The sequence below is a fragment of the Dermochelys coriacea genome, chromosome 4 (assembly GCF_009764565.3).
Source record: "Dermochelys coriacea isolate rDerCor1 chromosome 4, rDerCor1.pri.v4, whole genome shotgun sequence".
Taxonomy (NCBI): domain Eukaryota; kingdom Metazoa; phylum Chordata; order Testudines; family Dermochelyidae; genus Dermochelys; species Dermochelys coriacea.
In genome coordinates, this window is record NC_050071.1 from 36,657,397 (window position 1) to 36,929,239 (window position 271,843).

Genomic DNA, 271,843 nt, shown 5'->3' on the forward strand with positions numbered 1-271,843 from the left:
ATATCGTCAAAACTGAAAACAGTGACCATTTCAGGAAGATAATCTTGAAATCCCAGTATTTCATCCTAAACTCATCATATCTCTAACATTTTTCCCTTAAGACCAGTTGGGGTTTATGACGTATTGTTTGCTGCTGATATACTCACATAGAAGTTTGTGCTCCTTTTCTGTTATCAGCCCGAAGGCAAGGATTATCTTCCTATGTCTATGTACAGGGCCCTAGCATAACTGGCCCCTGATTTTGACTGGAATGTTTCAGCTCTACCACAATACAGATAGTTCACAGTAATAATCATTCCTGTAACAAACAGACCTTCGCTCTTCCACATTCTTATTTGCATTATTATGTAGTTCCTATGCTGGCTTGATAGAGTAAACGCTAGGATACAAGCAAAGGCTACATTGAAGACTAGGGTTAAAATGTAATCCAACTCATCCAATCCTTTCAACTAATAGTTTGGAAAAATAGAAATAGATATTTTATATTACATTGTGCTTTTCCCCCCACACTTTGCACAACATAACTTATTGTGAAATAAAACCACAAACACAGTATCAGCAGAATTCACAAATTTATTAATCCTTAAATACATCTGTCAGTCATTTACCATTATGGCAAGAAATACGTACACTGTGTCCCATGGTAAACTGCAGTGTTCCAAAATGACAGAAGACAAGTGTATAATTTGATTGTGGTGGAGAGAACGAGTCACAATTTCCTCACGTCTTGGTGTGGAAGACAAACTTGATCTACAGTAATACATCGACACCACATGCTATATGTTAAAAGTGTGTAAAAAAAAAAAAACCCACCCTACACCTAATTTTGTTAAATTTAAATACATTTATACTACTTATAGCTGCTTCACAAAAAAAGTAAAGAAATTAATGAGAAAAAAATTAGGCCATTACTTTTTTGTTTTTCACAGATCCCATTGGCAAGTTAATATGGCTCAACACATTTACTGTAAATGCTTATTTTAAATATACATTGTTTTAAGTTATGTAATAATTATCAGAGAAGCTAAAATCCATCTACTGTACATCCACTAACAACAACATCAAAGTGTAAAGGAACGCTTCTGATTTATAATCAACACAGAAAGTAAAATTATACAAATTAGGAAGTCTTCCCATTTTAAAAATTTCAGGCTGCTGAGAGCTGTAAATTGTAATTGCTAAAAAGAACACTGATTGAGATATCATGCACTATACAGCACTGCAGAAAACAGTTAGCCCCACTGATAATGAAACAATGAACAAAACAAAAAAGAAACAGACAACCCCTCTATTTTTCTATTAAAAATGGGTGGGGGGAAAGAAGGGAGACAAAAATCTAAATGTTTGCAGGAATATACATTCACAGCTATAAAACAGAATCAAAAACAGTCCAGGTCACAAAGTATATGTTTTAAATTGACACTGAGAGCATTCCCTACTTACTGTACAGGTGTATGCAGCAAAAGAAAAAAAACCCCTCAAAACAGTTACTAAGTAATGCTGCAATAACTGTTGTCCCTAATATTATGCACTGTGTAAGGATTTTAATAAGCCAAGAGAAAATGGGGCGGGGGGGAGGCGTAACACCATTGTAAAGTGTTATAGTATCATTAGAAAATTGGTATATTCATGATAGTTTTCCAGAGTAGGAGCCGCTACAACGGAAAGTAGACAAACTCTTTATACTAAGCTTGTAAGGCCTAATAGTACTCGGTTAAACTAACCACATATCTGGACCAGAGCATAAACAAAATAAAATAATTCTCTAAAGCTTCCTTCATAAATTTACTGTACACCCTGAAAGTGATGATAATCTATTTTGTTTTACCCTTTCACTTTAATCATCAAAAACTATCCCCACTCAGTCTTCGTTCCCCACAAATTTTAATTTTGCTCTTCTATCACCCAATATAAATTTTCAGTTAGCATAAAAAAGTAAAGGTAAAGACTCAAAATAGAAAGACAAAAAATGTTACTGACTGGCCAGAACAGCAGAAGATAATTCTAACGTGTTCAAGCTAGAAAATGATACAATTTTTCCAGTTTAATAACTAAAATGGCTTCAGCTGGTTCCAATCCAACATATTTTTGCTTTCACATTCATCAGTGATTTTATCCATTTTTGTCTTCCAACAAAACTATTCTGCAGTAGCAAAGCTGTAATTGGAAAGCTCATTGATTCTACTATGACCAAAGAAAACCCAGTGGTTTTGAAAACAAACAAGCCAAACTTTTATTTTTTACAAACCTAGTAATTTTGAAGTTATTTGTTAAAATTTCGCATTAATAGAGAAAAATGACAAGTGGATTGTGTATCTACTACTGTACTCTGATTTTTGTTTTTTTTCGTTTGTTTTGTCATTTTCAATTTGCTTGGAACATCCTCTTCACTGAAGTGTAAACAAAATGTACAGATGAAATATACAGCAAAACAATGCATCACAAATGCATTACATGTAGAACCTTCACAGCTTCATGCACTCAGAAACATGCATGAAGAGAAGAACAGGATGGCCCACATGGTAACCAATCAGGTGCTTTGAGTACGGAGAATGCAAGAGTGGCATCGTTGAATTTTAGCTGGAAGGAGAAAAAAACCCCAATATTGCTGTTATTCACTTAGCAATATCACCACTTTATGCAGCACACTACAAGTGTTGGACTATAAAATCTTCCCCAATCTACAATCTTGCAGGATACTGCTTCGAAAAGCAAACAAACAAGCACTTGCATTGCTCTTTCCGTCTTCAAATCACTTTATAAACCTTCACTACATGCCAGGAGGTTGGTTAATAGTATCCTTACTTTAGAGGATGGGAAACTCAGGCATAAAGCTTTACTGATTTGCCTAAGTCAATAGAAGGGACCAAGTTCAGAACTGAGCATCTGTCAGTTCAAAGGGCATCTAAGTTGATTTATTTTACACCACTTTATGGTCCCCTCATGCGCATAATATACAAACTTATACTGACTGACAGATTCACATAGAACTTGCCAATTTATCATTTACATCCCCACTTTACAAACCACCTTTGAATTTGGCCCAGTAAGTTGTGAATGTCAGAGAATTTGAGCTGATGTCATAATTTGCATGCAGAGGGGACCAGAAGAGGTGGGTAAGAGAAAAAGAAACTAACAGGAATGTGTAAGAATATTTAAAGCCACTCATTATTAATATCATTATTATTTATTATTTGTATTACTATAGTGCCTAGGAGCCCTAGGTATGCACCATGGTTCCACTGAGCTAGGTGCTGTACAATCACAAAACAAAATCCTTACCTAAGCCTTCTTTTGGCTCCTCGATATGTAACATAAAACAACTAAGATCCCCTTATACACTGATAAGTGGGTACAGGGGGATCTAGTGAAGTATTACATCATGTCTGAATTTGGCCTTGGGAATGAGTTTCAAACCCAGTAGTTCCATGGTTGCTAATTCCATGCTGAGACAGGAGATGAGTTTTCCGTGTGTGTGCGCGCGCATGTGTGTTCAGTAGTTTTGCAAAAATAAGCTAAAAGAACAAATTCATACGAATACTGAACACAGAGCAAGTTAACAGAGATAATCTCTCATCAAACGTATCACTTAAGTAGATACAAGCTGTGTAACAGATGGAAACCAAAGCTTTTCCATAATTTTCTTGATTCATAGTTAAAAAATAATCTAAGTTTGTGGCCATTTTATGAGCCAAATTAATTCATGTCAAAGGGAAACATCTCTGTTTATATACAGCAGCCTCGGGGCTCAGTTGTGGCCTCAGATTTATGTGCATTCATCACTGCAGTCTTGACAAATCAGCTACTGTGCTTGCCCAAACTGATTTGACACGATCCAGAGAAACATATTCCCACAAAGGCGGAAGATAATAGCTATGATTGCTTTTGTAATTTTATTGTATTTGAAATCTTTTTCTTCAGCCAGTGTGAATAAGACTTACTATGCATTACAAAAATGTGTTAATGAATGGAAAATATAACACTAATAAGTATTCTTATAATGACAGATCTATATCTGATGGAGTACAAGTATTCTAAATCCAAGAAAGAAAGAAATAATAAGGATATGGTTCTGTGGAATTCCACTTTTGTGAGGCTCCAGAATGGAGATATTTTTGCATTGCTATATTCTCTGTAAGAATTGATGGTGAATTCCAAGACCTTATAAAAGATAATCAGGAAGGTTTGTAGAAAGTGACTTCAAAGTGTTACTCATATTGCATAAGTTAAAAATGGTGAGCCTCATTAAAATACTAAACCCCACATTGATCATTTACTCCCAAAACCATGTTGCAGGAATCACTAGGCAAAATTCTATATCATATGTTATGCAGGTGGTCAAACTAGACGGTCATTATTCTTCCTTTTGGCCTTAATTCTATTAGTGTGTGTATGTATGAAACTACTTGCTTCTCTCAGTACTTAACAAAATACATGCAAGCAGAAAAGTTAAAATGGAAAGGACTAAAATTTTCCCTAATCTAGTTCCTGTCATCCTGGTATGAACCCTTGTTTTTCAGTGAGTATGAGGATGAAATGTTGATTCTTAGATATTAATCCTTTCTGGACTTTGTCATTTATGCTTTCAGCCTCCACCATGAGATGCAGCAGACCTGTTCCACATATGCCTTCAATGGAACACCTGTGTCTTACAACCATCAGAATCTCTCTTGTTCTGTTACACTAAACATACTTTGTTAAGCATGGCAGTGTGCTTGGAGTTGTGCAAAACAGAGGAAGACAAGGCCCCTGCTGCCAATGGGCTTACATTTTAAAACAAACACTATGGTACAAACATACAGATTAACATAAAGCCAGATGATGGGTTTCTCTTAAAAACAGCATTTCATTCCTTTTAAAGTTTAACACCACTTTATTCAATCACTATAATTCATTGGTTGACAGATTGACACTGCAAGGCTATGTGGAAGAAGCATGTTGTAAGGAGGGAAGGTAATTGATGCAACAAGGCAAGGTGGGAATGCCAGGTATAAAGAATAGCACAAAGGCAGAAGTGGGAGAAACATAATAGCAAAGTTACACGGGAAAGGAAAATTAGAAAGAGTAAAAAATAAAGAAATGAGAGCAGAGCTGTAGACATGAATGGACTCAGAGCCTTGAGAATGATGACAAGAAGTTGGAACATGATGTCAGAGATGACAGGAAGACAGCTGAGGAAATCAAAGTTGTGAAGGGAGCAGACAAAATTGACCATTACTAGAGCAATATTTTGGATAGACTAGGTGGGGCAATGTGGAAAACAGGGAGGCTATGTGGGGAGGACATTGTTGTAGTCAAGGCAGGAGATCACCAAAGGAAATGCATACAAGCACTTTTTAGCTGTGAGGATGGAAAGGATGGATTTTCAAGATGTGGTAGAGGAGAGACAAAGGATTAAGTGACATCCTGGAGGAAGAAAGAGTAGTCTAAAGTAATACTGAGGCTTTGTCATCCAAGTCTGAAATCTCAGGAACTTCCTCCACTAAGGAAATTCACACTGGTGTAAGTACGTTGATGTGCAATCCTCAAAAGTAGATGTGCTGCAACAGTGCAGCTTAATTTGTGAATATACCAAAATAAGCTGCAATGGTATAGCATGTCTACATTACGAGCTGGCAGACTGATGCTGTTGCACCAATGCAAATTTTCTTAATGTAGATAAGGCTGCAGTTTGCAAGCCTGCATCATGGGGAAAGCAGTCGTGTAACTGACAGTAATAAGTGGGGGAAAAGTAGAGGGTTGAGAGGAAAGATGAGGGGCCAGAACCTCAGCTGGTACAACCTGATGTAGCTATGGGATCAATGGAAGTACATGATTTACACAACTGAGGATCTAGCCGGAGAAATTCAGTATTTTGCATGCTGAGTCTAAACTGCTATGATTCCAAGGATGCAATATCGGAAGATACTTAGAGATGCCCGAACACAGTAGGATAGACCATGAATAAAAAGAAAAGGAGTACTTGTGGCACCTTAGAGACTAACAAATTTATTAGAGCATAAGTTTTCGTGAGCTACAGCTCACTTCATCGGATGCATTTGGTGGAAAAAACAGAGCAGAGATTTATATACACACACACAGAGAACATGAATTTGTTAGTCTCTAAGGTGCCACAAGTACTCCTTTTCTTTTTGCGAATACAGACTAACACGGCTGCTACTCTGAGACCATGAATAGACAGAGATTTGAGAGTCAACCACACAGACATAATAACTGAAGCAGTGAGAACTGACGAGGGCACTCAATGGGAAAGTATAAAGGGGTGGGGGGGGAAGAGAAGAATTGATGACACTATTTGTATCTTATAATTTATAAAGTAAATAATCTGACTCTAAATCATCTAGCTGTGTACATGGCTAGTCTGTGTAAGTACTAGGGCTAGCTGGAAAACAGGAAAATTGCTAACATTTTCATTTTTCATCAAAATTTTGTTTTTGTTGAAATTTTCCAGCCAGATCTAAATAATTATGTTTCCTATCACTTCTCTCTCTTTACTTCCTCCCAGTCCCCTTGGACTGTATTTGTTATGCCCACTTTTGTATTTTGTTTCAGGCCCTGTCCACATTAAAGAAGCTTCCGCCAAAGTAATTACATCAGTGTGATTACACCATTGTAAACCCCTTCATGTAGACATGCTGCACAAGTAGAAAGTGCTACTGACACCCATGACACTCAATCCAGAGATTTACTGAAGTAACCTGCACTGGTGCAAGCCCGACTTTGTATTGAGCCAGTGCGTCTGTGTTAGTGGTAGTCTAACCACATCAGCTGAGTTACACTGGGGCAAACTTCCCTAGTGAAGAGGAGGCCTAAAATGAAAACAATTTAAACTCTTCAGGGCAGAAACTGTCTATGTATATGTACTTGAATGTGTCCTTACTATGTGTACGTACAACACCCAGTACAGTGAAGCCCTAAACTTAAATGGGCATGCTTGTAAACAAATAATAAAAATTATTACAAATATTTGCACTAATACTGTATGCAACATACTGATTTATTAAATGGACTGTGCAGAATTGACAGTGCAGAAGTTACACTACAACGCTACTTTCAAGAGAATGGAAGTTTTATAGAGTAAAGCCAGAAGGGACGTTTAGATCATCTAGTCTGACCTCCTACATAACACAGGACATTCTTACCCCTGTAGTTAATACTGTTTGGATGGATTTCTTACTTGATCGGTACTGTTGGTGACCCTGAACGGTGAAAATGAACATTCTGCCATTTGCCATCACGGCGGTGCCAGACCCGGGTCTCCTCGGACTGCATAGTCTTTGGCATTCCACTTCCATCCATGTACTGTGTCAGCCGTATGTATGCAATGCAGGCAGCATCATCACCCACAAGATGGACATGGGGATTGAGGATAATGGTGTGGATTGGCTTATTACCCTTGGACAAAGCTATGGGAGGAAACACACAAAATCAATTTTTCCCAGGTAAACCAACAGAGTTAGTCATGTCTCTCAGTACTGAAAATGGTGTGTAAATATATCAAGATTAGTAGATGCTAAATACTGAACACTGTTTTACTGATAAGCAAGCAAAGCTAGCACAAATAAAGTTGCAGCAGTGGGAAGGGAGTGGGACAGAGATGAAGCATGTTCTCCTCTCTTCTAACAGAAAATCATTCTAAAATAATAGTGGTCTATATGAATGTGCCAAATAAGTTACAATAATTGTCTGCTTTTCAACCCTGATCAGTTTCAAGATTTCTTGCCATAATAAAGACATAAAAGAAGGATGTGTAATTATGTTGTTCCCTTTCCTTTGTTCACTCTTAGAAGTGAGGTCACAGGATGAATCTCATGAGTTAGCACCTGAGCTCTGCTCATAATAATATATTTGCATTATTCCTATCTCTGATCCCTGTTGGCTATAAATTTTTCTTTTTTTTTTTTAGTTGACATTTCTTATTTCTGATGCACTGCCTTTGTTGAAATGATCTCACCAAAGTCTTTGGCCAGATTTCAACATGATTATTATCCAAAGTGATCTTGATTTGTTTGGTATGTATCGTTTGATGGTTCTAGTGCTGTAGTAAAAGCTGTTACCAAATGCTTTATTTATGTGGTTATACTTCTCTGTACTTTAGAAAATGTAGTAAAAAGACGTTTAAAAACAGAATTACTTTCTGTGATTCGGGATCTGTGCGTGTCGTACTGCGAACTCCATGTTGTTTTGTGACCCAGTTTTGTTACAGGGCTCTACTTCGCTCTGTAGCAGCCTTTGTGGATTAGAGCATCCATTTTGCAATAGGGACTTGACTCCTAATAGAAAGACTATGCCTGAGAAGCAGAGACAAAGCAATCGAGAGCCATCAATGTTGAATGACTTTTCTCTATGGAACAATGGATTTTCTACTGGTAAGGCCATTGTCTTTGAAGGTCTCTCTATACAGAAGTTGATGTGGGGAGAGTAGGAGATGGAACATGGAATTTCCTCAGTGGAAAGACACATGCACCAAGGGGGCAGAGGTGGTTATCAATACCAGGTTTACCACGGCGCCATGCACCAAAAGGGCCCGGCCTGGCCCACTCTTCTCCACCCCCTGCTCTCTCCTGTGGGGGCAACGGGCAGAAGCTTGGTCCTGCCAGCTCCTGCTGCAGAGCAGGCTCTGCCGGCAGCCAAGCTCCCCACTCCACCTCTTCCCCGGAGCGTGCCGCGTTCCTGCCCCTCCCCCTCCCTTCACCCGCTGCCAAACATATGTTTGCTGGTGCAAGGGACGGGGAGGAGCGGGGTCGCAGCTTGCTTGCCGCTCGGGGGAGGAGGCGGGGGCAGGACCTTGGGGAAGGGGGTGGAATCTAGGCACACACCCCCAGCCTCTTGCCGTGAGCCGCTCACGGGAGGGGGCTGGGAGCACCCCCACAACCCCAGCCCTGACTCCTGCACTCCCCACATATACCCAGCCCCCCCCACACCCCATGCCCTGACTCCTGCACCTTCCCATCCCCACCCTGAGCACCAAATGGGAGCTCGTGCACACACCCCCACATACCCACCTGCACCCCTTGCACTAAACAGGAGCTGCCCCAGGTAAGGACTCCACACCCCAACCTCCTGCCCAAACCCTGAGGCCCCTCCCCTGCACGGGTCAGCCATTCTCTGTGCAGAGAAAATATTAAGAACATTCCCACTTTGTCACACTGGAGGAGGGGCAGTTCAGTGCAGAAAGACAAAGAGAAAGAACCAGGGAGAAAGTAGGTACACGCTCTATGTGGGCAGGGGCAGGGGGATCCTATTTACCCTCTCCCCAGCCCTGCTGTGCTTGCAGTTTACCCCGAGCCCTTCCGTTGCTCCAGGGACCAACCCTAGCTCCTGGCCCCTGCCTTGCTCCAGTCAGCAGGGACTAATCCTCCCCCCATGCCCCACTGTGCTCATTTTTGGGGATTGGCCCTGCTTTGAGCAGGGGGTTGGACTAGATGACCTCCTGAGGTCTCTTCCAACCCTGATATTCTATGATTCTAAGTAACCTGAATTCTTACCCAGGACATTTTACTAAATAAACAACCACCACCAATGCCAACTCTTACGCTTCTAGATGCCCATCCAACATCTCCCATCTGAGTTAGTAGGAGAATAACATTTTGCATTTAGTAGTTTTCATTTTACTATCCATTCATATCATATTCTTTAGTTCTCACATCACTTGTGAGATGTGTTACATTTTATTAATATCTATACAGATGGGGAAACTGAGGTATTGAAAGTCAATGATGTGTTCGCAAAAGAGAATGGGAGTCCATCTCAGAATTGAGATAATAAATTAGGAGTCCCCGGAGCTAGTTTTGTGCCCTGACATTTCTCACTCAGAAATTGCTGAGAAATGAAAAAATCAGTTTCATTAGTTAATTTATAACACGATCAGACTTCAAGTTTCAAATCTGTTCTGAAACAGTGTCATCTATAGTACCGGATAGTCTATATTATGAACAAGTAAGCAGTGTGGCTTTTATTTCTGAAGCTGACATGGTTGTATTAAATCCACCAACTGATGTGCTGTGATCACGATTAAAAAAAGTCATGAGTCCGGTGCTTCAGCTAGTGTGAATCAGCATAGTGACTACAGTTTTTCCTTAGATTTACAGTAAGAAAGAATAATGATCAACTGTTAGGAAATGCTGACTTTTTAATGGTGATCAGTTTGTCCATCACTGCAGACTTTTCAAATGTGCCCAATGCTGTGGTTCAGCCCCTCTAGCTCTGAAAAATAAAGAGTGGGAATCACTTGCCTTCCAACCCTATCTACCTTTTAGCCGTCCCTCCACACCCGTCCCCCAAAAGATATTACACGAACTTGACAATTCCCTCCACAATCAAAAGTTCCCCGTGGTTTCTAAGCAAGTTTAGCAAAAACATGAAAAAAATATTTCATACTGCATAACTCAAAATTAAATTTCAAAAACATCATAAGCAGCTACAAAAAAGAGCTGGATTTGAGAAGCACACTTGGAAGTATTTTAAATGTGATCAAATAGGAAAACACACCATTTTCAAAGTAGAACCTGTGAAAGTCCATCCCTTCCACTAGATTCCCCAAAGCTTCAGGTTCAAAAGATGTAAGGCCTGGATCACAGATCTTTCTGTGGAAGAGAAAATGAAACAGTGATGACAAATGTATAGTCAGTTTCAGATGCAGCACAGGACTGCTTTCTTCTCGATGTCTTTGAAACCAAAGGAATCTCAGATTGGGATTTTCCATCCCTAATATATACAATTCACTGCATGAGGGAATTCAGGCTAAGTCAGTGTTTCTCAATGCGGCCACCGTGGCCGCATGCAGCTACCAGGGGCTTTTCTTGCGGCCACAGTCTCCTGGGCTATGATGGGGGGGAGTAGCTCTCTCTCATCCTCCCTGTTACTCCTGGATGCACCCCCTTGGTGCTGGTGCTATGGCCACCAGCAGGGATTAGGCCCTGCCCCTCTCCGGAATCACCTGGGGCACAGCGCTGTAGGAACAGGCAGCCATTGAGTTCCCCACTTTCCCAGGCTTTGGGCTTCAGCACTGGGGTGGCAGGCTCTGGACACCGGGCTTCGGGCTCCAGCCCTGGGCTCTGGTTGCACGACAGCAGGCCTCAGGCTCCGATGGCAGGCTTCAGGCTCCATCCCTGGGTCCCATCCTCCAGCCATGAGGCTTCGGACTCTGACAGCAGGGCTTCAGGTTCCAGCCCCCCCATTGCCTTCCCCAGTCCCCTACCCCCTTTCCCTTGACCCCCACTGCCTCCCCTGACCCTCCCGTCCAGGGCTTAATATGTCCCCAGGCTTGCCAGGGCTGAGTAAGTCTGCTGTGAAAAGTGATACTTGTATGTTTGTAAATATCACTTTTCACAACAGACTTACTAGCTAGCAATAAATAAATTACAATGATTTGGACATGTATATGTGCATATTTATTTGGTTTTCCTAAAGCTAAGTAAGTATTTTAGGAAAAATGTGTCCTGAGAACCCCTGCTCTAAGTGATGATTATGATGGCGTTGAGGGAAAATTGGAAGATCTTTATATCAGAGGCAACTATGGAGCAGAAAGTTTAACAGTAAAGGAGAGACTATGTTTGAAGAAAGACTTCAGAAGGGGCAGAACGGTAAAATGAGTGCTCTACCTAGTCATGTGGAAAAGAAAGCTTGAAGAAATGCAGTCTATCAACTTGAATATTAAGGTCCAGAATAGAAAGAGAGGTTACTCACTGTATGCAGTAGCTGTAGTTCTTCAAGATGTGTGTCCCTATGGTGCTCCACTTCGGTGTGCGCCTTTCATGGGAGATTTTCATTGGTAGTGTCTGTTGGCCCTTGCATGCACTGTTAATAACTTGTGCCCTGCACCGAGATTATGTCAGACTGCGTGGGCAAACTGCCCTCAGTTCCTTCTCCACTGCTGAGACTCAGAAGGAAACTCTGAAGCGGAGAGGAAGGAGGGCGGGTAGTGGGGCACCCCTAGTTAAGGCTGCGATTCTTTCATAGAGGTCACGAAAGTCATGAATTTGGTGACTTCTGCAGCGGCTGGTGTGGCTGACTTCAAGCTGCCTGAGCAACTAGCCCTAGGACCAGATGTTCAGGTGCCCCACGGCTAGCCACGCTGGCCACTGCTGGAGAGACCCAGGGCCAGCTGCTTCGGCAGCCCCTAGGGTCAGCCACATTGGCCACTGCTCAGGAGGCCCCAGGCACTGGCTCTGGGGACCACCCAAGCAGCAGCCGGTGCGGCTTGTCCTGCAGACCGCCTGAGCAGTGGTCCTGGGGACAGCCCTGGGGAGCACCCGAGCAGCGGTCCTCGGGGCTGCTCCACAGCCAGCCTCACTGGCCACTGCTCAGGCTGTCCCAGACAGTTGGCTACAGTGGCACCAGAGAGCACCCACACAGGAGTCCTGGGGGTGCCCTGGAGACTGTCTGAGCAGCAGCAGCGGCCCCAGGGGCGCCTGGATGTTGGTCCCTGGGAGCAGCGGCCAGGGGGCAGTCAACCCCCAGCATTGGAGTAGGCTCCCCCACCCACAAGGTCCTCCCAAAGCAGCAGGGCCCCGGAAGTATTTTTGGTAAAAGTCATGGACAGGTCACGGGCCGTGAATTTGTATTTATTGCCGGTGACCTGTCCATGACTTTTACCCAAAATACCCATAACTAAATCTTAGCCTTATCCATAGGGGGACACATCTCGAAGAACTACAGTTACTGCTCAGGGTGAGTAACCTCTCTTTCTTCTTCAAATAGTGTCCTGTGGGTGCTCCACTTCAGGTGACTCCTGAGCAATAACCCCATAAAGAGGAGGGAGCTTTGGAATCGAGTCCAGCACAGAGGAGAGAACTGCATTGCCAACTACCGCATCAGATCTAGTAAAGCGCAGTACCTGGAGAAGGTATGTACCAAAGACCATGTAGCAACTCTGCAGATCTTAAATATTGGGACATTTTTAAGTAGAGCCAGAGATGTAGATTGGAATGCTGGCAGGACTGTAACAAACTATAATACACCCAGAAATCCATTGGGTAGAAAAAGCAGAACCTTTATATCTGTCTGCAAACAATAGTCTAGGAGATTTAGAAAATGATTTAGTCCTGTGTAGATAGAAGGCTAATGCTCTCCTGACATTGAGTGAGAAAGGTAGTTTCCACGTTGGAATTATGGTTTTTTAGAAAGAAAACTTGTAGGTGAATGATTTGATTCCAATGAAACTCAGAAGATACTTTAGGAAGAAACCTGGAGTGTAGTCATAAGGAAACTTTTTTCTTATAGAACACCGTGAAAGGAGGGTCTGCTATTAAGGCTTCAGTCTCTCTGACTCTGCAGTTGATGTAATAGCCACTAAGGAAACTATTTTCATAAACAATTACAGTAAGGAGCAAGTTACCATCAGTTCAAAAGGAGACTTTTAGGAACCAAACTTAGCTCCCAGATTGGGGTGGGGACTTTCCATCAGTGGGAAGAGAGATTGCCCAGACCCTTCATATAAACCTTATGGTTGTAGGGTGAGCAAACAGCTAGATCCCCTCAATAATGGTGGGAAAGCCCAGTAAGGAAGCTAAATGAATCTTGAGAGAACTAAGTAATATTCAATGCAAAGGCAGCATTCTGGAGTTCACACTAGTGACTGAATCTTCTCCACTTCTGAAGGTATATCTTGTAGAATCTTTCCTACTATTTAATAATATCTGCTGTACCTCTGCAGAACAGACAGATTCTAACCCCACAAACCATCAAGGAGCGCTACACCTTGAGGCAGAGAATGCTCAGATTGGGATGCAGCAGTTGACTTGCACTCTGGAAGAGAAGCTAAGGAATCATTAGAATATCTGTTGCTGGACAAAGAGCTAGGCTAAAGGAAACCATGCCTTCCTTGACCACATTTGGGCTATTAGAATAACTCTGGTGTTGTCCTGGCTAATTTTCTTCACCACTCTGAGAATCAGAGGCATCGGGGAAAAACACCATTAAACAGCTTCTTCATCCAAGTGAGGAGACAGGCATCTCCCAATGGGACCTAAACCTGCTCTTGAAAAGAGCAGATGGAACTTTTTATTCGAAGCTGTGGCAGAGAGCTCCACTCCTAGAAATCCCCAAGTTTGAAGTATGCCAGCAAGAACCTGGGAATCCAACTCCCATTTGTAATCGTGGGGGGGGGGGGGCCTGCTGAGATCGTCAGCTATGACATTTTACCTGCCCAAGAGATATGTTGCTGAAATTCTTATGCAATGTTTTATATACCAGTTTCATAACCTTATTGCTTTGGCACAGAGAGAAGAAGATCCATGTTTACTTTTAGATCTGTGGAACTTTCCTGCTTCACTGGTACTGGAGAAGCCCTTCACCTCAACGGTACCAAGCTTTGAAGATTAAGTCTCTGAGGCCATTTACCTGATCAAAAAGTGAAGTCTCTTTAAGGTGCGTTCCTTAAGAGGAGAATTAGAGCTCCTCTGAGGATATTCAGAGGAGGATTCAGGCTTTCCCTTTCTAGAAGAGTGTTGCTCTGAGGTTGAAGGGGCACAAGAGATGCCCAGGAACTGATGTACAGTGGGGTTCTCCTGACCTGGTTTCAAAGAGGAGTGAAGAGAGCAATCCATCATTAACAATTGCAGCTTGATTTCCCAGTTCTTCCAAGCCTTGGATTTGAGGGCTAAATGAAGTTACGCTTCTGTGGAATGTGCGACGCTTCCAGGGAGCAAACACAGTTAGAGAGTCCATCGCTGGGTGATACAGCCTCTCTACACGTGAGGCAACGTTTAATCCCTGATGAAATGGGCATGCCCCTCACAAGGAGGATTTCCCCAGTGGAAATAAAATGATCTTTCAATAGCCAATAACTAAATACTACTACTAACAACCTAACTAGCTAAACTAAGTAGAACAAACTCAGCAAACAGTTGAGGCATGCAAAGATGCTACACTCCATCTCAAGCTGAGGCAATTCAGAAGGAACTGAGGGCGGTTCGCCCACACTCAATGCAGGGCATGAGGATATCAACGGTGCATGCGTGGGCTGAATGGTTACTGCTAATGAAAATCTCTGATCAAAGGTGCATAGGGTGCACATGCACCTGAAGTAGAGCATCCCTGGGGACACTACTCAAAGAAGAGCCACCCATTCCTGCCAACCTTTTTTTCCTTTCCAGATTTTCCTCTCTTATGGCAAGTAGAGCCGAGTTCATAAAGCTGATTTATTCCCATAGGTCTTGTTTCCCATGAATGATGGAAAACTTCTAATTGGAGACTTTTCCCACAAGAATACTATTTGCCATTTTAATGTCCACTGTTTTGACAATTAACAAACAATAAAACAGCCCTCCCACTCTGAGATTTAAATGAAGTGGCATTCTATTTCTTTCATGATAACCCAGAACAAAGGTTCCTTATCCTCCATCCAGTGTGCCCTACTGCAGAGCATGCTTGACCTCAAAGGCATATGACCTCATGCAAATCAGCCTGTGAAGCAGAAATATGATGTATGTAAAATTCTGTGATCCATCGATAAACATGGGCATTAACATTTCTGTCTGCCTTGCTTTCCTATGTGTCATTCCAACAAGGAACATAAATTATAAACATAATTTATAACATAAAAAACTGCATCATGCTGGAATGAAACACAACACATATAAGCATGAAGGATGAAATCTTAGTCCCAATGAAATCAGTGGGATTTCAATGATCAGCATTTCACCTAAAATTTTCTTTCAGTGTTTGACCAGAAGATAAATTTTCAAAGCCATAAATGGAAGTTAGGGCATCTAAATCCTATTAGAAGTCATAGGACTTAGATATCCAGCCATTATTTGTGCCTTTGAAAATCTCCCCCATGATCTGTTAAGTCTAAATTCAATGTTGCTCCCAATGTTTAAATGGTAATTTAATTTTGGTTAGATGTTTCTAAGGCTTGAGTTTCGCCATGCTGCAAAACAGAAAAGTTTTGAGCAAAGTTCCATTTGACGTTTGTGTACAACAGTTTATGTAACAGTCAAAGGATACAAAAAGAGCTCATACCAGGTAAAGGCACATTACTGGTAATCTGTCACTGTCTCATAGGCATATTACTTCCCTATTTCAACTATTCTAGAACCTTTAGCTCTTCATGAGCTGAAATAGTGTCTTTAGCTCTAGACCTTTAACTTTGAACAAAATATCATTTGTTTTTGTTCAAAATACATTTTAATGGGTTGGAGTAAAAAAAACAACAGAACTGGCTATAAGGTTAATTGAAAAACAGAATACCTAAAATGAGTTATTTAAGCAGAATTTTTTTGGGTCCTGAACAAAATTTCCGAAATAAGATTGCAACACACAATGGGAAGCAGTCGGACAGAGGTAGGAGAAGGCCAAAGTGCGTGCTTGGGTCTTGCAATTTCACACCCAGGCTTGCTATGTACTAGTTCTCCATGTAAATGAGCCAAAAGTCCCAAGTAGCTTTAATGTATTACAGTGCAACAGATAGAATTCTGGTGATAGTGAACCTCTGCTTATACTGAAATGTTTCTGACAAAACAGCTTTCCGGTATATTTTGATCTTGATTCTTAGATTTTAAATCATGAACATTCTCTCCTCTCTGCCTGATGAAAGAAATCACTGCATATGTTATGTAGCGATAATGGGTCTGATTCACTATGGCGTTATTCCATGTTTATCCTAATATAACGCAACTGAAATCTACTGTTATACCAGTGTCTGACTTGTGCAATACAGCAGTGAATCAGGTTCTGTTTCTTCAGGGCATACAAGCATGAACATTTTTATACTTTTATCTCATCTTGTCTCTTGCAAAATGAGTCAACTTACGTGTAAGCTTCAAAGTCCCCATTGTTGATAGCTTCAATCAACTGCTCAGTAACCTTGATAATCTCCTGCTTACGAGCTAAAGAAAGGATAAACAGACACAAATATAACAAAATATGAGATGGGAACAAAAGTGGAAAGTGACAGCATAAAAGACTGTCAGACTAAATAACAAAGACAAGGACATTTACATATTTCCCTGATCAGTGTAACTGTCATTCATTCCATGATTCCACTTTCTTTTCTCGTACCATAGCCAGAAGTGTTAAATTACTCACTTTACAATATATTGGCCTTAGTGTATTTCTGTATTCATAAAGAAATAAAGCACATGTCACAGATCAATGATACATTTTCGACCTCAGTTCTGATCCACTTTCTCTCACTGAAGGATCTGCCTTTAAAAACACAACAACAAACTCTTCACCTTTACAGAAGTGTAAAAGCAGCCAATTGTCATTTTATGAGCAATATTGTAATGATTCACCTATATCCAGAATCTGGAGCTTGTAAGTGTGTCATCCTGATTTCAGAAATCTATGTTTACAATGAATTTTTCTCCACTTAGCCTTTGTTTTGGCCAAACTCAAAAAGGCAGGGTGCCAGCACTTCCTTAAACGGCAGACTGCCTTTAATAGCAGAGATTGAACCATGAGAAATTAAGAATGTAAGAACAGCCAGACTAGGTCAGACAAATTGTCCATCTTGCCCAGTATCCTGTCTCTGACAGTGGCCAGTGCCAGATGCTTCAGAAGGAATGAACAGAACAGGTCAATTTTGGATCATCCATCCCTTGTTTAGTCTCAGCTTCTGGCAGTTGGCGGTTTGCAGACACCCGGAGCATGGGGTTGTGTCCCTGACCATCTTGGTTAATAGCCATTGATGAACCTATCCTCTATGAACTTATTTAATTCTTTTTTGAAACCAGTTTTACTTTTGGCCTTCACAAAATCTCACAGCAATGTGTTCCACAGATTGACTGCACTGTGTGAAGAAGCACTTCCTTTTGTTTGTTTTAAACCTGCTGCCTATTAATTTCATCAGCTGACCTCTAGTTCTTGTGTTATGTGAAGGGGTAAATAAACTTTCCTATTTACTTGCTCCATACCGCCATGATTTTATAGACCTCCATCATATCCTTCCCTTAGTCATCAGTTTTTGAAGTTTGAGCAGTCCTAGTCTTTTTAATCTCTCCTTGTAAGGAAGCTGTTCTATACCCCTAATCATTTTTGTTGCAATTTTCTGCACATTTTACAATTCTAATACATCTTTTTTGAGATGGGACAATCAGAACTGCACACAGTATTCAAGGTGTGGGCATACCATGGATTTATATAGTCGCATTACATTTGCCATTTTACTCTCGCTCTCTTTCCTAATGGTTCCTAACATTCTGTTAGTTTTTTGACTGCCACTGGACACTGACTTGATATTTTCAGAGAACTGCTGGTGAGGACTCCAAGATTTTTTTCTTGAGTGGTAATTTAGAAGTGAATTTAGACCCCATTATTTTGTATGTATAGCTGGGATTAGTTTTCAGAGTGCATTACTTTGCATTTATCAACACTGAATTGTATCTGCCATTTTATTGCCCAGTTTAGTGAGAGTCATTTGTAACTCTTCACAGTGAGCTTTGACTGAACTATCTTGAGTAATTTTATATTGTATGCAACCACTCCTGAAATAAGCCCAAACCACTACTTAAAAGAAATTTAGTCCTGATACCATATCTTCCTCTCCAGAGTCACATTGATTACAGTAGGACCTATATGGATTCAACACAGATCTAATTGCAGCAATGAGTCCTTCAGCTGTAAGCTCTGTGGCACAGTGATTATGTCTATTATTATGTTTGTAAGCATCTAGCACAGCCAAGTTACAACAGATCTTTTGATGCTATCCTAAACAAATATTAAAATAATAAAAATGCTTTATAAAAGACCAGTATTAAAAAGGGACTAGAAGTAATTGGACTCAAGAAAGACCACGGGAATAAGTTGAACTCTCACCAGTAACAGAGAGATTGCCCAAGAGTGGGGGCTCCTGTAGGAGACTCGGGGCAAGAGACTCAAAAAAAGACCGAGTCAAGGCTGAGTGTCGGCTGACTGCAGACCTGTGATCTGACTTCAATATTTAATCTACACAGTATATAATATAAAGTATAGTCAGTTAAGGGATTGTGGTAACAGTATTTCACACAAATGTGACCTTTATTTTAGCACGTGGGCAGGCATATGATGATTAAAAAGACATTTCTAACAAAAATATTTTGAAGTCAAGCTAAAATGGATATCTAATACAAAGGAATGAAGGAAATATGTTACAATTTTGGCTGAAATTATTCGAGCATTTAGCATTATAAAAACATTAATCCCAGTACATGCATCAATTCTTGTTGATTTATTAGACTCTGGCCACATTTTACAGGGATGTATTTTACATCTACTCCATGTTTGACAATCTACTGGTATACAAGCTATGCAAAGAGGGTCTTGGAGAGCACTGTGCCGGCAATTTTCAGATTAATGGAATTTATAAACTAATGGAACAAGGTAATGCAAAAATAAATCAGGCCTACAGAGCCCCACACAAGAACACACTATTTTTGCATCAAACTAAGGAAATTTGAATACATATTAAGGACACTCTATAGAAATAATCAATAGTTTAGTATGCTAATCATAACAAAAAGAAATAGAGAGAAAAATCTAAGAAGAGTTAAGCATAAAAAATACCGTTGACATATAAAAATGAAGACTGCTAGTTTACCCACAAAGGGGTACCTGTTCAAACCGATTAATGAGAAATGCATGCAGAACCCTTGCTAATTGGGTGAGCACAATACTGCTGATGCAATGGTTTAAAATTGAAGACAACGTGCTTTGTACTGCAACAGTAATAAAAACAAAAAAAAACTCTTAAAACATGCTCCCTCACAGGTTAATAACACTTATTTTTTTTATTAATACTCCAGATGATTGTCTACATAATTACTGTGCTGGAACTGTTATTACCCTGATTTCACATAACTGGGAGTCCTGTGGTTTTATTGTTCCTTAGCATACTCCTGTTAACGTAAAGTACCTCTGAGAACAGTAATCATTATGAAGCCAAAAATAAAGTTCATCGTCATGTACTTTCTAGTCTTATAGAAAATAGCTGTGTATCAGTTATGTGCCATGCAGAGGCAGCTTGTTAATTCACATTTATACCTGAGAGTTCCATTTCAGATTATCAAATTAGCAAGCAAACCGTCTGTGCCCTATGCACAAAATCGGGGGCCGTCTATCACACTCACTTGCCTCCAATATTCTTACAAAGATAAAACTTTGAAAATGACTTATCCCAGTGCCCTTTACAATAGACCATGGGACATTCTGTGCTATCCATTTTAAAGCAGAACACTCTTCATTGAACTCAGTGGGGAGTTCTGTTTAAAAATAGATGGAATGATGTGGTCTAGGTTAATTTGTAATAAAAACTGGATCCCAACAACCAGCAATTTGAAAAGTTAAAATGTACAGTTAATAGTACTTTTGTACAGAGCACTGCAGAGTTTGCTGGAACAAAATATTACCGATTTTGAAAACACAAAGGAAATTGGAGACAAAAGAGAGAAAACACTCTAGTATTATTCACTGAAAAAAATAAGTATAGATGAACACGTCAGATGTCATTCTGTGGTGCAGCACGCATTACTGCCACAAATCTAGAGACAGATGAATAGTCAAGTGCTACAAAACATTTTCAGGGGCTAACCGTTCAAATTTTAAGTTGCTCTGGCTGTTTTATACTGCTTTTATGGTTAATTTCTGCAAATTAATTTACAAGAAAAAAGAGGTGATAGGTGAACATCTACTCAGTATCAATTATTGCTCAGCTGTATAAGAAACATATTTGTAAAATATTGTACGAAGACCCATGCATACCCACGTTTGTAATCCACATAGGGACCATCCCTCAAAGAAGATGGCCCTGATTCAGCAAAGCACTTAAGCGCATGCTTGCAGGTAAGTACGTTTGTAAGTGGTTGTCTGGATCAGAGCCTAAGAACCTCATCCAAAGCCCAAAGAAATTAATGGAAAGACTTCCATTATCTTCAATGGTATTTGTATCAGGCTCTAAAAGAATCTTGTTTTAAAGTCCTTATTTCTAGAACCTTTCTGGTGACAACTTAAATTGATCAGTAATGTCTTATTTTTGTCCACAAATTGTGAAAAAATTGTAGTTAAAACTGTAGAACTTATTTTTAAAAAGTTTTTAAAAGTTTACACTGTAGCCTTAAACATTCTAAAATTTGTTTTGATTTACTGTATGCCCATTCTAAGCACTTAAGCTGTCATCTTAAGAATAATACTCCTTTCCAGCGCCTGCTGTTCCTAACGATTCACTCCGATTCACCATCTTATGAGTTGATTGGTTTCTGACATTGCTGATTCTTCTCAAACTTCCCCACCACCCTTCAGGGGAAATAAAATAAATAAATAAAAAATTCTACAAGTCTTATTGCTTGTCTAATGAAAACCCAATGCATCATTTAATAGTAGACATGTATCTGAAAAAGTTATGCCAGCTAATCATTTTTCCATTTAATAACGACATACAAGATCCAATTCAATGAATGCTTTCCCTCTGTTAACCTCTATCATATTATTATGTTAAACTATTTGTCAAATTCAGCTAATAGAATGTCACTTTGTACACATTACTGTAGTCACTTTTGAAAAGTCCATCTGCTAACAGTTACCACACAGTTAAGTTAATCTCTCTCTTATGTGGAAACTTTTTTTTTTGAATGGCAACCACTCTATAGTCTCAAAAAGAAACGTATAATGGTGAATTGCAGCTATAGTGAGTTAACACTAAGTTTCTACTCAGATTTCTTAATGTGAAATATTAACCACAGACCTGGCTTACTGTCTCAAGAAATAATGTTTAAATGCATTAACAATGTCAAAGCATCTTATGGTAACTGAGACATTAATATGATTTGTATACACTTTTTATATAAATTGTACTCCCACCTTATGACTCTCTAAATTCACTCTGAACTGTATCTTTGGTCTCAGTTTTATAATAGAATAAATGATAATACTCTTTGCTTCTATTATGCCTTCCTTTTAAATATCTCAAAATGCTTTAACAACAACAATGAAATGTATGCTGTAATAAAAATAACCAATATTCCCATGAAATGAGGTTGTTTGCCCCATTTTTACAGATGGGAAAACAAGCATGGTGCAAGCAAAGCCAAGACTAGAAGCCAGAACTTTTAATTTCCAGAGCTATGCTTTAGCCACAGGTCAATCCTTCCACTCCATTTTCTTTTTTTTTTTCCCAACCCCACTACCATTCATAATGCTATCTATCTACCTTGGTCTTGTATGTAATGGTAGATGAGATCCTATCAAGTTTTACCATACCATACTCTCTAGCATCCTTCCTATCTATTAGATGGAAACTGTAGGTTTAAAGAAACCCACACTATTATCCTTATCTATATGCATGGGCTGGTCCAGACAACAGAGTACACTATTCTAGCCTACCTGCTACTATATTATCACTGTCAGTTTATTGGGGTGAAATCATGGCCACACTGAAATCTCCCATTGACTTCAGTGGGGCTATGATTTCGCCCCAGAAGTTTATATGATCCTGTGATAACTTGCAAGCTTTTGTTATGTTCCTGCAAATCCTGTGATGCAAATTCCTGCAGCTTGTGCAAGGTCATCATGCTTTTTAATTTTTCAACAGTGTCTACGGTGCATCAAAGGATTAGATACCACAGTATTTTCTTCATCTAAATAAGATGGGGGAGAGGATTTTCTCATACCATAAGCCTCCAATTAATTCAGAATAGCTACTCTTGTGTCTCTGAGTATCCTTTACTGCTAACAGAGCATAACAATATCATATTAACTCGGCAGGATTGCCTCTTTTGATCACCTACAGGATTGAGCTTGTTTGTCCCACAAACAAAACAGTAAGTGAGAGATTCTGATAAGTGCACTAACATGGCTCTAAGAGGCACTATTGGCCACTTTTACCCTTCATGTACACTTGTTGGCGGGTTATCTGAGGGCAGGAGTTGTATCGAAAGCTTAACAAAAAATAAAACCAGGAAAAAATATATGACTAAAGTGAACACAGAATATCACAGCTTTGTCTCTAAAATCAGCATATTCCATCAGAATGCCAGCTATTTCCCCCCTCATGGTTTAATATTTTTTATAACTACAATGTAGTTGAATAATGCAAACTGATATGAGAAGCAAATATGGAAATTACATCAGTAAAAGCAATCAGTGGTACATTATGTAAATCATATCAAGTAATGAATAGATTCTTTTAAAAAAGTGACAATTTATGATGTGCTGTTCTCCAGTTTAATAAATGGAGTTAGAAGGAGGAAATCAGGAATAACTTTGAATCATGAAGGAATTATTTGCTCATTTCTGTAATGGAAATGACTAGACGTGATGTATTAACGTCTGCAGAATTGATTCAAAGGACCAAACAAGATAAATTGTTTTAACTTGTTGCTCTTCCCTTCTGTCTCCTTGATATTTAAAGGAAAAAGAGGAGGATTTTTAAAAATATCTTTTAAATTCCTATATGAGTCAACAGCAAAAATAACTTTTTATAATTATATTACATTATGATATTTAAAATAGTCTATTATTTTTATTTTGGAATCATATAACACAACAAAATGCATGGAATTAGGAACTGATCACACCAATCAACAACATAAGCCTTTGTTTATATAAAACAATGCTGTCTACCAAATGACGAGAACACTTTGCATTTATATAGCATCTTTACTCAAAGGACCTCAATTGCTTAACAATTATGGGTATGTATTACTATTGCCATTTTAAAAGATAGGAAATGGAAGCACAGAGAGTTTAAATGGTTTGTCCAAGGTCATAGAGTGAATCAATATCAGGAATGAATCAAGGTCTCTTGATTTCCAGTCCCCTCCTTTAATCTCCAGTTCATGATGCCAGGCACAATAATGATATGGGAAATATCAAAGGATTAGGATGGAATAGTTTTCTCCGGTATGTCTCCGGTAAGTCTGTCTGGTCTAAAGGTATGGAACAGAAAGCACACCAAATGAGTAGGGCCTGCAATGTCTTCTTTAAGGTCTTATTCAAACCTTAGATTAAAATGTTAGACATCATCTGTCAGAAATGAACCTATGTCAATAAAAAAAGCTATGTATCCTGGCAATTACTGTGGGGAGTGACGGGGACTAAAACAGGTAGTTTTAATTTACATGCTGAGACATAGTTCATTTTACACTTCATATTAGCTAATCTTAACCTTATGATGCATACTGTAGACCTTAAAATCAATCAGGTAGAAATGTATGAATTCATATTGCTTATAGTGCTGCCTTTTCGTCACTTTTTTGAAAGAAAAAAAAAGATATTTTGAAGCATGGCCGATATGCCACACCAACCCAAATGTCAACAATGACATGATCTACCATACAAAGGAAAGAGCCTGATTCACTGCTGCAGTACTTCAGTTTGACACTACTATAACTTAAATGGAGTTGCATTTGAAAAACAACTGTACAAATGCAGAGGTAAACTCAGGTCCTTACATTTATAAAAATGAATTCACTGGTGCAGATTGAAGGTTCAGAGCAGAAACTCATTGAAGTGGAACATGTGTGTTTGCATCTGCCCTTATTTTAATTCAAGATTAGGTGCTGGGAAATGACCATATACAACATACACTGTAAACTGAACACTAGCCTAATCACCACCACATTATACGTCTATTCTTTTTTATGCCACATTTCAGAAGTGAAGATTATGTAGTATAATGGTTGTGACGTTGCACTCCATAATGTTTTGTGGAAATATGCTTATGAGTGTGAATTTAATGTAACTGAATATGCTTTATGCAAAAGGTCTCTTGTAAGGTATCATTACGAAGTTTATAATCTACTGTGTTCATCCTGTTGTATGAACAGATCATTCTTTTATCTGAAACTAGGAACATGAAGTATAACTCTGAGGTCCTATTGTAATTATGCAAAGTGTGGGCCATTAATGGTGGTTTGGAAGCTTGATGGCTTCCATTGACTAGGACAATTGGTTGTAAATGGTCTGTTTACTTGCAAACCTTCCGGTGTAGGTGTGGGCCAGCCCTGGAAGAATGGAGGTTGGGGTCTCACAGGACATGTGAACATGTCATCTGATACTGGAATCCATCTTAAACCTGGTGCTTTTCCATTTAGAAGGAGGGGTGAGGATCCAGAGAGACAAAAGATTCCCACCTTGTGCCAAAGATATAAAAGGGGGTGGAACAGAACAAAGGGGGCTGCCAGTCATAAGAAAACCCCTAGTTTCCAACTAAGACGTCTGCAGCAACTAACAAGGACTGTACCAGGGGAAAGGATTGGGCCTGGCCTATGAAGGAGTCTAGTCTGGGAAAGAAGCTTATTGGAACATCTCTGAGGATGAGATTTTACCTGAATCCAGTTTCTTAGTGTATTAGGCTTGGACTTGTGTGTTTTTGCTTTATTTTGCTTGTGACTTACTTTGTTCTGTCTGTTATTACTTGAAACCACTTAAATTCTTCTTTTTATACCTAATAAAATCACTTATGTTTATTAGAAAACCCAGAGTAAGTGATTAATACCGGGGGGAGAAAACAGCTGTGCATATCTCTCTATCAGAGGGTGGACAATTTATCAGTTTACCCTGTATAAGCTTTATACAGAGTAAGACGGACTTATTTGGGGTTTGGATCCCATTGGGAGCTGAATGCTGGAGGCAGGTTACCTGCTGAGCAGTTTTTAGTTAAAATCTGCAGCTTTGGGGTTGTGGACCAGACCTGGGTCTGAGTTGCAGCAGGCTAGCATGTCTGGCTCAACAAGGCAGGGTTCTGGAGTCCTAAGCTGGCAGGGAAACTGGGCTCAGAGGTAATTTCATCACTTCAGGTTACAGTCCCAAGGGGAAAAGGAGTACTTGTGGCACCTTAGAGACTAACAAATTTATTAGAGCATAAGCTTTCGTGAGCTACAGCTCACTTCATCGGATGCTGTAGCTCATGAAAGCTTATGCTCTAATAAATTTGTTAGTCTCTAAGGTGCCACAAGTACTCCTTTTCTTTTTGCGAATACAGACTAACACGGCTGCTACTCTGAGTCCCAAGGGGGTCTCTGTCTCCAAACCTAACACAATTGTCACCCTTAAAGACCTGCAACTGTCTTAGAAAATGCTTTAGATATCTTGACTTTATCCCAGTAACTGTATTATTCCAGGTATTTCCTACAGTAAGTATAGAACAGGGATTCTCAAACTGGGGGTTGGGACCCCTGAGGGGGTCAAGAGGTTATTACATAGTGGAGTCGCAAGCTGCCAGCCTCCACCCCAAACCCCGCTTTGCATCCAGCATTTATAATTGTGTTAAATATATAATAAAGTGTTTTTAATTTAAAAGGAGGGTCGCACCCAGAGGCTTGCTATGTGAAAGGGGTCACCAATACAAACGTTTGAGAACTACTGGTACAGAAAGTACAAATGAATACTGCAGATACTGAGATAATTGCAGACGCTTAGCTATTTTGCCTACTGTAATTCTGGAAAGTTCTTAAGGGTAATCAATGTATATATCTTGAATTATGCAAGACATAAACACCCTCTTGAATACACAACTCTGTAGAACCAGCATGTTTTCTCCATAGACTTGCAATACTTTACACAAAGCTCAGGACTGGAAATTAACTACCAATCTGATATACTACCATGAAGATTAACCATGTTTTCAAGAATCATTGCCAACGTGGGGATTTAAACTAATACATTTTGTGTTGTGAGCAATCAGATCAGTTATAGCAGGCTATCATTATGAAATTATTTTGCATACAGCAGATGGCTGTTTAATAGCATTATGCCATTTCTTAAAGAAAATATCTGTCTTATATAAGCACTGTGAGAAGTTTTTTTGTGAGGGGAGAAGGGGTTAGGGAGCTAGTGTGTTTTATGTTGCTGGGGGGAAGGGAAGAATGGACTGAAGTAGTACAGATTTGTTAAGATTGTTAATACTATATCCCTGCACACTACAGTACAAGACAGCCAAACTAATCCACTTCCTACAAAGACTGATATTACTAGTGGTCTATGCATAGTTGAAATCAATAACAAAAGTACATCTGGTCATGTGAGATGTTCTTTACTTTAGTGCTTCTTGTGCTGGACAGGTGTCCGCAGTACACCATGACGCTTTCTGTAGCCCATCTGATTGATATATTTTCTTTGTCTTGCTTTTGCATTTTCTTTCCCCTCCAATGCTATTTCTATGATGTGAAGTCTATGATGGAGGAGATGGTATGATGGGATAACATGATTTTTGCAATTAATTGATCTTTAAATATTCATGTAGGATCCCCAATGGCCTGTAATGGGATGTTAGATGGGTGGGATCTGAGTTCCTACAGAGAATTCTTTCCTGGGTATCTGGCTGGTGAATCTTGCCCATATGCTCAGGATTCAGCTGATCGCCATATTTGGGGTCGAGAAGGAATTTTCCTCCAGGGCAGATTGGAAGAGGCCCTGTTGGTTTTTCGCCTTCCTCTGTAGCATGGGGCATGAGTCACTTGCTGGAAGATTCTCTGCACCTTGAAGTCTTTAAACCATGATTTGAGGACTTCAATAGCTCAGACATAGGTGAGGGGTTTATTGCAGGAGTGGATGGATGAGATTCTGTGACTTGAATTGTGCAAGAGGTCAGACTAGATGATCATAATAGTCCCTTCTGACCTTAATATCTATGAATCTATGCAGTTGCAGGTCAGCTGAACTCAGCAAGTTCCATCAGTTAGAGCAGTTTCCTTCAACATTGATTCTTTTCTCTTCCATCTATCTATTAAATGCCCACATCTAAGCATTCTGCACATTATTTAGGAAAAATGTATTAAGTTACACCAAGTGGCAGCACAGGTGTGTTCTAGCCAACTCCCCAGTGCCACATCTGTTTCTAGATTAGATCAGCAAAAAAGCGCACAAGCTCCAAGAAAGTGAGATATAACCTCAGCAAACGTACAGATCCATGCACAGTAGGGTCATCTTATTATTTTGTTCCATAGATGCACAGTGGTTTACAACTGGATAAAACACAACTGCCTTGCTTCTTGGAGCTACCTTTCAAGTAGCACAAATTATTTGATTCTCAAAAAGGATGAAGATGCAACATGTTGTTCATGCACCCCATAAAATCAAAAAGCATCTGTATGAGGAGTTCTTGTGGCACCTTAGAGACTAACAAATTTACTTGGGCTAGAACCCACTTCATCAGATGCATGGAAAGTACAAAAGGAAAAGGAGTACTTGTGGCACCTTAGAGACTAACAAATTTATTAGAGCATAAGCTTTCGTGAGCTACAGCTCACTTCATCGGATGCATTAGCATCGGATGCTGTAGCTCACGAAAGCTTATGCTCTAATAAATGTTAGTCTCTAAGGTGCCACAAGTACTCCTTTTCTTTTTGCGAATACAGACTAACACGGCTGCTACTCTGAAACATGGAAAATACAGTAGCAAGTATAAATACACAGCACATGAAAAGATGGGAGTTGCCTTACCAAGCTGGAGGTCAATCTAACAAGACAATTCAATTAACAGTAGAATACCAAGGGAGGAAAAAAATCACTTTTTGGTGGTAATGAGAATGGCCCATTTCAAACAGTTGCCAAGAAGGTGTGTGTAACAGTAGGTGGAAATTAGTATGAGGGAAACTAGGTTTTGTAATGTAAAAACCTCATTTCCCCCATACACCCGTGTAGCCTAGGTCCAGGAGTTCAAAACTTCTCTAACAACTGAAGCCAAGGCACGTGATTTAGTGACATTCATAAACATAACAAATAATTAATTTGGTGGGTTATTGCTCGGATGCTGTTCAAGTTGATTTGTACAACTTTAAAGAGAGGAGCTGTACAGGGTATATGCAAAGACCTCAAGACTGATCATTCCGTCCATGTCACCAGAAATTCTAATTCACCCTAATTCACATGAAATAATTCTGTTCCATACATGGACTGCTTTTCTTATGTCAGGCTCACCACACAAGTTTTTTTCATTCTATTCTTCAACACAGACATTTTGCGCAATGGAATTGGATTTTACCCGGCCCTCAAGACAGATTTCAGGAATGATTTCCTTGGAGCATTAATCTGCCACACAGATAACTTACTCTTTTCCAGAAATATTAATAGCTATTTACTATAGTAAATGCTGCTGATTTAACTAAGGAACAAAACAATCAAATGCAAAACCCACCCAAACCATAGTATTTTAAACAACAACAAAAATAATGATTAGTCTAGGCCAGATCGCAAAGGTCTTTTGTCAGACTGTGAGATGGGGGCCATCTCAACTGATAGTTTCTCTCAACTTACACAGCACAAAGGAAGGAGTGGATTGGAAAGGCTCAGACTCATGCGAGTGACTCTGTGAGTTTATATTTTCCAAGGACTTGGCCGCTGAATTGATGGAAAGAAACACAACATATGAACAAACAAAGATGAAGAGGTAGAGTATGATCAGAATCCTCAGTAGACACTGACAGCAGGAGCGGCTGGTGGGGCACAGCAAAGATGGTGACCAGTGAGATGAAGAAGCAATGGAAGAAGAGGAGTGGTGAGCAGAACATAACCTCTCCATGTCACCCTCCTTTTTGAAAGCTGTATGTGGGGCATGGAGATGTGAGGGAAAAAAAAAGGCCAAAAAATGGTAATTTAATCACAAACAAATGGATAAAATCTCTGAACACAAAAATAACACTAACAATGCATTTTAGGGAAATGAGGGTTGAGGTCAAGGACAAAGATAGTGGTATCAACAAATGACTCTGTTCAGATGCCAGTGCTAAGTGTCAATCTCTTTAATTGGATACTCTGATATGATGGGTTTGAAAAGAGCCATATTCTTATAGTCTTTGGGTCTTAAAAGACTAGTTTTGGGAAAATAATAAGTAAGCCAAGCAACAAACAATATATAATTCAACCTGCTTAATTTAAATTGGTTTTTTCATAGAATTTTAAACCAGAATAAAATGAATTCAAATAAACAAATCATATGTAAGCATGCGTTTCCTGAATGGATTACATATAAAAGGTACCCACTATATGGACAAATTGAGCAGTGCAGATGAACCAGAATTTTTATCTGCTTTTGAAAATGCCCTAAAGCTCAGCCCTTTTGCCCGTGGGAAATCATCACACTTACTATTGTTTACATTGATCTATCCTCAGGGATACACCACCATGAGAAATCTAGATATCCAGACCATTTCGTATTCAACAAATCAACTCTCTAAAGCTTAGGTGTATTACTGGCAAAAAAATAAAGAAGGTATTCTACAACATTAGTGAGAAAACATATCTACCATTCTTACATTGGAGAGATGCTATTGATGTGTTTTGGGCTCACAGTCTACCTTCATAAAGGAGGAGAAATCCCACAGATATTCCTGTCAGATGCCCTGTGGGTTAAATTTTCAGACTCGTCTTCATTTCCACAGCTGCAATTATTTCTAGGTCCCTTTACTACCACTTGGATGTCAACATAGTTTATGGTTACAGCCATGTTCTTAGGTGTCCAAGTGCCCTAAACTGGTAGAAAGGATTTCATGCACAACATTTGTCTCGGTATATATTTTTAAAAATCTTGTGCTGTACCACTGTCTTATAAAGAAAGTTTCTATTAAAATTCCACTTTTAAAAATACATACCTATAAATGGTACATGGATATGATTTGCTGACCCACATTTACTTGCAGTATTATTTTTAAATGGAAACTATTACATTAAAATGTATGAAAAATGAACTCTTGCTCTGGTTTCACTGCCTGCAAATTACAGAAATACCTCCCTTCTAATACAAACCAGTAGCACAAGGCCCTGATACACAACGTTAGAATTGGTCCTGCATGCCTCTGATGAAGTCAAGGAGTAAGAATCTGCGCTTGAAGACAGATTTGTGAAAGCAGAATTCAGGCTGTCTTTTAAAATATTCAAACCTCTTAACTAGCCACAATGCCTATATACATTCACACATGCACATGCACACACATGCTGAGCATAAAAAGAATCAGCCAGGAAAATTTTAAGTCTCTCACAGATTCATAATGCCCACATATCTGAAATGCTGTCTGTAAACACTCAAATCAATAACTTACGAAATAAACAAATTAACTGATGACAAATTAAAAGATTTGTGCATATCAGAAATTGAGTATGTCCCCCTGCATTTTGGTTGCTGCTCCATAAGTGTACAAATGGGTGGGGTAGGGGAAGACCTTATATGTGCACAAGAGAAAGCCACAATCCTGCTGCTTGTGCACAATGTAAAAAAAATGGGGGCATGTTACCTTCAAGCACTTGTAACACCCTAAAGGGGGCATTCCAGGTTAGGAGTGGACCCAGAACATTTGTACATATGATGCATCTCTAAAAATAAGCTGGGTGTAACTTCTCTGAGTGCTCTTCCCAGAATCCCCGAAGGCATGCTAACTTCTTCTTGTCTCCATAGGTAGAAAGTTTCCAGCCTTTGCCTCTATTGTGGTCAGCCTCTACAAATCCCTTAAAGTGGCAGTAACTACAAAAGTCACAATATATAAGCAAGATATGCCAGCTTATGGGACCTTGCATAATGCAGAGCAGCTATTCCCCTGACTCATTCTAGCAGTCAGAACAAGTGGGTCCTATCTGCTTTAATCCACGATATAAAATAGTTTGAATATCACTCTAAGGTAGAGGGAACAACGGGCAAAGACAGAGAGGTGCTGCCAGGAATCCTAGGAACAGGCAAACACATAAATATACTCAAACTGGCTGGAAGTTTACATTTGTTATTTAAATGAATAATAAATAATACTACTACTCCCTATATTGGATTAAGTTTGTGTACTATGTTAGGAGCAGGATGGGAGTGGTACCTGCTGAGTCTAATAGGAACTTGTACAGTATTCCTGAACAGAGAGGTGCTAAACAATGAGAAAAACAACATCAGAAGAGGATTCCTCAAGTCATTGCTTCCATTCAGGAACTCTTTCCAATCTGCCCCAATATATATGTATCTTATCAGGTATTCTACTTGAACACACAAGCAAACTTTTATTGCTGCACTGTAATTAACTGGCCAAATGTTAGAGAGTCATTCCAGCAGCAATGTTAATGAAACAGGCACATTTCAAAATTCTTCATTTTTCAATCAACAATACATCAGCTCCAGCCAGATGAGCTGTTCCACATATTTATTCTCCACAAAGAATTTAAAATGATATTTTGTATCTCAACAGCCTCAGTGATAATAATATTCTTCATTATCCTTTGGGGCTAGAGGGATAAGTGGGTCCACAAAAGGGTCAATAAAATGTAGGAGCCAATAGTGCCTAACAGGGACAACCCTCAGTAAAGGGTGGTGCCGATGTGGGAAGTTGGGGAAGAATTGTGACTCAGAGAGGCACAATGCTTCCTGGAGCACTCCAACATGCAAAGGGACTTGTCTCTTCATGGGAACAGCTTCCAGTCTCCCTACACCCTCACCTCTTTCCTGCCTACTATGTGGTGTTATACTTGCAAGGGCACAAGGAAGGAGGAGACTCCAAACTCTGGGCAGGGGAACTCAGGAATAGCAAATGGGCCTGCCAGTGTCTGTAGGCACAGTCATCTTGTGCTCTCTCCACCTCATGAAATGGAACTGAATAGACTGAGTACAACACAGCAGCATTATTGAGTTGTTTCAGATGCTTATTGTTCTCCCTTGAGAAGACTGCTTTGTGACACCTGATAACAATTTTGTAATTAAGGTCATTAACAGGAGTTCTCTTATGTCCTTCAGCCAATTTTCTACTTTTCTCTTTAATTTAACCAGGACACAGAAAATAGGCATCTAGGGCTTGATTTCTATGGGAGCAGGAGCAATGGAGACCATTTCAATGACAGGACAGCTTAGAAAATAAACAGCTGTCAAGCCCTTGCTGCTCTGCCCAACAGTTTTGCTGCTTAGTTTCTATTGCATTTGTTAACTGCTCCGTAGCAGAACCAGGAGCAGGACCACACTCTCTTCTAACTCAGACATGTATTGTTATTATCCTTCCTATCAGGAAAGAGCAAGTATAAAGGGTATATAAATCTTTGTTAATTTTGATATTAAACAACCAAATAAACAATCTTAAGAAAAACATTTTTTTAATTTACGTTATCTTATAACTGCACTCCTGGATGAGCTAAATTTCAAACAAACTTTTTAGCTAAATTATAAACCCAAGAAAATATGGCCTTACATATACAAAAAATTAAATTATATAGTTAATGAGGTTAGTTGCTAAACTACACAAAATGGTTTGAAGGAGGATATTACAAATAAAAGTAAATTGCACCGCAACTATTTTTCTTCACATCAATTGCAGATAAACTTAATTGTTCTTCAAGCTATTGCTTTCCATTAACCGAAATTATTATTATTATGCTGTTATTTAAACTGAGAAGTTATTGGTTGCTAATATACCTGAAGCATGCTCAAGTCAAGGTAAATCATACACTGAAAATTTGAGAACAGAAGGCAACATCAGTGACTTAATTAGTTAGTTCTAGATCATATACTACTAAAAAGCATAATTTACTATTAGATTGTAACTAGCTATGCATATGTGTGAAACTGAGGGGAAGAGAGCACAGGAAATCTCCTCATTACCCCTCGTACGACGAGTGAAAAAATTTACCCAAGTGCAGAGGGCCAGCGTAAGTCTATGAACTACTAGTCTCTCCAGATGTAGTGGGAAAAGGAGTGGAGAGAACAATAGGCAGTGTTAACACAGTTGAACAGGCATAAGGAGTACACATGATGAAACCTTTCCAAGATAGTAGCAGGGACCATCGTCCCATGTGTACTCAACAAAGTCTACAATGCCTCATGCTAGGGCAATGTACGTCTCTGCTTCTCCTACTGAGTGGTTGTGGCTTTACAGTCACAATCTAGTATTCAGTGAAACTTTGAGGACATTAGCCCTGGTTTTGATTAGGACTTTCACTCTCTTGACAAGTGAGGGGTTAACTGTAACAAACCTCCCAAGATCCCATTTACTGATACAGCTAGTATCAAGTCATCTGTATTTCTGAAATCTCATTGTAGTCTGAAAAGTCGCTATGTGGAAAAGGCACATCTTGTTAGGTTTTACATCTGCTCCATGTGCATGCAGAATTGGATTTGTTGCCTTCAATGACTAATAACTTCTTAGTACTTTGTTTCCTGTATTTTACTTGCAAAGTCAACACAGCTAAGAAAGAGTGAGCTACTGATTCAGCTAGGAGAGACTGGATTATACTCCTTCTCACACATTATCATCACAATTGTTTTCTAAGTTCCAGTTCTAGCACTAACAAGTTTCTCTTCTTGAAGACAATGATGTTCCGCATGCATAATCAATGAGATAATTTTCTTACTGGTGATGTTGCTTGAGAAGGAAATAACCTACCCTGATTTTCAGGCCTACGGTTCATTTTGCAAGGCTGAGAGTTAGAAAAATGCATCTTTTTTACTTGTAAAATGAACATATTTGTTATTAGAGAGGCAAGGTGGGTATTAGAGACCCACCTTGTCTCTTTAATATCCTGTGACCAACACAGCTATAACAACATTGCATACATATTTGGCATGGAAGTAAATGAGAAATGGAAAATGTGGACGCCATAATATTCTTTTTACAGAATCAAACCACACTTCAAGAAAATTGATCTAACCTATTCCCAAATTAAGTGTTAATTTTGGCTTTCTAAAATCTCTTCTATTGGAGTATCCACTATAATTCCCATATTCTCTGCAAGTATTATTTTTATCATGACTGAAGCAAAAACAATAAAACTACATGGGCCAGGAGAAAAATTTGATGAGTGACATCATGGAAGTGAAAATTTTCCTTTTTTGATCATGCCTTCTGCTGAAGTTCAAGAGTATTTTATGGCCTTTTCACATACTACCCTTTCTTCTGCCAGCTCTTTCCTACATACCTACCATGTCCTCAGACACTTGTTCTGTGTGCTACAGACAACTGAAACACCCTGAGACCGACGCAGAAAAACATGGGACTTTGTTTTTTATTCACACTTAATGTTATGTGATGACCAACTTGTGTTAGCTGTATTAGTCCAACAACTTTTTTCAGGGATTTCTCTCTTTTGGAAACAGTGAGAGTATCAAAGCAAAATCCTAAATACAGTACTACTACTTTATTTTCAAGTGGACAGTGACACACTAAGCAAAACTGTACATTGGGAATTTTCTGTAGCTATACTGGTTCCTGAAATAACAGGGCCAAAGGAACTTCTTTACTCTGCATTACACGTCGTTAACTAGATTGTTCAGCCATCTCTGACTACTGCATCAAGGGTGGTATGATGTTGCAGTCCATCCTCCAATCTTCTAACTGTGCTCTTCTCCACCACATGCATGACCATCTGCATCCTACCACACAATCAGATGGTGAAGATTGGGCTAAGACACTACACCAGTCACACTGTGAAAATTGGGCTAAATCAAATTTCTGCATGTGGCAGCCACTCTGCCTTTTCCTCTCAGCAGTCTGTTAAGACTAGTCCATGATCCGCATCCAAGGTTGCAAATAAGTAATTGTAAATCAAGGCTTCTGAAGTTTGCCAGCACTCCTGCCTTTCTATTCCAGAATACCTGCCACTCTACGAAGAAATAGCAGTTGGCCCTAATGTGCCATTGTTCATCTGAAATTGGCACTGGGCTGGCAGCATGAGACAGAAGTGCATGAATGGCAAGAGGATGTTGTGAAGACAATCATGGCAAGTCAACAGGAAATGCAGGTGTAGGTGATTTCTTCTGGAAGTGGGTAGATCTTCTGATAGAAAGTATGGGTTGCTTATTTGCAACTGTTGTCAGATTTGTATTCAGCAGGTTGTTTTCATCCATCATAACCGTCCATGCAGTTTTATGGGAGCTATATGTGCCTTCACATATAAATCAGATGTTAAAGTACAGCAAAGATAACCACTAACGATATGAGTGGTTGTGTTAATCTCCGAAACAATGAGACGCATTTGCCAACTTCTGCCCCAAACTGTTGCATACTGCTCTACAGATGCAAGAATACCAGCCCCAGGACTGAGGTGAGTAAAACATTTGCCTCGGCTTCCAGGAAGTTCCTGCTAGTCTCTGGATCAAGTAATCTTTTACTTTACATGTTCTAAATGGGACTGGTATGTTAGGTCAAGGTCCAATTTGACTCCTAAGTTAGTGACATCTGGCTGGAAAGGGAGTGAATGATCCTCAACACAAACTGTAAGGGGCTGATTGGCCAGGAAATTATTCAGATGGAGGGTTGTGGCCACCTTCTTAAGACTCACTTAGTGCAAGTCACCACTGATGGAGCTAAGTAGCCAGAGAGTTCATGTCCTTGCCGAATCACTCTTCAATATTTTATAGATTACTACCCATGTTGGTAGGTCATAAGTACCTATGGTGACAAGGAGAGGCATTTCCATTTTGAACCACACCATAGGCTTACAGAAAATAGTCTGCAGAAACTTAGTGGTCAGCCCCACATGCTAGACAGTGGTGTTTGCAGTTGACAAGTCTGCCATAATGGTGCAAAGGTGTGTTCAATATCTTGTGCTAGGTGAATGACTTGATCTTAGGTGCACCATTTGTCAGGCTCTAGGTTTTAGGCAGTCAGGCCTGGTGGTTGGAGTGGTGGTCGAGGACAGGTACCAAGAGTCAAAGCTGGATGTAGATTCAGGACCGGGCTGAGGGCAATGCTTAAACCAGGATACGGGGATGGGCCATAGATAAGAACTGGGGTCAGAGTCTGTAGATAAGCCAAATCAGGATGATAGTGGAGTCCAGATGCAGGTCGAAGCAGGGCTGGAGTCAGTCCAACAGTCTGGGAGGGAGAAGGCGGATGCATGGCTGGAGCAGGTCAGGAGCAAGGTTGGAATAGGGTACAGACAAGTCTGAAGAGGGCTGGAACAAGGCTTAGGCAAGACTGAGGCAGAAACAGGGATAGGATTGAAGACACGCTTGAACCTTAGGGCGCCTGTAACGCTGTGAGGCAGCAGGAGAATTCCTAGCTGAGTGGTGCTGTTGGCACAGATTAAGGCAACACTCCCGAGCATCAGTATAGACAGTGCTTTATTGCCGGGAGCCCGGCTCCCAGCGACAAAGCTACCACCGTTGGTTCGGGGTGTTTTTTTTTGTTTATTTTAATCGCTGGGAGAGTTCTCCCCCGGTGATAAAGCGTGTCTACACTCCCCAGGTCACAGTGCTGCCTTGGCAGCATTGCCACGGCCGCGCTGTAAAGTGGGAAGTGTAGACATACCCTAACTTGCAATGAGATTGAAATACCTGTGCCGTAGGGGTAATTTGACCTAGGCCCTGCTGAGGGATAGGCATGCCTGAGCAATTGATGGACCTGTCATCATCCTCTTTTTTTATAACCAAGTTTTTCTCTGGAGACTACATAGGTATTTCTGTCTGTTTGAAATAAATGATCTTGTTGAAGTGATAATATACCAAACCATACAAACACTGCTTAGTAGGAGAACATTGTTACTTGAATCCTGGGGTAAGATTTTATAGCACACAAAATAAAAGTGAAACAGAAACTATATACCTCATTAAGCAAAAGAACTCTGTCTAAAAAAGACAATATATAGGATATCACCAGGTTACTGATGTTCATTTGAATGCCAGCTCATAAACAATGGAATGTCCTACTAAAGAATTATCTTATCTTGTATCTCTTATTACATTTCTGACTTGGAGATAATAATGAGTCCTAAAGCATTACATTATCAGTCCCTTACTCTGGCAACATCAATTACTTTATCAAACAAGGATACTGCATGCTCCATTATCCAGAAATAAAACAACAGTTTACCAAACACGATTTGAGCAACTGCATCCACTGAATCAGTTTCATATTCTAAAATGTTCTCTCAGTCTTGAAGCTATTGAAAACTCCAGCATCTTAGAATCTATATTTTAATGCATATTTCTGCTAATAAACACTTTAATAGTGACACCCACAGACATAACACTTCTAGTATAATACAGTGTAAAACCAGCCCAACACTCTAATGGTTAATTAACTAAGAAATCTCTTTTTCTTACTACTTCCCCTCTTATTTTTCAACATGTCCCTTCTTACTCCTGTTTCTGTTTTGTGGATCCACTATAAATAAAATTTTGTACTTAAAGCTAAAAACGAATGTCTTATATGAAACATATAATACACAAGCTGAATACACCGGTTTTAAACCCACAAAATGTTATTAAAATAAGAATGAATAATGTCACAGCATAGAATTTAAAAAAGAAAAAAAACCTTAAAAATAATCAAAAAGATTGCAAAGTTAAGAAGGTAATTGTGCAGAAAATTGAAAAGAAAAGAAAAAGGTGACTGAGGTTAAGACAATTATAGGGCCAGAATACAAAAGAAGCACAAAAAAAACACTGGCATCTGAACAGAAATGTTTTATAAATGCTGATCTGAAAAAACGCATTAAACACACATGAATTAAAGCATGCAAACAAAAAAATTCAAAATACGATATACAAAATGAAATTTAAAATAATATTAAATGTCATTAGTTTTTAAATATACACCTTCTACTGCCATAATTATAATTTTAGATGACAAACTTCCTTAATTCCAAAATGCTACAGAAACGGTACATGTAAAAGTTAGACTATCAAAGTCAGATTATCCAAATCAGAACTTAACATATAGAACTTCAGCAATGAACATAATTTTCAAAAATAATAGTATGTTCTCCTTGGATTACTTAGGAACTCCCTCCATCTGGCAGATCAATAAAACCTACTGAAATATATGCATGTAGCCATGGTTTTGCCTTTCCAACTGTTAATCATACCTTTCACATCTTCGTCTTCAATAGTCGTATTGGAACTTTCTGTTGACTCCTGTTGAGAAGTAAATACAAGTGAAATGCATAAAGTGACCCAGCATATTATTCATGCACCTATGAAAATTACACTTGGTATTGTACAGATCATGCAAAGCCTTGAAGCAGGCTATGTGGATGTAATTCACAAACAAATGGCCACAGGGATTGAGATGTTTGTACCTGAAACTAAATGTCAATAATTTTCATCCATTTCAAAAGGGAACATTTTTATTAAATGTATTTCTGGCTGTCCAGTTTTTGAATGTCACACGGATGTATGGGGAAATATAAAAATATCTTCATGAAAATGAGTTAACTTGTTGGTTTTTTTTACATTCTACTAGACAGAGTATGTCTGAACTGTTATATGAATTACGTCAGCCAAATATTAGAACTTGCCATTTTAAGCTTCATGAATATCAACTGTGTAAAATAAGTCATTCCATTTGAGCTTTTAAGTATAAAGTAAGCAGAATGTTGCATTTCACAATTTAAAGTACTACTTCTGCTGATATAAGAATTCATGCAATAAACTGAAAGGCTCCCCTTGATTTCAATAAGAATTGGATCAAATCCATGATTGCATTTTTATACTCTCCTTATGTTAAAAATTTTCAGAGAGAGTGCAAGTTACTGGAGAGGCCCACAACAATGCTCCTAGATAATCTAGATATCTTGAAGAAATATTCTTTAACCAACCAGCCAAACAGAGGAATGACTTGTCCATCAGACAGTTGTATTGAAATCTTTGCAATATTAAAAGGCAAGGCTCTTATCACAATTTTTATAAGATATTAGAAATGTGAAAAATTAGGGAGCACACTTAAAAGGACAATGTCAAAGGTAGTCAAATTTGACCTACTCTTTTTCTCCTAATTTTTTTTTCAGAAGATCTACTTTTTATGATTTTTAAAAATAAATGCTTTGTTGCAAATAAAAAAAAAGAAAAAAGAAAAAGTCAGAAGCAAAATACTCAAGAGTAAAAATATCCATAACAAGCCAGTTTACTTCTGAGACAGAAGGGAAAAAAATAAGATTTATTTCAATCTTCCGAAGGGTTACTATACACATTAATTAAATAAAAATTTCAAAATACTCTGACAGTGTCCTTTTGTCTACTATGAATTCACAAGACAAATCAAAGAAAAGTTTCAGAATGGTTAATGCATTATTCAAATGTAAAAGAACAAAATTATATGCAGCAATGAACCAACTAATCCACACATACAAACCAAGCTTAATAAACCATCATGCTTTTCCTATTGTGAATGGTGTTAGACTATTCACTCCACATAAGGGAAATACCATGCTCTATCATATATAGTACCTAGAAGAAAATAAAAACCACACACATACAAGCAGGAAACGTCATGCACAAGCTCACACGAGAGATATGGCCAGTAATATGGAAGCATCCACTCCAGTTGTCATGCTAAAATATTTGTTTTTGCAGATAATGAAATTTAACAGTAACTTTCCCCATAAGTAGTTTTCCTGTCCATGTTATAACTTTTTGGGACATAAAATATCTAAATTGCTATGAATATATAATAAAGTCAAGTAGATGTAGTCATGCCAAAGAGCTCCAGTGTTTTGGTTTTTTGTTTCCCTTTGCTGGGCTTTAGTAAAGATTTGACTAAAATTAAAATGCTGGCGGTACACTGCCTATTAATAAAACATGGGAGATGAAATATGGACCATGGGTGCAGAGAGTAGTTGGTACAGTAGTGAAATGAACACCACAACTTATTCTTACCCACAAACTATAAAATAAATAATCAAACAAAGAAGAGAGAGAGGACTACAATATGCACAATTAACACTTTTTCCATGCTTGTGAAATGCCTGCATCTGATATTTTCCACTCACACGCTATCCTTTGCAAATAAAGTATTGAGTGACCACAAGTAATTACACTAGATAAATGTGACAACAATCCTTTGGGAACTTTAAATTCCCAGCATACACATTAAAATCTCTTTAAATAAGTGAAATCTGCATATGAAAACTAGGAACATGAATCACAAACAACAATATTCCCTAACCCCTTTCAAGTCCACATAGGGAGAAAAAATTACCACACGTTATTGAAACCAGACATCAATCACAACCATCACAGCACACAGAAGAAAATCAATGAGAAAAATCAAATCAAGATTTATGAATTCAAAAGAGCTTCTTGCCACTTCAAGTGTTAGCTTCTTTTCAAACTGCAAGATGATGTTATGGAATAAGTCAAAATTTCCATGCAGAAACGTATCACAGTATGATGCATAAGCATGCTGAGAAACAGCAGATGGAAAGGGCTCAAAATATGCCTTCATCTTGTGTATGAAGCTTTCACTAAAATCGTAAAAATAACCTTACTATATTCTGTGTCTGAACACAACATTCCTTTGTTTTTCTGAGAACTGTAAGTTCTTGCCTGAAGCAAGAGATGTACAACACACCATGAACCTGGTTCCTCTGGGTCCTGAGCGCCCTCACCGCCTACAGACATCCACAGGAACTGAGGGAGCCAGCAGCCAGGCAGAAAGTATTCAGTGGGAACAAGCCACAGATGAATTAGGCCCAAGAGGCACCAGGGGCAACAGATCCAGGAATGAGATTTTCCTTGCTAAGCTCTGGGTAATGGGCACATTCTGGCTTAGAATAGTGGATGAAATGTGCACTTTGGAGAAGCAAGATGGAGCTAATTCTTTCTGAATACCTTATTTCCATCAGGGTTGTGGATTACTGTAGTTTGGGGCTCCTGAGTGAGAACAAAATAAAGAGAAAAACAGTTCTCATTGGTAAATACATTCACATTAGTGTGAGGGAGCGTGAGAAGAGCCAGCAGACAAATGCTAAACAGTGACAAGAGCTAAAGCAAATGTTAACGACTTGCCAAAAGATGAAACAATGTCTCTAATAAAGATTCCTTGACTGGCAACCCAGCAAGGTAGGTTACCTTACCTACTGCAGCGGCATGCAAAGACCTTATTCATGATCAACACACACACAGGGCTTTGAAGCTCTGGGGAGGTTAGCTGAAGAGGAAATCTGTTTCACAATGTCTCATATTAGATACATTGTCCCTTTTTGTCTGACCCTGCTTTAGCTCAAAAATGGTGAACTATTTTAATTAAAAAAATACCGTACACTTATTAATAAAGCAAAAATGAACAAAAATCAAAATAAAGATGGGCTGAACAGATTCTGAAAGATTTGGGTACCTCTAAACACAAATGGTGTTTGGATGTACAGGGGTTATTTCCAGTCTGTTGCCCATTTGAACAGCACAGATACCAATTATGATGGAAGTTCTTGATGCCATTTCAAAGTTTAACTCCCCTCTTGCTTCCCTTAAAATGCCAGTTAGCTAGCGCAGGAACAAGCTGCAGCAAGTGTAGCTTTTTAATGTACTCACAGAGGTGTGGAAGTACGTGATGGGAGTTGAGGACTCATGTACATACCATAAAACCTTTAAACTACTGCTCTGAAATGACTTGACTTAATGCAGGCTTCCATGGGAGCTGCACATGCAAATCTATGGGCAGAATTTGTCCTTATGTTTATATTAAAGAGCAGAAACATTTCTTCAGAGCGATGTACCAAAATACATGAGAAATAATACTGCTTAAATTTAGGTAATTAAATTGTAGCATTTGTGTTCGTAAGCCTTCCTCCATCTTAAGAAATGTGACTTACTACAGAAGCAAGATTGTGACATAGAATCTTTATGTACGCTGTCCTACTGTTTAGTAATATTCCCCCAGCAGAACTTATTACTGAGTAATGCTTACTGTAGATTTAAAGTGGCACTATACAAAAAGCTTTATAGGACTAAGGTACCTTTTGATAACAGTAAGTGAAGCCTTGCAAAGTCCTGCTGGGTTGTCAGAGAATAGGGGGAATGAAAATCTGAATAAGGTCTATATTGTTGTTGCCTAGCAATAGTCCTGTTAGCTCTGCTTGATGTCAAAACTTGTGTTAAGGCAAAAGAAAAGATAATAGGTACAAATTAAAAAATAAGTCAGCATTTAAACGCACAGAAACAACCATCAGGTGAAGAGCTAAGGGCAACATCAAGCGCATTCTATTCACTTTCTTACATGGCATGCAAAAAATTAAACTATCGCTACTAATGCTACTACACCACCACATCCAGCTTTTGTGTCATGTTTTCTATTTATAAAAATGTTGCTTCACAATGGACTTCCTCATAAAAAGAAAACAAAAAGTACAAACAACAAGAAAGAGAAAAAAAATGTATAAAGCAAACAAAGAATAAAAGCAAAAAAACCCCAAACAAACAAACAAACAAACAAACAAACAAACAAACAAACAAACAAACAAACAAACAAACAAACAAACAAACAAACAAAGAAAACAGTAAAGAACTTAAAGATAGGTTGAAAAGGAAGATTCCAGGTATACCAGCGCCGGGGTAGGAATATTTTCTTTGGGGCTGGTTACCACGTTGGTTTTGTTGTTTATCTGTAGGTATGCAGAAAATAGAAATAGACAAGCCTTAGAATTCTTGGTAGCTAGCATATCTATATCTTTCTATATAGAATATCTATATGCAGATATAGATAGGGAAATAAAGAATCACAGAAAGGTCAACTTATGAACTTGAAAAAAATACTGACAACAGATTTGATAACTGGCTATAGCTTCTCCCAAAGACGCTAGTGACAGTATTTTGGACTTGTTCAAGGAAGTCCTATATAGAGCATAGGCAGTTTCAGCTCTGACACGTAAATGAATGAAGAATTTTTTAATAGTGGCTACAACCAAGTAATAGGAATTCACAATTAATATGGATTTTAGAAAGAAAATGCCTGTATTTCCATTGTGATTTATTTGCCAGTTTAGATTTTGCAACAGTGTTAAGTAATATACCATCATTTCACTTTATTTCTAGGAGGGTGTCACTAGGTTAAACATCATTTTGTTTTTCATGGAAGGAAGCTTCAGTGGTTCAAATTTGTGTGTCATTTACACCCATATAAATCTGGAGTTACTCCACTGTAATTGGTAACTCCAGATTTATATGGGTGTCATTGAGGTCAGAATATGTACAGGTACATTCACTTTGAGATTTTTTTCAAACAAGCATTTAATATTTCAAATGAAAAACATACATGTTTCGTTTTCATGTAATGAAATAAACTAATTTGCTTGTTTTTAAAAACCTCAATACTATCATTTTCCAATCTGACTGAACCTGCAGTAATACCTTTTGTTTACTGTACATTGGCCTTTCAGTCCACAGAACCCAAATTAAGAGTATAACTTCCTGTACTGTAGCTTCTCAACACTAATACTTTTGGCCCTGATTCTGCAAACAGTTATCTATGGGAGTAGTTTCAATGACTACAAAACATGCAAGTCTTTGAAGAACGGGGCTTTTATTTGTTTAAAAAAAATTATTCTCTCTCTCTTTCTGTCTCGCTCTCTCTTTAAGTAAGACTTTAGCAATTAATTTAAATTTCTCTGATTCTTATACCCATTTTTAAAACCCACCTTCCATAACTGCACCAGGTAAATATCACTGTGGTTGTAAAACTGGAGAGATTTTAAAAATCAAGCCCCAAATAAAGTTTTTGTACCCACTGGAAAGCTGGTTTCAATTATAACAAAAGCTTGTTGGACTCTGTTGCTATCAAACTATTGTCAATTAAAATTACTAGGATTTTTTAAAAACATTTTTGACCAGTTCTACTTATATCAGCAGCAGGTCAAAGAAGCAAAATGTAAGGTAGGCTGTCTGCATACAGGGTTGGCATCATTTCTACCCGTCAGCGGTATAGAATCTCTACGGCTCCGCTGTGTCAGTACTCTGGCACTGAAAATGTAAACATTACATGGGAAAGAAATGCAACAATGCAAATTCAGACTTCTCTTCTTTCACTGATGGACATTTTGTCAATATTAAAGTAAAATTAATTACCACATTTAAAAACCAAAAGTCAAGCCCTTTGTGTCAGTCAGGCTGTTGGGGGATTTTTTTTATATAAAAGTCTTTAGGAAATCTAAAATGTTGAAGCCTGAATAATATTTACCAGAGTGTGTAATGTATTTGCCTAGCCCTGGACTGATGGTTTGAGCACTGGACTGAGAGCCAGGAATTTCTGAGTTCTAATTTGAGCTCATCAATCCCTCCATGGCCTTAGGTAAATCACTTAACCTCTTTGTGAGATGGGGATAATGATATTTAGGTCATGTCTACACTTCAGATTTCCCCCAATTCTACCTCTGCACTGGTGCAATCCCTAGTACAGACTGATAAAGCTGCTGAGTAAGCTTTATTTGGGCAAATGTGCCCTAGGGGCGAAATCATGACCCTGAAATCAATGGAAGCTGCTGTAGCATTAATTTTAATTGTGCCAGGATTTCACCTGAGGTGTTTTCATTGGTGGATGCCCATCAGTTGCTGAAATCAGAGCAAATCTGAAGCATAGCCCATGTCTTAGTTAGGACACGTCTAGACTGGGGAACTCTGTTCTACTGTAACTACATCCATGTAGTTAAGATGATGGAAATCCCTAACACAGACATATTGCTCTGGTGCAAAACGGGCTTGCACTGGATTTCAATTTATCCTCTAAGATACTGAAAGACACATGCCAAGCAGGGCAGTATCTCTACATTAGGGACAATCTCAGCCAGCAGTTAACTATCTTACAGGGGTTTAGTAAGGAATAATTAATGATAGAAAATGTTACTACCTGCATTCCTTACTCAGGGAAAAAAACCCACTGAATTCAAGGAAATGTTATTTGTTTAAATTAAGACAACATAGATTATGGAATAACAACAATACAGACAACCATGGACATTCATATTCTTTTTCTCTTGTAACAAGAGAAAATCACTCTCCCGAGTTTTACTACTAAAAATGAATATTCATTAACAGTTTGGCCACCAAGAGAGAAGTAATTAAAGAGCAAAAGAAAGAAGAAATGAACACATATAAAGCATATATGAGGGAGGGAATGAAAGTTTCAACAGACTTCATACAGTCCTAATCAGCAACATCAGAAATCAAACAACACACCATAGAAGCGCTTGTCATGGAACATGTAACAGACAAAGGATAACCAAATTTCAGAGAGAATTTTGCCTGAGTAAGGAGAGCAGCATTGAGCCCACACTCCCCTGGTCAAAATCCTATAAAAAATAAACAACAACATTCATTCCACTACCATCGAGAACTGAAGAATATATATTCAAACTTACTAATGGTACATCAAGAATACAGAATTTACATTAGTACAAATGAAAAAGAGAATATATTGCATAGTCAAGTTATTTCATCGATATGAGCACAGCTTGGCTAAACACTTGCAAATTTAAAGAAAAATGGTAGGTTTTAAATCACATTTACTGTGTTTATTTTAACAGAAAGGGGAAGCTATTAAAAAACAAATTCAGCATTTACATACCAAATGATTAAGTGATTATGGAAAATTATTTTAAATTGGTGTACTTCTATTTGTTGTCAGGAAGGAAAACTTTTTCTGCTAAAATTATGGTTGCTGTGAAACAGTTTTTAACTTTATAGCATTTCTCAGAGCAAACAGTTGGGCATGGCCATACTATCCTAAGTATTCATGTTTTTTATATATTTTATAAAAATTGTATAAAACTGTCTCTCAGGATCTAAATCCTCCAAGCATCCTATGTGGTGTTTCAGCAGACTAAGAGCTGGCACGCGGTGTGTTTGGGATGCTGAAAATATCCCACCATATTTGGTAAGTGGCCCGTACTTTGGTATTAAAATGAACTGTTCTCTTGCATGAAACACTGTATCCAGCTAGATGATATAGGCCATTTACCAGACAGGTCTTTTCAAGGGGAGGTCTGCTTGCCCATGACAGAGTGACCAATTGGAGGAAGTGGAACATTTGCTCTGCTCTACCTGGATCAGCAGTACAGAGGCATGGTTAAGTGTCACTGTTGAGTAAGCTGCCTTGCCAGGATCACCACCATCATCCCAGAATTCAGGATCAATGCCAGTTAAACAGGAGGATGGTCACTGCCTGCCTGAGGACCTGGTGCTGGGGGAAGGGAGTCTATTTATTGTTTCTCAAGATGGGGGATCTGAGTTAGAGGTTGAGAAGGTCTTGGGATGGGGCTCTGGACTAGGAATGGGGCTGATTGGGGGTCTGGAGAAGAGAAGGAAGGCGGCATGTCTGCTGTGGCCTGTGCTTGTAGCTTGACATCCTGATGCGAGTCAAATGACACTAAGATGCTTAGCAAAACCTTATTATTTTATTCTAAAAGTACAACATCCCCAAAAAGAAAATAAACAGCCATCCTTCCATTTGTTATTTGATTTCAAGGGATAATAAAAATATTCAAAGCGGGGTTTTGAAAATCACCTTAAAATGTCCTAAATAGTGGATGTGTGCTCAGTTAAAGCTGGAATCAATAAAAGTGGATCTTGCAGTGAATTTATATATATATATATATATATTTTTTTTTACAGAGGGGGCAGCAGGAGTAGAGAGGTGTCTCTTAATGAGTTCCTGATGTTGAACTGTATTTATAGTATATGGGTAAAAGCTCTAGCAATTCCCCAAGTATTGAAATTTTTAATTTTTTTTTTAGTTTCTACGTAAATAACTACACAGAGGGTAATGTCTCCATTACACTTATTATTATCCATTTATTATTTTAATGTTATTAGTTTTTAATACAAGGAGATTAAGAAATTAATGGAAGACTGTTTAAACAAATACTTTTTTTTTTTTTAGTGTACTAAAGACAGCTGCATTGGCCAATGTTACATCTACTTTTTTGTATTTATATTTCTATAGCTAAAAATCTTGCTTTAAAGAATTGCGGAACAATTCATTACAGATGGCATGTAAGCACTTCTTGGCTTAGAAGTCACAAGTTTTCATGTTAAAGGTCTTGTAGCTTCTCAAGTTATGTTAACAGATTAAATGCATTTATTTGATTTCTAAGTGTGAATGTTTCACAGGAGGAAAAATCTGGCAGATAAAGATCCTCACCATCATTTGAACACTCGAACTGGACTTCCTTTTCTGAATTGACCAGTCAGAGAGAAAAGGAAAAGAAGAAAATGTGACTGGTTGGATTGAAAATATCAATGCATGGAGTACAGTATATTTTTGTTTTCAAAAAGACAGCATAAGCTGCGGTAGAGAAGGAAATACTTTTTTTGTCCGGGGAAGTTTCTACATGAGAAAAATGCTGAAAACAAAGACTCCCACGCAGGTAAACATTTCCCCCCTTGCTTCACATAACTGAGCAGGAAAATGGTAAAAAAACTGAAATGTCCTGAAAACCGGAAATATGAGATCCCAGAGAGTGTATTATTAGCAAACCATTGACGAAAATTCTCAGCAACGTTGCTATCAAAATGGAGATACAGCAGATGCCATAATAAACCTGTAGGAAGAATGGTATTTATAAAAATACTAGCCTGACCCGAGCACACAAAATTCCCGCATTCCACAAAGACGCGTTAAGGAATCTGTATTGCAATGACCTAATCATACAGAATGATGTGCTTCTTCATCCTCTCTAAGATGCCCATTTGACTTTGGGTAACATTCAGGTTAGAGTTTACTGAATTCATTTTAAGAGCCTTAACATTTTTAAGTGTGAGAGAATACATGTGTGAGAATGAGTAAAGGACAAATCTGCTGTGAACTGAGTATTTCAGTAAGTAGCACTCTGTTAAAAAAAAAAGGAAGTTTAAGCAGAAAACTAAAATTCAGGTCAAAGACACACTCCTGAGAATGAGGCAGAACTGAGAAGAGAAGAAACTATGCATTATCTACGGAAAGCTGGGGTGCTTTATTTAGTCTTCAGGAATCCTCTCAGAAAAAGAAATACAACATTTTTCAATGCTCAGTGATTTTTTTCCTGGCTATTTTTCCAAGTATCTGTCTAGAACATTCATTTGTGAAGCATCTCTCCTCCTGCGGGACCTGGTGATATGAAAATAGGAACTCTAAATCATCTATGAAAGTTGCCAAAATGTTCCCATTCTTACCAAGGTCTATTAGTCAGGATGAGCTTATTCACTGAAATCTTAAAATGCCAGGACTTCTGCCAAACACACCAAGTACACCTGGTGGAACATGCCTCATGTGGGGCCCAAACTACAAGTAAGTTTCTGACGCTCCATCAAGCTTACATACCCATGACCAAAGTCTCATTTATATTAAATACATAATATATCAAAAATACAGTGAGTCACTAATGACAGGACTAGCCTTTATTAAAAAGCAAGGAATATATTCCCTTGTCAGCATTTTTCAGAATCTTATTTAAAACATGGTACAGTTTTCAGCTATTTCTTTTCTGACATTATTTTAAACTTAAACTAACTTCAACTTCTTCAAATATATAGTGAGAACCATTTCTTAACACAACCTGTGAAGAAGAGATGTAGTTATTTCCAATCGCAAGGTCAATAGAAGTTAAAAGAGTACAAGGAAAAGAAAGCTGAATGAGATGTATAGTTTGGTGCATTTGTTTAACTTACTTTGACTCCATCAGGTTTTTTCAGTAAACTTTTTGCTGCTGTAAAATGAGAGAATAAATTCAATGTCAGCTGTTTATCAATAAACTCCATCAGGTTTGAAGCAAAGCAAGCACTTTCAGTTTTTAGTTCCTCCCTCTGCTGGTTTACATTTAGGAAATGGAATATTTACAGCATTTGAGAAATTCCAAACTACTGGACATAAGGCTGCAGTACCACTTTTCTTAGATTTGCTACCTTGATTTTGTCAAGATCTACACTTAGCTGCATTAGGCACTAAATACTGCCATATCCAGTAGAATCTCATTATTTCACATTGAGAGACCAGCTACAAGTTTCTAAAATGTGTGCATTAGCGTGTAAGCAAACACACAAAAGCCCTCAATTGGCAAAGGCGTATGCATATAACTAACTATATGATTAGATGCATTGAATTCAACTGAATTATTTACATGGGTAAATGCTTGCAGGGTCACAGCCAAAAATATCAAGAATAACAAATCACTGTCATTTACTGTTTTCCTTTATTTATAAGTGAATTTGGACTCCTAGGAAATACATTGTAGAATACAGCAGAAACCCATTTAACCAAGCCTCCATTATGCAGCTCTCTATATTAACTGAACCACCAGTTGCCCAGCGCTGACAGCAGTAGGACTTGGACTGGAGCCCTGGGAGGCTGGGGCTCCTGCCTGTTGTCCTGACACCTGGAGCCCCGCCGCCCAGGGCTGACACCTGGAGCCCCGCCGCCCATTCCCCAGTTTATCTAGATTTTTGGTTATCCAATCTGGCCCTGGTCGCAGGTAGATCGGCTAATTGTGATTCCACTGTATTTTGTAAAAATGATAGCATTTTACTATTACATTTTTGCTCAGAAATGGGGATAGATTAGCTTTTTTGTGATAGATACAAATGCCCACTTTGCTACTGGGGCTGTGGCCAAGCCAAACCAGCGGAGAGAGACCCTAGACGGCCTTGACTCCTAGGGGTAGCCTTTAGAGTAGCAGCCGTGTTAGTCTGTATTCGCAAAAAGAAAAGGAGTACTTGTGGCACCTTAGAGACTAACAAATTTATTAGAGCATAAGCTTTCGTGAGCTACAGCTCACTTCATCGGATGCATCTGGTGGTAGCCTGTGATCTATGCAGGGTTATGGTAGAGTGGAGAGGAATATAGGGGTTGGAACTGGCCATGAACCCCAGCCTGTAGTTTTTCACCTAGTTCAGTGGATACAAAGACACATTACTGACTCCCCTGTTCCTTTGATTTGGAGTATTTAGTACTACTTCTGGAGTCAGGTGACCAACTCTTAGTGCCCTCTTCACACAGCAAGATACCGAGGAGAAGGAACAGAAGAAAAGCTGAAGGCTGCAGAGGTGAGTTGGGAGTCGCAACCTCTAGGTCTTGTCCATGCTGTTATAGCTGGTGGTGACATCAAGTGACTAAATGGCTGTGGCTAAGCCACTGGGCATCCATTTGTCCACAAATGTTTAAAGGGGAATTTGCAGCCATTTCTCCTTGTTACACAGAGAGGCAGTTGCTGAGGACAAAAGTGCAAAGAAATGGAGGGTTTGGAAGACTTTGGACCTGACTCTTGGTGTTGATGGGCATGGGAAGTTGGCTTCGCTGTCTTACACAGCTCGAAGCATTACTCATCTGGACCCTTATCCTGAACATGAAGAAGGATAGCAGGGATCACGGACACTTGAGAAAGGCCCCTTTATTTGACTGGCGGAAGGAGGGCTTATTCTGTTGGGAACTGCATTAGTCTAGTTTCAGACTGTTTTCTGGGGTACCACCATTTCTCTTGATTAAGTTAATGAAGATAAAGCTTCTGCTTCATCTACATTTCTGTGTCCATGTCTTATTCACCTGCTGTGTCTGGGTCAAATGCTCATATTATCGTGGTTCTACTGTAGACATGATGGACTATATAACCATAGAAACTGTGCAGAAAAGAACAGATCTTCATTAAAGCGTATTTCACATTTGTTAAAAGGATACCGGAACTTCAACTAGAGCTGAAGTTAAGGTTATCTTCTATAATCTAGTAAAACTTCTCAAAATGCACTTTATCAGTTAGGATAGCAGATCCACTCAGACCTCTGTTAAGACTGTGTCACTGCTGCCCATCATAAACCCCTATTTTTCAGGAGCAGAAAAATTTCATTCATAAAAATTTATTTCAAGCTAAAGTTGACAAAATTTTTTTCCACCTGTGCTAAGGAAGAGTAATGCAGAACATTTTTATATGTGAAACGCATATGTTATATTTAAACTATGCTGCTGTTTTACTTTAAATTCTTTGGACTAAAGACTACCTTTTTGTTAAATGTAGGTACAGCACCTAGCACAATGGGCCTTGAGTCTTGATTGGGTTTTGGGCTCTACCACTGTATAATTAATCAGATAGAAAGAGCATCAAATTCTTAAACTAATTTAGCAGAAAATGGCTATTTTCAAGCTACAGGAAAGAAAAGAAAATTAGAAGTTTATTAGCTTTACAGGCTATTTTATTCTCTTAGAACTAAAAAAAAACACCTATTGAAAAATATTAATTCTTATAAGTTGCTTGTCATCCTTCCAATGTTATGTTTTATGTTTCAAATCTTTTACATGTTTTGGAAAAGTTAATTTTTTAAAATAAAAATTAAATAAAACAAACGAACAACAAAAGAGTCATAATGAAGGTTGTAACAGCCATTACTCCTCCCATTGTGCCTGTAGGATTGCTAGCATGTAAGGGGATGTGTCCCTTGAAAGGTTTCTTGTATGAGACTGTTATGTGATCTCATATTATGGGAATATTCTATACTTCAGTCCTGTACATTAACAGGAGCTCCATGCCCAGAACAAGCATAGTATATACCCTGTACTTTGCATACTGCAATAACCACACACAACTATTTAAAGAAGTGTTAGCACCATCTTTAGCTATGAATCTTTTGCCTTTTTTGTTGGCTTGTGATATAATTCTAATACTATTTAAAAGCATTTTGTGTAAGCAAGGACACTGTATGCGAATCAAAACCTGCAGCAGCAAAGCATATTCTAAAGTAAGCTAACAATGAAGAATTTGACCATGCTGATTTCCCACAACTAAAAAGCAATTGTTATAAATAAATCCTAAGGCACTGCTAATAAGCCAGAAAGCAAACTGAGAAGAAATGAAATTGTGACAACATGCAGAGATTAGTGTGGTTCAGGGCAGATGGCAATTTTGCTTAGGAGGTACAAAAAAGATGTTTCTTTCAGTTGCTGAGGGTCTTACCTCACAAGAAACACACATTCCACATAAAAGGAAGAAAGAAAAGGAAAAATAAAACACTTTTATAAACACATTGTTATGGACAAATAACCTTGAAAATCATGCTTTCAATGAAATTCAATTAATAAATAACTCAAAAACTAAAATGTCATCTCAAGTGCAGGTATGTCTTAAATTAACCACTGAAATGATGGATGAAAAAGTCTTTGATCACCATGCTGAGACATTCTGAAATAATATTTTTAAAGGATGATGACATTCTTGTTCTTCAGAGGTGTTAGACCTTACATATGATGTATGTGAAACAATGATTATGGAGAATGATTACAAATGATACATGTGCTTCATGTTTTAAGATAATCCATTTTTGACAAGATACTCAGTCTTAGACTACAGCATTTCTGTTCAACTCTTAAAGGAAATTGAAAGTTATTGGCAATTCATTAAACATTAAGCAAATATAATTTACAACCCCTAAAGATGGTTTTATATGTTACAATTGTATATTAAATAGGGGAACCTAACAAAGAAGGGCACGGTATATTCCAAGCACCAAACAGATTGGACCAATTGGTCTCACTTGCATCCCGCTGTAGCTTGTTTATTTTGGATGCTTTGACACTTATTCTTCAAAACATGCCCAATGCACTATAGCATTTTTACCTGTTAATTAAATATATTGCAACAGAATTATCTCAGACAAAGACAGGATGCTGCAAAGTTACTGCAGAATTCACCCTATGTTATTCAATTGCCTGAATTCTTTTTTGTGGGTGTCTTACATGCATTATCAATATCTGGTTAGGATAAAGGTTGTCAGAATAATTCTCAAATATTGAGGTTTACATTGGGAGATTCCCAGCTCCTCCCTTCCAAATAAGAATTGAAACACAATGTAAACAAAATATATCATAGCTATTTGAGGGATAAGCGTCTGGCTAATCAGCAGGGAGGGGAATAGATGGTCGGAGGAAGGAAGAAAACGAGAAGGCAGAGAAGTTTAGACAATTGGAGGAATGAAGGGAAAGAAAGGCTTTAACACTTTTACAAATTTCCCTTTCAGAAATTTATAGCTATTTTAATTTTGGTATTTTTTCTTTTCTCCTTCATTGAAAACTTTAAATATGTAACTATAAATTTAAGCATCACAACATTTTGAGCGTGTTCCTAATTAAGACATAATTATAACTGTGCCCTGGGCTAATAAACACCTTGGTCTTCAGCATTAGAGTTTGATTACTGTAAACACCAAGGGCACAGATATTATTTCATATGCAGAAAGTACTCTTATGTTGCTATAATATGATGCTTGAGAATGAGACAGAAATATAAAAGAGTGAAGAACTTTCATATGTTTATTAATATTAAGAAACCCAAACAAATAGGAATGGTATTAAAGGTAAACTTGATTTGATATATTACTAGAAAAGTAGTCAAATATATACTATAAGGTCGCTTTTTATACAAGATAAGAACATAAAACTTATGTCTGTAAAGTTTAAAAATGTATTTTAGTTTTGCGTATTCAACTCCTCTTCTACTATGTAATTTAACTTTTAAAATATTATTCTTTGACTATATTTCAATTTGCACATTTATCCTTAGCATTTGCAATTTTTCTCTTCCTACCTGGAATATTTTCTGGTCTCTTTGATTGGATTCTACAAATAAGAACAAAAAAACCCTCCCCCTTCACAATAAGGGAAACAAACAGACATTGCCCCAAATTATTCCAACTACCACCAGTACTTTACAAAAGGCTCAATATGACCCTTTTAGTTTAATCTACAGCAGCGGGTAATTTTTGCTCTGATCATTGCAAAAAAAGAAATAAACTTTAATACACTATACTTTACATACTCCACAGTAGCAAAGACCTTTACTGTACTAAACTAATTCTCATTAGGCCTGGTTGCATTAAGCAGATACCAAAATGTAAAGAACATAAGGATTTGGAGCTCAATAAACATACCTGAGAAATTTCTGGTAGCCAGCATAGTTGTCAAAATGGCCCCCTGTGTACACATATGTTAACTCAAATTAGCATTATTTATGCACAGCTCTGAGCATGAATAGACCAAAAAGGCAAATGTGCTTAATCATAAATCATTTGACTATCTAAGTCAACTCTGGAATGATAGATTTTCCATGAATTATTTGGCATAAGGTGGAGTACACTGGGAATGGAGAAACTGTAGCTTATTCTTAAAGCTATTACCTATCATAAATCCCTGAATAGTTACTGAGCTGTCAGAACAAGTCTTGCCACAAATGTATGTGCACACACAGGGATATTTGTCATCAATTAAACTGCACACATATGACACTGGAAATAGAACCCAGACCCTTACTTCAGTTGCTTGGCATGAGTTTGTTCAACTGTGGGTTTATATGTAACATACACTACCACAACCAACTAAGGGAGGTTTTCCTTTATCTAAAGGGAGAAATGCCTGTGATTTTAAAATGGAGGGTCATCACTAGCATACTGATTCCAAACAGGTATGTAGATGATATTTATATTAATTGCATCTTAAAAGCAGTACAAATGCTGCTGGAAATGCATGCAGAGATCAACCTCATGTTGTTTATTAAGCACTGCAGCACAGTTCACATGGCTGTACTTATTTAAAGATCCAAGCCTGATGTTTGTTTATATAAACTTGTTTTTAAGTGTTCACAAGATAGTTAATATTCTCCATAAAATCCCTTTAAGGAATGGTTATCCTCTACATGGAATATATGTCACTGTATCCTTTTACCCTTTAAAAATTACCTGCTACTAAAATGCCCCTGAAGAAATTTTCTTTCTTACCTTTAGTTTTCTTCTTGCATTGAATTTCTTCAAGCAATCTACAGTCTCCTGCCTGTGCATCATAGAGGCCACAGTAGAACGTTGCTGAGGGAGAAGAAAAGAAAAATATATTCAATACACACAAATATGTGAGTTATGTTATATTTACTGGAGAACAAGCATTTCATAACCTGCATGGGCCAAATTCCTAAGTCTTAAGCTCCTATCCTTCACTGGTATCTATTCAAGCAAACCTCAATGCACCAGTGAAGTCTCCAAGATTTTGCCTGGGTGCAGGGATGCATGCCAATGGAACCTGATACAAAACTAGAGACTCAGTTTGTACTCAGTCCTTACCTATGAAAAACTCCACCTTAAATCATTGGGGTTTACACCTGTGTAGAGACTGAGTAAAACCAAACTATTTTGGCCATATATAATTATAAAAATAAAAAATCAGCAATAGCATCCTGAATTGTGGCGTCCTGTAAAGTTCTCTTTTAAAAAAATGAATGGAATTGTATTTAACATTAGCAATATTGTGTGACGCACGGGAACATGAAATGTGTAAAAAGGAAATATTCAGCATCCTCCTTATTTCTTCTGAAACTCATTATCACTTATATTGTTCTATGATAGAGAAGACTTTGCAGCCTACTAGAATGAGATCAGGGCTGGGCACCAGGACCACATCTATTCTGATTGTGGCTCCGTCAGTGACTTGGAGAGTATCCTTAGGCAAATACCTAATTTCTTGTTTCCGTGTTTCACCCTACCTGCACAATGGAGGCAGTATCATTTACCCATCTCCCAGTGTTTCGAGAATTAATTGTTCTGAAGATGAAAAGCATGATATAAGAGAGAATTTTTCTTGATACAGCTCCATACTGTATTCCCTGAGCATGCACATAATAATGATGTCTTAAAGGCCATGAGAAAAGGAGTACTTGTGGCACCTTAGAGACTAACAAATTTATTTGAGCATAAGCTTTCGTGAGCTACAGCTCACTTCATCCGATGAAGTGAGCTTTAGCTCACGAAAGCTTATGCTCAAATAAATTTGTTAGTCTCTAAGGTGCCACAAGTACTCCTTTTCTTTTTGCGAATACAGACTAACACGGCTGCTACTCTGAAACCTGTCATTAAAGGCCATGATCCTCCATTCTCAGTGCAAGTGGATGTCTGTATCCACTCAAGAGCCCCAGTGAAGTCTCTGCTCTTCCTGGGCACAAGGGTCTGCCTGCACAGAGCAGTTTCTCAGGCTGGAGCCTCAGTTACGGTAATTATTTCTAGATTCACAGAGTCTAGATAATTACAGTTTTATCTCCTCTATTTAACTACATTGCAATGAAACAGCTCTAAGGAAGGAAAAAAATCATTAACCTTCTGAATTTGTGCACTAGATTTTGGAGAATGCTATCAACTATTTTGCATGTACAATTTTTTAGGCATACAAGTGGAAACTACTTACACATATCCATGGATGCTTCAGTGCCTCTGATGCTGTGATACGTTTGGCAGGGTTGATGGTAAGCATTTTATTGATGAGGTCTTTGGCTTCAGGAGTCACTGTATCCCACTCTGGTGAGGGAAACTTAAGGAAAAATATATATGTAATTCTCTCTTTCTCTGTATGTGTGTGTGTGTGTGTGTACACACACACACACACACACACACACACACACACACACACACACACAGAGTATGTCACATGAATGGATAACAGAGCTTAAAAACTTGAAGACTAAAGAAGTCTGCTATAAAGAAAACAATTTCAAACAACTTTTTATATAAACATGTTTTTTCTTCTTTATTGTTTTGATGACTTCTAACAGGCTTGTTTCAGATATTAACTTATTTTGTAGTGCAACATGATGCAAACTGACACTTAGAGGATGAAATTACAAATTCAAGGGGAATACAGTAGGCTAAGAAATTCAGATCAGGGAGTGTGCTTTTCTGTGTGTTTGTACACTGACTAATACAGTACTGCAATAAAAATAATAAACAAAATTATCATATAGACTTATTTGTCTTCTTGAATGTTAAACAGTGTATATGGCATCTTAATGTTTAAATCCTGATTTATGAAACCGCTTTATCGGATACTTAAGCCCATCCCTGATCAGCAAAATATTTAAGCATGTGCTTAAGTACCATTGGAATGGGACTTAAGTGTGTGCTCAAGTGCTTTCCTGAAACACAGCCATAAGCTCCTTGTGTTTTTCACTTTTTAAATTCATGAATTTAGAGCTTGTGGAAATTGAGAATGGGGCACGGATCACTTCTAATTTTAAACTAGTATAAATGGTGGATTCTCTATAACTTGAAGTCTTTAAAACATGATTTGAGGACTTCAGTAACTCAACCAGAGGTTAGGGGTCTACTGCAGAAGTGGGTGGGTGAGGTTCTTTGGCCTGCAATGTGTAGGAGGTCAGACTAGATGATCATGATGGTCCCTTCCGGCCTTTAAGTCTATGAATCTAATAGCGCCCGAGTCACTGCTGATCCAGAGAACAGGTAGCGAAGGAGAGTGAGAGTGCTACCTTCTTCTGCAGGGACCACCTCTATGGAAGCATAGTTCAGTCTCCATATGTATTTAATCACTGCCTTCTCAGCTGTGACTGTATTGCCAACTGGAATGGTATGTTTTGCAACATGGGCACTTGACCACTAAGAACAAGACTGAGACCATAAACTCATTTCCACTACAAGGCTTACATGAATGGCTTAAAAGACAGAAAGCTCTGTATGCCTTACAATTTTTTGAGTCATTCAGTCTTTAAATTGCTTAACAGTTGAGCACCAATAGACACCAATTTCACTGTGTCTAAAATAAATGCATTATACTGTAAAATCTATAACACTTCTGAACTACTACTCTAATCCTTCCAATGTTCACTGCTGGGCATGAGAGTCAATGGGACTATTCCCTCATAAGTGTTTGCAGAACTGGGCTCTATAACACTACTGTTATGCCTATTTAGGCAGGCTACAACTTTATGAAAGATAATGCAAAGGAAAAAGTCATTTAGGTTGGTAGCATTGGTACCCTGAAGAATTTAAAGTTTTGTCAATTTAGAAATACTGCTGTAGATCTGAACAAAGCAAAAGTAACCATCATTCATAAAGGATTTTAGACTAATATAACTACCAGACTCAGACTTTGAGCAGTAAAGGAATTTGATAAAAAACATACTGTAGGAGGTACTCGTATTTGTAAGGTTCCTTTTGCACACATTTGTCCCTACCAGATACACATATGCAAACTTATAAGTGAATCAACTGAGATCACAGCTGTGATACTCTGAAACTAATCTAACTGAAATGTAAAATCAGTAACAATAACCAGCAGAAAGAGAAACCTTGTGCTCTCTCAATACCACCCCTAAAAAGCAACAGCTGTAGGATTGTGAGCAAAGGCACAAAGTAGTAGAAATATAGGTACTGTTTAAACAGGCAGATAGAAATATACTGCATAATGGTATATATTATATATTGTACAGGCCAAAGAGATGTTTACTCATATAAAGAGAGTGGATCATAAAAATGCTGATAAAAACAGAAATATTTAGGAACTAATTCCTCCTTAGTTTTCACTCCCTTTTAGTCTAGCAAACTCATACTGAAAGCTCGAATTAAAAACAATTATATGAGTAGCTCATAATACATACGTCATAAGCACCAGCCTTGATCTGCTGATAGAGTCTGTGCTGGTCTTCATCCCAGAAAGGAGGGTATCCCACAAGGAGAATATAGAGAATGACACCTGGAGGAAGTCCAAAGTAGCACTAATTAAGCCATTCATGTAAACTAGCCCCAGCGAACATGAACTGAAACATGCCTCAAGGATGCACAAAACAGGTACAAACAAATAAGGCAAATGACTTATTTGGTAGTACAGCTGAATAGAAATCTTCCACATGTTGGAAAATAAACATCCTGACAATGCTCTGAGGCAGCTGTAGAGGTCACATGATGACACCCTGGAAGAAATCATGGGGAGTGCAGGTGAAGACTATTTGCCCGAAAATGGTGCCTCAATACTATGGGGATGGGCACACTGGAAATGTCTAGTTAGTTCTAGAGACAGACAGGGATATATCCTTTAGTCCTACTCAGAACAGGCTTAGACAGTACAGAGATTAAAACCAGCCTGCTAATGTAAGTGCTCTCATTAGTGTACTGATGGTAAAGATGATGGAAAATTTTAAGAAAAGAGTCTACCATAGACAAGCCTATCTTCATTTATTTTGCCGTGGTTTTGTGATAACTACAAGACGCAAATGCATTCACAGATATGACCCAATCAGTCTGTCTATGCTACAAATAGTACCTGTTAAAGAACCAGGTTACAAAATGGTTGTCCCTTAACCTGGTTACAAATATGATTTCAGGGCAATTCAAACGTTTTAACTGAGCAGCTAAAGCAATGAAGAGAGATTGGTATTTAGCTTGGTAATGAAATATAATTAAGGCCCAGTCTATAATACAAACTGGAACCATGTTTGTAACCATGTTAAAGAAAAATTGTGCTGTTGCTAGGTTCTAGGACTGTTATCCCTGTAGTGTAGACAGGGTCAAGAGTGGTCAGACAGCACATTTGCTTAACTGTAACATTCAAATAATAACTACTGTTCAAATAAACAACTACGGAAAAGGTAAATATGAGATAAGGAAACATTAACTCTGTATTAACTCTGAAATACATGAAAGAGGCTCCTAACTGACAGATCACAATGTAGTGGGCTAAATACAGTTCTTCAAAATTGTTTCTTACCACATGCCCACATGTCCACTGGCTTCCCATAAGGATCTTTTCGTAACACCTCTGGTGAAAGATATCCTGGTGTACCAGCAAAACCTGTCAGAAAGCATGATGAGAGAGTTAGCCAGTCAGTCATGAGAACAGTTGTGTTCTCCATAACTGTATATACAGTATAACAAACACTTTCTTAAATAACACCCTCTTCTGCAGACTGTGTCTATATTAGATATTTAGTTTTAAAATCTCCTACCTTTGGGACACCTGCAGCTCAGCTCATCAGGTAGTAGGTGACAATGGGAGTGTTGGTGTAGACAGGACACCACCATGTCCAGTGTAGAGGTATGATAGTAAAAATAACATTGGCCACCTGCCTACATCTGCAATCCCATTGTTGTTACTACTAGTGGAGCTACACTGATGAAAGAGCAAGAGTGCGAGATTTCACATAAAGATTCAGTGCAGACACTCTCCTGATTTATGTACTACAGTAAATGTATTGTAGGCCTCCAGCAATGATAAGCAGTGCATTTATTCAGTGTCACAGAATCATAAAAGTTACAGAGGGGAAAATTCTACTATATCTTCCTGTCCGTCTCCTGTTAAATGCAGTATCTTTTCTATTTTATCCAGGCCAGCTCCTAAGCACTGGTCTACGCTGGGAGGGGGGAAGGAGGGTTGTCGACCTAAGATACACAACTTCAGCTACGCAAATAGCGTAGCTGAAGTCGGCGTCTTAATTACCTGGCCGTGAGGATGGCAGTGAGTCGACCGCTGCCGCTCCTCCATCGACTCCGCTTCCGCCTCTCGCGAGCTGGAGTTCCGGAGTTGATGGGGAGCGAGTTCAGGGATCCATTTATCGCGTCTAGATGATCGATAAATCAATCCCCGGCAGGTAGTGAAGACCTGCCCTAAGTGACGTAGTTAGCCCGTGAGTGTCTGAGGAGAGGAAAGGAAGGTGTACCTACCTGATTATATGAACATTTTTGCTGGTTGTTCGCTATTAGACTGATCAGAGTTAGCATAAAATAAGCCCTAAACTATAGAAATTATGTCAGTAGAGCTCATCTAGGAATCACAAATCATCTCCTGTGGATCCTTTAATTCAGCCATCTATCCATTCTGTGGATTGTCAGACTGACATCCACGTAGATTTGTTACTAATGTTATCACATATTTTATACTTCAGTGGTATCAAGTGCACTTATTGTCCAAACAGAATACAGTAAGAGTAAAGCTACAGTATCATGTTCATATTAAAAAAGTGAAAATACTGCATGAATAAAATGCACCTGGATCCCATGGAAAGTTTTATCAATGTATAAGCAATAAGTAAGACCAGAATTAGAAAACTAGTGTAGATCAGTGTATATTACAAAATGTTATCCAAACCCCTTCTCTCAAAGTGGGGATTCATCCCAGTTAATGCCAGGTTGTGCTACTACCACTGCCCTCCTTTGGAAAATGAGCTGAGGGGAGTAGAAGTTTTTGCTCCCACCAGAGCATCATAGTGGCAGTTGCTCATAGTAGAAATCAAATCAGGCTGCAGCCTCTTTCCAAATACTGCCATTCACTTTTCAGACTGTGCCGGCCCTTTACATGTCACCTCTGATATAAGTGACATTGTGGGAGTTTTCTACTACCACACCTGTGCTCCCCTGGGGATGTTCCAGGTAAAAGTTGGCCCAAACTCTATAGTGAATCTGGCTCATAGAATTTACTAGTATTCTTTAAATTCTAGACAATGTTGTTTTCCTCTTAGGAGAAACACAGAATGGAGGCATGGAAGACACCAAAAATAATCTTTTGCCCCCTTTTTCTTATAACATGCCAAGCATTATGTAAAAATGAAAGTAATAGATGACTAGAATGAATGAATTCTGAGAGATGAATAATCTCAGACTTTTTCTAAAACACAGTTTTAATGGAATCTGTCCTGTTTGCCAATGGCCATGAAGTACTATTGCCTATAAGACTGCCTGAATGACCAGAATATTGATTTGGTGACTGTTACTGTATTATGCAAACTTGGCTAGAATATTTTAATCTATCTATCTATAATTGAAAAGAGATGCAATTGAGCCTATGAAGACCAGTTAAGACCATTTCACTGAATAGTGTCTATAGAGCCTCAGCTTGTAATCTTTCCAGCATCTTCCCCGCCCCCCACTGTGCCCCTTCCCCTCCCTCCACAGCAGTTTCCTCTTTTGGGGAACCTGAAATATGGTAACTCTAAATTTAAGACAAGGTGCAACTCAATCCAACTCCCAATGAGTTAACAGGATCTTTCCATGGACTTTAATATGGGGTAATGAATCACCTGCTTCAGTGAGTCAGCAGAGCCCACTTGACGGGTTTCCAGTAGATTAAACACCTGCTAACTGGGTGGAGTGTATTGGGAAAACGTTGCCAAGCTTTTTACAAACAGCTACACAGAAATGAAGCTTATTTGATTAACAAATGTGCAAAATAGGAAAATATCTTGCATTCTCCAAACAGGATATAATATGTTCTGGACCATATTCTCTGCTAGCATAAATCCACTGACTTCAGTGCAACTCTGCCAGGACAGAATTTGTCCCTCACAATACACAGAAAAAGTTCCTGATTGGTTCAGAGCTATAAGTAGTATTTGTGAGTCACTAAGTGCTGGAAAATCCACCAGATAACAAAAGTTCCACTGGAAGTGGGGAGAGAGAGAAAGTTCAATATGCTATTACTATACAGGGCCCTGCAAGTTCAAGTTCTTCATTGTAGGGCTAGTTATGGGTAGATCTACAGTAAAACCAAAGGTGTGACTGTAGCTTAGATAGACGCACCTGTGCTGGCTTTAAATCCACCTAGCATGGCTAAAATGCAGTGACGCTACAACAGCACAGGCTTTAGCACGGGCTGTACAAGCCTGCTCAGAACCTTGGGTACCTACTTTTATTGCTAGCCCACACTGAGACATGTGCTGCTATTTTTAGTCATGTTTCAGAGTAGCAGCCGTGTTAGTCTGTATTTGCAAAAAGGAAAAGGAGTACTTGTGGCACCTTAGAGACTAACAAATTTATTTGAGCATAAGCTTTTGTGAGCTACAGCTCACTTCATTGGATGCATTTGGTGGAAAATACAGTGGGCTTTTATTTTATTTTTAGTCATGTTCACTAAATTAAAGCTGGCATAGGTATGCTTATCTGAGCTGTAATCAGTGCCCCCCACTTTTGATTGCAACGCAGACATACCCTATAGGAAGAATGGCACTTGACATGCCTCAAAAGGAATTGCTTCTTGTTACTCTTCTTCAGAGAACCATCCCAAAGGCTCATACATCATGCACAAATATTCAACACTGCATTTAATTAGGCATGATCCATGCATGTTCCTTGCAAAAACCTGAACAAACCATCCTTGCATCATGGGCTTTGGACTTTTACCAGTATAAGTAGCAGACTAGGGCCTAACTCTGAACTCATAGTGGTGTAAGTCAAAAGTAACTCCATGAAAGTCAATGGAAAATTAAGCCCTAATTATATACTACACAAGGGCTTTGTAGGTGGAAAAAGAGGGGATTTAAAACATTATTAGAAAGGGATGGGGAAAAAAATTAGGGCTCCAAAACAGGCACAGAACCCTTCATCCCCAAATAGAAAAACAAATAAAAATTGCTTTGTTACAACATGCTACTTTCCTCATTCCACTGCTAACAGCTGAATCCATACCAAAGATATTTGAAAACAAATCCATTCACACTCTCTTCCTCTCCTTGTGATCTTCCCTACAACTCCCCCACACTTCCTTTATCAAGATGGGGAAGTTTTTAACAGCTGGGTGAAGGTTTGAACTGGTTCTTTTTGTAATTCAGAACCACTTTGTCCTTCCCTAATTTCTACAGCACCACAGTGTTGTTTGATTAAAGAGTAATACTGGGCCTATCCTACTCTTACTGCTTTGGTACCAGAGGCCTGGGTCACTTACCACTTTGGTTCCATTTTTAAATTGTATAATAATGTTCATTTTTCAGTAACCGACGCAGCAATGTACAGAATTTCTTACATTATACCTTTCTTAAAGTTTTTTGTGTCAGCCCCCGCTGAATTACTTGTGGCCCAGAACATTTACTTTAAATGCATCACAGCTCCATAGGATCAAGTGCAGAATTTTTTTTTAGAGAGACCCACAGAGATGGCAAAATCCTGGGCACTCTTCTGAATTCACCCTATTACTGAAATACCATTTAAAATATCTCAGGATTAAAACTCAGCCTGATTAATTTTTTTTCCTGCTTTGCCAGCTGTTTTTGCCATTAATACACACCAACTTCATTCTGTATTATTTTTGATCAAGTCTTGTTGTGCTGGCTTAACCAGTTATATACAGTGGTGATATTTAGGTCCCCAGTGCAACTCTGTGTCTTCTGGATTTTAGAAATCCACTATAAAACAGAGCGGGATTTAAAACACTGGACTAGTTAATAAGGATGCTGTTATGCACAAATGTGTACATATGTACCCAACTCTTCAGAAACTTAGCATGGCTAACCTACTGCTTTTATTCTGTTACTCTGACAGCAAACTCCGGGTTTTTTACATAATTTTTAAACATAGTTTTCCAGCTACTGTACATGTGAATGGTATCTGCTACAACCATTTTGTGCTATATTGTTCCTTTGGAGTCCTAATTATTTTTGCTTGACATCTGTTGAGTTACAAACACCTTATTCATACATACCTTAGCATTTTTTTAAAAATTGAGAAGCAACTCTTTTTCTCACTTTTATTTATTTTGATCTTCAGGTAATGACAATAATGAATTTCCAATCTGCAGATGTTTTCTACATTAAATCAGGCCTGGATGAACTTATTGATTAGTTATCTGTGAGCTGTATTATCTTTTCTGAAGCGCGAAGGGAACAATGCATGTCCACCACCCCTAGTGATCCTACTCCCCTTGCACACTTTGTGTCCACCTACTACCCTTAGTGTGGATCTCAGAATGTGTGTAAAGAACTCTACCTGACCCCTTCTTGCATGATCTAGAGGGTACAATCTGACAGTGTACATCTTCCTTCGGGGGGGGAGGGAAGGATCTAGGAGATGACTTGAAGTAAGAAATTTCTCTTTTTGAAGTCAAAGGATGCATTTGACTTCACCCTTCAATACAGCTTTGTGCCTCCTACTGAAAGTCAACGGGACTTAGGCTTCTTAGTCCTTAAGTGATATCTGCAAATGGGACTTAGGCTCCTATGTCACATAAGTGATTTTAAAAATCTTACCTACTGAGTTTTTAGCAAGATGCTGAGCTCCCCAGACTCTGCTGAGGTAATAAGAATTCAGGATGCTTAACACTGTGCAGGAAGAAGCCCAAAGTGAAGTAAGATGTAGAAACTGAATTACAGTACAAACAAAATAGCCAACCACTACATATTCACCTCTACTATGTATGATTGTCCATTATTATTATTAGGGTTGGAACAGGAAGGGTTGGGAGGACGGGCAGAAATGTGATGTTAAACAATAAGCAAAAAATAAAAGAAGGTTCACTTACCAAACCAAGCCTGTTGTTCTCCTTGAACTTCTATAGCCAATCCGAAGTCTGCCAATTTTACAGCTGCTCCCTTGGATTTGCTAGCTAAAAGTAAGTTCTCAGGCTTTATTCAGAGAGAGAGAGAGAGAGAGAGAGAGAGAGAGAGAGAGCGCAAAAGAGGAAAGGAGGAGAGAGGGGAAATGAGATGAGAACACATTGTAAGTAACTTTTTTCAACATTTACATTTTCCAGTACAGTAATCAATGATAGGCAATACTGAAAAGTCCAAAACTATTTTATAGAGTGAAGAAAAAAAATGCATTTCCCCTTGAATATTACAGAAACCTATGCATTTCGTTCATTCTAAAGGACCACCTGGCCTGCAAATGGCCTTCCCAATCCTGCATGATAGCAAGACTAAAAGAGATGTGTAGACCTACTGAAGGGATTATGGGGACCTGTGTGATCAAATAAGTGTTTCGCATCTGCCTTTGTGACACAAAGCTGGCAATCACAATTTACCTACAAAAAGCTGCAGGAAAAAATATAGCTTGGGTCTGATCTTCATGCAGAATTTTTGCAGGATCAGTATATTATCTGCAGCAACATTATAAACGTGCTTTGCGTCATATAATAATTACAGTAAGAGTCATGATTTTATATATATTTAGAGAATGGATATTAAATAGATTATATAGTGCAATCTCTTCAGCATTGGAACTGTACCTTCTGTGTTTGCATAGTGCCTCACATGGTCTGTTTTACCAGAAATATCAATGGCAAGGATAGTAATAATAGCTACTGTTATTGTTGTTGCTATTTGTCATCACTTTTAATTACAAGTTAGATTCTAGGAAACAGCAAGAAATGACTATTTTTAACCAAATAAATGTTTTTGAACAATTGCTGTACACTGAATACGAGAGTCTTTCTTTTTGTATAGGTATATCTACTACTATTGGAAATGATCATTAATTTAGATAGAACACTATTAATGATTGTTTATGAGTTTCAGAAGAAACCAGAAAAGTATGCTTAAAGTATTTTGATGAGGTATTTTGTAAGTAAGGTACTTGGATTTATTTCTAATATGAATTAAAATGCAACATTAACTTTACATATTTAAAACAGATGCTAAGGAAATGCAAAAGTTAGCATTCCAAATAGTGTGTTTAGTTTAAAATGTGTCTGTGTATGCTGTTAAATATACCCCTTAGAATATACAGGACATCAATCTTTGCAAAGATAAGGCTGCTAGAGCAAAGTTAAGTTTTTGTTAGAATTTGCAGAATATTGTAGAATTCAGAAAAAATATAGCAGAGACGCTAACTGTAGGACCCAATATTCTTCCCCTAACATTAATACATTCTCTTTAAAAAAAAGAGAGGACATGCCCTATGTTGACTTTAATTACAATCTCCCTCCTGTAAATTTATCCCACTAATTACCTGAAGCATTTCTTATGTAGGGATGTTAAAAATAGCGCACCAAATCATTACATCCTGTCTTAAAGTGAGGCCCCAATGCTGCCAAGTCTTCAATGTGAGCTTTATTTTAAGCATGTGAGCAACTTCATCGGTTTCAGTTGGACTATACACATGCTCAAGGTTAATAATGTTTGCAAGATCAGGGCCTAAGGCTGTAAGCTTTTTGGGAGAGGCTGTCTTTTAGTATATGTCTGTACAGTGCCTAGCACAAAAAGGACCATAATGTGAACAGGGCCTTTAGGCATTGAAGTGATTATTATGATGATAAACAACAATGGCTTCTTACTAGGTTCTTCTAAAATCTTGTTCAGAAGTTTATTTTTTTTCCTGTAACACACAACTTTCATGAACCAAAAACCTAGCAAAGAACTACCTATTCATTGAATGCTATTTACACCAACAGACTTTTTTCTTTTTCTTTTTCTTGCTATTTTTGCGGTAGCTGTATCTAAAAAGGTTTAATCAAAAAGTATTTTTTCACCCTCACTGAATTTAAAAATGGTTGAATGAAACTTCCTTGACTTCTCATCTTCTCTCTATCCCCCGCAAAAAAATCAACTCTGGGTTGAGACCAAACATAGAAATTCAGTCCTAAAGGAATTAGTCATTTTTAAGCAATTACTAAGCATTGAAAACAAGGGATTGGGATTATATGAAAACTGGTCTAGTAATAATGAAAACTATAATATAACTGTAGCTCTTCAGCAGAGTTGCCACCCACCTCTGGTATTTGTTATGGAAACATTTAACTTCCAAAAGAGACATGAGAAAGTCATCTAAACGTTCGCCCCATATATGCTAGATCTTACCAATTATGATGTTAAAAACCATGACATACACGAGATTCAGTCAATACATTTATTTAAAATAAAGATTAAGGTTTCCCAGAATAAAATTTAATTTATTTTTCACTTGAATTATTTCCATCTATTTAAATCACAGTACACCCCCCCAATATTTAAAAAATAATGTTAAATGGTTCAACTTTGACATGTTTTATAAATATTAATATAAACTGTCACATTGTCTGTTATTTCCTCATACCTATTTCAATGTATAGCTAACATTTTTAGAGGTTTTCAATCAAACAGACAAAGAAATTTGCAGTAAACGACTTAAGGCAATTGATGGTCCTATTTGTTTGTGATCTTCAACAATCCAACACAGTGAAATTTCATGCACTACCTGTTGACATACAAGTCCTAATTCATGAAGCACATACCCTATTTTGAATGGGATCACATTGTGAAATGGTATAAAAGTCTTTCCCCCCTTTTTATATAATTAGAAATCTGTAATCTCTCTATTAAATGGGATTAAAGTATTTTAAGCAAATACCATCGTCATAAGATAATAAGCACGTTTCAATAAAAAAAGAAGCATATTTACTCCTATGATAAGAGCAACAGCCTTCCAGGCAGTACAGTGTGGCACTATGCCCTTAAAGAACATGCAGCTGCCAGTTCAGAATAACAAGAAACACACTAGATATTTATTATGCATGAACTTCAAATGACTAAGGCATATATGCATAACTGGAGAGGAACTGGGAAATTTTACAGCATAATGTTGTGTGTCATCCATGAAACTAACAAATCAGTCTGGATCAAAAAGTTGCACTCTGCACTAAGAAAGCTGCAGTCATGCATGTAGAAAAGCAGTGATGATTTTAAAAGTTACTTGTAAATAAATTAACACAGAGCTGAGTTTATGGCTTGTGTGTGGAAACGTCTTTATTCATAAAAGTTTTGTGTGGGTTTTAATATATTTAGAGACTGATCTCGATTATTTTTTTCACAATGGGAGTCTGTGGGGGTTGTTAATCAGCTTAGATTCTCAAGAGAAACATTACCTCTGATTGCCAGAGCCAATGTAACTTAGATCTTGAAATTTCTACATGCAAGAATGTTGTGAACTATGTGAAAGAAGGCAGCCACTAGTAAGTGTTTTTACCAGCAATTTTAAAAATCCTATGAGATAGTTTTTTCTGGATTAGGTTCTAGATCCATTCCAATACACCAAGGTTCCCAAACAGTGTTCCATGGAGCACTTCCTGGTGGTCATATTATGCCAGATTACGTCTTCATTTCTAGCTGCTCAATTGCATTAAAAAAGAGCTAGAAATATATGTATACTTCCCTAAAATGGAGCTAGATCATCCCTCTCACACCAAATGGGAAACGACATTTTGTAAGCATGCTGTCAGGATACGGACAGGGTTTGAGGAAAAAAGATACCTCCAAACCCTCACAAGGCCAAGACCATCCCCCCTAGTTGTCTGGCCTCCTACAGTTATAAGTAGCCTCTCCAGGCTTCCTTGCTGGAGTTTTGCCAGATCCTTGTGTGGAGAGAGTTGTGGAAAACTCAGCATGGCCCTGGAATGTATTCCCTTCTCTGTGTCACTTCCATGGGGGCAGAAGAGGGATGATTTTCAGTTTCCTCAAGTTTTCATCTTGAAAATGAAATTATTTCAAAATTAAGCACTAATGGGTGATAGGAACAAAGTTTCTCTACTGCTTCCAATTCATTCAGGATTTGCCAAAATAAAAAAAAAAGTCCACAAGTGGGCTGGGGTGGAGAGAGTGCAGTTGGGTTACATAAGGGATCATTCTTTTTCATGCATCTCTGAAGAAAATGTCACTTTATATGAACAGTACATCAAACCATTCCTTATCCCCTCAGTGTATATAGCTACACCCCAGTTTCTTTAACGGTGGATTGTACAGTATATACAGTATGAACAGGCATCTTTAAAGCAGCTGGTCAAATTTCATATCTTTCATTTAAAGCTGGTGCTGACTGAGACATGTGTTATCCAGCTGCTGAGAAGGATTTGTAGACTGGACAGCGACTTGGCATTGTAATGTTGTCCAAAATATGAAATATGGAGCTCCATAAGGGCAAAATGGAGGATGCTGTCTATGCTTTTGGAATCCACCACGTCCCCTAGGTTTTCTGATTCATGTTTTCCTGCATTACAATCCCTTAGATTTATCTAGTGTAACATTAAGGAAATCTATAAATAAAATAAAGTAACTATACAGATCTTTGCTAGGGGTGAGAGACAAGGAGAGGGAAGACAACATTCTGATCCTGGCTCTGCTGTTACCTCTGCTGCCCCTCCCACCCCCACCCCAGACAGCTCTGGGACGACAGAGTGGCATACTGTTTATGTAATTACATTACGTGCTCAAATACTTGAAAAATAAATTTTGTCCTTTTCTTCTCTGTTACTAACAGATTCCTGAGTAGGTTGAGAGGATTTTAGAGGTTCACTCCTATTTTTGCCACTGAGGAGGAAAAGGAAAATATTTACAGTTTCACTGGACAAGTTTGGTTACCGTAATTGCTTTTTAAATTGAAATTCTATTAAACAGCAACAATTTGTTCGATTAGGTTAGCTATTCCAAGTTTGGTAAAGTCTACAAGCAAGTTTATGCAAAAAGACATGCTCATCTCTTCTGCCTTTACATGCACATTTGCAGCTGAACAGTAAGTAGGAGCTGTGTGGTGTGAGATCTGCTCCAACAGTATTACTCACCTTCAAGTCCCGATGGACTACTCCCATCTGATGACAGTGTAGCACAGCCTCCAGGATCTGCTGAATGCAATGACTGCATGCAAACACCAGGGGGCGTGTGTTAGTTCCAAGCTTACACTCACTGTCTGTATACCCTCAGCGAGACTGGGTTAAAGTGCAAAACTAGCAAACAACTGAAGATGTTTTTACACAACCTTCAGAAATGTACACACATCACTCACACAGAGCAGCTACTATCTCAGAAGTACCATGCCATGTGAAGGCTTTACCTTATTTTAACCCATTTTGATCTGTACAGGGAGTTTGGAAGAAGGAAGGTCAACGTGGACTCCACTTGGTTTAATGGAGAACTCCTGTTAATGGGGATATGCTATTGTGGAGATTACTGTATTTTAAAAATGCAACAAGTACTGATACTGAAAATGTGTTGATAACATCATTTTTTAAAAAGTTATGTTAAATATTTAGTGGTATTTGTTCCTTTTCCTCCCTTACTTCCTGAGAGCTCTCCGTTGCATTAAAAATCATAGCAGCCATTAAGGTAAAATTACTATAAGTAATGTATTTTAGATTAATTATTAACTTCTCATATTTTAATTTAGTTGACAATCATCATCTCTTGCCTGAGAATTTGTCATACTCGAATGGAGCAATGTGTGACCAGTTGTTCTGCTACTGCAACCCATGGTCTCAGAACAGAAGTGGTGTTTAAATCTGCAGGCTGACATACATCACAGTCAAAGTGCAACTCCAGATGCATACAGAATGATTAATGAAATCCCTTCCAAAATATATGTATCATACCAACCAAGTTCAACTAAGTGGGATAAATCCAACACCTTGGAAGGTTACAGGTTTCAATCTTAAAGTAATTACTTCCCCTTTTGCCATGATGTATGTTAGGCCTGTAGACTTGCAAACTGGAAAGAGGTGTCATGCATTATTTATTCAATTAGTCATTTTGAGGGTGAGGAGGATAAGCAAGGGAACATCTCAGCCAACCCACCCTCTGCCCTTTCAAAGTAAAAAAAAAACTCTTATCCAATTTATGGGCACCAGATACTGACCTTCAGGTCTCTGTGAACTATGCCATTTAGGTGACAATGATTAACACTTTCTAGAATCTGCTGTATACAATGACTGCAAAGATACAAGGGCAGAATGGAAGGGAGAACATTTTAAAGGCACATAATCACATAAAATACAAAATAAAATAAAATTTAAAAAAAAATAAGGAACAAAAACAGTTACATTTCCTGACGAATCTTAATTGCACATGGAACTGGAACAAAACAATGCTGAATATAAAAATATTTCCATATCTAAAACAAACAAAAATAAAAAATAAAAACAAACAAACAAAAAACATTTAGCATCTAAAGTGTGATATCATCAGACAGAACAATCTGTGCAGTGTTTTCATTCAGCAGCATGGAGATTTTTAAAGAACATAACAAATCTTAAAAAAACAGGAAAAATTTGGGAGGGCAGTGAAATCCTTAAGTGGTTTCTGATGTACTTTCTGAGAAAGTTTATAGTCTGATATCAATATTAACACACAAGTGTTGAAATAAGGAAATGAACAAAAATGAAAAGATACAGAAGAAACAAGAGTAAAGAGTTTAAAAAAATAAACAAGAAAAAACAAAACAACATTTATCATTTTGAATATAATGGTTTCTTGTAGAAAGTATTAATGGGAAAATAAATGTAAATGTTTCAATAAGGAAGTATACATTTTCATTTAAAACAGCAGTGACAACAATAATTTGGTTAGTAGCCACGTGTAAAATGGAAATCAGCATTAAAGGCCCAGAACCAAAATGTTCAAACATGGGTGTATGAATATAGGTTTCTAAATGCATAAGTGACAGGTTTCAGAGTAGCAGCAGTGTTAGCCTGTATTCACAAAAAGAAAAGCAGTACGTGTGGCACCTTAGAGACTAACAAATTTATTAGAGCATAAGCTTTCGTGAGCTACAGCTCATGCTGAGAACCCATAGTTTGCATTGAAATAATTACCACTGAAAAATCAGGCCACTTTTATTTAGGTGCTTAAAATATGGAATTAGCAGCATGGTTTTATACATGCAATTTAAAATTTTTGGCCAATCTACAGTGCCAAAAAAACACAGCAGAAAACTTTGGTTTTGTACAGCAACAGAATGATTTTCAGACATTTTTAGCACTGTTACAGCCAATGAGAAGGGCTCATTTTTACTTCTCATTGGGTCCGAAATCTGGGACTATATGTACTGTACTTGTCAAAGGGCCATGGATTTGATGCTGATCATATTAAATGTTTTTGCCATGAAATTCAGTAGTTAGGGACAGTCATAAATCGGTAAGTAGAGACCAGTTCTGAAAACCCTTTCTTACACGAGTAGTCTAACTCATTTAAGTAGTCCTATTGACATTAAACAAACTGCTTGCATGAATAAGGACTACTTAGGTAAGGGTTTGAAGGAACAAGACCTATTTTTATTATAGATCATGCATCTATAAAGCTCATTAGCTATTTCTAAGGACACACACAAACATATACATAGATGCACAATACTCCTAAACACTCCATTTGTTTAATACAGTATATATTTGTATGCACCGCTTTGCATCATATAATAACTTTTAAAACAGAATGATCACCTCAGTTTTTCTTTTCTTTAAAAAAAAAAGCATAACCACTTTGTGGCATTTGGCATCAGCATTAGGAAAATGTGACTGTTTCCACAGAACTAAAGAAATTAGAGTATGCAAAAATTATTCAGTCAGCTCTCCACAACTGCTAATCCAATTTTCTCCTCTGCAGCATGTTTTGTCCAGCTTAGTTTTAAATGTCCTGAGCGATCAGGTTTCCTTAGGAGATTATTTTTCAGTCTAATCAATTTAAGTGTCAGGAAGTTTCCTAACATCCAGCCCAGATTTTCCTTTGCTCACCATCATCCCATTACTACTTGTTATACACACTTGGGACACTGCTAATGTCTTTCTTTCTGTCTGCTAAATGAAATTTAAAGGACAGAATATTTGCGCTGTTATTTTAAACTCTCCCAAAAATGTGTTTAACATAAAGTGACTGTGGTCTAAAAGAACAACCTTTACCATTGTAAAGTACTGACTGAATGTTATATTACTACATGGCATCTCTATGTGATTTGGATATTATAAATATATAGAAGCAAAATATCTCGTTAAATTTATTTTAAAAGGAATTTTCCTACAAAGTTAGCAATGAGACAAATATGAAGAGGTGCATTAGGGAACCTAATGGACCAGAGTGTTTGCAGATTTGGAAACATCATGAGTTCAGCAGAACACTGAATTGGGGAAAGTCTATGGTACCCTGGATGCCCCTATCTCTAAAGCATCATGTTAAGATTCAGCCTTTTCTTCTCTTTTTTCAATAAGCAGTTGCAGCTAATAATTGCAGCTCCACAATTTGAGCACTGACTGAGAGACATGCAGTAGCTACTACTGTTTGTTAATGGGAGAAAAATGTATCTCAAAAGAAGGAAAAGTTTTTTGGATTCAGAACACTAGTAATATTAAATATGTAGAGCTTTCCAAAATTAATGCGTATTAGAAGCGTTATGTCACATTAAAGTATTATTTCCATTCTACAAATGGGAAAATTGAGGCAGAAAGTGTCTTTACTAAGGACACAGTGAGTGTCAGAATCAGGTTATGATACCAGGGGTGAAATCATGGTTCTACTGAAGGCAATGGGAAATTTACCATCACCTAAACTGAGCTCAACCCACTAGACCATGTCTATCCTCCAAATCTAACAAAGCCTTGATGGGAACTATAGGTGAAGGCTGAATTGCTCTGTTCTAACTGATGCCAAACACCATAAGTAAACATCAAAATAAGTAAATATGCTAGCATAATTAAAGGTAATTGTTAAAATCTAGCAATAAACAACGTTTTAGAAATCAAGCACTTACCTGGCATCTGCTTCACTGTAATATTCCCTTGCAACTATATCTTCAAACAGTTCACCTCCAGTGACTCTGTGAAAACAAATGATTCGTTAGGGTCAGAAGCAATGTGGCAAAAAAGTATCTTACGTTATCGTTATGGATATAGCCATTCTTCGTGTGTGTGTGTGTGTGTGTGTGTGTGTGTGTGTGTGTGTGTGTGTGTGTGTGTGTGTGTGTAAAACAGGTGGTTATCCTTATTACAATGCCAGACACTCCCAGCTAAGTTTACAGCTGGTATAAAGCACGTACAACCCTATTCATTTTAAGGAGCTACAACTGCTTACATTGGGGTGAATTTGATCTGACTCATGCCATGCCGGAAAAAAAAAACACAAAAGATGAACATGTACAGGCTGCAATAATGTTTGTGTATTTATCTTGTTGTAGAAACTGACACAGGATAAATATACAAAATGTAACTAATACAAAGTATATATAAGCACAAATAAGATCATCTTAATTTTGTCATAGAGTTCTTTAAAAAAAAAGTTCAAATCCAGCCATTCACCAAAAACCCATATGAACAATGATGTTGAGTATGTTCTAGGAAAAAGAGCCAGCTTATTAAATCAGGGTATGCACCAACAGGTAACATGAACAAACATCCCCAATGTACTTTAATGGCCACCAGTTCAACAGAACACTTACAATATTGTTTAACTTAAGTATATTGTTTAACTATCCCCACATGAATAGTCCATTAAGAGTCAGGGTGTTAAAGTTAAACATGCAGTTAAAGGCCCTCCAGAATCAGAGCCTTAATATAGCAAAAACGTACTGACTTCTCCACTAAGCCATAATTACTAAATGGCAGGCCCTCTCAGATCTGGTGGAGGTTCTGCCCCAGTCATTACGCTGAGAGAAGTTCTGTGCTCCCTCCAGTTGCAGGCCTGAATGACACAGAAGTCTAAAGATATGCTGCTGCCTTCCCCACTGGCACCCTTAAAAGATCCTTTGCTACCACAAAACGAATCCTGAATTAATTGTTATGTCTGTTAGAAATACACTACTGTATCAAAGGAGTATTTAGAATAATTTATTTTAAATTTTACAAGAAGCCTACTTACTTTTACTTGCTTCTGCCCTTTCCACCATAAAATCTCACCTCAGTTTGCATCGCTGTATAGAGCCTAAAAGGACCCCTTGCAAGAAGTTTGAGTTATATGCATGCCCTTTCTGTTGGATTTTTTAAAAGTCTTGCCTCCAGTGATCTATGCATATAAGGTGATTCCAGGATGTCAAGTCTTCAAAGAGGTCACATTTCATCATATATATGAATCAAGTGAAGCTTCTTATAGCATACTGTGTTAGTAAATTGTCAAACTAGAAATTTTAGCTCTGGGCTTGTCTCCATGTTGCGTTAGACTGCATTAGAGGGGTGTAAACTCCAGTGCATTACCTGATCTGAACATGTTGCGCATAACCTGACCTGCATGGACTCTGCTGGTGCACACTAAAAGTTCCTCTAGTGAACATTAATGTAGTCCTGTGTACTATATTAATGCACATTAGGGAACTTTTAGTGCACCAGTAGTGTCCACACAGGCCAGTTAGTGTGCAACACGCCAATGCTCACTAGAATTTAAATCCCTCTTGTGCAAACTAACGCACTGTGTAAACAAGCCCTCTTAAGCAGTAATGGAATATAAGAAACTTGTATTAAAATGATGGATTTTCAAACCACTTAAGTATACTGAACTGCATTTTTTTATTTGCAGAACCTAACTGTATTTTATGTGAAAAAGTAAACAGGTAGTGGGAGCTGAATTCTACAAAACTGCATATTTATTTCTCTATTGCTGTAGTAGTTACTTGTGACTAAACATTAGTTATTCAGTACAATAAAAGTAATTAGCTGAGATACAGGAATGAACTGCTCAGCAAGAAGTAAAGCCCCCTTTGTTGGGGCAGTTTGTTGCCAATTGTATTTTTATTTTCCAGTGTCCATTTGCTGGTTGGAATAAATCCCCCATATTCGAGGCTAACATATTAGGGACTCTGGAGAGCAATCTACTTCATATAACAGAATATTATTTCATAGCACAGTCTGTAGCAAAAACTGTAGGAGTTATATTACATTCACAGACAGGTTGCCTAATTCTCATTTCTCTTCGTCTTCTGCCCTCCAGGTGTTTGTGTTGGTTGTTAAGGCACAAAAATACTTGATAAATGCATATTTTAATTCTCTTTGGTAGCTCCTGTTACAATATTTTTGTTTGCTTTGTCTTTGGTAAAGAGAAAAGGTTTAATTTTCACTGTAATATAAATGAACAACAACAAAAAATCCTTTGATCTTGTGCCTCACTAGAACAAACTCTTTAGATCCAAGCCAAAACGAAAAGAAAAGAAAAAGCTTTTAATCAAAGCAGTTTTTAAATAAAGAGTACACCAAAATGTTGCTTGTTCTAATCAAAATTGAAGAAAAGGGGAAAATGGCTACATATTTACTGACACTGGATGTTTACATGGCATCCATAGCTAGTGCTATGAGATGAACAACAAAAGAAAGAAAAATACAGGTGAAATTTTACTGACAGCAAACAAATAGCCAGAAATTCCTGCATTCCTTCCTCTTAAAGAAAAGAATTAGACTCTTAGGGAACCTTCATCATCATCAGAGTGTAATTGGCCATTGATAGGACAATAATAAGCAGAACAATTAACATTAATTGCTCCCTTCCTCTCACCCTGGCAATATACATCTGACTGCTTCACTGACATTGTTTTGTTACGGTAGAAAACTTCCAACTGCCTTATACAGGAATACCGGGTGAAATCAGCTCTCCAAAGTGCTGATCATCAAGTGCAGAAATAATTAAGGTTGATTTCTAAAATCAATTTATACAGAGGAAAATTAGGGCAGCCCGTATCTAAAACATTAACTTACTAATATTAGGATCTTCTGTTTAACCATTTTTTAGTGCTTGAATAGAGAAAAACTGAAAGTACTGCAAAGAAAGGAAAATGGAGAAAGGAAATATATCATGTATAGACATTAGGTTATGTATGTAAGGTTGAAGCTAGCTTCCAGATACGGACTAGACCTCACACTGTGCAGGCGCAGAGTGTGGCACGCATAAGCAAACTGTAAAAAGGGAGCAAACATGATTCTGACTCTGCACTAGAAAGCTGCTGAATGGCTGCTAAGTCACTCCCTGCAGCAATTGAGACCTAGGAGGGAAACACATGGCTGGGGCAAGAGGCTGGGGCTTTTTTGTTGTGTGGACAGTGCCCAGCTCAAGGAGGCCCTGATCGAAGGAGCAACTAGGCAATGTCACAATACAAATACTATCACTTCTACTAATAAAAATCAGTGCCTCATAATAAAGTTCACACTTAAACCACTCTCCTCAGATATACCTAACGTATTACTAATTTCATCCTTATTTTTGGTGCTGGGTGCTTGATATTTATTGCCTTTCAGTGTGGATGACTATGTATAGCCCTCGACCTTACTTGTACCTATGTTTCATTTGCACTGCGCTCGCACTGAAACACAATAACCTTGAACTTCATACTGCATGGTACACAAGGACTGCAGCATCAAGGCCTACAAAACATAGGCCTTTTGACCATTTTGGCCATTAGGCCATTTTGACTTCCTCCTCCCTTCATAATTGCACAAAATCAAACCAATCTGCCTGAAATCTTACATGTGCCGCCACAGTCCCCCTGAGAAATGACTATGGTTAACAGTCATAGAATGCAGTGTGGCGAGCTTTAGAGGGAAGGAATCTTGCAGGGAAGGGCAGCTATATTTCTTCACCTTTACTACATAAGGGCCAAAGGCTTTTATATTAGTATGAAGGCCAGGAAAGGGGAGACACAAAGAGGATTTGTCTCTTCACTTCCCATAGCAATTAGACAGGCATGAATGTCAGCAGGATCTTTAGGTGCAGGGGGTGTGGTCAGTCAAGAGGATGTGGAGGAAGGAGTGGAATGTCTCCCAGGATTATGTTCCAGATCTGTCCCTAATTCTGAATCCACAATATTTATGGAAAGAAACTACCTCCTTATGCTGACAATCCTAGTGTATCATAAACCTATGCATCGAAACTCTCTTTTTATTAAAGGAGCTGTGATAAGAATAAGCACGCCATTGGGATTTCATTGAAGCCCTCCTTCTGAAAACTGGGTACACTGTTCCTGCCCAAGCAGCTGTATTTTCTGGTGTTATTATTGCCCCTAAATTAGTTTTGTTTAAGAAGTGAATTGGGCGGAAACAATTACTTTCGCAGTGATTCATCTATAAATGGTTATTCAGTCACTTTGGAAGCACGAGTGTAACCCACATGCATACACTGCTCCATTTAGTTGCATAAGTAAGGGAAAACAAAGTAGGGTGGATACATAATTTTTTGTTTTGTGGACTATGCGTGTGTACAGATTTGCCAGAGCCAGGTGCGATATTCCCCTGCAGGAGCCAGAAATCAAGGATGTAGCCATTGCTAAACATTCTCAGTAGCCATTTCAAAGATATATAAAAAGCTTTCATTGCAGGACATACCCATAGTCACCATCTGAAGGCTCAAACAACTGGAGCTCAGTGAGAAGACTACAAAATAGGGAAAGTTGGAACAAGCCAGGGAGAACTCAACAGCTAAACGATGCAGGGATTAGAGCTGTCTCAAGACTGTGGCAAATCCTTTGGATCCAGACAGTGTGCAACCTATCTTACTGTAAACCAGAGAAGGAGATTGGTAGTTATCACTGGTTGTGAGAGTTGAAGACTGTTGCTGCTGATGAGATGCAATAGTCACAACCATTTCAAATATTGCTTGCAGGTTGTTCATGCTTATTAACTGTTACTTCTTGACAAATTGCAGGTCACACTTTCTCTCTCAGAACTGTAACTCTGTGTCATGTTAAATCTTTGTACGGAAAGGACGGAGCTGTGGCAGAGGAGCGGGCTGAAATGGTGGCAGGAGCACTGGAACTAGAAGTGCTGACATGCTTTACATCATGTACAGGGTTTACAGGTTTGTTTAATGGCGCTCAGCGCACCCACTATAAAAATTGTTCCAATGCCAGTGAATGCCGAAAAAGGGAAGTAATCACATATTATATCACAAGCTGTAAGCCATATCCTGAACACACAAAGATCAGTTTTATTATTGCTTTAGTGAGAGCAGCATCAGGTCCTATATTTTGTGGAACCTGTAGAAAATTAGATAGGCGCTGTGATTGATTTAGAATATTAGCTTCAGGCTGGTGACATTAAAGGTGTGATACCATTGAGTTGCCTTGGAATTCAGTCACTGCACTCCTGGTATCAAGGGGTCTCTATTTAGATGACTCAGTAAGGCATGGCATCAAGCTGAGCCGGTATGCACCACTGCAGTTAACGTGGCTTTGAGCCAAGAAGTTGTGCTCCTTGGATATTGTGAATGAATACTGTGTGGTTAGAACGTGGTCACCTTTCAAGAAGGGTGTACTGGGGTCTTATGGTGAACATCTCCTCTTAAATATCGGGAAAAGTAAGGAGACTATTGGGGTTTCCAAATCATCTATGTAGACATACTGGATGAAGGCTTTTAGGTAATCTGAGAGACTGTGTGAGTATATTTAAGTTAATAGTTATTGTTCATTTAGAGCTGTGGCTCTCAACCTTTTCAGAGTACAGTATCCCTTTCAGTATCCCTTTCGTCTTGTGTCACCCAGGTTTCATCTCACTTAAAAACTTACAAAATCAGACAAAAATTGCTCACTTTCTCATTTTTAATACACATTCATAAAATAAGTCAATTGGAATATAAATATTGTACTTACATTTCAGTGTACAGTATACAGAGCAGTATAAACAAATCATTGTCTGTGAAATTTTAGTTTGTATTGACATTGCTAGTGCTTTTTATGTAGCCAGTTGTAAAACTAGGCAAACTTCTAGATGAATTGATGTACGGCCTGGAAGACCTCTATGTACCCCTGGTTGAGAACCACTGATTTAGAGAAAGAGCATTCAGTATTTATTTACATTGACTTCTTTATAAAAAGTGCTTTAAGTGTATACAGGTATGTATTCCATATATAAATCTTATTCCTCCCCTTTGTTACTTTGACAATAGTCATAGGTGTTAGTAAAAGTAATAAACCTGTCAATTTCCATAACCTTCTGATGTGTGTTTGATAACTGTATAAGGAATCAGTAACCATGGAGGAGGAGGAGCTTAACATTGTTCAACCTTTAATAACATGGAGGTCATCACTTTTTCCTGAGTAACTCTACAAAGTAGTGGATTGGTGGCAGCAAACCAACTGAAAATTATCTTCTAGATTAAAAAAAAAATACAAAAGAACCAAACCAAGTACTTCTTATGGATGATTTCTGTAAGGTAGAGCTTGTTTTCATTCATGGTTAGATATTCACCAGAGCTAATATATTACTAATATATTACACCTGTATATTACTTTCATCCAGAAAACGCTTTAATGTTCTTTTACAGACAGATATGATTGAAAAATGGTGTGCTGTGTTTGCTCACCAGTTAGGCACTTCTGTCTGTTTCCTCCTAATGAAGTGTTAATGAAGGGAACAATGGTCAATATGGAAATCGCTGGATTCTTATTTGTAGGGATTTGCAAGTTACACTATCTTGCTGTGGCACCAGGTAGCATACACTTTCTAAGCAGGCATGTGTCATGAGTTATTATTTTACACTGGGTTTGATTTGATTGTTCTGTTCCCAATGCATTCTGCACATGCCAGTGATATCTCTTCTGTTCTTGTCCTCTGTATATAACTTTCTAAAGAGCGCATCACAGTGATGACAAATTAAACATGTTTACTTTAAAAACAAAACAAAACAGAGTATTAGTATCATATTGAATTGTCAAAACTCTCTACACCATGTGCATCTTTTCGTGGGAATGCATATGTGGGAACAAGAGGGAGGACTTCCCACATAAAGCTCAGTTACTTCCATTTCACCTTAAAAGAGCAACAGCAGTTAGCAGTTTTTCATTGTTCAGTTTGAGGGCATTTGTATTCAGTGCAATGAATTTTATAATCAGTAAGTCAATTGCTCTAAGAAAGCCAGATACGAGTCTCTTCCCCTTCCACCATTTCTCCTTCCATTAAGATTGCCCTATGTGATTTTCTCTGTATCTACCCACCTCTCTCATCTCACATACACATGGAAATTTGAAGGCTATTATTCCCCCCCTTGTATCTGTCAATGAAATCTATTTTAGTAAGTAACAAGTGTAAGCAAGGAGATTAAAAAAAAAAAGTGAATCGTGGAACAGAAAAGTAATGATTTGTATCTATTACAAATGGTCAAAAAAAAATGAAAAACTAGTTTCATGAAAAAAATTGAAATGGTTTTAATTTTGAAGGATTTGACGTATTTCCGGTTTTTAAACATTTCAATACTTTATTGGAAATTTTTATCAAAAAATATCAAAATGGTTACTGAACTTTTTTGTGTACTGGAAACTTTTCTATAAATGCAAATTTTCTATAACTATTTTAATAATGTCTACAATAATGTTTTTGATCAAAATTTGCAAATAATTTTTTTCATTGAGTAAAAATTTTTGACTATGTTGACAATATTTTGTGAAAAAATATTTTGAAAAAGGACTATTTTTGTTGAAAACACTTTTCCTTCAAAAATTTGTTACCAGCTCTGATCTCTACACTGCTTCAGTTCAACCATAATGTGACTATTGTATTCAGTTTTTGGCATACGCTACCATAACAACATTGAAAACTTTGAATGCATTCAAAGAAGAGCAACAAAAAAATGTTAGGAGGCTGAAAAAGAGCTACCTACATATAGAATAACTCAAAAATAAATGTTCATGTGTATGCATGTGAGCATATGTATGTGTGAGGTGGAAGGGAACAAAAAGTAATTTCAGTGACCTGGTGTTACTTTGCACGTTGGCTCATGCAACTATCATATGTAATCTAGAATGCCCTGCATATGTATGTGTGTGCAAGGGCATGTAGGAGACAGAGAAGGACAAGGATTGTAAACAACATTCAACTTACCCGCACAAGAGAGGGACCCTCCCGTGACATACATCAGTATAAATCATGACTAGCTTCAATAAAGTCCGCGGAGTTTCAGTGGTATAAAACTGACTTCAGCAAGAGGAGGCTCAGACCTCCAACCTTAAATTCAGCAGTAAACACCAGTGAATGTCTGCATAGTCAGAGCTAGCATGTATTCTTAAGTGTTTTTTTGTCAGTCCCAGGTCTGACACACCTCCCCATGAAAGCTATACCTTTTTGAAGGAACAGCCTTGGAACTCTACCCCTGGGAAGAGTATCATAGCAGCAACCACAACCTACTCAATATTATTTTCTGACAGAGGTAGGACCCATGTTCCTAGTAGAATAAAAATTCAATTCCTTACCCATGGCACAAGGCAATCACTCAACCATGCACTGCTAGAGAAAAATATCCAAAAACACATTGCCACCAAAGTGTCTAAATCCCTGTGCTCAGATTTGAACACTCAACATAGCAAAAATAAATAGGGCACATTATTATGTTACATTAGTACATCTAGCAGGGATCTGCAGCATGATTTACAAGGGGTCCTTCACATTTCTGCATAAATCCAAGTAGGAGGAGATACACTTGGAAGAACTGTCACTTTGAATTCCTGGATTTCTGTGCAATTAAAATCTCAACCAGTGAATTACAGTGAAATATCTATTGGGGTATTATTTCATGTAACAACAGAATAAAAGTGATTTTTTTTTGCAATTTCATGCTTAAATGTGCAGATTTAACATAAAAACTTTAGGCAGAAGGGCTCCTTCTTGTTTTTAAATTATACTGCATCACATGCAAGCTTATGCAAAAGATATACCACCCAAAATGGTTCAAATCAAAGCATGACAGGAATTAAAGTATACAAATGAACCAGCAAACTTTCCTTTCAAATAGCAAATTTATCTAGAACAGTCATTGTAAAGAAATCTTCAGATTATGAAAATTATCCCTTTTTCTATTAATAGAAACCTCCCCTCCCCCCAGTTCCTTGGATAGGATGCAATTTTAAGGGAATTTATAAAGATATGGTAGTATTTAATCCTACACAGTTTGAAAGCAACTATTAAGATAAATGAATGATTCGGGCTGGGGTGGGGTATGGCAGTGTTATGCCACAATCAGAGATCACTTTAAAAAAAACCAAGTACGCTGTTTTCATACTAAAGAAACATAGAAAGGACATTTTTGTGTGATATAAAACATTATAAATCTTTTACCTCCATTAATTTTTCTAACAAGTCACCAAAGTGCATTTAAAAGTAGACATTTATAACTGTTCAAATGATGTAATGTTTCATGTCATCAGTGGATTTAGAGCACTTCTAAAGAAATAGTTATTTTTTAGTTGGAAAGTAAAAATAAAAATAACTCCATCCCCACTAAAAACAAGAATGAAACACATACTGCTCCCACCTTCTAAGAGACCTCACAATCAACCTATCTCCCCACCTTGCAGGATTTCTTTTCTTTTGTTACTCTCTCTGACTCACAGATGGCATATTTCACAAACATATAAATACATAAAATAAATGTTGCAATCCAGTCTTCTTAAAGAGGACCACATAAACTGAAATACACATTGCCAACTATTTCCCTGAAGTGAGCTGCAAGCCCCTTAGGCTATTCATAGGCTGATTCTGATTGTCTGGTCCCTGCATCCGATGAAGTGAGCTGTAGCTCACGAAAGCTTATGCTCTAATAAATTTGTTAGTCTCTAAGGTGCCACAAGTACTCCTTTTCTTATAACACACACAGGCTCCATACACTGCAGAAGCTTGTCTGTCTCTGCAAGAGAGTGTCTCTGACTTTGAAGTCAACAGAATTCATGTACATTTGCAGTGGTGTAACAGCAGAATCTGACTCTCTTTTTGTGCTATCTGTACCAAGTTATAGATATGGGGTGCAAAGAGCTATTTGACATTTGTATACTGATCAACTGTCCTGGCCACATGGTACCTATACTTTGCTGAGATATTCCTTCTGTTATACACCTAATATACTGCACAAACACAGCAACTAAAACTACAGTAGATATAGCTTCTAAAAATACATTAATAAAAGAGCTAAATACAAAAAAGCCCGTCTGCCAGAGATGACCCTCATGAAACTAAATCTATATACTGTAGCATATCTGTCTGCACCCATGAACTGACAGCAATAACATTTCACATGGGTGGAAAAATCTGTCCTTCCCAGAGAAGAAATGTGTGACATCAGTATATTTAATTTTGTTTTCACATAGATCAAGTTACCAACCACTCCCCCTTTACTAGTTAGAGAAATCTAGGAGCATTTAGGAGAACAATATAGGATCAGCATGGGCAGAGGATATAAACAGCTGCTTTTGGATAATGTTACCCTTAGTCTCTGTGACAACAACCTTTCGGCAATAGCTTTTGTCTCTACTAGTTGTAATGTATACAATTTGTCAGTGTTAGAATTACTTTATTTCTTAATAGTACAATACATGATAATGAAATAAATATACAGATGCAAAAAGAATATCAACAGGGAGGCATATGGCCTCAAAGAGTAAACCTTCTTTTTAGAGGGTGCACAGGATTTTCAGCTTTGCAATTACTGAAATGAAATGGCAATCTGAAGGAGGACTAGTGTTGCTATAATAAGAGAGTTCCTGGATACATGCTGTGCATTCTGAATTCCACTGGAACAATGTTCAAATGAAGCTGCTTCTCCAGGCTGTAAAAGCTATACATCAGGAATAAAACATACAGAGAATTCTTCGTCTTTTTCAGGAAATCAGGTTTATCCTTCAGCCTAGCAAACACAGAGCTTTCCTGTAAATAGCAAAAGCTCTACCTATTTACTTTGGTATGATTCCTTTTGCTGACAATTTCCTCCCAGCAAACTTACATTTCAGAATGATATATTCATTTGGCTTCCTAAATATCTCATTTGTATAAACTGTGTGTCTGTTAATTAAATAACAATGTACATAAAAATGTGCACTAATGGCAGTGAGGTTCAGTGGAGTTACTCTGCCCTTGGAAAAGGCAGAAGTTGGGGAAGCTGTTCAAGGCTAAAACCAGCATTACACACCTGTTTCTAAAGAGGTAATTATCTTTTTTAAAATAAAATTTGGTCTTGACACTCACCGCACCCAAGAATCTTACAGAGCCTTTTTCCAAGGCAAAAAATGTGGAGGTAAACTTAGGCTAAACCTGGACTGTGTTCATAAACACATTATATTGATTTCATTCCAAGATTAAGCAGAAGGAAGAGTTGATAGTGAGGAAATCTTTATTCAGATATAAATATCTACGGCAGTTGCAAAGGAGATATAGAAAATTACTGGCAATGTACGTTTCTTGTATTAAAATGTCCTGTTCTATGTAATTTGCTACAGTGTTAAAGTCCTTATTTAAATGTTTTTTCTTTTCCACAATGATTAATATTCTGGAACACAAAATATTTATGGATAAAAAATGAGTATAACTGTTTTTCAGTCAATTCCACAGCAGAAACTCATGTCATGAGAGGGTTTTTTTTTTTTTGAGGTTATCAGTATGACAAAAATAGAAATGTAATGATAGTTACAAAGTATACAACACTGTGAACTTCAGCTTGGAATTCACATTAGCTTGATATTGCATTTATGATTTGTCCTGCTTTGAGAAGGGGGTTGGACTAGATGACCTCCTGAGGTCCCTTCCAACCCTGATATTCTATGATTCACATAGAAACTCTCTGAAGAGGCAAGGATAAAATGCAGTTCTCCAGGGCAGCACTGAATTGCTTTAACCATGAGACCACTCTTTCTCTTCCTGCAATCCCTGCCTCACTCACTACAAACCTTCTAACTTCTGCAACAAATGAAGCTGGGGATCCCACAGACCACAGCCTCTTTCACTGAACAAGACTGATTTGCCTCCAGAGCATGTCCATTGTTTGCACTGAATGAGGCCGTGGTCTTGTGGAAAAAAATAGTACATGATCATGTAATTAAGCACTATCTCACATAACGTACACACACAAGGTGGCTGAATTAGGTAGAGTTCCAAAGGCAACCTTAATTTTGGCATTTCCTAACTTTTGAGTGCTTGACTTTGCAATCTTAACATTCTTTTAAACACAGGTTTTTTGGGTATACTTTCCCAGGCTTTAAAAACACGAACTGAAAATACAGAAATTCCATCATATAGTATATGGACATCAGTAGCTTCCGCTGCACAGAGCTGTGCCACTTAAAGCTAACAGAGTAACCGATAGCAGTAGCAGGCTGTATTACTTTATGTGGATCAGCACCAAAGGGGGACGAGACATGCACTTTGCCAGTGGTTTCACAGACATTTGTCAACAGCAGAGGAATGGTGAGACTTAGGCATCTTGGGTTCCATTCCAGATTCTGGTGGGCATGTGCTCTAGTGGGCACAGATTCTTCTACCCATTCCCCTCAAGATTGGTTCCTTCTATCCTGTCCCCTCCAACCAGTTCCTGTCAGAGTCCTGTTTCTTCCCCGCTCCTGGTTCCTCACCCAGTGTCATTCTCCTAACTTAACTAGTCCTGGTCTCCTCTGGTGAGGTGTGTCATTCCAGCCCAAGTCGCCTTGCTGAGCAAGTCCTATTCTCACCAACCTGAACTCCCTGTTCTGGTTCCAACCTCCCTCACTTCCAGTTTTCTTGTCCAGCCATTCTCAGTTCCCATCCCACTTCCCAGCTCCTCATCTGATCTCTCTCTCCCACCTGCCTCCAATGCCTGTCCCCATGAATCTCATCCCCACTGGCTTCCATTTCAGCATCCATCCCTGGGCTCCTCATCCAACCTCAGTGTACTTCCCCCAATTCCTTGTCCTAGTCTCCTTGTCCATCCAAGCTCAGTTTCAACAATTCTCAATGACAAGTCCCAGTTTCCCCCCTCTGGCCAGCCTCTAAGTCCCAGGACCTCCAGACCCACCCTCAAATCCAGTTCTTGTCTGTCCCCTCTGTATTGGAGCCAGGCAGCTTCCTCCTCCACACTGCCTGGGTTCACCGGGGCATCAGTGAAAATACAGGAGAGAGTGTCTCACTGCTCTCAGTTCTGGTGCATGGTCCCAGCCTGGCCAGCAGCAGCCCTGGCTGGAGCATATCCAGCAAGCATGGATTCAGGGAAATTAGTTAAAAAGCTCTAGCAAGTCTCTACTGAGCATGTGCAAACTGAAATTTTTCAAAGGCGAATATTTTGGCCAAATTTTCATGGATTGCCACAGGGATGGTAAAAGGCACATCCCTACCACAAAGGCCCTCATTCCTTCAAAATTTCAAGCACCTGCTTCAAAGCATGGAGGCACTAGAGTTTCTCAAACAAAAATAAAAGGTTGCCAGAACTTTTTAAACATGAACACCACAACATATTTTCCTCTAGTCTGATTCTTAGAAATATCTGAACTGTTTTGTCTAAAATTCTCCCTCAAAATTCATTTTGAGGTAGACTCTCAGCATGGAAAATTTCAGCCCGAATGGTTCAAGTTTGACAGTTATCAGCAACTGAAAACAGGATCTTTTAACATGAAGTGTCGGGCAACCTTAATGACAGGTGACACTACCAGTCCCATCTATAATACAGTATTCAATGTACAGAACCAATAACATTTATTATATGACTAGTATATTACACATTATACATTTATAGTAATTGTAAAATCCAGATAATAATAACAGGATAAGCTCCGAGATAATGAGAAAATCCTTTACTAAATTTCAAGAAGAAAATCCTTTAGTAAACTTGCTAAAAGTCAAATTTAAAATAAACAGAACTTTAAGCAGCTACCGCTATGGGGAAAATAATCACAACTGATTAATAACTGCAAAACGTATAGCAGTTTGGTGTTAGTTTAAGCTGATGTTCAAAATACACTGAGGAGGGTTTTCAACATTTGGATATGCAAAGCTTTGCACATGCTGTTATCACAGTGACATATACAAGTCAGATATGTACACACAACTGATCAGTTATGCATCATCCTGGCCATGTGCATGCACATCATTTTATGAGCTTATTTTTGCCCCTAAAAATTTTGAACATCAGGTCTCCGGTGTGTTTTTTGTTATACAAGCATACAAAAGGCATATACTTACAAATCAAAGACTAAGTAATGGAATCCTTCTTCTGATATGCTGTCATGAAGCCGTACTATTAAAAGAAGAAAAAAAAACAGATTTATCTCACATGGCTCTCTGTTTTTCCGCTCTACCCCAGGTTTTTTGGTGTTGTGTTGTTCTTCCACCCTCTCTCCCCAACCCTTTCTCGAGTTGTTCTTTTTTTGCTTAGGGCTTTTCTTCTCGATGAGATAAGAAACAAAACTGTCTATATAATTCACTCTGTACTTATTTCTAGGGGTGCCGTGTTATGGCAGAGAAGCACTCTGTGATCACTTCCTATCCTCCCTCCCGACAATACACATACAGCAGCAGGCACGAGCAGCACTTTGCCTCTGCCCTTAGTGTACAACAGAATTTCTGCAAACACCATCTGAAAATATATTACTTTAATATTAATGCCGACCAACTAGTTCCTTTCCCTTGACAATTACTCTCTGACCACCAGTCTTTGAAATAAGAGTGTACAAAGGTTCCCAACTGCTGAACTTCAACTGTGTTAGATACACGGTATTAGTAATAAGGGTTATTTTCTCAAAACCATTAACCAGGAATGCACTATAAAAATAGTTAAGTGTCAACTAATGCTAGATTTCAAAAAAAAAAAATTATTCTAACATTGTTTTAACAACTAAAATGTTCAATAACCAGACACAAATATATGCCAGGGGATTATAACTGGCAGAGAAACAAGGAAGCATTCTTTTGCAGGCTTTATTGTGAATAAATCAACAGCATTTGACTACATAAAAGAGATGAATAAAAAAATATAAACCCACACACTTCAGTTAATATTACGAGGCACTGGCTTTATGGAAGTAGAAGGTAGCCAATGTTAAATACAAAACTGTTGCCTATGCAGATAATTTATTGTGTTGTTCTTGTCAGTTTCTCAAAGTCTAGCTAAATTAAGTGCCAACAGTTTCAGTCCAACCCTCATTTAAAATGTCCAAAAAAAGAGATCTGATTTAAGAAATAAGTAATTGCACTCTACAACACAACAAGTCAAGTCCTATCAAATAAAAATACAACACATTTTCCTTTCCAAATCCACATTTTTGTTCAGTATAAATATTTTTGCTCTTGAGGTACTAATGGAGCACTCTTCTGAATGAAATGGGTATGGCTTGGTGTGAACTCATTTTCTCTCTGCCTTTCTAAACAGAAAAGCGAAGAGATGACAGAGATCACCACTGCCACTGAAGACTCTGCAACACTGGTGGGTACATCTTACTGCAATAAAAGACCTGTGGCATGGCCACAGTTGGCCCAAGTTAGCTGACTTGGGCTCATGGGGCTTGGGCTGTGAGGCTATAAAATCAGTGTAAACCTTTGAACTTGGGATGAAGCCCAGGCTCTGAGACCCCGCAAGGGGGGTTGGGTCTCAGCTGACTTGGGCTCAAGACTCAGCACCATGTTTTTTTTTTTAATTGCAGTGCAGGCATACCTTGTGATACATACAGCAGCTTTTCACAGGCTGACACTGGCACCCAAAAGACACTGAACCTGAAGTATCCCAAATGATATTTGCAATATAGAGCAGCACAGCTGATCTTCAGAACTCATTGCTACCAAATATGATTCAGAACAAGAGCTTTGTTGGATTAAAAAAGGGATTAGATCTATGGATCCCAGAATACCCAAAAGTGTTATTGGTAAAGATTAACAAATAAAACAAAATAAAATTTTGGAGGTACAGATGCTTCAGAGTATAAGCCAAATTTTAACTAATGAGGTTTATGAATAATTTTTCACTTTGTGGATGTCTTTCCACAATTATCTGGTGCAAGATTTCTTGAACCTTCCTCTGAAGCAACTGGTATGAGCCATTATCAGATACAGGATACTGGACTAGATGGACCACTGATCTGATCCAGTATAGTAATTCCCATTTTCTTATATCCCCAGAGCTGTATGAACTTTTCACAATGCAACCTAAATAATATGAAAAACTGCCAATATCAGATACAAAAATTACTTTAGTAGACATTTGGGACTGCAAATATTTCTCTGAAACTCACAGCAAAATGAACAGGTTTCGGTCTCTTGAAAGGCCTGAGTTTCATAATTTTGCTATGATTTCGTAATGAAACTTGTGAAATTGGTCCCTGTTTGGGATGAAATGAACTGTTATGGACTCTTCTGAAATCTTATAGAATATAGAGAGCTTAATGGAACTCACCAGTTACATTATGTTGGGTTCAAATGAATTATTATTATTATTTTTTTTATAAAGTAGTGATTACTAGGCAAAGTGGGTAAAAAATTATATCTGAAGAACTAGCCTGCAAAAAGGCTGATATTCTCTTAAGCTATAATTGTATGTGTGCATTCTCCTCCTATAAATCAACAGGAAACAAGAACAAACTTGTGACAACAAATCAGGTAGCTGAGGATATGCTGTAGTTCCTCAGAAATACATCATGGTTCATAGCTAGTTCGTTTGCCCTACAAAGACTCTTTAGCCATAATACTAATACTAAGACAAGCATACAAAAAAGAATAAAGATAAAGATAAATGGTAGAATTATAACAAGATCTGATTATAATGTTATCCCCCCCAATAATTATAGAGTATATAAGTATAATGTGTTCTCTCCGTTTTCATAGAAATCAATATTATATTTTGCTGACAGGCTGTCCTTTTGTGTGTGGAAGGGGTTAGGGGATGAGGAAAAGTTGCTACAGTAAGAGGAAAGATTTTGGATATGGAGCATCCTTCAATATATATTATATTTACCCTATTCTGTCATGTTTTCTCTATGATACTATTATTTATTTATTTTACTGCACCCAAAATTGTGCTAGGTGCTTCACAGCAGACAAAAAGAGATGTGATCTGTACCAGAAAAGTGTTTATATTTGAAGGATTCTGCAAACACCTATACAGGTTAACAACTTTACACACACGCAGAATCCCACTGAACTTACTGGAACCCTTCACACAAGTAAAGTTATTTATGTGCAAAAGTATTTACGGGATTCTTAGCTGGGACTAGCAAGGGTGACAAATAAGCAGTAGTTGGGGTGCAAATGCATGAAGATCACAAATGTGGTCAGTCATACAGTTGCAGTGCAGCCTTATGCACATTGTGACGGGTTGGATCACAGAAACCCCCTGGGAGCTGCCACCTCATGTGGCACCACTACTTCTGCCCCGATTTCCCTGCCAGCTTAGAACTCCAGCACCCTGTCTTGCTGAGCCAGACACGCCAGGTTGCTCCAACACAGACGCAGGGTCTGATCCATCTACCCCAAAGCTACAGCCTTGATTGAAAGCAACTTAAGAAGTGTTCCTGTCCTTGACGCTCAGATGCCCAACTCCCAATGGGGTCCAAACCCTAAATAAATCCTTTTTACCCCGTATGAAGCTTATAAAGAGTAAACTCAAATTGTTTGCCTCCACCCCCAGGTATTAATACATACTCTGGGTTAATTAATAAGTAAAAAGTGATTTTATTAAATACAAAAAGTAGGATTTAAAGTGGTTCCAGGTAGTAACAGACAGAACAAAGTGAATTACAAAGCAAAATAAAACAAAACATGCAAGTCTAAGTCTAGTACAGTAATAAAACTGAATACAGATAAAATCCTCACACAGTAAGCTTCGTTTTACAGACTAGTCTACTTCTAGACTGGGTCCAGCAATCAGTCACACCCCCTGTAATTACTGTCCTTTGTTCCAGTTTCTTTCCGCCTCCCCTGAAAAAAAACCAAAACCCTGGCTCCCAATATCCCTACTTAGACGTCTCAGTCTGTCTCTCTCATATTGTCTATTCTTCCTACCTGTTTTCCGCCTCAGACACAAGTGATGAAGGGCTACAAGTGAGTAAGCAAAGTACTGGCAGATCATGGAGTTCAAATCTATTCCAGGACTCCATAGTAGCTGTCAAAGTTCCTTACCCACTCTGAACTAGTACAGATGTGGGAACCTGCATGAAAACCTCCTAAGCTTACTTTTACCAGCTTAGGTTAAAACTTCCCCAAGGTACAAACTATTTTACCCTTTGCCCTTGGACTTCCACTGCCACCACCAAACGTCCGGGTTTATTTTTTGAGAAAAAGTTGTTTGGTAATGTCTTTCCCCCCGACATCCTCACCAAAACCTTGCACCCTCCTGCCTGGGGAAGGCTTGATAAAATTCCTCACCAATTTGCATAGGTGACCACAGACCCAAACCCTTGGATCTTAAGAACAATGAAAAAAACATTCAATTTCTTACAAGAAGAATTTTAATATAAGAAAAGGTAAAAAAGAATCACCTCTGTAAAATCAGGACGGTAAATTCCTTACAGGGTAATTAGATTCAAAACACAGAGAATCCCTCTAGGCAAAACCTTAAATTACAAGACAGACACAAAGACAAGAATATTCATTCTATTCAGCACAGTCTAATTTCTCAGCCATTTAAAGAAATCATAATCTAATGCATATCTAGCTAGATTACTCACTAAGTTCTAAGACTCCATTCCTGTTCTGTCCCCGGCAAAAGCATCACACAGACAGACCCTTTGTTTCTCCCTCCCTCCAGCTTTGAAAGTATCTTGTCTCCTCATTGGTCATTGTGGTCAGGTGCCAGTGAGATTATCCTAGCTTTTTAACCCTTTACAGGTGAAAGGATTTTTCTTCTGGCCAGGAGGGATTTTAAAAGGTGTTTACCCTTCCCTTTATATTTATGACAGTAGCAGTGGAGGAATGTAGCAGTAAAGGAAGCAGAAGGGAAGGAAGAACACACCAACTGTACCCACCAGAGTTCAGGCAGATTTACAGGCGTCTACAGATCAGACAACCAGGACAACCAAGAGGATTAGTTTCAGCAATGTCTGGGGAAATGGTGTGTCAGCAGGACAACCCTCCCATAAAATCACCTTGAGGAGTGAAATCCTGAAAACTTTGAGATTCCTAAAAGACTAGCTAGGACCAGAGAAGAGTGGAGGGATGAGGAGCCTGGGAATGAGAGTATATTTGTAATTTCCTTCGTGCTATTCACTAATCCACAGTACTCTACTAGTTAAAGAGGTGCATGTAAAATTTTATATTATTTTTTTCTGTTCAGGAACTCTTCCAAAACCATTTACCTTCCTTCAAATTAATTTGAAGACACACACAGGACCACCAAATACTATTTTCATTAATTTCTGCCAAAATATCTTAGAAAGGATTTCTAGAAGAATGAACTAGTGTGACAGTCTGTACCCTTATGTTTACCCTTTCTACAAGACTATGATAAATTTTGTACAAAGTATGCCTTGTGAGGTATCATTAAAACTCATAATCTGCTTAACATTATTGTCCTGGTAAAATGTGTGGGGCAACATTGTATGTAAAGCTTATCTAAACCAGTGTGTATTTGGACTGAAGTGTTTGGGAAACTATTCGAGATAACAAGGCGTGTGCATATCATTTTTTATTAATGAAATGACAGACTTTATATGCACTTGTGTTGTCCAGGAAGGTGCTGGGCAGTACAAGATGCACATTTCTGGGGGAAAATATGGGACTGGGAATTTGCTGGAGTCGTTCTATAATATAATTCAAGGTGGCTGGCTAAAACACTCTTGAAGTATAGCTGGGAGTAACTTACACATTGGAGGTTGTATGAGAGCAGGCCAGGAGTGGTTGCTCTCACAGTAAAGCAGGGTAAAAGACACCCCATGTTGGAGAGCTGAGGGGACACAACTGTTCAACAGTCCAGATCGTACCTTGGGTAATATCACAGCTAGTCAACTGCAGAATCTTTTAAATTGTGTTACCATCTAAATCACATTGCAGAAGAAGTGTGAAACAATTACGTGTTTTTAATTATTAATTATTATTATTATTATTACTTAAAATGATGTGACAATTTCCTAAGCAAATTTCACTACAATAAACTGTATTGGCGTCAATGGTTCAATGAACAATGACAACATTGTTCATAGAACCAAATACAGACTCAAGCTACCCCAAAACCACTTTGTATTCAGAAACTAAGGGTACATCTTCACTACCCACCGGCTTGGCAGGTAGTGATCTCGTCTAGATGCGATAAATCGATCCCCGAATCGATGCCTGTACTCCACCTCAGCAGGAGGAGTAAGTGGAGTCAACGGGGGAGCCGCTGTGAGGACAGTCAGGTTAACTCGAACTAAGATACTTTGACTTCAGCTACGCGAATATTTTAGTTCGAACCCCCCCCACTGTAGCCCAGGCCTAAATTTATGAAGCAACCATGGGAGGAGGATTTTCAGATTTCCCCAGATGATAGCTTAATATATTAAATAAAATTTCCATGCATATATGAAATTTTTTAAATAGAGAAATCAAATAAACATGACTTTTTACTTAGTAACATTTTGCTTTAGGAAACATCTTGTGTTTATACAATACTGAAGAGAAAACCAGTTGTTGGCTGACTCTCTGCCCAGAACTTCTGCTGAATCAGAAAAGCCAAGTCTGCAGGTCCAAATCAGAAGGAATGGATAGTTTGTCTGGTTCTGCAAACTAAGTGTCTCTTGCTCCAGATGCACTGCTTGCCATGAACGGTGTAGACACAGAAGATGTTCCAGTAACACACATCTATTCATTCATAGCCAAGGCAGGAACATAAGAACTAAAATATCAACTTCAAGAAAATGTAAATTATAAAACATAATGGATATTAAAAATACTTAAACACCAACAGTACAAAAAACAGGAGGAAATTTGGATATTAAAGACTGCTTAGTTTTCATCTTCCAGCACCTCACATCGGCTTGATTTTTTCAGAGTACCTTTATGGCCTATAGTTATTTCTGTTTGTTATTTACTGTGACCCGGTGCTCTGCTTCTTTAAGAGCCAGGGACCTGGGCCAGCCATTGTTGTTTGTTTATCTGAAGCAATTGAAGAAGAGACAGGTGTTCCTTATAAAGAACTGGGCTGTCAGTAAGGAAGGAGAGAGCAGGAGCAGTTGGAGGTTTCTTCGGAGAGATTTCCATTGTCCCCTGGAAGGAGAACCGATGGGAACCTGTTGAGAAAAAGGGGCTTTCTGGGAGCACACAAAGAAGAATTTGGAGTCTATATTTTCTGACCTCACACTTGGTAAAGCAACCCCCATCCTTTCATGTGTTTATACCTGCTCCTGTATTTTCACTCCCTGCATTTGATGAAGTGGGTTCTAACCCATGAAAGCTTATGCCCAAATAAATTTGTTAGTCTCTAAGGTGCCACAAGACTCCTCATTTTTTCTCTTAATAAATTACCCCAAATTACCCCCAAACAAATGTGTTACTGAAATGAGGAGTTTATTCTTTCAATGGACAATCACATCCTTCAAGAATCCAGAATTTGATAGGAATAATAAAGTCAGACAGTAGATTAGTCCCCAAAAAGTTCTCTTGTATAAAGAAAAATAATCACATCTAAAAAGTAGTGCCTAGATTTATTTTTGTCATACTGTTAAACAAAATGATCATAGTATGTGGAACAGAGAACAATGATAAAGTGCATATCTGAAAGACAAATCACTTTGAAAAAAATCCATTCATTTTTAGCTTCTGATTATACCAAGAACAATGAAAGAAATAATTTGATTTGCCTCACAAATTGAGAGACTAAAAAGGTGCTCTGTGAGTGACATTCTTGTATTTTAAATTGATAGCTAATTCTCTCCTATATTCCAGCCTCCTATATCCAAGCCAGACCTCTCTTCTGATAACTGCTTATCAAAATCCATTCTTGTTAGCCAAATATCACTAAGATAAGAAACTACTGCCACACATAAAAGAAATTTCAACTTAACCTTCGCCTGAAAGACTTTATTTTAAACCTAGTATGTGCTACAGTTAGTTCTCTTTTCAGAGTAGCAGCCGTGTTAGTCTGTATTCGCAAAAAGAAAAGGAGTACTTGTGGCACCTTAGAGACTAACAAATTTATTTGAGCATAAGCTTTCGTAAGCTACAGCTCACTTCATCGGATGCATTTGGTGGAAAAAACAGAGGAGAGATTTATATACACACACACACAGAGAACATGAAACAATGGGTTTATCATACACACTGTAAGGAGAGTGATCACTTAAGATAAGCCATCACCAGCGGGGGGGGGGGGGGGGGAGGAAACCCTTTCATAGTGACAAGCAAGGTAGGCTAATTCCAGCAGTTAACAAGAATATCAGAGGAACAGTGGGGGGTTGGGAGGGAGAAATACCATGGGGAAATAGTTTTATTTTGTGTAATGACTCATCCATTCCCAGTCTCTATTCAAGCCTAAGTTAATTGTATCCAGTTTGCAAATTAATTCCAATTCAGCAGTCTCTCGTTGGAGTCTGTTTTTGAAGCTTTTTTGTTGAAGGATAGCCACTCTTAGGTCTGTGATCGAGTGCCCAGAGAGATTGAAGTGTTCTCCAACTGGTTTTTGAATGTTATAATTCTTGACGTCTGATTTGTGTCCATTCATTCTTTTACATAGAGACTGTCCAGTTTGGCCAATGTACATGGCAAAGGGGCATTGCTGGCACATGATGGCATATATCACATTGGTAGATGCGCAGGTGAAGGAGCCTCTGATAGTGTGGCTGATGTGATTAGGCCCTATGATGGTATCCCCTGAATAGATATGTGGACAGAGTTGGCAACGGGCTTTGTTGCAAGGATAGGTTCCTGGGTTAGTGGTTCTGTTGTGTGGTTGCTGGTGAGTATTTGCTTCAGATTGGGGGGCTGTCTGTAAGCAAGGACTGGCCTGTCTCCCAAGATCTGTGAGAGTGATGGGTCGTCCTTCAGGATAGGTTGTAGATCCTTGATGATGCCTTGGAGAGGTTTTAGTTGGGGGCTGAAGGTGATGGCTAGTGGCGTTCTGTTATTTTCTTTGTTGGGCCTGTCACAAAAGCTTATCCTCTAATAAATTTGTTAGTCTCTAAGGTGCCACAAGTACTCCTTTTCTTTTTTAAAAAATATTAAGTATCCTACACACGTATCCTACATAAACTTACCAGAATAACACTAATCCTAACGTGGTTTCTGGCAGGACAAGTCATTCCACCCTCCAACCTAGTGGAGTCTTTGTGATTTCCAGTTCATCACAGCTTCAGCTCAAAAAAAGCACACTCAGAACATATTTAGTTGACCCTTTTATACAGATCAGGGGTCTTTGATCTGGAGTTTCCAGAAGCAGGTAATTAGTACACAATGGGTCTCTCCTCTCCAGCACTTATCTTCAAAAGGTTGGCTCTGGAGGGGAGAATTTGCATTCCCTTTACCCCAAGGTACTTCAGACATATTGTTCCAAAAAGACCTTTGAGGAGATTGCATTAATCTTGTCTTCCTGCTAAAGAAGTTCCATACACTCTCACAATAGTACATAAACATTTGCATTTCTAATTCAATGTACTCCAAAGGTATTAACCCTAATTCAATAAGATTTAACTTAATTCAATAAAGTTCATTCAGGATATTACAGGATTTTGTCAGTCTGCCACACACATCACAGAGAGGAGCAGCACTTGTTAAGACTGAATGAAATATAAACTATGTGCCATAGACAATGAAAGTGTGTGAGTGAAACTGCAGAGGTCCCTCCTACTAAAGAAGATGCTCTAAAACTTCTCCAGTCACCTTGTTTATTAATACAGCATGGAAGGGAATTAATAGGACTTCAATTACATTGAAATACTTCCAGCCTTATTTTAAATGTGGAGATAAAAAAATAAGAATCAGGATCCCCAGAGTCCCCGCTGTTGCCCATTCCAGGGTGTGTCGCTTACCAGCCATCAGTGTAGATCAAGTTAGAGCTTTAATTTCACTGAATTAGTGTATTACTAGAAAGGCACATGCACATTCATCAGTAATGAACATAGAGCTGTAAAAGACCAAGAAGGCAAAGTATGTTTGTTGGAAACCCCCAGCCATTTCCTTAAAGAGTATTGTACATTCCTTCCTGTATCTAGGACAGGGGTGGGCAAACTACAGCCCAGGGGCCACATCCGGCCCTTCAGATGTTTTAATGTGGCCCCGAGCTCCCGCCAGGGAGCAGGGTCGGGGGCTTGCCATGCTCCGCACGGCTCCCAGAAACAGCGACATGTCCCCCCTTCCGGCTCGTACATGTAGGGGCAACCAGGGGGTTCCACACGCTGCCCCTGCCCCAATCGGCTAGGAACTGCGGCCAATGGGAGCTGCAGGTCCGGCACCTGTGGACAAGGCAGAGCGCAGAGGCGCCTGGTCGCGCATCTGCCTAGGAGCAGGAGAGGGACATGCCGCTGCTTTCAGGAGCTGCTTGAAGTAAGCACCATCCAGCACCTGCATCCCAATCTCCTCCTGCACCCCAACCCCTGCCCAAGCCCTGATCCCCCTCCCACCCTCCGAACCCCTTGGTCCCAGCCCAGAGCTCCCTCCAGCATCCTGAACTCCCCATTTCTGGCCCCACCCCAGAGCCCACACCCCCAGCTGGAGCCCTCACCCCCTCCTGCACCCCAACCCCCAATTTCGTGAGCATTCATGGCTCGCCATACAATTTCCATACCCAGATGTGGTCCTTGAGTCAAAAAGTTTGTACACCCCTGATCTAGGAAGAGTGATGTACACTTTTTTTAAAAGCTATCAATGCTCTCCTTTTTCACCATTCCCAACAGCATGCCAGGGAAAACAAAATACAAAAACCCAAACACAGAGATTTCTACTGTCTAATAACCTAAATTTCTTTTTAATTTTTTCAGGGTTACACTATTAATATAAACAACAAGGAGTCCGGTGGCACCTTAAAGACTAACAGATTTATTTGAGCATAAGCTTTAGTGGGTAAAAATGCCTTCTTCAGATGCACGGAGTGAGAATTACAGATGCAGACATAAATATACTGACACATGAAAAGAAGAAGTTACCTCATAAGTGGAGAACCAGTGCTGACAGGGCCAATTTGATCAGGGTGGATGTAATCCACTCAAAATAATAGATGAGGAGGTATCAATTCCAGGAGAGGCAAAGCTGCTTTTGTAATGAGCCAGCCACTCCCAGTCCCTATTCAAGCCCAAATTAATGGTGTTAAATTTGCAAATGAATTTTAGTTCTGCTGTTTCTCTTTGAAGTCTGTTTCTGAAGTTTCTCTCTTCAAGTATAGCTACTTTCAAATCTGTTATAGAATATCCAGAAAGATTGAAGTCTTCTCCTACTGGTTTTTATATGTTACTTTTCCTGATGTCCAATTTGTGTCTATTTATTCTTTTGAGTACAGACTGTCGAGGTTGGGCAATGTACATGGCAGAGGGGCATTGCTGGCACATGATGGCATATATAAACATTAGTAGACATGCAGATGAATGAGCCTCTGATGGTGTGGCTGATGTGGTTGGGTCCTCTGCTGGTGTCGCTAGAGTAGATATGGGGACAGAGTAGGCAACAAGATTTGCAACAAGGAGTGGATCCTGCGTTAGTGTTTCTGTGGTGTGGTGTGGTGTGTAGTTGCTGGTGAGTATTTGCTTCTGGTTGGGGGGCAGTCTATAAGCGAGGACTGGCCTGCCTACCAAGATCTGGGAGATTGAGGGATCATTTTTCAGGATAGGTTGTAGATTGTTGATAATGTGCTGGAGAAGTTTTAGCTGCGGGCTGTATGTGATGGCCATTAGTATTCTGTTATTTTCCTTGTTGGGCCTGTCCTGTAGTAGGTGACTTCTGGGTACCCGACTCGCTCTGTCAATGTTTCCTCACTTCCCCAGGTAGGTATTGTAGTTTTAAGAATGCTTGATAAAGATCTTGTAGGTGTTTGTCTCTGTCTGAGAGATTGGAGCAAATTCGGTTGTATCTTAGGGCATTGTAGTTTCCTCAGAAAGTCAGTGGTATCTCGAAGATAGCTAGGAGTGCTGGTTGCGTAGTGTCTGAGGAGAGAGTCCAAATAGCCAGATAATCCTGCTGTAAGAGTGCCAATGCCTGAGATGATGAGGCGTCCAGGGTTTCCAGGTTTATGGATCTTGGGTAGCAGATAGAATACCCCTGGTCGGGGCTCTGGAGGTATGTCCATGTAGATTTGTTCCTGTGCTGTGGCAGGGAGTTTCTTGAGCAGATGGCGTAGTTTCTTTTGGTACTCCTCAGTGGGGTCAGAGGATAGTGGCCTGTAGACTGTGGTGTTGGAGAGTTGCGTGGCAGCCTCCTGTTCATAATCTGACCTGTTCATTATGACTACAGCACCTCCTTTGTCAGTCCCTTTGATTATAATGTCAGAGTTGTTTCTGAGGCTGTGGATGGTGTTGCATTCTGTATGGCTGAGGTTATGGGGCAAGTGATGCTGTCTGTTTACAATTTCAGCCTGTGCACGTCTGCGGAAGCACTCTATGCAGAAGTCCAGTCTGTCATTTTGACCATCAGGAGGAATCCATGCAGAATTCTTCTTCTTCTTGTAGTGTTGGTAGGAGGGTTCCGTGGGTCAGTGCACTGTTCAGTGGTGTGTTGAAAATATTCCTCAAGTCAGAGACGACGAAAGTAGGCTTCCAGATCACCACAGAACTGTATCATGTTCCTGGGGGTGGTGGGGCAGAAAGAGAGTCCCCGAGATAGGACAGACTCTTCCATGGGGCTAAGTGGATGGATTAACAATATTGTTAGGTGAGTTGAGGGTACCACTGTTGTAGCCCCCTGTGGCATGTAGGAGTTTAGAAAGTTTACTGTCCTTTTTCCTCTGTAGAGAAGTGAAGTGTGCACTGTAAATGGCTTGTCTCGTTTTTGTAAAGTCCAGCCACGTGGATGTTTGTGTGGAAGGTTCGTTTTGTATGAGAATCTCCAGTTTTGAGAGCTCATTCTTGATCTTCTCCTCTGCTGTACAAGATACTGATCAGGTGGTTCCTCGGTTTCTTTGAGAGTGTGTGGCACAGTCTCTCCCCATAGTCAGTGTAGTATGTCGATTGCAATGGATTTTTTACCTTCAGTCCATTTGCTATGATGTCCATCTGTTTGCACTTGGAGAGGAAGATGATGTCTGTATCTGTGCGAGTTTTTTGTTGAGGTTTATGGATTTCCACTCCAAACAGCTAAATTTAGTGCCTTGCATGGTGACAAGTATGCATGGAGTGAAAATTATACATACAGGCATCATGCATCTGAAGAAGTGGGGTTTTTACCCACGAAGGCTTATGCTCAAATAAATCTGTTAGTTTTTAAGGTGCCACCGAACTCCTTGTTGTTTTTGTGGATACAGACTAACACAGCTACCCCCTGATACTTGTCACTATTAATATAAGCTCAAATCATTCCATAATGACCACCTTTCAATCAGCGGGCAAGTAACAAGTTGTTGGATTTGAAACTATGAGATAAGCCAGTGCAATACTCCTCTCATTCATCAGAGACTTGGCTTTTGAAATCATTTCAAAACCTAAGATCAGTATTCTGGGGTATTACCTGGCCTATATCACTTGGCCTGTTACATTTCAAATAGTTGCTTAAAAACAATTTCAGGCCCTCTAGTCCACAGACAAAGATTGATCCAGATTCAGTGGATCTGGTTTTGCTAGGGAAGGAAAGCTTTGGTGTGTCTCTTTGCCTCCAGGACTCAAACTGTACCATGTCCTCTCTAGAATTACCATGGCATGACTCTTCCCCCTACCAAATGCATTTCGGAAGAGAAAGTCTCCTCAGCAGAGCCAGCACGAAACAACACAGCAGCAGTTGCAGCAGTGCCAGGGCTTGTGTACACCACACAGCTTTTCGCGACAAGGCTGTGTCGACACAGCCTTGTCACTAAATATCGGTGTGTGTAAACACTCTTTGTCAACAAAATACTTTCAGCCCCGTGAGCGGCGTTCCCTTTGTTGGCAGGAGAGCACTCCTGCCGACAAAGCTGCGTTCACGCTGCCATTTTGCTGTGGCAAAACTTTTATATTTGGGGGGGGGGGGCTTTTTCAAGTACCTGTGAAAGACACAAGTTTTGTCAACAACTTGGCAGTGTAGACAAGCCCTCTGAAACAGATGATGACATCAGACTGCTTTAGACAGTTTTCACTCTAAAGTTCTCGCCTCTGTGCTGATTGACTGTTTGCTCCACCCAGCCACCTCCTGTCCACCCTTTGACACAGTCACTTCACTTCAGCCTCACTCCTGCCCTATGTGCTCCACTTTTTCCTTCAATATCATCTCTTCCTTCCTTTGTCTTTCAGCTCAGCTAAAGCCTCCTAACACAACTGTAGGGCAATACAGTGCCTAGCATACTGAGGCCTCAATTTTGGTCGGGATCAGACACAGCCAAGATGCAAACACATAGCAGCAGCATGTGTGCTGTGGAATAGAGGTGGCAGCTCTCCAGGTTATTGTTGTATAGTTGAGGTAACATATCTGGCAACTTCCTTACACCCCCAAACTGGGGGAAGGGGAGGGGGAAGTGCATTTACCACAGATCAGCACCCTCTGGGTTTCACTGGTGACTAGCACCATGGGAACTAGGGTGTGCTGCCACACTCCCTGACTTGAAGTGGTTCCCATCAAATACAGGGTTTAGAGTTGGGTTCAATGGATCTCAGCAACCTCACTATAAAAATTGTTCCAGCACGATTGACTGGCACTACTCCACTGCGTGTAGGGGAGAATTCCTTCCTCAGCTCAAGCCTCTGAAACCCAGTGAGTACGGTTGAGAAACTTGCCAATACTGTTAAAATAGGGATTTGCCCTTTACAATGTCTTTTTTACTGCCACATCCTGTAATTCCACTCATCTGAGTCCACTAAGATTTGCTGCTTTCTAATAATACTATTTAGCATTTACAGCAGATAGCGCTTTACAAGCATTAGTTAATGAGGGCCCTTGTCTAAGGGATTTGAGATATTTTGAGGCTAATCTAAATTTAGAGATTAGCTATGATACAAATGTTCAGGAACAACTGATTTTTGGAAGATATTTACACTGTGATTATAGTGTGATATTTTGTGTATCTAAAATAATCTTCCACCATGCTGAAAAGGTACACATATTGTATATTAAAATATTTACTACTGTTTGCAAAAAGCCATTTATTTTGCAGTGCTGCAAATGAACCTATCTTCAGCACTGATGTATGAGAATTGTACAGCATTCAAATTCATTCAAAAGATAAACAACTTTTTATTACAGCACAAGTTCACAGTCATTTGTGTTCACAATTGGATAACAACTCTCTTAAGATGCATATTCACTAGTATAATAGGAAAAGGCAGAAAAAATTAAATGGGCATTTTAATAATTGGGCAGAATGCATTTGTCCCAGAGGCACTGTATCAGTAAATGTTAACTTGTATGAACAAAATTCCATCTATTCTAAAAATACTCAATTGTGACTAACAGCCAAGTGTTGGGGGACAGAGGGCTAAATTTCTGTATCCTGAGTAAATGACAGAAATATTTCTACTTAGAGTCTCCAACAAATTCTGTACTCTTACTCAACAATAACAGAATTATACCACTTTTAAACAAAAATAGAGTTTCACTACATTAACGTGGGCAAGAGACTCCTGTGATACAGGCAGAAATACAAAATTATCCTGGCACATAGAATTTGTGGAATTGAACTCATGAAAACAATGTTGGGCCAGATACTCAACTGAGAGTCACACAAAGGCGCTGAATTCTGGCCACAGATGACCAGCCAGGAACTTCCCTGGTGCATGAGAAGTCTCTGCTGCCATAAAGCTGACAAATGGAAAGCCTGCATCAGACCACTGCTGAAATGTAGGGTGCATATCAGAGAACAGAGGGTTTTAGAAAAAGCAAGTAGGTTGTGTGGTCAGGAACCCTCTGAGATGCTACATTAATGGTGCAAGTTAAAGCAGCTCCACACCTCTTCCTAAGATCAGGGAGCCATGACCAGCTCCCTGGCACTCTTGTCTGCACTGAGTGGAGCTTGGCCATAGGACCTCATCTGACCTGATCCACAAGTTGCAAAACGATCTGCTAGAATTTAATTTGATTTGGGAAGACGTAACAAATAAATTATGAAATACAGACAGACATTGCGGGAGGTCTTATGGTATGTGAGAAATTTTCAGGGAGAATAGCTGCGACTACCCAGACATTTTTTTTTCTTCATTTTGTTCAGTACGTTCAGTCTACATCATATACATACTCACACAGCTTCTGAGAGAACTGCATTCTTAAACCCTTACTCATGTTGAGTAGTCCTTATTTCATTAGAAATCCCACTGAAGTCAGTGGAAACAGGGGGCATAAAATCAATTGTTTAAAAACAAATTAAAAATACAGTTTTTAAAATATAAATCAGTTGTTCGTTTAAATTAAATACATGTTTTTAAAATAAAACTATTTAAAATTAAATTTGAAATGATAATCTGAGTTCAGGCCTAAATTTACTACAATCTATTAAAATCATTTAAAGTAAATACATTTTAAAAAATTAAGCAGTATATGTTGGGTGCCATATTTAAAAAAAAAGTCAAACCACTGAACTGGTGGAAGTCATTGGCTAAGAACCCGAGTTTGTTGAAGTGATAAACCAGCTTTTGACAGCAGTAGCCTTTCATACGGATGTGGAGAGAATATTTTCTTCACTTAAGTTTATTCAACTAGATCAGCTCAATGTCTAGTTCAGCCAACGTTAAGAAATCAATGGGAGTTGAAAAAGTAGGGAAGTTTATTGTCTTCTTCCCATCTATGTATAACTAGGTATGAGTGCACGAGCTTTATTAGTTCTAATATCTTGAAGGACCTAGTGACCAGAAACAATCAGTTCAATTCATAAACTACAGATACTCTTTCTTTAATAAATCAGTTAGTTTTAAAGGCAAAACATATTCTTACAGACTTTTTGATAAATTATTGTTCTTATGCATCCATCACATTTAAGGTAGTTTATTTAACAAATAAAGAATTTGAAAATGCTGGTTTTGGGTATATTTAATTGAATTTCAATTTCAATCCAAACAGAGATTTACACAAAGCACAAGTAAACAAAAAATCATTTAATAAAAAAGAAATTAATCATTTACCATTTTCTAACATAAAAATTGTAAAAATTAAGATCTGAATATATGTATAAATATAGTGTATTCTGATCAGCAAAAAGCATAAAATTTACTATATTGAGTATGTCAACATACTGTATTTTAATGGTTACCAATCAATGAGAATCAGCCTTTCTTTAGGAAAACAACTAAGATGTACAAATGCAAAAGAAGATTAAAATTGATTATTTAAAACAAGATTTCCTACTTGCTGATTTAAATGAATCCACTTTGAATGGGAATACTCGAGAAGTAAGGTACTACTCAGTGTAAGAACATTAGAATTTGGCCTATTGTGTTTAATAACTGCACTTTTATATGCATTTGCAGAAGGAAGTCAGTATTCTATTTGGGCAGCATTTTACTTTTTGAACACTATACAAGTATTTGAATAATTACTTATATTCTATATTTTTGATTGGTTTCTAAACATTGGACCAAATTCTGTTTTCCATTATTTCCATGAGACCCACCAACTTCAACTTTTGCAAGTATAACGGAGGGCAAAATTTTACCCTATGATTAATGAGACATTGAGCAACACCTAGTGATCTTAATTACATCCTTGCAACCCCAATGAAATCAAAAGTTGCATGAGTATATAAAGCAGAATTTGTCCTTTTTATGTATAAAATCAGTCTCTATGTGCTTATGTATGCCTTACCTTTTCACTTCCTTCACTGTTGCATTTATTTATTTCTCTTTTCTAATCAAGATTAATCCGATTGCCTAGCAGTCAAAACGGTAAGTAGAAATATGTACACCTTTTGCATTAAAGCCAAAATATACTCAATCTGAGGTTTTAATATGGTCCATTTACTTGCTGAAGATTATGGGAGCTTTGTCACTGACTTCCACGGGTCCAGATTTTACCTTGTGTGAATCTTGAAGACTACTTAGACCAGTGATCCCCAAGATTAATGCTCGCAGACAAAAATAAAAGTAAATCTCTAGCTGTGACAATTACAATGAAAACCTTCAAAATTTGAATAGAATGTAACAAAATCAAAGATGTCTGCCTGAGATTGCAGAGAGCCTGAAACAATAACTTTGAGGTGTAAAGTGCTAACTCAGATGCCAATATCGATAGCTTAAAATGTTGACATTTAAAGTATTTCATTGCTCATGAAAGTATGTAAGCAAAGAGAGGATGTCTCATAATATAATGGTCTATACTAGAATTTCTAGAAGTGTTAACCAGTGAAGGACTAAGTACAGGACAAGGAAAATGTATAAATTAGGATTAACAGATTTTGAACACCACATGGCAAAACTAAAGAGAGGGAAGGCAATTGGTTTCACTTTACTGAAGGCAGGGCTCAGCTTTCAAGTTCGAGTAAGACTCGCTTAGATCACCCCTTCCTACCACATTACCTGTCTCTATTCAACATGTCTGGTCTCCCCATCATGCCTTCTCATAAAAAGGCCTTTATATTTGGTAAAAATGTTCGAACATCTTCTAGCGCTGATTTCTCACACCATAGTGGAAACTAAAAATCCATATGCAAGGACAGACTTTATATCCTTCACTAATTAAAGGTACATTGCTTTGTCCGTCTTGATGGCCTGCTGGATAGCTCTATTTTCTAGGGTATAGAAAATATGGATTTGGAAGGAACCTTATGACCCTTGCTTTTCAGGTTGGATAGTATGGAATCATCATGTGGTCTGGGGTTTATCAGCTGCAGAGACCCATTATGAAGAGTGAGAGTACAGAACTGACAACTAAAGCTCACTGAAGAAGGGGGCAAAAGACAGAATGAAAAACTGGATGAAATCTACTGCAATGGACAAGTTCTCCTGCATATGATACTCAGATAGACCAAATCTACCCATTAGATACTGCAATGGGAAGATAAGGTTCTCTCTCCTTCCATTGTATATTTTTACCATATCCATATGGGGTGAAAAAGTTGGAACACCTTGTGAGGGGTTCCCCACAGGGTGCCACCTGGAACTGGGGTATCACTGAGCCCGCCTAACCCACCAGCTTGGGCTCCCTTTACACTGTACTGCTTTGACAGGCTCTCAAGCCCCTCCAGCACACATACAGGTAGGGACACACTCAGCTGCAGCAGAACATAGATGCTGAGATCAGCTCTGTATGGGATGGCTCAGCTAAGGAACTGCCTAGTTACTGAAGTGTACACACCCCTGTGGAGGGTAAACTCACAATTATACCATCTTGGGCTGCACAAGAGGTCTGTACAGCACAAGCTCATGAAATCCACCCCCTCCCTCAAGGTGGAGAGGAATACATACAGCTTTCTCCCCCAAGTTATGATTTCCACACATTGGTTTTAGAAAAAACAAAAATAATTCTATTAACTACAAAAGATAGATTTTAAGTGATTTTAAGGGATAGCAAAGAATCAAAGAAGCTTACCTAGCAAATAAACAAAAACACTATCTATGCTTAATATACGAAATAGATTGGATATAAATAGCAGAGTCTCACTCTAAGTGATGATACAAGCAGTTTGCAGAGATTCTTGAGGGCAGAGTGGATAAAGATACAAGTGGCATTATAGGTTTCCAGGCTGACTGTGACTCTGAATTCTATATCAATTTTTTTTTTCAGTTTCAGGGTGGATAAAAATCAATGATTTAAAAAAAAATAAATAAAAAAAATTGGGATTTTTATTTAAATCAGATTTTTTTTATAAAATGCTTTTTGAGGAAAAATCCTATCTAAAGATAGTTTTAATTAAGATACATTATATCTCAGCACAGAACAGGGATTAAAAATTCTAATTCTATAGTATGAGACACTACATTCATGTAATGTTTAAGAAAAGTTTTGTAAATGAGTTTCAATAGTTCATGGATTAGACTCCTAATCTTATGGTGTTACAGGGGCTTCTGTATAGATTATTTAGGTTAATCTTTCTATCTACCCAGTGGGACTTAGTGCTCAGTCAAGGGGTCTCAAAGTCCCAGCCCATGGGCCATCTGCATCCCGAGAACCTCCCCACTGCAGCCCGGGGAAACTTTTTAAAAAGTGATTTCATTTGGTCATTGTGGCTGCCGGCCGAGGGGGCTGGGAGGGGAGTGGGCAGGAGAGATTCACATGCCCCTACCCACAATGTTGCTCCATCCTGCTGCTCCTGGGATCTTCCCAGGGGTTGCACTCGGCAGCATGTCATTCATAAAAATTTTGAGGTCTGTGGCCTGGGAAAGGAAAGAGGTTCTTTCTAGCTGTTGGCACTGCAGGTCTGTGTAATGAAATGCCCTTTATTTACTTTTTTTATCCACTGTCCCATGTAATGTTGGTAGATTGTGTAGGAGAGGCCATCTCAGCAGGAGCAACAAGAGGCACTGAACCTGATGGGAGCATAATCCCAGGGAGGGATAGAACCACACACTTCCCCATCTCTTTAGGGTAGTAGCCATGCTCCTCACCCCCTGCATCTGACCAGTGGGCAGACCATGACTGTGCCTCCTCCTCAGCTTCTTTTGTGCCCAAGGAGGCCCAGCCCAGCAAGGTCCTGCTGTCAGCAGAGCGTGGAGTGTGCGAAAGTGGAGCAGGAACTGCCTCGTGGGAGGATGATCTTGGTGGTCCCTGAGAGACCAGGTTTCTATTCTTGGCGCTGCCTTTGCCAGTGATATCCTGTGTGGTCTTTGGCAAGGCCTCTGTTCCCCAGCTGTCACACAGGGATAATAACCCATCCCTCTCTCTCACTCTCTCTCACACACACACACACACACACACACACACACACACAGGTTGCTTGTAAGCATCTTACAGAGAGATGTCTCAGCCTAAAAAACAGCCTTACAGAGAGATGCCTCAACACTGCCAATTCCAACTTAAGTGGACAGTTCATTATTTCATCAGAGTACCAACAGACTGCCTCATGCTTCATCTGCAAAGGCAAAGTTGCTGTTTAAAAAAAGACTAGAATATAAAACAACATTACACTACAAAACATGCACAGCAATATGATAAATATCAGAGAAAAAAGAGAGAGAATACAGTCTTACAATTGAAAAAAAGCAGCAGCAGCTTTTTCAGAAAGGGAGAAAATGGCTAAGTATGGGAAGTATGATGGTGAATTTATTTAACAATTCTTTAATAAAGTCAGTGAGATAGGAGAGATGATTTCAGCAATATCAGCCTATCTCCAAATACAGTAGCAGAGCGTATTCTTGAGCTCTCTAAAGATATCAATGGGCAGCTCATCAAGAAAGGCACAGCTTTTCACGCATATTCAATCTCAATTGATGAGAGTACCAACTTGGTTGACAATGCACAGCTTGCCATATTTGTGAGAGGCGTTGATGAAAACTCTGCAGTAACTGAAGAATTGCTCAGTTTGTCAAGAATATTCAGTAGAACAGCCAGTGAAATTTTTCACTGTCAGAAGCACTGGAACAACACAGTCTGCCGTGGCACTTGTTAGCAGGCTTAACCACTGTCGAGGGGCCCAGCAATCATTGGTGAAAAAAAAAAAAAAAAAAAAAAAAGGATTGGTAGCACTAGTACAAAGAAAGATGGCCGAGCAAGACGCGAGCAACCAATAGTGTTACTGTCATAAATATAAAGGGAAGGGTAACCATCTTTCTGTCCACAGTGCTATAAAATTCCTCCTGGACAGAGGCAAAACTCTTTCACCTGTTAAGGGTTAAGAAGCTAAGATAACCTTGCTGGCACCTGACCAAAATGACCAGTGAGGAGACAAGATACTTTCAAAGCCTGGGGGGGGGGGAAACAAAGGGTCTGTCTGTCTGTGTGATGCTTTTGCCGGGAACAGATCAGGAATGCAGCTCAGAACTCCTGTAAAAAGTTAGTAAGTAACTAACTAGCTAGAAATGCATTAGGTTTTTTTTGTTTAATGGCTGGAAAAATAGCTGTGCTGAATGGAATGTATATTCCTGTTTTTGTGTCTTTTTGTAACTTAAGGTTTTGCCTAGAGGGATTGTCTATGTTTTGAATCTGATTACCCTGTAAGGTATTTACCATCTTGATTTTTACCGAGGTGATTCTTTTACTTTTTCTTTAATTAAAAGTCTTCTTTTAAGAACCTGATTGCTTTTTCACTGTTCTTAAGATCCAAGGGTTTGGCTCTGTGTTCACCTATACAAATTGATGAGGATTTTTATCAAGCCTTCCGTAGGGAAGAGGGTGTAGTGCTTGGGGGGAAGACGTCTCCAAGTGGGTTCTTTCCCTGTTCTTTGTTCCTTGCCTCCATAGCTCTCCTGTGGGCAGCCTCTATGGCTTTTTCTGCCTCTTTTGCTGCCTCCATTTCTTTGTCCTTTGCCTCCATAGCTCCTCTGTGGACAGCCTCTACGGCTTTTTCTGCCGCTTTTGCTGCCTCCAGCCTGGTTAACTCCAATTTGTGTTGTGCCTTGATCTGTCATCTTAGCCTCTCTGTTTTTAACTAATTTTACACCCAAGAATTAGAAAGAAAATCACAAAAACCTGGCTTGTAAAATTTTGCTGTGCTGTAATATGATACCTATGTTCTTTGATAGCTAGTCTCAGCCTACAGAAAAATCATTTAAAAAAAAACACTAACACCTTTGTCTCCAGGCAAATAGACAGAAAACCCCTCTAGCTGCTCTTATCTAAAAAAATAAAAAACCTCTTCGGGTCTGTGAAAAACTTGTGAATTTCCCTGCATAAGGTTAACTACTCTGCCTTTAGGTAGAGAAAACTCCAGCTCAAAAAAGAAAGACCCCTTTGTTATGCCTGCTGCTCTGTCCCCCCAGGCAGAGACATAGAATTTACAGCTGCAATCCTCTTTTACAAAACCTTTTAAAATCTTGCTGTGCTTCTGTTTCAAAAATGATCTCAAAATGATCCCACCTCTCTGCCACCATATCAAGGTTCCTTCCCCACTCTGAACTCTAGGGTACAGATGTGGGGACCTGCATGAAACACCCCCGAAGCTTATTCTTACCAGCTTAGGTTAAAAACTTCCTCAAGTTACAAACTTTGCCTTGTCCTTGAACCCTATGCTGTCACCACCAAGTGTGTTAAACAGAGAACAGGGAAAGAGCCCACTTGGAGACATCTTCCCCCCAAAATATCCCCCCAAGCCCTACACTCCTTTTCCTGGGGAAGGCTTGATAAAAATCCTCACCAATTTGTACAGGTGAACACAGACCCAAATCCCTTTTAGGCAAAACCTCAAGTTACAAAAAGACACAAAAACAGGAATATACATTCCATTCAGCACAGCTATTTTACCAGCTATTAAACAAAAATATACCTAATGCATTTCTAGCTAGATTACTTACTAACTTTTTACAGGAGTTCTGAGCTGCATTCGTGATCTGTTCCCGGCAAAAGCATCACACAGACAGACAGACACTTTGTTGTCGTCCGTCCGTCCCCAGCCCCCGCTCCAGCTTTGAAAGTATCTTGTCTCCTCATTGGTCATTTTGGTCAGGTGCCAGCGAGGTTATCCTAGCTTCTTAACCCTTTACAGGTGAAAGAGTTTTGCCTCTGTCCAGGAGGGATTTTATAGCACTGTGGACAGAAAGGTGGTTACCCTTCCCTTTATATTTATGACAGTTACACTGCATCATTCACCAACAAGCACTGTGCAGTAAATCTTTGAAATCTGAAAATGTCATAACAGTTGTGAAATGTGTGAATTACATTCATTAAAGGGGCTTGCAGCACAGACAGTTCAAGCTTTCCTGGAGGAAACTGAATCTTAAATATGGTGACTTGCTCTACTTCACTGAGGTGTGCTAGCTAAGTAGGGGTTCTACTTTAAAGAGATTCTTTGAATTGAAAACAGAGGTGAAAATTCATGGAAGAAATTAAAATCCTGTACCACAATTTGAAGATCACAAATAGATGACAGATCTTGCTTTTCTTGTCGCTGTAAAAACAAGAGCTGAATATCCTAAACCTGAAGCTGCAAGGTCCAGACCAGCTGGTGACAGCAGTGTATGATAATGTGAGAGCTAAACTAAACTAAACTAAACCTGTGGGAAAATTGGAAGTCTCAGTGTATTCTCACTCATTTCCCAGCATGTAAGTCACTTGTGGAAGAGCTCAGCTCTGAAATACAGTTTAGTGGTTCTGAATACACTACTAAGCTTAACCTGCTTTTGCAAGGATTTGATCAGCGGTTTGCAGATTTCAGAAAGCACAAAGAAAGCTTCGATATGTTTGCTAATCAATTTTCTGTTGATGTGGAAACAGTGATTTACATGTGATTTACAAATGGAACTCATTGATATGCAGTGCAACACATCTTTAAAGACAAAATTCAGAGAAACTGAGGATGTCTCAGAGTTCTTCAGACAGGAACCATCATCTTTCCCAAATCTTTGGAAAACCTTCAGAAAAATCATGTCCTTGTTTGGCAGTACTTGCATTTCTGAGAAACTTTTTTCCACAATGAATATAAACAAGTGAAAATACTGAACACAACTGATGCACACCTTGCTGCAATCCTGAAGGTTTCAACTGTTTCTAAGAAATTCAAAATAAAAAAAATACAATATAAACGTTTTCTTTTCTGAATACCATCTTCAGTGACATTATTGGCCTGCTGGGAGGATTTGAGGATGGGCACTGGCCCTAAGGTAAACTGAGTTTGAGTCCCCTGGTCTAGAAGATACCATCAGAGATGCTTAGTTTTGCAGTTCTCAAACTGTGGATTTGTGTCTCCAGAGATAGCATGCTTGTTAACAGCAAAATGTTTTAAAATAAATAAATAAATAAATATACAGAGGTGAGAAATAACAGACCTCAACCCTACTGTCCCTCTGCAAATTTGTGTAAACAAAGTCAATCCCTTACGTCTCTCTAAAAGTGCAAAGTTTCAAAAAGTTCAATGAATAGAAGATTGTTGGGGGAGGAATAGATCTGGACAAGGAGAAGAAGGGAGGGACAGGCAGTAGAAACAAAAGTGAAACTGTTTGAGCAGCATAATCCGGAAGTCTTGAGGTCTTTCTGAGTGTAGCCTTCATTGATTTGAGATCTACCATACCATTCTCTCACTAGAAAGGAAAACCTATAGTGGCAGCAGGCCGTAAAAGAGATCCAGGTTGGGAATGTTTTAATGAAGTTCCTCTACCTGTGGGTAAGACAGGCATGCGTGCTAAATGTAAACAATGCAACAAAGAAATGCAAAGCTTGGTTGCCCGAACGAAACAACATCATGAGAAGCGTTCCTTCTCAGGAGGAAGCTGCATTGAAGATAATGAAAGGAACATGTCTGAACGTGCAGGATCTTCAGGTTGGTAAACTTTTTTATTTCATACTTCTTTCTTAAGGACTGCCCGTCTTCCTTCTGGACTATTCTTGAATGCTCATGTTTCAGCAAAAAATATAGTTGATACTCTATGGTACTACCATTTTAGATGCAGTTGTGATAAAAATAAATAGCTGAAATGGGCAGATCTTCCTTTTACAATTTCACCTTTAAAGTAGTACTGAGTATCCGTGAATGCAATGAGTAATACTAAATGAGCAGTATGGTAATAATAATTAATTATCTGCACTGACTTATTTTGTTTGGGAGAATCCATCCTCAACATACAGGATTCTGAAGACTATCCACCTTCAAGATCACCATCATTTTCTATAGCTTCAGAGTTATCTGCCAATGATAGTGTTTCAGACACATCTTGTATGTCACATAGCCATATGTCACATGATACCTTATATCTCCTGTAGCAAAAAGAAAGAAAACCTCCCTCATCCAGAAACAACCATAGATAACTTTGTGATAAGAACTAGCAGATTACAAAAAGAGGTAACTGATGAAAAAATTACCCCAGTTTGTTTATGCAACAAACTCTCCTTTCCGCATGATTGAGAACCCACACTTCATTAACATGGTTCAGTCATTAAGACCAGGATACAGTCCACCCAACAGAGCAGATGTCGAAGGCAAATTGCTGGATAAAGTGTATAAAAGAGGAATTGAGCAGTGTGCAAACGGTCTAGAGGGTAAAATTGTTAACCTGAGTCTTGATGGGTGGAGCAATGTCTACAATGATCGTGTTGTATGTGCTTGTGTGACAACAGAAGAAGGGAATATCCTCAGAGAAACAACTGATACATCAGGAAATGTACACACAGCAGAATACTTACAAGGAGGAGCAGTAAAGCTATAACAAACTGGGAAAAAACTTCAAATGTCTAGTACGCAGCTTGGTCACAGACAATGCTGCAAATGTATCCAAGATGAGAAGAAATTAAGAAGAGAGTCCCAAGCTAACAACATACGGTTGCAGTGCAATCATCCCTCTATAATGCCAACTATAATAAACTTCAGAGCTAAGGGTGAACCATTCAAGAAATATACGTTTGCTGATGATGTTTTAAAGAAAGGCACACCAGTGAACTGGTGGAAGTCACTTAACCACTTGGATTCAGAGTGGACTGTTGAAGTTATAATCTCACTTTTAACAGCAGTATCTTCTTCTGCCTCTACAGAAAGAATATTTTCTTCCTTTGGACTAATTAATTCCAAATTGAGAAGTCATCTGGGACCTGAAAAAGCAGGAAAGCTTGTTTTTCTTTTCCAGATTATGAAAAAACATGAAAATGAAGGTGAAGACAACAGAGTTAGCTGCAGAAACCAATATTTTAAGTTTCTCATGTTGACCTGGCTGACATGGTCGATTTAATTTTTTTTTTAATATTTCATTTAACTATTTCAGTTAAAAACAAAACAAAAAACAAACCTGATTTAAAAAAAAACTTGACTGTAACTAAATTCAAAAATTCATATGCTTGTTTTGTTAAAATATTATGTTTGCTGCTGAAGAAAAAAATCCAGAATATAGAACATCGTTGTTTTAGTTAAATAAAACAATTTAAATATCTGTCTGGTGATGTTCTCCGGCTAATACAGCATGGCAAGAAAATCCTCCAAATATTAATGATTAACCTGTTGAATTGGAGATAGTTCACCTCCCAATGACTTCATAAATATCTGGTTATTTCATTTACCAAAGGTAACTGAAGCAAACAATCATTCATTTTCTGATATAGCTGTAAAACTAATCTGAAAAGTTTTCAAAATAAATCATTTAAAAAAAATATAGTGTGTATACATTTATCTCTGAGTTGTGAAGAATACGTATTAAGGTTCTAACAACCAACAAGTATTCTTTTATGTAGAAATCCATGCTTGAATCAATTTGATTTAAATTAAATCCAGCCTGCTGGAGGGCAAGCTGCATTTACTTGCAGTTTAAAACCCCAGGTATAGCTTTCACAGGTTAGAAATCTCTCTAGCCTGGGTTCAGCCCTTCTCCCCCAGTTCATACCTTGTTTCTTAGGTGTTTCCAGAAGTAATCTTGGGCAGCGAGTCAGTGAAGAACCACCATGATGATGTCACGGCCCTGCCTTAAATAGCTTTTGCATATGGTGGGAACCCTTTGTCTCCAACTTTTTAGTTCCCACACCTTTCAGCGGTATTCTATAATGGAGTCCAGTATCAGGTGACTTGGCCACATGTCTCTGTAGGGCCATAGGAGCCATGAGTCAGAAGTTGTTTGTGCTCCTGGTGGGAGATTAGCATCTTCTTAGACCTATTGTTCTCCCTAATGGCCCTTCCCAGCCAGCCATCCAGGCGGATTGCTCTCTGTCTAGTGGGTGTTCCCTAGGTGTAAACACATTTGTAACAGATGCATAGACAATATTCCTAATTGCAGATATCAAAATGATACAAGCATACAAATAGGATAATCATATGATATCTCACATGACCTATTTTGTATAAAATATATCATAGTTATGCCATAATAATATCATAACAATATCCTATGAAGAATATGGGGTATAGCATCACGCACGTGTACAACAAAAAATAAAGAAACAGACTGGAAACACCAGCCCTTAAAATATATCACTTTATGTATAGCTATACTTAAAATACATTTAATAACTCTCTGTCCAGGAACTCCTTGGAGTAATCCAAAGCAGACTTCAACTAGATCCTGGCCTCAGAACAACACAATAAAATCAGATAGTATTTCCTACCTGTCTAGAAGGGCCCGCCCTCACACCACTTTAAAGCTTGCGAGCGGAAGGTTTCAGCACTAAATCCAGATCTATTTTTGATAATCAAGTGTATGACCTTCTAAGTCTAGAAAATTGGTTTACTGTGGCTCTAATCAGCCAAGCACACTTAGGATTTCCTCTTGTCTTCCCTTCTCAACTGAAATATCTTAGAAAGAGAAACAGAACAGCTTTACTTATTTATCATTGCCAGTGAGAAGTGTGTTCTACCTATTTACAAGGTGTCCCACTTCCATGAGATCTGGTTTTCAGGGTATCTTAAAACACTAGCTTATGAAAAAAGAGAAGTTGGATTTAATTACTCACAAAAAGAGAGCCGCTAATCTTAACCCTATGGTGTAAATGTAAATGAAACTCAGAATGAAGTGTTCCCCATTCCACTGGATCTTTTCAAAAGATGTATGGCAGGCGTTAAACCATCTATTTTCAATATTTTCAAAAATGAGTAACTCAACATTTGAGAGACCTTAAATCACTAGTCATGTTTGAAAAATCTTGGCCAAAGTATACTTCTAGCCAATATCAGCAATTAGATAAAATAAATTTCCTGTGACTTTCCCTTTTTAGAGCCATTCAACCTCATAATTTAGTTTCTCTCTCATTAGTTTATCACAAATCAGGAAGAAGTACAATTAACTTTCTAATTTTTCAAAAGCAATGGTTCTGTATTTGAACAGGGGTTCCTTTCAACATGGTCCTGCTAAATATGCTTATACTTTTTTACATTTCAAGATGCACGCAGAAAGACTGAAAGGCGTTACAATTTCTGAGTTAAAGACAAGTTTAAAAAAAAAACAAAACACCATGATTTGTAATAGACACAACTATAGGCTGTAGTACTGCAAGGAAAGAACAGTTAGAACCTTTGTTAAAAAACAAAGCTATTCCTCTCTACTGACATTTCTGGCAGGTAATTTATAAATTATTTAGTGAAATAAATGAATAATATTAAGATTCTTGCTAGCAACTTGATTTCAAGCTAAAAAAAGGTCACCCCTATGCACACAGTAATAATCCTAACAGGAAGAGTATTTAAGAGTAACCTGCATTACTGCTTTGATCATAGCAAGTGCTGGAACTTCAGAATCTGTGCCCACAATTCTGGACTTTGTACCATCTTATACCCAGTCCCTCAGTCCTGTTATTCTATTCTCCATCTAGCTGTTACAATTGTTATGTAAATTAGCTTTAAAAAATAAAAATAAGAAGGATCACTAATTATTTCTATGGAAACAATTCCTTAATACATTGGGATCAGTGAATTCAGGTAGTTTTCATTCCAGCGACGGCAAAAAAAAAAAAAAAAAAAAAAAAAGAGATACATGACCAGAATGTTGAAGCTATCTACAATATAAGACAACTATGTTGTTTTCTTTTTTTAAGGTTAGCAACCTTATTTATTTATATAGTTTGATTTGTAAAACAAAAACCAGCCACCTCATTAACTGTGGGTCTTTGCATCATTTACAATTAATTTACCAATGTCGCCCGTCTGCCCAATAGTAGCCAACTTTGAGGCCTTGCAAGTCAGTTTCTCACTGGAGGAGAAATCCACGGCACACAGTCCAGCGATTTGCTTAGAGTAGCTCATTTTATTTACCATACACACAGTCCTTGAACAGAGGTGACCACAGAAAGTACACAGGAAAATCCCGCTTTCAGAAATCTCAGCCTTAACCCATGGCTTGCTTCCCAGGAAACAATTCTGCCCCCCAAAATGGCTCTTGTTAGAAACATCAAGGCAGAGAACAAATTCTTCAGCTGTTTGCAACAGCTTTTTTTTTTTAAAAAAAACAAGAAACTGCTTCACAAAATTAACAACAATACAGCATTTCTTCAAAGACTACACTGCTCCCCTGCCACTTGGAAGACTCTGTGTAACAGCGCCATTTAGTAACTCTCACCACAATACTACATTATCAAAATTTACTTAAAACTAGACAGCCCCTCGTAAGCCATTTTCCACCCATGATGATAACCTCTGCACAATCTATGGCGCCAATTCTCTGTTAGTCTATCCTATAATAATGGAATAGGGAAAAGATGGCTCCAGGCCTCTTGTCCAATGCCTGCCCTCTTCTTTCTACACCTTGCCCGCAATACAGCCCCATGCCAACAGCATTATGTTGGCGGAGGAGTCCACTTACATCATGGGGGCTCTTTTCTCCCCTTTAAATATCCTGAACAATGCAAAGGGATGCTATTTTAGTGGAGAATTGGCCCTACTGTATCCCTCTTCTCCACTCCCTGAGGAAAACAGACAGACCTTGACGTTCTCTCATTCACCTTCCAGTGATCATCTCAGCCAAAGTTAGGATGTGATCCAGAATGAAGTTAGCTTCCTCAGCTCTTTGTCTATGGAAGTCCTTGAATTTTCTGTTTTCCACAGCCTCAGCCCTATTTCCTGGGGCAGCATTTCTGACATGTATGGGAAGAGAAGAATCTTAGAGGGCTGCAGTCTAAAGTTATCAGGAAAATTCTATCTCAGAAATTAGCCTGGCAGAAGAAAATACTCCAGTGATCTCCCATTCCACAACCTTTTATCCAAGACAAATCACTGATGTGAGAGAGGAGAGCTGCAGCAACTTCAACAGCAATTAGTGGCACAGCAGCTTCTTGTTGCAGCCTTTCAACAGAAGAGGGGGATTATTTTGCCAGTCCTGCAGATACTGAGGTGCTGAGGACCCTCATCTCCCACTGATTCTTGTGGGAAATGAGGTAAGCAAGCACTTCTTAGCATCAGGCCGTAAATTTGTCATTTACAGGGTTTGCAAGAAGTAGGTTAACTGTAACTATTAAGGTAAAAAATTATTTTGAACAGAGGCAGCAGCATTCTATCAGTCTCCTAGAAACCTCATTACCATACTATCATACTCCTGGAGGGAAGAAAAGCTCAGAAATAATTGTTTTTGTGATTTGCTTCTTGAAAAGACAATGCATACACCTTCTGCATTTATTGCAGATACATTTTTAATGAAGCAATACAAATAAAATAAATAAATAATTCAGCCTAGAGTTTTATTCATCCAGTCTGAGAAAAACAGACTTTAAAAATCAAAATTTGAGTGGAATAGTTCATGGAATTCTATAAGCAAGGTATGCCTCAAAAATCAATATGCAACTTAATGAATTTTCCAATTAGAGTAAATGAATGTCTAAGTCATCAGAACAACAAAGTTAAGTGTACACAAAAAGAGACTAAATGGTTAGGAATACAAAACCACCATACAAGATAGACCAGTGTGGAACAATTTGCTAGGGACATTATAAAATCATAAAATCTCATTTAAGGCATCCATTTTAGAATAAGACCTTAAAAATATGGTATTTTGATCTTTGTATGTATTTTTGCAATTTTTTTTTTAAAAAGGCACTGCACCAAACTGGCCCTTTTTTATGGCAAAGTTTGGAAAAGGTAGAAGTGAGCGGCTGGAGAAGCTGCAGAGCCAGTCAGGGAGATCTGCTTTGGCACGTTTTTCATAGACTCTGATCCTGGACACATCCTTAAAAATAAGATGCAACTAATCATGCGAATAGTCTGATTGGCTTCAAAGGAACTACTTGTATGTATAAAGCTAAATACATGCTTGCAGGATTTGGGCCTATGAAGGGTGTGCACAATATAGCCATTATAAAATGGGGAAAATGTCAGAAAAAATTGTCCTTTTTTTGTCAAAAAATTTCAAAATTTGAAGTTTTTCCTCTAATACAGCTCTAATACAGAACACCTAAGCCTTGAAACAGGCTACTCTTTTAATTCATTACATACCAGATTCCAAAGCAGTACGTGTTATGAGGTTTCTAAAGTATGTAGAGATCCTAGATTAAAAGCACCACCAAATTCTAAAAACAGTATTACGAATAAACTGACTTGCACAAAGGGCTATTTTAATCTCTTATCCTGTGTCTCTGACAGTGATATTTGCTATGAGCAATGAAAACCATGATCTGCATTTTTCTTGTCTGTCTGCTCCATGGTGTTAATACATTTATATATACAATAGGTAAGCCATTACATCTTTGAGGATCCAAACAGAGCCCTGCAAATCCACGGGTATCCACTACCAATGTGATATATGCCATCATGTGCCAGCAATGTCCCTCTGCCACGTACACTGACCAAACTGGACAGTCTCTACGCAAAAGAATTAATGGACACAAATCAGACGTCAAGAATTAGAACATTCAAAAACCAGCTGGAGAACACTTCAACCACCCTGGACACTAAAAGTCGAAATTCTTCAACAAAAAACTTCAAAAACAGACTCCAACGAGAAACTGCAGAACTGGAATTAATTTGCAAACTGGACACTATTAAATTAGGCTCGAATAAAGACTGGGAGTGGATGAGTCATTACACAAATTAAAAACTATTTCCCCATGCTAATTTTCCCCCTACCGTTACTCACACCTTCTTGTCAACTGTTTGAAATAGGCTATGCTGATTATCACTACAAAAGTTTTTTTTCTCCTGCTGATAATAGCTTACCTTAATTGATTAGTCTTGTTGGTATGGCAACCCCCATTTTTTCATGTTCTCTGTACATATATATCTTCCTACTGTATTTTCCACTGCATGTATCTGATGAAGTGGGCTTTAGCATACGAAAGCTTATGCTCAAATAAATTTGTTAGTCTCTAAGGTGCCACAAGTACTCCTCGTTCTTTTAGCTGATACAGACTAACATGGCTACCACTCTGAAACCTGTCACTTTATATTCATGATCATTTCTGTGAATATCAGAACAGATGGGGATACAAATTTTGTATCCGCACAGGGCTCTGATAGTAAGAGTGGGCAGGCAGCTGTGAGGAATCGCAGCACTGCTCCTCCAACTGCCCTGGGCAGGTGGAGGGTCTGCTGCAGCTCTGCACAACTGCCTGCCCGACTCTTACCCTGGCTGGACTGAGGCTCCAAGCTGCTGCCCTGGCCGGAGCCGGGTTGGGGAGAGCCGCAATGGTAGCTGTAGGGAACTGGGGTCCCTCCGCCTGTCCTGGGTGGAAGGGCTGGGACACTGGGTGGGGGACTGCTCAGGCCCCCTGTCCAGGGCAGGTGGAGGGTCCGCCGCAGTTCCACACAGCTGCTAGTGCGTCTTACCCCTACCAGGCTCCGATGTAGAGCCCTACAAACCCACAGATATTTACAAATATCTGCATCCACAGATCATTTTTGCGGATCGTATACAGATACACATTTGTGTATCAGCGCAGGTCTCTAGTTCCAAAATGATGCATGATATTGTAATATCCAGAAACAATCACATTACATTATTTTCAAGAATCAGCTAGTAAGAGTGTAGGAATAACAACAATGGAAACCTTACAGGCTAACAAACAAAAACCTAACTGTTCTATTTACAAATAAGTGTCAGCATATTTTATTTTGAGACACTGCCCTTAAGGCAATGAAGTACACATATGTCCCATCAATTATGGGATAACCCCCCGCCCAAAAAACCAATGTAGCGGGGCAGTTACCCTGCTCCTAGAAAAAAGGCTAGGCTGATTGGGACGTGGTCCCAGCTGTGGCTATTTCCCCAATCAGGCCACACCTAGCCCTGTTATAAGGGCTCAGGGAGGAGCTGGGTCAGTCTCTCTCTAGCTGTGGAGAGAGAAGGACCTGGCTGCCTGAGAGAAAAGGGTACCTGGAGTGGAGCAGGGCTAGGGAAAGGCCAGAGGAGCTGGGGAGCTCCAGCCTGGCAACTCCACAGGCTGAGGCCTTGGTAAAGGCCTATGCACGTAGTGGGGCTGAGAGGTGCAGCCCAGATATAGGCAGAGGCAGCTGCTTCAACCTCCTTGCCAGTGATGCGTGGCCATTACAGACTGCAAATCTGCCCTAGAGAAAGGGGGCTAGATGATGACCGGCAGTAGCTATTGAGGCAAGGTGAGTAAGAGGGTTGGGGGTTCCCTTGGGAGGGGAGACCTAGAGTGGGAGTACTGAAGAGGGCAGAACCCCAAGGTAAGGGGCACCATGGTCTGGGAGGGAGCCTGAGGCAGGTGAGCAGCCAGCACTCTGAGCTGGAAGCAAGCTAATTCCCAAGATGACCAGCAGGAGGTGCCGCACTGGTGAGTCTCACATCGCTTCAACCAACAACTCCTGTTTCCCCACTACTGAACCCAAAATAACTAATAAGAGCTCAGAAAACATACATGACAGTGAGCACATTGGGGAGGGGAGCCAGCAAGAGGTTGGGGATGAAAATTAAAGAAGTGTCAAACCTGTCTGTTTAAACTGTAAAACTTCCAAAACAAACTACAGTACACAAGTAATTAATGAAGATACTGTATTTGCTGAAATGAAAATCAAGTTCATTAGTTCCCAAATGTTCTGTCCTTAACTATTAGGGGCTCTATATTTTCTCTAGCCACCACAGTATCTGATATTCTTAACCGAGATTTCCTTTTAATGCCCAGACCATATAATTAAGAATACACATCCAAACAAGGATTTTGAAGTCTCCCACCATTGCTGAAATTGCCACATGTATTTACAAGTTACATTACAAAGTAAAAATCACAGCCAGATTATAAAAGTATGTGCGTAGATACTACTGTGATGCGTGACAGACAAAGAAACGTATCTACAGAGCAGATAGCTCAAAGAATAGAATGATTCAGGCTAAATCATTCAGGGTTTGTTTTTCTATTTCTAAATTTGAAATAGTAAATGTAAGTAAAATGTTCAAAAAGTTGTTTATAGTACTGAAATATTTTAATGTACAATCAAGCATGATTAAAAACATACATGATCTTTAGTAACAACCCTGTTGAAGTACATATTGTGCTAGAACTAGGATTTATATGTTTAATTTCTAAAATTGTATTTGAGGACTCTTGGTAAAGGGAAAGCTATTTTATAAGGAAATCCTTGCCCACACAAAATATAACATCTAACTCCAAACTCAGGAATTACATATGAACCCTTAAAACTCTGTGGCTCCCATTCACCCAAACAGCCATCACCTGCACCAATCACTTTTGATGGCCCAGAATGGAATTTCCCTAGACTTGCTTGAGCTGGTTTGAGATATAAGGCAATATATTAATAAAAGTCATTATCTTAAAGGATTTAACCCAACATGGATATTGTGACTTTTTAAGGAACACAAAGAGAGACAGACACACACTTTCTCTAGCATATGACTGGAAAGCGCTCTCAGGTGGGTGGGGGAAGTCTACAGCCAAGCAACAGAACAGGCTGACCAGCAGAACCAAAGAGGTCACAGAAGCCTTTAGCCTGTGTGAGAATGTAAAGTTTGGTCATCGTTTTCTGAAGTATAAAATGAAATAGCCTTATCTAGCTTAATTTACAGAGAAATCTAAAGCTCATATGACATTCAGAGCGGTTTAATAATTTTCACCTATTCTTTTGCATCTTTAAATAAAATAACTTATTTTAAGAATGAACTGCTAGTTGTCCTGGGGAATTCCCCATCCCTTGTTTCTGCAGAGAGATGACAAGTAGGCACACCCTGCCCTCCCAACCACAAGGTCCAGCCGGCCCCATGTGATTTGTGAGCTTAGTCTAATAGCACTCAGATTGCAGGATCTCTCCATTGTAAAGTGGAGTTGGAAACAACCACTTCCTGGGGATTACTCTGGGAGACCAAAAGAAGAAACAGAGGTAAAGCTGTCCTTGTAAATTTCCATAACTATATATAGCATAAAATGACTAGTTATGCTATTTTCCTTTCCCTGCATTTCTTTTCTTAGTGAGATATTGCATAGAGAATCTCTTGTGACAAGAAATAATACAGAGGGTAGGTCTCTACATTCCAATCATTTCCAGTTTAAAAATCCTCTACTTCATATTAAGGAAAGAGTTCACATAATATAGGACTTGCCTGTTTAATTATCATAACATAAAAGCTCTCAAACATGTAATATTTATAAAACTAGGAGCTTTGGAGTGAAAAAAAATCAGGGGAAAAAGTTTCACCTACAATTTTTAAAATATACAGCTGTTAGTCTGCACTTGACTAGTACTGATACTTTATCATTTATACTTTTTCCTCACTTGTCAGCAAAGCTGGGAATTCTGGCACCCACATGTAATTTTGGAGACATTAAAGATTCCCAAATTAAGTATGAAGTGAGCTGTAGCTCACGAAAGCTTATGCTCTAATAAATTTGTTAGTCTCTAAGGTGCCACAAGTACTCCTTTTCTTTTTGCGAATACAGACTAACACGGCTGCTACTCTGAAACCAAATTATGTATTCCACAAAGGATCCTGTGATTCCAGTTTATAGGAGAGATCATAGAGAAAACAGATAACACTAAAGAAATGCCTCCAAATATAAAGGATAGCTCAGCTGTCCAGATAATGCAAACAATGATAGCCATTAGCATAAAACAAGTACACTGGCTCAAGTAATCCAGGAAATAGGACAGAGATTGACCAAAAATGTAGGCATACATGGTCCAGTGTGCAGTATGAGACTGAAAGAAAAATGTACATCCAATTAGCTGTTGTGCAAGAAATGTAGGCAACATAATCACTTTATGTCCCAATGCCACAGCTTCCCCAAAAAGAAAAATGCAGCGGTACATTTAAGGACTGAGGACATAGAAGCTTCCAATGAGGAGAAGGATATCTGCTATAGGATTTGGGCAGATCCAAAGACCCAAAATATTCATGCATGGCAAAAGTCTTCCAGCTATTCAAACTGCCAGATTTCTAACTATGCTCTTAGATTGATAAACAGTTTGATTCCAGTATGAGACTTGTCCAGCATTCTAACCAGAATATAAGGGCATATTGCAAGGAACTAGAGGTGAAGTTAGAAATAGACCCCCCCCCCCGCCCCACATGCAGCCTGTTAAGCTACTGAAACAGAGTTCCATTAGCCAGTCTCAAAGAGCCTGTTTAGTTTTACAAGCATAGAGTCCTTATTACCCTATATGTGATATATGAAACAAGCTCAGCTACACAAATATTATCTCAGAAAGTACAGAAATAGGAACACTTACTACAACTGCTCAACTTCCAAACAGAATGAGAATGATATTCCTTCCGAAGTAGTTTGGGATGAGGTCCCAATCCATGATTTTCATTGTTATTAAAAAAATAATAGCCTGAGGATGGTTGCGGGTGGGTGAATGTAGACTTGGATAAGGTGGTCTTCAAAATCCAACCACTGCTTGACTTTTTTGAAATGTACTGCAGTTTCTAGTGAACAGGTGTCCACATCACAAAAACCACCACCACAATGGTCACAGACTGAGTGGACATGGAAACTGTACTATGCTTTGTCTCCCTAGAGGTTGTCCATCCAGACAACCTGGGGCACAATGGCAGGCCATTGGGGAAACACAGATTACCCTCAAATGAGTGAGATTATTTTTTCAAAATAAGAAAGGCAGTAGATTTATAATTTACTGTGTTTGATAGAGATAAAATTACCACTAAAGTATGTGTTATGTATGCAGAAAATTGCTACCAACAATTATGTGGCATTGGGCAGCTTGTGCTCAAAAGCCTAGAGTATAGCAGAGCTGAAGACCAAGATAAAAGAGTTAGATTATTTTGCTTATACTAAATTCTAATGCAAATCCAAGAGTGCAAAACAAAAATCTCTTAAGAAACCAACACACACTTGCTTTTATACTAGTCACTTCATAATGAAATGGATTTCCTAGCCTTTTTAGGGTGGGAGAAAGAGAAAATATGGCAGGGGGAAATGTTCCCTTCCAAAATATTTTTTCCACTTTCATAATAGTAAAAACACTGAGTCATTCACTAGTTTGTGTATATTTCTTTTTTGTACCCAGTAGCCACCATTTCATATGCTGGCTCCCAAATACACTAGAGTCCCCCATTAATTCCTCTTATGAAATGTGTACTCTGGGACAGAGCCTAATTGAAAGGGTAATATTAATTTTTAAAAAAGAGAAAAAGGGAGTTCTGTGTATGGCACAAACCAAAAACCAAGTTACTCCATAGGCTGTAAACTTCCACACACACACACACACACACACACACACGAAAGCCATTTGTGAATCAGTTGGAAAGTACATTCAGAGACGCCAGGCATTCTCTTTACAAATTCTAATTAAATTACACTTCCACCAAGAATTAATGTCAGAATATTTTATCATTACAATTACCACTGACAAACAAACAAAAGAATGCCAGGATGCTACAGCTGTAGTCAAGACTCTGTATTTCACTGTTTCTACCTCCTCTTCCACTGGTTAGCAAAAAAATGGATTGTGTTTAAAAAAAACACCTCAAAATGATATAGCTGCTCATGTCCAGTTACTGTAAGAATGCCATTCTGCATCTTTTAAGGAAAGTATATTTTATCAACAAGACAGCATTCAAAATTATTTGTGTCTGCAGAAGCTTTTACAGAGATCTATTATGAAAAATGTAGGAAATTTATTTTTCAAATGTGTAATTCATAGCACACAAACAACTCCTTGCCATAACCTGTATCTTCTGCATTTAAAAATAATGAGTGCCATTAATTATCTGTTCATTACAATCTTAACATTTTATAAACCATCTAACTATTGTTCCCACTGCATGCAGAAAGCAAGATCTGCTCAACAAAGATTCCATGCAGGTAAAACAGCACCTGAAATTCTTTCTCACTAGCGTTTATGGGCCTGCACTGTTTTCAGAAGGGCTACTGAAAGCTAATACAAAACATACATAAATCATGAAATGATACATACAGACACCACAGTACCCAGAAAACCACACTAAAGCTTTATAGTGAATAGAACTCGGAGCGTTCTTCTCCAAAAAGCAGAGGTTTCTACCCTTTGGTAGAATAGCAGAGACTCTTCATTATCTTTAAAGTAGTACTGGGGCTTATATTTTTGTGGGACGGCTACTAGCAGGCAACTTAGTCACAAATATTTGACCTGCCCCAATTCTATGCAAGCCGATAGCACTCATACACATCCATGCTAGCTAGCTAGATACAGCTTGTCCTCCGCCTTAATAGAAAGCATGTAGAGTACATAAGATTTCACTCTAACAGTTGGGCACCAATCTGATACAGTACTCAGAATCTTCTACTCCAAAACATAACCCACTACACCAAATGAGTTGAAAGAAAAATCTCCTTTTAGTTAGAGCATTAGAGACCCGTGTTTTGGGAGGAAAAGGTCCAGAGAAAACTGCATGTTTGTGGTTTAGCTAGGAGCCATGATGTCTACACATATGTAGAACATGTGGTCACAAATTCACTATGAACCGTTTTCAAATAAAACTTCATACAAAGTTTCAAAAGTAAAGATTTCTTGAATGTTCAAGTATGCAATTAATATTGAACTAAATCATTTTTTATCACTCAAATTTACAATGCAATTGGCAATATGAGGGGTTTGCTTTTTTTTTTTTTTTTTAAGAGAATATACCAGGTAAACAAAACAATAAAACAAATTATAAGTGAAGTGCAACAGCTTTCAGAGTCTCCTGATCTTACACAACTGCAGCAGGGTCTTTAAGATAGTTATGTACATTGGATTAATCTATTTTACATTTAAAATCAGTGGCTACAGTAATACAATTTTATTCTGGCTTTATGGAAAGAAAAAAACAACTTTGCAGAAGAAATGAGAAATGTTATGAAAACAGTTTCTGAAATTAAAAGTATCTACAGTAAGTAGCTAAAAGTAGGCTGTGTAAACCCTCCAAAGTTTAGTTCATGTGGGTTTATATTTAGTCATCAGATACATATGACTACAGTATGCATGGTGCTGTGCAGGGGGAAAAAGGCACAACTGGTAGCAAACTTTAGGGCACCTTACCTTCTATACCACACAAAGAATACTGTGGTGATCTCCAAGGATGTTGTGGCTGCCAGCTAAGGGCACAAGTGTTGTAAGCTCAGGATAGGCTATTTTCTTTTTTCTAGAGGGCTTCAAGGGACTCCATAAATCTCTATATTATTGAAGACAACAATAACGTAGTGGGTTTTTTTGGATTTACAGGCAGGATGCTCCTTTTTGCACACATCTTCTCTTACTATAAGAGAGGCTATAAATGGCTTGTGGCATTGTCTCCTCCTAGATACTTTTTTCCTGGAATAACCCTTTGGAGCGCAATCCAAAGGTCCAATCCTACTCCTATTTAAGTAAATGGGAGAAGGATTAGGCCCTATCTGAAATGAAGGAAGTCCACAATAAGAATGTTTTTACACTTTTATTTAGTGCCTAGATATTACTGTATTGTGCACTCTACACATTACCCCCAGAACTAATTAGAGAGAGGCAGAGCACAGCATTATCGCTATAAAATTGCATATCATACTTGGTTGGGACAGTGTTAAAAATAACAGACAAATTGGTAAGCACAAAACTGTTCAAAATAATCACTTTATTATTTTCCTGATTTCATAGAATCCTAGAAGATTAGGGTTGGAAGAGACCTGAGAAGGTCATGTAGTCCAATCCCCTCCTCAAAGCAGTAATATCTAGGCACTAAATAAAGTGTAAAACCTTCTTATTATGGACTATCTTTTCACTTCAGATGAGGCCTGATCCTTCTCCCATTTCTCCTACTCACTCGCTCTCTCTGCCCCCTTTATAAGGCTGCTATTACAGAAGGGAAAGCGCACAGCTACTGTTTAATACGTTTGGCCAAAGTAATTTCCTGTCAATCATCTTAAGTCAAATCCTCCTTTTATTTGCCACCCCTTAACTAGCAACTCAAACACCAGTTGCACTATTCTGACCACATATTTAACTCGCTTTTACATTAAGTAGGAAATTTAACATATTACATATTTTAAAAAATCACCAGAAGAAAATTAAACATCTTATTTATCAAGGAAGATACAGCATTTTGTTAATTTATTAGAATTAAGGTGATCTAGAATTACTAAAATGACCACCCCATTTAACTGCCATAGGTACTCGCAGGAAGCAACTGGAGGTGAAACTAGAATCTCATGGATGCCCGAAGCCCATGGTTTAAAACTGCCATGTAAAAAAAGAGTAAATGCTCTCTCATATTCCTGAAACCAGCATATATAGTATATATCTAAATGATGACTTGTTTGATTTTGTTTTATAGAGGGAAGAAGGGGGATAATGCATTTTGATTCCTAAAGTCAGTACTTGTTTTATATGTAATGAATTGGAAAATAAGGAAATGTGAGATTTCAAGTCAAAACACACACACACACACACACAACACACCGATTTAAATCTCATGAGTTTTACACATAGACTTTATGAGATCAGTCAAGCTACTCATAATTTATGCTACTGTAAAATCAGAATTAGGCTGTTTTTTTAAAGTCAATCTCTGTCAGATATTGTCTATCAGTTGCTGTAGGGCTTAAAAAAATCTAACATTTATTGTATATTACCAATGTGTATTTGAATGTAGTGCTATGCACAACTTCATACAAATAGTAACCAAAGACATTCTGAACTTAAAAGTAAAGGTCTATCTCCTAAAAAAAAAAAAAAAAAAAAAAAAAAACCACCCTGTTAACACAATATTGTTTTTTCTCAATTGAAGAGACATAATGAGGTAAAAATAAATGATTTTTTCTTCTTCCCTCATGCAGCATTTAACAGGTTCTGTGCTGTAACTAGTTACTGTGGTGTGTAAGCTAAGCCTTATCAAAATTAAAAAGAGCAGACAAGGATGAAGATGCATCTGAATAATTAAAGGAGCCACAGGATTCTAAATCACCACCAAAAGAAACAAAGAGTTGAGTGCCAGCATAATGTTATACCAGCAAAAGTCTCAGGAGATGCAGATTAGCAATCAGAGGCACAGCAAGATTTGAGCTCTCTGATTGCTAAGCAAGGGTTGGGTATTCGGCACTTACTGAAAGGTTAAAGACCAGAAAACAGAAAGGCAAGAGGTAGCCTTCATTATTAAGAGCAGATTATTCTCCTTTCAGAATTTCTGCTACAGGTCCTATTCTCCTCCAAAATTGGAAGCATTGGTATATGCAACAGCTAAAAATGTGCCATTTAATGTAACTGTTACAAGTCCTTTGTGGGCTTTTTGCTCAATAATGGGTCTGTTTTTAATGTAATCTGAAGTGTAACTGTATATAAAAATTAAAAAAGCTTCCCCCCAACAGCTGTCTTAATCTATATTATAGAGTCTCTTTTGGAAGTTTACGATCACATTAGCTTGCTGTAACAAACAACAAACCTTGTATACTATAGTATTCCTATAGTAGTTTGTCGGAAGAAAATAATAATACTATATATACAGTAGTATACTTCCTATAATAGTTTGTAGGGGTGCTGTACTTCTCAGAGTTGGGGACACATTTCTTTTACAGAGGAATAATCACACCTCCTTTTTATTGTATGAATATGTGACAGGACATGGCCCTCTGCTCCTGTCTTCTCATACCAATGTGGGACCTACTTCCATTCCTCCCTTGTTTCATGCATCCTGGTAGAGTTCCTCTGGGCAGCGTCCACTTGGTTCCTAGACATCTTTGAGGAGCACTGGGCGCTGTCCTGGGTTCTCTGCTCAGTGTCCCCCTCTGGATCCCTGATTCAGTACCTATGACCCTCACTCCTGACCCTGTTGTTCATTAGTTGTCCTCCATCATTATTTGAATCCCAGGTCCAGTAGGAGAAGGGGACTTCAGATATAGGCAGGCTTGCGCCCATCCATCGACCACCTCCCCGACTTCAATAGGTGCTGGGTCTCACCATTCTGTTACAGAAGAATGTTAGTGATTGTGAAATGTGTCAGATGGAAGCCACTGTGTCTGTTACTGTGATCTGGAGCATCTGTTACCATGACCTAGAAGGACCAACTTTAGGTATGAGAAGATAGTTAAGTTAACATAATTGTTTATTTGCTGATCTTCCATTTTCCTGAAACTCCCACCAAAGATGGCCCATTACTATCAATAAGGGTCATGGGGTTTGGGGTGTTGATTCCTAGCCCTGAGCAACTATTCTAATTTCACATAGACTACTGAGTGTTCATTGTACAGATGTTCATTTCTTTGCCTGTATGGGCTGGATTTGAACCACTGATGTAGCAATGAAAGGTTTACTATCTTCTTAAAAGCCTCCTGACCAATTCAGTCCTCTTGAACATCTGTTCAAGAAAACATTTCACTCCTCTCAAACATATCCAATGACAGTTTAGCAAGATCACGCAGAACATGATCGTCCAAAGTCACTTTGTAGGAAGAGTTCAGCACCTCACAGGATTGAGCATACAAGTGGAGGGATAGATTAACACAATAAGCATAACACCTCGTCCTGCACTGTCCAGTCCTATAACCAATTCAAAGATTTCTGGTACATAATAACTACTGTAATGGAAAGCTGCCCCACACTGGTTTATGATCCTAGATTTGTTGAATTTCACTAATACCATACATTTTCAACCATTAGAATATGCAACAATATCCTTGATGGCATTTTTGAGAAAGTGTAATAAAAACAAATAAAACTGTGGTTGTGCTGCTCGTCTGTCTGTTTCATGCTGTCACATAATGCTTCCAAGACTGTTTCTCCCAACTTCAATTGGGAAATGAGAATGCATCTGAGAGTGCTACAGAGATAATCTGCTCAGATTAATTTATTTTATCAGAGAGAGAAAGGAAAGAGGCATGAGAAAGAGTTGTGAAATGGGAGTTTTCCTTCCACATTGACCAAGTGGCTATACTCTGACTGCAGAGAGATTTATACCCAGCCCACAACTCCAAAGGTGACAGGTTGCCTTAAAACAGAGCCATAGAAAGGAGAAAATATTGGGGTAGGCTATGCAATTCCTAAAGTCAGTTTCCCTTCTAATTTATTTTGTGTACAATTTGTGATAGTTTTTTCCACCATAGTCCATTTCTCCTTTGATTTCTAGGGGTCTTTCATTGAACAGAAGACACAGGCCCTTTTTTTAATACGAAAATGTGGCTGTAAAACCACATGAAATGGTAATGGGACTCAGGGACGTAGGGGTGCAGGTTGGCAGGATGGAGGCGGAATTGATACTACTTTTAACTCACTAAAAAGAACTTGATTTAATTTTTTCTGTAGGTGACATTATGGAACCTTGGAACCTGCAGATAAAGGCAGATGAAATGATAGTGTTGAATGCTATTAAACTTTCATCACACCATACAAAACATTTTGATATTGAAAAGAAATCTATCTAGGCATTTCTAAGGGCTTGTCCACACAGACACTTAGTCCTTATCAAGACGGGGAGTAAATCTAGTGTATTAGCCTGTTGCGCAGCACTAAGTTGCCATGTGGACCCTGTTACCATGCACTGTAAGTTCTGTAGTGCAGTTTGAAACAGCAATAAGTCAAAGCACACTATGGAACTTTCAGTACATGGCTAGCTAATACATGTCAGACTAGTGCACTGTTCATAAACACCCCAGCTTGCTGTGCATTAAGTCTCTGTGTGGACAAGCCCTAATGCACCTCTCAGCACTTATCAGCTAGGTGCTGAAATGAACAGTATGAGATAACACTTAAGTGGTTTCCCAGATTTTTATAAATAAATATTACAAATCATCCCTAATATCCAGTGGGCTCAATGGATAATGTTCTGTTCTTATACCTGGAGGTGAATCCTAATAAAAGATTTGGAAAACAGACTTTTTTTTTATTTTATCAATATGGTTTAAAAAAAAAGGCATCCCTACTAAATTAATCCCAGCTAGCACTGAGATAAATGTTTCCACCAAAACTTATTTTGGAGAAAAATGCAGATTCAAGTTGACCAAAACATTTCTCAAATTTGTGTAAAATTTGCCAAGTTGTCTTAGTTGAAAAAATCTGAAAAAATTGAGTTGTTTTATTTAGACATTTTCAAAGTGACACATTTAAATTTTTTAATTCAAAATGACAATTACAAAATTTCCTTCAAATTTATTTAAAAAAAATCTATAAAAAATATAAAAATCAACACAAAGGGTTTTGTTTTGGGTCAAATTAAATGTTTGTTCAACCCAAAATATGTTTGGGTTTTTTTTTTTTTTTTTACTTTTTAGTTCAATATTTTCTTTCAGTTTTTCAGAACTGCCAGGGATATGTAAAAATTAGTTATTACATAGCTTTAATACCAGCTAAAACTAACCAGTATTCCCAAATGATCTGAAGATCATTTAATTTTTCAGCATCATTTAATTTTTTCAGACTTGCTTCTTTTTCAAAAGAGTGAAACTGCCAGCCCTGAGATTTTCTTCACTGAAAATTTACAACCTTGGCAAATTTATACCTAAAACTAAAGTTTCATTGTTCACATGTGCAAGAGAATTTTGAATATCAAGAGCTTATCTCTCACTCACTTAACATTTTTCATAGTCAGGATTTATTTCTACTACTTAAGACCAACGAATTTCATGACATATTAATTGGAAATCTTTTGCTTTGCAGAACACCAACACAAGTTGTTTGTCCCTGGCTCCACTGTCCATGAAGCACTTTCAGAAGGATGTGGTCTGATTAGAAGTACTATCTTGTGGTGTAAACTGGATCTACAGCAGAAATTTCGAAGTAAAAGGTCAATGACAAGAAATCTATTGTTATGCAAATGTTTCAAACAATGTCCTGTCCAACTTGGTTTGGCTTGCTGTTAGCTGATTAAACAGCATATGCCAGTTTCATAAACTAGGGGGGTTTCTGAACGAGCGTGTGGTCCTGATTTGTCTGGGACAGTCCTAGATTTTTACAAACAGTCCTGATGATCCAATGTCCTGAAACACAAAGCAAGATTTTCTGCCTGCCTGCCGGACTATTTTTTTAGAAAGTTCTGAGGCAAGGTGGGGTCCTTATTAAGTTATTGCACAAAAGGGCAGTGACAGAAAGAGATCTGGCTGCAGAGCAGAAACTCTACTGGTTCTTGGCTTCTGGCTTTCCCCAAATAATACATCTGCAGTAAGAGTGAGGACACTACAGCGGGAGAGGTAACTGTTTGGGGAGCTGTGGGCTCTCCATGGGTTCAGCTAGTTAGTAGAACCCTCAAGGCCTTGAGGCCTTGATCTGAGATACTCATTAAAATCACTTTAAATTCACCGGGATGAGTTGACTCAGGCCATCATATTGTGGTGAGAAACCCAGCACTGCTGTAGATCAGTCTAGTGTACAACCTATTAATGTATAAAGCAAACTGCCGGAGCTCTGCTAATAAAAGAGAATTAACCCCTTTATCTGATTTTCTTCTGCAAGACGCTGTAAGGGAGGCCTGACGCCCTTAAAATGATGTGGTGGGGTGGGGGACAAGCAGATAGAAGGAACCTGGAGCCTTAAAAAAGAAGCTATGGAGGGGAGTAGAGGACACCGGGAGCACCAAAGAATATCTTTGGTTGACTGGTGCAGGAGAAGGGACTTAGAGCCCCAAAGAATAGAAGTTACTTACCATAAAGTACAGTAACCGGAGATGAGAGATTCCTATCTTACTGCATTGTGGCTATGCATGCGCTCCATGATCCTGGAACCTGAGAATTTTAAAAGCAGTATCCATTGGTTTGCACATGCGACTTGGCTCACCTTGTGCCCCAGACTGAGGAGATAAAGGGTGGGGCGGAAACACCGCCTCTCCATTTCCTTCTCTGCTGTGAGCCAAAAGATGATCCAAAGCAGCAGGGAAGGAGGGCAGGTAGCAGAATACACATACGGACTACATTTTGAAGAACCTCCAGTTCCTATAAATAAAGTAAGTAATTTCCTCTTCTTTGAGTGCTGGTCCCTATGTATATTCCACTGTGGGTGACTAACAAGCAGTACTCAAGTAGGAGGAGTGTCCGAGGATGCAGGTGGCAGAGCTGAATGAAGGAACGCCATTCCAAAGGATGCATCAATGATATGGTCCTGAACTAAAGCATAATGCCTTATAAATGTGTAGACAGATCTTCACAGCTGCTTTGCCATTATCAAGTAGAGGCACTTCTTGAAGCAATGCCATACACACAGCCTGTGCCCTCATGGAACGAGCCCTTACCCCATGGAGGGAGGAAGAATAAAAACATCTGATAGAGCAAAATACAGCCCAAAATCCATCTTGAGATTCTTTGAGAGGATATAGCCTGACCCTGAATTCTTTCCACTATGGCGACAAATAGCCCGGAAGACTTTCTGAGGTGTTTTGTTCTCTACAGGTAAAAGGCCAAAAAGCTCGCTGAACACTAAAGGAATGGAGCCTGAGCATGAGGAGTTTATATTTTTAAGTACATAGGGCAGCAGTTCTTCCTTTTAAACTAAAAGATTCAGTCTAGCATACATACAATATATGTTTTGTTATATGTCATTAACATATCTTGTTACATTCTAAACACGACGCAGCTTCAGTTACATAAGTCGGACATATTCAGTTACGGACATAAGTCTAGACTAACTTAGAAGATCATGCACTCAGAACTGATCTAACTCTGCTTTCCACTGAAGTTTTACCATTAACTTCAATTGGATGAGAATAAGGCTAACATTGAACATTTTTGGAAATCCCACCTCAGATAGTAATAGGCCCAAAAGTAAGATTGGCTGCCAATATAAATGTAAGTGAGACTTCTCCAATTTTACAGTGTCTGTCTGTCACATCCACATTACAACTTTGAATGGGATTTTCAAAAGTACCTAAGGAGTAAGGCACGCATTGAAAGTCAGTGGGAGTTGGATGCCTAAGTCCTTCAGATGCCTTTGAAACTCCCACCTTTCATTTGCATTGTAACATTGCAATTCAGAGCATTTTAGAGTATTTAATTTACTTTTAAGTAATGTGAACAACAATGTTTAAATCAACAGTTGCTAAACCAAAAAAGCAGGAAGAGAAAAGGGATTTCCACATATTATGATTTCTGGAAACTTTGCACCTAAGTTTTCAAAAGTAGGACCCTAAAGTTAGGCTCCTAGTTCTCCATTTAGGCACTCAAATAAGTGGCCTGATTTGCAAAAGATTTGAACAGAGACTGTCGTCTATGGGAGCTGCTGGCTGTTAAGCACATATGAGAATGAGGTTGTGTATTTGTCAAGGAAGGAAAGCCTTGCTTTCAACTTGATGGCCTTTCTGTCTGCATGTAGTACAATGACTTTTGAACTTTCTATCTGATCAATTCCAAAATTTCAGGGAACATTCTAGGCTTCATTGGGCCTATTGATTTTGGTGAAAACAGGAAAACCAGAAAATCCTCACCCCACTCCAGTCCGCTTGACCCTCATACGATCCCTCACCCCTTCCTATTTTGGCCTGTCCCCGCCCAGGCAGGCCTCTCTCTCCCATTAGTCAGGCCCCTCGCCAAACAGGTACTCAAAATACTTATGGGGAGGGGACATGGGGTCCAGCTGGGTTTACAGTTTGGCCTGCTTTAGCAATGAAGTGTGCAAACCTCTAGTTTAGATACCTAAATGTGGATTTAGAAGCCTAATTTTAGGCTCCCACTTTTGAAAATATCAGAGTCTTTGTAAATGTACAGAATTTTTTTCTACTCTTGAAACTACCTCTATGACCTTACTCCAAGACAGAGACCAGACCTAAAAGCAAACTTCTTCATTCAGCTGTACAAACAAGATACTTTAATACTTGAGAGCTTTTAGGATGGATATAAAACTAGTTCTCTGGCAGACACACACTCTCCATGCTCAGCAGGATATTCTGTTATAGGGAAAGGGGAGTAGATACATTTCAGTGACTTGATAGTGTTCATGGAGATTCTACAGCATGATAACAAACAGCCTCTCTCATAAGATTCTGAATCCTGATATTCTTTCTGAAACTGAACAGCCAATTAGAAGAAAAAGTGTATTCTATTGTGTGATTCATTGACTGAATTACCTATTTCAGAGTAGATTGCACAGCATGGAATTTCCTCTGTGGTATCTTATTGATCATCAACAGTGTTTCCTCAACAACTACAACCCTTCTGTGTTTTCAAACTGTATGTTTACTTCCTATAATAACTCTAATAGAACAGCTGGACAGCATACAATAATAATATTGGTTCAAACTATTCAATGGAATAAAAGATTTTAATCACATGCAGTCATATATTTTACAGTCCTTTGTGGATTTTAGCTCTTCTTATTTCATAGTAATTACTGTTTACATTTTCTTCTTAATCATCTTTCTTGGCTTCAGCATTGCTTTACTATAGCAAGGGATGGGCAAACTGGTTTGGGAACAGTAAAGAAGCAACAAACTGTATCTAACCAAAACTTTTTAAAAGTTTGAAAAATGTTCAGGGGAGTTGCAAGTTCAAGGGAGTCCTCCTGTTTCTGTATCTTTGACCTTCCTTTTTGTTTGAAATTTTGATAGGGATTTTTGAGTGATTCCAATCTCCATTTTGAGCTGTGGTTTTTGAGTTTTTTTTGTTTGTATGTTTTGTTTTTTTACACTTTGTCATTGCCATTAAAGGAGAGGAGACATTAATGAGTATGAGACAAAAATCATACTTTTGCTGCTGGGCTACTGAGGTAGCTTAAAGTTGGCTCAGGTGAAGATTCATAGATGTGCACTGAGACTGCTGGCAGATAAACCAGGGTCTCAGTCATCCTCAGAGTGTGATTCCTCATGGCCTACAAAGTTATTATCAGTTCCTATTGGTTCATACTTTCAAGACAACAAGCAACCTAAATCAAAATCTTCGCCAGCCTCTACTGTGAATGCCTGAATGCAGGGACACAACAGTGAGGAGAGGAAAGGGTTTACTCTTCTATATACATCTTCAACACAGTGACACAAATCACAAAAGCACCAAACACGAGCTCAAGGAGATGAAGTCAGTACGGATGGTTGGAAGTGACCATCCCATAGGACACCGCATCTCAGGGAAGCATTATGAGTTTGGAAGGAACTCCGCTGTATAAAGGAACCTTCTTTGCCAGTTGTTTCGTTTAACTTCCCCCAACTTTCTACCTCTATGAAGCTATTCTGTATTCTCTTTTTATTTCTCTGTTCTGACACACACCACATAAAGTGATTACATTCTCTTACCAATATTAGGGTGCTTCAAAAGGCGACAGATTCTAGCTTCCCTTTCCAATTTCTGATGATCTGCAAGAAAGAGAAACACAACCTTAACTTTTTTGTTTAATCATGAAAAGGCACATCATTCTATATGGTACTGAGTGTTGAAAAACATATGGTACAGTATGTGACATGGTCGTTAAAATGTATCCTCCTTCTCCTACTTAGAATCACCATGATTGTACATTTAAATTGTATGCCACACTGAATCAAGGTACCACATCCACCCCTTGCTTTGCCTAGCTGCTCAACTTATAGTGGTTTTAGAAAATCAAGCTGCCTTCTCAGTGGGAGATGGGACATATTCACACCATGACCTATAATTATCAGATAATAAACTATGATTATAGAATTAATCAGAATGAAGACAGTCCTGAATCTTTAGAAGAATTCTTATCCTAGACTATTATGTGTTTCAGTGCAGCCTAAGGTACTAAGTACATCACCAATGAAGTGCTAATATTCCACTGTAAAGACAACACTTTTCAACATGTTAGGGCATTCTACCAACATATAAAATCTATATATAATGTATATAAAATCTCCCCACTATATTTTCCACTGTATGCATCCGATGAAGTGAGCTGTAGCTCATGAAAGCTTAAGCTCTAATAAATTTGTTAGTCTCTAAGGTGCCACAAGAACTCCTTTTCTTTTTACCAACACAATGATGCTGTAGGAGGATTAAGTAGCTAATTGATCAACAGCAGCATCCCCCCACAATTCCTACATTACACTACTTCTCAGTTAAGTTGATTACCTGTTAGCCTAAGGATAACATATGCTCTTATGCCATTTATTCTTAAAAGGTGTTTCTGTGTTATGGGTTGCTCTAATGCAGAGTTGGCAATCTTTGGCATGTGGTCCATAAGGGAAATCCATTGGTGGGCCAGGATGGTTTGTTTACATGCAGCATCCGCAGGTTTGGCTGATCGTAGCTCTCACTGAATGTGGTTCGCCGTTCCAGACCAATGGGGGATGTGGGAAGTGGCACGGGCCAAGGGATGTGCTGGCCACCACTTCCTGCAGCCCCCATTGGCCTGGAACAGCGAATCATGGCCAGTGGGAGCTGCGATCAGCCGAACCTGCAGACACTGAAGGTAAACAAACCGTCCCGGCCTGCCAGCGGATTTCCCTGACGGGCCGCGTACCAAAGGTTGCCGATCCCTGCTCTAATATGGTCCCTGTGGGCCAATACAGCCTAACAAACAAACAAACAAGAACTTGTTCATAAAAAGTTATAGATATCAGATGGCTGGAGAAATATATTTTTCTGATGGACCTTGTAATCTTGCTTTCAGGGTCATGTAGGGAAAAACTTCCAAAGAGACAAATGGAAGGAAATTCCTTTCATTTGTTCCTTCTAATTGATATGGACCAATTCCTCATCATAATCCCTCCTCCTCTACTTGTTTGTGTTTTTGTAGTAGAATGATGTAAAGCACAATTGTTTTATAGCTGTGGAGTAACAAGATAACAATATGACTACATCTTTGAACACAACTTGAGGTCAACAAATTAAATTATACATCTCTGACAACAGCATCAGAAACAGAAGAGCATCAACATCTGTCTCACAAATACTGGATGTCACATCAACAGCATCTTACACACAGTATGCTGGTGCTCAAGGGCAACAATGTTGTTATATAAACTAAGGCGCATAAAAAACTATAGAGCTTTTAATGTCATCATCATCATGTTTACAAAGTGTTATAGCCTCATCTTTCTTCCACAGCAGAGTCCACTTTAGCAGCAGTCTCACTGTGGCTTGGCCTCATAAGCCAGTGTGCAGATGTTCAAGGGAATATGAAAAGGCAGACAAAGGAAAATATAATGAGTATAATAGATAAACAGTAAACTGGAAAATGGAATCACTCCAAGCCTCCCCTTTGCTGACCTCATATGCAGAAAAAGGGAAAATTAACTGCAGTACAGTCAAATGAGCCAGAAAAAAGTAAGATAGAAACAGCTGTTGACTGACACAAGTTCTAGGTTGTCTTTGATATTGTCTGTCTGCCAAGTGGAATCAACTCCCGACCACTGAGGCTAGCTCTCTCTCTTTCTCTCTCTTTGGCCCCCACTTACTAAATGAACTGAAATGGTGATCAAAAAATACAATGCCTGCTGTGTGTACATAAAGCAATCACTGAAAGGTTTTCTGTATAGGCCTGAACAAGATGCAGCATATTTGTTATTAGTGGTCAAAGGGTTTCTTCATATTATCCTTCTCCTCCAAGTCCTGTTCTTCAACACCACGAGCACCAGCTGAATGGCCTAGCTTTAGTAATCACATGGATTCAGGCATGTGTGCATTTTAATGAAGACAGTGCCGGTGGGGAGAGAGCTATGCCTGTAACAGAATAAAGCACCTTATGTGCTAAAAAGACAGCTGAAATAAACACTTAAAGGGAGGTTTCAGAGTAGCAGCCATGTTAGTCTGTATTTGCAAAAAGAAAAGGAATACTTGTGGCACCTCTCTGGTCACTCGATTACAGACCTAAGAGTGGTTATTCTTCAACAAAAAAAACTTCATAAACCGACTCCAACGAGAGACTGCTGAAATTGAAATTGCAAACTGGATACAATTAACTTAGGCTTGAATAGAGACTGGGAGTGGATGGGTCATTACACAAAGTAAAACTATTTCCCCATGTTTATTCCCCCACCCCACCCCCCATTGTTCCTCAGATGTTCTTGTCAACTGCTGGAAATGGCCCACCTTGATTATCACTACAAAAGGTTTTCTTCCCCCGCCCCCGCCCCGCTCTCCTGCTGGTAATAGCTCATCTTACGTGATCACTCTCCTTACAGTGTGTACGGTAACACCCATTGTTTCATGTTCTCTATGTATATGAATCTCCCCACTGTATTTTCCACTGCATGCATCCGATTGCATGCAGCTCAGCATAGAAGCGGCATGTCTGGGTTAGCGTGGACACAATTCAAAGGTATTGGTCTCCGGAAGCTATCCCACAGTGCACCATTGTGACCGCTCTGGACAGCGCTCTGAACTCGGATGCACTGGCCAGGTGTACAGGAAAAGCCCCGGGAACTTTTCCTCTCATTTCCTGTTTGGCCAGGCGAGCTCATCAGCACTGGTGACCATGCAGTCCAAGAATCGAAAAAGAGCTCCAACATGAACTGAACGGGAGGTACTGGATCTGACCGCTGTATGGGGATATTTCAGAGTAGCAGCCATGTTAGTCTGTATTCGCAAAAAGAAAAGGAGGACTTGTGGCACCTTAGAGACTAACAAATTTATTTGAGCATAAGCTTTCGTGAGCTACAGCTCACTTCATCGGATGCATTCAGTGGAAAATACAGTGGGGAGATTTATATGCATAGAGAACATGAAACAATGGGTATTACCATACACACTGTAATGAGAATGATCACTTAAGGTGAGCTATAACCAGCAGGAGAGCGGGGAGGGGGGAACCTTTTGTAGTGATAATCAAGGTGGACCATTTTCAGCAGTTGACAAGAACGTGTGAGGAACAGTGCGGGGGGGAATAAACATGGGGAAATAGTTTTACTTTGTGTAATGACCCATCCACTCCCAGTCTTTATTCAAGCCTAAGTTAATTGTATTCAGTTTGCAAATTAATTCCAATTCAACAGTCTCTCATTGGAGTCTATTTTTGAAGTATTTTTCTTGAAGAATTCAACTTTTAGGTCTGTAATTGAGTGACCAAATGGACGCTCCGGGACAGAGCCCCAGACATGCTGCTTCTATGCTGAGCTGCATGCAATTCTGGGGGGGCGCCACCACTACCCCACCCCTGTCCGTGGATTCCGATAATGGGGTACTCTCCACCATGCCTGAGGATTTTGCGGGTGGGGAAGATGAGGAGGACGACAAGCTTGAGGAGACCACATAGCATACCATTCTCCCCGACAGCCAGGATCTTTTTATCACTCTGACTGAAATACCCTCCCAACCCAACCAAGCTGAGAAGGGACCTCTGGTGACTGTACCTTTTAAAATATAACATATATGTTATAAAAGCAAGCATTTTTTAATGATTAAGTAGCCCTGAGGACTTGGGATGTATTCGTGGCCAGTACTGCCACTGGAAAAGTCTGCTAACGTGTCTGGGGATGGAGCAGAAATCCTCCAGGGACATCTCCATGAAGTTCTCCTAGAGGTACTCTAAAAGCCTTTGCAGAAGGTCTCTGGGGAGAGCAGCCTTATTCCGTCCTCCATGGTAGAACACTTTACCACGCCATGCAAGTAGCAAGTAATTTGGTATCACTGCATGACAAACAAAACCTGGCAGCGTATGGTCCCGGAGTTTGCTGGCATTCAAGCAACATCTGTTCTTTCTCTCTCTGTGTTATCCTCAGGAGAGTGATACTGTTCATGGTAACCTGGTTGAAATGGGGGAATTTAATTAAGGGGACATTCAGAGGTGGCCGTTCCTACTGCGCTGTTTGCCTGTGGCTGAAAAGAAATCCTTCCCACAGTTAGCCACGCAGTGAGAGGTGTGGGGGCCATTGGCGCTGAGCTGTTCGCATTTGGCGAGCAGGGATCTTCCCTGATACCAGCCAGGCGGTGGGGTGAGCGGTAAAACAATCATCCCAGAGAATTGAATGGTGTGGGGGTTACTTTGGTTTCTGCTGCTGCACGTTAACAGGAAAACTGCAGCACTAAATGGCCAACTCAACGGGTTTTGCTTGATATGGGAGAGGAGGGTGCTGCTGTTGCAGAAGCTGAAAGACTGTGGCTTACCATGGCCCCCTGCAAGCTGAATTCTGTTGCCTGGCACTGTGTGTGTGATCTCCAACACCAAAGCTGCAAGCACTCAATATAAGATGTAAAATGCAACCTTGCACCAAAATCACATGTGCTATGTAATGTGAATAGTGTTGTTCACCGTGAAAGAGTATAGCTATTGTTCTGGAAAATGCATCTTTTTAAATATTTCACTCCCTTTTTTCCTCCAGCAGTTGCAAATGTTTCAAGCCTCCCTCCTCCGTACCCAAGGCTATCTCAGAGAAGGCGGTGAAAAAAGAGCACGCACGATGAAATGTTCTCTGAGCTCATGCAGTCGTCCGGCACTGACAGAGGTCAGCAGAATGTGTGGAGAGACACAACAGCAGAGTACAGAAAAGTGACCGATAAACGTGAGGAGAGGTGGCAGCAGGAAGATCAGAGGAGGCATGAGGCAACGCTGGGGCTAGTGCGGGATCAAACGGACATGCTCCGGCGTCTGGTGGAGGTTCATTAACAGCAGCAGGATCACAGACTGCTGCTGCAGCCCCTATTTAACCGCTCTCCCTCCTCCCCAAGTTCCATAGCTTCCTCACCCAGTCGCCCAAGAATGCGGGGGGAGGGGGGAGGCTCCGGGCACCCAACCACTCCACCCCAGTGGACAGCCCAAGCAACAGAAGGCTGTCATTCAAGAAGTTTTAAAGTAGCCTTTTCCTTCCCTCCTACCCTCCTCCCACACCCCACCCGGGGCTATCTTGTGAGTTATCTCCCTATTTTTATAATCAATAAATAAAGAATACATGTTTTTTAAATGATAGTGACTTTATTTCCTTCGCAAGCAAGCTGTTACCGAAGGGGGGAGGGCGGATGGCTTACAGGGAATTTAGAGGCAACCAAGGGGATGGATTTTCATCAAGGAGAAACAAACGGAAGTGTCACACAGTACCCCGGCCAGTCATGAAACTGGTTTTCAAAGCTTCTCTGATGCACAGCACTTCCTGCTGTGCTCTTCTAACCACCTTGGTGTCTGGCTGCGCGTATTCAGTGGCCAGGCAATTTACCTCAACCTCCCACCCACCATAAATGTCTCCCCCTTGCTCTCACAGACATTGTGGAGCACACAGCAAGCAGCAATAAAAATGGGAATATTGGTTTCGCTGAGGTCTAACCGAGTCAGTAAACTGCGCCAGCGACCCTTTAACCGTCCAAATGCACACACTACCACGATTCTGCACTTGCTCAGCCTATAGTTGAACAGCTCCTGACTACTGTCCAGGGTGCCTGTGTACAGCTTCATGAGCCAGGGCATTAAGGGGTAGGCTGGGTCCCCAAAGATAACTATAGGCATTTCAAGATCCCCAACAGTTATTTTCTGGTCTGGGAAGTAAATGCCTTCCTGCAGCCATTTAAACAGACCAGAGTTCCTAAAGACATGAGCGTCATGAACCTTTCCTGGTCATCCCACGTTGATGTTGGTGAAATGTTACTTGTGATCCACCAGTGCTTGCAGCACCATTGAAAAGTACCTCTTGCAGTTTATGTACTGGCTGCCCTGGTGGTCCGGTTCCAAGATAGAGATAAACTTTCTGTCTAGCCCCACCACACTTAGGGAATCCCATTGTAGCAAAGCCATCTAGTATGACCTGCATATTTCCCAGAGTCACTACTTTTGATAGCAGCAGCTTAATGATTGCATGGGCTACTTGCATCACAGCAACCCCCATAGTAGATCTGTCTACTCTAAATTGATTACCGATTGACCGGTAGCTGTCTGGCATTGCAAGCTTCCACAGGGCTTTTGCCACTTGTTTGTGAACTGTGAGGGCTGCTCTCATCTTGGTATTCTTGTGCTTCAGGGCAGGGGAAAGCAAGTCAAAGTTCCATGAAAGTGCCCTTACGCATGCAAAAGTTTTGGAGCTACTGGGAATCATCCCAAACCTGCAACACTATGCGGTCCCACCACTCTGTGCTTGTTTCCCGGGTCCAGATTGGGCTTTCCATGGCATGAGCCTGCCCAAGTAACACCATGATCTCCAAATTGCTGGGGACTGCGGTTTTAGAGAAATCTGTGTTCATGTCCTCATCACTGTGCTGCCGTTGCCTCCTCACCTGGTTTTTCAGGTGCTGGTTCTGCATAAACTGCACAATAATGCGCGAGATGTTTACAATGGTCATAACTGCTGCAGTGAGCTGAACGGGCTCCACGCTTGCTGTGCTATGGCGTCTGCTTGGGCAATCCAGGGAAAAAGGTGTGAAATGATTGTCTGCTGTTGCTTTCACAGAGGGAGGGAGGGTTGACTGACAACATTTACCCATAATCACCCGCGACAAATTTTTGGCCCCATCACGCATTGGGAGCTCAGCCCAGAATTCCAGTGGGTAGCAGGGACTGCGGGAACTGTGGGATAACTACCCACAGTGCACCGCTTGGAATGCGGACGCTTGCCACAGTACTGTGGATGCATACCGCCGAATTAATGTGCTTAGGGTGGATGCATGCACTCTACTTTATACAATCTGTTCCCAAAAAATCAACTTCTATAAAATCTGAGTACTTTCATAGTGTAGACATGGTCTTAAAAGATCCAAAACTGAGGGGAAAGAGGGTGGGTAATGGAATACAGATAGGGACCACACATCTCGAAGACTCCAGTTACAATAAGTTGAGTAGCTTCCCTTTCTTCTTTGAGTGCTTGTCCCTACATGGGTGACTGACAAGCAGTGCTCAGATAAGGAGGAGGGTGTGAAGGTGCAGACAATATAGTAACTTGTAGGATCGCCACCCTAAAGGATGCATCATCTGTGGAGGCTTTAACTTGGCTGTAGCACCTCGTGAACATATGGATAGAGCACCACATTGCTGCTCTGCAAATGTCAAGTAGGCCACTCATGAAGTGAAGCTACCGAAGCTTCTTTTGCTCAGGTGGGGTGAGCTCTCGCCCTGTGTGGTGGAGATGCACCAACTGATAAAGTAGGATACAGCACTGAGAGGTCCTCTGAAGGGATGAAGGTTGTCTTCTCATTTGTTCCGCTATAGCAATGAATAATGTTGGTGACTTTCTGATCATTTTCATTTTTTGCAGGTAAAAAGCTAATGCACATCTCACACAGAAGGAGCAGAAGAGATTTCATTCATCAGAGATGTGAGACACTGAGAAAAACAAAGGAAAGTGTATTGTATGATTTAAGGCACATGAGTTGACATTTGCAGGAGACTTAGAATATAAAAACAGCCATACGGAGTCAGAGCAAAGGTCCACCTAGCCCGATATCCTGTCTTCCAACAGGATACAATGCCCGGAGCTTCAGAGGGAATTAACAGAACAGACAATCATCAAGTGATCCATCCCCTGTTGTCCATTCCCAGCTTCTGGCAAACAGAGGCTAGGGACACCATCCCTGCCCATCCTGACTAATACCATTGATGGACCTATCTTCTAGTACATCCAATTCCCCCGACAATGAAAAAGTTGGGTCCACTTTCATCAGCGGTGCAGTCCATACTGTTGCCAGCACATGGGATGGGGGAGGACTTCTTTCAGAGTTCCTGACACCTGATGGTCTCAGAGTCTTCCTAATGAGGACTGGTGTTTCTAAACAGGGTTCTTATGCCTGCTGCGTTCAGCTGGGAAAAGAGCAGTAGATACTGCACATAGAAGAGATTCAGGAATCTCCGAGACAGCAAAGGCAGCATTTGTGGTCACCACTGATTGGAAGGAGCAAGGACAGAAGACGCAGTTTTCAAACCCTGATAACTGGGGCATAAATCTAAACCCTGCACCGGGGAGGCAGGGAGAATTACCTGCAGTGAAGATTACCGACAACTAACTATCCTGATAAAACTCTGTAAACTATATACAAAACTTTAAATATTTTAAAAAATAAATGAGGAGAAAGAATCAGCTCCAGACACTGGAGGGTTCTCTCTCAAACCATGTAGTGGTAAATAGGAACTGGAGAGGCGGGTGTTCTGCACTACCCTTTATGTCCTAGGTATGACACATGAGGAGAGAAAGGGCATAGGTGTGGACCAACGGACACTGCTTGCAAAATCCTTCTGGTCCCAGGCCTATGGAGCTCATGTGTACCTGTAAAGGGGTTTACAAACCCCATACTGAGCATAGGCAGAAGGGAGAGGAGAGAGAGTCTTTTCCTGCTTACAAAGCAAGCAGCTTGATCACACCCCCGCACACAGCTGCCAGAACTGCCAATCCTTGAGACAGGGACCTACAGCTGTGGCCAACAGAGAAAACAAGACCTGCTACAAAGGGGAGAGAATGAAGTGGGAGAAGGAGGCAGGGAGGCCTGACACACCAAAGGGATGACAACCCTGCACCAGGCTGCCTCTGAGAAAGCAACCAGGAGGCTAAAGGAGATTGCAACTCTGGAATTCAAGGGCTGATAGACTCAGTTTAAGGTGTGCGTTCAGGAACTGATCAGACTGGAAACAAAGTGTGGAGGGCAACTTAAGAGAAGCTGAGACCCCTACATAGGCCACATCCAGATGTGTTGACAGTACCCCACAGTGGAATACACATAGGGACCAGCACTTAAAGAAGAACCACAACATATAAACAGGTCATCATCTTGCTGGAAAGTGTTAACAGGGTTTTGCTGACTCACGGGTTCAGCTATAAAGAAGGTGAGTGTAGCCCTCAGGCAGAGACAAATTTAGGGCTGGGGAAGATGGCTCCTGAGAGAAGAAACCCCAAGTGCAGGAAAATCAGGGAAGATACCTTAGACTGGGAGAAACAGGGGGATTGAAACCTGAGAAGGCGGCTTTGCCTGGGGTTTCATGGATATAGTTTTGGAATTAGCATTTTGTTACAAACCAGACCCTAAGGAGGGGTGATTTTATATAAATTGAAGTGGAAGCGGAAGGGACATCGCAGGCTTACAAATCCATCAATGACCTGCGTGCAACACTTCCCAGAACAACATGCTTTTGTAAATGTGACAACCTACTTGAACAGGTCACGGAACACCACCACTCTCTGGGATGCAAACCTTTGAAGAGAGACCACCTCTTACAAGCAACTTTTGTTACTTTTGCTAACTCCCATGAGTGGTCGCTCTCAACAGGTTTTACTGCATCAGAAACCAGTTTATGGCTGCAATTGCAAAAAGGTAATTAGAAATAGAGAATGTAAATGAAAATGAGACATGCATGGGGCTCCTTAGAATTACCACAATAATGGAAAAGCTTGGACAAACCCTATGAGAGAAATATTAAACCTCTTATACATCATTCGATTGTGCTGATAAAAAAAGTTCTTAAAAACCCAGTGGATTACTGAATATGATGGGATTATAGATATTGGACAAGCATGAGGTTGGAATGCTAAGCATAATCCACAAGGACCATATGGATACTGAGAAGTGTAAGAAACACAGCCTGAAATGCTCTATTCTGGCCAGACATTGGGCTAAAGACAAATAAACCTGTTGGATTTACAACAGGAACCTAGAATAGAAAAAAATAGTACAAGTATGCCAAATTCCTATTACGAGTGGAGCAGAATGTTAGATTTCAAATATAAAGTGGCTATAAAATGTTTAAGCTTAATCCATACTGAGAAGAAAATCTTTGCATAAAATATATCAAAGAAAGAAATGTAGTTGAAGGCCCAAATTACTGCAAACTAAAAAAGGAATTCATCTCATGTTGACAGTGTATAAAGCATTAGTGCTAGGACCATGTACACATCCCAATATGAGGGGAAAGAGGAGCTGAGCAGCAAGAGAAAAATCAGGCCAAACATATAATCAAAAATGTAACACATCAAGAAAGTTATATTCTTATTTCTCTCTCTCTCTCTCTCTCTCTCTCTCTCTCTCTCATTTAGCTGTCTATATGCCAATTATAAAATAATTGTCTACCACCTTCATATTTTTTCCACCTGAGAAGCTACAAAACAGAGATAGAATGGCAAAAATTAACACACACACAAGATAAGAGAAACTCAAACTCAAGAAAACAGTCAGGACAGTTATTTGTTTTGAGTTTCATTTCAAAAAAACCCCTCAAAATGCAAGCAAGGAGCTTAAACATCAGTAAGGTAAATCCAGACCTCTTTCCTGTGTTCTAAACTTTTTTTATTAAAGCAAATCTCTTCCTTCTGCTATTGTATACAAGCTACTGACATCTATTCACACTAACAAATAGTCAACATGATGGGGTCTGAAATGATTTAGAGGAAAGAAGCAATGGGAACAGTAAGATTTTATAAATGGAAAAGGTTTTCTTTGAAAATACTATTTCCTGCAGCTATATGTAGATAATTGTAATGGAACGTGTAGCGAAAGAACATACTGAAGTATATGACAACATGTTCAGATTCTATCACGACTAATGACGTTCACTGAAACCTGGAAAAATATACAATATGAAACACTGAATTTGAGACACTGATTGTAGAATGGTCAGATTTGAACTCATTGTGGATTACTAGGAACTGAAGGTTGTACTATTACCATGTATCCTTGACAGTAGATTTTTCCAGTAGTTATTTCCTCCAGATAGGCAATATCTTGAGCTTGATATATGATTTCTGTGGAAGAAATCTCCATTGTTTGGAAATAAACAGGCAAATAAATGGAGGAATTTGAGGGGAGAGAGTCTTGGGGAGATAAAGCTTAATTTTTGGAAGTATTTAATTTATTTATACTGAATATATGAATTCCTTGGATGAAGCCATAACACATTTTGTAAGAGCTATTGGAACTGCTGTCCTAGCCTAAATTTCCTTTTAATATAGTATCCTGCACTTCAAATCCCAAAGCACAAAATAAACTTTCCAGAATGATAAGAACTCCTTATTTCAGGTGTGGATGTGTCCCCATTGAAACAAGCAGCTATGCAGAACACCAACATCATGGTCAGTGGACACAATCTGAGAACCTAAATTCTTCATCCTCAACATTGCTAAGACCTCTGGATCTTTGATAAATTTAGTGGTGCATCCTGGAATGCAACCCCAATGCAACCAGTGTGCCCAAAACTGAATAAAGTACTACAGATGGAGCTTCATCTTGCATTACGCAAATATCACTATTCTTTGCTTGCCTTTTATTTTTTTTATTTATTAAATAAAATGACTTGATCTTACTGGTATTCTTTGAGGCAACTGAATAATATGTTTCCATCGTCATGAGGCTCTTAACTTTAATTCCCTCCCCCTTTTCACTGTTATTACATTCCAGAGTCCTCGCCAACAGTAGGCAGGCCACTTATTGAGAAAAATTTATATTTGCTTGAGTTAAAATCAACCAGGCAGTTCACAGAGCACTCATCTTTCTAACGATCATCTGTATTTGACACTTTCTTTTAACCAAAAAGAAAAGGAGTACTTGTGGCACCTTAGAGACTAACAAATTTATTAGAGCATAAGCTTTCGTGAGCTACAGCTCACTTCATCGGATGAAAATGCATCCGATGAAGTGAGCTGTAGCTCACGAAAGCTTATGCTCTAATAAATTTGTTAGTCTCTAAGGTGCCACAAGTACTCCTTTTCTTTTTGCGAATACAGACTAACACGGCTGCTACTCTGAAACCTTTCTTTTAACCGTAGCCAACTGCAGGACTTCAAAGAAAGACTCCGAAGACCTTTAGATCAACTGGACTAAGGAACCCAACCAACTGTTTGATCCTGGTTTGGCTTTCTTCATACCATGTGGGTTGCCTGAATGAGAGATCATCTTCTTTTCTATGACAGTTTTAAAAGTGCAAGCTATTTTTGGTAGGTAGTACATCTGCAACCAGAAAAAGCTTCTACATCATTCACTCTGCTGTATCATCTCACCATACCCAGTGATTGGGAGTTGTAACACCCAGGACTGCTTCCGAAATCTCAGGACTTTGGATACAGCCATTGTTATCAGTGACACAGCTGCAGCAGGGAGAGAAGAATGAATGAGATATGCCTTTCCAAGACAAGCTACAGAGAAAGCAGATCTTGAATCTTTGAGCATCATTGTTTTCAAAACTGATCTAAGTTTGAGATAAATTATTTTCTTGACTTAAAACAAAAACAAAGTAAAAAACAAACAAAAACCATTAGGTTGGAATTTTCAAAACTCATTAATTCATTAGCACAAGTCCCACTAAAAGTCACTTTTGAAAGTCAACCTTGAAGTCAGGTCTTTTTAGCATGAGAAAAACCAGATTCGGGTGGAGGGAAGGAAGGAGGCAGAGTTCATGGGGCAGCCAAGAGGAAAACCTCAAGCTTATCAATTTCCCACTGAAGGCCAGTATGCTTCTCACTGAAGCCACTCTTTCACACATGCTCAGTACCCTTCCAACATCTGCCCACAGAGAATACCTTTATTGTTCCAACCATCTAGGTACAACAATTAGGGGTGAGATGTTTATACATGTCATTGATAGCTAAAAACAAAACAGCTGAAAGCTCATGAATTTATTTTATCTTAGATTAACAAACAACACTATAGTAAATCCACTGACTTCACTGTCCCTTAATCTTCAACTCATTGTACAGTAAAAACACAAAAGCACTATACTGTCTCTCCTGAAGTTATTTCACAGCTTCTGCTCTAAACTTTTGGACTGCTTCTTATTCCTTGCCATATAGGTTTGGCCAACTGCAAAGAAGCAGCATGAGGTTGTCATACAGACTTGATTCCCTGATATCAACGCTTCTCTCAGGATTAACAACACACTTGCTGGTCAGTTTCCTTGTAGTTCACTTTAGGGACCCCACACCTCTAATGACAGACTAGGTTTACGTAACCTATGCCTCCTATATTCATTGTACAGAACTCAAGTATATGAGCATCTTAAAGGACACAACAGAGCTTATGTTTTATTGTGTAATATAAGCCACTGGGTTCTTCTACTGAAATCAGAGGATGCAGTAACTACAATTTGAAAGCAGAAGTGCTAGAATATATCCCCAACTAGCTCTAATGTTCTCGCTCTAATTTTAGGTTCTTTTGATTAGCATTAGCTACATGTCACTCAGCATATATTTTTTTTCTTTCTAGAAATAAATTCTATCCGATTCTATTAAACAGAACACCTATCTTTTTTCAAAAATGTTACAAAAAACTTTTTACCTTACTAATGTTTCTTCAAATGAGACAAAGCTTTGCCATAATATTTGTAATGCTTATACAAATTCATAAATGTTTAAAATTCTAATTTTTAAACTATATTCACAAGTCAATTTGAAGAAAAAAAGGTTGTTTCTTTAACAGTATGTGTCTCAGAGCATGTAAAGGGTAAAAAAGGATCTATGTAGTATCTAGAAGAGGAAATGATTTTCTATTTATTAGTTTTTAATAGTTTTGATAGAATATACTCTGGGGAAAACCAGAGCCAGATACTCAGCTGGTATAAATCAGCATAGTTCCATTCAAAGGTCAACTAATTTAGGTTATTTTTAAGCAAGAGGGACTTGTAAATTCCAATGTTAAGGACCCTAATGTGGAACACCATACCAACTGTTCCTTCTCTTTTATGATGAGGGAACTCCAACATAAGCACCTCCATTGACCACAACTCAGGGTGGATAAAAATCAATATTTTTTTAAAGATATTTTTATTTAAAATCGGATTTTTTTTAATAAAATGCTTTTTGAGGAAAAAAAACCTATCTAAAGATAGTTTTAATTAAGAAATTTTATAGCTCAAAGATATCTTATCATGGAATAGCGATTATAAATTCTAATTCTATAGCATGAGACAATATACAATGTTTAAGAAAAGTTTTGTAAATGAGTTCCAATAGTTCATGGATTAGGGACCCAATCATACAGGGTTCCAGGGGCTTTTGTATAGATTATTTAGGTTAATCTTTCTATCTACACAATGGGACTCAGTGCTCAGTCTAGAAGATACCATCAGAGATGTTTTTGCAGTTCTCCAACTGTGGATTTGTGTCTCCAGAGGTAACATGCTTGTTAACAGCAAAATGTTTTAAATAAATAAATAAATAAATAAATAAAATAATATCCAGAGGTGAGAAACAGACCTCAACCCTACTGTCCCTCTGCAAATTTGTGTACAGAGTCAATCCCTTACCTCTCTCTAAAAGTGCAAAGTTTCAAAAAGTTCAATGAATAGAAGATTGTTGGGGGAGGAATAGATCTGGACAAGGAGAAGAAGTCTGGAGATAAATGTGAGAAGGGAGGGACAGGCAGTAGAAAAAAAAAAAGTGAAACTGTTTGAGCAGCATATTCCGGAAGTCTTGAGGTCTTTCTGAGTGCAGCCTTCATTGATGTGAGATCTACCATACCATTCTCTCACTAGAAGGGAAAACCTATAATGGCAGCAGGCCGTGAGAGAGATCCAGGTTGGGAATATTTTAATGAAGTTCCTCTACCTGTGGGTAAGACAGGCATGCGTGCTAAATGCAAACAGTGCAACAAAGAAATGGAACAAAGCCTGGTTGCCCGAATGAAACTACATGATGAGAAGTGTTCCTTCTCAGGAGGAAGCTGCATTGAAGATGATGAAAGGAACATTTCTGAACATGCAGGATCTTCAGGTTGGTAAACTTTTTTATTTCATACTTCTTTCTTAAGGACTGCCCGTCTTCCTTCTGGACTATTCTTGAATGCTCATGTTTCAGCAAAAAATATAGTTGATACTCTATGGTACTACCATTTTAGATGCAGTTGTGATAAAAATAAATAGCTGAAATGGGCAGATCTTCCTTTTACAATTTCACCTTTAAAGTAGTACTGAGTATCCGTGAATGCAATGAGTAATACTAAATGAGCAGTATGGTAATAATAATTAATTATCTGCACTGACTTATTTTGTTTGGGAGAATCCATCCTCAACATACAGGATTCTGAAGACTATCCACCTTCAAGATCACCATCATTTTCTATAGCTTCAGAGTTATCTGCCAATGATAGTGTTTCAGACACATCTTGTATGTCACATAGCCATATGTCACATGATACCTTATATCTCCTGTAGCAAAAAGAAAGAAAACCTCCCTCATCCAGAAACAACCATAGATAACTTTGTGATAAGAACTAGCAGATTACAAAAAGAGGTAACTGATGAAAAAATTACCCCAGTTTGTTTATGCAACAAACTCTCCTTTCCGCATGATTGAGAACCCACACTTCATTAACATGGTTCAGTCATTAAGACCAGGATACAGTCCACCCAACAGAGCAGATGTCGAAGGCAAATTGCTGGATAAAGTGTATGAAAGAGGAATTGAGCAGTGTGCAAAAGGTCTAGAGAGTAAAATTGTTAACCTGAGTCTTGATGGGTGGAGCAATGTCCACAATGATCGTGTTGTATGTGCTTGTGTGACAACAAAAGGAGGAAATATCTTCCTTAGAGAAACAACTGATACATCAGGAAATGTACACACAGCAGAATACTTACAAGGAGGAGCAGTAAAGCTATAACAAACTGGGAAAAAAATTCAAATGTCTAGTATGCAGCTTGGTCACAGACAATGCTGCAAACGTATCCAAGATGAGAAGAAATTTAGAAGAGAATGAAGAGAGTCCCAAGCTAACAACATACAGTTGCAGTGCAATCATTCCTCCATAATGCCAACTATAATAAACTTCAGAGCTAAGTGTGAACCATTCAAGAAATATATGTTTGCTGATTATGTTTTAAAGCAAGGCACAGCAGTGAACTGATGGAAGTCACTTAACCACTTAGATTCAGTGTTGAAGTGATAATCTCATTTTTTAATAGCAGTAGCTTCTTCTGCCTGCGTAGAAAGAATATTTTCTTCCTTTGGACTAATTCATTCCAAATTGAGAAATCGTTTGGGACGTGAAAAAGAAGGTAAGCTTGTTTTTCTTTTCCAGATTATGAATAAATGGAAATGAAGGTGAAGACAACAGAGTTAGCTGCAGAAGCCAATATTTTAAATTTCTCATGTTGACCTGATTGACATTGTCGATTTAATTTTTTGTTTTTTATTTTTTTTTAAATTTTTCACTTACCTATTTTAGTTAAAAACAATTTTACAAAAACAAACCTGACTTTAAAAAAACTTGACTGTTTAACTAAATTCAAAAATGTATATGCTTGTTTTGTTAAAATATTATATGTTTGCTGCTGAAGAAAAAAAATCCAGAATACATAACGTTGTTGTTTTAGTTAAATAAAACAATTTAAATGTCTGTCTGGTGATGTTCTTCTCCTAATAAAGCATGGCAAGAAAATCCTCCAAATATTAATGAATATTGAATTGAATTGGAGATATTTATGAAGTCATTGGGAGGTGAACTATCTGTTTCAATTACCTTTGGTAAATGAAATAACCAAACAATCATTCATTTTCTGATATAGCTGTAAAACTAATCTGAAAAGTTTTCAAAATAAATCACTTTAAAAATGTATAGTGTGTACCTTCTAAAAATGAAACCTACATCTATCTCTGAGTTGTGAAAAATATGCATTAAAGGTTATAACAATCAATCAACAAGAATGCATTTTTATGTAGAAATCCATGATTACATCAAGTCTTCCTGACGACATCATGATTTAAATCAAATCCACCCTGCCACAACTTCCGCAATATTGCACTGGAAAAAATGGGATGGCTCAACAGGCAGGTCCCAGGGCACTTAGGATTTTATAGGTCAGAACCAACACCTTAAATTCCATCCACAATCCATCATCCACACAGTGCAGATCCCAGACTACCAGTGGCATGCACTCAAAGCAAGTAACACTAATTAATAAGTTGGCAGCTATATTCTAAATAAGCTTTATTTTCTTCGTTGATTTATGGAACGATCTCTTTTAGGGTACACTGCAATATTCTAACCATGCAGTCACAAAGCTGTTGCTCATTGTAGAGGTAGATTATTAATTTAGCTGTCCATCACTTGAAACCATCAATTGAATAAGACTTTATGAATGTTATGGTGGGTGGAGAGAACCATTTTTTCCCCCTCTAACACAGCCATATTGTAAGAAATGAGAAAAACTACTTATAGTAGAATACTTCAGCATCAGTCTGTGACATCTACCACTTATGAAAGGGAGCACTTCAATATCCCGTCTTCTCACTAAATAATTTAGAATAAGAGATCTACCTACAAAAGATACTCTACAGCAATGGCACAGAAGGAGTTAACTAGGAGTTAACCCACAGAGAATCACTGTGGGTAGCGTTAAATGTAAATACTTATGGCCTGCGGGTCTATTGTGTAAGACTGAAATTGCTGTCACCTTCATCTGCTTTGACCCTGTTCAAAACCAAGCAATTGTGGTTTATATGTAATTTAAGAGCATCAAATTAAATATATTTTGAAGACTCTTCTCAGCCACAATACTCTCTGAAAAATGGTCTAATTCCACTTTTAAAATTAGGACCAATAATTTACATGAGCTGAAATCACTAATAGAGCATCTATGCTACCAAGCCCCTGCCTGAGCTTGTTAATTTGGAAGAGACAATAATTTAAAGTACCTTCCACATGTTGCAGTACAGTCATTTGTAGACTATATGAGAATTCAAAAACACCACAGTAATTCACCTAACAGCTAGCAAGCCTCCGAGTTTTCCACTAGTGGAATTCAAATACCCAAATGATTAAAAACAGACAGATCCACAACCCCACCCCCCATTGATCATTAAAACGGCAGCAAATGCAGCAGAATATTGGTTCTTAGAATTCTCATAAATAGTGCTCTTTTTCAAATCAAATTATTTAGCATCGACTCCCTATTCCTGGAAAAACATTTGAAATTCAATATTTTCTCTTCTCTCACTGGCATTTACAGCTCAAATGTGGGACACAAATATATATAATAAAATATAATAAATATATATACGAAATAAAACTACTACAGACATTAAGAGAAAAGCATTTAACTGAACCCAACTTTCCTAATACTTCCTGACTGTAAGCACTTGCCAAGTGGCCATTATTGTAAAAACAGCTTTTCCATGGGTACTCCAAACCATAATGGACGCCAGTCTGCAATAATGGGAAACAGCGGAGTCTAATCTCGTTACTGGGCCATTGGTCAAAAGCATCAGACAAGAAATTAGAGTATGCAGTTTGCCCTCAGTTATATCTGTAGGCATGTTCTACATATGAGCATTGATTCAGTCAGACTTTTGAAGAAGGGCAAACAAAATGTACAATATTAATTCAAGATGCTTTGTAATCACTGAGTAGGTAACAAATAAACACCTGTTGACTTTCAAAATTCACCTTTAAGGCATAAAGACAAAAAAAAGCAAATTTGTGCTCAGCTGCAGAAGCTTCCAACAATAGGAACAGACAAGAAAACACATTCTCAGATACCTAGTGCTTCTTTAGGGCTTTATTCCCATCTTCTATTTTAATATTTAGCTTTCATAAAAGGTGCCAAATTAATAGACTTGGAGACTGAACCTCTATTTATCTACAAAGCAGGTATGACACAGGCAGAGGCTTATCCAAACCACCCTATAAAGCAACCTGACTTCAACCCTGATTTCAACTCACTAATTCGAAGGGGCAAAAGGGTACTTCAGTCTCTGTTCAGTTTTTGGTATTTCTGCTGAGACTTAAATTCTTTTTAAATATATATATATACACACACACACACACACACACACACACACACACACACACACACGTCCTCTAAAAATTGGATAGAAACAACGAACACATTTGACACAGAGCACTGAGCAAAGACAAAATAGTAACCAAAAGTGATTCCTATTATTATATTTACATTTTCTTTGGCAGTGCCCAAAATTATGTTAGGTTTTTAACAGGCCTCTAATTAGGATCACCAAAGAGCCTATTATCTAAATACTGACGTGGGCTGGATTTGAACCAGTGATGTAGAACTGAAAGGAATATTTAAAAACAAACAAACAAACAAAAGAAAAGAACTCCTTGTGCTCTGCTTTCAAAATTAAAAAAATGGACCCGGTGAAGGGACTTGAGGAGAGATGACGTGGTTTAAGTGTTAGGACAAAATGACTTTTTTTATGTTGCCTGAGGAAGGAATAGAGGAGAGACTCAGGGATGCTTTATGGAAGGAGATTACAGTAATCCAAGCACGAAAGAACAACGAGGAGCCAGAGTTTTTGCAGTAGAAAGGACCAGGGTGTGTTTTAGAAATGGCTATGTAATAGCCATTGTTGTACAAACGTACAAAAACACCAGCTCATACAAAAGCTCAGTCTAAAAAGAAGCAACAGTGGCAATATTTGGCAAAAGCATAGTTGTGAGGAGAAAAGGCTCGGGAGAAGTCAACTCCAAGGCTGCAAGCTTGAGTGATAGGCAGAATGATAAAATTGGCAAAGGTGAGATGAGAAAGGAAGTAAAGGAAAAAGTTTAGGAGGAAAAATGGGCTCAGTTTTTGCCATGTTTAGGCTAAAGAAGGGCTAGGTCTTCCATAAGGAAATATTGGAAAAATAGGAAGAGATGCAGGCCGGACAGAGAGTAAGAAGTCAGAAGTGGAGATGTACAGTTGAGGTGATGAGAGAGAGACCATTATACACAAAGTTAAGTATCTGGTGTAATTTCATCAGAAAATAAGTGTAACCGACTAAATACTTTCACTTGCATTTGGCATTCACTGAGCCTGAGTCTCCACGGTGCTACATCACTTTTGCATCAATGTTACTCCACTTTAGTGGGGTTACACCGATATATGACTAATATAATCCAGTAAAGATTCAGACTCAGAAGTGGGTGAAACAATTGTAACATATCTATTTGGAATTCTCTGGGAATTATCAATGAGAGTTGTTTTCACTTACACCAGGGCTCAGTTTCAGAGTAGCAGCCGTGTTAGTCTGTATTCGCAAAAAAGAAAAGGAGTACTTGTGGCACCTTAGAGACTAAAATTTATTTGAGCATAAGCTTTCGTAAGCTACAGCTCACTTCATCAGCTGCATCCGATGAAGTAAACTGTAGCTCACGAAAGCTTATGCTCAAATAAATTTGTTAGTCTCTAAGGTGCCACAAGTACTCCTTTTATTTTTTTTTACCAGGGCTCAGTATTTACTGCACTAGATAGTGTAACCATATTAAATTTGTTCTAGTGTTTTCAGAGCTCTTGTAAGTGATTTTATTTGAATGGGAGGTGGGCAGGGGGGCACGAAGATTGGATAATTGACTCCTACAACATCAATGATGTATGGTGGGGAGAGAGATTAGTGGATTTAATTGTTCAAGTTTTACTAAGGAATATGGAAAGGTGAATAATTCAAGTTTCAGTTTGCATACCTGGTTTGTGCAGATTTAAGATTTTGGAAGAAGGATTAGGAAAAGATTTAAGATTGAAAAAGGCCCTTTGGGGGGAATAATATGAAGGAAAATCCAAAATCATGTCTCTTAGATTTAATTTTTGGAGCCATCTTAGTATATAGTCTGTAATTGCAATTAGTATTTTCTGCTGAAACTGTACTTCATTTCTTAGCAAGATTCTGACTCTGAGCCTTTTTACGTGTCCCCATATAGGAATAATGGTTGCAAAAATTATGTGCTGTGATGTATCGGATTTGCTGGGTTTTTTTTTTTTTTTTTGGTCTCTGTTGCTGCCTGATTGTGTATTTCTGGTTCCAAATGAGGCGTGTGGTTGACCTGTCAGTTTGTAACTCTGTGGTTCTATTGTAGTTATTTTATCTGTTTGGGGGTTGGCTGGTGGTGGTAGTTGTTGTTATTGTTGGGGTTTTCTTGTGGGATGAGAAGAAATTAAATGAAAACCAAAATCCTTGAAACTCATTTTTGTTTCCTCTAGTCTAGTCTGCAGAATAGTATGCATTTGTGGAATCCTGCTACCGAGCAACCACTTGACTTACTCAATAAATTGTTGAGGTGTGTTACATAGAAATAAAGATGAGGTGCTAAACCCAATACGCGCAAGGCTAAACTAGAGAATTTCATTTACTGGAATGTATATTTTCAGACAAAAAGGTACCAATTTCCTTGTTTGAAAAAAAAAAAAAATCCTCACTACAACCCAAATGCCTGCATACAGCATCCCACCCACACACAGTGCAAGTGATTTACAATCAACTCATTAATATAATCAATATTTTAAATGCTAATAAGAGAAGGATAATGCTATATATTGTAGTATTTTAGGGCACTGGTACTGACGTCATCTGAATTATATTTTAGATAAATGATTGGAAGAATAAGAAATCTAAAGTGAGAACGTGCGCCCAAGAAGTGAACACTAGTTACATCATCTTAAAGATACAGTCATGTTTTATTATTATCTAGAGGCATTTGGAGCAGGTGCTGTCCTCACCATTCACTGAGTCACTGAGCAAAAATCCGAGCTAGCACTTGTATGCTCATGATGGCACACTGAATTAGGAAATTAACCATTGTGTAATTAAAATGGATGCTGTGAGAATGTGTGATAAATTAGAAAACTCCATCGATCCATAAATCTTATCGATAATGCACCTACTTCAAAAGTGCTATACAATACAAAAGCCGAATGCTTTATTTACTACCGAATGCACCTACCTGCTTATACTTTCATATATCCATTGCTTTATATAGGGCAAGTATAGCCATTCCTCAACATTCAAGCTTTGATTGACTGTTTTATTTAAAAAATATAGAAGTATAAAAAATATGTTGAGCAACTGATAATTACAAGCATAGCACAGGCCAACACTGCAATTTGTGATGGAACTGCATCCCTTTCCTTTCCTGTTTGGATGTGAATGGAAACTGAAGCTGATGAATCTTTAGATCACAGTACAAAGCCACATATTTCCCCAGGCCTTCGAGGGGAGGGTACAACGGGTGGGCTTGATTTGCCATTTGGGGTTGGTTATTTTAGGAAGGACGAGAGGTGTTAATATTATTCTTACTTATATGAATAAGTCTTAAACATATGTCATATGCATTTATGGCCATGTGTAGGAACTGTATAAATCAAGATACATTAACAGCAATTTCCAATCAGTGGGAGAATATGGCAAAAGGACAATCATTACAGTCATACCGGAGAAGATGAACAGCAGTAATATTCAGCACATCTCATCTTCAAAGCCTGGTACAAACATTAACTAATTAATCCTCCCAACACCCGTGAGATAAGCAAGCATGAGCGTCAGTTTAACAGGTGGGGGAAGATGAGTTAGAGATTAATGCCCAAATCATCCATCCTAGTAAACAGGGCTTCTCCAACAGGGGCACGGGAGGAATCATCCTCCACAGGTTGCAGAGCACTCAAGAAGCACTCTACAGCTGCTTCAATAACCTCCACAGCCATCCAATCCTCCTCACACAGAGGAGTCTGGCCAGTGGATCTGCTCAGCTGCAGATCAAAGGGCTATCCCTGCAACCTCTCCCAGCGCATCTGTACTCTGTGCAACCGCCTCCACAGAGATGAAGCTTCTGGAGTGTACAAGGAGTACAGGCCTCCCCAGTGAGGACACTCCTTTCTGTGGCCTCTTCTGCTACCCACCCACACCCCACACACCTTATAGAGTGTAACTCTCCCTCCTTCTCTATACCCACAGGGGGCCCCCAACTGCAGGTCAACAGGGCAGATTCTGCTTGCACAGGAATTGGAGGACAGGATTCTGTGACTTAGAGGAATTTACATCCCCTCTGTCTCACAGAGCTGAGCCCCACAGGAGCTCTGGCATCTCTGGCACACAGAAGAGTTTTGGGGTAGACTGGAGAAGAAATGGAGTGGTGGATCCAGGACTACAGAACTTGCACAGTAGATGTGGTAAGGGTTAGCACCTCTCTAGAGCTACATGGATTTACTATCAGCTTCTACTCTGTGATGAAGAGGGGAGGATTCTCCCCACCTTCTTCATTTAGATCCTTGCAGCCCTCCCTGGTGCACAATCCAGTTACTTAGGCTGCATACTGCATGCCATATTTACCCTTAGTGGTTTTCCCAAGGCCATGTTGGAATTCACTGTCAAAGCCAAGATTAGCACTGGAATTTTATTGAATTGATAAATGCCATGTTTCATTCTGAAAGAACTCACTTCATTCCCAGATAGCTCCCCCTGGCCCCAACAGCTTCACTCTGGCTTAGTTTAGCACGTGGCAAGGGTCACGTTCTAGTGATCAGGAAGGGATAAGAGGAGCTCCCACCCAACAGCATGTCAACAGCTCTGTTCCAAAGACTCTAAACAGAGTAGCCTCCCCCAAAGTCACCTCACCTACCCACAAGAAGTCTGTTAGCCTCAGGAAAGGGTGATGTTTCAGCATGGAACACAACCAATTCCTTTCTTATCTTGGAGGGAAAAAGACAGCCTTGCTCATCCTGCTTTCTGGGCTCCGGAAGTAAGTCCTGACCACTCTTATGGAAACTTTTGCTGGGCTCAATAGGACCACAGTTGTTCCCTGCTCCAAAATTATACTTCCCTTCATCTGATATGTGACTCCAGTACATGGCTGGCTAACAAACACATACTGATACCTAGGTATGAATATTCCCCAATATGTCTACAGTTAAAAGGAAACAGTGTATTTTCCTTCCAAATCCTGATGAAGCAATAATTCATCAACAAAAAAAACCTGCAGCTCACCATATCAGTCACGAACACTAGTAGCCACATTTGTACATGATTTACAGTAGCAGGTCATTTTATACCTTGAAATGAGTCATGATCCACTGACTGTTAGCCAGTGATGACTGAAGTGAATCATCATTACAATTAAAACAGTCACCAAGAATCACTTTTCTAAAATAGAACATGAGCAAAATCTCTGGTTTTGAACCTGCTTCAGGAAATAATTTGTAAATCTGACCTCAAGTTTTTCATTTCTGGTTCTAAAAATAAATATCACAGTGTCACTAAGCTGCATCTTTTGCGCAGATGTTATTTCCAGAACTAGGAATTGTATTAGTCATTTGTGAGGGGGAACTTGGATCTTATCTTCATCATTAGGGACCATCCTAAGAAGTCACCATAGAAGCAAAAGGAGAACACAGTTAAAAGGTGATATAAAGAACTGAAATAATGAAGCTATTTTGAGTTGGTGACAGTATGTGTTCTAAACTCTATCGAGATGGCCAACTCTCCTTCATATTTCTCAATGCATCATCATCTTTACAGGGAATTGGTTTTGGAAACAGTTGAAAAATGTTCACCTGCAGATATTCCTGTTAAAGGTCATTGGGATAGGAAAGATTTTCATGCTTTAGATTTCAGAGTAGCAGCCGTGTTAGTCTGTATTCGCAAAAAGAAAAGGAGTACTTGTGGCACCTTAGAGACTAAAATTTATTAGAGCATAAGCTTGAAGTGAGCTGTAGCTCACGAAAGCTTATGCTCTAATAAATTTTAGTCTCTAAGGTGCCACAAGTACTCCTTTTCTTTATGCTTTAGATTAGCACTCTAAAAACACATTTGTGTCATTTGTGGCTAAATTAATTCACTGAATTAATGGTGACACATTTGGTCTGCCATACATTATTTAATATTTGTGCACTTTCTTTATGATGTGTGAGTTTTTATTCAATTCACTGGCAGCCTATGGGTAGCTTTGAGTGCACAAATGTAACAAAAGAACAGAGAGAGACCCGATAGAGCCGAGTCAAAAGATGATCTCAGTAATCTCATTGTCCAGGCAAAGGGAGAATGGACAGAGTATTACCAAAATGCCAAACATTCTCTTCTAGGTTTAATGGCTCTCTTTTGGGTGGGTCCCAGAAAGTCATGTCAGGCCAGTACCCTTTATTTCTTCTTTGATTGTAACCACTGAAAACAAAAGCCTGAGGATGTCTTAGCTATATTGGCAATAAATTGCTTTTCTTGACATCTGTTTCCAGATGTGAAAGCCAAGATCTTAAAGAAACAAAAAAAAGTCATCTGATTCCTGCCCTCTGGGAAGCAGCAAAGGAAATCTACATTATCTATCTGACCCAAATCTGTTCATAGATGTGTTCTTTCATTCTCAAAAGAGCTAGATTACCCAACCTGTAAATTAACAAAATGAGTTTTAATTTCATCAAAGTCACTTTATACTCCTCTGGCATTATAAAGAGGCATTAAAGGGAATAAAGTATATTTTACACCCAACTTTTAGGTTTCTCCACTTGACTACAACAGTGTAAAGTGTGGTCTTAGTATAAATGAGAATAAAGCCCAGAGAACCTAGTACAACTACTTCCCTGGGATTGCTCCAAGAAATAAGTAAACTCCACCACCTTTTCTGTAGTCACTGTTACTTTAAAAATAAAATGCACAATGACAAATATTATTCCCGCAGAGGGCAGAGATAAAACATGCAGAAACCAAGAGACTTTTGTTTCCTTATGCAAACCTCTCTCAACTCAGTGATGATTATCTCAGACAGAACAGTAGACTTTCACCTTTATGGGGGGAAAATTACAGAACGAGGAACAGGTATGATAAGAACAAAAACATAGGTTTGGCAATTTTAGTCTGGCTTTAAAAGGAAATTTGTTGACACTATCAAAGTCTGAATTTTCATACAAAGGCAAAAAGCTGGGAATATTAAAGTGTGTGTCAACCAAGTGTTTGTTTTTTTTTAAAACTGTGTAAGTACTTAAATACATAAGGTGTTTCCTTTTAATATGTTGATAATGCTACAGGAACAGAGATATTCATGTACTATGAAAACAAATTACTAAAAAATCATTTGACTTAATCTCAATATTTACTGAATAGCAGATTAAAAAAACCCACACAGGGACAGGTATCTATTTCCACATAAAACTCTTCAGCAATCATGACAATCAGATCAAACAGACTTCCATATTGAATAATAATTTGTTATCTTTCCTTTTAAAATTAAGTATATTATGGCTAACTCGCTTTATCATATTTTTGTTACATTGCCAGGATGCTAAATCTTTGCTCTTAAATATAGAAAAATCTCCAAAAATCTATTCACGAACATAAACTGCAGTTTAAACTACCTAAAGCTTTATTCTATTCCTAAGAGATGGTACTTAAACAATCACTTCACAAGGATTATGGGCTTTACATTACAGCAGTCTTTGATATAAGGATTCTGGAGTCATAACCTTCCGAGCTACCTAAGGATACTCCTATTATGAAAAGTAACTCTAAAAATAACATCTCATTAATCCCACATTAGATTTGCTCTATTTACAAATTTTTTAAAAAGAAATTTTGTTAATAGCCAGCCTTGCAAACTTGGTATAGATCAGAAACTAAAGCTGGTTTCTTTCACTTTCTAAAATCATGATCAGTAGTAAAGAAACTGTTGGCTAAATTATGTCATCATTGTGTTACCAAGGTAACTCCAAAAAATCTTTAGATAATACTCTCAGTTAAAATGGTGGAAGCTTATTCAAAAACTCATGGCCAGATTTGTCTTTACCTGCAGAGATGCCTAGGATTTGGATAAATCTTTCTGTATTCTTCATCTGATTTTCTATTTTAACAGTCAGTTCACCTTAAGGAATTGAACCTTGTGATCTAAAAGCATGAGCCTGCACCCTTTAAACAAAAAGAATAAGTCCCTTAGCTGGCAGCTGTAGCAGACTCATTAACCTCTTATGTGGGGCAGCAACTGGAGGGCGGGGAGGAGATATACTGCTTATTGACTTAGTCATAAGAAGCAGCTTGATACATGGATTAAGTTTTCAAATAGTTTAAAATCCTCTGCCATTTTTATTATGTGGTGCCCAAATCCTAGTCCAGGATTCTCAGGCAGTTCAATTTGCTCATCTAAATTGGTAATTTTTTAGGATACTTTGTCCACTTTACCAAGGCTGTTTGTCAAGGAGATAGCAGTGAGGCCCTCACCTGAGAAGAAAGGTCACAGTTATTCATGCACAGTGAAACTCTAGGTTAAATTACTGAAATGCTCTTTAATTCGATGCTTGAGAGTTTCTACTATTGCAGAATACAACTACTGCTTAGTGGCGGTTTTTGTAACACACATGCTTCAGAGCCTGTACTGGCTTCCATTTCACTTCTGAAAACATATCTAGTTATTAGTTTTTAACATATAAGCCCTTAATGGGTTGGTCCTGTCTACTTCAGGGACACCCTTCCCTCACCCGGTGCTTATCTTTCCTCATGCCCTATCCCAACAGTAGATATGAGCTGAGACACTTGAAGCTCCCCAGTAAAACAGTGTCAAAACTAACTCATTGTCCTCCTTCAAATCTCCCCTTCAAATTCTTCTCGCTTGTGAAGCCCACTAAAAACTTGACAATGGTCAGGCTGCTGCTGTGCTGAGACCACAGTGTGTCATGCTGACCAATACTGCCTCATTTGGGTATGTCTACACTTTGAGTTGGAGGCATAAATCACAGCTCGAGGAATATACAGTGCTAGCTCTGAGTGAGCTAGAGAGCTAAAGCCAGCAGCCATGGCAATGTGAATGACAGAAGGAGCTACCAGCTGAGTATATGTTTAGTGTCTCAGATTGGATTTGTATTTAGGGCAGCTAGCTCCTCCCACTGCTCATGCTGCCACAGGCTATACTCTATTTTTAACATCCTAGTTCAATCAGAGCTAGCATGGGTATGTCTCCTCAACTACCTTTAGCTCAAAGTGAAGACATACCTATATCTGTCTGTTGTTTCTTGTCTTATACTTCAATTGTAAGCTCCTCGGGCCCTGGACAGTCTTTTTGTTCTATGTTTGTACAGAACCCAGCACAGTGGGACCCTGACCCATAACTGGGAGCTATGATATTGCAAATAATAATAATAAACAATCCAGAACTGATGGGAGGTCATTCTGAAAGGAGGTTCCTTGAACCTGACATTCCTTATACCTCTCACTGGTACAACTTACCCTGAATTTGCTGACCTTCCAGACACATTACAAGTGCCATTATTTGCACAAGTTTTGCCTTGTGGTCTGCTGTGCATTTGTGTTTGTTTATTTGTTGTAGTTTTTTAAGAGAGGGTACCCATTATTGCACTTTTCACTGAGTTGTAGAGGTTCTGTCTGAAGTTAATGGATTGAGTGAATTGGTCAATCAATATTTTGTCATTTATATTAGCATGTATTAATTCTGCATATGTGCTTGTAGAAGTAGATTACAAAATCTAAAACACCAAATAAATGAAAAGATGTATTGAAGAATGACTTAGTCTCTCTGTTCATTAAGACAATGGAAAAGCCCAATTCTTTAATCCAGCTTCGGGGAGAAATTCTATCACCTGCGGGGGAGGCTTTGATTAGATGGTCGTGCTGGTCCCTTCTGGCCTTGGAATTTGTGAATCTATGAGTCTCTCATTTCATCTCCCTCTTTAATGGGTGAGTGCCTGTATTGCCCTCAAGCTCACCAGCAGGGTTTACATGTACCAATTAATTCATAAAACACTAGTGCGTAATCACACCCCAGTGGAGTGCGCTACCCCACCAGATAGACAGACCCTAATTCTTATCTATGGATTAAATATATATTCAGTCTTTTAAAACAACATGCAGCTCTCTGGTCCTGCAGCATTCAGGAATAAAGCTGAAGTACATACTGATATGCAGTATTATATGAAAAACTAAATTTCAGTTACCTTTGCAATAATATGTATGTAATAAGATGTTTAGCATCTAGGCAATAGTCTCTATACTACGTATAGGGAAATGTATGGAACACTGAAAACTATTATAATGTTATCTAGCTGAAAAGGTAAAACCGTAAGATTTAAAGACCACCACTATACACTATTTCAAAATCTTAAAAAACATTTCAGATTGAAAACAGGCAGTTAACTGGCCTAACAGATGACAATTCAGGGCTCATACTACAACTTATGAAACTCTGAACACTGATTATATTTACAGACATTCTTACCTATGTTGCTAAAAGTGTATTCTAATATGAATGTTTCAAAAGATAAAAGACATTATTTTAAGTAATGAATATTTAACGCTCTGCTTAAAGATTATAAATGTAAGGTATTTTTATACTGCCAAATCCTATTTATTGAAGAAAGTTGGGATTCAGCCACTAGACCTCACGGAGTTCAATTTTGTTCCGGAATCTTGCATCATGAAGGTGGAAAGAAAGAAGATGAATCCTGAATCCAGGGAAAGAGTTTCTCCGCTCTGAATTATTATACTGAAAAAAAGTCCCTACATTAAGCAGGTACACTTATGAAAGAAAAATGGTGTTTTAGGGCCCAATCCTTCTCCATTGGATATCAGGTCCTAATTGCCCAATAATGTGTTTTCCTCAGGACCTGCTGCATAAACAAAAAAGGGTATTTCACAGAAATACTGTCGCTTCTGAATACTTTTTGTGCTACTATAAAGATATTCATTAGGCCAGTGGTTCTCAACCAGAGGTCTCCCAGGGAATCATCTAGGTATCTGCCTAGTTTTACAACAGGTTATATAGAAATCACTAGCAAAGTCATTACAAACTAAGAGTTCATACAGAAAATGACTTGTTTATGCTGCTCTCTATAGTATATCAGCAGTTCTCAAACTGTGGATTACGAGTTTGGTTTTGGTTTTGATAGGGGCAGTGTTAGATTCGCTGGGGACCATGGCAGAAGCAAAAGCCCAAGGGCTTCAGCCCCAGGCACTGGGGCTTGAGCTTCAGCTTCAGCCGCAGGTGGTAGATGTTAGACTTGCTGGGGCCCAGGGGAGAAAGCTGAAGCCAGAGTCTTGTCATATGGGGCTAAAGCCCAAGCCTGAGCAACTTAGCTTCGTGGAGCCTCCAGCAATTGCCCTGCTTATCACCCCATAAAGCCAGCCCTAAGAGTAGGATGGGGAGAAAAAATTAACTGCCTCCCAGAATGAAAGGCTCACAAGTGAAAAACAGGCTCAAGTATCACACTGAAACATAAATATGATTTATTTTATAATTATATGGTCAAAATGAGAAAGTAAGCGATTTTTCAGAAATAGTGTGCTATGACACTTTTTTATTGTTATATCTGATTTTGTAAGCAAGTAGTTTTTAAATGAGGAGAAACTTGGGGTACGCAGGACAAATCAGACTCCTGAAAGGGGTACAGTTGTCTGGAAAGGCTGAGAACCACTGTATTAGGCAACCAAAAGAAATCTGTTTTGTTTCCCCCACAGCAGTTTAATTTCTTTTCAATATTCTATCCACCAAATACACATTCATATTGGCTGAAACTACTATAGAGAAAAAAGTCTTCTCTTGAACCTCAGGAAGGTGGAGGGGTAGAGAATTTAACCTCCAGATTTAATTAAATCTCTGGCATAGAACCATGGAGAAAGTAGCAATATAACACTAAGTTCACAGAGCAAAGATTCATTACTCATATACTGTACATGACCACAAAATTTTCTGTTAATTCCAGGAACTCACATCCAGTAGCACACATAACACAGCTGTGTGAGCTGGAAAAGGATTCTAGGTACATGTATGGAAAAGCACATAGCAACATTCTTGCTTTGCCCTTAAATTTCTATAGCCAGGTCTACAAAGAGTTTTATAAAATAATAGAGCAGAGTGACTATTTCTGCTTTACCCCAGCATGGCTCTTCAAGATTTGAAAGAAAAGAAAAAACAAAAAAATATATTTCAATGTCATTCATTATCTACCACACAGCTGGAAAGTTTTTAAGTTTTCAGCTTTGAGAGGCACACTGCAGCCTATTTCAGCTGCCTGTGTTGTTCAGAAGAACGTAACTGTCATTAAAGCACACTGTGAAAGGAAAGTAGCTTATAAGATAATCAGTTGTTTTTCAGTGTCTGTAGCAGGTTTATCCCACCCAACAGATCTGACGATTGCCACAAAGGAATGTTGGTAAAAGCCAATGTGTGGAGTCATTCTTGGAGATGAAGATGGAAACAGTGATCCTGACCATAATCTTAAACACAACATTATTCAAACCTATCTCAAGAGGAAAAAACAAAACAAAAAAACCCCCACAAGGATGGGAAACAGAGACAGACTTTAAACTAATATGTAAGAGTTAGAAGGTACACCTACAGTATGTACAAATCACCTACCGTTTCAAAAATCCCCTGGTAATACTGGAGGCTTAAATGGGCTCATTCCGTTAAGAACAGTTCATCTTTAACTCTGAACTGAATTTATTAGTTAAAATTCAATGTAAAATGTTACTTGACCATAGTTACACACTATATAGCTACATAAAAACGAGAGACTGATGATTCACACTCTATGGTTGACATAGATCAGGGGTTCTAACACTTTACCCCACACTGAAACCTCTTTTTGCATACCACTATCTCGGAACCTCTCCTCTTTTTTGGCCAAGTCCCCTCACTTATGATAAGCAATTGGGAAACGCAGTTGGTTATGACCCTCAGAATGAGAACTCGTGCCACAGATGGATTAGTCAGTTATTAAGCATCTCATGTCTCTATATTTAATGGTAGTATTAAAATTAAGTGTTTCTCAAGGTGTTGAAAAGATCATGAAGGAAAATGAAAAATGGACATTGTCAAATTATTTTGTGGTTTGTTTTCAATATTATTTATGATGCTTTTATAGGAACTGGAAAACAATTGGTCTTTTGATATTGATGTTAAATCTTTTCGGCTAAATGCTGCTCTGTTCTTAATCAATAGGCATAAAATTACTTCGGGGAGGAATTCTGTACCATTGCACATGCGCAGAATGTATGTCCCTCACAGATGTCTTTGCTTCCCCACAGAAAAATGATGTACTCATAGGGAAGCAAAGGGAAGCCACAAGAACGATCCTATGACTCTCCCCAGCAGTACATTTTGGGTGCCCAGGGCAGCCGGCAGAGAGGTAAATCACTGTGGGGCGGGGGCGGGACTGGAGAAGACCCGTCTAGTGGCTCCTACCCTGTGCTCAGCTGCCAGTCCTGGCTGGGCTGGAGAGGACAGGACTTCCTCTTTCCCTGCACGGCATCCAGGACACTGTCAGACCCACCCCCAGATTTCTCCCCTGGCTGTAGGAAGCTTTGCAAATTCTCTCCCCTATGTCTGCTGTGCTTCTTGCGCCCATCACTTCTCAACTGGAGGGAGAGGGATCCCTGTACAGGGAGCTGCTCCCCCATCCACCCAATCCCCCATGCATTCAGACTCCCTCATACCTAGTCCCTCCCACCAAGTCCCACTCCCCATGCACCTGGACCACCCCGACAAGCCACCTGCACCCGGATCCCATCCCACTGAGACCCGCTCCCCCAGTATCTGGAACCCCCCACTGAACATACCAGACCCCCCCGACAAGCTCTAGCCCTCCCACACCCTGACCCCCCTCCCCGTGCTGAGTCCCAACCACCTTCACCTGGACCCCCCACCCTCGCAAAGTGCCATTACCATTGCATCCACACCCCCCAACAAGCTCCTGTACATCCAGATCTCCCCACACCCAGATCCCCCACTGAGCTGCCCGTGCCCAGATTGCCAACGCAGAGCCCCTCCACACATCCTGTATTGCTGAGCCTACCTGCCCACACCTAGTGTGCCTGGTACATTGGGGCAGGGCCCTGGGGTCTTTCTGAGGTAGGCCTGGTCCTTGCGCTGTGTCAGGGTTGGGTGCAGCCCCACTGATGAGTCTGTGTCCCAGAGGAAGCTGCACAGTGATCTCCCACCTCTGTGCAGCCAGTGGCCTGTGGTTCCCAATGTCATGCTGGAGTCTCCACATTTATTTGAAAAATAAAATTTTCAGAATTTTAAAGTATTGCAGACAGAATTTTTAATTTTTTGGCACAGAATGCCCTCAGGAGTAGAAAATGTATGGTGACATTTCTTCCTGGCATGCTGCTGGGAAGAAGCATAAATGTTGCTTGCACTCTGTCAAAGATCTGCATGTCTCATGGCTGATGTTCCAAACATTGCTGTGATTGATTGTCAAAAGGATGTACCAACCAAACACGTCCACAGTTGTGACTTTGCAAGTCAGAACAGTGAAAATTCTGGGATCAGCATAAAAAACTGAATTCTAATAGCCCAAAGCTTTGTAACTTACATTTCAGCAAAATAATAAACAGTGAGTGGAAAAACCTTCGCTAAGATGAAAACAGCTAAAAGTCTCTGAATTGACAGTGAACCAAATTCTTCATTTGCCACTTCAAAGGGCAGCAGAATCAATGTAACACCTTCCCTCTTATTTCCTGCTCTATAAAGGGCCAAACTACCCCCCACTCGGTAAGGCAACTCCGATCTTTTCATGTGCTGTAATATATATACACTGCTTACTGTATTTTTCACTCCATGCATCTGAAGAAGCGGGTTTTAGCCCATGAAAGCTTATGGCCAAATAAATTTGTTAGTCTCTAAGGTGCCACAAGGACTTCTTGTTGTTTTTGCTCATATAGACTAACACGGCTACCATTCTGAAATCTGACACCTTAGGATATGGTTTTTTTGTACTCTGATAACTAAAAATTATTTGAGGTGTTTTAAATGCATTTTGAATCTTTCAGTGAGAACTAGTACCATCAGCTTTCCAAACAAATGTATAACAACTTAAAGTCATGCATTATGCTACTTTCTACAAACTTAGATAAACTATAAATACAAGGAAGCCTCGCTATCAACTAGCAAGACAGTTTAAAGAGTTTCATTGCCAAGGCAATCAGAATCAGGGTAAGGGCAAGAGAGCCTGTAATCTCCCAACTCACCACTACATAATGCTCTAGGCTAGGGACTCTGCCTGAGCTTCCAATCACCAAGCCTCCTCTCTCTGCTGCAGAGGGTGGTCTTTAGACAACTGCAGGAAAATAGTAACCCCTCATGGTCAGCACATCAGATTGAATCCACACAGATCAGGTGCATGGAACCGGGAATTTATCTGCATGAGCCACCTGCTTTCTCTTGGGTATTTGTTGGTCCCAACCAGTCAGCCAAGTAAACTAGATTATTCCTGAAGATTGGTAAAATCAGCATATAACTTCCTAACTTTGAAGATGGGTCAGAATATATTAAGGCATTAGAGTGAATACCACATACAGTAATATCAAACAGTCCTGTAGAATGAGCTAGATTCACTTCTGGAATCCACCCCCTACAAGTCACTTCTGTGGCATAAAGGAGATGGATTCTGTCAGCAAGTTACCAGCAGAGAATTCTCCTGCTGGAAGGGAATTCAGTGCTGTTCCAGCTGTCCCAGATCCAGGTCTAATCCTAGCATAAAAAGGAGTATAATGAGTGGTATCAAGGGGTGGGGAAATAGCAAAACAGATCTCCAACATGGGACAACAAACCTGCGTGACTGGCAGCTAACTGGCAGCAGCTCTAATGCATGTCAGGATTGAAGCAGCTCTCAAGAGTTAAGGAGCAGTAATCCAGTCCTTCATACAACTCTCCCATTCCAGCACCACATAAAGCAGAAGAGAATCTACTTTACAATGACAGGTTTCAGAGTTTCAGAGTAGCAAGCGTGAAGTGAGCTGTAGCTCACGAAAGCTTATGCTCTAATAAATTTGTTAGTCTCTAAGGTGCCACAAGGTTTCAGAGTAGCAGCCGTGTTAGTCTGTATTCACAAAAAGAAAAGCAGTACTTGTGGCACCTTAGAGACTAACAAATTTATTAGAGCATAAGCTTTCGTGACCTACAGCTCACTTCATTGGATGCATTTGGTGGAAAAAACAGAGGGGAGATTGATATACACACAGAGAGAGAACATGAAACAATGGGTTTATCATATGCACTGTAAGGAGAGTGATCACTTAAGATAAGCCATCACCAGCGGGGTGGGGGGGGGAACCTTTCATGGTGACAAGCAAGGTAGGTTATTTCCAGCAGTTAACAAGAATATCTGAGGAACAGTGGGGGGTGACCACATTCTTGTTAACTGCTGGAAATAGCCTACCTTGCTTGTCACCATGAAAGGTTTTCCTCCTTTCCCGCGCCCCCCCCCCCCCCCCGGGGCAAAAAAAACCAAAAACCTGCTAGTGACTTCAGTCATTACTCTGGGAAAACTGTCACTGAAGTATTTGGTCCACAGCTAGTAAATTATGAGTCACTCTACAGAAACTTGGCTATACTATTATTTTCAAGTCTAATTCAAATTTACTCTGACATCCTACATTCTGGCTTTTATCATAACAGTATCTATATATGTTGCCAAGAGACAGTTCACAAAGTGAACAAAGTGTCTCCTGGGATAGTATGTCCACGTTATACTGAAAGGGCCATTAAAAATTTTTGCTGCCCTTTCTTTCACAGGATCTAGTTAAAGAAAGCCAGAAATTCAGCTGCTTTTAAAAGCCAGTTAAGCAGCAGCAACACTATCAAACATCCCCATCTTTTATAGCCTAACCTAGTGCTTACAAAACATATTAAAATACACTTCGCCTTTACTTTTCTTACATAGTAAAATCCATGTAATATCCCTTCCTTACTCTTTATTTTTAATTGGATGGTTACAAGCAATATGTTTCTTTCTTACTAAGCATCTTTAACAGTTGCAGTGGAGAAATGTAGAAAGATATGGTCCCTGCCCTGAGAAGTATACAAAAAACCCCAATTCTGCAGTGAGAACTCTGTTGGCAGAGCCTGCACCTATGTGGTTCCCTTTGCAGGAAGGTGGGGGGGGGCTATAGAGTCAGCTGTAATCAGCAAAAAGACGTTATTTGAAGACTGTCAGGTGGGTCACCATTATGACAGAAGGAGCATTTAGCTAAGCCTCTAAGTCTTATTTTCAAGCACATGTAAATTTTTCCATAGATGTAGATCTCCAGAGAGAGTTATAAACATACAATATTCCTGCTTTGCTATCTGAAGATAAACATCCAAATGCCATTAGTATAAATGAATAAACTAAAAAAAATTGAAATGGAACATTCCCATGGAGAAAAACGCATTATATTTGCCTCTAATATAACTACTGCATAATGTAAAGCAAAATTGAAAAAAAAATTGAAAAACTCTTCACTCTAAATTGCAGGTGCTGCCAACTCCTGTATGTAGCTTTTCAGGACCATGTTTTTGGTGTGGCAGAGTTGATATCTTCATAAACCTTACTCAGATGACAGACTCGGACCACATTCATGTCTTCCGTTACTTTAAATCACTTTTCTATGCTATCAGAGCAAGAGTTACTGACAAATACTAATTAAATTCACTACCCATTCAGGCTCACTGCTTAATATAGTTGAAAAACAAAAGCTAGTAACTGCTATGTATGTCTAACAAGGGTATTTCCTTTAAATGAGGAACAAAGCATTTTACAGAACATAATAGATTGACATTGGTTTCCCTTCGGTGCCTGGCCATGGCCTCCAGTCCTCCCACATACAAGTGTAGTGCTAATGTCCACTAAGTCTGCCTGAAACAAAAGATTTAGGACTATGGCCCCACTTCATTACCAGCCTCTTTGCAGCTTCCTGCCCTCATTACTGGTTCAAACCAGTCTGGTAGTCTGTTCCTTTCCCTCCCTTACTTCTGAAACACATGGCCTGAGTATGGGGGATAAGAACTGACAGACAGCAAGGGAAACTTCTCTAATACACCAAAACCCCTCACTTAGATCTCACCTCCTTGACAGGGACATATGCGCTGCACAGCAAAGAATGCAGGTGATTGGACTAACTGGAAGGAGAGGAGTGGGCTGACAGTTTACAGACATGCACCACGCCCACATTACCAGAAGAGAAGGGAAGGCAACGAAGAGACAAAACAAAGGGGACAAAAGGATAGGATACTAAAGAAGAGGGAAAAATCCAAATCTCCTCCTAGATCTGTACACTTTCACCATCACTATGAAAATCTACTGAAGCCTCTGTCTGGAATTTGACAACACTCTAATTAATTAAATCTCTAATTCTTGAGCATAAATGAATAGAACAAATAGCTATATTTCAACCTTATATTATCTTGCATAATTATTAACAGGCCTATTCACAGACTGCCGGTCTGATACCAAAACACTGATATATCCAGTGCATTAGAGCTGGATGAGCTAATCTTTCCAGACAATTTATTTGAGGAATTTAACCCTACAATCTGGTCTCAAGTTGTCTGTAAACAGATCACTGTTTACAAATTCTTCCTTATTAGAAATCCTTTGGCAAACGCATTTGATGAACATTTATCTGAGCTGAGTCTTGTTTGTGAAATCTTTGCAGTGAGTAGCCACCAGGGGCAGCTATCCCAAGATAACAAGACAGGAACAAGTGACTCCAGCAGAGGACTGCCAGCCTTAAAGACATGTTACAGTGGGGATGTTTCACTAGTCAACAAGGAATACGCACAGAATCTCTTTTTCCATGAAGTAGTAAAAGACTATCAATCTTCTCTAAGACTTTAAAACTGGAGTGTGGAAGGGGAGGAGGAGTCAGGCCTGCCTATGCAGGGGAAGGAGGATATTTGCGGTGATGCACTGTGATAATTTCAGCTTGGGTAAAATGTTTTGCTCTTTCTGCAGTGTTATTTTTCAGTTTCTCCTTTTAAAGGCCCCAATTCAAGAAGGTACTTAAGGACATACAAGGTTTTGAAGTCAACAGGACTATCATATGTTTAAAGTTACCCATATGCTTAAGTACCCTCCAGAAATGGGATCGAAATGTGTTCGCGTGGAACAAAAGACGACTATGTTTCACATACAAACAATTAGACACAGGGTGTGAGAAATACCTAGGTAAGTCATAGACTGCATACTAGGTATCTACTTATTGAGACAAAGTTCTATCATCCTATGATTGTCAGGACACTTTATGATACTCAAATGATGCATCTGATTCAACTCTATAGGCTGTGGTCACTGGTAAATTACATACAAGTTTTGGGTGCCCCACTTAAGTCCACGATGCTCATTATCTTTAGCAAGCACCCAACAGGCAGGCTGGTTAAAGAAAGGCTGACCGAGTGCTTACTACAACTGACTCTTTGCTGGTTTGGGGAAACTGGACTGGACCTGCTCGGAAGTCTAACATAAGCCTTGTCTAACTAGGAAAATTATCTGATGTGACAAAGGATGTCAGTCACAGGTGCAGCTTACCTAGCGCTGAACATGGTTTAACTCCAAGTGTAGACCAGGATTAACATGTTCAACTCCAATTCAGAAGTCATGGAGCAGGAAAACCATATTTTCTGAAAGAATGCTGATCATGATTTGTCCAAATGTAGACTTGCAGTTAAATCATGTTCAGCACCCAGTTCATCTGCACCCATTGGTGACACCCATTTGCAGCTACTGGAAAAGTTTCTGGTGTAGAAAAGGCAATAAGGAGTAGTCTAGTCACATTTCCATATAAACAACAAGGATTAATTCAAGTCTATGATGGGTAAGACACAAAGGTGAATCAGGCTGTGAATCTACTTAATTTTAAGTATCGTAAGCTAATGAATTTTAAGTAAATAGGATTGCAGCACTGTGGAGGTCTCCCATGGACACTATGTTAAAGCTAAGGGAAAAGTAGCAATGGCAGCAGTCAGTCATCCACCATGCCACCTGTTGTCTAGCAACCAGATTTCACATCACACTGTGACCACTTGACAGAACTGCAGCGAAACTATCCCAGCATGCAAAATGTCTAACTATTTTCACCATATGAGCAAAACCATAGAGCTTTATCACAGAAAAAGAGGCACATTAAAAGTTTTCAAAGGGACTTTCAGCAGCACTGTTCTATTTATATCACTGTCCAATGAAATAGTTTTCTGTGCCTGTTGCAAAGTGTGCTGCCACATACAGAAGAGGAACTTTGAGATGGACACTAAAACTCACTGTGCAGTTTCATAGTGAAACCAATTCTAAACACATACATCTACATACTACAGTCAGTTGATTTTCACTACCAAAACAGGAAGTTCACACATTTCCATTGTGACAACATGCTACCATATTATTTATTTGTAACCAAACTGACTTTATTCTCTTTGTGTGCACAGTCTATTTTTTCTTAAGAGAAGTTGAATATTATTGTGACACATGAGCCATACATAATTTAGTTACAAAAAATATTCAGGGAAAGAGAAGAACTATTTCTATAGCTCTGGAAAAAAAGTTGTTGTTTAGACAACTTCAGTCTCTCAAAATAAAGTATGAAAATACTGCCAGGATTCTCAGAATCTCTGACCTAGACAGATAAGAGAATTCTCGATTACAGTGGGAGATTTTGCATTCAGAGATCTCTCACAGGTTAGGAATTGTGAGTGAGATTTCAAAGTCACAAAGAGCAGTCTGGTACCTGACTACCACTGAAACACAATGTGGGCTTGCAGCTCACATGTGCCACTAAAAATTTCCCCTCTACATTTGTAAATGGGTCCAACATGTGACTACCATATGGAATACTAAACATTATATACGAATGACCTGGATTCAGCCCATTTCACTGCCGCAGGATGAACAACATATATCCAGAGAAGAGACACTTGAACACTATACTGCACAGTCTTATAGAAGATAAATCCAGGTACACATACATATAAAGCTTTAAGATTTATTAGCAGAGCTGCTGTGCTGTGCCTTCAAACAGCTTTTATTCCATACTAATTACCAGAAGTTTTCAGATTACAACATTATAGGAGCACACCCTTATAGATAACACTTTGGAATTCTTGTACCTAATATTCTGCATGATCACTGAAAATACTGATGGTATGAATTAAACTACAGCACTGGGAGGAAAAGTGCAGGGTTAAAGTAGCCTAGATTTTATGCCACTTTAGTTATTGGTTAAACTACCATAAAAATCAATATGCATGCTTTCAAGAGCAACTACCGCCTCCTCTCCTCCAAAAAACAAAACAAGAAAAACAGTTGAGTACAGATTTCCTTTGTTAATAATAATAATAAATAATGCCTAGCTCTTATATGGCTCTTTGCATAAGTAGATTTTTAAGTGCTTTAATAAAAAAGTACTTTTATTAAAGTATCATTATCCCCATTTTACAAATGAGGAAACTGCAGCAGAGAGGTCAAGTGATTTGCCCAACGTACTTAGCAAGGCAGTGGCAGAGTGGAGAAAACACCAAGGTCTCCTGAGTTCCAGTCTAATGTTCTAACCATTAGACCATATTGCAGATACCACATATCTACTTGAAGAGAATTTATACCAAAAAGGTGACCTTGTACCAAGATACAAGTGGCATTATAAGTTTCCAGGCTGACTGTGACTCTGATTTCTGTATCAAATTTGTTCAGTTTACAAGTAAAAATACGTTTTATCTAATAGGTTGAGTTTGTGGGGCAGTCTAAGATCTACATGTCAAGTAGTACCCTTTTTGTCTTGCTCATCACGGCGAGCAATAAAGAATCTACTACTAAAACTTGGCTAGCTAATCTATCAAAACAGAGAATAGCTTCATAGATGTTTTTGGATCTGCAGTGCTGACAATAGTCAATTTTTTTCCAGCAGAGGAACAAGACAACAAAACATTCACTACAAGATAGAGCAAACCTTCCTAAATCAGAGTTCTCTCTCCCTTTCTGATTATAACGACACAGAAAACTAATGCTGCATAAACCACATGGCCTCTAACCCATTCCCACACCCAAAGTAATAATAATAATAAATAATAATTAGATGTGCTCATAAAATCATCATCTGCAAAATTAAGCACATTTATCACCACCCATCAAGCAGACCTGTTGGTATTACAGATAACTATTCCAGTAAAAGGAAAGGGAACATGGGTTTGACTCTGGAAACACCTTCCTATTTAAATGCATTTTAAAACAGAACAATGACAGTGGTAGACGTGTACCATGAAGTCAATGGCTCTGCTGCAAGCACTGAAACACAGGCAACTTTAAAGATTTAAACACCCAGAGTGCCAGCATGTTAATGCAGAGATCAGCAACCTTTGGAACCCAGCCGGCCAGGGTAAGCCCCCTGGTGGACCGGGCTGGCTTGTTTACCTATCACTTCCGCAGTTTCCGCCGATCGCAGCTCCCACTGGCCGCAGTTCGCCGCTCCAGGCCAATGGGGGCTGCGGGAAGCAGCGTGAGCCAAGGGATATGCTGGCTGCCACTTCCCGCAGCCCCATTGGCCTGCAGCAGTGAACTACAGCCAGTGGGAGCCGCAATCAGCCAAACCTGTGGACACGGCAGGTAAACAAACCGTCCCAGTCCGCCAGGGGGCTTTCCCTGGCTGGCTGCATGCCAAAGGTTGCCGATCTCTGTGTTAATGCAATATACTAGAAAATTCAAGGCCTGCTGCATCTCAGGAAAGGCTGCTGTGCTCATTGCTTATCATTACTCCATGTGACTTGTAAAGTGGCATAAGTCAAAGAGGTACTTTGTAAAGAGATACCTACTGTCCTAAAAGTAAAGCGCAAAAGGAGGATTGGATGGCGGAGGGGGGAGCAAACTGAAGAGGACAAAACATCAAAAAAATTGGTAAGAGCAGAGGGAGTATGAATGATGTCTTATTGTGGTGCTACAGGGGAACTTTATATTTAGTTTCCATTTCACCTCCACTAACTTAAAAAAAACCTCACCCACTTGCAAGAACTTTTGTCAATGGAGCACTCCTAGACATTAGAAGGTAGTGCTACATATTTATACTTTGTTGTAAAAACCACTTCATAAGAGTTCATGTAAAGACTATTTGCCATGAAAGATTAAAAACTCTCACGACTTCTAACAGAGAAGGAGATCTGTTGCATTTATAGTGTTAGACTTTGAGGACTAGTCAAATGAAAGTACAATTTAGAGCCTGCATTTAGAAAATTCAATAAATCAGGTTAGCTGGACTGAGCAAACCAATATCATTCAGTTTTCATCAGCTAGCAGAGAAAGCTTTCCAGTTTTAGCAAAGCTGGTTGTCCTGGTGTGCCCAGTCCACAGTGAAGTGCTGAACAATCTTTTCCAAGTTAGTGTGCACTGCTAAATGAGTCCCAAAGGGGTATAAAACCAGAGAATTTGTCTAAGCAACATGCTACAGTAAAACACACACAATTAAACAATAAGTTTCCAACAGGAAAGTTCCAGAATATTACTTCAAGATGATTTTATTAACCATTTTTATATTTTTAAAAAGTTCTACCTAAACTACCCTTCCATTCTTTGAATCTTTCAAAAGGAAAACTTCACTAAGCTAAAAAAATTAGTAGAAATTGTCTGTCTCTTCAGGTAGATAACAAGTACTGAAACATTCTTGCAATGATATATCTTAGTCTGAGAAGAGAAGACTGAGAGGGAACATGATAACAGTTTTCAAGTACATAAAAGGTTGTTACAATGAGGAGGGAGAAAAATTGTTCTCCTCAACCTGTGAGGACAGGATGACAAGCAATGGGCTGAAATTGCAGCATGGTGGTTTAGGTTGGACATTAGGAAAAGCTTCCTGCCAGTCTGTTGGAGGCCAGATATGCTCATTAGCTGCTTCAACCACCAGTGACCCTGGAACGGGTAAGAATTAGGGGAGAACGGCAAGTCTTGCTTGGCGGCTGGGAGATGTATGGTCTCAAATCAGAGTTTGGAGACGACTACTTGGAGTATTTTCCCTTCCACTGACCATGGAAGGACTGACCCCATCAAAGCCATGGATCTGTGCTGGGATCCTGAAGATTCACCACTATAGCAGGCTTCCCCCTTGCTGGTATCGATGGGTAGAGAGACATAGAACCCAAAGAGTGGTGCAATATTGAACACTGCAGTGCAGGAGTTGGTGCCGAGTGGTCTGAGGGCATTGGGAGAACTATACCAGCACCGACAGGCTTAGAAGGTGTCTTGCTGCAAATGCCTCAGATGTAGTCGGCACTGAGATTATTTTTGATGGCTTTAGTGCCACTGAAGTCAAGAGTCCCATTTCTGGCGTATGTCTTGACGGAGCCTGTATGTCGTCCGAGTCAATGGTGCCAGTGCTGCCACAGACCTGAAGGAGTGCTTTGAACTAGTATGTACTTGACTCCATTCCTCCCGCTTAACTGGCTTCGAGGGTAATAATCTTCCTCTTCTTGAAGCCCCTTTGGAAGGCTTAGAAGCCTCTTCCTAGGCACTGAAGAAAGATATCAGTGCTGGGAATGGGACAATCTCAGAAGTGCACTTCTGACTGAAACTGCAGCACTCAGCACCTACTCAGACTGGGATGGCTTCAATCGTGGTCTCAGTGCCGCCTCCATAGCAGGAACTTCAGCCTAGGCTCCCTGTCTTTCTTTGCCTTAGGCTTAAAGTCCTGACAAATTTGGCAGCGGTCCCTTATGTGAGTCTTGCCCAAGCACTTGAGATAGGAGTACTGCAGGTTGCTCATGGGCATGGGTGTGGGTTTTTTCTTCTAGAAGCACAGGTCTTGAAGGGGTGGGTTTGGGGTTCTTTTAAGTAACAGCTACTAAATAACTCATTAAAATTTCTAAAACTATTTACATCTAAATACAGAACTACCTCTACAAAGGCTGAGATATACTGCTAATGCAATAGAAAGCAATTCTATTGTGTACCATTAGGAGCAGTAGGAAGAAACTGAGGGGGGATGGGCTGGCTCTATCCTTTAAACCTGCACTCACTGGCATAGAATATCAGGGTTAGAAGGGACCTCAGGAGGTCATCTAGTCCAACCCCTACTCAAAGCAGGACCAATCCCCAACTAAATCATCCTAGCCATCCTTCCTTCGTCAAGTCTGACCTTAAAAACCTCTAAGGAAGGAGATTCCACCACCGCCCATTCCAGTGCTTCACAACCCTCCTAGTGAAAAAGTTTTTCCCAATATCCAACCTAAACCTCCCTCACTGCAACTTAAGACCAATTACTCCTTGTTCCGTCATCTGGTACCACTCAGAACAATCTAGATCAGTGGTTCCCAAACTTGTTCCGCCACTTGTGCGGGGAAAGCCCCTGGCGGGCCGGGCCAGTTCATTTACCTGCTGCGTCCACAGGTTTGGCTGATCGCAGCTCCCAGTGGCCGCGGTTCGTTGCTCCAGGCCAATGGGAGCTGCTGGAAGCGGCAGCCAGTACGTCCCTTGGCCCACGCTGCTTCCAGTGTCAGGCACTTTCAGGCATGTGACAGCAGAGGGCACTTGAGCACAGGTACTGATGAGGGAAAAATTTCCGACAGCCGTACACTAGGTGCACAGACACTAGGTGTGGAATGCATATGTGCAAATCATTCCAAGAAACTTTTTTGTTTCTTGGGACTTTTAAGTTTGAACTTTCGCTACTCCAAAAGGGGTTAGGTATGGAGAGTGACCAATCTGGAGGGCAGAGCCATGTGAACCCTTGGAAGGGACAGAAAATCTTGGGCTGAGGGGTGGGGCACTGAGACCAGCAGTGCCAGACTTGGCCATCAGGGGGCACTACAGGGAGGCATGCCCCATTGCGCTCTCACACACACAGAAAATCAGGCACAGAGAACCTTCCAAAGGTGAATCAAAATATAAACTAAACTAATTTATATTTAGTGTCGTTTTCTGTATCTATAGTTGACTAGCTCCAAGAAGGCAGTAAGAATTCTAAGAGTGAAATTAACATGACTTAGAACAGTTTCAACACTGCTATGCTAAACCCCAGTGGCAGCAAGTTAAACTGACAATAAGCATGTCAATTTCATACTATTGCTTCAGGTTTCAGAGTAGCAGCTGTGTTAGTCTGTATTTGCAAAAAGAAAAGGAGTACTTGTGGCACCTTAGAGGCTAACAAATTTGTTAGTCTCTAAGGTGCCACAAGTACTACTTTTTTTTTTTTTTTTAATACTACTGCATGTTTGGGAAAGCTATGAACAGCAGCCAAGAGAAGAAATTAAATCAGTTATTACCAGGGTGGAGGACCCCCAAAAAACAGAGGAGAGGTAGCATAACAGTGTACTCTGTACCCTATGCCCTTAAACTCAGAAGGTCATGGAAAAAGGACAGAGTTACAGAAAACTCTCCCTTCAAGCAGCTGCAGGTTTTAAGACATCTACCATACCAGTGTGAGCAGAGCCCAACGGTAATACCCTGGTAGAAATCCTTTCCCAATACTTAGAGTGTTCTTACTGTTCCTTCAGGGTGGAGCTTGATTACTTGTGTTTTGGACTGTTATACTAGGTACAAGGATTAAATCTATCTAAATCTGTTACACTGCAGGCTGAAATTCCCTAATGGAGTCTCACCAGACAGCAGTTTGAACCCACATACTGGATCTGTGTGCTTCTGTGCCCAGGTCTGGACAGGTTCTGGCCTCTTGGACACATTTCTCAAACACAGACTCCCTTCTTTGGTATCACTTGTAAGAAATAGGATACTATGATCCAACTGCCCTGGACTCCCGGACCTAATGCTGAACTCCCCAGTCTCCTCATTAACTTATGCACCCCCTTCCTGGAGCTCCATCCACATGGATAATCCAATTTATAGTTTAACCCTTCAGGGACATGTGATAGTTAAAGCAAGTAACACAGACATTTTGCAGAGGGATTTCTAAACTAAACATGCTTTACTCATAGACAAATTACAAAAGATACACCAATCTAGGCAAAATAATACACAACAGCACACAAAACTCTGCCTCAATTTTCTCACCACCATCAGTATCCTTGGGGATTTGGTAAGTGTCCTTTCTAGTTCCCAGAACCCTCCTCTCTTCCTTCCTTCCTCCTGCCCACTCTCACCTTCTTGTCCTGGTTGGCAAAGGCACTTAAAACAGACCTTCTCTTTCTCCTCTGTCATGTGACCCTCCTGGTCAGCCTCAAAGCCCCCATCAGGTGATCAAGTTCCCACCAGGTGATCAGTTGCTTGGTTACTGCCCATTTGGATTATAGAATGAAAAACACATTTGCAGATTTGGTCAAGCTCTTTAGTATACCTATAGCATTGCCAGGTCAAAGTCATTCAATGGTAACAACCCTTCATTGCTCGGCATTGTTTCCCGTGTCAACCACCCCTCGGTACTTCAGTCCAACATGGGAGATAACGCAACAACAGGAAGGGCACAAGACAATCTGACAAAACCAATTACAAAACAAATTGGAGTTTAATTTGAGAGAGATACATACAGACATGTACTAAAACCTTCACAATAACCATCTATATAGCTACACACACACACACACACACACACACACACACACACAGATTTCATTGCAAGTTTCATTTAAAAAGAAGTAGTAGTCTATACAGTACATAATTCATTCCAGAACTTGTGAGAGATCAAGATTAGGTTATGTTCATAGACATTCAGAACCAATTTTTTGGAAAGTAGAAACTGGTTCGTACGCAGAAGTGTAGCTGCATGAATATTTACTGTATTTGTATATGCAAATCAGTAAGTTGTTTACAGAGTAATCAGGAGCCTAACTGAGCACATATTTATTCTGATTTATGCATGCAACTTTGGCCAACGTGTACACAAGCATGTGTACTTTGACTTGACTATTGCCGATAAAAATGAGACTTGCAGAAGCGCCGCATCTTTGCAACATCAGGCTACTTATATTTAGGAACCTAAATATAGTTTTTAGGAGCCTAACTTTAGGCACCCACATTTGACTTACCCATAGAGCATATGTCTACACTGCAACTGAAATCCCACAGCTGCCCGTGCCAGCTGACGCAGGTTCATGGGACTCCAGCTAGGTGGGAAAGTGCGAGGTGGGAAGGTCCCAGAGCCTGCCCTGCAGCCTGAGCCTGAATGTCTACACTGCTACTAAACAGCCCTACAGCCTGAGCTCTACGAACCCGAGTCAGCTGGCACAGGCCAGCCACGGGTGTCGATCCGCAGTGTAGACATACCCTCTACGGCTAAGTCACTTTTGGAAATGGGACTTGGGGTCCTCTGTCACTTAGACAATTTTGCCCACAGCCTTCAAAGCTCTGGAAGTTCCCAACCATGGAACTGCAGTTTGTGTCTGAAAAGTAACTAGGTAAAAAAATCTTGGCACTTCCTTACTCAATGATTCAGCTCCCTGTGGGGCAGAGCCAAATGGAACTGAGTCAATGGGACATTTCAGTCACTTTTGAAAATGGAACTTAGTCAATTTAGAAAATGTTAACCTGCAAGTTTTGGATGAGAATGGCAGGGACTGTTAGTAAGAAATCACTTTTAGGAAGAATCATCAATGAACTTGAACAAAGAATATCCCTTAAAAGTTTGAAGCCAATGTTACCCATTAAAAGGGGTGGAAATTTAAATTTTCTTTAAAGACTGAAAGTTGAGATGAGCATTGACATGCAGAGCCAAGCTTTTAATCAAGCCTGAACCAGGTCTCCATTTTTGTGTCCTCCAGCTAAGAAGGGATGGACATAGCTTTCACCAAATTGTATGTTTCTCTTCCAGTTGGCCATATGAAGCCACTAGTCAGTGATGTAAAAAAACCTCCCAGTCTGAGGCTAAGCACTCGATGCCCTTGTTGCCACTGCAATGATGTATTGAGATTGGTCCTGAATGCTGATGCATTAGGAAAACACGCCTGCAAAACTGAGTCATCTCTTCCCTTCCGATTCCATGTGGGTGGGTGGGTGTCCCCGTCCCACCCCATCCAGCCCCTTCTTTTTAATCATCCTTCCCTTTCTGGCAATCCCATCACATACATGGTATAGTACCAGCAACTGATCACAATTCATGCTTGAACTCCAACACAGAGATTTTCTCCAGGTGTGCTGGCAGAGAAGAGTGAAATACACTAGAGTTGGTCACTCTATCACAGAATGTCTAATTCTGCTATTGCCAGTACTACTGGAGAAGTGCTAAATGCAGAAGCTCAAGCAGTATTCTCTACCCTGGAATTCTACAGAGGAATCATTTTAAAATGTGAACAACATACCAGGACCAGATTTTCCAAGTGAGGTACATACAATTGCATGCATCTGTTTGCACATGCCTAACTTTGAAAGTCAGGACCTTACTACACATTTACTGAACAACTTACTGATTTGCATATACAAATACAGTAAATACATTGAGTTTTGAGATGCCACATCACAACAGTGAATCACAACTCAGCAACAGATCAAAATAATGACGACATGACAACTCAAGGAATTGGCGAACTGGAATCTGCATCATTTCATCACACTTTGATGTGTTTGATGATTCAGCCTGCCCAAAGGTTACAAATGTCAGGCTCCAAGTGAAGTTTATGAAAGTTACAAGACTCCAGAAAATGTGATTTGAGAAAGGCAGAACGAGTGTTGGGGAGGCAGAAGAAGGAACATTTAAGAATGTTAAATTAAGAAAAGCCATTTTATACCAGGGGTTCTCAAACTGGGGTTGGGACCCCTCAGGGAGTCGCAAGGCTCATATATGGGGGGTTGTGAGCTGTCAGCCTCCACCCCAAACTTGGTTTGCCTCCAGCATTTATAATGGTGTTAAATATAAAAAAAGCATTTTAATTGGGGGGGTCACACTCAGAGGCTTTCTATGTGAAAGGGGTTACCAGTAAAAAAGTTTGAGAATCACCGTTTTATACAATAAATTACTGCAGTTCCACAATCAGAATCTCCTTCTTCAGTTCAGCCCCTGGGTTTTATTTAACTTTGATAATCTAGGCACAGTGCTTATATCAATATTTGAAACTCCAAGAGGCAGTCAGTTAAGGTGATGCAAATTAAATTTTGCTGTGCCTAATCAGAGTCCACAGCCACAGGCATTTAACTACATTACTGAGTTAAACTTACTACAGGCAGAATTCTCTACACAAAATCATCAGTTCATGTGTTGCTTTCTCATAAACATATACTTTTCTGAATATTTAAGAACAGTGAGAATGAAAAGCAATTAAACCATTCTGAAAATCTGAAAACAGAAACAAAAACAGACCCATATTGTTTTTCACCCTTCCCACCAGCCAGTCAGAGGTTTCATCATTCTTCAGTTTTTTAAAGTATTCATATCTATTCTCAGCATGACTTCATGTACTAGTATATAACACTGGAGATTGGTCAGTGACCATTTTAATTTAGTTCTTTGTTGAACATTCCTCTGCAATTCACTTCCACTAGAGGTGTAGTGTACATTAATATACATATATATTACACACACACTTTTTTTTTCAAAGCAGAAATGGTAGCAGCTGCAGTAGTTAAGGTCAAGTTTCCACTACTTTTATAATATCCTTTTTAAATTCCTCAGATACCTTGCCCAGCAAAATCCTTTTTTTAGGCTGAAACCCCCAGCCCCCCACAGAAGACTGAAAGTCCCCTGCCAAGAATTTTGCACACACAGAACTCAACCACTGAATTGACCTGATGCAGATATACCTAGTCTTGCAGATCTGTTTGTGATCAAGACTTGTTTAAAATAATTTGTTTTAGCAGTTTTTCAGTTATAAGAATATAAAGTTTTTCTCATTTATGCACTACAGGTTTATATTTTTGTTTGAACAGCTTGATCTAAACTAGGGGTCGGCAACCTTTTAGAAGTGGTATGCTGAGTCTTCATTTATTCACTTTAATTTAAGGTTTCACGTGCCAATAATACATTTTAATATTTTTTTAGAAAGTCTCTCTCTGTAAGTCTATATATTATATAACTAAACTATTGTCGTATGTAAACATGGTTTTCAAAATGTTTAAGAAGCTTCATTTAAAATTAAATTAAAATGTTGATCTTACGCCGCCAGCCCGCTCAGTCCGTTGCCAGCCTGGGGTTCTGTTCACCTAGGCCGGCAGCGGACTGAGTGGGGCCTGCAGCCGGAACCCTGGTTGACATGGGTGGGGAGTGCCAGTCACGGCTGGTGTGGTTGGGGTGCAGGGGTCAGGGAAGAGGGCTGGGGGTGTGGGCTGGGGTTGTGGGGGTTCTCCCAGCCTCCGCCCTGAGAGGCTCACGGCAGGGGGCTGGAGGAGATATGCCCTGATTCCACTTCCTTCCCCAAGGTCCCCGGAGCAGAGAGCACCCTGCGGCTCCGCTTTTACCTCTCTCCCTCCACAGCAAGAGCCGTCAGCTGATTGGCCGCAGGGAGGGGGAAGCTTGCCTGCCCTGCAAGGAGAGAGCAGTGGGCAGGGGGGCGGAAAAGAGCAGGCCGGGCCGGGCAGGATTTTTAGTGCTGCACGGGTCCGGCATACAGCAGCGTGCCATTAAAAATTGACATGCATACCATAAGTTGCCGACGCCTGATCTAAACCTTACAATGTTGTGAAGATATATGACCTAACAAAATACAAAATACAAAAACAATAAACCTCATATCCCTCCATGACTTTCAGTGTAATTTACTAACATTTCCTCTTTAGTCCTAGAGTTGCATTTGGGCAGAGCAAAAATATGATGACCCTCTTCATCCTCAGTCAACCCACAACCAATGAAAAGAAATTAAATCAATAATTGTACTTACTCTACAGAGTCGTTTCAATGTCTGAAATCTCTGCATTATTAATTGCTGCAGAATTTATCATTAACAGCTTAAAGACAGTGAGAAGATATAGCTGCAGGAGGATAGTTGGTCCTATGTTCACAGAACTTTTTTTCTATATTTTGAACATCTAGGATTCAAATTAGGTATAAATAATTCAATACCATATCTCAGACCTAACATCACAAGCCTAGGCAATACCATTGAACTGTATTAACCCCAAACACAATACAAGTGAAAATGCAGATCACTTGTTCCTGTCTATTATAGAGGAGAAATATACTTAAACTGCAATATTTCATTTTACTGTATGTAAGTTTGCTGTATTTTGTGCAAATTTATTTTAAAACTACAAAAAGGATTTCAACTGCAATAAATGGGCCTCTTCCTTTTTTTTTTTTTTTAAGTTGTATTGACAGACTCTGAACTGATTTCTGAATCTGTCCTTTTAAGGGCACAGCAGGTTTGAGATTATTTGTCTTGTGTTCACCTTTCATTCAGAAAAAGTTACCATTGTTTCCCAGTCGCTGTAGGATCATGGCTATTCCCTCTGATCAGATGCCTTTGGTGACAGTACACTATTAATGTTGAGACATGTTCCTCATCCAAGGGGTCAGGCCATTTAAATGGGCCAAGCTTAATCTTCAAGGGAGAAAATACAAATGTGTATGTATGTAAAGTCATATGACAGTTACTCAGACATATGTATTATCTATGCCCACAGGTTTTTTTAAATGGTTAAAATTAAGATGAGTAGTTTTTCCCTATACATACAACATGTGTTAGAGTGGTGCCTGTCACTGAGGTTTCTAAACGTGCCACCAAGAAAAATAAAGACATGTATTGTAACAATATTAGAAAAAAAAATCAAACTAAGTTTTAACAGCTTTAGCACAGGAGGACTGCTCTTTCGCCAGGGAGATTTACTTTCAGAACAAAAAAGCAGTATCAAGGAGATCATTGATTAAGGATAAATAGCTAAAGCCTGGAAAATGTTAACGGATCTAAATGATTTGAAATACAAGGTGGGTGAGATAATACCTTTTATTGGACCAACTTGTTTTGGTGCTAATGAAAGACAAGTTTTTGAGCTTTCGCAGAGCTCTTCTTCTCACCCACCTTGTCTCTCTAATGTACTGAGACCAACAAGCTACAACAACACAGCAAGCATTAAATGATTTGGTAATCTGACTGGTTTCTTAAAAGGGGATATTTCCCATAACCAGGGAGTTGTTTGGGTTGGTTGGTTTGTGTTTTGTATTTTCTTTTAGAAAGTGGTTTGCTTTCAAACCACCATTATTAGACAAAGGTTTCAAAGATTGCAAACATTTCCCAGAGGATACATGTATCAAATACATGAGACACAACAACAAACCCTGCCTCCTATCAGACTCTTGCATTCATGGAGGGCTCCGACTGCACAAAATCAATATGCTTTTACACTGGGGCTCAAAACTATTATGGAACCACTATCTACTCCCCCAGCTTTGAGAAGAAAATACAATAGCTGCAAGGCAGCTCAGTTGCTTCTTCATGCCAGAATCTAAGGGGAGAAATTCTCTCATCCAGCCCCCAAGGGGTTGTTCAAGGAGATGTGCATGAGGGACAGAGCTTGTGATTAATTTTGAAATTTTCTAAAGCCATGTTAAGACAGCAAGAGAGAAATAGGTTTTTAAGAAGAATAACTGGAGATGTTAAAAAAACAAAGCACCCAAAGACAGTAGTTGAAGACCACAGTGAAAGAAGTAAGGGTCCTGCCTGAGTTATTAAGGATACTGTGGATTTGGTTGGGAAGGAGCCCAAGTAAAAATACAGGGACATGAATTGGATGAAATGGGATAGGCCGAGTGTCATTGATTTCCTTTTACAACCTTCCCAAATGACAATGTTCTCTAGGTTACAGATTCTGTTTGTCACTATAAAGAGAAAATAACCTTTTGCTTATAAAAATAATTGACTAGAGACTGTTGCAAGCTTTAAACTGTCAGAATAATTATTTAGCAATAATGAATGAGTTACAGATTCTCTCTTGGAGATTAATGAACAGATAATCACAACCAATTACTGATAATAGTCTCTAATGTAGGGCCCTTCATTTCAAAGTGCTTTTTAAATATTATGTGTTTCAGTCAATCCCCACAAGTGCAGAGGAGACAAAATTTGCAAAATCCCTGTGTGCTACTGGAGGCAGCTAACCTGATGAGGAGATTCATACAAAGGGTGCTACCTTCCCCAGGGAAAATGCAAGAAGGGGAAAGTTTTAAACTCGTTAAAAGCCCTCCCACTAGAGGCTATCACCCTTGTTTCTGGCCCAAACAACACTGTAGGCTCTGCTGGGATCAGACCATACCTGTGATATGGGCATGTACTCCTACCCTTCAGGAGGGCTTTCTGCTACTAGGATATGGCTTGGATTTTGCTAGCAAGGCGGGTTTGTGGGGGAGGTGTGTACGCGTGCCACACAGAGGAATCCTTTCACCTACCACTGAAATGCACCTACCTCTCTGGGTGGAATGCTGCAACTGTTTAACAGCTCACAGCATACTCAATCACTTAGGGCTTGTCTTTTCAATGGTGCTGATTTAGTGTGGTAGTATCGATGCAGAGGTGCCAATTTAGTGTGTCTGGTGAAGACTCATTAAGTCAAGGGGAGAGCGCATTCTCCCGTCGCTGTAATTACTCCCCCCTAACTAGAGGCAGACGCTATGCAGGTAAGAGAGCGTCTCTCACCGACAGCGTGGTGTAGACACCGCTTTAAGTTGATGCAAGTTACCTTGCTCAAGGGGGTAGTTTTTTTTCACACCCCTAAGTGACAAAGGCGGTAGTGCAGACAAGCCCTTAGAATGGGACATGCAGAAGAAAACATGATCTAACTGGAATTGATGGAGGTACTTAGCTAGGCAGAATACAGTCTCCCAAGTTGACATTTAAACAGACTACTTGGACTAACACTTATACCCTTACAAAATATTTCACGGGATACTTGATGACCAGAGGTGCCCCCCTGACATTATGCTAAGGCAGTGGTTGGAATAGTCTCACAGCTACAGGGATTCTCTATGTTTCGAATTTGATTACCCTTTAAGGTATTTACCATCCTGATTTTACAGAGGTGATTCTTTTACTTTTTCTTTAATTAAAACTCTTCTTTTAAGATCCTGATTGCTTTTTCATTGTTCTTAAGATCCAAGGGTTTGGGTCTGTGTTCACCTATGCAAATTGGTAAGGATTTTTATCAAGCCTTCCCCAGGAAAGGGGGTGTAGGGCATGGGGGGATATTTTGGAGGGGAAGACGTCTCCAAGTGGGCTCTTTCCCTGTTCTTTGTTTACACACTTGGTAGTGGCAGCATAGGGTTCAAGGACAAGGCAAAGTTTGTACCTTGGGGAAGTTTTTAACCTAAGCTAGTAAGAAAAAGCTTAGGGGGTCTTTCATGCAGGTCCCCACATCTGTACCCTAGAGTTCAGAGTGGGGAAGGAACAGCTAAATCACTCTCATCCTTCCTGAAGGAAGCTAGGTTTTCCTTAGAGGTCTCCCCTGCAAGTATTAAGCACAGCCCCAAATGAAATCCCACAAGATCACAGTCCAAGATGGCCCCCTTGACTGTTATTACCATCATAAAAGCTGAAAATGAAAAATAAAACAGTTTTCAGATTTGTTTAACAGGTGATACAGTTTCAATAATTCATGACCTTCTGGTATACTTTAATTAGATTGCTTGAATTCTCTCTAAGCATTCCATTCAATTTACAGTACACCATAGATTTTAAAAGCCATTCTAATGACCTTCCTAACTAATCTGTAAAAAATGCTGCAAGTCAGGTGTGGATCAACAGATAAATGTAAGCGAGAGATTAGGAAGCAATATGCCATGGTTTACAATTTTAATTTCTTGATGTTATTTGATGCGGACATAGTGGCAAAATCAGGAAAGACACATGAATGTTATTAAGCAGCAGGCCACAACTTTATTAAACACAGGGGAGGGGCACTACCTGCCCACTACCCATACTCTCCTACACCAGGCATTTAATCAATTGCAAACCAGCTGAGCGGCAAACAGCAGAGAGGCTAACAGAGAGAGTTTGCCTGGGATCTGTCTCTGAGGAAGTACACTAAGGGAGGCTGCATTAGGGAGGCTGTGTTGGTAAATATCTGAGTGTCTGTTGTGGGGACAGTTTGACTGTGTGCGTGATTGGTTGTTTGCTTGAAAAGTGTGAATTGGGAGTGCTTTGTTCCAGGTGAGCCTTGAGTGGGCCTGACTGTTATAAAAAGCCAGTCAGCTGCGAATCAGCTGAGGGGCGAACAGCAGAGAGGCTAACAGACGGAGTTTGCCTAGAAGTTCACCCGGGGAGAGCCCACTGAGGCTTACATCTTGCCGGCTTCTCTGAGTAGTTACTACAACTGCTGAGGAAGCTCGTAGAAGGAAGATAATATGGATGGGGAGCGTTCAGCTGTTGTGACCTGCACTGGATCTGCCATGTTTGTCTTTCTTCCACAGGACAGAATCAACTTCTGTGTAAGCTGGTCTCCATATTGGAAGAGAAGGTTCAAGGTCTGGAGAAACAAGTATCAACCCTGTGTTGCATAAAAGAAACTGAGGATTTCCTGGACAGAGGTCAGGATATGCTTCTATGGGCACAATGTTCTGAAGATTCAGAGCAGGCTGCGCAGCAGGGACAGGAGGACAGTGAAGAAATTTAGCAGCATATGACCTCCAGAAGAAGAAAGGGGAGAGACCATGTACCAGCAGCGCAGATACAGGTAAGCAACTGTTTTCATGTTCTCTCCACAGGTACTAATGCGGAGAGTGGACTAGATGATACATCTGAGGGAAGGGAGCAGAAGGAAACTCCGCCAATTGGAAGGCATGAGATGTACTCTCCTAGGGATGGGAGTTCCACGACCACCGCTACGAAGAGGAGGCAGCGGGTGGTGGTGGTCAGGGACTCTCTCCTCAGGGGGACTGAGTCATCTATCTGCCGCCCCAACCGGGAAAACCGAAAAGTATGCTGCTTGCCAGGAGCTAGGATTCACGATGTGACGGAGACACTGCCAAGACTGATCAAGCCCTCTGATCACTACCGCTTCCTGCTTCTCCATGTGGGCACCAATGATACTGCCAAGAATGACCTTGAGTGGATCACTGCGGACTACGTGGCTCTGGGAAAAAGGATAAAGGAGTTTGAGGTGCAAGTGGTGTTTTCGTCCATCCTCCCAGAGGAAGGAAAAGGCCTGGGTAGAGACTGTCAAATCGTGGAAGTCAACAAATGGCTATGCAGGTGGTGTCGGAGAAAAGACTTTGGATTCTTTGATCATGGGATGGTGTTCCAAGAAGGAGGAGTGCTAGGCAGAGACAGGCTCCACCTAACGAAAAGAGGGAAGAGCATCTTCGCAAGCAGGCTGGCTAACCTAGTGAGGAGGGCTTTAAACTAGGTTCACTGGGGGAAGGAGACCAAAGCCCTGAGGTAAGTGGGGACATGGGATATCGGGAGGAAGCACAAGCAGGAGAATGTGAAAGGGGAGGACTCCTGTCTCATACTAAGAAAGCAGGACAAACAGCAAGTTATCTCAAGTGCCTATACACAAATGCAAGAAGCCTGGGAAACAAGCAAGGAAAACTGGAAGTCCTGGCATAGAAAAGGAATTATGATGTGATTGGAATAAAAGAGACTTGGTAGGATAACTCACATGACTGGAGTACTGTCATGGATGGATATAAACTGTTCAGGAAGGACAGGCAGGGCAGAAAAGGTGGGGGAGTTGCATTGTATGTAAGAAAGCAGTATGACTGCTCAACGCTCCGGTATGAAACTGCAGAAAAACCTGAGTGTCTCTGGATTAAGTTTAGAAGCGTGAGCAGCAAGGGTGATGTCATGGTGGGAGTCTGCTATAGACCACCAGATCAGGGGGATGAGGTGGACAAGGCTTTCTTCCGGCAACTAATGGAAGTTATTAGATCGCAAACCCTGGTTCTCATGGGAGACTTCAACCACCCTGATATCTGCTTGGAGAGCAACACAGCGGTGCACAGACAATCCAGAAAGTTTTTGGAAAGTGTAGGGGACAATATCCTGGTGCAAGTGCTGGAGGAACCAACTAGGGGCAGAGCTCTTCTTGACCTGCTGCTCACAAACCGGGAAGAATTAGTAAGGGAAGCAAAAGTGGATGGGAACCTGGGAGGCAGTGACCATAAGATGGTTGAGTTCAGGATCCTGACACAGGGAAGAAAGAAGAGCAGCAGAAAACGGACCCTGGACTTCAGAAAAGCAGACTGACAATCTCAGGGAAGTGACGGGCAGGAGAATAACATGAGGGGGATAGGAGTCCGGGAGAGCTGGCTGTATTTTAAAGAATTCTTATTGAGGTTACTGGGAACTACAGGCCAGTCAGCCTCACCTCCATCCCTGGAAAAATCATGGAGCAGGTCCTCAAGGAATCAATTCTGAAGCACTAAGATGAGAGGAAAGTGATCAGGAACAGTCAGCATGGATTCACCAAGGGCAAGTCATGCCTGACTAACCTAATTGCCTTCTATGATGAGATAACTGGCTCTGTGGATGAGGGGAAAGCAGTGGATGTGTTGTTCCTTGACTTTAGCAAAGCTTTTTACACGGTCTCCCACAGTATTCTTGCCAGCAAGTTAAAATAGTATGGGCTTGATGAATGGACTATAAGGTGACTAGAAAGCTGGCTAGATAGTCAGGCTCAACGGGTAATGATCAATGGCTCCATGTCTAGTTGGCAGCCGGTATCAAGTGGAATGTCCCAAGGGTCAGTCCTGGGGCCGTTTTATTCAATATCTTCATTAATGATCTGGAGGATGGTGTGGATTGCACCCTCAACAAGTTTGCAGATGACACTAAACTGGCTGGAGGGTAGGGATAGGATACAGAGGGACCTAGACAAATTAGAGGATTGGGCCAAAAGAAATCTGATGAGATTCAACAAGGACAAGTGCAGAGTCCTGCACTTAGGACAGAAGAATCCCATGCACTGCTACAGACTAGGCACTGAATGGCTCGGCAGCAGTTCTGCAGAAAAGGACCTAGGGGTTACAGTGGACGAGAAGCTGGATATGAGTCAAGAGTGTGCCCTTGTTGCCAAGAAGGCCAATGGCATTTTGGGATGTATAAGTAGGGGCATTGCTAGCAGATCGAGGGATGTGATCGTTCCCCTCTATTCGACATTGGTGAGGCCTCATCTGGAGTACGGTGTCCAGTTTTGGGCCCCACACTACAAGAAGGATGTGGAAAAATTGGAAAACGTCCAGCGGAGGGCAACTAAAATGATTAGGGGACTGGAACACATGACTTATGAGGAGAGGATGAGGGAACTGGGATTGTTTAGTCTGCGGAAGAGAAGAATGAGGAGGGATTTGATAGTACCTGAAAGGGGGTTCCAAAGAGGATGGATCTAGACTGTTCTCAGTGGTAGTGGATGACAGAACGAGGAGTTATGGTCTCAAGTTGCAGTGGGGGAGGTTTAGGTTAGATATTAGGAAAAGCTTTTTCACTAGGAGGGTGGTGAAACACTGGAATGCGTTACCTAGGGAGGTGGTGGAATCTCCTTCCTTAGAAGTTTTTAAGGTCAGGCTTGACAAAGCCCTGGCTGGGATGATTTAGTTGGGGATTGGTCCTGCTTTGAGCAGGGGGTTAGACTAGATGACCTCCTGAGGTCCCTTCCAACCCTGATATTCTATGATTCGATGATTCTATGAATTGATTCCATTCCAAGGGTTACAGAGCTCCTTACCATATAACCCATAACTGGCGCCAGGGTTAGAGGGCTCCTGATCATATAACCCATAATGCGGGGTAGGCTCCCACCAACCTACATCCCTCCCCCTAGGACTCAGCTCTCTCTCTGAGTCCTAGAATCCTTCTCCCCACAGGACAGAGGGTGTAGCAGGTGGGAACCTCTGCCCGCGAGGGCCACAAAGTTTCATCCTGTAACATGAATTCAAGGCCCAACACCAAAATTTGAGGTCTTACCACTGGGAGCTGTTAATTTTATTCCTTATCTACACTGGAAACTGGCCACATGTTGCAACGAATAAACATCTCCAACTCAGTACCTCCGTTAGGTACTAAGCATGATCCTACTCAACCTTCTGTGGCTTGAAGGTGCTGCAAGGAAGGCAAAAACTCCTTCCTGATTTTTTGGTGCAAAAAATTCCTTCCTGATGCCCTAAACAGGCTAGACCCACAGCATCTGGCAGGCCGGGTTCCCATTTCTAGTTCAGGGTGGAACAGAGCCGAAAGAGGCTCCACATGGCCCCTGTGCTGGGCTAATTCCTGGGAGCTCGGGAATCTTGGCCAATCAGTTCACCTCTTCCCCAGCTGGTCAATGGATGCTAGAGACTTCCAGGAGAAGCTACGTATTGTCCCTTGGCGAGTGTCTCCCTCCCTTGCTACTGGGATGTCCCCCTTTCACCACTGGCCCCATCAAGTTGCACTACCGATTGATGTAGATGGGTGGCATGTCTCATACCAGACTGGTAGGGTCTTTGTCCTTCTTTACCTCTTAGATTAATACTCAGATTTTTAGGAGTGCAGCTAAATGGTATCTTTCTCAGAAAGGCGGCATAGTGTAGTAAACCCAATGCAATGATGACACAAAATATGGAGCTTATTAACATGACAGACATCTGCACATCTTGGCATAATTTAAGCCTAAGCCTTTAAAACATGTCAAACACCAGATGCTGTTTCTGTGTTTCACACAGAGCAGACAGACTGAGTTGCTAACTTGCTAGATTTAACCACAAACTCTTGCTAGAGCTCTGAAGTAACTTTCTCTTTTACCTTTTTTCTTCTATATGTTATGCCTATACATTTGTGAGAGACAGCCAGCATATCAAGCTATATTATTTGATATAGTCTGGTAAGATAGAATGTTATTAATAGATAAAGAAATCTAAACAGGTGTCATTTATGATTTAAGAAACCATATCAGAACAGTAAAGCTGTCTCAAGGCATTCTGTAACAGGCCCTTTCAGTTTAAGGAAGTTTTGTGACCTAGCCAACCTTATCACAAAATATTGCAAATAGTTCACACCATGCTGTCTATTTTAAACTGAAATGTCATCAATACAATATATATAACTGATCTTTAATAAAGGTATAAGCAAACCAAGTATTTGTATTAAAGAAGCCAGTGCATTCAAATGGCATGTTGAAAAGGCAATATGAAGTGCAAATCTTTAAGGTGAACCAACCAACATGTTATAAAGCCATACAGCCTGATCAATTGTATGACTGGCAGCTGCACAGAGAGAATTTCGCATATGAAGTGTTCCTGCTAACTCTATCACTGAATTGTAGGGAACAATTAAATACGGGTCAAAGGTGTGTAGAGCTTTTTTGCATGGTTAAATTAATTGTGATCTCCTATTGGTGACTGATCAACCAAATAAGTCAAATGATTTTAACTGCTGCATGATGAATTTCTACACAAGGATGGAACCATCAAGTAGTATGAAGAGATTTCACATAAAAAAACTCTTCTAACTTCATAATGGTTATTTCTGAAAACAGCTAAAAGTGCTGATGGAAAGAACATGGAATTGTGCAAAGTTGGCCAGAGGACCACACAGCATAGAAAGTAACTTGCCAAAGTAGGTTGCTGACCAGAGCTAAACCAGCAAGTGTTCAACATATGGCCAGACTTACACAAAATGGAATGGGGCACAAGATGTTTCGCATGAAGCTACTAGAATTTTCCAGACACAGTTGCAAGAACCCATAAAGGAGATGCCTCTTTTTTCATTAGATAGTGAGAACGGACACAAATCATATCCGGGATGGTTATTTCAAATATTTGCCAGAAGCATGGGTCACTTTCTGGTTGGTCCAGGGCAACTTTGCAAAGAAGAGAACAAGGCCACACCATCTAGCAGAAAGTGCACTATATATCATTCAACATATTGTTCCTGAAACTGAAACATCTGGACAAGGAAAACTGACCGTCATTGCCTGGCCAGGAGACCACCCCATGGCTGGAAACACTAAACTCTTGTCTTTCAAACATCTATCTAGGGAGACTGCTGTGAAATTCAGAAAGAGAACAGGAATACGGTGGTCATTTGTCTTGAGAAACCAGTAATTGAAATTTTGAAGCTGAGCTGGAGAATCCACCTTCATGCCAGTTCCTACTGATAAGCAAAATGAGTTGTATACATGTGTTTACCCAAGTGATAATTTGATTACATAAAACTAAATGTTTATAAGAAGTAGGAACCCAAGTCAAAACCCTCTGAATGATTTCAATGGATGATGTACACTAGCATTTCACTAACAAGTTTAGTTTTAGTTGTCAAAAAAATACACTGAATCACTAACTCAGTTTAGAGTATTGAGAGACTGGAAAAATTCATTATGCTAATTAAGCTTAGTACTGTACATCTGTAGCAGGAAACTGTGCTTTCCCATAGCAGAAGTTAGCTGTGAGACATTCTGGAGGTTTCAAAGAGTTTATCGAGAAATCACAGAGATTTTTGTGGTCAAGAGAGTTGACAGTTTCTCAGATAAAAAGAGGAAGAAGCTTTGAATTATGATGTAAACTACAGCTTTTGTCTCTATCCAAACCTTTGGTTAAATTGACATAAGAGTTCACAGTATTGCTGAAACTCCAAATAAATTAGAATAGCTTCAAAATACTTACCAGCATGCTATATTTGGGTTTAATATTAATGTATAAGTGTCAAAGCTTGGCTCTGAGTATCATCTGAACTGAACTGACATTCTTTGATAATTAAGTAGGCTGTCTAAATTTCTAAATACTACTTAAAATCATTTGGTTGAACTGACACAAATAGTCCCATAAATTAATATAATCTTCACAGGAAGTAAATAAGAATCTATAGTCAAAGATCCACAGGTCTAGACTGATACCAAAATCACCTGCCCAATCTAATACAGAACTTGGATAAATGTTTGCCTTTGTAACAAGACCCCATATTAATTAAAATGATTTATTATCTCTTGTATGCAGTGTTACTGTGGCCATGTTGGCCCAGGATATGAGACACACAAAATGGGCGAGTTAATCTTGTATTGTGTAAAAGATGACAAAGTGGGTGAGGTAATATCTTTTACACAATACAAGATCACCTCACCCACTTTGTGTCTGTATTGTATCTTGAAAATTTTAACATCCCATGTAGAATTTAATTTCTGAATTCATCTAACCATCTTTATTTTGTTTTTCTGTCACTTCTTGTTTGCTTTAAAAGTTATTTTGGCTAATAAAACTCAAATTTAAACTAATTCTGTAGTCTGCATTTTAGCTAAGAAGCATAGATCCAAAAGACGAAAATTGTAGAAGCAGTAACTGGTTAATTAAATTATTTAACCAATGTGTGTTTTAAAATTTTTCTCATATCAAAGCACAGAAATTAGGAGATGTTAGTCCACAATTGTAGTTCTGGCTATGTCACAAACTAACTGCATGGTATTGGGCAATTAATTTCAATTTCCTCTGCCATTTTTTTTTAGAAAAAAAGACACATGGTTTTGGAGCACAAAGTTTCCTATGTAATTTTGTGCCTGCATTTACACATAATGATTGCAATTGCACATGCAAATCAAGCATTTGTGCTGAGATAATACTTAATGAAGGTAGATAATGTAACACTGATTTTTAAAAAGGGCTCCAGAGGTGATATTGGCAAATACATGTTTGCGAGCCAAACTTCAGTACCAGACAAATGGGTTGAAATTATAGTAAAGAACAGAATTATCAAGGCACACAGTTAAACACAATATGTTGGGGAAGAGTCAACATGGCTTTTGAAAAGAGAAGTCATGCCTCACCAGCCAATTAGAACTCTTTGAGGGTGTCAACAAGCATTGTGGACAAGGGTGACCCAGTCAATATAATATACTCTCACCAAAAGGCTCTTAAGGAAACTAAGCAGTCATGCAAAAACTGACAAAAGTCATGGGACGGTCCTCTCACGGATAAGAAACTGATTAAAAGCTAGGAAGGAAAGGGTATAAATAAATAGTCAGTTTTCACAATGGAAAGAGGTAAATAGCAGGATACCCCAAGGATCTGTACTGGGACCTGTGCTGTCCAACACATTCACTAAAGATCTCAAAAAGGGAGTGAACAGTGAAATGGTAAAGTCTGCAGATGATACAAAATTATTCAAGATAATTAAAGTCCAAAGCTGACTGCGAAGAGTTACAGCAGGTCTCAAAACTGGGTGTTTGGGCAGCAAAATGGCAGAGGAAATTCAACACTGATAAGTGAAAATTAATGCACATTGGAAAATGTAATTCCGACTATACATACAAAATGATAGAGTCTAAATTGGCTGTTCCCACTCAGGGAGTCACTACACATTGTTCTCTGAAAACCTCTGCTCAATGCACAGCAGCAGTCAAAAAGGCTAAGGGAATGTCAGGAACTATTAGGAAAAAATAGAAAATTAGACAGAAAATATCATAATGCCACTATATAAATCCACAGTGCACCCACACCTTGAACACTGTGTCCAGTTCTGGTCACCCCAACGCAGAAAGGATATAGTGGAACTGGAAAAGGTTTAGAGAAGGGCAACAAAGATAATCAAGGATATTGAATAGCTTTTGTACAAGGAGAGATTAAAAAGATTAGGGCTATTCAGCTTGGAAAAAGAGAAGACTAATGAGGGGCATGATAGAGGTCTACAAAAATCACAAATGGCATGAACACAGTGAATAGAGAAGTGCTATTTACTCTCTCACACAATACAAAAAACAGGGGGTCATCAGATGAAATTAATATGCAGCATGTTTAATACAAACAAGAGGAAGCACTTTTTCCACACAAAACACAATTAAAAGAACTAAATAAGTTCACAGAGGATAGATCCATCAATGGCTGTTAGCCAAGATGGTCAGGGATTAAACCTTAAACTTCTCACTGCCAGAAGCTGGGAGTGGAAGACAGAGATGGATCACTGCAAAATTTCCCTGTTCTGTACACTCTCCCTGAAGTTGGCCATTATAAGAGATAGGATACTGGACTAGATGGGAAATTAGTCTGATAAAGTATGACAATTCTTATGGTCTTATTTTTTATGATGATGTTTATTCATCTAAACACTCATTTGTTTATATGTACAAATGCTGTAATTGTGCACTCATTTTTTATACTTAGATGCTAGGCCTCCTTTTTCTACATTTGGCCATCTATATCACAGTTTTCCAATCTATATAATGGAGGGTTGGTTTTTTTTTTATCCCAATCCTGCCCGAGTTTGTTGCAAAGATTAATCTACCCTTTTATAGATCTTTCAAGAAGAAGTCACTTCAGTAAATTTAGACCTATAATTCTGTAGGTGCAATTTTCATCCTGAAAATACTTCCACAAGCAAAAATCTGGAAACAAAAATGGTAGCAATTGGACATTAAAACTACTTGTTTGCATGCACAAATCAGGAAATTGGTGTTAATGTGCCAAAAATTAATTCTGAGTATAAAATTGGGCACAAAACTGTGGCCACAAAAATACAGTTAGCTTGGGGTCTAGCTGAAAACTATTCCCAAAATACAAGAAAGGATTAATTGTGTGATAACCAGGTGAAGCTCAAAATCATCCCCACCCACCCACAAATTTCAATCTGATAGCTACAACCCTGCATGCAAACTCACACCTATTTAACTAAAAAAATGTTACTCACATATACACACAGTAAACTTTATTTATTTATTTAACCAGAAACTCAATTTTTTTTTTTTAACGCATTAGGCTATACCCACCTAAAGACATTGTTTATCACTCATTCCCAACAGGTAGGCCAATACTTGTCCTAACAACATTAATTCATGTAGCTAAAAGAAAGATCTTTGAACTGATTTTCCAACATTATTTCCTATGAAGTACTAATGCAAATTTTACTTGACTAGATTGATCAACTGCCATTCTCATTATTCCCATTTGAGTGACCCACAAAACCACAGGAATACACGATTAGAATGTACTGCATCTCCAAATCATCTTTACAGCCATTAGTCACTGTTGCCACAGTTTGTTCCTTTAACTGATTATCAGTTCTCATTACATATTTACTGTACAAAGAAAACACATTCCACGGTAGCAATGTAAACATTGCTCAACACTCTAGAAATGAAACTCTATTATCACTAACAAATTAACACTACCAAAAGAAATTTTCAATATATGTTTGTAATTTAATAACATCAGGATGAAGCATGAATCAAACTTTAATTATCTAAATAGTTTATCTGGACAGTGTTTTAGTCATGTCCCCAAATGCCAATTCATGGCTATTTGAAATACAAATGAGCTTAGAGAAGACACATGGTAGTTATTGTTTGCTTTGACGTTGTTAAGCAACTGGAAGTTTATCAGGTTTCTTCAGCCAATTAATTGCCCATCCTGCCTTAGCAGAAAGCAAGATCAATGGGTCAAATCCTCAAATAGCTTTAAACCTTGAGCAAAGGGGCTTTGCATGCTACTATCAAGAGATAGGGCTCAGTTAGATAATTCCCACAAAGCAAGTCTAGGTTAAGAATTCTTTCTGCATTTGTACTTTGTTTCTTTCACTTGAGAAGGAACATTCTACAGATGAAAGCAATCCAGGCACTCCTAGTAGGAATCTGTCATCATATCTAAAAAGAAAGAGTGACAACCTATTGTAATTCAACATATCACGCTGTGCAAAAGATGGAACAGAGGACGTATGACAGAAACAGATTTTTTTCCCCTCCCACAAACATCATACCTGTAACAGCTCTATATTCATGTGTATTAATTTGCTCTCCAGTAATGACTCCTGACTTTATTAGCTTTATATTTTTTTAAAAGTGGAAAGATGAGCAGTGCATTACTTCAACTTAAAGACAGGTCAACTAAGCAAGAACTAGATACTTTTCACAGGAATTGGTTGCATCAATATAGATAAAGTTTATAAAGCTGTACAAATCCTCACACATTCATTTCTCACAAAGATCCAAGTATCACATTTCACTTCTCCCATGTTGTCGAAACAAAGAAAAAGCATGGCCCTGAATTGGGGTGACTAAAAATAAGTCTTTTGCAAACAAATGAAGGCAAAACATCTGTACAATGTAAACTCTATTGTTTTAGTTTGATAACATGTTAGAACAAGTTAGGCTTCAGAGAATCAAAGATGACATCTTGGGTAAACCCACTTCATTGCCATCACAAATGTAATCTCATCTTGAATGCCTCCAGGTTTGTCATACCTACTTCACAGGGTAAACTCTTCCACTGACAAACTGACTTTACTAACATAGTTTTTACTAATTTCCAAGTTACGATTTTGTTTGTTTTTACTAACCACATAAATGCTGCCTAATATGAGGTATGTGTGACAAAACTACACTCTGTTGAGCCATCTCTGACGTGTAAACAGTGGAATGTTTGTCAAATGTTTGTCATGGAATGTCAAAACATCAATGAATGCTGTGATTGAGACCAGCAGAGAAGGGGTTAATATAAAGCCACTGTTCTTTGGTTTAACTGGTGTACAATTAAAGAGAAATCATTTCCCCTCACCCCCTTTGGAGCATTACACTTTAAATATTTATTTGTCCACCATCTCTCATCAGAGTAATGTTTAAAATTAGCGTCTTCAGCTTCCTACTCTAAATGACTGTAACTGATGCATCCTCAAAATCACAATTAAATTTGAACACCCTTACATTTTTCAAAATTGTACCTCCCATTTTCCTGCTCCGTTTTACTTTGCAAGTCGAGATGTTAAACAGTTTAAAGAATTTTTCTTTAATTTCTGATCTCACTCAGCAAAAAGATTCTAGTCTACATTGTGACAGTTTTTCTAACAGGCTGGATGCTGTACAGATAGCACTTCTATTTAGAGATGCTTTTTCAAATTGCCCACTAATAACTGTAGATATGTTAGATTGAGTTATCCATCATGCATTAATCATCTGCTTAGAAATGAGACTAGATAGTTCAAAGGTTTAAGAGGCCACAGTAGAGGGGACTCAGGCAGGGGACTCATAATAAAGTATTTCAGTTCCTGCCATTTTTCAGTACAAACAGGCTTCACTTCCTATATTTCTTCCCTTTTTTAATGCTTTGAAAAAATATCCTGGACTCCCACCATTCCAAATCTAATCTAAATATATTACAAAAGAGAAATGAATATTGTTTTAATCATTACATTGGAAGTTTTGAAACTATACACATGAAGTGAAAAAGCTATACAAAGAGTTCTTTTCTTATTTGATAATTGGTGAGCTAGGGAGGAGGTGGGTTGGCTCCATCAATCCACATTGATGGATTTCCCAACCCTAATGTGACAGGCAAGGAACGATTAAGAATGTAAACCAAAAGGTGCTTAGAATTTTGGTGTCACATCAAATATTCCTCTGCAATTAGGGAATATAGATTGATAAACTTTCACTTGCAAAAAGACAGTTTAAAATAAAATAGTGTCTGGCATTGCAGCAAAAGTAGAAAACATTAAAATAAACTTCCTATAAATAGCCTGTAGTCTGATACCCTTAGTCACCAGCTGGGGACACTGGAGATAGACATCCACACCCAGATTAGGTTTCTGTCCCTTTTTTCAAGGGTCTGTTCACTGTTTTCCCAAACAAAGGAAGAAAATGATACAAAAAGCAACACTAACAACATTCTGGTTAGACATGAAGACTGGGGTCCTCTGGCTTCTGGTAGCTACAAAATAGGGTCCTTTTTAACCCCAGGGGAAAGGGTTCCACAAGACCAGCCTGCAGCCTCCTGCTCTGTTTCCCAGAAAGTATCCTCACTCATCATCATAGACTTATAGATTCCAAGGCCAGAAGGGACCACTGTGATCATCTAATCTGACTTCCTGTATAACACAGGCCACAGAACTTCCCCAAAAGAGTTCCTAGAGCAGAACTTCTAGAAAAACATCCATTGTTGATTTAAAAATTGCCAGTGATGGAGAATCCACCATGACCCTTGGTAAGCTGCTCCAATGATCCATTATTCTCACCATTTACTGAGTTCTTCTTTATATTCCAGCAATCATAAAATACTGATCAGCTGATTCCCAGCAACTCTGCTGGGCTTCTCTCTGGGGTAGGGTCAGCTTCTCACGTACCTCTTCCAGGGCTATTAAAGGGGAAGATTGCCAGTCACATAGCCTAACATGAACAGTTTAACTCATCATTTCTTTGACAAGTTAGGAATAAAATGGACAACAATTCTCTTTTTCAAAGAGCAAGACTTTCCAGAGACTAAAGTGAGGAGGACTCTTTGCCTGACAGATCCAAACAACAAGAACCAAAATTTTCAGATAAGAAAATGAGCAGCCCAAACTTCCAAATTCAGCAATCTGCATAATCTGTTTAGAAATATTCTCTCTTTAATAAGTTAAGGAAGAAAAACTGCAGTGTCAGTGGCTCCAAAATAAAAGAAAAAACAAAACAGACTATTGGTGCAGTAGCAGCCACCAATACTCACTCTTTTATGTGAAAAAGTGAAATCTGTAATTGTCGTCACCAAATTTTCCCAACTGGTATAATATCTAAGGAACTTGCACGTAACAGTTGTGTGGACAGAGTGAATGACAAACTTCATGAAAGAGAGAAAAGACATAAGTAAATAGGGAAAAGCCTGAAAGGGAGATGAAGTCAGGAAACAAAGACAGAGATAATATTACCTGGTAAAAAACTTGAACTGAAAGAAAAAAAAAAAAATCTACCGAATCTAAGAAAAAGAATAAGGACTCGTCTACACTGGGGGGGAGGAAAATCGATCTAAGATACGCAACTTCAGCTATGAGAATAGCATAGTTGAAGTTGACATATCTTAGATCGACTTAGAATCACTTACTTCGCGTCCTCGCAGTGCGGGATCGATGGCCACCGCTCCTGTCAACTCCGCTTCTGCCTCTCGCCGTGGAGGAGTTCCGGAGTCGACGGCAGAGCAATCGGGGATCGATTTATCGCGTCTACACTAGACATGATAAATCTATCCCCGATAGATCGATCACTACACGCCCATCTGGCGGGTAGTGTATACGTGGCCTAAGGTCTAGTGCCCAACTGGAGAAAAGAATATTAAGACAAAGGAATTCAAGAGCATTCAAGTATTACTAAAAACAAGGGGTTAAAATCCTGGCCCCATTAAAATCTATGGGACTTTTACTATTGACTTCAATGGGGTCAGGATCTCATCCAAACCTCAGACCAAGAGTAAATAAATAGGACTTCCAGGCTGAAAAACAAATACATGAATGAGGCCATGTTACAGAAACATTTAACAGAAACTGAGTTAACTTTTGATCGGCTGACCCTAATCATCTGGTATAAGCTCAGAGAGTTCTGCCGAGCGCTAAACAACACTAGATACAGGTTAGCACATCAAGACACAGTAAAATAACTGAAGGCAGCTTCCAGGGTGCTTTCCCAAATCTACAAAATATTGTTTATGTGCCAGCAAAGAAAACTGTCACAGTGAAAGTTATGCTACTACAGTCATGTCCATGAGAAAACAGCTTCAAAAGATGTAGAGTACATTTCTGATCTACTATAGCTTGAGCGCATTTTCTTGGTATTAATTAATTATTTGATTGTACCCAAACTTTTCTTTGTGGGGTTTCTTTTTTAAAATATTAATTGATCATATATTCTTTACCATCATTGTTGAATACTGGATATCAAATACTGACAGCAAATAGCATGTGATCAATCACTATTGTTTACAAAAAAAAAAAAATCACAAAAACGTTTGGGTATATTCAAAATATTTACAAATACATTTATGAAAGACAATCTTCTAGTTGATAATCCATAGGCAGAAAAGGAAGTGGAATTCATTAGTTCATTAAGTAAGTTAATCACTAAATTATTTGCTCAGCTACAGTGAAAACACAGACAACTGGCTTATAGAACACTAAATATCATTGTTGTACATGCAAAACAAACAACATTGAGATGGGACTCAAGTTCATAACACAGAGGTACTTTTCTCAATTAAACATTAATATTGTATTGCTGTAGGACTTCTCTTCTGCTTGACACATCTAGTTTAGATTTGGATGATGTTTCTTTACAGGGATGTCAAAGCTAGACAGACATCCTGATGAAAGAAAACCAAAACTTCTAAAACTCAAATATTTCACTAGTCTTCACTACCTTAAGCATTTATTTAACAAAAGATAAAAGAAAAGGTGGGCTGATTAGGTAGACTCACATTATTCTACTGTTTTTAGCTAAGCTTAAAGTTGTTCTATAATATATAAACAAAAGCATGGAAAGAAGAACTCTATTTATCTAACACTTATTAATACAAAACAGAGCAGAGGAATGTTCCCCTTTAAAAACACATACATTTCTACCATTAAACCTGGAGGACAGCATTAGGTGCCAACCCAGCTTCCCCAATAGAACACGGTTCAGCAGCACTTGGGTGCATAAATTGTGCAGAAGACTTTATTCAAAGTTTCTTGAGGAAGTTGTTGTTGACCTTTTTTCCTTTGGAGGAATTGATCTGGTTTTAAAAAGGGAACTCCCTCCTCTTATCTATAATGTAGGGTTGCCAACTTTCTGATTGCAGAAAATCGAACACCCTTACCCTACCCTCTACCCCTCCCCTAGGCCCTGCCCCTGCTCCTGTCCAGCCCCTTCTCCAAGGCCCCACCCCTGCTCACTCCATCCCCACCCCGTCGCTTGCTCTTTCCCCCACCCTCGCACACTTGCTCATTTTCACTGAGCTAAGGCAGTGGGTTGGACTGCAGAAGGGGGTGAGGGCTCTGGGATGGGGCCAGGGATGAGGGGTTTGGTGTGCAGGACAGGGCTCCGGGCTGGGGCCAAGGGGTTTGGAATGTGGGACAGGGGGACAGAGAATGTGGGACAGAGCATTGGGGTGCGTGTACACGCTCTGGGAGGGAGTTTGGGTGCAGAAGGGGACTCAGGACTGGGGTGCAGCTCTGGAGGGCCCCGGGAAGCAGCCGGCATCTCCCTCTGGCTCCTAGGCACAGGGACGGCCAGGGGGCTCTGCGCGCTGTGCCTGTCTCCAGGCACTGCCCCCGCAGTTCCCAATTTCTGTTAAAGTTCCCAATTATTCTTTGAAATAAACTGATTAGAAGCCATTATTTTAGTACTTCAAAATGTCTTGCTGACAGTCATCTCTTTCTCAGCTGCCTAGTTTCTTTACTCATTTTTAATGTGATCAATTGAAACATTTTAATATGTCTAAAAATTAAAATGATCTGAAGAGATGACACACACCAGAGCTTACATCCATTTGTTTTTATGCAGAATAGATAAGTCAAGGTTGTAGAGTTCATCATAACAAAAATTATGAACAAAAAATATTATACACCGGCTGATATCACTATTATTTATTATTTTTACTATTTACTATCATACCTAAAATGTAAAACAATTAGTTTATTTTCAAATATATTCTCCATCATTAGAAGTCATCTGTGTTTCCAGACTCAAACTATGATGCAGAATTCGATTAATGGAAAAAACACAAACTTTAACAAAGTCACTATATCATATCATCTGAGTTGTATCTCACACACTGATATGTACTTGGTGGGTATATGTCTTTCAATTAAAAAAAAAGTCTCCCTGTTACTTGCTAGAAGTACTGCAAGGGCAGCTCAGCCTCTAGATGAGTAGAGGGAGAGACTGCTCACGGTTGGACTCAAATGGGCATAAAGTAGAACGGTCATGATCCTGCAATAATTATGCATGTGGGAACTTGGAACTCTGCCAGAAAATTCAAATGGGTAAATTTGTTCCCATGCACATTTGAATGGTTAGTTCTAGAATACTGAAAGACTGCATGAGAAATCTACAAAATGGAGTCCAATAACTCATTTACAATCCATCATCAACAACTTACTTACTAACTTAAATCACTGGCTATGAATAATGGCATATGGTTTCAAAAAACATGCATGAGCTACAACATTTATTTCTGAAACAGTCAAAAAGGGACGTATTGGCAAAAAAAAATATTAAAAATAAAACAGCGTCTGGCTTTGCAGAAAAGGTAGAAAATGCCAAGATAAATTTCCTGTAAATAGCCTACCATGAGCAGATTAGCTCATTGTTTCTTAGAGAAGTTAGAAAGAGAAGCTGAAGCAAGGAAACAGTAATTAATTAAAGCATTTTCATACAAAATCACGCATAACTAACCAAAATCACCATAACTAACAATGGTTTTCAGACACATTTATCTGCTACAGAGTAACAGCTTTGAAAGTGAACATGAAAATTACCTTAAATTGTATAGGCCACAGGCATTTCTCAACGGACACAACAGGCCAAATTCCAGAGTGTTTTCCGTGTGTGTGTGTGTCTTTTTCTTCAGCACACTTTGGCAACATATGCATAGCTTGTCATACCACAAAAGCCTCACTAAATTTGAATTTTACATGGTAATACTTTCCTCATTCTGTCCTCCATTTGTACATGAAATAACTTGAATGCAGGTCTTTTCTTCCCACACGACCACTTACACATGGAAATAGGTTTGCATGCATTATCGGGATATACAAATGACAATGTGTACAAATTATGCAGTACAACTACCTTCAGCTTTATGTTCAGAGTGTACATGTTCAAAATGTGTCCAATAAGCGAAGATAAGCAGAAAAAACACTTATATTTACTGTAATCTTGAAAGGATAGCAGATTAGTTAATCCATACACATATTAGCATATATGTTAATATATATAGATGCTTGTAATAGATCACTCAGTGATTTTACAATTTCCATTTTTGCTACCAACCTTGAATTTTGATATGTAGAACAATCATTCATTATAGGATACTGAGTACAACAAAAATACTGAAATTTTACGTTGTTCCTTTCCATTAAAGGTCACCAAAAGGTCATCAGTTCAAGTGTTATTATTTGCAAATAAAGAAATGTTTATGGAAAAATACATCATTGTCTTCCCTGAACAAATGGTGCTGTATATGAAATGAAGAAATTAAAATCTGAGGTCATGAATTCCTCCTTTCCTGGGGAGAGGGATAGCTCAGTGGTTTGATCATTGGCCTGCTAAACCCAGGGTTGACAGTTCAATCCTTGAGGGGGCCATTTAGGGATCTGGGGCAAAAATTGGAAAGTGGCCCTGCTTTGAGCAGGGGGTTGGACTAAATGACCTCCTGAGGTCCCTTCCAACCCTGATATTTTATGATTTATCAGATTTTAGCCAACAAAGTTTCTATAAATATGTTTATGAGATAGGTAAAATTAAAAAAAAAATCATTTCAATGCTGCCAGCTAGGAAACAAAATATGTGCTTGTAGGAGATTGCATGCTGCAAAGAGGAGTTTTTGATCATGGGCTGCTAAGAAGAATTAATGCTAAAACATCATAAAGAAAGCAAAACGGCTAATATAACATTTCCACAGCTTTTTAACAGCACAAGCGACTATACATTCTTGTTTCATCTTGCCATTTCCAACCTTCATCATTCACTCTCATCTAATCCTGCATTCTTTCCTTTACCTCCCTGATAGTCAGCTTCCCCCACCCCTACCCCAAAAAAAAGATTTGAGAGTGCCAGAAAGAGAGGAAGAGCTGGCAAGGCTATTATGTTATACATGAACAATGGAATATACCTCACAGGACTCTACATAGATATCTTGCAATGTATTTCTTCTTCAGCAGCCACATGAAGATGCAAAACAAACAAACAAACATTCATATACAGTCATTTTAGTCTAACAAGAAAGCATGCAAGTAAAGGCTGTATCTATAAATAACTTCCAGGAATAATTATGAAAGAAAAGCCCTGTGCAGAGTAACTAAGGAGCTTATCAGTCAGAGATAACCCTTTACAACAACATGCAAAGATGTTGAGAAGGTGAACAAGAAATACAATATCTAAACTTCAGCAGGAAGGAACAGTACAAACCAATATCAAGGGGTGTATAAGGCCAGGAAGTTGCTAGAGTAGTATATTTAAGGTTTTCAGATTAAGACATCCTTCCATATTCTAAATTTCTGTACATGATTTATAGAAATTTTTCATTAACAACATTTTGGCATTTACAGATCACAGTGTAAGTGGAGGAACTTCTGGTCAGGCAAGAACACTTTTGTGGATTTCTTTGATAATTATTTAAAATGCCAATAAAGTTACAGAATATTTTACCATAGTTTAAAATGTTTTGTCAGAATGTTGTTTGTAAAACATTAGAGAGTTGAAGTTGCCATTCCACAGTTGGTTTGGAGACAGTTTCCTTTCTAAGCCCAAATTTGACACCTAATTTTCTCACAAAAACATCCATCCTTTTGGACTGAAAAATGTGTATGCTTAGTCTTAGTTTTGGGTGAAATTCTGATACTGTTCAGACAAAGTATTTTCAAGTTATGGGCCTTAGAACAAATATTTTTACATTTTAAAAATTGTTCTAAAATGTTTTGCTCCACTAATACCTCAAAATGGCTCCACCTAAAGACTCTAGAAATCTTTTACACATTAGTACCAGTTAAATACATAAGATACATTTTCAAAACCACTTAAGTACTTTGGAACTTAAGTCCCAGTTTTAAAAGTGACTTGGGCACTTAGGCAACCCATGCCCAAGTCACTTTTAAAACTGGGACTTAAGCTCCAAAATCATTTAAATTGTTGTGAAAATTTTACCCTAATCAGTAGGTCTAATTTTCCCTATAAATCTTTAGTTATCCTATTTCCTCAATCACCATCAATAATCATCATCAATTACACATGGAAGCCTTAGGACCTTTTAATTTCCATGGACTCTGATGTAAAACAATGTCTGCAGGTGGAATTTATGGGAATTATCATCTCTGAGCACCAACGCAGCAGGGAAAGTGAGAGGCTAGTGTAACCCACCACCTACTGGGTGTGGTGTTCTGTCCCTAGTGGCACCAAGACCACTTAAAGAGAAAGAGAGATAAATGAGTTTGCTCTACAGCCTCAGCTAATAGCCAGTTGGCTTTTAGCTCATGCGGTAAAGGCTCATGCACTAAACTGCAGAGGTCCCAGGTTCAGTCCTGCCTGCCAATGACCAGAGTCTTTCGGCATTACACTAGCACACTGCCTCTTATCCTGAATAACTACTTCAGTCTTACAGAAACATACTAAATCTTATATACCACACTTTTTGATACATTTCCAACATGAGCTACATATTCCCGTGATAGTAGCCTATATTCTACCTAATGATGTACAAATTACATTCTAACTTTACAGGAACCTTCTACTCAGCCACAGATCCTCCTTAAAACTCTCCCTTCCAAAGATGACCACTACAACGAGTTCCTTCTTATATACAAGACAGATCAAAGAACTGTCTCTCCCATATTCTCACAACAGTCCAGAAATTACAGTATTTTCACATTTCATCAATACAATATCTTCAAAAACCCATAATTACTACTCTGCTCTGCTCTCCATAAAAATACAAACACTAACAAACAAAGATCCAGCTAGCCAAAGAAGATTCCCACCATGAACCAATTTACTGCTACAAACAGTAGCAGTAAACCAGAATTCTTTATGTATTTCTCTAGATGGGACAGAACATCACACCCAGGAGTCATGTGGGTTACACTAGCCCCTCCCTTTCCCTGCTGCACTGCACTGAGAGATGATAATTCCCAAAAATACCAAAACGTGACCTTATTAGTGCCACATCAAGGCCAAAGAGGAGTATTTATTGTTTGTATCCCAATAGTATGTAAAGGGCCCAGTTGAGAGTAGGGCAACATTGTGCTCAGTTCTGTATAAATACATAGAGACAGTCTATGTACTGAAGACCTTAGAAAACACAAACAGTAATAGGCACACAACAGAGAAGCAAAATGGTAAAAAAAAAAGTAATCTTGTTACTTACATTAATTTTGTTTATTTAACAATTTCCTTTCCGTATGTCCAGAATCTCTAGTCAGTCTGCTCTATCAGTACAGCCTAATCACATTCTTCTTTCACTTCAACCCATTACATAGTGAGTGATTCAACACCAAAGGAAAAACAGGGTTTATAAAAGTTTGAAAAGAATCTGAAATAGTTAAGGTAGGTATTAATCTATCTATGGTGGGTAATGCACACCAAACCCATGGTACAAGCACGAAGAAAGTTGTTCATGGGATCTTAACTATGAATTGTCGAACTTTTGTTTTCATTCCTCCCCAACCCCATAAATTCAGCCTTATTAATTTCCTGTGTTCCATGTTTTGTCTTTTCATGCAGTTTTTAATAAGGTTAAGACTAATAAGGTTTTAGCAGCAGTACCAGCAATCAATATATCCTTATATTTTTCCCCCTGCATCTTGTAGAAAACATGATACATAAGTGAATATCTACTGAGAGTTAATCACCTTTGAAATTACTCTTGTTCCACATGTAAAATTAAATGACATTAATTTAATATATAAAATGTCAATTACAAATTAAAGAAAAATTAATCTGACATTATCTATCATATCGCATTCATACACTGTAATTGCCTATGTTGTCAGTACATCTTTGTGTTTACTTGTGTAATGCCAACAGACCCCAGCTGTCAGCAGGCAGGATTGAACTGGGGACCTCTGGAACATAGTACATGAGCTCTACTGCATGAGCTAGAAGCCAAGTGGCTGTAGAAAAGACTCATCTTAGCTCTCTCTTAAGTGGTCTCAGGGCCACTAGATGGGACAGAACACCACACCCAGGAGGCGTGTGGGTTACATTTGCACTAATGTTAACTGAACATGTACTAACAACATAGGCACAGTTATTTTCTGTAATTCAAACAAGGTACCATTAGTCTAATTAAATATGGATGTAAACATAAAAATTCAGGAAGGTACTGAAGCACATACATAACTTAAGGCATGCAAGCATTCCCATGGATTATTCACTTTCTATATGGTACAGATATGTACTTTACATATCTTGTTGAATCAGGGCCTAAACTTTTTAGAACAGGTTTTTACTAATTTGAACCCTGATCCTACAAAGGCCTGTGCTAAACTTAATTTATTCTAAGTAGCCCCAACTAAATCAATGCTAAATTCAGATTGTTCATAAGCCTTTTCAGGATGAGGGGCTTGGACTTCCCAATTCAAAACTAATACTATGAAAGAACAAGACGCTTTTTGTGATAGGCAGGTTTGCTACACTATAACTTTTCTAAAGATGGAAAGACTTTGCCCTAGTTCTTCACAGAGAAAGTCAAACTTTGCATCAGAAAGCTTTGAGTAAATTATTCATCAAAATAGACTGGTGGCAGAATTTAAAGATGATAAACACTGTGGGAAACACGACTCAAGAAATTGGAAACAGTAATTCTTTTGTCTCTAGATGACTGGTTCATACACAGTTCACGGTTTTAGTGAACAAGCATCACTCTCTCCTCAAAGCACTTGTCTATTATATGTAGCTAGCCTACTTGATGCGGCATTCTGTAGTGGCTAGGTCAACTAGAGATGGATGATCCTACAACAGGCTTGGTTAAGAGAGCTGGGTCTTTTAGCTCACATTATTGCAGCTCATGTATTAAGATCCAGAGATCTCATGATCAATCCCCAAGGCCAACGACCCACTGAGGGGCACCAGCATTACAAGCAGTGGCCCTTATGGGGAACTGAACTAGGAAACTTCTGAAGCTCAAGACATGCTTCCCTGGCCAGGGGAAGTATATAAGCTTTGCCTACTTGGTGTGGCACGCTATCCTCCTCTAGGGGTGGGTAGGCCATCTAGAGACTGATGAGCCTATTGCAGCCATGGCTAACACACCAGGGTCTTCTAACTCAGGCAGCAGAGGCTCATATATTAAGATCTAGAGATCCCAAGTTCAATTTGTGATGATGATGATCCACTCAGGGGTTGCTGATTACTTTTCCTTGGTTTTCCACCAGCTCTGTTGCTAACACTGTTTGAATAGTGGCACTTTTAACGTCAATACAATGCTTTGCTTCAGATGCCAAATCTGTAAAAAGCATATAGATTTTAAAATTACAGTAATTTTAAAACAAAATGGAAATATCAATTTCATACTTCCTTAGCTGCAAAAACTTGAGATCAGGATTCTGGACTCAAAGTTGGGGGGAAGTGCTGGACCCTCCAGCACAAGGCCCTACGTGTTTCCCTCACCATAGAAGGGAATGTCATAAACACCTAAAACAGGAGGAGTGAAATTTCTGATACAGCTTGAACTGATTCTGTCCCCTGTTAAAGGTGAAACACAGAACTCTGATATCAGTCCTCAGTGGGAGCAACGTTTTTCAATTCACCTTGAAAATTTATACTTTTTAAAATCACCACCTCTCTTTCTGCATTTCAACTACCTTCTCTTCACTCTCCCATTTAAATATCAGGAAACTAAAATGAATTACTCTAGGGAAATAACCTCCTATTTCTGATGAAACATCAGAATCAATAATTAAATGAAACACTTGGCCTCAGAATATAATTTCCTTGTCAGAGGGCATACAAGACAGCCATCTGCCACTGAAATATCATTGCTTCCTCCATCTGTCCTTGGCCCTGTGGTACATTACAGAGCCCAGCAGTTACTGTTCTCTCTTCTTCATAGTTCATTCTGCCAGAGAACGAATGTGAATCAAAAGAATTCAAAGGCAAAATTACTTGCCTTCAAGAATACTTCCAAAAACTGTGAAGTACAGAACTAGCATTATAGGAGTTACCTTGTAGGTTAAAAGCTATGACCTTGATTCTCCACTGCGTCCAAACTGTGGACGGATGTGGTAAAAAACTGCAACTGCGGGGAGACAATTAGGCTCCCCAATCCTTGGCCCTGGCAGGAGAGAGAGCAACAGGGGGCCTATTCTAACTGAGGTTTTGTCTACACTGGAACTTCATCAGCAAAACTTTTGTCATTCGGGGGTGTTAAAAAAGCTACACCCCCGAACGACAAAAGTTTTACCAACAAAAAGCACCTATGTGAACAGCATGTTGTTGGCAGGAGCATTCTCCTGCCAACAAAGCTGCTGCCGCTTCTTGGGGGTGAAACTTTTTTGTCAGCAGGAGAGCTGTCTCCTGCTGACAAAGAGCAGCTTTATGCCTTTTAGCGGCACGGCTGTAGCAGCACAGCTGTGTCGCTAAAAGGTGCGTAGTGTAGAAAAAACCTTAGACCAGCGGAGGAAAAAGACACAGTGGAACTCTGCTTCAACATGGCCCCTTCCCTGCCCACACCTCACTTTGCTTCCAAAGTGCCCCCTCCCTCCCTTACTTAATGGGTTTGGCAGATAGCAAGCATAAAAAGCAGCTGCACAAAAAAAAAAAAATATGAATGTAAGTGACTTCTAGGCTAAAAACCTGATGCATCTATTTAATTCAAACTGCTGACTTGGGAGAACTACTTTTTTTTTTTGTCAAAGATTCATCCCAACACACTCTCATTGGCTATAAAATTTCCCATCCCAATTATACATTTCTCCAAGGAGCCATCCCAACAAAATAGAGATGACAAGGCTCAATACTCCAGTTACACAGAGTAAAACAAAAAACAAGTAAGGAATGAAACACACACACCTACTTTTAAGCCTTCTTTGCATAATCAAAAAAAAACTTTTTTGCCCTTCTGTGGTAACCTTTTTCAAGTTTCCAAAGTCAGCACTAAAGGGAGAACATTACAACCACTCAAAGCAATTCTGAGAATCTGATGACAGCTTTGACACATCCCTCTTTCCTGAGCAGCCTTTCACTTTTAAATAAGTAAAGCATAGTCACTTATGAAAGCTTCAAGTGAGCCAGCAATGCTCATCACTCAGCAATTCATCACACGACACTGATTTAACCTAATTAAAGTCATGCTGGAGTAAGTGATGGAGCATTTTGTTCAGACTTCCATAGAAAGTCTCATCAGAACATGAAAAACCTTCCTACATTGATAAGTTACAACAACAAAAAGTCTTTATAAATACACGATTAGCAATAGATAACTTTCAAGATTAGAAGACAGAAAGACTTGATTCTGCCTTTTAATTTGATTTGTATTCATTTGGTTTCAAGATTGACTTAACTCCTTATTACTATAAACCTATACTGAGTAGTCTATTAATTTTTAAATAAATTTTCCACTGGTTACTGTGTTAGAACTGCAGGAAATGGGGTGTTAAATAAAAGAAAACCTTTTACTCTAAAGTTTAGAGAGAACTATCTAGATTTTTATCCTCCTTCCCAACTGCCATGGAACATTCCTTCATGGTAACCTATATCCATTCTGGGACCTTCTTTTCCATAATGGGACCCCATCCACACCCTTTCAATCTTCCTGGGATCTAACAAGTACCTAACTTTCAATTTATCACCATGGGAGGGACTGGGTGGTCAAGACCCCATACTCAGGTTGAGAACTACATTCTATACTATATCAAGTATGAATGAATGACAAATTAAAATTAAACCTGTCACATTTCAGATTTAATTCACAAGAATCTGGACTCTATGTAGGAATATGACCAATACATAACAGGGGATGGATGTGTGTAACATGAATGAAAAAAGTGACCAGTTTGGAAAACACTGTCACGTGTTGAAAATGTGTGTGTAATACTGGAGCTGAGCTGAATCTGAGATAGCCAAAAATCTGGATAGAATAAAAAAAAGTAGCAATTTCAAATTCAGTTAAGCATTTATGGATTCAGACAAGAAAACTGTACAACTTGTGTTAATGTATCTAATAAAGAGAGTTTCAAGAACGTAGATATCATGGTGATTTATGTAAGATAACTTAGATAGAGCCAAAATTCTGATATGTCAGAAAAGGCTTACTCAGACCATATGCAATCATTTTTCTCTTGTGACGGAGTTTTAAAGGTGTGTTGGGGAACAGGGAATGGTGGCACCAGTCTCAACACAGAAACCAGGATTGTCAATTCAAAAGGCATCTTTTACAAAATGTACCTAAGTGACACAGTTAAGATGGAGACTGGCCCCAAACTGAAGAGGGTGAGTTCTAGCTCACCGTGAGTCATAGAAGGATTCTGCGTGGGAACAACTTGGACTTCCAAATAAGTCTCTAGGAAAGGGGGTATGGAGCTAAGGTTGTCCATATTCTCATGTATCATCATCAAAGATCACTAAATCTGAAGGTTCAGACCAGCTGTGCACACAGAAACACTAAATCAGACCAACTAATTTTAAGCATCTAAGTAATTCCAATTATTTCAGTGACTCGTGCTTAAAGTGAGGCATGTAGCTAAAAACCTTGCTAAATCAGGGCCCAAGGCTCAGATTTTAAAATATATTTAGTCATTGCTATAACATTTAACTGATTTAGGAGCATACAATCTCATTTTCATAAGTGATTTAGGCACATATTCAATGGGATTTAGGCTCCAAAGTGCCTAAATCACTTTTAAAAATGACATATGTCCTACTAAACAAGTAAGGCATTGCAACGCTGAGTGCATCAATGCCTAAATACCTTTAAAATTTTTGGACTCTAGTGTCTAGGTCATCTCTATTAGAAGGGGATTTGGGGATAAACAGAAAGAGTAAGAATCAAGCTGCTGTGTAGTTTCTTACAATAATTTCAACCTTAATTCTCCCTTTGTGGCTTTTACATCAAGAAAAAAAAAAAGATAACTGCCCAATTAGGAACATGAAAACTATTAACATAACAACCAAAAGAAAAGGCATGAAATACAAATGAATACATTGTGTTTTTATCAATGTAGAGTGGGATTTTGGAAGCAGATCAGAAGTGCTCAGCATTTACCTAACACCCCACTCATGAGTTTTACACTGCAGCCCATTACAGAAGTATTTGAGTACCTTCTACATAAAATCAATAGTGAAATCACTAATGGAGGTCACAGATTCTCTAGTATGCCTACCTTTTTGAGGATAAAAAGCTCTGCTTGAGATAGGGTTTCTAAATGTAATGAATTACTTTTTTGGCTGATTGGTTAGCACTGGATGGGTAGAAGGAGGTGTCAATGAACGTGTATGATAAAAAATATTTCTATAAAGAAATAAAAGAAATACAAAATCAATGGGAACTTTAGATGTTCATCAATTCTAAAAAAATAGGCCACACATTTTTATGCTTAACTTTAGGCATTTAAAGTTGAAAATTTTAGTAAAGTTTTATAAGTCAGAGCTTTATAGCTAAACCATGGCACCGTAATCATGTTTACATAAATTGTATGGTCACATATTCCCTACCAGGCAACTAGGTAATTGGAGTAACATATTGAAGTTTATTCTTTATATTTAGGTCTATTGGCTGAAGACACAGAAAGTAGTTTAGTAGGCAATATTCTGTCACTTTACCATATATGTGTTACAACTGGTGAATCCAGTTTTGATTTTTAAGTCTGATCGTAACAGAATATAGTGTGGCTTTATTGTATAATTATATTTAATACTAAGGGAGCCATGCTATTTTTGTATTAAAGCGTTGACTTATTTTATATCTTCCTTTTCTATTTCAATACTGGGAACAAGCTATTTTCAGATGTTTTCTTTCTGCTGTACAATAGTTAGTATATTGTTCTCTGCCATCCCTGTACAAATTATCTATATATCTGAATTGCTCTGTGAAGTGGAATTCTCTCTACAACGATTCATGTCTTAAGAATTTATTGGAGAGAATGGCAGCCTATTTTCTAAAATCTGGTGTGTGCGGGGGGGGGGGGATTTTTTTCGTGTATTGTATTAATAAATATTCACAATATTAAAGGAGCAAAAAGTTTTACATTATTTTCCCCACCAGCAGAAGAGAAGCTTCTAAGTATTATCAGAAAACTGAATCCAATCAATCTAAAATGTCCTATATGAAATCACATCTATAAATGCATACCTCTCATATGCAAGTTTCTCCCCTGACAACTTCTAAATTAAATAAATTGCAAAATGTTAAGTTGTACAGTAATTGGTCTTCTGTTGAACATTTAATCATTTAACATTTAAAATACTTATCCATGTAAGCTGTATTCTAAAACATGATCCCAGATAGATACATGATCCAGGCTTCAGTGTACATTTATTTATTTCCTGAATCTGTTCTACTCACTATCCAATGCAAACCAAAGCCTGGTCTCACGAACACTTGTAACTTTATGCATATTAGTACTGTGGTCCCACTGAACTTTTCACATGCTGAGTTGTTGACCTATAACCATGGCTTTCAGATCAAAATCTAAAGAATTAATATTGCTTATAAATTAAACCTTCCAACACCAGCAAGACACGTTCAGTCAGGCCAAGTTTTTCAAACAGAGACAGAAAATAAGGTTCCCATATTCACACTGAAGCACTTAAATAAATTACCTGATTTTCAAAAGTGCTGAGCACCCCGCAGTTGAAGTCAATGGGAGTTAGGCACTCAACTGCAATTTGTGCTTTGGAATGCTTCACACCCCAAATAGGAGCTCCTAGATGCTCAGCACTTTTGAAAATCAGGTCACCTCTTAAAGCACCTGTGGGAGCCTTACATTAGGCACCATTTTTTGAAAAATTTAGCCTGAGAATACAAAACAAAACAAAATCAGAACAAGCTTTGTTGTGCATTTGTACATGTCATTTTATTTACCAAACCAGCCACCAACTGTTAAAAGGCTCAGAAGTAACAACTGCAAATTAAATACTTCACTTTTAATTATGCTTCAATTTATTCAAAGTGAAAAGAGTCTCAAAGGGATTCAGCTTTCCTTTAAATGAACAGTGAATTAATCTACTGTAAGCACGTTTGCGTTTGTTGTCACTTTCTTTATCAATTTTCTTAAACACAAAAGTATGCGACCCTTGCAGAACTGAACCCTAATATTCAACAGAAACTATTCATCATTTAGCTTTATTTCAGGAGCACATTCCAACAGTGGCAGCAGGTTATAGGAAGCTATCATGTCAAATCTTGAATTACATTTTTGCAATGGAAGCAAATGCTTATATCTCACCTCTCCTCAAACATATGCTCAGGGGCTTTAGATGCAGTACAAGGGAAAAAAGCACTTACGCACATCAGTTACTGGTTGTGTAGATCAAGGCTTTCAAATAATTATTCTGAATAATTCTGTGTGGCAGGGACTAAGTCTTCCTATGTTGTTCTATAGCGCCTAGAATAATGAGTTCTGAAGTGACTGAGGCCTCTGCACATTTCCATAGTATAAACAAACAGGAATGATGGCCTGACAGGGTGGAGAGAGCACAACTGATTCCAAGCTGTTTAAGTGCATATCCAGTGAAAGTTAAGCCTAACACAGACTCCAGCTCCTTCCTACAATCTCCATAGCACAGAAGTTCCACCTTTCTTCCTTCCCTCTCCATTCAACAAAGGCAGAAAACCTAGGCCCTTTCTGCTGCTTCCATTCTTCCCCACAGAATTTCTATCCCACACTAATCTGTCTCCAGTAACCCAACCCCGTTGCCCACTCCCTTCTACTCTTTTTCAGCCTTAATGTGACAGGGCAAGAAGTGGCAGCAACCTTACATTCAAGTGAATGGAAGAAAGGTTAGGGTTCCAACACACAGAGTCTGCCATCTTTCCATCTGATATAATTCTGATTCGTGAGGGCTGCATGCCCCAATGTTCAGTAGTGGCACTCAGTAGTGAAGGAGCTGGCTTAGAGCCAAACACAGGCAAGCTCTTACAGGGGTGGTGTTAGTCAATGGCTCACTGTTAGGGCCCTATCAAACCCACGATCCTTTTTGGTCAATTTCATGGCCATAGGATTTTTAAAATCGTAAATCTCATGATTTCAGCTATTTAAATCTGAAATTTCATGGTGTTGTCATTGTAGGGGTCCTGACCCAGAAAGGATTTGTGGGAGGGTCACAAGGCTATCATGGGGGGGTTGCAGTACTGCTACCCTTACTTCTGTGCTGTTGATGGCGGCGGCGCGGTTTTCAGAGCTGGGCAGCTGGAGAATGGTGGCTGCTGGCCAGGAGACCAGCTCTGAAGGCAGAGCCACCGCCAGAAGCAGCACAGAAGTAAGGGTGGCAACAACATACCATACCATGCCATCCTCACTTCTGCGCTGCTGCCTGCAGAGCTGGGCCCTCAGTCAGCTGCCGCCATTCTCTGGATGCCCAGCTTTGAAGGCATGAGCACAGGAGTAGAAGTCGCACAGTATGGTATTGCTACCCCTTACTTCAGCTCTGCTACTGGTGTGGCATTGGCACTGCCTTCAGAGCTGAGTGCCCGGCCAACAGCCACTGTTCTCCAGCCACCTAGCTCTGAAGGCAGCGCAGAAATAAGAGTGGCAATACTTCAACCCCCCCTAAAATAACCATGACCCCCTGCAACACCCTTTTGGGTCAGAACCCCCAATCTGAGAAATGCTGGTCTCCCCCATGAAATCTGTATGGTACAGGGTAAAAGCACACAAAAGACCAGATTTCACGGTCTGTGATGCGTTTTTCACGGCCATGAATTTGGTAGGGCCCTACTCATTTTTATTCCCCCAACCCAAGAGCAGGATGGAGAGGGGAAGGAGAAGAGGATTCTGGGCCTGATTCTCCTCTCAGTAGACTTTTATACTGGTCTAACTCCACTGATTTTAGTTAAGTCAAGTCAGTTGAAAAACACCCAAATGACTTCAATAGGCAATGGATCAGATGCTTACTGTTGCTGTACTCTGGAAGGAAAATTTTCCCCAGGTACATATCTAGATTCAGTCTCTATACTTAACTATACAGATGTCTGCACTATCTGAACAAAGCAAATAGCAGTCATACTCATAAGAACATAAGAAGGGCCATACTGCGTCAGACCAAAGGTCCATCCAGCCCAGTATCCTCTCTACCAACAGTGGCCAATGCCAGGTGCCCCAGGGGGAGTGACCCTAACACGTAATGACCAAGTGGTCTCTCTCCTGCCATCTATCTCCACCCTGTGACAAACAGAAGCTAGGGACACCATTCCTTACCCTTCCTGGCTAATAGCCATTAATGGACTTGAATGTATCCAGTTCTCTTTTAAACCCTGCTATAGTCCTAGCCTTCACAACCTCCTCAGGCAAGGAGTTCCACAGATTGACTGTTCGCTGTGTGAAGAAGAACTTCCTTTTATTTGTTTTAAACCGGCTACCCATTAATTTCATTTGGTGGCCCCTAGTTCTTATATTATGGTAACAAGTAAATAACTTTTCCTTATTCACTTTCTCCACACCACTCATGATTTTATATACCTCTATCAGATCCCCCTAGTCTCCTCTTTTCCAAGCTGAAAAGTCCTAGCCTCTTTAATCTCTCCTCATATGGGACCCATTCCAAACCCCTAATCATTTTAGTTGCCCTTTTCTGAACCTTTTCTAATGCCAGTATATCTTTTTTGGGATGAGGGGACCACAGCTACACGCAGTATTCAAGATGTAGGCATCCCATGGATTTATATAAGGGCAATAAGATATTCTCCGTCTTATTCTCTATCCCTTTTTTAATGATTCCTAACGTACCGCTTGCTTTTTTGACTGCCGCTGCATACTTTGTGGATGTCTTCAAAGAATTATCCACGATGACTCCAAGATCTCTCTCCTGATTAGTTGGAGCTAAATTAGATTTTTTTTAAATATTTCTCAATCATTTGTTAGGTATTATAATTATTTATTTCTTTTCATTTTGTTTATGTATGTGTGCGTGTGTGTGTTTGGGTCTAAATATATATTTGACATTCTTTTAAGGAAAAGTTTTTAAAAAAAAAGATATTTAACAGGCAAAAAGAAGTACTGCAGGGTGATAACATTCCATTTTAAAAAGATAAACAGCAAAAGAAAAATATCTTGACTTAGCTTAGCCTGTTTCAATAAACTTTTGAACATAAGTAGCTAACCAGGTAAACTTTAAAAGTTATGTGCACTATTAAAAAAATGCAAAAAGACAGTGTGGTTGTAATATCCTCACATCCAAAGGGCAATCATTATGTTTCTATGATGAAATGATTCTTGTCTTTTCATGTATAAGGTGTCCTACAAACAGTCAAAACATTTATTGAAGGGCGTTTTCTCCACTGAAATTTACTCAAGCCTTAAGGTATGTAATATCTTGAGAACCCTTTCTAGAAAAGGCAGAAAGCAAATCATCATATGCTGCTGTCAAAGCTGGGTATCATAATCACAATAGTTCAGTGCTAACTTAGCTGCCTTGCAGCAAATCAAGATAATCTACACTACAGTACAAAATCTTCACTGCAATGCAGTACCACAGTAACCAAGGACTTCTCAGTGATACATTACATTTTGGTATAGAGTACTGATAAAAATAAGACTGCTTCTTACATTGAAGGATTTGAATAAAATCAGTCAAAAGAACAAAACTATAAGAGAAACAGACTAATTAAAGGTTTCAGAGTAGCAGCCGTGTTAGTCTGTATTCGCAAAAAGAAAAGGAGTACTTGTGGCACCTTCAGACGAACAAATTTATTTGAGCATAAGCTTTCGTGAGTTACAGCTCACTTCATCGGATGCATTCAGTGGAAAATACAGTGGGGAGATGTATATACATAGAGAACATGAAACAATGGGTGTTACCATACACACTGTAACGAGAGTGATCACTTAAGGTGAGCTATTACCTGCAGGAGAGCGGGGGGGGGAGGGGAGGGGAGGGGAGGATCTTTTGTATAGTTATAATCAAGGGCTATTTCCAGCAGTTGACAAGAACGTCTGAGGAACAGTGCATCCAGTTAAAAAAAAAACAAAAAAAAAAACAAACCATTCCTACAAGAAATCTCCCAAACCACAAAAATATCTAAGCACTGGTGTGAGGTTTTACATGCAATACAAATAACTCATAGGCCTCCCTTGCCTAATTAAATCACAAACCCATCTTCTGAAGAGGTTAAAACGTAAATGAAAGCTTAGGCTTGGCAAATCCCATCGGATTGTCAAATATGGATATTATGTAGGTACTCCATTTGTTCCTGCAGCTATATGAATATGCAATGTGACTGACACTGCAGCACCTGCATTCACGTTGCGGAATATTACAAGTAAACAGTTTCTAATTATAATTAAATCAGGAAAAAGTTTTGAAAGCATCTAAAACAGACTTCTTGCTACAAATTGTTTGCTTATGAACTTCATACATTGACAGTTCACATTTCCCATCCTTTAAGCTTTGGGATGGAATAATTTTACAGTGTGCATGTGCTGTGCTTATCAATTACATTAAATGGAGTGATTTTGAGAGCTAATTTCAATACAGTCTACATCTTGGTCATAGTTAAATTTGTCTGAAAATGAATTTCCAATGCACCCTAAAATTTTTGTTTTTGCATCAAAGCTAGATAGATAGCACAGTAATGCTAGCTGGTAATTTTAACCTGACTTCTGCCTACAGATGTAACAAGGCAGATAGATGATGGATCTGAACGTGGAAACAAAACAGACAAAAAACAGTGTTACAAAAAAGGAAAAGAATTATCAGCTTCCTATCTTGGTAAACAAAACACTTTGTTTTGGTCAAACCTCAAGCCAAATTATTGTTGATTTGTTTAGAACTGATCAGCAAAAGATACATGGCAGACTGGCCCTCATCAACTTTGACAGCAAGCCTGGCTCCAATTTCAAAGTGACTGCACAAATGTACAGAAATTCGTATCAAATGGATGAAAGATACTTCTGCTGGGAAGTTAGAGTCAGTATAAGGTCTTGGTGCAGTGTTATGAAAATACAATTACACCTCATACAAAGAGAAATTTCCTTTATGGTTGCCATCAAAATATCAATTCTGTTGCTTTTCTATTATTAATAGGCTTTATTTTATTTAAAATTATTTTTAATTTGATAGTTTTTTTTAACCAAACATGCCTAATAACTTTAAGTTATCATCACAGTTCTCTGTGAAATAAGGTACTTAAATAGTACCTTAGGCTCTGGTGCACAAAACATTTCTAGTCATACTCAAATTAGAGTGGGAGGAACAGATATTATATATATTCTCACACACACACACACACACACACACACACACACACACACAAACATTTACAAGAATAAACAGACAGATTGGATTTATGTAGCTCTCCAATAGGAAGCAGATGTTCCATTCACCTTCAAAGCATGATTAATTTAAAATAAAAAGAAAAGGAGTACTTGTGGCACCTTGGAATGCGTCCGATGAAGTGAGCTGTAGCTCAAGAAAGTTTATGCTCAAATAAATTTGTTAGTCTCTAAGGTGCCACAAGTACTCCTTTTCTTTTTGCAAATACAGACTAACACGGCTGCTACTCTGAAACTTAAAATAAACAATTAATCAAAAGGGCTATCACCTTCAACATGGGTATGTATTGTATGTGTCCTGCATCCAATAAAGTTAGGAAGTGGTTATGCTTTTCTATAATACTTTACAATCCTCAAATTGTCCTTACAAAGTATCCCACAAATGATAAGTAGCTGCATATGAAGAAGGATATAGGACCCTGACTAAATAAAACCCAAAGGTATCAGTAGGATCCACTCAGATACTTATCCTACGTATCTGAGGGTGCTCAAATAAAGGTAGGTAAATGATTACATCATTTTGCTTATGTTTGCCTATGCAAATAAAATATTTGGTTTACATTTTTTTAATCTGTCAGAATCACTAGGCTGTCAAAGCAGGTGTTTTTAGGTTACAGGAAGAGGATATGTTTTTACCCTGCCCTTCAAGCCACAGTGCATCAGAAAAGCAGCTAATGTGGAAGGACTTGGAATAATAAGGATGAAATAAGAGTAGTAAGAATGACTACTACATGCCAATCATGATTGGGAAAGAGTAATGGATCACTACCTCTTATCTGCACACCTAATACCTCTTCTTGTCTCATTAGACTATTGCTTTTATTTTTCATCTTCAATAAATTGTTCATTTTAAAACCTAATCAGATGGATAGCGAACAAGAATTCACTCTAGACCCAATTCAGCAATGTATGTAACATAAGCATCTGCCTAATTTTAAATCAATAGGAGAACTAACATGTTAAAGATAGGCAATGTATTTAAGTACCTTACTGAACTGGGGACTCAAAATCACAATAGGCATAAAATACTGTACATTATTTTGTATACTAAAGAATCGAATAAAATAAACATACAATAAAATTAAAAATGTTTAATACTGTTCTTGTGCCCTTATTTTCACATTTTAAGACAATAATTAACATATTACAGTACATCATATTCATGTAATTGTGTAAACACACACAAGTAATACTTTAGATACACAGAACATATTAGAGAGGTTTGCGGACTTGATATAAAAAATAATAAAAACAAGGAAAAAAAGGTTTAAAAAAAGTAACAAGGAGAATACCAAGAGACTGTGGAAGAGCAAGTAACATGGTTGCTCTGATTCCTGATTTTCGGAATACTATTAAAAGATTACTAACTAATGGCCCCATTGTGAAAATAGTTACTATTGAATATATCTCTTTATTCCTGCTTGTAGCCCTACTGAAGTCACTGGGATTATGCATGGGAGTATATATATATGTGCAGTAGCAACTGTGAACAGGATTGGGCACTTAATTTTTTCTCTCTTAAAAGTGTTTTGTTTTAAAAATAGCTTTTGCTTTGAAATTTTATTTGAATTTAAGCAAAATACATTCAATACAATTCACATACAATTCTCTACAAAAACAGAAGACAGGAAAAATATATTTGTGTTCCAAAATCAACATGGAGATTTACAGTATGGGGAATTCAAGATGAAGACCTCAGTGCCTAGCTCTCTTTCCTCTTATGTTTTATGTCAAAGTAACTCCAGTGAAGTAACTGGAGTTACTTTGACATAAAACCAACTAAGTGAGAGGCCCATAGTCTACAGTGGAGAGGAAGGAAAGAAATAACAAGTCACCCTTGAATAACTCCCTCTGGTTGACTCATTAGTGGAAGGAACCTACTCATGAGAAGATGGCCAGGGGCCCAGTTCAAGCCCCAGGAAGTAATGGAATAGAATGAGAAAACAGGGAGATTCCAGACAATGTTCCTTCTCTCCCCAAAAAGTTCTTCAAATTTTTAGGCACATTTAATGATTTCATAAACTGGAATGGAAAAAATGAGCATTTCTCCCAGCCTTTATCTTCCATATCTTACTTGCATCACTGAATGAATTTGGAAATATAATTTTATGATATTTTCCCCCATGACCTTATATATTTGGGGTTTAATCCTGCATCCACTACAGCCAGGGCAAAGCTCCTACTGACTTCAATGTTGCAGACCCTTTAGAAGCAACGGTTTCAAAATACCTTTTCTAAACCACAGTGAAAGTTGTACGTGCCCTAGGGCGCCTATATGTTTATCATATTTCCCTGGCCTGCACGAAAAAAGTAAATTCCAATATTATTAATTTTTCCCCCCAGGGAAATTTTTGCAGCTGATGTGCTGATATATTTTCCTTTTCTAGTATATATCTCCTAATACAAACTAAAATGTCAAGGTAACAGCAACAAGCTGTGGCCATACACAGAACAAAAAAAATGTATTTTTTTTTATGTTTATCACTGTATGGACTCAAAAAAAAAAAAAAAAACAAAAAAAAAAAACAATTCTTTCCTGAACACATCAGCACTCGCAACGAACAGGAGAAAAATTCTTTGCAAAAAGAAAGGAAAATTGGCCTCATAGAAATTATATGAAACGTGCTATGGATACTTTATCTACCAGTTGCCAGGAACACGCCTGTCTAATCTAGTTTTATATGTTAAAGAAATTACTACCACCCAAAATTAGTGACAGTGAATTCAGGATTTATGAGGCACTCTCAATGATGTTTGAAAAGTTCTTAAAATAGTTAGTTATTTGGTTAAAAAAAAACCTAACAAAAGAGCAGTTAAATTACACAAAAACCTCCAAAACGCAAACAGGGCACTTTTCAGTGAAGCACAGATATGTAAGTGTATCTTGAAATTGACCCTGTATACTAAAATCTCTTCAACCACATGATAAGTATTTGATGATGGGACTGTACAAACACACTTTCCACACTCTCACAAGCTTTCTGAAGTCACTGATATTTTAAACATTTGGAGAAGGGAGAAAAAATAGCACCAATTTACCTGAAGTGAACAAATATGCAAATTTGCAAACAAATATGAAAAAAACATTCACACTGAATTTGTACATCTCAGCAGACAGGACTCTTCTATTAACTAGTTCAATATAAGGCTGTAATTAAACGAAGTATCAGACAGAAAATAGAGAGTGACTAGGAAAAGACTAATCAGGTGTAACTGATTACCATTTCCTGTCATCTTAAAGAAAACACTGAAAGGGAAATACATTTAATACATGAAAGAAAACATGTTACCAATCAACATACTATTCGGGTGAGAAACAGACCTCCACAAGACTTTACTGAAGCAAATGGCTTAGAGCCCATTTCTATGGACCTTGCACGTACAAAACTGACATTTGCTTCACAAGAGCAGGCCCTGAGGGGTTTTTTGTTTGTTTGATTATAGACAACATTATGAATAAGAAAAGCATCCAATTTATGCTAAAAATTACAAAGATAGAAGTCTAAATTTTATTAATTCTTGTGCTTCAGCGTTACGTTTATCACCTGATAGGGAAAATTTCGTTCTGACCCTAAGGTACATAGTATTGCACTGTTGGGTGCATTATTGCAGTTTTCTGGATTCCTGCAAAGCATACAGCATTGATAGAGACAAGATATCAGAGGGGTAGTCTAGATCTGTAAAAGCAGCAAAGAGTCCTATGGCAACGCGACTAAATGGACCACTAGTCTGTAGTGGCATGGTAATTTTTCTCTCTTTGCCATAAAAATACGCTGAAAAATACCACCTTATATGGTTCACATTTCCATTTATCTCCCTACAGTATTTTAAACAACTTTATGGTTCGTGAAATGTTCCACATGCATAGATTTATAGATGGAAATACCCTCGCCACACAGCAAAATTCCTCACAGTCTCCCAACGAAATGCTGTTCCAAAAGGGTGATAGTGCCTCTTCAGTCTCCATGCAAATCACAGGTAGTTGGAAAGAATCTGCAATTGGTGTGGTCACCTGTGGCACTTCCTTACACATGGAGACCCTTCCATGAATAAAGTACATGAAATATCAGTGAAGTACTTCTCTCTTTCATAAAACAAAAAGATACTCAGAGGAGTGGAGAGGAGGCCAAATGAGAAGACAATAAGTAATCAGCAGAAACCTCCAAGGATCTGATCCAAAGCCCTATGAAACTAATTGCAAGTCTCTCACTGATGTCAGTGGACTTTGGATCAGGTAACGGGTATAGAAAGAATGGAGTGGATAACTCCTACGGGTTCCTGTATCTGCCCTACAAATATGTATGCTTGCCACAGATTGTAGCAGAAAGATGAACAATTATGACCAAAGGGTTGGGTGGGGTATTTTTTGGCAACATGGACAAAGGCACACTAGGAACTGGACAGTACCATCGAGTGATCATCAGAAGGCAAGTACTTTTGGTCACTACAGATCTGGTGCAAGTTCAGATGAGTTAAAGAACTGCATATAATGAACAATCTGCTGAGCACACCGATTTCTGTTGCTTTTCAATCCAATTAGAGAGAATATGTCAAAAGTACAACAGTTGCCAAAATCTTTCATATTTTCTTATTGTCCGTGAAACACATACACTGTAATTGGAGATTAAGACCTTGATCCTGCAATGGGATCTGCATAGGCAGAGGATCCATCCACACAGAGCTCATGGTAAGGTTAAAGCCACAATTCTTTCAAAAAAGAAAAAAAAAGAAGAGGTTGAAAGATAAAAATAAACGCTGTTAAGTTTTGTGTTTTTTTTTTAAAGTTTGATGCATAATAGAGCAAGACTAAATAAAATAATATTTTAGAATAACAAACTTTATTCCTCCTAACCATATACCCCAAATAGGACTGCTTTATGTTATTACTTTTCCATACACTTGCCAACTCTTCCACTTTCTTTCAGGGCTCTACTTTCCTGCAGTATTTTCATACTCCTAGTTTATTAAGAACGTGTTCTTCTGATACAAATGACCAATTGTTTATTTTATAACAATATCAATCTGAATTAATTATCTCTTCATTAAAGTTTAATAACTTACAAAAACCACAATTTGTATATTAAGTGTGACATTTTTAAATGAAAAGAGGAACTTCTATATGTTCCTACTGAAATATTAGTTAACTAACACAAAAATTGTTCATAAAAAGGTGTCTCTACAATGAAAGGCTATACTTCTATTATTGTTTAAGTACAACAAATCAATAGAGAACCAGGAAATGATGACATTTCTACCCATCTGTTATGAATATTACAGAAAACTATGCATTTAAAATCAACTTCTTTATTTAAAAAAAAATCTAAACTTTAAACAATAGTATTTTTTCTATTGTAATTTGGATTAGTTAGGCATGTGACCACATTCCAAATATATGTAATTTGTCATCAATTTAAAACACCAACTTAGTTTTGAAAATGAGAGCAATAGAAATGCAAAGTGTTGTGCAAAAGACCCACAAAACAAACAAATGAAAAAGAACATGCAGCACTTTAAACACAACAGTGTTTTGAAACTCCTTTGTAAAGATTTAATCATGCAGGGAAACTATGAAGAAAGTGCAAATCCACAGACAGCTTTGTATGACCAGATCAATATTTCTCATTGGGAGAACTATGAATCTAAGTGTTCAAATATACTCAAAGAAAACGTACATGGGAAAGAGCTGTTTGGCTAGGCAACACTAACTGAAACCCAGAACTAAGAATATTAATACTGTTTTAAATAAACTTAGTAAAATACAATCAAAGTCTTGATTATTCCATTTCATTTGTTAAAATACCTCTTCAATATTTCAAGCAAAAGTCTTATTGAACACTATGTGAATTTAGTGAACTACAACAAAGAGAGCCAGTCACCATACATGAAATTCACCTCAGCACAGAGTACCTTGTATGTACCCCGTGCACTCGGATGAAGTTCACTTTATGAACTATCCATTAGAATTACAACAATAGCAAACTACCCCATAATACTCACTTAAATCCACTGACACATATACGTGTGCATACATGATATATTAAGGAAATTGACATGCCCGCAATCTATTATTCAGGTTTAAAGTTTAAATCCACAAAAGTAAGGGAACTCTGAGTTGAATTCTTGGGTACCGTGAATGCAGAAATCCAAGATCTGTGCATGATGTTATACTGCATACTGCGTTCTCAATTTCTTTGGTGAAATTCCAAAATTAAATTAAAAGACTACACCAAAAATGAATTTGGTCATGTATGTACTGCAATGTCTAGATAAAATTGTGTAAGAAAAGTGCAAAGTAGAAGCATTTACTGTGTCCTGTGCTACTTTTAGGAGTTTAAGGCAGACTCTTAAAATTTAATAAATGTTATAGTTTCTTCACTGTAACACATATATTTAAAATCGTAATATATATGTGATACATTCAAACCATAATTCATTAACAATCCAGTGTTCATTCCATTACAGTCTCTCGTGTCAAGAGGGACTTGATTTTTAAAATATTTATCTGTTTTAAATGTCAATATTTTGGCTAATTTTCTTTTAAATATCCAAACTAATAGATCAAACATTTTCAACTGATATAGGAAAAAATATCTGAAAATCAAAATGTATTTTTAAGTAAAAAAAAGTTCTCATATTACAAACTTTCATTTTATTTACTTTCCTGACCCCGCCATTAAAAAAAATAAGCCAAATCCTAAAAATGAACAGACTCATTAAAAATATGGTTTTATAAAACTAAAAGAAGGAAAAAAATAACTCCCTCATACATTAAGAGCCTGAAGACAAGAGGTAGTGAAAAGTAAACTTTTACAATCCTATTACTGGGCTGAAAATAAGATTATATAAACGCAAAATGTTGAATGATCCCCATCTGTTAGAGCAGCATTAAAAGTTACAGCTATGCCACCATATATTAGAAGTATTCTTTTATATATTTATTAAATAAATTAATGAAATCAGTGTGCTGTTTATATACAATGCTCCCCTTGTACAAAACATAAACCAAGCCACAAAGGCAGGTTTACACACTGACACTGTTTGTTTACTCATTTCCATGCTCATCACAATACCATAAATTCACATGAAAGTTAAGATAATGTCAATAGAGAATAATCCTTTATCTCCAACATCCTCGTACAACCATGTTAGTGTGGATTTACCAAACAATAAGTATAAGGCCTATTTTCAGCAGTCCTAATACACAGTAAATATATAGTTTCTTTAATGTAATGTAAGCACACAACCTGTGAATATCTAGATATAGATACAAACAGCTGTAAAATACATACTCAAATATATACCACACAAGGAAAATACAAATAAAAGGAGAAGAAAATGTGTGCATGATAGAAACAACAGTACAAATGCTTCACTTAAACATCACTACTTGGTACACAAATAGTTACTTTATAAAATGTCTACCCTATTACACTACATTTTCATTTGAAAAACTGTATGTGCAGCAGATCAGATTTTTTTCTAAAGGTGTTCACTGTTAAATATGGCTTGATTAATTATGTTCATATTTAAATATAATGGAAGAATGTTATTCGATTAAGATTTGACCTAATTTTTATGAAGAAAAATCAGAGTGAGAGAGCATTTTCTCAAAAAATAATAAAAGAAAATGACATTCCAGTCTGTTATTCAAACTCTTTCACACACACACGCGCACGCACGCACAGCTGAAAAGCAGATTTGCATCTTTAAAAAAATGCTCTAGAATTTGTACATCTTTCCTTTTAGCATGGTAGAGCAGTAATCTCATATCTAAGCACTGTCGGTCAGTGAAAGATTACTTAACAACATGGAAAATCTAACCAGTATTTTAGGAAAATGGAAAATATACAGAGAAAAAATATAATATCTACTCAGTGTACAAATGCTTAGATATAGTACTATTTTAAACAAGGGGGGAGAGGACTTGAGAGAGAAACACTGGAAATATTGAGTTGAAAAATACCCACCTCTAGCAGACAGCTTTTTAGTGTTGATAATTTTGGCAGCATACTCCTGTCCTGTAGGAATTTTCACACATCTTCTCACCACTGAGAACGCCCCCCTGAAAACCAATAACCAGACAAACATCAATACAAGGGCTGTAATACTGGATAATGGTTCTAATAATTTGAGTTTTTTAACTGGATTTGATTGAAACGCATAATGTCAATACAGGAGACAGGAAAACGAGCACAAAATGGCAATCATTACTCATTTTATAGACGATAACAGTACACTGGATTTAAAATACAAGTGAGCACAAGTCATATCATTAAACAGTTTAAATATATGTACACAGCAAATTATAAGCAATGGTATTTACACACCGGAAATGTGAACATTTTTACAGTTCCCTGCCTCAAAAGCCTCAAATGCTCTGTGACTACCTTACAGGCAGCAAAAAAGTGTGAAAAACGAAACAAATTCTGTGTAAAAATTTCACCTCCAGCTCTGTCAACATGGCGATTGTATTTAATTAAATTTAAACACTGAGCCCATTTGTGTGACTAGGAAGTACATCTTAATGAATACAGCGCTGCACGGGGACATTCCTACTCCTTGCAGAAAAGGAGCATTTGAATTAGATAGCCGTTTACGACATATTCTCCATGTTTTTAATATCAAATGGCATCCCCACAAGCCTTTTCAAGTCATTTACATAACGAAATGACACCGCAATGATTCACAAATTAAAAAAAAATAATCAGAGAAAAACTGGAGATTGAGCAATAGTTAATTTCAGGTCTGAACAATACACAGCCATCCAGCTTCTTTGTAAGCAATGGATCTATGACCGTCTGGGTGTATTTTCGAGTGTCTTCATAAACCGCACAGCTTTTCTGATCGTGGACATAAAAACACAAAAGCACACCCTGCTCTGGGCAGAGCTTTCTCTGACATTAAGATCGAAAACAACAATCTTTCATAAATAACAAGAGGAGGGCAGGGAAGGGGTCAAGCTACATTCACGCAGGGTGGCCCTTCCTCCCGATTAAAAGTAATGGTTGCACACTATACTGTGTGCCCAGCTGAACTTTCTGCATCAATAAACGTGGCACCGAATTGGATCAAGTATAAAACAGACACGCATGCAAAGCGGAGAAGCAGCTGTGTCGGAAAAAAATATGAATGTATTATCTAGATACGTGCATAGAGCTGAATCCTCCCTCCCCCATGACAGCTCCAACTGCAGAGATCAGCAATGCACTAAGTCTCCTTTGCAAAGGCTCGGAGACAACAGCCAGCCTGACACCCCCCCCTCCCCCTTCATTTTACACCCAAACAATAGCCCCCTCTTTGCCCAGCCTTGATCTGTCAAACCACCTCCCCTGTCCCCAACCGAAAGACCCTTTCCCGGCACAACGTGCAGCGGCCGGCAGGTCTCTTACTTTCCAAGCTCCTCGAAGAGCTGGTACTCGTCGGTGAACCTGGTGCAGGCAGGGGTTGAAGCCATCGTGAGTCCAGGCTGCTCCTGCCGGCGGCTCGGAGGAAGAGAGGGGCTGGGAAGAGCGGGGACGGAAAGGAGGCGAGACGGGAGAGAAGACGCGCTGCTGCTTCTCCTCCTCCTCCTCCTCCTCCGGGCGAGTCGGTGTCACCCTGGCTGGCTTCTTTACTTTCTTACCGGATGGTTGGATGGGGGCTGGTCGGGCAGCTCCGCGAGCAACCTCGCCGCCCTTCCTTCGCGCGGAGCGGCTCCCCCTCGCCGCTTTTGGCTCGTTCAGATTTACACCCCGCCGGTCAGGGCACAGGGGGAAACCGACGGCAAGAGGGAAACCAAAAGCAGCTGGGAGAGCGGGAAGGCGAGCGGCAGCAAAGGCAGCCGGGACGAAGACTAACACAGCTGGGTGGGTGGGAGGAGGAGGAGAGAACTGGAAGCCGGCAGCAGCCGCGGCCCCGGTCCCGGTCCCGGTCCCCTCCGCCTCTGCTCCGCGGCGGGGCTGTAGGGGGACTCCGCGGCTCGTCCGGCCGCCGCTACTGACAGCGGCAGCGCAGAGCTGAGGAGGCAGGGGGCAGCCTGGGCTGAAGAAATAGCGCGGGCGCGGGGGCGGGGGCGGGGGGGGAAGATCTTTCGCCTCCTGCGGCAGCTGCCTCTCCCCTCTCTCTCTGTAGCACAGCTCCCCCTAGCGGCGGCCGCCCACGCGCGGGGGAAGGCGGCGCTCGCGCGGCCTTCCACGGGAGATGGTCTCTGCGGCCGCCTCCTTGCTCAAACGAGCGGGCGGGGCACCCCCCCTCCCTTCCCGCCTCTCTCTCTCTCTCTCTCTCTCTCTTTTTCTTTTCCCCAGGGCTCCTCCCGTGGGAGCGGGGAGATGGGTGAATTTCTCATTCAAACAGCAACGCTCCCCTCCCCGCGCTCCCAGCCTAACCCAGAAGAACGAGAGGGGGGCGGGCGCAGTTCTGCTTTGTGTGCCGGGAGTGGAGCAAAGCCTGCTGCAAGCTGCACAGTTGCACGCTACGCTGGCTGCTCAGCCAGCCGGCAAAGAGGCACGTGGGTCCGCTCAAGAGCTGAGGGACGTTCCGCATGACCCCCGCCCGCGGGGTGACAGCTGCGCACTGCCCGCGCACGGTTCCCCTCCCGCCCCTCACTGCCTCCGCCCTTCGCTGGGTTCCCTTCTGTAGCGTCATAATCGACACACGCTCTCGGTACGTTCCAGGCAGCCTACGGGCAGCCAAGAGAGGCGTGCAGCTTCTCGCGAGAGTTCTCTTGTGGTTGGGGCGGGGCGGGGCGGGGCGGGGCAGGAGCGAGTGAGCTGCCTCACGAGAGGAGCGGCTGCCCCCCAGTGCCACTGAACCTGCGGGTTTGGCGCCGCGGGAGGGCTGGTGGGAGAGTGTCTAGGTGCAGGGAGAAAAGGAGGACTTGTGGCACCTTAGAGACTAACACATTTATCAGAGCATAAGCTTTCGTGAGCTAAATGCATCCGATGAAGTGAGCTGTAGCTCACGAAAGCTTATGCTCTAATAAATGTGTTAGTCTCTAAGGCGCCACAAGTCCTCCTTTTCTTTTTGCGAATACAGACTAACGCGGCTGCTACTCTGAAACCTGTCCTAGGTGCAGGGAGAGTCTGTGCGTATAGACACGGTACCTTTCCCCACTGCTGTAGCCTACACAATCACCTGCACACGTCTTTGTAGTTTCCCCAGCTCCAGCCACTCCCCCAAACCTGGGAATCTGGTTTATCATCTGGTGTATTGTCCATAGTGCTGGTAGCAGTATGGTTAACTTTGCACAACGCCCTGTTTTCAGTTGCTTAGAGCTTCGCCAGCCTTTAATCTTAATTTTTACGTGATCGGTTTCTACCTCAGGCTGATTAATATAGGCATTTAATTTTTATTGTATTTCTTTTAAAATTTCAGCAAAAAAAAAAAAAAAAACAGTTCAGCCACTTTCCAAGCAGGAGGCTAAGGGAAAATATGTTCTTTGCCATGTTAAAAAATTCTGCTGACCTTTTCTTCTAACAGCCGTAGTGCCCTTGTGCTTTGGAAAAGGGACTTGATATTTGGCAGAAAGGTGCCTTTGTGTCAAGGATATCCCTTTTGCCATCCCCATGACAATCTGCCCCATTGCAGTTTGTGCATAGTCAGTAGAGGCTGCTTTAATTTTAGTAGCAAAAATCTCTGAAGATTCTATCCTCATTCAGCATGTTCCACCCACTCGTAGCTGCTTGTGCTGACCAGACTATGCAGGCGTTTAGCTCCACAGAGTGACTGAGCATATGCCATATGCTCTCAACTTCTATGTGTAGCAGGCCTGCACATGTATGCATTAAAGGAACATTATTCAGGTTACAAAGTTAAGCACTCAAAGTGAGGATATGTCACAATGAAGGTTGGTTTTGTTATGTGTTTATAGACTGGTTACGGTACTGTGTCTATAACAGGGCACAGAAGAATGAGGTACTGGTCTATGACTAACATCCTTTTCTACAATGAAAGTTCTTAACTATTACTTCAATACAAATAATAATAGAATAGAGATCTAGTTAATGATAGGTATTAATAAAGACATAGTTACTGGGGTAACAGGGTGAAATGAAATGACATGTGCTATACAGGAGGTTAAACTAAATGTTCTAGTGGTCCCTTCTGGCCCTAAACCCTGTAAATCTATGAATCTCCCTGCCCACTCAGGGTCATTAAAAATACCAGAAAGTTAACCTGAGTATCCTGGCCGAATACCAATCGGGGCAATTCTTCTCTGTCTTACTGAGACTGGGATGAGAGGGGTTCCTTTAATCAGATGCAGATTTTTTTTCATTATCTTGTCTCAGACTTCGCAGCATTTCCGTTAATTCATTCGCTGATATGTCCCCATCCCAGCAACAATTATGTCTCATTGCTGGGATCCCTGTAAATGTAGGGCTTGCCTACACGGAGTAGTAGTGCACAACAGAAGTGTGTAAATTTTAGTCTGCACAAGCTGGCTCTTGTGGCCCTGCAGGTGTGCACTACAAGTTCCCTAATGTACATTAACATAGAAGAACTTTTGAAATAGGATGACAAACTTTCACATTATCAGAGGTCATTTTACCTTTCTTTCTCAGTTCTTTCCCATATGCCTAACAGCAATGGTGTAATAATTAGTGAAATTAATATCTACACAGTACTTAAAACAGCACAATTTAAATTCTCATAAATTCACATTAGATGTTTACTGTAAAATTCAATTTGCACATTGAGGCCAAAATGTTTCAAGTAGGGTGTCTAAAAGTTAACCACCTAAATCTACATTTTGGCACCTAAATAAGAGTTTACATATGTAATAAGTACCCACATCTCCCACTGATTTTAGGCAGCCAAGTTACAAAATCAGGGCCTACAAGACTGATCTTGACTATTCACCACAGGAGAGAGTTAAGAATGTAGTAACTTTTGTCTCCGGTGAGGCAAAGAGCACATAACCCTCTTTAAAGATACGTTTCCACTGGATGAAATGCATGTGAGGCATTGATGCAGACCTCCCAGGCTCATTGTGTGCATAGCAGAAAGAAAGAGGGTGTGGGTTTTGTAAACAAAGTCATGACCAGGTACAAAACATTTACACCATATGTTCCACCCCAACATTGCATATTCAGCAAAGAGTGTAAACAACTGGAGGATGCATTAACACAGGCAACAGCACTCACCACAGAGGGAGGAAAGAAATTACAGGCAGATCGGGAGGACATGGTGCAAAAAAAAAAAAAAAAAAAAAAAAAAAAAAAAGCAAGCAGCCAACTTGTTAGCATGCCTTCCAACATCCTAGAGCTGTAAAATAGGATGCAAGCTGTGCATAAATGTACATACATTTCCATAAATAAGGCACAATAAATCAGTAGTTTTAAAACCCTAATGCATCTTGATAATTGCATTCACTTTAGGGACATGTTTGGTAGGTGTTATGTATATATATTCTAAAAATAAACATATTCCCATGTTATGTTTCCAATATTGTTCTTATCTCATTTTCATGGTGTCCTATATGTCCTAATAACAAGTATTTGGGGGAAGCACCAATTATTGTACTGTATTGTGTACTCCTGGGGGAATTCTGCACCAAAAAGTTAAAAATTATGTTCCAAAAAATTAAAAATTCTGTGTATAATATTTTAAAATTCTGCAAAATTCTGCATATTTTATTTGTCAAAACAACAATATAATCATGCCAGTTTCACTTATTTTGGTAATTTATTTCAAAATACCTGTCAGCAAGTATGTCTGTAACAATAAGACAACAAAAAATGTTTTTTGACAAATAGATTCCTTACTAGGCATATTAATACAGCACTTTGAGTTTAATTCATTTAAACTACACTTGCACAGTGACACAGAATTCCCACAGGAGAAATTAGTAGTAGTACCCCATGCTTCTCATTTAATTAACACAAAATGTCAAAAGGAAATGAAGAAAGTCAAGTCATTTTCATCAGCTCTGTATGGTGCTCTTATGCTTATAAAATCATGTATCTGCACACTGGAAAGACAAGGATCCAAAAAAATCATTCCTCTCACCCTTTTCCTCCCTCATGGAACAATCTGAATAAAATCCAAAATAGGTCCAAGGAGTTTTTATAGGAAATCTTAAACTGGAATTGGCAAAACATGAGAAAATTAGGCATTTGAAAAAGGGAAATATTTACTTGCACTTCTTTATAGTGAGAAAAGCTGGGAAATCTGGATTCAGAAAATTTATATTACGAAAGAAGTCAAACACAACTCTGAAACATCTTAAAGGCTGGGATATTTCTTAAAACACACCATTCACCCTGGATAAAATTCATCCCTCTGCAGACGGCGGGGATGAGCATAATTCCTGACATTTAAGTCCCACATAAGCCCTCAAAATTGGATGAGAGTCAAAGCAGCAAAAAAAAGGCAACCAAGGATCTGACCCACTAAATTCACTTTTGAAAAAAAATGACTAATTGTTCAGTATGCTACTAATGCTACTGAAACAGATCTTTAATTTGTGAGTCTTATATTGGATGAAGAAAGTCAGATATAAATGGAGAACAAAGAGGCTTTTAAAAAAACCCTGAAACAGAAAAATTCAAGAGAGGATTGTATATAGATAAAATATATGAAAAGCCAGGTAGCTAGTTCCTCTAAAGAGTCTGTAATTTAACAAAATCTTGCAATTCAATGGAATGAATTTAACTGTAAACTGTGATAAAGCCATTCACTGTGGAAAAAGAAGTGGCATTTATTTTAAAGGTTTTACAATTCACTGAGCTCTTTAGCTATATGGTTTTATTTTTAGATAGTGAGAGTGAAGTTCTCTTTTTGTTTGTGATACTTGCAAACACAGGCTTTCAATTTGCCAGTGATGCATGTGAGAGTTACTGAGCTTTTAAAAGGTCATTTGTGTAGACTTCTCATTATGTGCACTGCTAAGAATATTATATATATGAATAAATTCAGCAACCAATTTAGAACAAAGATCTAGACACAAAATGGCCTGGAAAATGGAGAAGTTTTATTTGGTGTTGGATATATATTTATTTTTATGACCAGGTGGTCTTGAACTGCAATACTTAGTCATCTCCAAGGCCTCATGTTCTCTTGTGGCAAAATCCCGGAGCACCCTAGGGCAGCAGACTGGAAATTCTGAAGGAGCTTGAGGTGTGCTATTTAATTAAATATGAAAATGAATAAGTCAATCAATACAATATTCCTTGTGTTATTCATTTGGGGTTTGATCCAAAGCCCATTGAATTAAAAGATTCCCATTGACTTAATGGGCTTTAGTCCTTTTACTGTTAGATTCAGTTTATTGTAGTCTCCTCCTAATTGTTCCTCAGATGTTAGTACTGACAGTGCATGACTATGTTACAGAAATTGTCAAGAGGGTAGCTGGAGATAATGGCAGCAGGGGCATTTGGTTAACTATCAAAATGTAGGAGGTAGTTTGACCCTGTGAGATAAAAACATTAGCTGAACATTTCTTCTAAAATGATCATCTGTGAAATGGTTAGCAACATTGTCATTTAAAGTGCTACCATTAGGTTTCACAGTTAACAGCTTGTTTGACTGAAGGAGGGCAGTTTGTTTCTCTCTTAGAATGATGAAGAAAGACATCACTGATTGGTTTATGTATGGTCCTGTTTGGAAAGTTCTTGTGGAAGCCCTATGTTCTATTAGGGGAAAAAAGGCTGAATGTAAAGGTTATAGGAGAGAGAGGAGACTGGAAATGAAAAGGAGGAAAAGGAAGACAGTGGATGGAGAGAAAAGAGTAGAGAAAGCGAGCACATTGTGTAAAAGGTAGGGGGAAGAGGAGACCAGTTTGATTTTAGGTGGAAAAGGGAAAGAGTAAACAGACTGGATGCTGCAGGGGAAGGAGAGATTAGACTGGAGGGAATCTGAGCAACGAAATGTATCTGGTGTACATATAGAGAGAATGAATGAGTTTTTTGCTAACTGGTGGAGAATTAGAGAGAGAGATGATAAATGAAGAGGACAGGAGATAGAAGCAGAGAATTTGTTTAGAAAAGGGAAAGTTGTGATATTGAAGAGTGGGGAGAGAGAGAAAGATTGAGGATGAGAAGTACAGTAACTCCTCACTTAATGATGTCCCGGTTAACGTTGTTTTGTTACGTCACTGATCAATCAGAGAACATGCTCGTTTAAAGTTGCGCAATGCTCCCTTATAACGTTGTTTGGCAGCCACCTGCTTTGTCCACTGCTTGCAGAAAGAGCAGCCCGGTGCAGCTAGCTGGTGGGGGCGTGGAACCAGTGGGGGCTGGCAGCCCCCCCATCAGCTTCCCGCTCTCCTAAGTTCCCTGTGCGGCAGCTGCCCAGCAGGCTATCAATTGCCAGGCAGTTCAGCAGTCCCTCCCCCCATTGCCATGTGCTGCTCCTGCCCTCTGCCTTGAAACGGTTCCCAGGAGCCTCCTGCTTGCTGTGCAAGGGGCAGGGGGAGAGGGGTGCTAATGTTAGGGTGCCCCCTCCCCTCCACTCCTGCCCCCCGCTTACCCTATCTCCAGAGAGCAGGAGGGGACAGGACAGGGCTCAGGACGGAGGGAGCTTGCTGGCAGCAACTGCTGTCTCAACTTGCTGATCTACTTAAAAGGGCAGTGTACTTAGAGTGCAGTCACCGCACGTCTCTCTCTCACACACCATGTATGTCTTTGTCTCTCTCTGCCATATTGTCTCCTCTCCCTCCATTCCGTGCTGCCTTGTGGAGTGTGAGGATACATTAACAAAAATGTTTTAATCCTTGAGGGCTCAGCCGAGTGCTAGTTCATCATTTAGCAGTAAGGCATTCCCTGGGAAATATCCCATCCGCTTCCACCCTCTGACTTCACCACCTCAACCAAGATTCACAATCATCATTGCTGTGTACAGTATTAAATTGTTTGTTTAAAACTTATACTGTGTATATGTGTGTATGTATAAAAATATAGTCTTTTGTCTGGCGAAATTTTTTTCCCTGGAACCTAACACCCCTCCCCCACCATTTACATTAATTCTTATGAGGAAACTGGATTCACTTAACATTGTTTCGCTTATAGTATTTTTCAGGAACATAACTACAACATTAAGCAAGGAGTTTTTGTAAGATTAAAAAGCTTGAAAATGATGGCATATGGGGAGAAGTATAAATGAAGGATGGAGGAAGAAAGGATTGGGTGTAAGAAAAAAGGAGGGAGAAGAGATGAAACAAATCACGGAGAAAGGAAGGAGGGAACACAGCAAAAATTATTGTTGAAAATACAGACAAAAATATACAACAAAGGGAATGAAGAAGTGATCTGGAGGGCAGGAAAAAGAAGGAAGAACAAAAGCCAGGGAGGCACATAGCAATAAGTTGCATTTTTAGACATTTATATCATAGAAAGCTGAATACCAAAATATTGCAATAAAATCAATTTCAGTAGTGATGCATTGCATTGCTATATAACCACTATATCCTGGATACACAAAACACAGATATAAAGACATATGTATGCATTTTATTGCAACATTTTGGCATTCTGTTTTCTATTATAGACAGTGTTCCCACTGCCAGTAAGGAGGCTATGTGTGTGCAGGAGGAAGTGGGGGTTGTGCCCTTTCACCCTCAATCTTAAATACCAAGCCATCCCTGCTTGAGATGCCTTTTATCGTTGGCTCATTAAAGACACCTCTGAGAAGCAATATTTTGGAACTTGATTCACTTCCACTGGAGCAGAGAGGTACAATTCCTCCTTAAGGGAAAGCAGGCAGTCGATGCTCTAACACTCTTTGCCCTCCCTCAGGAGTTCTGCTTGTGGAGTGCAGCTTGAAGCTGTGATTGGAGTTCCATAACAGCCCCTTAAGAAGAGATTGTCTTGGCTCCTCTCTCTCTCTCTCTCTCTCAATGCTGCCCACTTTGGGGGCTTTGCTCGCTGTGCCCTCAATCCCCAGGCGATTCTACATGTGAACTGTAAGAGCCAGCATCACTCTGGATTATAGCCCGAGATGACTGAAATGCTTGGGATTGTATTAAATGACAGACATTTTTAAAAAATAATTCTCAGAGAGGATACCACTGGTTCCTGTGTAAATTCCTCAATTCCGCAATGGGGAGTGAAATGTGAAAGGGAAGAATGGAAAAAGGGAAAGAGTGTAGGTGGTTTAGTCTTACACTCTAAATGCTGAGGATAAGTAATGCAGCTCAAAGCAATGCCCCAAATACAGGAATTTGGACTCCAGCAGTAAAATTAGCGAATACCACTGCTCTAGGCCATGCTACCTTTTGAACACAGAGATCTTTATTTAAAAAGGGATCCAAAACACTATTGTAAACTTATGTGTTGGAACATTACTGTAGCATATCTTTCAAAGGAAAAGCATTTTTTTTCCCTTAGAATCACAGAATATTAGGGTTGGAAGAGACCTGAAGAGGTCATCTAGTCCAACCCTCTGCTCAAAGCAGGACCAACCCGAACTAAATCATCCCAGCCAGGGCTTTGTCAAGCCAAGCCTTAAAAATCTCTAAGGATGGAGATTCGACCAGCTCTCTAGGTAACCCATTCCAGTGCTTCGTCACCCTCCTAGTTAAATAGTTTTTCCTAATATCCAATCTAGATCTCCTCCCCCACTGCAACTTGAGACCATTGTTTCTTGTTCTGTCATCTGCCACCACTGAGAATAGCCTAACTCCTTTTGAACCTCTCTTTAGGTAATCGAAGGCTGCTATCAAATCCCCCTTCACTCTTCTCTTCTGCAGACTAAATAAGGCCAGTTCCCTCAGCCTCTCCTGGTAAGCCATGTGTCACACCAAGTTTCTGTTACTCTAATCACATCATAGTTCCTTGACTGTGCCAAGACTTCCAATTCTTCCTGTTTATTTCCCAGGCTTCTTACGATCATGTACAAGCACCCTAAGATAACTAGCCTACTGTCCTACTTCCTCATTATGAATCAGGAGGCCTCCCCTGTTGCACCCTCCTCCTTGTGTTTCCTCCCAGTATCCCACTTCCCCACTTACATCTGGGCTTAGGTCACTATCCCCTGGCAAACCTAGTTTAAAGCCCTCCTAACTAGGTTAGCAAGCCTGCCTGCAAAGATGCTCTTCCCTCTCTTCGTTAGATGGATCCCATCTCTTCCTAGCAATCCTTCCTGAACAGCGTCCCATGGTCGAAGAATCCAAAGCCCTCTCTCCGACACCACCTGCGCAACCACACATTTACCTCCACAATTCGATGGTCCCTCCCCGGTCCTTTTCCTTAAACAGGGAAGATGGACGAGAACACGACTTGCACCTCAAACTCCTTTATCCTTCTTTCCAGAGCCATGTAGTCTGCAGTGACCCGCTCAAGGTCATTCTTGGCAGTATCATTAGTGCCCACGTGGAGAAGCAGGAAGGGGTAGCGGTCCAAGGGCTTGATCAGTCTCGGCAGACACTCTGTCACATCCTGAATTCTAGCTCCAGGCAAGCAGCACACCTCTCAAGTTTCTGGGTCTGGGCAGCAGATGGATGACTCCATCCCCCTTAGGAGGGAGTTCCCAACCACCACCACCTGTCTCCTCTTGGGAGTGGTGGTCGTGGAACCCCAACCCCTAGGACAATGCATCCCATGCCTTGCGGTCGATGGGGTCTCCTTCTGATCCCTTCCCTCAGATGACTCTACAAACTATTCTCCACTGTAGTACCTGTGCAGAGAGCCAGAAAACAGTTTCTTACCTCTATCTGCACTGGAGGTACCTCTGTTCTCCTCTTTCTTCTGGAGGTCACATGCTGCCAATTTTCTTCTCCGTTCTGCAGTGTCCTCTCTGATTCTTCAGCATACTGTGACTTCAGTACCAAATGCTGACTTCTATCCAGAAAATCTTCATGTTTTCTGATGCAACGCAGGGTTGATACTTGGGTCTCTAGTCCTTTAACCTTCTCTTCCAATATGGAGACCAGCTTGCACTTCATACAGACAAATTGCTTCTGTCCTCTGGGAGAAAGGCAAACATGGCACATCCTCTGCAGGTCACAACAGCTGATCACTAACTGTCCATTATGTCTTCCTTCTAAGAGCCTCTTCAGATGTTGTATTTACTGCTCACAGAAGCCTGAAAGGCAAAAACACTCTGTGGGAACTCCCCCAGGCGAACTCCCAGGCAAACTTCCTCTGTTTGCCTGTCCTCTGTTTACAGCTTAATCCAGCGAAGGGCTGGATCCCTGTAGGTTGAGCCATCATCACCCACCATTAACTATAAGTGAATCACTCCTCTTAAGTGAGTAAGAATGTGACTACTGCAATCAATGGGAATCTTTATATCAATTTTGGTGGATAATGGATCAGATCCTAAACCTGGGGAGGACAACAGTTTGGACATTCCAAGCTGCAAATTTTCTTAACTAGCCAGATGCAGGGCCATTAATCATATCCTGCTATGAGGCACTGTGACTCTGGGAAATGTGTGTGAAATAGTGAGTGGCTTTGCAGCAAGGGGGTTCCCTTACTACTGTGGGGTGATAGATGGCATGCATATTCCAATTTTGGCCCCAGAGTACATCAAGACAGTGGGCTACTTTTCTATGGTATTGCAGGCGCTTGAGGATCACTGGGGTCATTTCACTGATATCAATGCTGGCAATAGACCTCCTGAAGTTGGAATCTATTGTGAGTGGGATTTCTCCTGAACTGCAGATAGGTTTCAGGCAGTAATGCCAGCAGTTTCACCTAAACAGACTTCTGAGATTGAACAACCCTGGCTACATCATAAGCTGCTTGTATATGTTTATTATACATAATATCCAAGAGCTGATATCAAGACTGAATCTAATCACACCCAGATAGCAGTAATCTCAGTAACTATGTATTGGAATATATATTTTATATTTAAGAGGTACAGTGGAGAGAAGGTACTAGTAGGAGGGAGGAATAAAATGATAAAATATTACAACTTTCAATCATATCTTTAATTTTTAGTCATGAAATTAACATTAAATGGTTCCAAGATGCCACTAAAAGCTGATATTATCATTTACATTTAATAACTTTCAGACTTTCTTTATTCAGTATTTCCAACATCAACACAAAAATGCTCTGGTATGAAATATATATGGTGACAAATATAGGCATATCTGTTACAAATGTCTCTGAAAATCAGATACACCCAGACTTCATCAAATTCCTCCCCACTCTCCCTTAAGGAGGAATAAAGGAGGAGAACTCTACTGCACAGAAAAATCAAATCTAGATAAAATAAGAAGATTTACCAGATGGACAAAGTGACTCCAAGTAAAGAGAAAGAAGAATAAACAGCATGTCTCACCTAAACAGACATAAAAAACCCTATGAGCCAAAACACCTATGTAAAACTGGCTATGTGACCCTGTCCACACAGTGAAATTGACCTGTTGCTGACAATGCCTGTTATTTCAAGAGCACTATCCATTAAACCACATCAGCCAGCATTCAGGGGAGCCAATGGTGATAATTATTAATGTGTTAGTTTCTTAGGTGAGGGGTTTTAGGGTCATCTCTCACTAATGTGCAGGATTGTGCTAAACAGCCGGTCTCCAAGACTTGAGCTGATAGCATAGCAGTTTTGGAGGTGCTGTTTCAGAGACATAGGCCAATGGCCTGAAGCTGCTTGGGTGGAAAGGGTATCCTGATTAGCACATGTCTAGCAGCTGTGGCTGGGTTGGCAAGTCTAAGGAAAGAGCTAAAACTTGCTGGCCATGCACAGTGGAGATACAGCATGCTGGCTGGCAGAGAGGAAGAAAGGAACACTAGAACCTTGAGTGTTGGCACTAAATGAAGCAACAGGGTTGGAAGGGAAGAGATGCAGAGCTCACTCTGTGGAAGAAATGATTGAAGTACATTATAACCCTCTGATCTCTGAGCACTTCTCAGTGAAACACATCAGAACTAAAGGGTTAGTGTTTTCACAAAAACATTAGGTCCCATGTTGAGTCATCCTGGCCTTCATACCATATGCCTCCTAACCTATACATTTAGAAGAGGTTTGACCAGTATATCGACCTAATTTATCTCATTTCACTGCAGGTGGAGATGAGGGACTGGAGAGTTTAGTGTGAATGGGGATGTAAAAGAAGAATGTAGAGAGACGCAGAGGTGCATACAGAAACACACAAAGGCCTAGAAATCCCAATTAAAGTAGAATCCTTAGGTACACAGATCTAAGAATGAATCTAATCCCAAAACCACTTTGAAAACCCACCCTATAGAGATACTTGATACTAATTTTGGCAGTACATATATACCTAGGCATGCCAATAAACAAATGAAACTGACATTATTTAAAATCAGACCCTCAACTAGTGTAAATCAGTGTAGCTCTAGCTGAGGATCTGGCCCTAGGTTTGTAGCTCTTTTCTTTTAAATAAAATAAGAGCTATTTAATAATACTGGGCCAGATCCTTGGTAGTATAAACTGATTGACTTCAATACACTAGCTGAGGATCTAACTCTAATATTTTGAAGTGGTAATTCTTTTTAGGTACAAAGGTAATATAAATAAATAATAATAATTAATAATTGGCAGGCTTTGAGGAGATGTGGAATTTCTTCCTACAAGAGAAATGACAATATGTTAAAAGGACTGTTATAGATTCTATAATTACCAATATTGGGCATGGTGAATAAATTCAGATTATCTGAAAGCAAGGTGACACTGTACTTTGAAATCAAAGAGAAATACATAAAGGAATATGTTAGTGTTTGGGCACTTCCCATCCTGTTATGTCATCTAGTGGTAAAAGCAAAAACAGGATCATTATGTTTCTTCATGGATGGTGCCTATATCTTCTCATTTTATGTATTACAGCCATTTTATATCTTCAGTGTTTATCTGAAGAGTTTCCAAAAGAGTGTACATTGACTTATTTCTGCTGCTGTGTTTTGCTGTTGTTTCTCTGTTTTTGTTTTTACTGGTTGATCGTCCAAATCCACCTTGAAATTTCTTTCATTCACTCCAATCTGAATCCCATAAGAAGAAGAGCTAGATCCAGAGCTCATTAATTCTTCTCCTGAGCACATGTCTAGCAGCTATGGCTGGGTTGGCACATGTAAGGGAGGAGCTAAAGCTACATGCTGGATGTTAAATGCTAATGCTGGATGAGAAATAAATATATTTTACCAGTAAAGTAGAAGATTTTATTTTATTGTATTTTAGCAATACTATGGAAAATACACAAATTTGGAAAAGTTGGCTGAGACTCTCAACATCATCAAGCGTTATTATGTATTAACCATATGCACTACTGACAAAGTTCCACAAATGTTCACAGCACTTCAAACTAAATAGAAGGTACCAAAGAATAGTGATCCAGCTTCTCTGGCCTTCTCCACTTCTTTTGCGCTAATCAGGCCATGAAAATGGATCGGCGATTGCACATAAGTCTAATGCAGGGGAAGCATAGCACAAAAAGAGACATTAAGCTGGCTCCTATAACCTGCTCACTGCAGCTCCCAATGATACTGGGACCATGGAGAGTTAGAGAAGAGGGGTGGTTAGAGTGTGATGCGCTCCAATTACTTCACAGCTTGCAGACAATCCTTTGGAGACCATTGCCAATGGGTGCAATTTAGAGCAGTGCCCAGACTGGTCTAACCTGTGCTCAGAAAAATTTCTGTGGGTTAGAAAATCAAAGAACTATAGCGGGATCCCTTACAGCTTGGTTGCACTCAGTAGAGACTAAGCACAGAAAATAAACTACCTCAGAATCTTGACTCTGAATGCTTTGTGGAACTCATAGGTTTTCATGCACTTTCTGATGCAGAAGAGGGAAGGGACTTGAAGTACATGTACTGGAAAGCTATTATAGGCATATAGAGCATGAATGAAGAAGACTAAGGATGCAGTCAGGAAAGAAACATTGGGAATCAGGTGGTGTTGATAGGAGGAGATGAGGTCAAAGTAAATGATAGTGACGTTATTTAAAGTTTTGAATGAGAAAAAGTTTGAACTTTGTATGGGGAAGTACAGGGTACTGTACTGAGAGTCAAGAAGTTGGGGGACATGATTAGAATGGTAGGAAAGGGATTATTCTTGATGTCAGTATTGTTGATAGAAGGAACAGGAGATAGAAGAGAAGGATAGGCCAGAAAGCAGGAGGTTCTAGAAATAACTAGATCATGGGCTAGTGTTTTGACAGTGGAGATGGAGAAGGGGGGCTGACTTTTACAGGTATTATGGAAGAAGCAGCAGCAACATGTGGTGAGCACCTGGATGTAAATGAAGAAGGAATGCACTAATGAAATCAGGGAGCATGGCAGATGGTGTACTGACAGTGAGAGAGAACAGTGAGACAAGGGAAGAATGATGATAAGCTCAATTTTCATCTCATTTGCAAAGCACTGTTTTCCAGAGGGCTTACCTTCTGACAAGCTTAACATTTTCAGAATGTAAATACCTTAAGGGCTTATAAATTACTTATGTCTTCTCCACCATACTCAAAGCAATAGAAAAACATTTTTTATTCACTGTCCAAAAATCGTCAGGTAAAATACTGATACTTTGAGTTTAATAAAAGGTATCTGAATCAGTTTACTGGGACAAAAATCTGTGAGAAGAATAATGGAAATTATTCATCCCAATTTCAATGAAATTACTTGGAAAAAAAGACTTGCTAAATGTTTTCTTGATTCCTACAAAATCAATGCTACAGAAAATCTCCTTATTTTATTTGAAAAAATATTATACCAAAGTTAGCATTAAAAAATCAGCAGTTTCCAGCAGTTACTGCACCATATTATCTCAGATGCCACTGTATATCTAATGCTGTGGTGTAAAAACTCTTGGTAAATGCAGAGTTTTATTGATGACCACTATATAAATCAAATATGTGTACAGCACTATTTACCTTCTCTAGTATACAGTACCAAGAATTAATGCAATGTTTTTTTAAAATGCTTTCATTACACCACTATATAAATCAAATATGTGTACAGCACTATTTACCTTCTCTAGTATACAGTACCAAGAATTAATGCAATGTTTTTTTAAAACGCTTTCATTACAGAGCAATTTAAGGATCAAAATGGTGACTTTAGTCAAATGACATCCTACTGTGTGTGGCCTACTGGCTAGTGTACCTAATTGGTGTTTGTGAGACTTGGGTTCTAGTCCTAGCTAGGCTACTAGGTATGTTGAGCAAGTCACTTTACTACCCTGTGCCTCAGTTTCCCCATCTATAAAATGGGAATCAACATTCTGATCTTTTTTATGGGAAAATGCAAAGTGCTTTGAGATCTACTGATGAAAAAAACGCTATATAAGAACTAGCACTTACTTATATCCACTGTGTTTAGCATGTGCTTATTGCTTGGGATGTAGGTGAATTTAGAAACTTGCTTTTACCAACTCCAAAACTGGAATTTTGTGGTTTAGCTTTCAAGATAGATTTCGCAGAGGCTAACTTGACAAAAGAGATCAGTTACAGAAAAAGCAATTTATATGACCAGCAATTTCTGTATATAACCTATTATTGTTTTTGTTGTTGTATTTAGTGAACTAAGTATCTTAGGGGATGAACAATGCAGGACAGAGCCTTCCCCCTCTAGGTTACCCTTCAGTTATGGCCCATGTTAGTTGTGGGTTTAGCTCACTTCCATGGCATTTTTATTGGCAGCCTGTGCAGAGGCTGAGAAATCAATGGACATAATGACAAACGTACCACTCATTCCTAGCGTTAGCCTCTTCAGGTCAAGATGACGTGTGCTCATTTTTCAGACTGAAAAGCTCAAAAGCTATCCAATGAGTAGAGTTTTTGAGGGATCAGGTGAGAGCATCCACAGCCAATGAGAGTATATTTTGTCTCAAAAGGTGTGATGGCTGCCAGGATTAGTTACCCCATTTCAGAGATGATGCATCCACTTAATACTAATTTGGGCCTGCTTTTTCTTTCTATGTTGGCTGAGTTTGGCATTCCTGGCTTTTCAGGTTCTAGGAAAGGAAAGTGTTGCAAACACCTTTTGAAAATATAGTACTACAATTTACAAGAGGAAGAATCTTTAAATCAGGCTGTTATTTATGAAAAAAGTGGCACCATTCTACTTTGAACCTGTTTGCTCCAAAAAAGAATATACAAATTAAAGGCATTTCTCCCCTTTGGGCACTGATCTTCTCTCTTTCTTGGAATTTTCAAGATCTGACTGCTGGGTTTGCATACTTTTAAGTTTCACTGGCAGTGATTGCCAAAATAAAGAAAGACAGAAGAAGCCTGTTGAAGTAAACTATCAGCTCCTTAATAGTGTGCAAGCTTTGGTTAAAGTGATCAGTTTTCTATCATGATGAAATACAAGTAATTCATACTCCAAGAAAGGATAGATATATTGAATATTTCATACCTATTGTACATTATGCATGTGACAGCAATTATGCATTTTATCTATAAATATAGAAACATTACAATGACAGATAAAGTTAACCAACCATAGATTCTTGGTAGTTTATGGTTTTGTTAGGATTTTTTTCCTCAGTTGTATCTGGCTACTCTTCATAGAACTAAATGTTGGCATATATATGTACCAAAGAGTATGATGCCAGCTACAGGCTTCACTTCAGCAAAGCCTTTTCTTTCCTTTCCATCAGTATATGCCAATTTAAGATCAGCAAGACTTGCTTTGATTCATCCTGCTCTAACCTTCACTTGGCATCAATCCCAGTGTGGAGCAGCCCACTCTCCCAGTATGCTAGATCTGGAAATATGCTGCCTAATACTCAGGATTCCTTTTTCAAGCTGATATGAGTACCGAGAAAGGCAATCCAGTCTGCTGACTTCACCCCAGTAAATCGTGGTAGTTCAGACAAGGGGGGAATTTGCTTTCAATTTTCAAAATGACACAGGCAAAGCTAGAATGTAAGTGGGAAAGATCTTTCCTGAGTGAGATCCTAATGAAAAAGATGCTTTGCAGTGTTTTCATTGAACTAATCTATATATGACTACGTTTTGCATTTATGATTACTCCTTTCCAGCCTACATACCCCAAAAGAAGAAAGGATTAACAAAATAAAACTCCCTTAAGGACTCATCCATCACAGCTTCAGTCAGCCCTGAAGTCATCATCTTGCCAAATGTCTCCTTCTTCATTTATGAAATCCCAGGATCCATAGGGCCAAATTAAAATTCCTTAAACTGTGCTCACAAAATATAAATGTGATGTCACAAACAGATAATTGTGCATTCAGATTACACAGTGTGACAAAGCTCTGCTCCGTGGGTTCCGCATTCCCAGGTGGATTTTGCTAGCCTCAGAGGCTCACTGTGACCCTCCACATAACCCATCTTTTTCTAGAGACAAGGGTCACTGAGCCATTTTCATCATAAGCTAGCAAGGGAGGTGAGGAGAAATTATCCTTCCTTGCTCAGTCTCTCAGTCTCAGTTGTCTCCCAGTCTCAGTGATTAAACGGGGCAAAGGTGGTGGTGGAGGGGGAGCCTGGGCCCACCCTCTACTCCGGGCTCCAGCCCAGGGACCCTAATGATATCAGCTATAGTAGCTGACCTTTTAGAAACATGACATGTACAATTCCCTGGGCTACTTCCCCCACAGCAGCCCTCACTTCCTCAAGCTCCACTTCACCCTTACCTCAGGGCCTCCTTCATTGTGCCTGATATGGTGTGTACTACTCAGCTTCTCCAACAGCGCAACTTCTTCCCACGGCTCCTGACATGCACTCCCACCTGACTGACTGGGACGCTTTTAACTAGTTTCAGTCAGGCCCTGATTGGCTTCAGGTGTCCCAATCAACCTAGCCTTCTCCCTGCCTTCTGGAAAGTTCCTAATTGGCCCCAGGTGTCTTAATTGACCTGGAGCAGCTGCCATTTCACTTATCCTGGTACCAAGGATTTGTTTAGCCTGGAGCGAATCTCTCTCTCTCTCCCCCATTGCTCTTCCATAGCCTTCTAGCTTGGAGGAAGGTGGGAAGCTGCTACTCCTGCTGCTGCTAGGCCCTAAGCTCTCCCTGCTACTCCCCTGGCTGGGCCAGACACCCACCCCCCCTTCTCTGCTACCTGGTTGCTGGACCCCCCACACTTGGGTGCTACTACTGCTGCAACTGCAGCCCCGGGGGGGGGCTGCTAGCCCACTCCCCAGAGAGGAGGAGTGAGGGACCCCAGCCACTGCTGTTGTGGATACCACCACCACCACCACCACCTGAGAGGGGTCCTTTCTACCTGCCTGGACCACCACCTGGAGTTCCTGGAGCTGCTACTGCTGCTGCAGAGGCCGCTGCCTGGAGCTGCTGAAGCCCGAGGAGGAGAAGAAGAGGATCACCTGCCAGTGGGGCAGCACCTAGAGACTTTGCAGACCACCGTGGAGGGGGCCCTAAGACTGAGTAATTTTCAAACTGTGCTCTTGCGGTGGGGGTTTTGACTGTGTTTGTAGGGACACCGGGGGTGTGGCGTGGAGCTGCCCCCCGATCCATCTGTGTCCCCCCCAACCCCCACCACTATTACTACCACCGCTGCCCCCTCCACCACCCCCACTGGCTGTATACCATCTGCCTCAGCTCCTGCCTCTGGACTCAGCTGCTTGCTTGGCTTGCCACGCCCTATTTCCACCCGTTGGGCCAGAAGCAGCAGCAAGCTAAAAAAGACTTGTGCAAGTGCACATGGGCACATGTGCCCCCCCCGGACTGCCTACCCCCCAGCTTTGCCCTTTACTACCTGCCCCATTTGCCACTTGCTTTGCCTCCTCTTTTGCTCCAGCCCCCCTTACTAGCTTCAGTTTGTTTGCCTGCCCCGCCCATTTCCTTCTGCAGCCTTTGTTTGTTTGCCCCGCCCCAGCCTCTGAAGCTAGCCCCTTGGTTTCCCTGTTCTACCCCCAGACCGCTTAGCCCCTCGCTCCGTGTGCCCATGCCCCCTCCCATGCGCTTGTGCAACTCCCCATTTCAGTTGCAACCCTCTTCACTGCACCTTCAATGTTGTTGAATCCCGCCCCCATAGTGCACCAAGAGGAGCCGGAATTTCCACCTTGTGTCGGTGACTGACCCCTAACCCCTGATTGCCCCCCGTCCAGCCCACCCCTTTTGGCGCCCTCCTCCCCTGCCTGCAGCCTAGCGGGGAGGAGTGGTCGACCTGCTTCCCCTCTCCCCTCCTCCTTTTGATGTCCTCCCTTTCCTCCTTGCTCATGATGGCGGGGGATGAGACGGGTGAGACCTCTCCAGTAGCCCGAGCTCCCCCTCCCCCGCCTGCCCCTCTGTCACCCCCCCAAGCTTCTACGTCCGCTGCCAAACCATCTGCCATCGCCCCCGCTGGGGCACCAGCAGCGACGGGCACCGGGGTGACCTCCACTGCTGCCACGTCTCTCACCCCCTCAAATTTGGGGGGAGTCCTCCCAGCCGGCGGGAAGGGCCAGGGGAAGAAGAAGGGGAAGGGCCCCGCTAAAAAGACCAGGCCCTCCATGGCAGGGGCTGCCCCCAATGCCCCGGCCCCATCTCCAGCTGGGGCGCCCCTCCCCGCTGTTCCCTCCACCAGCTCTGCAGGTGTCCCTCCCCCGGCCCCCAGAGCATACGCCCAGGTGGCGGCAGCCCCCCCGCCTGCCGCTACATCATTTCTCCAGCCCACCGCCTCCGCTACCATCTATAGCGGCCGGGGCCCCTTTCCCACCATGACCAGGAAGCACGGCGTCCGTTGCCTCCTGGTGCCCGCCTCACCCCACGTGGAGACCTATGTGCGGGCATTGGCGAGGGTGGTGGGGCCCACGGCCATTGTGGCGGCCTCCAAAATGTATGGCAAGGTCGTCTTCTTCCTAGCATCGGAGGCCGCCGCCCAGGAGGCGGTGGAGAAGGGCCTGGCGGTGGGGGGCGTGTTCGTCCCCTTAGAGCCGCTAGAGGATCTGGGCGTCCGCCTGGTCCTGACCTCCGTCCCTCCCTTTCTCCCCAATGCAGCCCTGTTACCCGCCCTTTCTACCTTGGGAAAGCCCATCTCTGTCATCAGCCCTCTCCCGTTGGGCTGCAAAGACCCCGCCCTCCGTCACGTCCTCTCCTTCCGCCGGCAAGTGCAGCTTCAACTGCTGCCGGCGGCGCGCGACGGAGAGGCACTGGAGGGGTCCTTCCTAGTCCCCTACCAGGGGGCCCGTTACAGGGTGCATTATTCCACCGGGGAGGCCCGGTGCTACCTCTGCCGGGCGATGGGGCACGTCCGGAGGGACTGCCCCCTGGCCCGGGAAGAAGGGCCATCCAGGACCCCCGAGCCCCGGCAGGGCACCGGCCCCGTCATCGCCGACGCCCCTGGCTGCCCGGCACCTGAAACCGCCCCTCCTCCTTCACAATCCACCATTGCTCCCGCTCAGGCCCAAAGGGCACCTCCCCCACTATGCCCAGACGAGCGGGAGAACCCCGCCCCCGCTGCTTGCAATCTGGCGGGGCCTGTGGAGGAGGGTGCGGCAGGGACAGCGCCAAGCATGGGAGAGGGTCCGCCCCAAGGGGAATCTTCCCTCCCTTGTGCTGCCCCACCGTTACCCCCTCGAATCCCTGAGCCATCGCCTCTGCCCCCTGCCACAACCCCTGCTAGCCAGCCCCCGGATGATGCCATGGAGGGCTGGACCCTAGTCCAGGGGAAGCGGGGCAAGCGGAAGGCTCGAGCTCCGCTCCTCCCATCTGACGCGGAGGCCCCCCGGAAGACCAGGAAGGGGGGCACAGATGCCGAGCCTTCCGCTCTACCCACGGGTGTGTTCCACCCACCAGAGCCGGCTGGGGAAGACGTGGCAGCACTGGAAGACGGTATCTCCCCTCCACGGGAGTCCCTCCCCTCCAAGACCCCCGAGGCACCATCTGAAACCCCAGTGTGCCCCAAAGTAACCATCGCGTCAGGTGCCGGCGGGGAGAATCCTGGGGTAGCGGAAAACAATTTCCCCTCTATATATGAGGAGATCGAGGCCCTGGGTCTGACCCCGGTCACCCAAGGGGAGGATGATCCTATGCCAGCGGGCCTCGATCTGGGCGACTTCTTTCCAGCCCCCTTTTCCCCATACTCCCTCCCCGTAACCGTTTCTTCTGCTCCCACCTCCGAGGAGCCCCTGGACTCCTCCATCAACCCGGCTGCAGAAGGCACCCTGCTGAGAGCCACCAAGCCAGTTGAGGCGACGGCCAGTGCCACGCGGCTGGAACCTGAGCCACCAGGGGCATCCCTCGCTGGTGAGGAGCATTCGACCTCCTTTCCGGGAGAGGACCCTACAGAAGAAAGTCCACCTCCTGATGCCGTGGCTGCCAAATCCACCAGACAGCTTGCGCCCGGCATCGGTGAGAGCCCTCTCTCGACCCAGACTCTCACCTCTACCCCTGCCCCTGCCCTTCTCCCGCCCACCTCCCGAGATATTATTGCCACCCCTGGGACAGTCTCCTTCCCCTTTCCAACAGATGACTCCCAGGGAATGGCCTTTGTGTTTGCCCGTCCCGACCCACCAGGGGCTGCTATCCTCCCTCCGCCGCCCCCTATCGCCCCAGCATTCAGGTCAACCCATCAAGAGCCCCGTCGGGGGTCCGCACCCTGTCTGCCCGTCCCGCTGGGCCAGGGGACTGTACCAAGGGCCCCATCGGGAAGCAACCAGACCATAACCCCAGCCCCCCATGCGCTGCGAGAGGAGTTGCGGGAGTTCCTAGAAGACGTCCGTGGCTCCCGCAACAAAGTCCAGCTTGCCCTCCAGCGATGGGGGGACTTTAATCAAATCCTCCGGGCCGCAAGGGCCCTCATGGGGGAGGGGAAAAGGACCGGGAGACAGGGCGCCGCGGCCTACCAGCGGGTCCGCCACTTCCGTGACTCCTTACTCACCTACGGGGTGGGTCACGGACTGCTACGCGGCCCGCCGGGAGCCACGAGCATCCCTGCCGGCGAGGATCCCCCCCAGCCCTCCTCATGGCACCCTTTACCATCGCAACATTGAACACCCGTGGCTGTAAGATGGGTCTCCGCAGGTCCCAGGTGCTCTCCTTCCTTCGAGAGGGGAGGTACTCTGTGGTTTTCCTGCAGGAGACCCATACGGATCCGACCGCCGAAGACAGCTGGCGGCTGGATTGGGGGGACAGGGTCTACTTTAGCCACCTCACAGTTCATACGGGTGGAGTGGCGACCCTGTTCTCCCCCGACCTACGGCCCGAGGTGCTGGGGGTCGCCGAGGCTGTGCCGGGTCGCCTGCTGCACCTCCGGGTCCAAATGGAGGGGCTCGTAGTCAACCTCGTCAACATCTATGCCCCAGCAGCGAGCCCGGAGCGGCTGCAATTCTATCAGCAGGCATCCGCCTTCCTCGGCACCTTGGATCCTCAGGAGTGCCTGGTCCTGGGAGGGGACTTTAACATCACCCTTGAGGAACGGGACCGCTCGGGAACCGAGAAGAGCCAGGCCGCCGTGGCCGTCCTCCAGGAGATAGTCGAACACCACTCCCTGGTGGACGTCTGGCGCGACCACCACCCGGATGACGCTTCCACGTTCACCTTTGTCCGGGTGGAGGCCCATCGGTCGCGCCACTCCCGGTTGGACCGCATCTATTTATCACGCTTTCATCTTACACGAGCCCACTCCTCCAGCATCCGGCCGGCCCCATTTTCTGACCATCACATAGCCACCGTGACAGCCTCCCTCTGCGCGGAGAGGCCGGGGCCGGCCTATTGGCATTTTAACAACAGCTTGCTGGAGGATGCGGGCTTCGTGGCGTCCTTCCGGGAGTTCTGGCTGGCCTGGCGAGGGCAGCGGCGTGCCTTTCCCTCGGCACGGCGGTGGTGGGACGTAGGGAAGGTGCGCGCCCGGCTCTTCTGCCGTGACTACACCCGGGGCACCAGCCGACGGAGGGATGCAGCGATAGAGCAGTTGGAACGGGAGGTCTTAGAGCTGGAGAGGCGTCTGGCCGCCAGCCCCGAGGATCCACCCCTCTGCGGAGCGTGCCGGGAGAAGCGGGAGGAGCTCCGGAGCCTCGAGGACCATCGGGCCCGGGGTGCCTTTGTTCGATCCCGCATCCGTCTCCTTCGGGAGATGGATTGCGGCTCCCGCTTCTTCTACGCCCTGGAAAAAAAGAGGGGGGCTAAGAAACATATCATCTGCCTACTGACTGAGGATGGCACCCCCCTCACGGATCCGGTGGAGATGTGCGAGAGGGCGAGAGCCTTCTACGCAAGCCTTTTCTCCCCGGAGCCGACCGATCCTAACGCTTGCAGAGTGCTGTGGGAGGAGCTCCCGACGGTCAGCGTGGGCGACCGAGACCGGCTAGAGCTGCCTCTCACTCTGGCCGAGTTCTCGGAAGCCCTCCGTCGCATGCCCACCAATAAATCTCCGGGCATGGACGGGCTGACCGTGGAGTTCTACCGCGTGTTCTGGGACGTCCTGGGCCCAGACCTAGTCACCGTCTGGGCCGAGTCTTTGCAGAGCGGGGTCCTCCCTCTTTCGTGCAGGCGAGCCGTGCTCGCCTTATTGCCGAAGAAGGGGGACCTCCGCGATTTACGAAATTGGCGTCCCGTCTCGCTCCTCAGCACGGACTACAAAATCGTGGCAAAAGCCATCTCCCTGAGGCTAGGGTCCGTGCTGGCGGACGTGGTCCACCCAGACCAGACCTACACCGTCCCGGGCCGCAGTATCTTCGACAACCTATATCTGGTCCGGGACCTATTGGAACTTGGGTGTAGGGATGGTCTGTCGTTCGCCCTCCTGTCTTTAGATCAGGAGAAGGCGTTCGACAGGATGGATCACGGGTATCTAATGAACACTCTGCAGGCATTTGGCTTCGGACGCAGATTTGTGAACTTTCTCCGGGTGCTGTACGCTTCCGCAGAGTGTCTGGTAAGACTCAACTGGACCCTGACCGAACCGGTCAACTTCGGGCGAGGAGTACGGCAGGGGTGCCCCCTCTCAGGCCAGCTCTACGCTCTGGCGATCGAGCCCTTCCTCTGTCTCCTCCGAAGGAGGTTGACAGGGTTGGTACTGAGGGAGCCGGAGCTGCGGCTGGTCCTGTCGGCGTATGCTGATGACGTGCTCCTCATGGTCCAGGACCCGGGCGACTTGGTGCGAGTGGAGGCTTGCCAGGCCATCTATTCAGCAGCCTCCTCTGCGCGGGTCAACTGGGTCAAGAGCTCTGGCTTGGTGGTAGGGGACTGGCGGCAGGCGAGCCCCCGCCCACCCGCGCTTCAAGCCATCCGGTGGAGCACGGGTCCGCTGCTCTATCTGGGCGTTTACCTTTCTGCCACGCATCCCTCTCCGCCGGAGAACTGGCAGAATTTAGAGGGCGGGGTGATAGAGCGGCTCCGGAAATGGACAGGACTGCTCAGGTGCCTCTCCCTTCGAGGGAGAGCGTTAGTGCTTAATCAACTAGTCCTGTCCATGCTTTGGTACCGGCTCAACACCCTGGTCCCGGCCCCGGCTTTCCTGACCAACCTGCGGACATCGATTCTGGAGTTCTTTTGGTCAGGACTGCACTGGGTCCCTGCAGGGGTTCTCCATCTACCTGTGGAGGAGGGAGGGCAGGGCCTCAAATGTCTGCTTACTCAGGTCCATGTCTTCCGCCTCCAGACCCTGCAGAGGCTCCTTTATGGTGCAGGTAGTCCGGCGTGGAGCATACTGGCGCACGCCTTCCTGCGCCGCTTCCGAGGGCTCCGATACGACCGGCAGCTCCTTTATCTCCATCCGAGAGGTCTTCCGCGAGACCTCTCCGGGCTGCCGGTCTTCTACCAGGACCTCCTCCGGACCTGGAAACTCTTTACAACGAGCAGGTCCGTGGCGGCCACCGAGGGGGCAGATCTCCTCGCGGAGCCCCTGCTACACAACCCCCAGCTCCGTTTGCAGGTGGCGGAGTCCCGCTCGGTGCGCCAGAGGTTGGTCCTGGCAGAGGTCACAAGAGTCGGAGACCTCCTGGACTATGACCGGGGAGACTGGCTGGATCCCCTAACCTTCGCTCAGCGCATGGGGCTTTCCAGACCTTGTACTCCCCGATGCATACTTCAGGAGGTGAAGGCCGCTTTGCCGCCCGCTGCTCGGGTTTATCTCGACCGGGTCCTGCACGAGGGCACGCCCCGCCCACCCACTACCCCAGGCCCGCCGGACCTTTTAATTGGACCCCTCCCCCGTGGACCCAACCGATCCCTTCACCCCTTCACTAGAAGCCGGCTGCACGAGATGCAGCCGGTCTGTTTTCAAACCGCGCCAAGAAAACATCTCTACACGCTCGTGCTCCACACCCTTCACGCCCGCACCCTTGTGTCCCGCCCCGATACAAAATGGCGGGACCTCCTGCCACCTTTGGAGGGTGCAGAGCCCCGGTGGGGCAGCCTATATTCCATCTTAGTCCCAAAGCCCGCCGGGGATGTCAGTTGGCGGCTCCTTCACGGAGCCGTGAGCACGGGCGTGTACTTGGCGCGGTTCACCACAATCCCAGACACCTGCCCCTTTTGCGGCGTGAGGGATACCCTGGCACATGTCTACCTGGAGTGTGCCAGGCTGCAGCCCCTATTCCGGCTCCTCACCAATATCTTATTACGTTTTTGGTTGCACTTCTCCCCTCACCTTCTCATTTATGCACTCCCTATCCGTGGCCCCACAAAGCCCCGGGATCTCCTGGTCAACCTCCTCCTGGCCCTAGCTAAAATGGCCATCTACAAAACCAGAGTGAGGAGGTTGGCCGATGGAGTCTCCTGTGACTGTGGGGCCTATTTCCGATCCTCGGTCCGTTCACGTATCCGGGCAGAGTTCCTCTGGGCGGCGTCCTCTGACTCCCTTGACGCCTTTGAGGAGCAGTGGGCTCTGTCCGGGGTTCTCTGCTCGGTGTCCCCGTCCGGTTCCCTTCTTTTGACCCTTTGACCGCACTCCTGTCCCTGTTATTTTATTAGTTGTCCCCCGGAATTATTTGGGTATCTAGGTCCTGTGGGTCCCCCTTTTAGGCTGGGGGGGACCCTTTAGCAGTGGACGGGCTTCGCCCGCCCACTTCCCGGATCCCAATAAGACCTGACTGACTGGGACGCTTTTAACTAGTTTCAGTCAGGCCCTGATTGGCTTCAGGTGTCCCAATCAACCTAGCCTTCTCCCTGCCTTCTGGAAAGTTCCTAATTGGCCCCAGGTGTCTTAATTGACCTGGAGCAGCTGCCATTTCACTTATCCTGGTACCAAGGATTTGTTTAGCCTGGAGCGAATCTCTCTCTCTCTCCCCCATTGCTCTTCCATAGCCTTCTAGCTTGGAGGAAGGTGGGAAGCTGCTACTCCTGCTGCTGCTAGGCCCTAAGCTCTCCCTGCTACTCCCCTGGCTGGGCCAGACACCCACCCCCCCTTCTCTGCTACCTGGTTGCTGGACCCCCCACACTTGGGTGCTACTACTGCTGCAACTGCAGCCCCGGGGGGGGGCTGCTAGCCCACTCCCCAGAGAGGAGGAGTGAGGGACCCCAGCCACTGCTGTTGTGGATACCACCACCACCACCACCACCTGAGAGGGGTCCTTTCTACCTGCCTGGACCACCACCTGGAGTTCCTGGAGCTGCTACTGCTGCTGCAGAGGCCGCTGCCTGGAGCTGCTGAAGCCCGAGGAGGAGAAGAAGAGGATCACCTGCCAGTGGGGCAGCACCTAGAGACTTTGCAGACCACCGTGGAGGGGGCCCTAAGACTGAGTAATTTTCAAACTGTGCTCTTGCGGTGGGGGTTTTGACTGTGTTTGTAGGGACACCGGGGGTGTGGCGTGGAGCTGCCCCCCGATCCATCTGTGTCCCCCCCAACCCCCACCACTATTACTACCACCGCTGCCCCCTCCACCACCCCCACTGGCTGTATACCATCTGCCTCAGCTCCTGCCTCTGGACTCAGCTGCTTGCTTGGCTTGCCACGCCCTATTTCCACCCGTTGGGCCAGAAGCAGCAGCAAGCTAAAAAAGACTTGTGCAAGTGCACATGGGCACATGTGCCCCCCCCGGACTGCCTACCCCCCAGCTTTGCCCTTTACTACCTGCCCCATTTGCCACTTGCTTTGCCTCCTCTTTTGCTCCAGCCCCCCTTACTAGCTTCAGTTTGTTTGCCTGCCCCGCCCATTTCCTTCTGCAGCCTTTGTTTGTTTGCCCCGCCCCAGCCTCTGAAGCTAGCCCCTTGGTTTCCCTGTTCTACCCCCAGACCGCTTAGCCCCTCGCTCCGTGTGCCCATGCCCCCTCCCATGCGCTTGTGCAACTCCCCATTTCAGTTGCAACCCTCTTCACTGCACCTTCAATGTTGTTGAATCCCGCCCCCATAGTGCACCAAGAGGAGCCGGAATTTCCACCTTGTGTCGGTGACTGACCCCTAACCCCTGATTGCCCCCCGTCCAGCCCACCCCTTTTGGCGCCCTCCTCCCCTGCCTGCAGCCTAGCGGGGAGGAGTGGTCGACCTGCTTCCCCTCTCCCCTCCTCCTTTTGATGTCCTCCCTTTCCTCCTTGCTCATGATGGCGGGGGATGAGACGGGTGAGACCTCTCCAGTAGCCCGAGCTCCCCCTCCCCCGCCTGCCCCTCTGTCACCCCCCCAAGCTTCTACGTCCGCTGCCAAACCATCTGCCATCGCCCCCGCTGGGGCACCAGCAGCGACGGGCACCGGGGTGACCTCCACTGCTGCCACGTCTCTCACCCCCCTCAAATTTGGGGGGAGTCCTCCCAGCCGGCGGGAAGGGCCAGGGGAAGAAGAAGGGGAAGGGCCCCGCTAAAAAGACCAGGCCCTCCATGGCAGGGGCTGCCCCCAATGCCCCGGCCCCATCTCCAGCTGGGGCGCCCCTCCCCGCTGTTCCCTCCACCAGCTCTGCAGGTGTCCCTCCCCCGGCCCCCAGAGCATACGCCCAGGTGGCGGCAGCCCCCCCGCCTGCCGCTACATCATTTCTCCAGCCCACCGCCTCCGCTACCATCTATAGCGGCCGGGGCCCCTTTCCCACCATGACCAGGAAGCACGGCGTCCGTTGCCTCCTGGTGCCCGCCTCACCCCACGTGGAGACCTATGTGCGGGCATTGGCGAGGGTGGTGGGGCCCACGGCCATTGTGGCGGCCTCCAAAATGTATGGCAAGGTCGTCTTCTTCCTAGCATCGGAGGCCGCCGCCCAGGAGGCGGTGGAGAAGGGCCTGGCGGTGGGGGGCGTGTTCGTCCCCTTAGAGCCGCTAGAGGATCTGGGCGTCCGCCTGGTCCTGACCTCCGTCCCTCCCTTTCTCCCCAATGCAGCCCTGTTACCCGCCCTTTCTACCTTGGGAAAGCCCATCTCTGTCATCAGCCCTCTCCCGTTGGGCTGCAAAGACCCCGCCCTCCGTCACGTCCTCTCCTTCCGCCGGCAAGTGCAGCTTCAACTGCTGCCGGCGGCGCGCGACGGAGAGGCACTGGAGGGGTCCTTCCTAGTCCCCTACCAGGGGGCCCGTTACAGGGTGCATTATTCCACCGGGGAGGCCCGGTGCTACCTCTGCCGGGCGATGGGGCACGTCCGGAGGGACTGCCCCCTGGCCCGGGAAGAAGGGCCATCCAGGACCCCCGAGCCCCGGCAGGGCACCGGCCCCGTCATCGCCGACGCCCCTGGCTGCCCGGCACCTGAAACCGCCCCTCCTCCTTCACAATCCACCATTGCTCCCGCTCAGGCCCAAAGGGCACCTCCCCCACTATGCCCAGACGAGCGGGAGAACCCCGCCCCCGCTGCTTGCAATCTGGCGGGGCCTGTGGAGGAGGGTGCGGCAGGGACAGCGCCAAGCATGGGAGAGGGTCCGCCCCAAGGGGAATCTTCCCTCCCTTGTGCTGCCCCACCGTTACCCCCCTCGAATCCCTGAGCCATCGCCTCTGCCCCCTGCCACAACCCCTGCTAGCCAGCCCCCGGATGATGCCATGGAGGGCTGGACCCTAGTCCAGGGGAAGCGGGGCAAGCGGAAGGCTCGAGCTCCGCTCCTCCCATCTGACGCGGAGGCCCCCCGGAAGACCAGGAAGGGGGGCACAGATGCCGAGCCTTCCGCTCTACCCACGGGTGTGTTCCACCCACCAGAGCCGGCTGGGGAAGACGTGGCAGCACTGGAAGACGGTATCTCCCCTCCACGGGAGTCCCTCCCCTCCAAGACCCCCGAGGCACCATCTGAAACCCCAGTGTGCCCCAAAGTAACCATCGCGTCAGGTGCCGGCGGGGAGAATCCTGGGGTAGCGGAAAACAATTTCCCCTCTATATATGAGGAGATCGAGGCCCTGGGTCTGACCCCGGTCACCCAAGGGGAGGATGATCCTATGCCAGCGGGCCTCGATCTGGGCGACTTCTTTCCAGCCCCCTTTTCCCCATACTCCCTCCCCGTAACCGTTTCTTCTGCTCCCACCTCCGAGGAGCCCCTGGACTCCTCCATCAACCCGGCTGCAGAAGGCACCCTGCTGAGAGCCACCAAGCCAGTTGAGGCGACGGCCAGTGCCACGCGGCTGGAACCTGAGCCACCAGGGGCATCCCTCGCTGGTGAGGAGCATTCGACCTCCTTTCCGGGAGAGGACCCTACAGAAGAAAGTCCACCTCCTGATGCCGTGGCTGCCAAATCCACCAGACAGCTTGCGCCCGGCATCGGTGAGAGCCCTCTCTCGACCCAGACTCTCACCTCTACCCCTGCCCCTGCCCTTCTCCCGCCCACCTCCCGAGATATTATTGCCACCCCTGGGACAGTCTCCTTCCCCTTTCCAACAGATGACTCCCAGGGAATGGCCTTTGTGTTTGCCCGTCCCGACCCACCAGGGGCTGCTATCCTCCCTCCGCCGCCCCCTATCGCCCCAGCATTCAGGTCAACCCATCAAGAGCCCCGTCGGGGGTCCGCACCCTGTCTGCCCGTCCCGCTGGGCCAGGGGGCTGTACCAAGGGCCCCATCGGGAAGCAACCAGACCATAACCCCAGCCCCCCATGCGCTGCGAGAGGAGTTGCGGGAGTTCCTAGAAGACGTCCGTGGCTCCCGCAACAAAGTCCAGCTTGCCCTCCAGCGATGGGGGGACTTTAATCAAATCCTCCGGGCCGCAAGGGCCCTCATGGGGGAGGGGAAAAGGACCGGGAGACAGGGCGCCGCGGCCTACCAGCGGGTCCGCCACTTCCGTGACTCCTTACTCACCTACGGGGTGGGTCACGGACTGCTACGCGGCCCGCCGGGAGCCACGAGCATTCCTGCCGGCGAGGATCCCCCCCAGCCCTCCTCATGGCACCCTTTACCATCGCAACATTGAACACCCGTGGCTGTAAGATGGGTCTCCGCAGGTCCCAGGTGCTCTCCTTCCTTCGAGAGGGGAGGTACTCTGTGGTTTTCCTGCAGGAGACCCATACGGATCCAACCGCCGAAGACAGCTGGCGGCTGGATTGGGGGGACAGGGTCTACTTTAGCCACCTCACAGTTCATACGGGTGGAGTGGCGACCCTGTTCTCCCCCGACCTACGGCCCGAGGTGCTGGGGGTCGCCGAGGCTGTGCCGGGTCGCCTGCTGCACCTCCGGGTCCAAATGGAGGGGCTCGTAGTCAACCTCGTCAACATCTATGCCCCAGCAGCGAGCCCGGAGCGGCTGCAATTCTATCAGCAGGCATCCGCCTTCCTCGGCACCTTGGATCCTCAGGAGTGCCTGGTCCTGGGAGGGGACTTTAACATCACCCTTGAGGAACGGGACCGCTCGGGGACCGAGAAGAGCCAGGCCGCCGTGGCCGTCCTCCAGGAGATAGTCGAACACCACTCCCTGGTGGACGTCTGGCGCGACCACCACCCGGATGACGCTTCCACGTTCACCTTTGTCCGGGTGGAGGCCCATCGGTCGCGCCACTCCCGGTTGGACCGCATTTATTTATCACGCTTTCATCTCACACGAGCCCACTCCTCCAGCATCCGGCCGGCCCCATTTTCTGACCATCACATAGCCACCGTGACAGCCTCCCTCTGCGCGGAGAGGCCGGGGCCGGCCTATTGGCATTTTAACAACAGCTTGCTGGAGGATGCGGGCTTCGTGGCGTCCTTCCGGGAGTTCTGGCTGGCCTGGCGAGGGCAGCGGCGTGCCTTTCCCTCGGCACGGCGGTGGTGGGACGTAGGGAAGGTGCGCGCCCGGCTCTTCTGCCGTGACTACACCCGGGGCACCAGCCGACGGAGGGATGCAGCGATAGAGCAGTTGGAACGGGAGGTCTTAGAGCTGGAGAGGCGTCTGGCCGCCAGCCCCGAGGATCCACCCCTCTGCGGAGCGTGCCGGGAGAAGCGGGAGGAGCTCCGGAGCCTCGAGGACCATCGGGCCCGGGGTGCCTTTGTTCGATCCCGCATCCGTCTCCTTCGGGAGATGGATTGCGGCTCCCGCTTCTTCTACGCCCTGGAAAAAAAGAGGGGGGCTAAGAAACATATCATCTGCCTACTGACTGAGGATGGCACCCCCCTCACAGATCCGGTGGAGATGTGCGAGAGGGCGAGAGCCTTCTACGCAAGCCTTTTCTCCCCGGAGCCGACCGATCCTAACGCTTGCAGAGTGCTGTGGGAGGAGCTCCCGACGGTCAGCGTGGGCGACCGAGACCGGCTAGAGCTGCCTCTCACTCTGGCCGAGTTCTCGGAAGCCCTCCGTCGCATGCCCACCAATAAATCTCCGGGCATGGACGGGCTGACCGTGGAGTTCTACCGCGTGTTCTGGGACGTCCTGGGCCCAGACCTAGTCACCGTCTGGGCCGAGTCTTTGCAGAGCGGGGTCCTCCCTCTTTCGTGCAGGCGAGCCGTGCTGGCCTTATTGCCGAAGAAGGGGGACCTCCGCGATTTACGAAATTGGCGTCCCGTCTCGCTCCTCAGCACGGACTACAAAATCGTGGCAAAAGCCATCTCCCTGAGGCTAGGGTCCGTGCTGGCGGACGTGGTCCACCCAGACCAGACCTACACCGTCCCGGGCCGCAGTATCTTCGACAACCTATATCTGGTCCGGGACCTATTGGAACTTGGGTGTAGGGATGGTCTGTCGTTCGCCCTCCTGTCTTTAGATCAGGAGAAGGCGTTCGACAGGATGGATCACGGGTATCTAATGAGCACTCTGCAGGCATTTGGCTTCGGACGCAGGTTTGTGAACTTTCTCCGGGTGCTGTACGCTTCCGCAGAGTGTCTGGTAAGACTCAACTGGACCCTGACCGAACCGGTCAACTTCGGGCGAGGAGTACGGCAGGGGTGCCCCCTCTCAGGCCAGCTCTACGCTCTGGCGATCGAGCCCTTCCTCTGTCTCCTCCGAAGGAGGTTGACAGGGTTGGTGCTGAGGGAGCCGGAGCTGCGGCTGGTCCTGTCGGCGTACGCTGATGACGTGCTCCTCATGGTCCAGGACCCGGGCGACTTGGTGCGAGTGGAGGCTTGCCAGGCCATCTATTCAGCAGCCTCCTCCGCGCGGGTCAACTGGGTCAAGAGCTCTGGCTTGGTGGTAGGGGACTGGCGGCAGGCGAGCCCCCGCCCACCCGCGCTTCAAGCCATCCGGTGGAGCACGGGTCCGCTGCTCTATCTGGGCGTTTACCTTTCTGCCACGCATCCCTCTCCGCCGGAGAACTGGCAGAATTTAGAGGGCGGGGTGATAGAGCGGCTCCGGAAATGGACAGGACTGCTCCGGTGCCTCTCCCTTCGAGGGAGAGCGTTAGTGCTTAATCAACTAGTCCTGTCCATGCTTTGGTACCGGCTCAACACCCTGGTCCCAGCCCCGGCTTTCCTGACCAACCTGCGGACATCGATTCTGGAGTTCTTTTGGTCAGGACTGCACTGGGTCCCTGCAGGGGTTCTCCATCTACCTGTGGAGGAGGGAGGGCAGGGCCTCAAATGTCTGCTTACTCAAGTCCATGTCTTCCGCCTCCAGACCCTGCAGAGGCTCCTTTATGGTGCAGGTAGTCCGGCGTGGAGCATACTGGCGCACGCCTTCCTGCGCCGCTTCCGAGGGCTCCGATACGACCGGCAGCTCCTTTATCTCCATCCGAGAGGTCTTCCGCGAGACCTCTCCGGGCTGCCGGTCTTCTACCAGGACCTCCTCCGGACCTGGAAACTCTTTACAACGAGCAGGTCCGTGGCGGCCACCGAGGGGGCAGATCTCCTCGCGGAGCCCCTGCTACACAACCCCCAGCTCCGTTTGCAGGTGGCGGAGTCCCGCTCGGTGCGCCAGAGGTTGGTCCTGGCAGAGGTCACAAGAGTCGGAGACCTCCTGGACTATGACCGGGGAGACTGGCTGGATCCCCTAACCTTCGCTCAGCGCATGGGGCTTTCCAGACCTTGTACTCCCCGATGCATACTTCAGGAGGTGAAGGCCGCTTTGCCGCCCGCTGCTCGGGTTTATCTCGACCGGGTCCTGCACGAGGGCACGCCCCGCCCACCCACTACCCCAGGCCCGCCGGACCTTTTAATTGGACCCCTCCCTCGTGGACCCAACCGATCCCTTCACCCCTTCACTAGAAGCCGGCTGCACGAGATGCAGCCGGTCTGTTTTCAAACCGCGCCAAGAAAACATCTCTACACACTCGTGCTCCACACCCTTCACGCCCGCACCCTCGTGTCCCGCCCCGATACAAAATGGCGGGACCTCCTGCCACCTTTGGAGGGTGCAGAGCCCCGGTGGGGCAGCCTATATTCCATCTTAGTCCCAAAGCCCGCCGGGGATGTCAGTTGGCGGCTCCTTCACGGAGCCGTGAGCACGGGCGTGTACTTGGCGCGGTTCACCACAATCCCAGACACCTGCCCCTTTTGCGGCGTGAGGGATACCCTGGCACATGTCTACCTGGAGTGTGCCAGGCTGCAGCCCCTATTCCGGCTCCTCACCAATATCTTATTACGTTTTTGGTTGCACTTCTCCCCTCACCTTCTCATTTATGCATTCCCTATCCGTGGCCCCACAAAGTCCCGGGATCTCCTGGTCAACCTCCTCCTGGCCCTAGCTAAAATGGCCATCTACAAAACCAGAGTGAGGAGGTTGGCCGATGGAGTCTCCTGTGACTGTGGGGCCTATTTCCGATCCTCGGTCCGTTCACGTATCCGGGCAGAGTTCCTCTGGGCGGCGTCCTCTGACTCCCTTGACGCCTTTGAGGAGCAGTGGGCTCTGTCCGGGGTTCTCTGCTCGGTGTCCCCGTCCGGTTCCCTTCTTTTGACCCTTTGACCGCACTCCTGTCCCTGTTATTTTATTAGTTGTCCCCCGGAACTTTTTGGGTATCTAGGTCCTGTGGATCCCCCTTTTAGGCTGGGGGGGACCCTTTAGCAGTGGACGGGCTTCGCCCGCCCACTTCCCGGATCCCAATAAGACCTGACTGACTGGGACGCTTTTAACTAGTTTCAGTCAGGCCCTGATTGGCTTCAGGTGTCCCAATCAACCTAGCCTTCTCCCTGCCTTCTGGAAAGTTCCTAATTGGCCCCAGGTGTCTTAATTGACCTGGAGCAGCTGCCATTTCACTTATCCTGGTACCAAGGATTTGTTTAGCCTGGAGCGAATCTCTCTCTCTCTCCCCCATTGCTCTTCCATAGCCTTCTAGCTTGGAGGAAGGTGGGAAGCTGCTACTCCTGCTGCTGCTAGGCCCTAAGCTCTCCCTGCTACTCCCCTGGCTGGGCCAGACACCCACCCCCCCTTCTCTGCTACCTGGTTGCTGGACCCCCCACACTTGGGTGCTACTACTGCTGCAACTGCAGCCCCGGGGGGGGGCTGCTAGCCCACTCCCAGAGAGGAGGAGTGAGGGACCCCAGCCACTGCTGTTGTGGATACCACCACCACCACCACCACCTGAGAGGGGTCCTTTCTACCTGCCTGGACCACCACCTGGAGTTCCTGGAGCTGCTACTGCTGCTGCAGAGGCCGCTGCCTGGAGCTGCTGAAGCCCGAGGAGGAGAAGAAGAGGATCACCTGCCAGTGGGGCAGCACCTAGAGACTTTGCAGACCACCGTGGAGGGGGCCCTAAGACTGAGTAATTTTCAAA

General features: G+C 40.8%; 1 protein-coding gene across 50 annotated transcripts; it reads right to left on the bottom strand.

Moving 5' to 3' along the window:
- Positions 1-555: 555 nt before the first annotated feature.
- Positions 556-237,776, bottom strand: CAMK2D (calcium/calmodulin dependent protein kinase II delta). 50 transcript variants are annotated; one of them, XM_043513727.1, is made up of 22 exons: positions 236,507-237,361; positions 235,085-235,179; positions 138,482-138,541; positions 88,647-88,701; positions 74,528-74,593; positions 70,581-70,653; positions 65,574-65,676; positions 60,060-60,143; positions 58,954-59,048; positions 56,751-56,873; positions 55,301-55,384; positions 54,458-54,500; positions 49,223-49,257; positions 47,718-47,750; positions 43,129-43,188; positions 41,420-41,461; positions 38,677-38,725; positions 29,173-29,256; positions 16,757-16,832; positions 10,492-10,586; positions 7,178-7,406; positions 556-2,580 (listed from the first exon to the last, which is right to left on the bottom strand). In XM_043513727.1, the coding sequence occupies exons 1-22, from the start codon at positions 236,569-236,571 to the stop codon at positions 2,577-2,579; spliced, it is 1,653 nt and encodes a 550-aa protein (XP_043369662.1). In that variant the 5' UTR covers positions 236,572-237,361; the 3' UTR covers positions 556-2,576. The 50 variants fall into 50 exon arrangements, with proteins under 50 accessions (XP_043369662.1, XP_043369659.1, XP_043369661.1 ...); XM_043513724.1 differs by having other exon boundaries at positions 49,223-49,260; XM_043513726.1 differs by lacking the exon at positions 70,581-70,653 and adding an exon at positions 71,648-71,720 and having other exon boundaries at positions 236,507-237,357.
- Between the last annotated feature and the right edge of the window lie 34,067 nt (positions 237,777-271,843).

Bases quoted from the DNA above. Each gene is read 5' to 3' on its own strand.
- CAMK2D (XM_043513724.1), bottom strand. From the start codon at position 236,571: ATGGCTTCAACCCCTGCCTGCACCAGGTTCACCGACGAGTACCAGCTC. The intron at 56,874-58,953 runs GTATGTATTATG...TTTTTCCTTAAG, and splicing joins TCAAGGCTGGTGCTTATGAC to TTTCCCTCACCAGAGTGGGA. The intron at 7,407-10,491 runs GTGTGTTTTCCT...TTCCTCCCATAG, and splicing joins CAGGTTCTACTTTGAAAATG to CTTTGTCCAAGGGTAATAAG.